The following is a 288,358-nucleotide window of genomic DNA, read 5'->3' as shown; positions in this document are numbered from 1 at the left end:
AGAAAAAGGACTCATTGAAGTATGCATATCATAATTACATGGTGTACGTGTCAAATTAAAATTTATTATAATCGTAAGTCATGGAATAGTTATTGAAACTTTTAATGATGTTCTAAGAAGTAACGGGATGAGTCATCGGTGTTCATGCCCTTAACTTTATCAATGCTGACATTTTCTTTTACGATCTATAGCAACTTTAACATTAACTATTTTATTAACAACCTTACAGATGCATACCATACATTTATAATAAGTATATTTACTTTAGAATTATCTATATTTTTTTTTATATCTACTTGATTTTTTATAAATTGACATTGATTTTTGTAGAGATGTACAAACTGAACTTTAAGTTTTATTATCATAATATAGTAGAAAAAAAAATTGTATCAAATCACTTTTTTTTAGATGTTTCTCATAGCATAGTTTTATGTTATAAATATTCATAAATATACGAAACAGTATTAGTATTTTCTTATTTTATCCATATTTTTATTTTAGTATGAATTTGATGAGTTCTAAAAATACATTAATTTCAATAATGAGTTACATAACAAAAAAAAAAAGTCGAGCGCAAAGCGTGAGATTAGGAGCGTGTATAACTTGAAACGTTTTATCAATTATTAATTATTTCGCTAAAATATATCTTAAGTACAATTTTACCATACATAATATAAAATCTAATCAAATTGCAAATTTAAATTTATTATCTAACAATTATTAAACACATAGATTAACGACAACGGCGATAAGCGGAACGCATTTGATTTTGACAAAAATCTGTTGAATACCTAAGCAAAAAACACTGACAATTTTAGTCGCGAATATAAAAATTTATTTCTAAATAGTTTTTTTATTAAATTTAAATAAAATAACTGTCGGTAAATTACAGTCAACATACGCGAAAGTTTTTCATTTAATTTGATTGTTGTTTCTCGTTGTATTGTATGAGTTTGATTCATTAAAACTTGACTATCAGAAATGCAATGATGTAAGCTTTTTTAAATCTCATGGATGTATATCATGATGATTATTTAAAATGAGTGGTGCTGGTCAATTACTATGTTGGGTTTAAATCTTATATGAATTAAATTTTTTTAATTGCTACTGTATCTGAGAAATCAGATTTAGTGATTATTATATAATCATAATTTTGATAGACCTTCAAAAATTATGTTTTTATATTTCCTAATCTTACAGATTCATATCGTGATACTAATCTAAAATCGTACTAAAAGTAGGTCGTGCATTATCATTTATACAAATAAAAAAATACAATCTTCGAATTTTGTTATTTCGTTATGGTCTTTGAAAGCAAAAGTCGAGTTTTTATCTACATTGACATTTAACAGTGTATATCCTTTTTTATCTTGAATAATGGGTGGAAATAAATGTACAGCAAAGAAATAAAAAATGTAACGCGTAACTAATAAATATGTACAGTTCACCTGTTTACTGATAGACAGTGACAGATTTATTATTTCTATCTATTGATAGATAGGAACAGATTTTTTTGTACAATTCTTTGATTAACTAAGTACAAGTCACTTGATCATTAACTGAAAGGTGTAATTAAGCACATTTAAATACTTATAAATATAATTTAAAACTCAGTTTTAAACAAATTTATAATAGACTGCTTAAACTAAAAATATTGATAAACCATACAATAATCAACATAATTTATCAATAATTTAAGAAACGAAGTTTTGTTGAAAAAATGACATGTGATTTTATAAATCAATCGAGTTTTTTAATTCAAGATTTTAAATCTGATATGACCATTTTATTAGCTAAGCATATTTTTTTCTAATAAAATAGATTTTTAAAACAACCTTTCTGTTTAACACTAAGATTAAATTCTGATTTTTTTGTCCAATATTATTATTTTGGTCAGAATAACGGCAATACATTCAATGTGCCAAATATGCTTAAGTATTAGGTTTAGATGTTTCAAAGGTAATAATGATTATAGTATTACAATATATATTAAGATTGATTGACACGATGTATGAAAGGCACATCGTTTGTTTCTCATAAACGAAATTGAACCGACCTCTTCGCTTTCATTGCCTGAATCCAATTAATTCCAAATGTACAATAATAAGGATGTGTGTGGGGTGCAAAATTGAAAATGACACGTTCGCTAACAATTACCGCTACTGACTGTCGGTACAAAAAAAAAGCGGAAACGCGAAAGTCGGAAACTTGGATAGGTATGTGAGTGCGATGGAATCGGGAAAAGGATTTTCCGGATCGTTTGTCAAAGTGGGGAAAATGCTATCGAAATGTTTTTAATATAAGGTCGGTGTATGCATATATGTGCGGAGGCACAAAACTAGTGACCTCGTTTTGCTCGGTCGATTGTACCAGGACACGAACCCGAGAGCCTGCGCTAGGATATTCATGATGATTTTCAACTCTATTTGTGCTAATAAAAATATTTATTGTAATCCATTTCAATTGTATTAATTTCTTAAGAAAGTCATTATAAGATTGCATCTTCCCAAAAAAAAAAACACTGATTTTTACATAAAAAAATTCCCATGCTGTGTTGAAACAATGTTTTTTTTTAATGCAACGTTAATTAACGCCAATGCAACAAAAAATAGCACAAAAGATCGTTTGTGCAATTGCTGCATAAAATTTTAATGGAACTTTGCCATTCGTGAGAGAAACGGCCGATTACACATTCGAATCGAAACGCAGCATCCTTCAGTGGAGATGTCACGGTAAAGCGTGATGTGCTATGCCTCTCAAACTGTGATCAATTGGGTCAAATCTAAGTAAGCAAAGATGAGCGAATCGCCAATTAAATGCAATACTATTTACTCGTAAAGTAAAATAATGCTTTCCAAGCTTAATATTATCTTGAGATCTAAAATGGATTGACATTGCGTATCCAATTATGCACGACTATTCAAAGTCAGTCGTGGGAGGGAATTTGATGTATTTTTTTTACTGTTTGGTAACGTGCCAATAAGTTTGTTAATTAATCAAAAGAAAGAGATTTTGACACGACCCATTTTTATATTTAGAAAATTTTGAAACGGGTTAATATGTGTATAATACGTACTATTATATTATATTTTGCTTAAAAAAAACTAAAGCTTATGTCATAGTCTCTCAAGTATGCATTTATAAATTAGGTCAGTGCTTAATAAATTTATAGGTATAGGCAATATTTTAAAATACAGTTAAAAATAAACATGAGTTTTAGTTTATTATTTGATTTTTTTATCTGTATTTGTTTTCTGATTCCTCAGAATTTTTGTCATGTAAATTACAACTCATATACGTGCACATAAAATGTATGATTCATAATTTACATGACAGCGAATAAAAAGCACGAAATAAAGCTCCGTTAGCAATTGGAGCTTTCCGTTGATGTGACGTCACACACCAACTTGGTTTTTCTTGCAGGAAATTGAGTTGTCTGTCGGAATTACGCTCGAACAGGAAGTTATCTCTCGCCTATCTACAATATATTCCTGTTTGCCTTTTTTCCTTTTCTGCCCACCAAATCGCGTCCTTCCGTCAAAAATCTAACTGATAAAAAAAGGTTGAAACTACTGTCGGTATTGAATGAAATGTTTTTGATCTCATAATATAGAATATTTAACAAGATTTCTCAAAGACTATTTATAGCACACAATTATATATTTTTTTAAATATTTAACAGAACATATTAAAATATGTTTAATAATGTTTGAAACTGGTCTACTTTTAAGTAAGCCACAGTGTGTAAAAATATAATCAAAAATATTTTTCCTTGAAGTTGTGAGTTTGTTTCAATAATCGAATAATAGAACCACAACTTTATCTAGAACATCAGTGTAGGTTTTTTTTTTATACAATAATATATTTCCTGTAACTTATATTAAACATGTATGTACAAATAAATATTATTACAAATTGGAGAATATTCTATTAAGGAAATAATGTTTGAATTGAACTTTAATTTCATTATATTTGTGCATATACAACTATTAATCGCATTTAAAAACCGGTTCCTGATATAAACACATTATTTTGAAGCTCATCTCAGTTATTTGTTAAAGGTAATTGAAAATAAAACTAATGTAAAAATATATACTAATATAAAATCCAACTCGCATTTTAATTCAATCGTCGTAGACATTCTGCTTTTTCGATGTTTTTTTATTTCTCGAAAAATTTTGGCATATATAATATGTATTATGTAATTATAATACTACTGTATATTATTGTTTTTATAATGATTTTTAACAATATTTAAGCATATAACTTATATTATTCATTAGTGTTGTAATTATAAGAAAAATTGTAAAACATTTATCATTTATTAAAAAATATTAGTAGTAATATTATCATACATTATTCCCAAGATATTTTGGCTGTGGAAAATTTGTAATAAAATCTTATGCAGCGGTAAACAAAAAATCATTAAAAAATATTCCTACAGGTTCAATGAAAATTTTCGAGAAATAAAAAAATTTGCCAATAAATAATTTTACTGGATTTGTCATTTTTTTATCAATACTGAGGCTTTCAATATTTTTAATTAAATATTTTTATTATGGTACTCCTTAATTTATTAATAATATTTCTATAGAAATCATTTACTTTGAATTAAATTTAAAAAATATATCATATAATTATATTGTATTTTATTTATTATTTCTTTAGTTATATATGTAAATCTGGGATGCTTCGAAACAGTAAAAGATTTACCACCGTACATGTACGGCGATACTCTTCAAATAGGTTTTAACCTAACATATTGTTTGTAACAATATCTAAAATATTTTTTAAATATTTGATTAAATTCGTAAATTATTTTACATTAATTAAATTCTTCTATACTGAATTTAACTAGTAGAACAAAACTATGAAATTATTGGCTTTTGCTTAAATAATAGTTAAATATAATATAAACCAAATAGATTTTGTATAGCATATACATATTATAGTTTAATAACCTCTTAATTATTTTTTAACTAAACCTACGATATTTCAATCGATTTTAAATTAAATTATTTATAACTGTAATATATTGCTATTTTAATTACTATAACTCACTATATTTTATTAAAAAATATTTAAAGCAAAGTTCAAGTGATTAATTATAAGTTTAATTTTTTATAATAAAAAATGCAATAAAAACTTGCTTTGTAGCTTTTATTATTATGTTACTTTTTGTCGTCTATGAATTTAATATGTAATACAATTTTAATTATCACATATTTTTATCAATATTACAATTTACTATAGCAATAAAAAATATATGTGCTATTATTTTATTTATAGTTAATAAAAAGTCAGTAGATCGCATAGTAAATAATATAATCTTTCAATTAAATAAAATACCTATAAATAAAAAATATTTTTTTCTCGTATAATTTTTCTTTCGAAAAAATATATAATGTAATTAAATTTCATACTCAGTATAATAGTTTTAAAGCAAATAACTAAAAAAATATTAGGCACTGTACCTAAAACAATATTTTAAATAGTAACTAATATCTTTAATAATATAGCATAATATTAAAAAATCGTATTGCTTAGATTAATAGTTAATTTATGACTAGTATTAATGTCTATATGATATTTTATTCAAGTCAAAGTATTCAAAATTTTATTAAATTAAATATTGCCATAGTTCAATTATATCATTTCATTTTACGAATTAATTTTTGTGGTTTTTATCTTTTATGTCACCTTTTGAGCTTTTTATCAAATTTAAACATCTTTTAATAAAATATATAGTCTAGAACTCAGCTTAAAATAAATTACATTTGTATTAATCAAAAAGTTAAATATAGATATTTTTAAAGCAGTGTTGAAAAACTTTATATTTTATGAACGATACTTTACTAGAAATCAAGTAATCGTTTATTTATAGTAAAAATTCAAAATAATAAGAATAATAGATAATCAATACATTAATTGAATATCATTAAATTACATCAAAGAAAACTATAATGTTAATTAGCTTTTAATTAAAAGCCCTAGTATCCGTCATTAAATATGATCTAATGGGTTTGCCCTTCGTGTGGTCGTGATGCTTTTTATAAAATATCAAGCTAAACAAAAAAGAGCAAACAATGAAACTTGCTAGCGATCATGCTTATTATGGTAAAAAATATAGATAATTCTCATTTGTAATAAATCGGAATTTTCGTACACGTTCTACGTGATTGTTAGCCACGCTTTGCATTGTATTGCGTCAGTTTCTTCGACTATATTGAGTTGTTCCGTATTTCTAGATTCTCATTGAGAAAATTTATCGACTCTCGAGACCTCTGGATGAGAATGACTCACGAGAACAGTTTCATTTCTAATTTTAGATTATTTATTTCAGTGTTTCATGTTACCACATATAAAACAAGTTAATAAAAGGACAAAATATAAATCTTCCGCAGTTAAAAAGCTTCACACATGTTTTGTGTCAGTGATTTAAGTATTTAAAACTGTCGATTGAAAAATTTAAATGAACTGACATTAATTAATTTAATTTTGATCCTTAAGTAGCTAATCAACCCTTTTCCATCTCGTTTAAAAATGGCATTTGAACACTAGCTCCGATTATCTCTGAATACAAAGAGGCTTTGACTCGTCCGGATGGTTACGTCCATCTGGCGACGAGCTAAACTAACCACCGAAACTAATGCAACGTGAAGATTTCATCTCAGTTTCGAATTGCACGTTACCGCAAAATCCCATTGTGCGAAATACCAAATACCAAAAGTGCATTTAGCAGCGCACTTTAAATCGTTTGAGTGCCATGTGTTCAATGGTTAATACGGGGATTATTTAGGTCAATGTTGAGTATAGTCCTATTTATTCCATTTGATTAAAGATGCATTATATTCGATTATAACTAAATCTGGTAACATGTGTTATCAATGTACACAACTTATACTTATTTGCTATATGAAATACTGTATCGGGGCTGAGCTTGATCGTGACGATAATTTATTTGGGCATATTAGGGCTACTTTTAAATGGACCTAAGCACAAAACAGTCGTCACAGTTAACAGCGGCTTTCATCAATGGCAATAGAATAATATTTAAATCCCTAATGAATAGTTTACTATCAACAATTTACATTATAATCTGTTTTTAATACAGATAGTATCTTGATATGTTTTTTGAGTAAATTTATAATTTTATAGAATATGTCAAAAAACTTCGTGCTATGCTACCCAATTAACCCCATAGATTTGTTTAAGTAAAATTTAATAAAAAATAAACAACTTTTCGTGTTAAAGCTTAAGTGACAGTTTTTGTTTAAACTAACTATGCCCTACTAATTTTTTACTTTTAAAATTCATGGTTAATTAATCATTGCGGTCCGAAAACACTAAGAGCAAAAATATAATTTTGAATAATAATTAATTCTCTGCACATTTCAAGGGTTTAAATTATAATACAAGGGATGACACGGTGAAATGTGGGCGGCATTATGTACGACGAACGCGTTTGGAATTCATCTCTAGTGGGATCAGATAAGGGCAGTCATGTGTGGATTTGCCCCTGTGACGGATAACTCTCGGTCTTTGAGGCATTCTGAGGTACTTTTACTAATCACTAAATAATAATATATATATGTGAAGATTAGCCGTTTCTTCTTTATATCTATGCTATACAATTCACACTATACTATGCATCAAAAGCATATCATTTCAATTAATGAAGCAGAGCTTTATATTTTAAGCTTTGACTTTTTACTTTCTGCTTTTATTAGATTTATCTTTTTTTAATTTTTTAATACAAATAAGTATTGTAGACAACTATTATTGTTCATATTAAGAGACAAAGATAAAATTTGTCAAGTCTGTGACTTATGAATCTTGTCGACAAGTTGGTCATACATATGAACATCAATCATCCACCGTCTCGCATGTTAGGTCATACCAGGGGGTTGATCTCACCCCATGAATAATTCATGGACCGTGTCGAGTCACTTCGTTAACATTGAATGTCGTGCGAAGGCTGCTGCATCACTCAAGACTAGGAAAAATAAAACGGTATCATATTAGTGATGATCGTTTGTTCGGTACGTGATGTCAGATTTGGATCGTTTAGGCGGTCGTGTGGGTGTGCCAGCTCAGAGCAAATGAGTCGGCTCTGAAGAAAAATGGAAATGTAATCACAGTGCGTATAGACGATATTAATAACGTTGATTAGATTTGCTCAGAATAGATTCGTTGAAGTGTGACCCTTTTTATTGGATTTCGGTAACTAAGAGAATGATAGCATATGGTTCTATTCTTAATGTATAGAAATTCGATAGGCATATTTTTAGATTGAAGAATATGATATATTGTATAAAATACAATATATAATTATCAACTTCACGGGATATTATAGATTTTATATTTTTTAATAAGTAACTTTATTCACGTACATTTTTATCAGATCCGCTTAAGTGGCTTTGTATATTTTTTTACTGTTGGTTTCCGTAACAATAAAAAAACTTTTCTTGAGGTGCTTCTTTATGATTATTTGCTAAGTTAGAGGTGTGGAATTTTCATTGCGCGTAAATTATAATTGTGAGAAAAAAGTGGCATTATTAACCAAAAAGGGGAGTTTTATCGATGTATAAATTGTAATGGTTTGTTTGATATTTGCTGCACATGCTAATTATATACTTTCAAAATAACACCATACAATAAATTATAAATATTTTTAAAATACCAGTAATTTTTTTTAATTGTCTAAAAAATCATTATATAACAGTGTTTATATTATATAACACAATAAGTTTTTTTTTTAAATAATTTTAAATTTATAAGTTCTAAGCTCAAATATATAGATTGAATTATATAGTTAAAAAAATTTAAAAAAATATTATAAAAATTTATACTAAAAATGCATTTTTTGCTATAAAAAAACATTTTTAATTAAAAATACAAAACTAAAATGATGTGTAGTATAATTTAACTTGAAGCTGAAACTTAAACTTTGAGATACAATAATGATTTTTTTATAAAAAATAAAATTTAAAATATTACAACCGGAAGTCGCTATAAACATTTAAGTTATAAATATGATATTTTTAAAGTTAAAAAAATACATAAATTATTTAATTTAAAAATTATTTTTTTTAAGCTTGTCAACTTTTCATTTTTACCAAAATCGTACTTTTACCAAAGAAATTTCAAAATTATAAGTTATTTTAGATTTAGTTAGATTATGTTTGAAGATAATTCTATTTTAAAAATTAATTTAACAATTTAAACTTAGCATTTTATTTTTCCAGTGAAGTTTCGTTTTTTGCACCGCCGATTTTATTTTAAAAATTTTTCCATAAATTTCATTGCAGTACAAAAATTGTTGCGTAGTATATTTATATATGTACATATATATTTTTAAATTTGAGTTTCTTATTAAATAATATGAAATAAAAATAATCGCTCATATACTTTATATGACCAAAACTTGATATGTGATCAATTTGTCTACTATATAGGTTATTCTAGATTTATCTAGATTGTGTTTGAAGGAAATGTCGCCAATTTTATAATTTAATTTTTTTTACAAATTTTAATTTTGAAATTTTTTAACAAATTTTATTTTTGAAATTTTTTTACAATTTTTATTTTTGAAATTTTTTTACAAATTTTATTTTTGAAATTTTTTTACAAATTTTAATGCAATAAAAATATTTAATTATTACTTTTAATTACATTTTCAATGTATTTAAAAAAAATTTAATAAACAATATGAATTAAAAATAATCGCTTAAAAATACTTTATATGACATTATATATTTTAGATATGATCGACATCATTTTTCAGATTTGATATGATAAGATCAGTCTATCAAATTTATAGATTTATTAATTTTATTTATAATGTATTTTCGGGATTTTTCCTAAAAAGTGGCGTATTTTCAATACTTATATAAATACTATAATTAATTTAATTTAAAATTATTTTCTAAAACATATTACATTATACCATGTTGCGAAGTATATTCTTAACTAAATTAATGTGTTTTATGCCAGAGGTAATTATTTGCTATTATATTGTAGTTTTTTTAAATAAAAAAGTTTTTCGCAATTAAAATTGATTAAACATCTTTATGAATTAAAATTGAGCTTTGAGCTTTAAGTTAGAAATAAGATATTTTTAATCTATAATGTTAGAATAATTTGGTATAAATATAAAAATCACTGAAACAATGCTAGGATTTTTTATTATAATATGTCTTGATTTATCTTGATAATTTTTATAAGATATCTGAATATTTAAAAAATAGAATGTGTCGCCGTTTTATTTTTTGATTTTTTTAGATAAATAATCGTTTTTTGCCATTGTTGTTTAAAAATACTTTTATATTACATACTTATAATTTAAAATAATCTACCTTTTATTAGTGGTACGAAAAAAATAATAGGATATTTTAGATTCATAATCATATTTATGAAAAATATTATTAACACCCCTACAAAAAAATTCTAATTTATTTTCCTTATATTTTGTTGATCTAGTGATACAATAATTATTTTTTTGTTGCTGAAATTTAATTTTTAATATTTTTATGTCTGCAATATGATTAATTTTATTGCTCTTTTTCACAGAAGATGTTATCATAAAAATCTTCTTTGTTTTGGTTATGTTATAAATTAAACAGCACTATAAATTTTATTTATAAATAAAATTATTACTACCATAAAACCTACAGAAAATAGAGCTCAAAACTTAATCTAAATAAATTAATATTGAATCAATAAAATAATTTCAATGTATGTTTAAAATAATTTGTCAATGCAAAATAAATTAATAGAAATACATACAATAATGATGACATATCTAAAATCAACGCATATTTTTACATATATATCAAGTGATTCTATCTTTGTAGAAAATTTATTGCACTGGGTAATTAATGTATATTTTAAACGGTAACATTTATAAAAGCAATAAGTCTATTTATTACGAAATATTGCCAATGAAAATAAATAGAACAACAAAAAGTGAAGGGTTACAACAAAATTACAACATCCAAAATTATTAGTTCGATAGATAAACATCCGATCGTTGCAAAGCTAATTATGTTTTCCATTATAATCCGCCATTTGTTAAGATTGCAATCTATCATAAAAATATGGTTGTAATATATTTTTTGATAAAAATCATAAAGAAACAGTAATAATATAATATGTAAAAAACATTTATATCATTCTAACAAAGAAATACTGTATATTTTCAACGAACGTATAAAGAACAAACGCACAATAGATAGAAAAGGATCGTGACCCATAATCCATTGTTAATATTGTTCAAGTGATTACGTCACAAAGTTTTGAATTAGTCAGCAACACACGTTAACAATATCGGAAAATCATGTTTCCCTTTACTGTTATCGATAATATTTGATCTTTAGTTCTAAGAAATTACGCAGAACTTTACTAAAGTTAGTTTAATGATTGCTTTTATTGGAAATGACTAAGTCGCTATTTAAAATAATGCATAGTATAGGTATGTGATGATCACACATATCGGTATTTGTGTTTACTTTTATCAGGTCATTTGTTCTGCGAATAATCGTATAGTTTAACTGAAGTGGTTAGTTTAAAGTTCGATAGTATAGGAAATGACTAAGTTGTCATGCTATTCAAAAATGCAACCATATATATTTTGATCATAAATTGTCGTACCTATATGATCCGTTGAAGTAGACTGTGTCTTCATTGTAAAACTATCTTCATCACTCACTCAAATATTAAGAAAAACTTAATTAGTATACTTAGCTAAAATCCGGAGTATTTACCTGAAACAATAAAGAAAAATAATTAGAGAAACATATTTAGCATAGCATAATATTATTCATTAAATTCCGTTCTTAAAGTACATCACACAAATATGAAAGGCATTGGATTTTAAACAGCAAAATTACATAGTATCTTATAGTAGATTCCAATATTATATCTTGATTGTATTTTTTTTTAAATAATTGCGTTGCAGTTATCTCATGTTGATCAAATAATGATAATTTAAGGCTGATTAAATAAGATATATAGATTAAATAAAGTACACATACAGAATTATTTTTGATGTAAAGATAAAATAATTTAAAAAATATGTATGTATAATTGCAAAATTATTGCAGATGTGTATTTTTTATTTTTTTTATGCTCTGCTAAAATTCTTCAATTTAATTTCATTATTTTTATTATAGTGAACAATGATAATGAATTAATATATAATTTAGTAGTGTTCTCTAGATAATAGTATGGTTTATTTTATGGTATAAATTAAAATTAAATAATAAATAATATTTACTATATTATAATTTAAAGCTCAAAACTCAACTTTAAACTAATTTATGGCCTACTATAAAATGATTAGTATAATTTCATAGTACAAGTTAAATATAATTTTTAATATTTTGTATACGAAATCTAAAAAGTAATATCTTGTTAAAAGAAATACTATTAATATAGTGAAAATCACTTTGTATTTTCTCAAAAGAATCAGAATTGTCTTATTTATTTTACAAAATTATAAAGCGTAAATAATTATCTGTACAGAAAAAAACTTGGAGTAAATAATTATATTGTTAATTATATAAAATAAATGCTTGTTAATTATTAATCATTGCATTTATATTTAAATACGCTTAAGAGCTTTCTGTGAAACTTTTAAAGCTCAATAAGTTTAATATTGTATTAGATAATACAATAATTATATCAAAGCGTTCTAGAAATATATTTTTTTATACAATACTGTTTCCCAATTGTATGAAACAGTTCTATTGAACTAAACCATAGAGGTAATACATTTTTATTATTTACGTCATTTTAAATGCGTCAATAGATCTTCCTTATAATAATCAATAAAATCGAAGATTACCTTTTTTCCTGCTCAATAGTAATATGGTTTTGTAAGAATATATAAAAGATATTTTATTTAGAAATGTAGTCCAATATAATATTCTATACTCAATACGATAATAATCGTATATTTCACAAGATCTATTTGTAGTTTGGCAATCCTTTGAAATTTATTTTAGACTTCAACTCATACCGAGGTAAATAAGCAAATTTTACTCACAAGAACTTCAGTGAAAATTTATTCAAGTGCAAATAAACACACACTGCGAATCGATATGCAATATTTTTTCGCAAATCTATCAGTTAACGTAAACATCAAAAGCTTATTTATATTCAATGTAAACGTTTAGATTTCGGTATACCTTTCAAAGATTGCGTATTTGTGATCTGTTTCTAAGCCTTGAAATAATATATATATATAAATATATACACAGTACGTGTTTCAGCAATAAAATCGTGTTCAAATTATTGTAAATATTTATTTAGACAAATTAAACAGATGTGTTATAAATCATAGTTTTAAAACTAGCTTCATGTTATAAATTAATATATATTTTTTTACCGTACATTTAGTATTATACCTCTAGTGACACTTTTATGTTTTATTGGCAGTTATATAATTTATTGCTTAACCCTTTTAACGCCAGCGACTTTATAATGAGTCACCTATTATTTCTCTTCACGCGTCAGTGTCTTAAAAAAATATAAAATATTTGTTTTACTGATAAATGAAGCAACAATAATCTTAAATAATTAGAAAAAAATTGTAAATAATTCGTTAACTTCTTTTAAAAAATATTTTGCTTAAAAAAATACCAACAAGTGACTCACCGGTGAGTCGCTTGTTGGTAATAATAGTTTATATATGTATGTTATAATGACGATATATGTGCAGCAAAAAAAAATATTTTTATAATTTGTAAGTCAAATATTAATATTACAAACATCGTTATTGTTAAAAAAGCTTACAGGTTGTAGCTTTCTATATAGTCACGTAAGGCTTAAAAATACTCACTGATAATTTACAACAACATATAATACAGCTATGTATGTTAAAAATAAAACTACATACATATATCATATATAAAGTTTCATGAGGTCATGACTAATTTTTATGTAATCATGAAACATAGTTTGCCACGAAGAAAATATATTTAATGTACATATGCTAAGTAGTAGAACTTGATAATAATGAATGATGGTACTATTTTATGCATGCTGTATTATTCTGGCATTTTTCTCCATGTCGTGCTCAATTAAAACATTACGTCATATCTAGCATATTTACCAGTTTCTCCAAACTGTGTTTATTATTTCTCATAATCAACAATCGTGTCAATGAAAACTTTTGTTTGATTTATTAAAAATCTTTTGTTGAAACATGACAGGCGTCAGCCCAATGTGTGAAAACGGGGTCAACAAAATAAATACACTAAAATAAAATTCTGAAAATTTATTTTCATTATTTTTTAATTTACACCACAAAATTATAGCAACTATCTAGCTCAATTTTATTTTATAAAATAGTGCCGTCGCCGTCCCACTGCATCGGCGCCAACACGATTTTATTGCTTTTGACGTGAATTTTTTATTTCTCAGAGGTGATAATTGTTTTTTGCGCTCTCGTATTGACTCAAATTTGACTTGAATATACTTCGATAAGCCCTCTTATATTATAAGTCTATAGTAATATCGGTAAAGATAGCTATCATATTTTTAAAACAAGTGTAATATTCAAGTGCAGACTAACTATAGAGCAATATGCGAGATGCACTATCTGTCTGAACATCTTCTTCCACTTATTTCTCCCTGAAAGTTGAGTTTGCTTAGCTTTCTATTTTGGACTTAATATGACTTAATATAATTCTGATAGAAGCTAGTGAAATTACATTGTGCTCTTAATATGTCTATGAAACTCAAAAAATTGAACTAATTTCAACTTGTAGGGATAATTTAAATTTTGTGTCATTTATTATCTCGGTTTTGACGTTTCTTTTTTCTTTGGCATATTTTTGAGAGTAAGCAGTTTCAAGTATTATAATGAATCGAGTATTGTAACCTTTATAAAAAATCACTTTCAAGCCAGGCAACATTATAAAAAATGTGCCAAAAAGAATATAAATATTACATAGTAAAAGATATAAAAAAATCCACTACAAGAATTAAAAAACATTTTAAGAGATTTGATAAGGACAAATATAGTTATGAAATATTGGTTTTAAAGTGTAGTAGTCCATCTTAATTAATGAATATTCAATGGAGAAATTCACACTAAGTAAATCGCTTCCGAAAATTGTAAATGTCTATTTAAATCTTAACAGATATTACATTTATAAGAAAATCTATCTCTGGGAAGGCTATAGATTTGAAAATATTCCACCGGACGTAATTTTACAAATTATGTAGATTTATCGTAAAGTGACGTGTAAAGTGACGAGAGTGAGTGAGAGATAAGGGCGTGCGTTACACGCGTTCCGCACGCCCACTTCTTCTCACTCACTCTCGTTACTTAACTCACTTCCGGATGATGTCTTCCGGAAATTCTAAATGGCCACACATATCGCCAGTTATGATGTAAGTGTCACACAACATACAGCAGTGAAGTCAGCTATGCGTGTGGCGCCATGTGTCACAACATACAGCAGCAAAGAATTAGTATAGACAATTATAATATAACGAATATCAATTATTCGTAATGATAAATAAAATTCGCACACATGGCACAATTCTAAACTCAACAAAACGAAATTCTCTCTTTTCTTCAGAGCGATATTCTGATTCAGAGATATATTAGTCAGCGCAACCTGTATACTATGGAGGATAGACCGGTAGTCGAGTTCAACTTATGAATACATTCCGGCCAAATAATGGAAAGCGCTCTGAATTATTTATAAGGTTGACAAAGCAGAGCCGAAATTATTTGCATGCGTGTATAGTATGTGGATATTTAGATAATGCGGCCCAAAGTTAGCAGACGAGGCTCAGATATGGCTCAATGGTGGTTCTGACGCCCGAATGTCACCTATATTATAAATGAGATATGTGCAAGTAGATAGCCATAAGTGTACTTAAATTGCGTACGACAGTGTTGAGAAACCTTTGACCCGTGGGTCATGTAAATAATTCCGATGATGAAATGCTATTGAGGATTAAGAAGCGTATTTAATATTGCAAGCAGCATTGTTTCCAAATGTTGCACATAAAATTTGTATATAATTATTAAAATAGATGTAATTTATTTCACATTATTTGTTTGGTGGTTATTGATTGTGTTTACCTGGTTGTAACGAAAGTTATTTGCATTATCAATTATCAAAATTAAATAGCTTTAATTCCCTTCTTTTAAGCAACTGTTTGCAGCTATATATAATATTTAACTTAATTGTGTTTAATAAAAAATGATTTTCGACCACTGTTGTAAGATGTATAGATATACTATATGTATATATTTTTGATACAGTCGCACCCATAATAACTGTTCCGGCAAGTTTGTGGAGCGTAACTTATTATTTTCGTTCAACGACAGGATGTCCGATTGTGATTGTTTGGAGAACCATTTTAACATGTTTTTGCAATAAAAATAAATATTTGCATACTGAAGAGTGATAATGATGACATTTGTTCAACCCAGTGCTATCTTGTCGTATAGTTGTTTGAACGACTGCGTAGCAATAAAATTATAATACTAGAGAAAACTGTGGCGATGATTTATCATATACACTTATGATCCTAATTTCTAGTTATTATAAAAAGAAAAAAATATTTTATTAACTGTGTTGTACTCATAGCACTATTTTAATGAGCGCAAAAACTATTTATTTAAAAATATTTTATGAATGCTTGATGTTATATAAAAAAAAAAATATATAATATAATACTTTTTTGTGGTATTTATGATTGCTTTAATTATTTTTAATACAATAAGTATCAATGAGAAGGTTTAGGATAGATCTGAAATTTAACAGCTGTCGTTTTATTATTATTACTCATTAATCAAAGCTTAATGAAATCTCATTAATAATGTATAATGAGATTTGTATCAAAAAAATAATTAATAAAATATTAATTATCATGTTATTACTTGACCAACATACGACCGGATAGTATTCAAATTTGCTTATCTTTGATTTTAAGGGTTTTCAAGTGTGGTTCAATTAAATGGTTTAAATTTACGTATGACGTTTGAGTTCGTTATTTATTTATCAATTTGATTTAAATTTAATATTAAGAACCGCAAAACGATAGCATTTGACTACCGCAACTTTAATTATAATGCAGAATATGCATTTAATGCATTTATGAAATATTAAGGAAATTTTTAGATGCCTTTTCAATATTAATAATAATAACCACACAATTCATTATTATTTAATATGTTAATTAAGGTAAAATTATATTAGAAACAATAATAAAAGAATGCGGTCTTATTATCTAGATCATTTGATTTTCTGCAGAAAAAAAAGATAGTTTTCTATTAAATATCCAACTAAAATAAAAAATATCCCTTCAATCGAAGAATTAACCGCAAATTTTTGATAATAAAAACCACATTTTGGCTTATCAATTGTTAAATGTGAACATATAAAATGAAACGTGATTATGATCACGATAAAGATCACAATAGCTTAATATATTTTTTTAATGTGCACAATAAAATTGTATGACATGACAGTAAAAAACTAGTGTTCATATATTAGATTATATTGCATATATGTAATGAAAATGTCATGACATTCTACAACATTTTACTTAAATTATGACTTTTAATAAAGTGAAAGTGTTACATATTTCAGTGATATATATGATAAAATCTTAATTTCATGATTGAGAGATGCTAAAATGTATACATGAGTTCAAAAACCTGTGTAGGAAACAGGAACTGAATTATATATCAGTTTATTAGTAAGGCTATCCTTGAACAAATTGAAATAAATGTTTCAGAAACGCATAAGGAATTGCAAAAAATGTATTAACCGGTTTCTTGGCTTGTGGGTGATCCAATAGAGGTCAATTTATCCAGTCAAGAGCACGTTGTAAAAAATATGTATCTTTAGTTTTAAAACATAAGAACTCAAACACCTGATTCTAAGATATTACATATATTTTATTTTATAAAAATCTTTAAATATTTAATTATAACATTGCTTAAAATAATTTGATCCACCAAAATATTTCTAGGCACAATTGTACAGTAGGAAGATCCCATGAAGTTTATTTCGTAGACTATATATTGTAAATAGCTTGTTTAACTAAAGCATAAATTCAAAATAAGGGCAAAAAAATATATCATTTTCTAAAAAAAAATATATTAATATAGATAGCACTACACATCAGTGGCGTGCGGTCCATACATGCGGTAAATGCGGCGCATGCCGAATTATAAAATGATTCTAAATATTAAATATTTTTATCATTTATTCATTTTTAATTTACGTAATTATGAAACGAAATCGCCCAGAAAATCGGCTACAGACAACCATTCCGATGGAGCGGCTAAAGCCGACTGCAGCGCGGGCGGGTTGACTGGCCAGCTGTCTTGCGCAGTCGATACGCTTGCGCCATGAATTGCTTATCGGGAATTGAATTGCACGCGCATGCGCACTAGAACTTCAGCCGTTAATCGTGCTCGTGTTTAGAGTCGCCCGTCATCAACCGTTCATGCGGTTGACGTTTTGAATCTGTATATTTCTTTCGGCCTTCATGTCTCGTAGTGGGAGCTGCCGGCTTCCCATTCCAATAATCGGACAAGTATGAAATCTCTCATACACTTTACATTTGCTTTTTATAACACTTCAACGCTCATATGAAACTTTTTTAATTTTATAAGGTTGAAAAGTGAACTTATTTATGTATATTTGTCACCTGAATTCTATTTAAAATATAAACATTGCAATATTTAAAGAGTAAATATTTCAGTGATTATTAAAATATGTATATATAACTATTTTTGATACTTAGCTTTATTTTATGTTGGTATACATTTATTAAGAGTTAAAGTAAATATCTATATTACGAGTGGTTTTAAGCTAAGCTTTCAAAATACATTTTTAGTTATTATACGTAACCTATATCTAAAAAGTATAACGTATAAAATTCTATACCTAATTATTATCTTCAGAATAATTATTAAACATAAGTTTGATGACCTATTACTCATGACGATTATAAAATGACAGCTTTCCTTAGAAAGGATTTTCTATCATGATACAGCATATTTTTTTAATATGTGGTCTCATTTCTACATCAAATTTACAATTTTCCTGTATACGATATGATAATAGTTTATTTAAGAAATTGTAATAAATTATTAATTGATGATGTTGAAAAACTGGTTTTGTTTGTTGCAAATAAATTTACATACATATACGTACATCAACTTCTTGATTATTACCACTAATTAAAATTACAAGTCTATGGTTTGAGGATATGATACAATATACTTTTTTTTCTATTATAAAATATATTATAAATATTTGAACATATCGATCCACGGTTTTCAGCAAAACTTGTCGTTGCAAAATTGCTTAAATGAAAAACGCTCCGAGTGATGCCAATATATTATACACTGTATAGTGTATGGAGAGAAATCGAAAATAAACCTTTGGCAGGATGAAGGACTAAACCAATATTCTGGGGTGTCCATCAATCTTCTCTCAGAATGGAAACGCTTCTCGTTCTATTTTTCTTTTCTGTCTAAAAATAAATCTAAACGAAAAATTCTCCGATCATTCTTATCAAAGCATTGAAGATAACTTATACTAAGTATAAATTTGTATAGACATATTGAAAAATTTAGAATATGATACGAAATGTCAAGGATTTGTCGCTTCTGAATAAGAATATTAATAGATACTTTCGCTATTGCAAAAATCATATTTCTAATTTTATCGTAACAAGAAACTAGATTGTGACAAATATATTAATGATATTCTGTTATCAATAATATTTTAAGCATATGATTTAGTGGAATGTTTATATAGACATATCATATGATTTTTAGGCAAATGCATTAGCAAGAGATTATTAAAAGATGTATTAAATATTAAACAGTGATGCAATTAAAATACTTCTTAAATGTTTTAAATTAAGTAGTGTAATCATTAATTAATTTTAATTTATCTCTACTTGTAAAAAATAATATCCTGGTACATTTATAAAATGCACATCATCGTTCAATATTTACAAAAATCTTGAACTTTGAACTATCACTTGTTAGTGTATACAAAATATGCAAACAGCTTTCTTTAATGGCGATTCAACATCGTTTATTAAAAGCGAATAAATAAAATAAACTATAAAAAAAGCATCAATGGCAATGAAAATCTGCAAAATAATACATACAGTATTTAAGCATGCAATGAGATTAAATCGCATAATGTCTGACCCTTTGTATTATTTTTTATATTTTCAAGGATGTTTTTTACAAATAACCCAATTAACTCTCAGTGGTTATATATTTTGCTTCTTAAATGTTTACCATATGATATATAAAAAAGCTCAACGAACTTATACGGCCTTTGAAAGGCGACACAGGTGTTTTTTTAAACACATTGAAAGCTATTCTTAAATTGCTTTCCCAGCACTCAGAAATTCTCAGAATGAAGATGAGTACGTTTTATATACAGTTTATAAAAGTTGTATTCGACAATTACGTGATAGTCGATTCTGGTTAGCATTTGCCAAGGTGATCGAGTGAGCAGATATTTTATGTTTGTAAGCGTTTTAAAAATTGTTATATTTTTACATAAGCTTGTGAAAATATGATGATGATTAATCTACAAAAATGTTTGCCCTTGACCTCTAATCTCTGGACTACACGGTGCGGTTAAAAAATTAAACGAAGGTCGTTTAACTGCGCTAATGAAGGCCCCTAGATCGTTACGTACCACGAGCGTAATGAAATTTTAATTATTTGAATATAACATATTTTATATGATTTTTTCAGATACTAAAAAATATTTTTTTAAGTGCAACTAATTAAAACCGGTTTTTCTTGATTTTAAATATGTCGCAGGTGAATATTGATGATTGTAAAAAATACGAAAATACAATAATGCTATTAAAAAAATATTAAAAAAGAATATTTTATTGAAGCGCTAAATATAATTAAAAAAATCTATAGATTTAGATACTCTAGCTATTTATCCTTATACAATAGATGATTAAACAATTATGGATCATAAGTATTCCTATCTTTGTTATTTATTTATTGATAGATCCTATCATTCAAACTTAGATATTGCCTTGAGGCACTGAAATACTTAATCGTCTTCTTTGTTGAAAAATCTACGGAGAAAAAATAAGAGTAGGTTTATATAACTCGATTTTACCGTACTTGTCCCGGTTTAACTGTGTCCCGAAATAAGAAATAATTTTATACCGGTTTTTAATGAAATATTTTTTTTAATACAGAGAAAGCATAACAAAATCTAGTGGCTTGAGTTATGCCGTGCATTTTTGATATTGTTAAGTCAGTAATCGCAAAACAGTATATAGACGAGGTTGTTAAAAAAAATTGGTTTTTATGTGACCTAATATTTATTTTAAGATGGCTAGTTTGCAATAATTAAGTGATTAAAAATTAAATTTGTAAAAAATCGACCGACTCTGATTCCTTTTTAAACCTTTACAAACCGACCAATATTTTTTTTAATTGTTCGTCGTGCGCTTTGCGTTTTAATTCGGTCACTTAATCAAATACCCAACTAGAATCGACCCGTCACCGGCTGGGTGGTCACACGTAGACGCATAAAATGGCACGGCACTAATCCTCAGAAAATATTATTATAATTATTTTTTGTTCTTTCTACTTTGTTGTTATTTACACGAAAATAAATAAATAAAATAATTAAAAATAAATTAAATTTTAAGATTAGCTTATTGACATTTTTAAATTCGGAGTCGGAGCTGGAGTCGGATCTTGCGAAAAAGTCGTAAAAATAAAAACGTAAACAATGTTGTTTTTAGGTTTTTAGTTTTTTATGGGGAGATTTAGTATATAAAATATAATTTTAAATAAAGTGTAGAGTTCTGGCTTTTAAAAATTGTCATTCAATTGTTGTCAACCAAATTGCTAGTACTATTATTAAATATAATTGAAACAGCTGCAAAGAAAAACTATTTTGAAGCATTAAAGTAAATTGTCATAAACGTCAATATTTGGTCAAAAATTCTGGTTTTTATGTTTCGTGACACTTGTGTAAAAAATAGATACTCTTTAATAATTTTAAGAAAAAAAACATTTCAATATTAAGTTTAGGAAGAATCATATTTTTATATCTTTATAATATATATAGAATAGGAATATATAAGTTCTTAGCAAATGGTTGTATTTATTCCTGACATTTTTTTTGGTCTGGGTATAAAAATAGTATATTTGTAAAATCAATATAGACATTTTAAAAAAAATGTTATTGATAAAATTTATTATTCTTTTTTTAGTCCAGTCATTTCTGAAGTTCGAGTTAAAGAGGGAAGCGGCTGCTTTCTCGCTCTTTTATGTTTCGGTCTAAGCATAGATCCACTATGTTTAAGTAAGGAAGGACTCTCGTCTGTCCCATATCGAAAATATCTGGTGAATGTTTAGAAATACGCAGCCAGCAGGTCATGTCAGGTCATATAAGCATTAGGAAATAATTTAATCTGATCCTGCCAAAGCATTATTATCAATGCCAGCTATCATAAGGAGCCTTACAAAAATTAGATGTTCACAAAAAGATATGTGTTAATTAAATGTTTGGCTAAAAACAATTGAATCTGACGAGGACAAAAAAAAGGTTTCTTGCCTTTGATTTAGGTCCGAGGTGTTTCGTTTGAACCTCCGATCGTCACGTGCGTCAGCATAACAAATATTTTTTCGTGGTCGAATGTTCATTGTTTTTTTTATTTTGTACCGGTTAAAAAATTGTAATTTATTACAAGCGCAAAATTTAATTTTTGTATTACAAAAAATTAAATTTATATGGATATAAAATTCTACTAGTAAAAACTTTTTTTAAAACTGCTAGTATGGAATTATTATATAGATTAACTATTACTATGTTGTTCAATAGAAATAGTTTGGTATTAAATTTTTATTATTTTTTAGAAAGAGCACATAATTTTATTAAAAAATCACTAGTTGAAATATTACACTTATAATGGTATTATTAACAACAAAAATGCATTAGGAATGGTCTTATTTTATTTATTATTTATTTTTTATTATTAAATCTTCCGTTGTAACCTGACTGACAGGCGTAAGCCCAAATCTGTACCAACTGAGTAAATCAGGCATAATGAATACCTACTAAAAGTCTGGGAATCGATGATATCTATATTATTAATTATAAATTACTATGTGCTGTACAATTTATAATCAATAGATGTCATGTTTTTTCATATAAATAAAAATTCGAGTACCACTGCCGGGGCTCGAACCCGCTACATCTGAGATGTTACGGACTACGCTACTCCGTCCTTGATTTTACTTATCCATTAATTAAACTAATTTTTTTATTAGCACCTATAAGTAAGAATTTAAATAAGCCATATTTTAATTAATCCAGTTAGAATAACGCAATTGTTTTAATTTGTAGCAATTGAGACGCATAAAAATATAAAAAAATTGAGAAACGCTGATTTAGAATATGTGAATATAATTGCTAGTACAAAAGCATCAGTAAATTTAGTGGAATGCTTCCGCATCATGAACTGTGTAAATAACTAAAAGCCCAAGGATGCATTGAATCGTTATGGGGCCAAAGTCAAAGGTCACATCTGACCTTTTATATAATAAATAAAATAAATTTAGCTTAGTGAAAAACGTTCAATATATAAACGTTTAAAAATACTGTTACAAAATTTCTATCGTTTTAATTTAGACTAACGGTCTTAGAGCGTAGTTAATATTTTAACACAAATTTAGAAACATGTCATTGTTTTACGATCAAGCATCATAAATCAACTGTGTAAATAATATATTATGCAAATACGCTTAGTATGCCAAATAGTTATTATGATTCAATATTTGCATGCTTCTAATTATAAAAATCTGAAACCAAATCTAAAGTATGTATGCTACTTTGTTATTTTACTCGTGTATTTACGTAATTTTTCGTTCATATTCATAACATATTTAATACAAATATATCGTTAATATTATGTTAAGCTTTCATAGTAATTATTATTATTGAAATGAAAATTTTCACTAATTTGGTCTATTAGCATTTAAAATAAATTATTTATGATATAAAAAATAATGCAAATTAATACACATTTACAAATGATTTCCATGATGAAAAATGTGTAAAAGTAATATGTTTTCAATATAGACAAACTAGTTAAATTTTAACTAAATATTGGCTAAACTCACACTCAACCTCAAGGTCAACGTTTACATAACGGTTGCCACGTTAGTACAATAATTTCACTCGATTCACAAGAGCACTTCGTATGAATGAGTCATTCTTAATTAATCTCACGAGCAAAGTGTAAACAGAGTTTTAACCGTCGGCAAATAATCGCTAGCGATATGAATTCACAATGCAAACATTTGAGAAGCGCCAAGGGTATATATAGCTATAGCCGTTTGTGTGAAAAAATCCCGTCTAGGATAATAATCTTATAATTGGATTTGGACGAATGTGAGAGAGAAGCCGTGTTGTGGTTTGCGGTTGGGGTGCACTTAAAAGTAGCCCAGATTATACTATTCTAAATTTATATGTACCTAAACTATAATATTACGTATTCTTTGTTTGCGTTATATCTCTTCTGATTTATATGATCGTTATATTGGTAGCTCGAATTTTATTTATTATTAGCATACACAAAATAATTTATAATTAATTATATAAATATAAATTTCGTCGTTACAGATTAACCCCATTGTAACGCATTAGGTTCACGCCTGTCATACCGTCACGCAATTGATTAAAAATAAAAATAAAATAAAGTTAAAAATAAACAACTTTATTTTATGTTCAAAGAATTAAAGCATCATATATAGCCACGTTTTTGATATACATTATCAGGTAGAAATACGCATTAACCATGAGAAGGCACTTGTCGCATATACCTAGTCATTTCTTAAAGTCAAACTTTGGATTGTTTTGAATTATCTGAGATTACTGTATATCGATATCTGGTTGTATTAAGAATGTATCACCAACCACGCACTATTGAATTTATTTTTCATTGCACCCACGGGTTCCATGAAAAGCTTGAGAACCATTATTATAGAGAAATATGTAAAAAACGATTTAAAAAAAAACTTGTTTTTCAATCTCGAAGCCAATGATCTCAAAGTAGGTTTAAATTTTTTTGCATCGCAAATTCCTGCAGGACAGCGTCAGAGTATTATGCATATGTATGTTTTATCACACATACTCATTGACACACATATGTAGCATACCGTTATTCATCACTAGCCGATCCACTCACGTATAAAAATCGAATTTCCTGGCAGATTACGGACCAGCATCTGGAAACGGCATCTTTGTGACCCAAAGATTCAGACGCTGAGATAACGCACTTTGCATTTCTCACCCTATTTGAAAGATGGCGAACATTTTTACCTTTCAATCTCGGCTTTCGATTTTTCGAGAAGCCCACTTTGGCTTTGGGTAAGCCGTGATTTTTACAGAGCAATACACACACGAGTGTAGTATGTGATATGTATTATATATAATACAACCACAACCCATATAAAAGCCTAACGTAGTAAATTTGTGTAGTATGAATCTAGATATATGCTATGTGGGTATATATGTTATATACAAATATATTTCATCGTTTGTCAAGCGAAATTATTATGATAATATCTTCTCTTCTCTCTATATAAAACTTATATATAGCGATGTTATTCTAGAAATATCCTCTTTTCTCTAAATACATAAGAGAAAGTTAAAATAAATATGTGTGACGTACAGAATTAATACCAAACATGTTATATTTAATACATATGGCAAATAAGCATTTTTTAATTATTTTTGTATCTGACACTTTTTTCAGGAAATGTTTAATCAAAATTTAATGAAAGCTTAATTTTTATATTTATTATAATATGTACCTACATAAGTTATAATTTTTTTTTTAAATATTTTTCATCAAAGCAATATATATGTATATGTATGTATAATATATGGCATATATTACTATATATATTACAAAAAAATATTTATTGGCAAATAGTTTACTTTTGTATTTAACTCAGAATTGAGTAAAATGTGGCGTATTACTCATAAGCTCGTGTTAAGGCACACAAACTCGCAATTTGTTACGACGCGCTCGTGAGAAGGCAATCATAATAAACATGTTTTAAAAACATTAATAAATATAAGACACGCCACTTGCTCTTTTTCCCTCACTGTGCGACGTTTTTCAATCAATCAAAACATATTGCGTCAGAGCCGACGCGTTCGCTATTTTCTCAAACTGTGTGAAGCACTGAGAATATTATGGGCGAACACAATAAATGCTGTTTCAATGTATACTTTGTATCTGTATAATTATTGGATTAGAAAATTGACTTATTTGCATTTTTAAATTGCAGTATTATTTTTTATATGTCAGAATCAAATCTATGTTACTCATGGTTTAAAAAATATTATTACGCTTACCCTTTTTTTGTACTCTGAGATATTTTTTAATCATTAAAACTATTGCGTCAAAGCCAACGCGTTTGCTATTTTCTCTAACTGTGTGAATGTAATATTATTACATTACTTCAAATTTTATATGAAACGCTAATAATATTAAGGACATACTGTATATTGAGACATACTAAACAACAATCGAATTGTAATATGAAAAATTACTAATTTTGTGTCGTTTGAATTTTTTCCCATAGCAACAAATATTTATTTGGAACATTATTAATTTTGTGTCGAGATTGAAATTTTTCACTTTGCAATAATATTTTTATTGAATATAAGTCATAATAAAAGTTGATATTTTACTAGGACACTCTTTAAAGCTTAAATAATATTATAATATATTAAAAAAACCTTGTTGAGTTCTCCCTTAACCGTTTGAATGCCGTAAGGACATCGGTGTCCACTAACGGACGCGGGTGGTCCGTTCCTAGTTTTATATTTTTTTTTTGTAAAATTATTTAATATTTTTTTTCGACACTTTTTTAGTACTTATACTTAGTTATAAAAACATCAATATATGACAGAAAAAAATGCTTGGCATTTTAGCATACATTCGCTTGGCACTAAAAGGGTTAATATTTTGATTTTTTATATTTCATAACTTTTTATATTAGAACTATATTTTTAGTTGAGTTAATTTTAAGTACTGGTAAATATAGCGTTATTTATCCGATAGGTGGCCTTCACATTACTTTTTAAAGGTTTAATTAATTTTAGGGCAATGAGAATAGTTTTACATAAAAATAGATTTACTAGTTGTAGAAATATGATTGATAGATGATCAAGAAATATTGTAGATGAATGTTTCAGTATTTCTATATAAGCTAGAAAATAATATGCTAGCAGAGAATTTTAATAAGTATTTAATAATAGATATATACGTACATAGATTTAATACTAGAAATACCCACAATTTAATGATTAGGTATAAGAAAACGAGGCCAGGGAAAAATGTACGGAGGTGTGAATTTGTATATTAATATTCCTAAGACAATCCGCAAAAATAAAATTGTAGCGGTACTATAAATTATAATAGCAAGTATTTTTTTATATTATGTTTTATATGTATGTTTTGATTAAATTTGTTTAGTGTATAAAAAATTAACTATATTTGCTAAATAAATTAGTAAAATAAATAATAGCTATATTTGTCTATACGGTAATGAATAAGGTGTGATAAAAAATAATGCTTACTCCTAGATCGATTAAGCTTTATAATGCGCATTTAATTATTGTCGGTCATATTTGACGCGTAGTTTGCGCTTCATAGTAAAGAATTGTCGACGCATTTATTTTAAAAATGACAGAACAAAAATTGCATTATAAATTGCGTTAAATATAGATACAACCGAAATGTTTTTACATGATAATTATTATTAGGTAGATTACTAAAAAAAATTGATTAGGTATGAAACGAGCATCGTAAAAAAAATGTTAAGCAACTGATGAATGAAGTTGCCGACTACACATAATTATTCAAACGTGCTATAACATATGACGAATCATGAGTGTAAGGTATATAACATCGAAATAGAGGTCAGATCTAGCCCATCAAGCTCAATCAAATGTCAAGGTTTTCTTTACTATTTTCTTTGATTATAAGGTCAATAAAAGCCTTACATAATTTGCAAAAATAAATTAAAAGAAAACTATGAGAATTTATAATATATTATGAAATAAAATTTAAATGTTCGCCTTCAACATTCTAAACGCCTCATATTATATTACTTTTCATCAGTTATATTTTTTTATATAATCTGAAAGGCGTAAGCCCAATGTGTTACAACGGGGTAAATCTGTAGTATCGGAATGTGATTTATAATTTATAATCAATAGATGGATAGCCGAGGCTGGTTTTTAATAATAGTGTATTTTTATAAAGATGATAATTTAATTGAACAATATAAAAAATAATTGATTCATAAAACGAATTGTTTGTGCATTACTGTCGGACAGATTAGGTGTGAGCGAGCGGTAGCGAGTGAGCATTGATCAGAACCGTGAATGCAACAAAACTTTTTCCGAAAAAAATCCGAAGATATACCTTACATGAATAAACAAACAATTTTATAGAACAATGTATGTATTTAAATGCACATTATCTTAAAACATTTCCGTAATAAATAGCACTTTTTTACATAAAAGTTCGAGCCTGTGGTTCGAGCCCGCGACTTTTGGATTACTAGTCTAGATTTACGGACTATGCTATTCCGACCTTTTATATATGGTTTAATGACTATTAGGTAAGCTTGTCACTGATTAATATTAATATTACCTATATTTGCCTATATGGTTATGAATGTGGATATTCAGATTTATTTTAATCAATTCAACCATATTGCGCCAAAGCCACGCTTTTGTTTGCTTATAAATCTGTTTTAATGTAGTACTTTATTTATTTTAAAATTAGAGTAAGTTTTATATATATTTAAAAAAAATAATTGTTCTTTTGAAGCAAAATAGTGTTATCCCAATGCGTTACAATGGTGTAAAAACATTCAATAAGTAAATAGTGAGACACTAGACTGAAATTTAAATTTGTAAATCAGTTACATGGATTTAAATAATTGTAAACTAGTATTACGGCTTTCAATCAATACATTACGTACGAATCCGTGAGATTCGAAAAATCTATGAAAACCTAATCTTTAAATTAAAATATAAAAAAGTCAATAATTTTGATCTCCTAGGTACACAATGATATATGTATATGGGGTTTGAACCTAGGTCTTTCAGATATCAGTAACTGGCTATTTTATACTTGCATTTAATTAATTTTATTATTTTAAATTGAGACGATTTTTATAATAAACATAGTATTTTTTTCATTACAGCACGGTGTTTCGCTCACATTTTTTTTTTTTATAAAAGTTTATTTCTTAAATAGACATAGGTAAAATAGCATACAGATATATTAAATGCACAATACTGGTTCATAACCATTTACATTGTTTACAAATTGTTAAGTTATACAATAACATAAAAAGAATAATAAATTATACGAGAATATACTAAATTAAAGGAAAAATACATAAAACCTTTTACAAATTTAAAGAAACTCCAAAAAAAAAAAAAAAAAATTTTGGAAAAGAATGAAGCAGATGAGAAAAACAAATTATACAAAATACATAATATACAAAATAAAACACATACAAAGGTAAATAAACCTAGCCCTGTAGACCTGAAACTGATGACACTGTGATGAGCTTAACTGCATCAAAGCAATATGTGCTTAGGCATTTTATGTTTGTATTTAAATTTAAGTTTTGCTTTGTCGTAATCACCGATTCTTGAAATTAGTGGGTTTGCGTGGTCTCGCGAGATTTTTTTATAGTATTTTTCGGTTTGATAATAACAGTATTCTTTAATGGTAGGAATTAAATGTTTGGTGTGGAGTTTTTTAAGGTTAGTATAAAACGGTGTATTATAAATTATTTTTATGGCTTTATTTTGAATTACTTGAAGTTTATTAAAATTACTATTACTCGCGTTACTCCACACTGAACAAGCGTAAGTTAAAACAGGTCTGATTAATTGTCTATAGACTAGAATTTTATTTTTTATTGTAAGCGCACTTTTTCTATTAAATATTGATTTTAGAGCCGCAATGGCGCCGAGCCCTTTCGACCGGAGTTCAGTTATATGTTTATTGAATTTTAGTCTGGAGTCCAGGTGTATACCCAGATATTTAACGCTCGCTCTCCATTCAATGTTATGCCCTTGTTCACTTTTAATGGGTGCAGGCAAGGGTTGTTTCGCTCACATAAATTATAACATATTGCGGCAGAGCTAGCGCGTTGGCCAGTTGCTCAGACTGTAACATTAAAATTTATTTATTTTATTATTAGTTTAGTCAATTATAAAGTTTTTTTAATTCTTAGCTAGTATGAGTCGTTTTAATACTGGCACATAATCTGTTTGTAATATAATATTTTTTTTATATTTTTAAATTTAAAATTAATTAATACAATTATCTAAATTGTAATTAGTTTGTACGCTAATAAAATGCAGGATTGAAAACACGTTCTAAGTTTATAAAAAAAATTAAAACTATTCCAATGCTTTATTATTACCGGTGTTTCAAGTTCAAAGTCGAGTGTGATGTCACTGTCAACACCCGGAAGGGTATATTTAATATATCTTATATATAATTGTTTTATTATAAGTATATGGCCGATTAGTGGTGTATTACTTTAACATATATTGTTAATAATCGGTTAGGTTAGCTTTTCTTATATTTCCGTTTCTAGTTTTGTGATGGAATAAGAAAACTTGTGTCATTATATATCAAACTCGCTAATGTCACAAATATATCTGAAGCGGATATGTACGATTTCATTTCGACGCATAGATTTCAAGAATGAAATAGAATTTATTATTCAAATAGAATCGATAAATATCGCGGTGACCTTAGTAGAGTTTTACATTTAACGACACATTGCTCTGTAACTGGTAAATTAATCCATACACATTACGTAAAATCCGCAAACTACCAACACGATTGCGAAAGCGAATCGTCGCGAAGCATCTTCGGCTATCATAATATTTAGCACACATGCGTTCTGGTTGATGTTCATAGTATTTCTATCAGATAATACTACTAAGAATTCCAAAAGCAAAGCGTCAATCAGTCCATATGTACCTGTGCGTTTTTTATGCTACCGCTTGTAGACTTGAAGAAGATTAACCGTTGGCTCGGGTGCACTGACTGGTCACAATTATCGATTCTCGTGCGTGGTCTGTTGGCCTAACCGGTCACAGAGCACACAACGGCTCACGGTCGCTGACTGCTGACGACTGGTTCGCTTTGGTTCTTCAGATGCCTCGTGGCATTCTGGGAGCACCAGTACACCTTCAGAAAGATTTGGCAACGCTCTTGACTTGATAGTATGTGTAATTTTGGCAGATGCTCCAAAGCGACAGTATTCTAAATAATACATTTACCATTGGCAAACAAAGTTTAGAGTCACTGTGTTGCGGTAGGTTGTAATTTGTATTGTTTTGATTTGGTCGCATAGTTTTCCTTGTTTATGTTTGTATCATAGAAATCGGAGTCACGTGGTCGTGTTTTAAAAAAAAACGTGACAATTTGACATTTGGATTGAAGAATAAATCGTGAGATGAAGAACCTCGATCTATTGTGTCATTCAAAAATGAAGACTTTTGTGGTATAAAGTGTATTCAAATATCGTTTTGATAACAAAAAAAATTATACAGTACAACAGCCTTGCACTTTTAGTACCGATAACTAAATGTGATATCAAATTTGTTTTCTAAAAATATATATATAGAATCTTTGATGATTTTTTGACATATATTTTGATAGTAAAATGCTCGGTAATTTTTTTATATAAAATGAGTATTATGTATTCAATTTTTAATAGAAATTACTATACTAAAATTTGGAGCTAACTTATACTTTCTTAATACTTTCTTTTAAAGTGATATATTCTTCATTTAAGCATTATTTTACTGTGTTTAAATTATATTCCATAACCTTACCAAATTTTACGCTGCTTAAAAATATGGCATCATTATTAAATGTTAATGATATAAAAACACTTCATTAAAGATGTAGGTAAAAAAATGAAGAGTATATTAGCTTAGCATATTTTTATAAAAAAATAATGGATTAGTTGCAGTTAGCAAGTAATAAATATTATTGATAAAAAATACATTTAATTACGTAATTTTTGTACAGAAAATTATTTACAAGATAGATTTACAATTACTTTTTAGTGATTTTAGTAGGAAAATATTACCTTTTTTGGATAAAACACATTAAATAAAAAAATAAAATCTAATTGTAGATTTATTAAGCATTCATAATGCAAAATAGCTACAAAAATACTTTAATCATCAATGAAAAAATACATTTGCTTTTATTATATTAATTTAAATGAATCGCAAAAATTAGCGATTGATCATACAATTGATTTTCTATAGTGCTATTAAATATTATCTCTACATATTTTGTCTAAAAAATCTCTTATTAACTTTAAAAACCATTTAATGGAATAAATGGTTTTTATGGAAAGAGTTATTTTTGTTTAAAAATTCTTTTTTTCAGTTACAAAAAAAATTCTGTAATGAGAAATACTAATATATTAAATTAATAAAAATATATTTCACCATTAATTACTTTTGAGCTATTATGTGGTTTAGAAAAATCAGTGAAAGAGTTATACTTACAAATTATTGAATTATTACATAGTTTTTAGTTATATTTATAGAAATATCATATCTGTGAATTTATTAAATTTATTTATGTCAATTAAATTAAGACAATCGTGATCTAATAGAATAGACCAGGGTTTCCCAAACTTTTTCAGCGACGGAACACTTGGCAAATCCGAAAATGTTGGCGGAACACTTAACTTATTTTTTAGGCTGGGTAATTCATAATAAAATAAAACATGTTATTAAAGAAATGTTATTAAATCTATTTAATAAACATAAAAATACAAATAAATAAAACTACTAATGACTAAAGATTTTGGGTTCTTAAATAACAATTTTTTTTTATATCACGCACAATTTTGGTTAGTTGTATTTTCATATCTGCCGTGGCGTGGAGTCTATTTCTGTATTTTGTTTTTGTTGCAATATACTTAAAAAATCCCACTTCGCATAAATACGTCGTGGAAAACGGAAGTAAACAAACCAGAGCTTGTTTTGACACCTTGGGGAACTCTTCAGTCAGACTCGCCCAGAAATCATTTAATGGCTGATATTTTTGTTTCAAATCAGAGTCATTAACTAAATTCTCATAATCCCTTAAGCCCACTGCTTTTACTGTCACGGAAAATGGATTCCGAACCCAGGAATCGTCCTTACTAGTTTTCGGAAAATATTTTGAAAGAGTTATTTTCAAGTAATATAGGTGTACTAAAAATACTTGTGAAACTTTTTTATCTACTTGAAAATTCAATTCATTTAAACATTCATCTCCAAGACAGGAAAACAATCAAAATTATTAGAGTCAACCGATAAAATCTGAAATTGTAATTTTTTATCAAAAGATTCAATTTTATCTCTCATATTAAAAATTGTAATACTTTTTTCTTGTAATTATGAGTTAACATCATTTCACTTTGTAAAAATATCCTCCAGATATGCAGATGTATCAACCAGGAAGGATTTGTTAAAAAATTTATAAAATGATGTTGCAAATTATTTTGTGCTTTCAAGAAGACTAATAATTCATTTCGAAGTTCATATAGTCTTAATAGTACTTTTCCTCTAGATAGCCATCTCACTTCAGTATGTAATAAAAGTGCTTCATGTTCACTACCCATTTCATCGCACAAAATTTTAAATAATCTGGATTGAAGTGGTCTAGATTTTACATAGTTTATCATTTTCACGGCTACTTCATAACATTTTTTAAATTTGTGGAATTTTTTTTAGTCAACAGTGCATGCCTATGCAAAATACAGTGACTGCTAGTAGCATATCTAGTCACATAAATAAAATTCGTATAACAAGCACTAATATCGTGTGATTAATTAGCAAAAAAAATATTGTTTAAATAGGATAAAATTTTAAAGTTAAAAAAACAACACCGACTTATGAAACTTTTCCCTCCAGATTTTATACACATCAATGTTGAATATTTAACACATATTTGTAAGCTTTTTTATCAGATTTATGAACAATTTTTATGTATTAGCAAGACTAACAATTTTTTTAATCTACTCTAAATTTTTGTGAAATATCTATTTAGGCTCCGCGGAACACCTATTTTGGATCCGCGGAACACCAGTGTTCCGCGGAACATAGTTTGGGAAACCATGGAATAGACCAATGCGTTACAACGGTATAAAGCAATACATTGTATTATTGCAATTCAGAAAAAAAATATAATTTAAATAATGCACATAAATAAATAATAAGTGAGAATATTAATTTTAGCTCAAATGCGTTTTATATTTAAAAAATAGTAGTTTTACAAATTTAAAAAAAATATACTCTTTTATGTTGATAAAACATTTTCTACAATTATTTTATTTCTTTAATCAATATTTATGAACGACAACAAATTAGCGACTTCTTACATAATTTTAGACTTTATTTTACCTTTACTTCACAGTTCAATCAATGTCAAGAGTTATAAAAAAATAGCGATGACATAACGGCAATAAAAGCACCACTCGACATTGAATAAGTACTATGACTGGTGGCGCACCTATAAGTAGCCCCTCACTCATTATACGCACAAACGCAATCCAATGTGGGTAATTAGGTCAAATTACTTGGTCATTAGTAGCTTTGTTCGATTATCTCACGAACTGAAATACATAATTTATATGCTGCACTACGCTCTCACACATTTTCTGTCACCAGCCGACAACCTTCAATTTCGTCACTCAATTTATTCATACTCCAATGCCACAATAGAGCTATTTCCTCATATCTGTTTTGACACGGTGTACTAGCAAAATACTGAAAAATATCTATATTTATTTTAACATAATTTTTTTGTATTATTAGATTTAGGTTTAATACCTATTGTTTAAATAGCAAAGTTTATATTTAGAGAAAATAATATTTCTTGATGTATGCGTTTGAAAAAAAATATTAATAGTTCAATATAGCACGTATTCATTCTGTTATCCTGTTTCCGCAAACGTAAATGTATAATATGCTATTAAAAATACATATATGTTTAGTTAATGTGCTATTGAAAATATTTATTATTGAAAAAATACGGTAATTCACATACGTATGTTTAACTTCAAACGCAAAAAGTGTATACATTTTTATTTTTTTTAAAATTATATGTATATAAAAAATATAAATTGTATTTATATAATCCCTGTACATCCTGCAACACCTTGTCTATTCAAAAATTGTATAACAAATGTATAAAGCAATGGAAAACTATTGTGCATTATTTAGGCAATAAAATTAATTTGCTCACTTGTAATACACTAATAATACTAATAAAAAAAATGCTGAATAATATTTTAATATAGTAATAAAAAAATACAAGCCCCTGAGATAGATCATATTAATTTTATTTATACAACATAACATTGCATAATTTATGGCTTTCGATTTATTTAATGGTAAGTTCGTGCAAATAAAAATTTGAAGAACGACTACTAAAAATAAATATTTAAAAGTGGCAATTTCAAATGATAAAAAATTAAAGTAAATAATGCAAATAAAAGGCTAAGGGTGTGTATATACACATGTATATATATTTTTGATTCTGATCATGGCAATAAAATCTCTACCGAAACGTCCGGCATAAATGACCGACGACGTTGAAACCTGTTTTTAATGTATGTATAACAATGGAGTGCGGTGACTTTTGGTCAGGGGGGAGGAACAAAACCTGTATTTTTAAATTAATTTTCTTTATTTGATAAACATTATGTATTTATTTTTTGAAAATGAATTTTATTCGACCCCCTACAAAATTCATCATATATTATATTGTCTTTCATTAATTTGAATATATTTATTCTTTTTATTGTAGTAAATGATCTTTCTACAGAAGCACCGGTATGCTAAAATACTTCCGCTAAAATATGATATATGTCAATCGCATGAACGGTTGTAGATGGGCGACTGTAAACACGAGTACGAGTAACGACTGAAGTTATAGTACGCATGCGCGACACATTCAATTCATAATAAGCAATTCACGGCGCACGCGTATTGACTGCGCAATATAGTTGACCAGCCAGCCCGCCCGCGCTGCAGTCGGCTTTAGCCGCTCCCTCATTATGATTGTCTGCAGCCGATTTTCTGAGCGATTACGTTTCATAATTACGTAAATTAAAAATTGAATAAATCATTAAAATATTTCATTTTTAGAATCGTTTTATAATCCCAAGGCATGCGCCGCATCTACCGCATGTATGGACCGCACGCCACTGATATATATGTATATATTATATGTGGTGGAAAAAATAACATAAAAGCAGTATTTAACGGCAAATAATATTTTTTGATTAATAACTACTTTAACTATAACTATATTTATTTAATTGTTTATATCCAAGATAACAATTTAATTACGTATTGGGTTTAATATTTACAATCTGTCTGTGTATAAGTATGCATTTCCAGTTAAATTTTTATTTAAATAAAATCTACTACGCTTTTCGCACACAAAGCAAAAATTGTTAAATATTACTTAACACAATGACATTTACATAGATTGCGACTATATTTTTCGACAGTTTCACTTTCATTTTTTTGTGGATTCTGTATATCGTAATACAATTCCGATTGTTCCGCTCTGAAGAAAAACTCGATTAGCATTCTAGTCTAGAACTGCAAATAGCGTTTGAGAGTTTGGTGAACTCATTTTTATTCACATGCAAATCTTTCCATTTTTGCGAAATTCCCAAAGTAAGTCTTTAAGCTACAATTTATGCATTATTTTTTTAACACACATAGTGTTCATAGTATCATCATGTTCAATCTATACGGATTTTTAGCGTAGTGTTTATTTTTCGATCGACCTCGAATTGGTTGTGAATACTTACGAATCGACGTGATTGAATTTGAATATCATCACACTATATAAAAAGTTATACAAAATGTTAAATTCTTGATTGTGATATAATGCAAATCGAGTACTCTTAGTTTTATTTTAGTTGTGTTCTCAATAGTGAATGAGTGCGATCATCAAATCTTTTGGCACAGTGTTATTTTCTTGTTGAACAACAGATAACCAGAATATCTTAAATTAAATAAGTGTAGCAATCATTCATTTTATTATAAATATTATACTAGTTAATCGTAGATTATTAACGTTTGATTATATTATAATAAAGATACTAAACATACACTGCTAAATTGTGTAAACACTGTGCTTTGATCCATCATTTGTTTATAACATGAGTGTTTTCTGCTTTGAACTCCCCTGAACTCTCTTTATTTATATGATCAAGTAGTTTTTTCCCTGTTTTATTTGAAGTTCAATATAAAGCACTAGATTTATACGATATATGTATTTAATTAGACCGTTTATTTCATTCGTAACTTAATGTCACAATAATATCGTAGGCTTTTAATACAGTAACATATTTTAATTTCTTCATGATAAATAATGGAACTTAAGTTGACTCGTTTTAATACGCAAAAATATTTATATTAAAATTATTAATACAAATTATATGTATATTTTTTATATTTCAGTTTATTATAATAGACATTTTAATTTTTGTAAAACTTTCACTAGAAATTTTAAATATTTGCGGATTTGGTGAAAATGTGACATTGCTTAGTCATTGAATAGATCAATGACACGCACTGCTATCTTACTCTAGTAGTGCTTCTCCACGTACATTTTGACTATGTTCCACATTTTACAGATATTCCTAATCTCATATGAAGTGAAGGGGTTTTCAGCCTCTTTCTCCTTCTCCTCAGACGAGATCCCCTCTGAGCTGTTACTTGCGATGCAGATCTATTAGCCATGTTACATTACCAACTCTTGAATACATCCTTATTCACATTCAGTCCCATGTTTATTTCCCTAAAGGACACAATTTCATCAACAATTGCTGGCTACTATTCATGAGCAAGCCGATCAACGCAATTAGGCCACACATTTTTAAGGTTTGAGAACCCTAGAGGGTGAGACGCTTGTTGATAAATGGCGAGCTGTTTTTCCGAGCGGTGGTCGAGATTCTGGCGCAGGGATGATGTCCATGGGAGGTCCTCGGAGGTCTAGTAGGTGGCGTGGCATCGAGTGTACAGTGGAAGTAGATCCCTCTCTGCTACGGTATGGAGGATTTCCTCTTGGGATGTGAGTGCCCATGATGAGCGCTGCCTGCTTCTCCACCACCGCTGGGAGAATATACTGTTGCTGCCACACCAATCAGAACTCTGAGGATCGTCCACTGACATCATTTATTTGCCAGCTTCTCCACCACCACTCAGAGAAAACATCTCGTCATCTATCGTCTGTCACAACATATGTAAATAATGTAATAAAACTTATTGGATTCCACTAAGCGTCTCACTGACTACAAAGTCACATCCCCTTAGGGATATTATATTAGCTCCAAAACTGAAATAAATAAAATAATTTTTGTTTCGTTAAAAAATCGACACTTTTTTCGGGATTACCTAATATATATTATTATGTATCTAAACACATATTTTATAAAATAAAATGGTATATTTTTGGATGTGATAAAATTGTATGATTATTCATATTTTTATATTTTAATCTAATTCTAATATATGTTTACAAAAATAAGGTAGAATTAATTATATAAAATATTACTTGCACTGTAAAAAACAATTTTTTATAAAAGCAAGTACCACAATTATAAATATGGCAAAAACTATGTATCCATCTTGATTAATTGTATTTTTAATTAAACAATAAATTAAAGGTTACAAATAACTATGATTAAAAAAATGTTCTTTGATAAGAACATAATAATATTTTCTATAAAACTCATTATCTGTTTCGCTTGAAAATAAAGACAAAAACATCCATTAAATATTTGATTATCTACCTAAATTAAATTACTCTCTCTCTCGAGGGTTTCACAACATTTATTTTGATTAAGGCTTTATTATTTATACATGAAACGAAGCACATATATTGTTTAAGAATACATACATATAACATATCTTCAAGTTACTTTTAAAAGTGCCACCTACTGTTTCATACATCTTTTGTGTTTTAAAATAATAAATATATACATTATCTGCGTCCATAGCTTTGCATCTTTTTCAATAATATATACATGCATATATATTTATTATTAAAATATCTGTGGCTTTTAAAATAAAAACAGTCTGATAGATAAACCGATATTTTATAGCGAATTTATGTCGCAGCAACTCACGGTTTGAACTCTGTCATAAAATTTGACCGCACAAAAGGCGGTTAAATGATTGATGATCTGCTGACACATTAATGTTTATATTTTTATAAAAAAATAAATGTCTGCTATTAATGGTGAATGTCATTAAGCGTTTGGAATTTACAAACCGATTGTCTTATACATAGTAGACGCATAATAGAACCGATGGGATGACCAAACGCGTCTGAATAGATTCTATTAATATCTCAATTGCTATATGATTCACTGACTAATCGAACGAGTGGGTGTCTCATAGTGAACTTGACACTACTGCTTAAAGATAAACATGGTCGTTCACCAAGAACAATTCAAAGTGCAATGCGAATGCAAAGGAAATGCAACTGTGACGAAATGGTTTGTTCGAACGACATGACTTTGCTTTCGAGTGGTTTTTGTAACTGCGTTAATTAGCATTGTTTTGTAATCACAATAATTACTCTTGGTTTATTCATGGACATTTGAAGGAATTTCAATTGTACAAAACGATAAAAAAAACGTGTTTATCGCCTGCGTAAATGATTATATCATGTTTAGGAAAATTAGTAATCGACATAATTATAATATGCATTTATAATTGCGGTACTATAATAGTATGTTTTTATTGACGTGATGTAATTGTAAATAAATATTATGTGATTATGTATAATATAAAAGCGATTTCTTTCAACAATTATTCAGCAATTTCTTTACAATACTGTTTTTGTTACAAATTCAATAGCTTTAAAACAAATTTAGTTGCTACTTTATACATATTCGTGTATCAAAAACTTCAGTCAGAATTGCTTTGTATGACCCATATAGAATTCTATTATATACACATTTTTATACCAATTTCTTCAATAGTATTTCAGCTATTACTAAACACAATGTCATATTTTTTTTCATACTTTCTCTCGTATTGTCATATAATTTCGATAAAAACCTTCTTCAATAATTTTACCAATTTACTGCAATTTAATTATATTTAAACGCGCAATTTAAAAAAAAAAGTAAAATACAAACTACGCGTTTAAAATGACTTACAACAGAGACATTAGTACCAACGTGAAATTTTAAAACGGAACAAAAATGTATTTATTCTTATTGTCTACTAAAATAATAATAAACATATAACAAGAGTTAAATTTAATCATCAAAGCGATACAAATATGTTGGACCTTTTTGAAATATATTTTATCAAATATGATTTTTTTGTCATTGTCTTTTCTTTAAAACATAGATATATACTATTTTTAATAAAAAAAACTTTGCCATTTTTTTAAGACACTCTTCTTTAGCCTCATGCATGTCATAAAGTTGAAGATGTTTTAAAACAAGTGTCTTTAGGAATCTACAAAGTGACCTTGTCGTGCAACGCAATTACCTCTTCATTGAATATTAAAATATGTTTTTTATTTCTTACTTACTTACTCTTAACTCCTTGGTGTATTAACCTTTTGGTATTTATATTTATCAGTATAAGCAAAGAGTTAAGCTTTCGTCAGGTCCATAGACAGCGAGAGAAGATTTAGCATCTTCTTATCGCTCAATCTGCATGAGCAGTGTCTGTTATACGGTCTTCTTAATGGTCTGCTAGAGTTTAGTTTCCACTTATATATTATTCTCCTATCTAGCTTCATGTCTCATATGAGTAAATGTTAATGGAGAGTTTGTTTATAAAATATTCTCAAACCTGTCAAGATGCTGCTTATCTTATTTAATGGTTTATATTTAAAATTATCGTCTGCGAGTTCATGAAATTGTTTATGATACTCCGTTCATCAATGCTTTTACAGCCAGAATCTTTCAAAAAATAATCTACTTGAAGTAAAATAATCTTAGCACTCAATTGGATAACTGATATTAATTTGATAAAATGAACGTACTACAACTGGCATTATCTCTTTGATACATAAATTAATTTCGTCGACTTTCAAATTATTAATGTGTGAGAATTTATATTATTTAAAGCTATATGTTTTTAGATAAATATTTAAAAAGTACATAAAAATATTTTTAGCGGGTCTAAGACTTGCTTTTATTTTTCAGCTTACGAATTCAAGTTGATTTTAAAGGTTTTCTTTATTAATTAAAATTATTGGTTCTTGATAACTTCTAAGTTTAATAACCGTTTAAGTAATGAGCTGTAATTTATACACACTTGTTATTTTGTTAGTATACATTTTACGTATTTTTACGAAAAAAACAGTAGTTTTCAACGTTTTATTGCTTTGATTTATATTACTACTTTTTTTTGAATTAGTATGTCTTAATAATTCCTTTTAACAATTTTCTATTATTTAATTTTATTAATTTATTTTACATATTTTTTTATATATTATTCGGCTTTTGTGGTTTTGCCATATACCTAGTAATTTATATAAATTACTTGAACTTTTTACTAATCGAGTAGCAAACACAAGTTTATTAAATTTAATGTTGTAGTATAAGTGTCATAAATAATTAGATGGCTAATTATTTTTTCTGCCTTTTAAAGTCTGTGGAATCTAATAAATTCTCATAAATTAATCGACACTTGTCAATGGTTGTCACAAAAACGGTCGGCCTTCTACGCCTCATAAAATACTTAACGAATGTAGTGTATTTATGAACACACGTATACTTTTATCTTTGAAGTTTTTTAATTGGATAATTTATTGGATTTGTCACCATTTTGTCGTTTCAAAGAGAGCGCCGTTAAATAGCGGCGACGAAAGCAATTTCGTCTCCTGAAAGTCCATTGTTCCAACGTTGACACCTGTGGGTTTATTCAAATATGGGGCTCTGGATAAGGGCGTAGAGTCACTTGGGTGGAAAGCGAAAAAAAATGCTAATTTTACAGCCCGCAGGGACACACTCCCAGAGGTATTATCGAAAACGAAATTAGCGTAATTAATATTCCGGCAGAGACTTTTTACGATACCGTATTAATGGATGTGAATTTTATGGTGATTATGCATTAATTTAAAAACGTATATATAATATTGGCTTTGTATACTCTGCAAGCATATTGGAACTGGTTTAGAATTAAACTAGTTTGTAGGCATTTCACTGGATTATTTACTGGAATTCTTCTTAAGATCTCTTGTTTTATTTTATTTGTACGATAGTTGATCTATAAGGTGTTTTAAAATAAATTGCAAGCTCTTAAAAAATTATCGAAAATAGGTATAAATGATTTAATTTATATACATTTATTACGGATTTTATATGTTACAAACCAAATCAATTTCGGTGTATAATCATATTATAATCAAAAAGTTTCATTTGTGATTTTGTTCATCTCTGTAATAATTTTGTCTATTAACCCATGTATATGGTTTTGTGGTTCGTACATATTGCTCTTGAATGTGTTCATAAGAAATAATCAAGAGGAGTAAGGTCAAGTGACATTTAAGGCCACTAGAGATATTTTCTCCCAGAAAACACTCAAACAATTGCGAAAATACGCCGTAATCCGATGGGGGTCTTTTTAAAATATTATTATATACTCACAATTTACCAAAACAATATATTGAAGGTTGCACAAATGTATCTAATATAAAAAATTAGAGTTTCAACGCCTGTAAATTTAAACAAGTCTTCATATCAAATTTTGATCTAGAGCTATTATGCTTAATACATGTGTACATAGTTAATGAAACTTAAAAACTGATAAACTTAATGATGATTGATAAGATACGATAAGAAAATTTAAATTGTTTTCGACTAATATCACAACAATCAATTCTACACTTACGAAATACTTAAAACAATTAATTTCTCATTAATATTACTAAATTTTATTGTTATCCTTTTGTTTTTCAAAAAAAAAATGGTTTTTAAATCATTTAAAATTATATTTATTTTAATCATTTCTACATTTTTCTAGTAGACTGAAATGTTTTGATTAAACCGGAAATTCAAGTAACCATATCTAATATGACTCCAAATACTTTTAGTGTTTGTAAATTGTAAAATAACTTGTGTTCATGCTTTAAATGCCTTCCGGTGATCGGTAACTAAATGGTATATTAACAATAGTATTACGCGCAAGGTAAAATGTATCGTCTAGCTAGCATCCTTTCCAAAGAAAGAGTAGCTTTTTTAGCGATAATTGTAGTATAAGTAATCCGTGCAATATTTTCGATTATTATTATTGCTCACAAAATCTCTCCACCACTGTTGTGTGATGCTGTATGAGGCCTAACTTTCGAAACTATTTTTTTCTTTTTTCGTTTGTTCGAAATGGTCGTTTAAATGACCTTTAAATTTTAAAAAAATCGTGCAGGTAGTTAAAACCTTTATTAATTTAGCATTGTGCATGTTAAGTGGCAACTAGTCACACAAACTCTGCCTGAAAAAACAAGAAAATATACTATATAATAAAGCCAAGTATATTGTGGCAGTACAAAGATCTGTGAAAAATAAGATATGTAAAGATAATAAAAAAAATGAGAGGCAGCTGATCTCAGAATAACTGAATGAACTAATTAAACATTAAAGTAGGAGAAAAAAATTCCAATGTCAACCACCAAAGAGAATATTTAAGACCGGAAAAAGCTTCACAATAGGGTGGTAAAGTGGTACCAATATAGTTGAAGATGACCTCTGCCATGTTATAGTCTTCATTAAAATAAAAAATCAATCAATAACGTTCTTCAATGCTAAAAAGCAAAAGCACTTAATGTTTTTTGTGAACCATCCGGTAACATTTAATTTATTTCCGGTTCGTAAAAACATTTTTAATTGATGTAAAAAATTGAAATAACTGTTTTAAATGCAAAGATGCTTTCATTTATCGACTTTAAAAGCAATTCTTAGTAAGTTTTTTTTCAATCGCCATAAATCTTTTTTAAGATTACAGGGGGTTAAAAAATCATCTCAAATAAATGTACTAAGCGGCCTAATAAACTTAAATATTTTTGTAGGAAAATATCGGTTTGAAAGCAAAACAACCTAAAAAAAATATTTTTTTTATTTACTTTTCTAAAGCTTGTGTTGATTATAACACATATTCATCTTTTTTTATTTTATACTTACAATTAAACCAATACAAAAAATATGTAGATTTTCTTAAATTGAAATGACGGCACAAAGTTTTCAGTTACTTAAATTAACGATGCAATTAAAACTCTGTACTATGATGAAAATTTAGCAATTGTCCAAATTAGACGTAATTGCGCATTTTATGTGTTTTGAGGTCAAGCGACCCGCATCGTTCGTTTACTTTGCTAATTTTTGTACGTCCAAAGGTCAATAGGAACAAGGATTCTTTTAATTGACAATAAAAAGTAAATGATTGTTTTTTTAACATTAACGATAAAATAAAAATATTTACTTAACGCAAATAAAATGTCGTTTTATTTAAATAACACACAGACATTTTATTTTTATTTTATATTACTAATTCGCAATCAAGCATTTACTGCAATTCTGTTCATTGCTGGCAAAATAAAAAAATAGTAACCCGCAGTATGGATCCATCTGATCTAATTTGAAAGATAATGGCACATGCTTTATTATTTTTATATTAAATATAGAACTATTATTATTTTAGCGGTATGCTTTCGCAACGCTAAGTGCAAAAACTAAATAGGTATTATCTGCTGTGTTTCGGTAACTTGGGAATCTCTCACGTGAATTAAATTACGTTTAATTAGCAATTTCGCGAAATCCGGCTTTGTAGAGCCGTAATGAAAATTTTCCTTTAGCCTATATAACCGAGCATACCACGAGCGCAAGATAAGAGTCTCGGAAAAATAAAAAAGAGCCTTTAATTTTAATGATATTAAGCTCATTTGGAGCGTGTGCGTATTCCTTTGCTCTATTCATGTGTATATTTTAATATCATAAGCCTTGGAAGCTTAATAGGATCTTGTAATATTATGTTGTAAATAAATAATAGAATATGTTTATAAAAACAAATTGCCATCTTTTGAGGCAAAAATTAATTAAAATATGTTATGAAAATGTTTGCTATTAGTATTATGAATAATATTATATAATATTTAAGTTTTATCCAATACGATATTTATACCTAAGTTTTTTTATGAATAAATTAAAATATATATATATACGAGGTTGATGGGTATTGTGTTATTTTTTAAAAATACAAAAAAAAACATTTTTATATTTTTTTTAAATAACACATTTATTAAATTAAATATTACAAACAAAAAGCACTAAAAAAAACTGATATTTGACGCTACTGGGGTCACGGTAGCAGGGGGCGCAGCTCCTTGGCGACGCGCTATTATTAATCATGAGGAATACTGTTGTAAAAAAAAATAGTTCAATCCATTATTAAAATCTCACTTAATATTAATAAATCAATATCTACATGCGTTTATACAGGTATTACAAAATTAAATATCTGCAAAACCGATTTTTTTTACATTTCTTTTTTTTTAAATTTTTTGTACTACGGGAATTGGACAAAACTTTGGGATATAATATGAACTTTGGGATTTACTATGAAAACTGAATATATTATTTTCTAATAAAATAAAAACAAGTTGTGAGTTCCGGCACCATTTTTATTCACAAAATCACTAATATTATGTTTCTTCAAAAAATTATTTGAGCGAATTTTGTGTGTAATTACGATTTTGATTTACAAGTACATATAATATAAAAAATTATGTCACATATTTTTTTTTTGTTTTTAATTGTTAACAATTTTTTTATTTGTAAATAATTTTTTAAATTTGTATATGTGATACATTATTTATTTATAATATTAGGTATCTTACATAAGTTTTTACTTTAATCTACAAAATTATCAGTTTCTTAAAATTAGATAAAATAATTATTTATAGAGGAAAAGTTGACAAAAACCTCTTTGCGGATCTGAACATTAAATATCACATAAAGACTATCTTTATTTAACCCTTTGACTGATTAACAACGATACATCGTTGTTCATGATAACATAAAATAAATGCTAATTAAAATAATGGAATATGAGAACTTTTAAACATTTTTTCAAGTATTTAAATTGATTTTAAAAAAACATTGTGGATAATTAAATTGAAAGCTATATATTAATGACAAAATATATAATGTATATATTTACAGTTTTACTGAAATGTATAGGAATTTAAAAATTAACTGACATTTACATATTTATATATAAAAATATAATTTATTTAATCAATAGAATTAATATTATTAAATGAGCCATGATTTTTCTTAAATAAATAAAAACATGACGGTGGGAAATGATTCATTAAAAACGTTAACCGCAAGTAATAAAAAAAATACTCCCGTGACAATAGAATAATTGATAAAAAATACAAAACCTTAGGGATAACGTTATAGAAAAATGATAAAATTTATTGATAAGCATCGACATTAAAGTATATGTGAAGTGTCATGGAAATACCTTTTTAAATCCTACACATATTATGTTTTAATTTACATTGAAGCTAAAAATATTTAAACACAGGTAAAAAAATATATATGAAAACATATTGTTGAAGTTTTTGTTATGAAAAAGTTGTGGTTATTACTAAATAAATATTTTTATTTCATTTTTAAGTATAATGAAAATTATTATATAATATTAGAATACGCATTATATTAAAAATGAAATAAAACATGCCCATAAATGGTAATGTATCACAATTTCCTTTGACGTCAATAAACTACACATCTGTTATTATTTTCCTTAAATTATAAAATACTATAACTTTAAATATTTTTACATTAGCGGTTTTTTTGAAGTATATTATTGTTTAAATGACATAATGTTTTGTAATCAAAACTATTTTCTTAGAAAATATTAAATTCGTAATAAATCGTGACTTCAACATCAACTAAATTATGTAACGAGATAATATGTATGTTATTCGTCAGAATTACCATGTATTTGGCACTTGGGCTTACGATTTTCTCTACACAATATTCTCACAAAATTCAAAAGAGCATTATACCTTTTCAAAGTGGATATATTATACCAAACCTGACCATTATCGAGGACAAAGGAACAAATTCCAAATTCGCTTCGCGTCTCCTTCGAAAAATAATGTTTTTATCTTAATGGTCTTTGAGAGAGAGGTTCAGCATTCTGCAATTTCGCCATTTTGATTATTCGACAAGAAAACAATGGTAATGTTTATAACATTATCAATGCCGGTCACCTGAGGTCTTTAACCTGACACCGTGTTTCAAGTGCATTTGTTTGATTTTCCTCGTTTCCAAGAAGGATTTGGTAAAACTCAAACACGATTCTTGGAAGGATATAAATACGATAAAATATGTTTTATTTAATTAAATGGATATTATTTTGATATAAATAACGTATTAACTAAAAAAAATATTTTATATTTTTATCTTAATTTAGAGTTTTGAAAAAGTCCTTATTATTAATGTACCAACTTATTTAAAAACCTTGGCACTTATAGCTGTTGTATTATATATTACAAAAATACATTTTAAACAGTTAAATATATGCATTCTTAATAGCAACTTTTGACCGCTAAAGCACTTACGTTGGAATTTGATTCACAAAAAATGCAATCATTTTGTTACAATTAGTTCACTGAGCCGTTACTAAACATATTTTTTATCCGATTAGAATTTACACCAGTTTTTGCCGCACAAATCGAGATGAGATGCAAAAAATGAATAGACCCTCTCAAAAGTCACATCAAACAATGTAACAATGGGTTATGTAATATACTTTTTTGAGATACTTCAATAACCCATTGTTCCCAAATGTGTCTACGGTGAACTATGTACACAATTTATTATTATAGTAGTAACGAATGTACCTAAAATCGTTACGCAATTCAAGGTCAAATGGTAATAAACAATATAATTTGTTAAGTCGTAAGAACACACCTAGGCGTGTGGAGTATTATATATAATTCATATGGACGCATGACTATTGTTAAATTTAGTTACTTTAAAAAAATAATATAAAAAGCTATTCAATAGATAATTCAAAATGTAAATAAATTGATAGCTATTTATAATGATCATATACGTTAGGTTTGTACCTGAAAAAATATGAAATAACAGCGTCGTATCCTATTAAAAAATATATTATATCTTTAGTGAATTATAATTCATAATAATATTTATTATATTATATGGAAATTATATTACCTACGCAAAAAGAGTCAAAAGTAAAGTTTATTACAATAATATTTCATCCATCTTTTCACCATTAAATATGAGCTTGAGCAAAGGTCATTCGCTTAGCAAAGAAATTTTGCGCAGCAACAAACGCTGCATAGGAATTTAAAGAGAAATGCTCTCTCACTAATCTCTCACTAAGCTCTCTCACTAATCATCTAGTTAAATAAAATTAAGCCGTTTCTATAAAGTTTATTAATAAATGTAGAAGCTGAAATTATCAAGATTTTATTTTTAATACCTTACGTTCCTTCCAATCTATGGTCTTCTGAACAATATCAATTACTTAGAAAGAATCAGATCAGAAATAATTCGTAGAGAATATGCTTGGTTACTTGCTCGGTACCCCATTCCTTCATATTTGCCACCGACCATTTTTGGCAAAGATATTTGAGCACATACCCATTTATTTGTTCAGGTGCTTTGCGACTGTTAATGGACACCGTTTAATTGACGTCTGTTCGGATACGCAATATTGTTTGTTGATGCCGATTTTTTTACATTTCAACAATTATATATGATATTTATTATCTGATTTATTTTAAATTGTATTTTTCCTTTTTTAGATTTAATAAGAATAGTGAAATTTTAATTAAAAGTGTTAGATTTAAGTCAGTAGTGTTAATAAATGCTCAGTCACTTAAATACAGACTTAAAATTATATTTGATGGTCAGTATTTATTAAAGGATCTGTTTTTTCATTATAAATAGTTATTTATATTTATTAAGCGTTATTGATTGTTATGTTTTAAATAAACTGAACTAAACATACATAAAATAATATTTTTTAGCCAATGCTGAAAATAAATAATACAAAATATTACATATATGTATAGTTAAATATACAAATTTTTAGATTCAAGATTTGAAAGCTTTATGATTATTAACTTGCAAGCGTATTTAACTTTATATTTTAATTGATATCTATTATTAATTTAAAAATTGTATCTATAAATAAATGTTGCTGTATATTATTATTTATCAATAAATTAAAAGTTAAAAATTTTAATCACACACAATACTAGTATATAAAAAAGAAATCTTATATACAATTTTAGTTAGCATTATAATCATAATTCTGATTATTCATATCAAATAAGGGGTTTCCTACCTTTTTTAATTTCAAAGACACTATATTACTAAAATAAAACAAACATTTTGTGAATTTTTGTTACGAAAATAAAATGCCTATTTTTTAGTGTGAGAAATTTTCTTATTGATCTTGACATGATAGTATAAATATACGTCTAAAATACCAAATTTAAAATAAATCTTACTAAATAAACAATATATTATTTTTTTCAATTCCTAAATTATATTCCCTTTCATGTATATTTATTCTTTTAAAACCACATAATCACTGAGCAGGAAATAGCATAATTTTAAATTTATTCGCTAGTGTATGGAAGATCCATTGACGCATTTGCTATGACTATTTATATTATATTACCAATATGGCTTACTTCATAAGAACTATTTTAATCAATAAGGAAAATCAATTAAACCTATTGAGAATTTTATTAGTTTATCTAAATAATATATTATTGGACTTTATGAGCTTTAAAGCTCTCCAGAAAATTAATAGAATTATTGTTTATTTTTTACTTGTATTATCTATGATATTTATGTATTGTTTTATGTTTCAATAATAAGTAATTTTGCAATAGAAGATTTAAAAAAAAAATATTATACTTAGTGATTGAGAGTACCTGTTAGCTTTGTTTAAATGCGACAACATAAATACACGTCTAGCCAGATATTTGGATTGTATTATATACATTTTTTTTGGTAAATTATAATCAGGAAATAAAAACTATAATTGAAAAATAAACTATGTTTATAAAAAAATGCGCCTTAAAAACACAATCTCTCAATTGGTCAACAATCCCTATTTATTATTTATTTCCAATTATTTTTTTATAATTAATATATGTTGTTACTTGTTGAGAATCACTATGTGAATCTGCAAGAATCATGCTCATCCATCCGTGATGGAAATTAACCGCCGTTTCTCAAACTGTCTTAAATTAAAATAAATACACACAAATTTATTTTAAAATATTGCAGTACCATCTCGCAATTTTATGGTTAATTTATTGTAGCATTAAACATTGTTTTTAATGCTCGGAAAGCATTTATCACTCTTAGTGTCACTTTTTGGCCAAAATTAGCACTCAAAACGTAATCCGGCCATAACCCATTCTGACATAGGAGTGAGGGTATTAATGTGAAAAATAATCTCGCGATTTGCTTTAAAAATGCATTAATTTCCTAAGGATGAATGATTGCAATTCTGGAATATAAAACTTTTTGAATATTTAAATTTAAACTCTACTTAAGGATATCTCTATATGTATCTTATATATATATATAGTTACATATTTTTATTCGATCTTAAAGCAGTTTGTGAATTTTAATTTAAATTTTTATCATAATAATGTATTGACAATAGAAATTTATTAGTTAAAACTATAGCCGACGATAAGTTGTATTGTATAATATTTCCAATTATATTTATATCATTAAGTTTGCAATTTATAAAGATATTCAGTTAAAGAAATAATTGATTCTAATGAATTTATATTTAAAATGTACTGTTTTTTTTTAGATTTGTCACCCTATAACAAGGTGTTTGATTTGATATGTTTTATTATAATGTAACACAACACAAATACATATATCTATAAATGATACGATGAACAAAAATAAATATTTACGTTTCAGAATCAGAAACCTCTCCATGAAAATAAGTGTTATTGTATATTGGATCGTTTGAATGGCTAGATTATGTTTATGCAGTGATAGTAAACTTTTTTTATGTATTAGCATTATAGCTATTGTGTTTTTTTTATTCTTTCAAGAACAAAGAGTAGTAAACACACTTAAAACAAATTAAACATGACACAGTACTAAATGTATACATATTACACTTTTTATTGATATGATATATCAAGGTTGTGTACTAAAAATTATGTAACATGTATATACAAATGATGACTAGTGACTTTTCAGAAATATTATTTACAGTTATTAAACGTCACTGATGTTTTACTACTTATTTTAATTACATAACACCAATTATTATCTAATATGTTATATGCAAGCAAAGTAAATAATAATAGTATATCATTTAAATGTTATAAGTGATAAAAAGTAACATACTCATTTATGTATATATGCACAGATTTAATTTTCCTACAATATGATTCCGCTATAATAATCTTACCTGGCTTAAGAAATGATAGAGTAATAATTCCCACATAATACTACAATTATTAACCAGTTTTGGAGCTTCTTTACTTTCTAGCCATTGTCCTGATCTCTTCTGGTTATCATAGAAAATCGATTTTTCATCACATATATGAATTTCCTTTAATAATGCTTCCCTATTATTTCTGCCATCTAATGAACATACTTTAAAAAGTATTGTTTTTGCATTTCGGTCATTTCGTGCGGTACCCATTTGTATTTGTCTATGACATCTAGATACATTTCGTAACTGTAAAATATATCCGTTCTCTAAGCGATGTTAGATAGTGAAACAGGTTCCATTGTTGCCGGACTTACGCAACCTAAATCAAATGTACATAGACAGTTGAAATATTATAATTAAATATTTATCTGATAAAAACAAAGTTCTTAGATCAATCCAAAATCATTTATCTTGGTAGGGGATCAATGAAGAGTTTGCCCGTTAATCTCATAAAAACCGCTGCCATAAAAAAATCACATTAACTTATACTGAAAATTTCTACTTCGCCTTCGTTTGCTTGAAATTAGTGAAGCTTAAGCTAAATCAATATAGAATTCACGATCCTTATAAGGATCGTGTTTTTATTGCTGTAGTAATGGATGATAATTAATGTCTTTTGAATATTTGTGGCTATAGTGCAATATTGGTTTCTTACACGATTTTTATGTATACACTGTTGATGCTAAATTTTTTTTCGTAAGATAGATATTTATAAGTCGATTACGTAATCACTATATTCATTATGTACTAACATAATTTTAGTGTCTTCGAGATCTTTCTTCCGTTGTTAAAAGTCACTTATTATGGTTTGCGTAAATTCTAAATTCATTATCGACAACAAATCATTGTCATTTTAAAGATCTTTATTTCATTGTCATATTTTAAATCTCTAGATTGATTATTAAACTCCCACTATATTTAATTAGTTAAAATGTTTATAAACAAGAGTTGTTATTACCCCTGAAAGGAAGAAATTTAATTTTTCAATTTTACTACTTTTAATTAAAGTATCAAGCTGTATATCTAGTAAACTAATAAAAGTGTATATTTTAAGCTATTTCCTAAGGATCAAGTTTTATCAAACTACATAAGTATGTACTTTCCCCTGGAAAATTAAATAAAAATTACTATTCATAATAAAATATTCGACAATAACCTTGTAAGAGCAATAACCGTTTAAAAATTTCGAAACTTATTATTATTCTATGTAAATCATAAGCGTTAGTATTAAGCACCTGTTATATTGTAGTATAGTGTTGCATTTTTATCTGATGACATAACTTACGTGACAATTTTATGATTTTTTGTAAAAAAAGATATAATGCAGTTTATTAATAGATCCACATTCTAAAAGCATCTTTATGTGATATTTTATATGTACATATGTGTTATTATGACTGACACAAAAATTACTAATTTAAGTTGTCACTGCCAATTGGTGACATAAGTAGTCATAGGTCAGAAAGTTACTAGTATGTCTATCTATTATAAAACCATTTTAGTTTAGTACATGTCATTGTAGTTTACATCACATGTCATCGCCATTAAACATAAATCGCTCTGTATTATTTCGACTTTGAATATGGTAAATCTATTTTGATACAGCATGTGACAAAAATAAACTAACATATATAGATAACGAATTAATACAAATGTAAATGGTATGTGCTTAATTATTTTAAAATATTAAAAGGTAAAATATATTTTTATCTAATAAGGATTATATTGACGATATTTAATATCCATATCGATATATATTAATATGCAGTAGACCCCCCCAATAACACGATAAATTGGGGACGTGCTATTTGGGTGCCAGTTACTTAATGTATGGATATCTCACATATGTACGTATTGCAAAAAATTGTATGAGTGTTTTAGTCCCCCAATTTACCGTGTTATTGGGGGGTCTATTGTATACACTTAGTATATGTAGTATTATATATAACAAAAAACTTATTCCTTTTTAATAATATTTTATTAATGCATTTGATAAAGCTTTTTTTTATTTATAGATATACATTTTTTTAAATTAAATTCGAAATAGATTAATTAATTTTAAAATCGAATTTAATATTCTTGATATATACGAAACACCCTGTACATATTTTATTGTACTTATAATGTATACACATGAATAATTACTGGGAATTCCGCGAATTTAACCCGAGCGTCGAATTTTATTGAGCACTTAAAAGAGCGCTCGGTAGGAATGAATCGCTTCGTCTCTTCGATTGATTGTGCTAACTGTACTCATACAGGCATCATCCCGTTTTCTACCAAGCGTCTACCAAACGCTTACTACCATGGAATGTAATTACGCAATTAAGCCGATCTTATCGATTTATCATTAGGGAAGACTTGTTAGCGGAGACGGATATGCAGGGGTCGACAGCAATTTTACATTAAAATATATACATTGTGTACATATTATACTATAACTAATTAGATATTACTTAGAGGTGTAGTTCAATTAATAAATTAATATAAAAGTATCCGGTTGTGGTAAACAGTCTTACGTGATAAAATATAATGTAGTATCAATATATTAATATTAATTAATAATCATTTTTGAATAACAAGTAGTGATTTCTGTTTGTATGGGTTTTACCAGCAATTATAATATCAAGTTGTCAACTTCTCAGCAATAAATTATATTGTATTATATTTTATATATTGATAAATAAAATAAAAAATAACGAAAAAGTCTTTCGATTAAGTAATCCATCTTAAATTTAATGTTCCTTACGATTAACAATTCAGAGTAACTTATAAATTGGTTATCCCACTCGAGCAAGGAATTAATTATTAAAATATGCATTAATAAAATGTTTCTAGAAAGTTTTATTACAAAAATTTAAATTGCGAATTTTGGTGTATACTTCGCCATAAATTTATTATATTATAAATATAATATATGTATGCATAACTTTTATATTATTTTTATTATATTTATAAAAAATTCTCCAAAAATATGAGTAACTATTATATTAATATTTAAACACATTTTCATTTTTTATACAGTTTTGATCTAGTGATAGTAGTCTAAATTTCTTCTCAGAGGTGCTTATTTTTATTTTTAATGCAAAGTTTTTTTGTTTATTACGTACAGTTTATAAATGCTAGTTATACGCAAAGTTTGCTCTATGTCTGCATCCACAAGATGTTGGTTCAATTCTGAATTCCGGACGTCGAGCTGGACCAGATGATGCGAAGAGAGAAGCGGCGGTTTTTTCGATCTTCAATGATTCGCAAAGTGAGCAATATTGCCCATCGGTGGACGATGGAGGAGCCATGGAGGGCGACAGAGAAGTGGGCAAAAAGTTTATTGTTCAAAAAATAATGTTGTGCGAAAATATTTTAAGCAATTTATATTTTTAATAAAGTAAATACATTTTGCATAAAATATAATGTTTTAAAGAATATTTTTACAGTGGCCGGTGTAATCGATTTTTTCAGGTACATATGGGTTAAAACCGAACTTAATTTGATTTTTTTGGATTGTGAATTATATTTTTATAAATAGCAAATCTTATTTTTATAAGTAGCAAAATATATAATATTTAATATAAATAGCAAAAATAAATTATTTAAATAAAAAAAAAATCTCTCTCTTTGATATTTGTCAATAATATTAATAAAAATCTAATGTGAATCTTTTCATTTTATTTTATTAAATAATTTTATAATTTTTATTTAAAGTTGTTTTATATCTAAATTTGCTATTTGAAATTCTAAAATATATAGGCACATTACATTACTACAATTACAATTTAATATTAAATGTGATAAAAATAGGGGTTTCTAAAGGCTGGCGATGTAAATTGTGTCGCTGGGTGATGAGTCAATTAAATTTGAAAGTCTATAGTCTAAATCCTACTCTTAGTTAAAGTTCGTACGAACGTGGCTGGTCCAAATTGAAGTTTTAATGCATTGAACTCCGAAGTAAATGTTAAAGTTTGAATGTCAGTAAAACTATATCAATTTACGTCCCTTTTGGTGAAATGGGCAATTACAAAAGAGTAGCGAGTTTTAAGAAAAATGCTGTTAGTTTCTAGAAAAAATTACAAACGGCTGTTTAGATGGCAATCCCGAATGCACGTGTTATCTTTTCTCAAGAAATTTGCAACGGATACTTTTAATCTTTCTTATTTATGGCGTGTACTTTGTCTTAATCTACAAAAAAGGTATTCTCACGGTGGTGTTCCGTCTTAACAAAGAAGCACCGTTTTGTTTTAGACCCTATCTTTTTGTGTATCACATGCCAAAACTGAATATTTTAAAAGCTTTTTGAGTTTAGAAAGTCAATATCAGATTGTATATTTATAAAAAATACTGGAATATTAAACTGTCATCTAAAGGTTGATGCACAATGCCTTCAAGTTATTAAGTACGAAATGTCTAAGTTCTTAAGTGCTTTAGTTTAAGAATCTCAATTTTTGACATTTCACTTTAAAAGTCCATTTTTATTGTGAAGGCACATTTTTATGGATATGTTTCCGATCCTTTTTTGTTAAACGTGAAACTATGGAATAAATTTATTTTATTTGATAACTATTTTGAAGGATATTATAAACTAAATAAATACCTTTTAATAAACATAAAAATTTACGTTACTTTTTATCATAAAATTGAATTTTATATACCATTTTATTTGTAAGTGAATTTTAATTAAGACTAATTAAATTAATCAACGCTCGGGACTTTTTATTTACACTACACCACTGGTTTTAATCCCATCTTTGCAATCCTCGGCCTCTGGTATTAACTAAGATTAAATGTACAGAAATGAAATTATGTTGGATTTTCTGAATAACATTTAATGTATTCTCAAATAAATATTTAATTAACAACCAAACTATACATTAAAAATTGTTAATCATTTTCAGTTTTCAACTTAATAGTGGAAAATAAAGATTCTTTAACTATAACAATTACTAATGTTAAGCATTATAATATTCATAAATAATTTTTAAAAAATCGCTTTAATCTATCAGTATCCAAAAATTTTCTAATATATATATTTTTATTGTTATGAGAAAATAATATTTTATCAAATCCAACTAGCTTACAATAATATTAAAAAACATATATAAACGATTATTAATATCCATCAAATGATCGTCATAAATCTGAAGGGGAAATATAATAAAATTTTCTGTCATTCATTCGAAGACCTGTCATTTTAGGGCTTATCCAATCTATTTTTTTAGAATCTTTTTTGACAAAGGGACAAGAAATATAGGAGGCTTAATCGCATTGGTAACGTTTCGTTGACATTCTCCGATCGATTGTTTGTAAAAGCCTTTAGCTAATTCCGCAAAAAGACTCGATCTCACGTCCCTCGCTAAGTGCGTAACTTTTGGGTCACCTTGTTTCGAAGCAAGGTGCCTATAAATAAAACCTGAGGTTTGCTAATGGATACGTTCACTCATTTTCAAAAGATAAATCTGTTAAGGTGAGACAGAAAAATATGGACGTATGAATATATCACATGCTTTACTTTGTAGCATGATATATGTATCTACATATAAGAGGGGTAATTTTTATGGACTTGTATAATAGTAATTAATAATATAAAAATAATTTTGATCGCTTACATTTACTTACATTTAAAAATTGCAGGTAAATTTTACATATAATCTAGAGAATAAATCAGCAGATTTTAAACTCTCAGACGTGAAAGTCTAAAAATTACGCTATTAAGTCATAAATGTCGGCGGGTACCACACATAAAAAAAAGCTTAGCGTTCTATACAAATCGGCTGCTTTTCATAAATGTTATTAATAAAAAACAACTTAAATATTTCACCACTCGTTAAAAATATTTAATGACCCTAAAACTTCTCATTATAAAGTGAACGAATCATAACAAGCATAAGAACGCCCCGAGCCTTTTTATTAGATGTTGCACCAAAAAGGCGTAAAAAACGTCTTTATGGAGGTACCATGGAAAACATCAGAAATTCAAGAGCACTCCAATTTGGACTAAATTTGTACGGATATCGACTCAAGAGGAGACAGGCCCAACGAATATCGAAAATGCCACCGCTTCCCCCTTCCGGCTCGATGTCCGGAATGTGCTGAATCTGCTTTGAAAACGAATTTTTATGTTTTGATGAAACATCACACGTAATTTTTGTTGTGGGAAAGATGTCCCAATTTTTTTTAATAATATATATCAGGTGTTCTCAACCTTTTTATACATATCGCCCACTTTTATATATTTATTAAAATGTAAAGATTTTCTAGAAGGAGGAAATGTTTGTTTTGAATTGTTGTTTTTTATTTATACATAAAAAGTCAAACATGCAGTATCAAACTTGTTACATAGATACAAAGTACATATATTACAACATAGTTATTATAATAAACAAAAAGATTATATTTTAAACGATACATATTTTTTTTAAACTAGCTACACACTTGTAACAAAATTTTTTTATTACTTTATGTGAACATATTTTGCATATTATGTATATTTTAAGACACTTTTAAAACTTAGTCCAAACATTTAGTCATTCTTTTATCTTGAGCGATTAAACTTTCTAAAACTATGCTGCGAATTTTCCACTTGTATAAACTCTACCATAGTATGGCCCACATAAATATTTCGCTTTACTACGGTTTAAAAATGTAACATATCTCACGTTTTTCACACAAACAAAAAAGCGTTCAGAAAAAGCTCCAGAAGCCCACAAAAGAAAACGTGTTTTTCGTCGGTTAACGGATCTCGGACGGTTGTAAACTTTTAAACCAGTTGTAAAAATAATGTTTTATCTGCTTGCGTTTGGGTTACTAGGTCTGAAGTAACAAGTAGATCGAATTCTTGAAAAAAACCAGACCTTATGACCTCGCGTAAAAAAAGGAACGTGACCCAAACGAGGTCCGTGGGGTCGCTGGAAAAAAATACCCAAATACAATTAGTAGGACTAACGAACCGGATCGCCGGGCGGATTACGTTTCAGTTGAGAAATTAAAATATATAATTTATAACTACCCTTATACAATGTTATTTTTAGGTATTTTTTTTTAAATTCATTAAAAACATGTTTCATCGTATAGATTTCATCGTGAAAATGACACCATTATTTTTTGCGATTTTTTGTTAATCAATAGTTTTTACTACAATATATATTTATTACTATTACACAAAATGTTATGTCAACGATTGTATAAAAATGCACTATTGCAAATCTACATTTTTAAAATTCAGCTTTCTGTGCTGAACATCTACTTTTTCCAATGGAAAGACGAATTTCATGACTCCAAAGTCGCTTTCTTAAAATGAAAATACATAAATTTGAGTAAAATTCTGCAGCAGATGCACGCGAAAAGAAAAGGCACAAAGGTACAGTATTGAAATATCGGATCGGTTCACATCAAATAGAACTTCAATTTCGCATACATGAATAAACTATGTGTTTGTGGTTAACCCTTTTCGCTCGTGAAATGAATACAATAAAACTAGATGTACAACTTTTATTTACACACTGTAATACACGTTTGAAATATTAATCTTAAGCTCAATAAACTAAAATGTATAATTAAAATTAAAATTAAAAATATCGCTTTAAGAACTAGAATTTTAGGTGCGTGTGTATTAACGTTCGATATATTGGTATACGTTGGAGTAAATATGTATTTTTTAGTAATGTTATATTTTCCCTAGTTTAAATATAATATTATTAGCTAGGCAAGTTAAAATGTGTGAAGCGATTTATTTATACTTTCGCTGATAAACATCAATGAAACTGTATTAAGGGCAAAAAATATTTATATTGTTATATAATCCAATGATTTTTGAAGAGTAATAAATAGGCTCAGCAACCAAATGGTTAAATAATATTTATATATTTATTAATTAAGTGACTAATTTAACTTTAAGTTGGTAATAAAAAAATATTAAAAATTGCGTTGTACTTTAGTAATATAATCAATTAATTGTCAGCATTTACTTTAAGGAAAATGTTTATTTATTAGTAAAATATCGCATTTTTTTGTGCGTTCATGAGGTTTTTTTGACTTTTTAGGAAATTTAAAAATAATATAAATATTTTCCAAAATCTCTTAGTACTTAATGTTTTTTAGATATTATAGTTATTTATTAGTCCTAAAATCACACAATAATGAAAATTCACAGTTCTAAACATATTTTTTAGCTATTTGACAATAATTATTGAGGTATTTAAAAATAACATTATATTTCCAGAATACATATAATCGAATATAACTTATAAGAATAATGTTGTGTTATTTAATTTGTATATATTTAAGTTAAGAATTTATTCTTAAATATAAATATTAATTAATCCTTCAATCACTACGATAAGAAATCAAATGTTAATTAAAAGCACAAAAAATTACCATTTTGTTTGTACAAATAAATCTCGAAAACTTTATTATTTCTTCAATTCAATAAGTACGACACGTAGTTTAGTTGTAAAATTAACTATTGCGTAATAAGATTCAACTTAATCGATCCAATGTCTTAAATTAGTTTCTTAAATATTCAATCAGCCTTGAGTATAAAATAGAATTCCTGGAACATGATATTCACCTCACATATTTTAGCCTTCCTTATAAATTAGAACTAATATTTACAGAAGAAGTCCATACTGAATTCATTCATCTCTCGTCGACCATTATTTTCGTTCTCACATCGCAAAGCTCCGACAGCAGCTGTGTCTGGAGCCGGACCTGGTTACAATGTTTTATAGAGTGTAAACGAGTTCCGATAATTTGGCAGATGTTCAAGTTAAATCGAATAGACCATGGTCTGGATTTTTCTGCTTTATTTTCTTTTTCCATATATAGCTTTTCCTCTATCCGGCCAAGAATTAATACGTGCTCTCCATTTTTAACCACGGGAGCTTTGGCGAAAGCTCACGTCGTCCCAACAGACATTGTTCTCAGACGACCCTTGTCCTCCGGCGGTGTCATTATGTGAATGGGTTCTTAATTTTCCCTTTGCTAGTTCGCACAGCAGCCACCCACCGCACGAATGTTGACTTTGATAATTTATCACTAAGTACGTGTCACACGTAAAGGTTGACCGCAAGAATGTATTGAAGAAATGAAGATATTTATTTTACAATTTCCGCTTAAAACTAATTAATATCTTAAATACATTTTACAGCAATATATTTCTCTGCCTAAAATATTTTCATGCTGCTCTCAGTGTATTTGTGTTACCCTTTTATAATTATTGTGATGGCAAAATTATGAAGTAGCAAACTATATAATTTACTGTCCAGATCACCAATGCTTATCAATAATTTCACTGAAAACTGTCATCCCTAAAAAGGATTTTTTCGCTCAAAACGCCCAATTACGTAACGTCACGAACGACAAATCGCTTTCACGTTATTGACGTGAATAATCGCACGAATTATAATTTGTGTAACGCTAACAAAGTTACACGCTTTTCGCGACGTCTCGAATATTCAAATTTTCCATAACCGAATGAATAGGCATTCGTTCCGGCGAATCTAAATTTCAGAAAGCGCTAATAAATTAACCTCTTCAACGTCCAAGTCGCTGGCGAAATTGTCAGTGACGTAATTTAGCTTAATTGCAACGCAAGTCAATTTTTCGTGTTAACTAAAATTGACTTTAAAATTTATTTCAAAATTTTGCTGTATATTTAAAAGCGATTTAGGTCTTATTTTATAAATATATTTTTACAAATCCGATTCATTTAAGTAAATTAATTACATTTTAATATTGATTATTGCAATATTTATTTAAAAAATGCATATTTTAGGCCAAATTGTCTGGGACTGTCGCTTTAAAATAAAACATTGTATGCTCAATATTCTACTCTGTAAATCGTATAGCTTTGTATGAACGGTGTATTAATGAAAATTAATTAATAACAAAAGAATTATATTCAAATATAATAATAAAAATAAATTTGAATTTGCTCCGATTGATTTTCGAGCCGCCGATAATGCGTTCTGTTGTTTCGACCAATGAAAAATAAGCATTTAAATATAATACAAGATGGCCGACAGTACCATGACAACAGTTTTAAATAACTGTTATTTAATAATAAAATTTTGCTACGCGACAATAATTTTCATTAATTCGTCATTTGACTGAATATAAATAATCGGATTGCAAATTAACTAGGTGTGTTATAGCTATGAAAATTAAATATACACATAATGTGTTGAGGATTAGAAGAATACATTGATTAAACTAGATAAACAATCATAAAACAATCTTCGTAACGAAATCTTCAAATTTTGAATTCCCTGCGATGGGCTCTGAGGCCGAAAAGTGAGTTTTTCTTTATATAATAATATACATAAATATTATCATTGCTTCCGATTTAATGCACATATACGTTAGATTTGACTGGATGTTTAAAACATACCTAGGTACGTTTTAAACGTGAACATATAATATATACATACTTAGTACGTATGAAGATTGAGGTTAATGTCTATCAAACCGTATAAATTCTAATAAAACGTATATTTTTATGGTGTAACTAAAAAACTTTCTTATTACTAAAATTAAAATTTATATTAAAATTATGTTAAAACCAAATACCTGAAATACACTAAAACACAATCAATGACTTATAACCCCTTACATTGCATCAACTATAGGTGAGCGATTGTGTTGTAGCGTTAGTAGGGTGTAACAAAATATTTTTTAATATCAGTCATATTTTTGAACGGATGTGTAACCGATGCTATTTATTATTAATATTTATATAAACTGTAAACCTACTTTTAAATGATACAAAATGTTACGTTTTATTGTTATATTTTATGTTGAGAACATTTTGGTATTTTTTGCTTTATTAATATTTAGTTGAGTTGCCCATTTTATAGTTAAATCTCTTTGTAACGAATTCCGAAATAACGAAATTCCCAGCATAACGAATCTTTAATTTGTTCCTGAAAAACTTTCATACAAAATGTTTTCATTCTAACGAAGACTGATCTCAGTATAACGAAATATTTTGATCCGACTTTAAGAATGACGTTACATCTTGCCACAATATTTTACCGAATTCAGTTCATCCTTGACTTGGCGTGTGCCAGATGCATTCAAAACCGACATTACAGTTGTTTTGTTGACTCTCAAACTTTTTTTATAAAACAATTTTTTTACAAATTGTATTGTTTCATACAGTATTCTTAAAAATGGACAAACACGATCTGTCAACCTTATAAGAGGTTATTTTAATGCTGTAGTAATATGATAATTAAAATTTATTCATTGCTTCCGTGAGCTTCGCTTTATTGAGCGAGCGGTACTCGAAAAATAATTTTCGGTCAATTAGGTAAAATAATATGAAAACAGCTAATACCGTTATTGACTGTTTTTTCTTTCGGTAATATCGGTATTTTTTGCAAAACTCAATCCTCACTAATCTATCAAAACTTTTTTTAAATTAATTAGTAGAATTATTACATTATAAAAAATAATTATTTATTTATAACCTCATTGCTATAAATATAAACAAGTTTATATACAGGTCTTAAAATCACTTGGATATTTCTAGGTTTTATTTTATATTTTTTTTTTTCATACATGTTATTCATAACATAAAACTTTACAACATGTCAAAATAGACATATCCATAAAAAAATATTAAACGTATTTTCCTAAATCGAGTCTAAATGACGTTCAATAATTGTAAGAAACGCTGCTCTAAAAAAATATGTACATCCTTATAACCACTCGAAGGTTAGACCAGCGTCTACGTCGTGACTTGTTTGTAGTCTTTGTTTACCCAACTAAAACTTTGAAAAGTACCTCGCAAACACCAGCTCGTGAAATCTTACACCGCACTACACATTAACCGTAATTGTCGCTGGAGTCAAAATTACCCCCAGTGGTACTAAAATACCCCCGGAACAGTAGCATCCCGGAGGAGTTATCGATCTTTGCCCCGCGGCCTGAACAAATAATCTGGCGCCGAATCGATTCAGTGTTTGCTTTGAATATTATTAGACGTTCTACGAAACTAATATCGCGACTGGGGCAAAGCTCAAATATGGGCACGGGAATGCTCAAACACGCCAAGCTTTGGAGTGACGTATGCCAGTTAGCGCTCAAGTGCCGGAACTATCGAAAGCTCGTATGTTAGCTGGGCGTGTGTGGTTGAATGATCGATTTTGGGTGCATTTATCTGAAGTAGTTAATTGTCATATTGACACTTGTGAGAAATGGGATCGTAATGGGAACAAAAGACAAAGAGCATTATAGTGTTTCTAATTTTATATTATTCTCTTTATTAGAAAATTACTATTACGTCGTATTTCTCGAGAATTCCAGAGAAAATGTATTTATTGAAATCCTAAATATACTGAATCGAATAACAATAATTATTATTTATATATTCATCTTGGGCAATCTAATATATATGAATATCTCCTATTTTTTTAACGATTTCTTTTGCTCTTGCACTAAGGGCAAAAATATTCCATTGGTTTTGAGCTTCATAATAAATCAAGCTTTCATCGAAAATCGTCCTTCGTATTAAAATGTTTTCTGAATATTATGAGATTGGAGATTGCGAAAAGATTATTATAGTGTTACGTCAGGAAAATATATGTCATAATTTCATATATAAAACTGCTTGTTTTTTGGACCGTGTATCGATATGAAGCCTGACGTTATCGTGCAGAAAAATGTTTGTGCTAGCCTTTTTTTCAAACGATAGCTTAATTTTTTACAGTACAGAGAATGTTACTACATGATCCATTGCTTAAACCACCGGTAACGGCCCTACGAGTCCAACCCAATGGGGGGCATCCAGCTTTTTATGGCCAGATGAGCGGGATCCACCCCCCGTAGTACTACGTTATTTGTAAGAGTCTCAGTAGTGTTTCTCCCGAGTGTCGTTGGGAAACGCTCTCCTGATCACCTGCAAATCTGTTGCTTAGCTTTTGCATAGCATTAGCGTTGCATGCTCCTGCATTTCTATGCTTCATCCTTGAACATCACTTTCGTGATGCCTCAGTTCCAGTTCCGACTCCCGGTCCCTAAGGGCCGGGCCCTTATTAGCCTGCTGGTTTGAAATGTAGTGCTTTGCTCGTCATTGATAGTCCAAAAGACGCTACCTCGGTTGGGTGCTCACAGAGTTTGCTTCCTCTTAAGAGCCTGGGGTTTTTCAAGCTCAAAAGAGTCCTTCACTCTCCCAGCGTGTGGTCGACTGGCGCCGTTTTGACAGTACAGCTCATTTGTTTTAGAGGTGATTTTTCTAGTAGTAGCTCATAATTTTATAGTAAATCTTCCGTTGTAATATGACAGGCGTTAGCCCAATGCGTTACAATGGGGTAACCATTATATATGTAACGATGCAGCTCGATTTTATTTTAATTTGGAATTGATGCTCGGAATTATATGTATATATTATTAAATAATGTATCAATTCCCACTTTCGAACCTGATCTGGTTATCAGTGCAGCTCCAATTAGCTTAAATTTTAACGCTCATCATTTAGCTACGAGACAGTAAAAATTTTAAGTCATCTTTATAAAATAGCAATAATTTTACATTTTAACTGAATGTTTTTAAGATATGTATAAAACTTTTTACTTCTTTTATTCTCATATTAAATAAAAATAACGGCCATAATTTTAAGCGTATCACCAAAAACTTAATTTAAAAATATTGTCAAGATTTTTATCAAATTTGATTTATAATCTTCTGTCTAAAACTTCGTGTCCTAGAGAAAACAATTAAGTTAAATGTGTAATTAAAATTAAAATTGAATATTAGGTGAAAAAATGTTTTTTGTTATTGAAGGTTATATGGGATATAACGGTTTTTGGTACATTACCCGCCGTACTTTTATCATATCGACATAAAACATTTTCTACAAATCCTTGTTTCTTGTTTTAAAAGGCTACTATAAATAAATATAAATTCGTAACTTCTGTGAAAATAATCTTAGAAAAAATGCGACAAGTTTAAAAATGTTTTTTTTTTATAATTTTTGCCATGTAAATGGGTTTTTAAGACATGATAACTGCAGTTGTATTATTCATATACATATCAAAATAGATCTTGGTAATATCTCGGCTAAATTTTAAAATATCTTTGAGAAAAAAGTAAATGTTCTATAAATGGCAAAACTTTTTAGTTTTACACAGAAATTTAAAATTCTTGCGACTTTTGCCAGCCAGATTCTAGAAAAACTGACTTAGAATTAAAGTTGCATGATTTTACAATAAGTATAAAAATAAATTTTGATAAGATTTCAAAAAAAATTAATTTAATTTATTAATTAAAATCAAATTTAAAATTTGCTATCTATAAATTTTAAGAATGAAAAATGCAAAAAGTTACAAATTAAATCTTATGTCATTTTGACTAAAAATGGCGAATAATAAAAAAATTTCATTACTTCGTTATAAAAATCATAGAGAAAAAAATAAAAAGGTCATGCACTAAAAGCCTATTCATCTCTTTGTATAAAATGATATTTGCTTCATAGCATGAATATTGCAAAATAAATTATATATAATCAATCTATAAATATAACAGACTTTTTAAAAACAAAAATAGTTTGCTGCTTCTGCTATAATCTATACAAATCCTGTTAATAAATTATTTATTTTCAGACAATGATCTCATTCATTGGTATCATTTAATATTCGGCGCAATATCCGTACAACCTTTTAAGAGCGAATGGCATGAAAGACGCTCTAAAACTATGCTTCTCCATATTACAATCAACAAATCGTGACGTTCGCGAGAACGGATCAATGCCATTCATGACGAAACCTCGAGTGAAATTTGAGTGCAAATAATTTAATTAACTTTACAGAAATAAAGTGTATATTGAAAATGTGAACGTATACAATTTGTTTGTTTGTCCAGCTTTGGTAACGTTTCATTCGATACAAACAATAGCCATTGTGAGTTTTTGCTCGTAGATATAAATTCTTTGTCCTCTGCGAGAGTGGTTTAGTGTCGATATAAAGGCGAATTTATTATGATGAACGTTTGGGGACTGGATGAACGCTGTTGTTCTAAATTTTGAATTATTTAGCTATTGTTATCAGCATACAGGTTGGACCAATAAAGGATATAAAAATATATACGCTTGTAATAAAATATAGTTGTATATTACTAGCTTTCGTATCCGGCTTGGCTTTGTGTTTTGTTATCAGTTACATATATCGCATTCTTTAACACTCGAACCTAAGCTATATATTTTTTAAATATTTGTATCTTAGATAAGTATAGTGGGAAAGTAGTTAATATCCACGATAATGCATTGAAATGAAAAAGCAATTCGCTGGGAATTACTCGAATTATTGATCTAAATCACATATGTATTCACAACCAACCTTTGGGGATTCAATTCCCGAGTAGCATAATAGGTCTGAGGATTAGTTCATGCTGTAGTATTTTTGTAAATTAAATATAAGTAAAATTATAAATATAAAACAAGAATATATAGTTAACTCAATTCGTAAAATTTTATATATAAGTCAAGTTATTTTATTTTTTTGTAAATAAAATCGTATTTTTTTTTGGGTTCTTAAGCTGTATGCATGTTATGTGTAGATAAGGGATATAAAAGCAAATGTATAAGACAAGGCAATATTTGCTTTAAGACAATACTTTGTATATAGTAAGCAAATTATGGCAAAATACTTTTAAAAAAAGCGATAGCGCTGGAGATACGATTAAAATTGTGTAGCTTACAATAGCTCTGGAAAAAACATGTTATTATTAGTAGCAAGGGCTTAAGTTTATTTTTATAAAGCTTTTACTTTTTTATCTGCATTAAACCTTCATAATTCTATGTTAATACTATATATAATTGCTGCAACTCAATTAGTGACTTAAAGTCTCACTAAAAGAGTCCCTATAAGATTTTTCTTCTCGTTGGCATAAATAAATATATTGCGTACTCGAATATTCGTTTATTAAAATTCATAAAGAAAATATAAAAACCGTGGACCATACTTGAACAAAATAAATATTCAATGCAAAATAAGCCACAGAATAAATACACTAAATCAGTGTTAGATGCAAAGAAATACGGTAGAAACATGAATCGAAACACATCATCTAAGGATTATGCATTTTATAGAATGACGACGTTGCAAATTTTATTTTATTTTAGTTATGCAGTTATACCGTCTAGTTTGTTATGTATTAGATATTAAAAACAGTCTGGTTTCACCCAAAACCATCGATATTGGTTAGAAGATCGAGAACTTAAAGGAACGAAATACTTCCTTTCAATTCTTAAGGGCATGTAAGTCAGAACGCTGCAGCACTGACTCATTTCTTTAAGCACTTTAGTCAGGAACTTGCTTCCAGACCCATAATCCAGAATATTTTTTTTGACTTGACGACTTAAAATAAACAGTCAATCTCACACAAAACTGAGCTACGCCGAATTAACCGAGACGTTGCTAATAAAAACATCTGGTTTTCTGAAACCTTATTTATTTTAATTAATTTATTTATTTAAATTAAATTAAGACGATCGTGACCCCAATGTTATAAGTTAACCCAATGCATCATGATGGTCGAAAAACAATAATTGTATTATTTCAATACACAAAATATATATATATAATTAAAATAATACACAAAAAATGATACAAATAAAAACATAAAATATCAAAATTAAATGATACGCACCGGACTGTGCAATGCCAGCGTATTAAGGAGTCGGATGGCCACAGCTATAGGCGAGTCTAGCCCAACGTGCATCAAAAGAGGACGTGATCATGATTCTCGAAGACGTTTTGGAACAGAACACTGGAATTCCTCGAGAACAGCTGGATTGACAGCCCCCTTCAGTAATTTGTAGAAGTGCTTAGCGAATTACAACTTTCTGCGAGAACTCAGCGAATTGTTTCCTAACGCTTCTGAAAGAAAGGCGCTGGGATATAAGAACGGATAATAACCATATGTCCTTTGATAAAGGTATCTTAAAAACTTTTTTTGAATTTTTTCTATTAAAAGGGAATATTTGGTCATTCGGGGATTCCAAATTATAGATCCCGATTCAAGAATGCTACGAGCTAATGTGTCATAGAGGACGCGAATAACTGACGGATCGGCAAAGTGAAAGACGTTCCTCATAACAAAGCCGAGCATCTTAGAAGATTTACTACAGACGTCGTGTATGTGTAGAGAGAACCTCCACTTGCTCTCAAAAGTGATTCCGAGATTTTTAGTGGAAGTTTCTCTAGTCAAAAAATAAACTGATGGATCGTGAAAATGACACAGTTTGGCACTTTCCGACACTAAATGGCAGACGGTTAACGAAAGCCCATCTCCATAGAGAGTCTTAATCACTCTGTAGAGAGGAGTCCGCAACAGATCGAATGCATTTATATAATTTTAAATCATCTGATACAGAAGAAAACTTGAATTTGTAACTGCCGCATTTATGTCATTAAAAAATAATATAAAGAGCAGAGGGCCCAGGTTGGACCCTTGAGGGACCCTTGAAGGAATGAAATGTTATTTTGACAATCAGCCGTCATAGGCTACAAACTGTCTACGATCGCTCAAATAACTTGAGAATAACTGAATTAAATCATACGAGCAACCGAGGTTCGACATTTTTTTTTAACAATAACCCATGACAAACCTTGTCGAAGGCCTTCTCAAAATCTGTATATACGACGTCTACTTGAATTCCCGCATCGAGCGATTTTATCACCGTTTTGGTGAAAAACAGAAGGTTAGCAACAGTGAAACGGGCGGGAGTATGAATGAATAGCTATCTAAACCCCTATAATTAAAACGACTTGGAAACTACATGACGCAGTACTACGACGAGATCAAACGTATGCATATATTTAATTTTACACATACTATACAGCCACTAAAATATTTATAAAAACTTTTTAATAATAAAAGTAAACACGTTAGACGGATACGTTGTATTATACATCATAGCATTTTTATGGTAGCGCGTTGTTCTATGAAATCTGTTATCTTTAATATATGATGTAAATATGTAAGCATTTATGGACTGACTTGATATTATACAGAAGTAACTTGAGCTTCCCTACGAACATTGCCAAAATTGGTATGTGTTCATTTAGCTACGTTTTCAAGGTCTTTCACTAGCAAAATTCGACAAAAACCAGACGTATCGATCAGCAGCCAACCTTTGAAGCTCGCACACAAACACACATGGACACAGGCCGTTTTTTTCCTGTGAGGGAGATAAAAAATGAGTCAAAACCGATCTCGTTAATCGAGGTGCGGCACGTGTCGATTTGCATAATGTCTGGCAAATATTTTCCTTGGCTCGTTAGCGACGCGGCCGGAAGTGGGAAAGCCGCCGACCGAGCTTTCCAGCTTTTCCAGGGGGAAAGAAAATGCAAATTGCAACTAGGAGGCAGGCTCCGGGCAGACTCGTTACCATCAATTCTTGGGGCTACTTTGCCTCGGCGACTCTTAATTAAACTTTAATACGGAGTCTTCCCCGTAGCAATGATTGTCAAATGAAACTTGCACCGGCAGCCATTTTGCTACTCGGTAAACAAAAAAAGCGATACTATACACAAGTATGATCCTTTGGTATAGAATACAAGTTGGCTTATAATCTGTGTGATAAAAAATAATGACAATTTGTATGCGTTACCAATAATAGTTAAAAGTACATTAAAAATGCTGCGCCATCAATTACATACATTTTAAAATATATTTTGCCTGCAAGGTGACACAGGCGCTACTTTAATCTCGCATTTTGAGATGAAGTCACGCCAATTGTCTCCTGACTGTAACGCCTATCATTGTCACAATCTTCAGATAATAAATCAACCTTCAACCACCAACTGTTTTTCCATGGCCACACATTAATTATTTTTTTTGATTGTTAAACAATTATTTATAACACTTATCTACCGTGGTGGTTATGTAGCTAAAATGTGGGACAAACATATACTTATAAAACATTTTTTAGTAATTGAACAAAATTAATTACTTAAATTTGTCAACCTAATCATTATCGCGGTCGCATTGCACACATATTAATTAATCATCACAGTAGCAACAGAGCTGAATTAACCTGTTACCTGCCGCTCTTGATTAAAATCATAACTTTATAATTAGTTTTTTTTCACGCTCCAAGCAGCCCCGGCAGAAGGAAACTCTTTAATTGCCCTTCGTAATTTTCTTTTCCTCACCAAGTTTCCAAGTGCTTCCCTTCTGGGCCTAATTCGGCGTGAAAGGGGTAATTTTTAAGGGTAGCTGAAACCATCTGGTCGTGCGGTTAAACGCTTTTCCTCCTTCTTATCTATTTTCGCGCACTATTGAAGAACATTGGGTAATATTTCATTTTTCACTCGCAGCTTATCTCGTACGTCATTTAAGCAATATCTAGCTGTGCTCTCTGGCATCCTTCACTGCCTAATATTTATTTAATAAGAAAACAGCTACAGGTTATATCTACAGAAATAAAAAAAAACCCGCTAAAATTCATCTGATAAAAAACCCCGATAAGGATCCTACGATTCCGATTATTTATCACCCCAACGGTTTATTGCTGCCATTTAGTAATATATTTAAAAAAAATCATCCTTAGGCATTTAAAAAAATCTTTGGGAGATATAATTATTAACGAACAGTTTGGTTTCCATAAAAATCATAGCAATTTAACAGTGTGCGCTAATTTTTATATGAAAAAAATACGGGTATTTAAATGTTAGATATAGAAAATGCTTTTGACATAGTATGGCACGACGGTTTGATTAATATAATAATGATTTTGTTAATATAATGATATTTTTGGACTGTGTTGCGAAGTGCAAAAATATCATAGTATTAACAAAAAAAAATATAGAGATCAACTCATAAGAGAAACAAATTAAATATTAAAATTTGGTGCAATAAAAACGCACCTATTTCAATATCATTATATTTATTTATTTTTATTAAATTTTCCGTTGTGACCTGACAGGCGTAAGCCCAATGCGTTACAACAAGCAAATCTATACCAACTGATTAAGTCAATCAGACATAATGAATAACAAATAAGTATTAACCACCAGACTGAAAGTCTGGGAATTAGTGACATCTATATTATTAATTATAAATTAGTATGTGCTATTTTATGTTTAAACAATAGATGTCAGTTGAGGGTGTTTTTTTTTAACAATAGCACATTTTTATAAATAAAAATTTGAGTGCCACTGTCGGGGCTCGAACCCATAACCTCAGAGTTACTAGTCTGATACATTACGGACTACGCTATTCCGTCCTTAAATATATGTTTTACATTATATATAAAATATAATAATTTCAATATATATTATTTAATTTTTTTCTTACACTTTCACTATTATAGATAAAAAAATAAAATAAAATCCAAACTCAACAAATACTTATATTAATAAATTTTAAAATATTTGAAAATCGTATATTATTACTAATATACACTAATTATGTTATTACTAAACTGTTCTTTCCCTTTAGCATTAAATACTGCTAAAACACATAAAATCATAAAAGTGATAAATGATTAAAAGAATTTGTGGTCGAAAATATCATAGAAATTTATTTCGATCACTTATTTCGAGTTGTACAGTCGATTTTTTTTCTTAGCTTTGCCACAAAGATCTTGTATTATTTATACATTTTTCTTATTTTTTGAAAATTTTAAATAATTATTCATTTTATTACAAATTTTATTTCATCTCTATTGCAATTACATAATAAAAAGATATTGATATAAAAAAATATCACCCATGTGCCATGTGCTTTTCCATTAAAGATTTAAAACAAAACTTCAAGACAATTGTAGAATCGATGTGGTGAATACCTTCCATTCCGGATAATAAGGAGCACCCCTTCTATGTATTTCGCAGTTCTTTTTTTCCAGCCATTTTTCGCTGTATTTTTCACCTTATTAACGACAAACGAATTGCACTCCATCTGACCTTTATAAATCAAATGTACTCTTATCAAAGAGTGTCACTCTTTCTCAATCCAAAACAGCACAGCTTTTGTATCAATTGGCCCATTTCGCCCATGGTAGGAGCATTTATTTGGTCAATAACGGTTTTTTGCTAGGTATACGATTGCATACACCCATTTCTCTAAGCCATGTCCATTTCCTTTCCTATATTATTAAATTATTTTCCAAGAAATCTAATTTATTATATTGGTTATATTATAACATATTGATGTTAGGTTATGTTTGTAATGTAACACACACTCCCCCCTTTTAAGTTATCTAAAAAAAAGTGTGTTCATAACTTATATATTCAAAGCAATCAAAATGGCGGTATGCCATAAAACATCATCTGTTATCGCGTATAAATCGTATATTACACAAACACATTTTAGGGAAGCGCACACGCCATAAATAAAAGCAATTCTTCATCGAAGGGCCGAGCGCGCGTGTGTTTGCGAGCGCACTTTAATTTTCGAATTGGCAACACTGAAAGCGGGCAAACACAAAAAATAACAACCGCACGAATACGAATGATATATATTACACAGCCGCCTAGGTGGTGTAAACGCAAACTTCCAATAAATTACATCTCAGCGAAATGAATATTTGCTAAGAGAATATGATGAAAAAATATATGCGCTGTGTGTGTGTAATATAAACACAGTCGTACTAACGTAGCGGCGAAAGGGGAAGAATAAACTTGCTTCGCATAATTTAAGTATTAAGTATTGCGTCGACAACAAAGAAAAGTTGATGCTACTGGGTGTTTACTAGATGTTTATATTTTAATACTGATACGGGGATAATCGCCTTATGATAATAAATGGTTTTAGTTATTGTTGTATCATTATATATAGTTTACATATATTTTTTGATTTCAACGTTTCGAATATCGAATAACAAATGAATAAATATTTTTATGTATTCGTAAAGATAAAAATAATTTTAAAATACAAGTTTAAACATGTTTACAATATAAACATTATTTATTTTTATTTTTAAATAATTAAACTTTAAATTAGTACAAAGTTTCGTTTTAATATTTCCTGTTGCCGAAAAAACTCATTTAATTGTTGTTATGTGGACATTATTGTCAACAAATATTTCTATACCAAATTAAAATTTATTGTTATTTTTAATAATTTTAAATATATATATATATATATTAACAATATAAGGCATTTAGAAAATTCACAGCTGCATATTGATAACTCAAAAATATGAATGATTTCTAGAATTTCGGCCATTACAAGTACTTTTTCATCATTATTTTATTTGTCGGCTATTAGCAGCTATGGCTATAATTAAATATTATAAAGATAAAAAGAAAGTGCTTTTAGGCGTTTTTATTGTGTTAATGTTTTAATCGATTTCTAAGATAACATACATATGTCAATAGACTATTATATCCGTTATCTATTTAATTTGTACAATTTTCTTCATATTTTTTTTTAAGAAAGCCCAGATCCATGCTGAAGATGTTCTTCAGATGGTTTAAATAAAGTAGCAATTTTTTTCATTACCTTTTTCTTGAGTTAAGTGGTCACTATGTGAACTATGGTACTAGCTCCGACGTATATTTCACTATCCTGTTAACATCCAGTGTTATTTCTGGATTATTATATAGAATCATATATTCTATAAAGTACCACAACGATGTATTTTAACTTTAATATGTATGCGGCAAAGTTTCTGGATTGTTCTCAAATTGTTACACATGGAATTTTCTCGAACCAGAAACGAAAGCTCGATGTCCTTACATTGACAAAAACAGTAACCATTACTGTTATATTGTATATAATCTATATCCTTATATATAACTGTTATGTAACATTACTAATCTTATGAAACTCGCTCACAATTTTTTCTTAATTTATGTGTGTGTTCGCCCAGTGGCGCATTCGGTGGTTCTCAAATGGGCTATACAATTTGTTTACCTGCTCACTCATTCTTCCCATGTAACAACCGAAGGCAAATACAGCATGTCCCGAAAATGGGGTTTATATCCCTTGTAAAATTTTACGCGTGCGATACCTGTATATTGAACATACACATATTTTTTACGATCGGTATAAAGCCGAACAATTCGCCTTATTGGAAAATTCGATCAAAAGTTTAAACAGCAATGAATTTTGAATGCGTAAAATTTATATTTACATAAAATAGCGTATTTTAGACGCCGTTTTTATTTACTCAGACATCTGGCGATGTGATTGATGATGGAGGAGAAAATTCTAAAGCTCTCCCGAAAGCTCCTTTGTCCGCGGTTGAACATTACGCAACAACAAAGAACGAGTGATGCTCATCTCCAAATTACGACATCATTATTAAGATATATACACATTTTGTGTTACATAACCATAATATATTATGCAAATGTTCATTAAAAGAGTTTTTAGCTAATTTGAAAATCAACAGTAAGTTTAGTTGAGTAGCTCGGTGCCATTGTGCGCTTTGTGTAGGTTCTTTATTTAACAGAAATGATTAGGCAAAGTCTTTTTAAACCATCACAATTATTTTTTTTATAGAATAATTATGTATTATAATGTTTTTAAATATAATACTTTTTTTTTTAAATATATACAGAATTTATTGTAGAGATTTTATTTGAAGAATCTTTGATAATTTGTTATTTATTACATGATGATTCTGTGAGTTTACTTAAAGATTATAGTAGAGTTCTGTATAATATATTATTTTTACTTCAGAAAAATTCTATGTAATATATGGCTTTTTATTTAACGAGAATTTACATTTTCACTCTTATAAAGTAAATGTTTCTTAACATTTTCCGATATATTGTAGATTTATAATTATTGAAATAATATTTGATATTATCCGTACTTTATATAGCCTATTCTCCCCTACATACGTTTATTTCTGCCTGACGCCATTTTCAACTAGACTGGCATAAAATTAAATGCAATGTTACGCGCATATACGATAAATTGCGAATTTTCCGCTGCAATTCACCTCTGAGGTGAAAATTCATTTTCCGCACCGCAAAAAGCGATTCCGAACCTCGGATTAAAAAAACACGAAAAGCCTGAAATTCAATCAATGTTCCTAATTGCGTTTATTACTACACTGAAAACACATTTAAATATTCAGTCAGATTAATATTAGTGGTATCATTGCTTTTTAAAACCTGATTTATAAATCGCATAATCTGTGATGATTGTGTAAAGTTGATTTGAGAATGCAACGCCTGAAGAACGTGTGCAAATGATTTGGTTTAGTTTATAAAATCTCAGCCGCAGCAATGTAGTCTTTAATTATATGCTTAAAATGGCTGTGTTAATTCATAATCATACTAAGTTCTTCTGTGATATTGAATAAAATGTTGCTAAAATTCATTTCAATATTTTTGTGCATGGTAAATATATACATATATATATCCGTTGGTATTAAGAACACAAAAAAATGCGTTTATTGGCATTTAAAATGTGTTTAGTTCTTCAGATTATCATAAATCATTAGGCATTAAAATATAGAAGTGTTCTCTAAAGATATTTATTATTAGACAATCGCAAAATAAAATGCTGTAAAAATACTCATTGGGAGTAATATGTATTTAATAATTTATACACATATAATAATTATAAAATATAACACAATGCAAACAATATGAATTGCACATTGGAATTTTAATTAACAAATAACAGGATTTTTTAATCAATTATTTGTGTGAAAGTATATAATGCAATAACTCTGACTTATTTGGAATAGTAAAATAAAAACAATTTAATTATAAAACAGTTTCGTTAAAAACACAAACTAATATTAAAAAATCCGCTGGTTCCGGTGATGTACACTCAGTGTACATGTTAAAACGCGTTAAAAATGATGATATAAAATATTAATATTACATTGAAACAATCATTACAATTATAGACAAAGTCAAAAAGTAATGATTATTTTAATATAACTGCTGATAGAGTAATTGTATGGGATATTGTGATTATTTTGTATGTACGCCCTAAAAAGTAATCCCAAATAATTTACCATGATACGCTCATTGTACCGAGGGCAGCAATCAGGGGTTTTAAATCCTCGAATGTGTATTTTTAAAATTAAATTTAAGTATGCAAATAATTGAAACTTGATACATTCTTGTAATTGTATTATGGAATAATGCCTAAAATATCAACGTTTTATAGAAATATTAAAATATCATAAAAATATGACATATACACTCTGTATAAATGTCATATTTAAAATAAATTAAATAGTAAAAATTAACAGAAAAACCGAGTAAAATCAATTGTTTAAGATAAAAAAGTAGAACATGCCAGTAATTTTGTTACAAATATCTGTGCTGTATAGATGACGTAAAAATTTGTCAATAAAATGTGAAAAGCAATAGGTAAACAAATCATAAAAAACATCTTATTTTAAATTTTATAAAAACCCATACATGTATATTATTATATTCAAAAATTCAGAGATTGCTTATCCAATCTCTTAATCAAATATAATATTGCCACAACCAATCAATCAAAAACAAATCATAAGAAACATACAAATTTTGGAAATTGATATAGTAAATACATATTATATTTCAAGTATTGCAGATATTTTTACTTTATTCTCTTAGAATACAACAGTGATATAATCAATCAAAAACAAATCATAAAAAATAATTAAAATCAAAATACAAATCTTGGAGATTGATATCAATATATTTTATATTTAAAATTTTGCAAATATTATTAATTCGATCTCTTAATTTAGTCACATCATATTTACACAATCACTCGAAACAATAAAAAAACAAATCATAAATAAATCATTGATATAAATCCGTAGTATATGAAGAATATAAAGATAAAAAAAAATTTGCGACATCGAAATTTTATTTTGGGTCTTCAACAAATATATCTAAAAAAATATAATAGTCAATAAATCTGGTTATATTTATATTTTAATAAAATATACTATATATTATGCATGCAGGGCGGCCGAGAGCGAACCCGGACCCTGGGAAAACAATAATTCTGAACCTCATGACAAAAATGGCACTTTATATATTTTTTAACATCGTTATATAATTTCTTCAATAAATAATACTATGTGAGAGTTAACCCATTCTATGTTATAAATAAATATAAAATTAACCACCGTTGCGACATATATTCTTAAGTAATATTTTATGCGAAATATTTTAATTAGGTATAAAAAATCTTTTCCTAATCTTAACTTGATAATTAGTCATGTTTTCTTTGCTGCTCAGTGTTGCCATATAGTGAATTTCCAGTCCAGGTCCAGCAATAAAATCGTGCCTTTGAAGGCAATGTTCCTCTCCTTTTATTTCTTGTATGTATAAAAAGGGCTTTAAAATATAATAACATTTTTTACGACGTGGCGTGGAGTATTTTTTTAATTAAAAATATTCACATTACTTTTGCCACAATTAGTCAATTTAAAAAATATTCTTATTGAGCGTTCTATTGAACCCTTAATTTATTTTGCTTTATTAGAATTTTTTAAGAAAAATATTCAAAAACTACCTACTGTGTTTCAAGTTCTAAATAACACAAAAAATATTCGTAATATTCGCAACTAATTTAACACGTAATTTTCGCCTTCAACTTTCAAGAAAATAATATGATTTATAACAAAAATTCAATTATCAATAATTATGTACAATATTCCTGAGTAACATAGAAATTTTATTACGAAAATTTTACGCTACACGGCTCTTTTAGATCAAAACGATTTTGTTATATGTAAAATATTTTTAATTAACATTAAAACTTTTCATATTTAATATTATGCGTATGCACTTTTGACAAAATACTATTAACATACGTGTATAATTTCCCTCACACATATATAAGTGCCTAATTTTTAAAATCATTTTGCGTCTTAGTATTATTTTATTATTTTTATAAAAGTGGCGCATTTAAAAGTAGCCCAATATTTTTATTATTTTTTTTATTATTATTACGTAATTATTTACAATTATTTGAAACTATAAAAAATATTAAATTATAATATGTATTTATTGTGCTTACAAAAAAAGATACTAGATGGCGTTACTGTTCTTTGATACTCGCAAGAGCAATACTCGTCAGTTAGCTTATAAAGCAACGGAATACATCAACAATTCGTGCCTTAAACTAATGAGTAAGGAAAATATTGGGCCTTGGTGACTCTTGGCTATGCTTATATAAGCGTTTGAATTTTTGCGGAGGTAAAGGTCGTCCCTTTGAGCTATTCGCCTACTTTTGCGAAAGGTTCGGGTGAAGCGATCTGCCTCACTTAACTCGCCAAAATGTTTTCAGAAGAGAAATATTCTCTTTTATCATCTGATACTTTATAAATTATGTGTATGATATATGATTAGGGTGAAATAGTCTACCCTATAATATTTAAATGTGCTGTATCTAAATACATATTTTTCTCATATACATATACAACTCACGTTTGAAACATTATTAAATGTAGCACCACAATAACCACTCGTGTACTTTTGTGTCACCGATCTCATTACCATATTTCATATGAATATTAAAGTCTGAAAGCCTTTTACAGTTACGTCAAAACGAGAAGAACAAAAATACATTGACTAAACCATTTAAAAGCTTTTTTCAGGCCGACCTGTTGAGTCCACTGCAAACAAAGACCAGATTCGTATTTGCAAGTTTGATTATGGCACAGATTTGATTCATGGTCTGGGGTGATTCATTCGAAGCTAATAAGCCATCTACTTATTCAAAAGAAATTATGCTTAAGCTATTTTTGTAATCTTCTTTACATTTATATTTTATTTCAATCCTAAGATATATGTATGTAGACTTTTTTTATTTATTTTTTTTAAAAAGTTCTGGACTGAAAAATAAAAAAAAATGGAACGAAATGCATGTTCGACTTTCGCAGCGATAATGCCCGGGAGCTTCCGACTCGCAAAACAAATAGTACGCCCGGCGCAAATAGTTTACCGAAAGTTTGAAAGCTTTTATCGCAGCTATGTGAATGTGTGTGTTTTGTGTATGTATGCTTTTATGTGTTTTATATATCAGCATACGAGGGTTGCTTAATAAATAGGGACACTTTGGGTTATCTCTTCCAAATATTTTTTAAGGTGCTCAACTTCATTCTTATTCACTTTGTATCTATAAATATTTCAAAAGTATTTTATATTGATATTGATTTATAATACACTGTTTGTTACATATATGCTGTACACCAGTGGTGTCAAACACGCGGCTCACAAGTCCTTAGGATTTTTAAAACTTTATTAATTTTATTCAAATATTTAGGAGTTCATTCTGAAGTAGCCTCAAAGATTCGAGCAGTTGCGAATGTTGATTGATTAAAAAGTCAATGAAATGAGTCAGTAAAAAAACTTTAAAATAAAAACTAAAGGCTAGATTTGCCCTTTATTACATATATTACGGAGTTTTAAATTTAATTTACCATCACATTTATCTGAGACTATACTAAAACATTAAGTTAAGCCTTAGAAAGGTAAAAAAACAACAACAAATTATTTAAACTTTCTTCTTTATGACTTAATCTGTTAAAAGGTTTCCCACGCCGGTATCCCATTTTAACTAAAAAACCTATGTTTTGTCTTGGACGGTTAAAGCTCATCTAATGTATATCCCATCCCATGCATTATTATGATTTAATCTCTCCACTTATAAATGGAATGGTCATTCAATGTCATGTCTGGTGATATCAGAAGTCTGGATAAACTGGACGTTTGGAAATCTCAATCTAAAATTTTCACGACAGCAATTTAATTCTGAAATAAGAGCACATTGAAAATTCAGAATCTGCATTGTCTACGAGTACGTACGCAGACATTTTTTTCTGAAAAACTCAACGTCGCTTTATCATCGCGCAGTGTGTGCACGCGGGTGCCTTTGACAGGATGACACATTACTTTCCGGTCTTTTATACTATGTCTACTATATAGTCATCTACTATGCGCAGTGTCCAGGCGTCGAGATAGCCGGCGTTAGTTTTCTGCTCGGACAATTGGAAAATCGTGTCACAGCCACAAGTGGAAGCTTCCACGTGACGAAGGCTCAACTGCAATGGTCGGCTGCAAGTTTGCTCGGTTTCCTCTTTAGCTGCTAAAATCAATCCCAACTTTGAATTTATATGTGGATGCATATGGATATATTGGATAATTGGAAATATATGTTTATAAAAATGTAAGGTATTATTAAAAGGTAATTTTATAATACACATAAAGTTATTATTATTAGTATAGTAGCTCAATGGCTGGTATTAAATATTTTACCTTTTTTAAATCAATACGAATAATGTTATATTTTTAGTCTAAATTTATTTAATAATGTAATATTTTTGCGCATTATGAATTATCTAGCAGCAAGTACATATAATTAAAATCAAACTTTGTATTGATTTTGAGATTGAAACACTTTATTATTTTCAAAAATAAATTAATTTTTTTATTTATTTAAATCGTATTTTTAGATAATTTAAATTTTTTTTAGATAGTTAACGTTGCAAATATATTTTAATAATTTTTCGTTTACTATTCGATATTAAAGTAGTTAAAAATATTGAATATTTAGGTCTCCAAACGGTCTAGAAATGCATCAATTGTAGATGGTTATAACATAAAAACTTATATTTAACCGTCTAAATAGAGAAAATATAAAAAAGCACGTCAAGTTTAATCTTTTTTTTATTATAACGATACAGTTCACTGCAAGTTTGATCAATAAGCAATATTGTCTTGTAGTTTTATGATATTTGCGTAAAGAAAACGACCATTATTGCGAAGAAATTTTTTTTTAATTTTGCACCACGATAACGCACCACATATTTTTCTAAAAAATATAAAGGATAATACAATAATATTTTGCTTATATTATAGAAATTTAGCTGACCTCACAATATGATTTTTTGTATGTGTATTTTTTTATTAAGGTTTAATTTGCTTTATATAATATATTATATTTCACTATTTTTTTCTTCAGTGTAAAATTGTATTTCATTTTATTTATAGATTCATTAATTGTGGGTTACTTTTTTAATCCAAAAAAAATGTTGCATATTCAGAGTAATTTGCCCCAAGTCATAAAATGTAAGTAAAGAACAACATAAAACGATGAAGTTTCGTGGAAAGCGTCGGAAACTTATTTTTTATTTAGGTGCTCTTCGAGTTTTAAGACCGAATTAGTGTGACGTTGTTAGCCAGTGTCGCCTCGTGGATATGTGTTGTATATAGTATGTTAAATACACGTTTTTTTATATAAAAAAATCAGATTGAATCGAAGTGATATTTTCTGGAAAATTTATATCCCGCATTTCACCGCCAGCAATTATACGCTAGCAATTAACTGCCGCGTCGTTTATGTGAAACAATCCTTTAATATCATTTTATTTATTATATATGTTTTGTCTAATGTTAAAGCAGGTTCACACTCATGTCGACAAGAAAAACTCACACCTGTTCAAATATTCCCCGAAGTGCATATCATACATAATTATCTACTGGTCTTTACGATCCATCCACGCGTATGAATGAGTACAATGGTCTATGTTTCAAGTGTGAAGATTATATTGTGAGAAGTAACAATGGCATAGAAATCTTAACTACGCCCTCAGAAAATGTTTATCGTTTGAAAAAAAAGTTGTGTCGCTTGTCTAGTATTTTAATTATAATATAATATCACAATTTCGCTTGGATTTTAAAACCAATTTTATATATCTATATATATATATACTTTTTCACAATATTTCACTACATGGTCGTAGATTACAAGTTCGCGGTTATCGCCTGTATTAAACTATCTGTGCGGGTTTGATTTGTGTTCGGTTCAATGGCAGCGTCGCGACGCTCCCGGCAAATCCACTAATTGCATTCCGCGAGCATTGTCGGGAAAATTTGCGACGAAGAAAAGCGGGAAATTGTGTAGAGAGTACACACAATAATACCTAGGTACAAGTGCTAACGCTCGTATATATAGCAGCACTAAGATTATGCTTTTCATTTTGGAAAACAACGAAATTTTGATTGCGTCACTCACGCACATAAGTTTTACAGAAATTTAAAAGAAGCGTATCCGTTGATAAATCCACGGAGAGAACATTAACCATAAGTTTTATATATTTATTAACTGGCTAATAAATTTTGTTCCGTCAATATAAATTGGATCTTGAGTTATTTTGTTAATCATCCACCCACCGAAGTATTGGTCTATTGGTCGATTTTCAGTTCTTGGTGGTTGTACGGCATCAATTGAAGTCTTCTATTTCTTTATTAAAGGTGAGGATACTCTTCCTTCGGATGAGTTTATTTTGATATTTTACAGCGCCATATGTAACTTTCTGATTATGTATACATTCGATTATATTTTGTTTAGCAAAGCAAAGTATTTTTTATTTATTAACAGTATCCGTAAGTGTATCTTTTCGCTCGTTACCATGGTCCTGAGTACACATTCGAAAGTATACTAATTTATTTTTATGTTTGTATGATATTGTTCAGCTTGTGTTGAAACCAACGTGAATTTTATGTATTGCTTGTTATTGATCGGTCTCATTATTTTGGTTGCTAAACAGAGTGCATGTTAAATAATCACTTAATCTAAGAGCGCTTAACCCTTTGAGGAGTATCGCCGTACATGTACGGCGGTCGATCTTTCACTGTTTTGAGGTACCACAGATAGTTATATATTTACATATATAAATGAAAAAATAATAAATAAAAAACATTATAATTATATAATATTTTTTGTAAATGATTTCGTAAATGTAAATTTTGTTAATGTTTCTAAAAATTGCATTATAATAATCTGAAGCAAAAAAGGTCTTCTAGTTTTTTAGGCCAATTTCAATCATAATCAAATAAGCATATATAAAAAATCAAAAAATCAAGCGGCTATTTCTTATTTTAAATGATCTAATAACTTTTGGGACACACTCTACTATCAATCATAATAAGCTAAAATTTCTTTAAAATTATCTATTTTAATAGTTTTATGTTATATTAATGGCAAAAAATTTGTATATGAATACTTTAATCAATTTTATTTATTAATCAGTGTATAATAAAATGTAAAATGACTGTCAATTGAATATCAAATATTATAATATATGTAAAAACAACATACATGTATATATTATACATAAGGCTAAAAAATAATACCATTGTTAATAATTGTTTCTTGTGTTGATCTGATATCTAAAGTATGTATTTCATTTTTCTCACAAATTATTTTTCTTATACATAAGATCATATCGGTTTACATTAATTTTCTTATTTAAATTTATACTAAATCTGACGAACAGATGCGCTTATATATTTTTTACTAAATTTATATCAAGGCTATCAAAACATTATTTATAAATTCGTACGCACGTTTTTGAATAAACTGTTTATTGCAATATCCAAAGCATAAACATAAATAACCTTTAAAACTAAACCGTGACTCGTTAGCTTTGTATATCACCTAACACTTTACTATAACAAAACGCAGAATAAATAAATATATGTACTATATATACAATTTGTAGTCACAATGTATACATTTATAGACCAGACGTGGTAGAATTATGTTTCGTAATTGAATTCAAAGCACGTCTTGCACCGGTGGAAAATGCAATCACTCGGATGGATTTTTTCTTTTGCCTTGACCAATAAAAGCTCTGGTGCATCTGTAAATGAAAACTGACTGCATAATATATATAGAACGAACATTGAGGCAGATTGAATGAAACAGCGTAGAACGCAATTTAGGCGTCGAAATTGGTGTAATGAGATTCTGCTCAACATTTCCATTCAGCTTAATATTCCAAACTGCAACTGCACAGTTAGAAACTATGGAGTTGCCAACAGCATTGAATGGAAATATAATAAAAGTCCAATGTCTGTTTGTAACATAGCGTAATTGTTGTAAATGTATTTATTCAAATTGTTTATTAATTTTCATATAAACGATAAAATAATTATATATCTCTTCTTACACATTCTGTACATTAGCATCGAGTCCAATTCTCATTCGACTGAAGAGCACCTAACGAGCGATAAAAACAACATGGTTAAATGGTTACTCATGCATATTTTTGAGACCCTGTTGGGTTTTGCCAGAGTTGATGCGCTAAATTAATCAGGATATGTTGTTGATAGACTGGAATTAATCGAGTGGGATTAAATAGAATGGTTGTCGACGCAAAAAAATCGCATTAGGTAAAGCGATTTGTTAACTCGGTACAACGATAAGAACGATAAATCTACCTTAACTGATCTAGGAAGGGTATGAAAAATAGTTGCTTCCAGTCACCGAATAACTATCGTGCTTTGTTTATAAGATAAAATGTGTTTTATAGATCAAAGGTACTACACGTGTAGATTTTAGATATGGCAATGTTTAAAAATATTGAAAAATATTTCAAGAACTTTTACATTTTTAGGTAACACAAAAATCGTGTTGGTTTCACATAAAATAATTGTACAAAATTATGAAAGTATAATATAAGAGAATTCACTTTATAGTATTATCACAAATGCGGATTCGTTGTATTGACAAAAATACATGGATGAACATACGACTACTTTTCAGCATTGAATAATAAATAATTTTAGCCCTTTGAATAGTGAGTTATTTTATACTCATTTGTTAATTTGTTAGTATACACCTGGGTATGAGTTAATTTTCCATAATTATTACTGTTGTTATTTATTTATTATTTTATACTGAATTTATTGTAAATTATGTAAAAGTGATTCTCAATATTATTGATTTGATTTATTTTACTATTTTTGTATTAGTACATATGTTAAAATAATTTATTTAAACACTTTTCTATTATTAAAATTCGTTAATTTATTTCACATATTTTTATACTGCGAAATAGATACTTCGATGGAATTTAAGATTATTAATTTTTATTTAAGACTACTCTCATTGCCCTATTTTGTAATTTTTGCAACAATTGTTTATCGAATTTATTAAACATATTTAATATTTTTGAACAATAAGTAAATTTTGGCAATATGATACTATTGTTTAGTGTTTATACATATTCTTGATTCTGGATAATTTTCCTATTTTTTACTAATTTTTTTAATATGTAATTACAACGTCTCTTTAAATTTATTTTTGTATCTACAATTACTTCTAATTATTTTTAGTCCAGTCAAATAAGGGTTTAACCTCGGAATGAAAGATAACAAGCTGAAATTTTGCACAGACCTTTGTTTTAACATTCTGAAGATAGGGTGAAAAGTCTTATAAGATATCGTGTCTGTTAATTAAGATATTAAAGGTCAAAGGTCATAAAAATCGTTTTTTTGAAAATATCTCGCCTCCTTTGCGTCGCATGTCATTAGATGTTTCACAAAACTTATAGAAAATAAAATTTTCTACAAGTTTGTTATAGTTTATTTCTTCGTATGGTTAATGGTTTTCGAGATATAGCGCGGGGAGTGGGAAGCGCGCATTCGTTTATAGGATAACGTTATGTAAACTACGGAGCCAGAGTTACCTGCACATTCTTCCACAGTTTCATAGGAAACATTGCAAATTGTTATCTGCTGAATGAACCCATCTAAAGCATTATAACTTTCAATCACCATATCTTCAAAAATCATCATCGATAATGCAAAAAGTAATAGCGTATGGCCTCTGATACTTCTTGCAAAAGCGTGACCATCCAACATTTTGTCGACAGAATTCGAAGCATAAATTGTATTGAGAGCTTCCTTGATTCTGCTTCCATTCATTATATACCCTATGCATCCAATAAAAGACATAAGCATATGAAAGCCTCCTAGTTTCACAACTACTCTGGACAAGTCTGAGCTAGCATCTGAAGCTGCTACGATTTCACGTGCTTTTATGTACAACGGCTGATCAAAAGTTATTAAGCATGTTCTTTGTTCATGTTTCTTGGCAGTGTTTATAGCACACTGTAATGTAGTGTAAATTGTGTCCATATTACTCACAGGATGATGAATAAAAGTAGAAACAGAATCCGAGAAGTTACAAAGTTCTCATTGTTTTTTGAAAGTTGTTCAATAAATCCATTCCACCCTGGCAACGGTGAGATATTTTTCCACTTTTCGTACATCCACAACAAATCAACTACATTATATATTTGTTCGGTTAGTTCTTCTACATCATTAAAATTTTGAGCTTGAATCTCTTGCTCAATCTGGGTACGACATGATTTTCATACACTAGAAGGGGTATATGTGATAGTGCTGCTAACTCCTTTGCACTTGGTTTTGTTGTAAATTTCTTTGTGCGGTCATCGGATATAACTTCAGATTTTGGAGTTATTATTTTTATCATTCCCATTATATGAACAGTATTATAGCCATCAAGAGTATAAATATTTTTCTGCATTATCCGCTGCATACTGTACTAAGGCACTTGACTCTGATGGTTGATTACGAGGCTGTGGGTGATAAACAGCTGAAATTTTACATTTTACAGTATCACTATATGAAGCGAAAAAACTTGACAAAACATTCAAAAGTCTTTTTGGATGATGAAGAAATATAGATAGGCCTATTAATAACTGCGAAGAAAAGGACCGTTTTTGTATGGAAGTCATTATAGCATGACTTATAGCTGTGTATTTCGTTTTAAAATGCCCCGTCTTTCCTTTTCTGTTCTTTATAATAACTTCTTGCAAAAAATGTAATAAAGTTTTCGGAATTTCTTCATTAATATTTTACTCGGGGGCGGATAGGACTTGGTCTCAACAACAGAAGATCGAATATCTTCTCTAATAATCGCCGCAGCAGCTTCCACTACGCGCAAGTGTTCTTCTTCCGAAGTGCCTTTTTTTATTTTCATACCAAACTATGGATAAAATTTAAGCTTGAGCATCGCGAAAAGAAAAAATAGGGAATGATCCAATCTTCGTTGTAATTATAATATCAGTTAAATATTTTTCTCTTAATTTGGAAATGATCTTCTTATCATCTGGTACATACTCCGTAAGGACATCTCTCAACTCTTTCAATTTTTTCGCACAAATTTCTTGTCGAGCAATATTTCATTCTTAATTCCTAATAATACAATGAAGAAAGTAATAAAATTATGGTTCGAACGACTTGCCGAGACCACTTTTTTCACGATTGTTTACTTTTTCAAAGCTTATACCAAGTTAAGCAGGTAGAAATACTCGCTGGATTCTATAAACGGATGTACGCCTCCCACTCTTCGCGCTATATCTCAAAAACGGTTAATGATACAAAACAAATATTTTAACAAAACTTGTACAAAATTTTATGCTTTACAAGTTTTGTAAAGCATCTAATGACGAGCGACGCATAAAACGCGAGATATTTGCAAAAAAACAAATTTTGTGACCTTTGACCTGTGATATCTTGATTAGCAGACACGATATTTTATGAGACTTTTCACCCTGTTCTTAGAACACCAAAACAAAGGTCTGTGCAAAATTTCAGCTTGTTATCTTTCATTCCGAGATTTAGCCTTTATTTCGCCTTATTTGACTGGACTATTTATATTATTAACAATTTCTATATTAGAGTTATCTATAACTATTTTTATATTATTATCTAACATATTTTTATTATTAATAAACATACATTTAGTTTTATTCTATTTTAGTTTAAGTACATATTTTTATTAGGGTTAATTCATTATTTAAATTATCCACATCTTCTTTAATATTATCAGCAATACATTAATTAATGTGTCCTCCGCAAACAGATGTATTTAACACTTTTTTACATTATTAACTATATCAATAATATATAATATAAATAACATTAGTTTTAATTTAAACCTCTGTGTTACACCGTGAGATATTAATTTCTCTTTGGAATACGCATAGTTTATTTTAACTTTTTGCCTTCTTTCTTTTTAAATCTTAAAACGATATACTTTAATTTCTTTAACATTATTATTCAATTGTTTCAAAAGCTCTCTAAAAAAACTTTATAACAGTCATCGCCATAACAACTATTACCCAACAAACAAACAAACAATGAAGAAAAAACGCCAAAGGTCAAAGTTCCATAAATTACTCATATATCTGAGTTATTATTGTGCAGCTGTGGATTTTCTCAGTGACTGGTAATAATTTTATTATCCCTTTTAAATCAATCAAAATAAAAGTATAAAGTATGTGTAATATTTTTTTAAGCATATTGAATGAATCAATGTTTATCTTCTATATTAAAAACACTTTCTTTGTATAGCACATGTAAAATATGCAATAGTTATTTTTTATTATTAAATAATAATATATCGTTAAAAATAAATTAAACCAACATTTATTATATTATAATAATAAATATAAGGAATTATTAAAATAAAAAATATTTCTAACGCTATTAATTTTCTGATTGATTTAGAACATTTGGTTTCTTATAGACCGTATAGTTCGACAAAAATATTTATTTTTTACTATAGTGTAATGATTGTTTTTTTTTTCGATAAAAATACCGAATTAAGAATTTAAACGTATATTTCAAAAGGTTTTACAACCACTGCGTAAAAAAGGATGGTCAATAAGAAACTGCTCCGCGTGGGAATAATCAGATTGCAAAAATATATGGGGACTTTTCAGAGTTACGCCATAAAAATTGCTTATCGGAATACTTAAATCTCGTTTTTCAACAATCCAATAAATTTATTTTATCTTTATCTTCTTGAAAATAATGAAAATGTAAAGTAGCAACAGTTTTTATTGACAATTTTCTACGATTCGGGAACCCGAAATTGTTTTATAACTCGATCAATCAAAGAAGATCGATCCGTTCTGGTCTGATTGATTATAACAAATTATCATCCTATTATAGTTTGTTCCTTTCAAGGACCATTCAGTTCTCTGCTCATTAATAATATAAATATATCTTTAATAATATACTGGAGTTGTTGTTGTTTTTTGGCAGCATGTATATTTATCTGATGTTCTATTTTTTAAATTAAAATAAATGTAAAAATTACTTAATCCGTATATATATTTTTTAAAAATAACGTATATTTGGAAACTCATGATACAATTCATTGCACTATTGACATTTATATAAAAAATAAAAGGACTGCAGATTTATGGTTATAGCTTTTATTGGGATAGAATTGACTTTTAAATAAGATGTTCAACTATAGGCTTTAGTATGCCGTACAGAGTCGCGATTGCGCCCCTTATTCTTATCCGTTGCGGACAGAACGTCAGCGCTCATAAGCGCAAAATAAGCGCAACTAGCACAATAATGTTTTCAGTGATAGCTTTGAGGATTTGGATCAATTTATGTAGGACGGTGTGCTTTATTGATATTGTGCTATTCATATTTTTAAGTACATCTTATCTTGATCATTTTTACACATACGTATATGTTTATATTTTCATAATTAAATTAAAGCAGTATGTTAAAAATATCAACCCTAAAATTTTACTTTAATAACTGCATCTAAATACAATTTAATTTAGTATACTACTATTAAATTAATATTAATATTTATTATTACTCATACATAATTGAAAATATATATAAATAAAACATTTATATAAATAATGTTGGTTCAATTTTTAATCCCAAGAAAATGTTTTTAACTATAATATATTATTTTTTATAAAAATAATTTCTAGCACATTATTTAATATATTTATTATTATTAAAAATAATATTTTTTTTATATTATATCAAAGGTTTTTTTAAATCTAAAAATGTAGCGCTAGTAATATTTTTATTTCGTGCTCAATGACTTCCATATAAAATAAATAGAAAAACTTTCTTATAAAATAAATGTCAATTATGTTGCTGCTATTAATGTTATATTGCTACTTTGTTGGACGAGAAAATAGTCCATAGCAGGAAAATGGGTCAAACTTCCAATTAAATTTCGATGACGTCAGTTCCAGACTAAACTGTGACATACTAGGTGTACCTATACGTTGTTGTAAAGTGTAAATATTTCTAATCCATTTTATTTTGGAAATGACTATCAATATCGCTCGTATGTATATTATTTAATTAAATTTAAATCTCTCGAGAAAAAAGTATGAACTATCTTTAACTCGAAGATGTATGATAGTTGATTGTTAAACTTGGGCTATCTATTTATTACTTAATGATTTTTTTAATGAGTATTACAACTCTTTGTCTTTGTCAAAAACGATTAGATTTTTTAATTTGTATTTAATGTTACGGATTGCTCCAGCTCAATCTGAAACATGGTAACTATTAAATATGAAAATGTTGTTCACTCGTCGGTGATTGATTAGCTTTTTCTACCCTAGTTAATTTGAATTACTAACTAATGCTAATCACGCGCGCATACAAGGGCGTTAACGTTTTTAATATTTCATCATGACAATGCGGCCCCAGTAAATTTTCCCCGGCCATAATTAGTCTGCGACACCGAAATGAATTTTTCATGCTTTTCCTCACCCCGGAAAACTTTTACCTCATTGAAAAGTGTATATTATTCGACCGCTCGGAAAATTGGAGAACGAAAACGAAATTAACTGCTTGGCAAGTTTACTTTGCTCTTGTGGCGAAAAGCTCACAATCGAGCTTTATGTGCATTGCAGTGCACTGTATTTTTATATTTAATTTTCCTTATGGCTTATGATTCTAATAAAAATATCATTTGCATTGCTCTTAAAATATTTCGTGGAATGCCAATACAAACGACTATATTCATTTTCATTAAAAAGTATATATTCTTCCATTCCAAGAAACATTTATAAAGTGCACTTTTGGTGACCACAGACAGTTTGAAAGGATCTTTGTCTCAAAACTAGCTTTAATTTACCGTGACCAAAATGATCATCCATCAATAAGGAAACGAAGGTGTAATAAAAAAGTTTTAAATGTGCTGTTTTATCAGTGTAAATCTATATGTTATATAACATTATATATTAATGCTTAACACATTATGTTCTCTAATAAAATTATCTTTACATTAATTACAATTGATACCCATAACCGCGAATTACGAGTACGTGCAACAGATGGAATTACATCATCTCTGCGTCACGGTTGTACCAAATTCAATTAACAGCACGCGGACGTTAATGTGTTAAAGCGAGGCTCTAATCAAGCTGAAAATTAAACCCGGCAAATTTAAATTATACACATATTATAGCTCTTAGTAGACCGGAAATTGGATAGAGATGAGATGTTTTTATATCATCTTGAGTAAGATGGTGTTTTATTGGAAGCTAGGTAGACATCTACAAGCAATTTTTATTTTTTTTAATTATATTGAATTATTTAATAAAATTAATAGTAAAAATTAAATCATTTTTAATTTAGCCTTTAAAAACGCTTGAGAATAATATTTTCTGGATGAAGGGACTTAATCAAACCATAGCTTAAATATTTTATATCATACCTTCCAAACCTTTTTCCGCAAGGAATCACGCGTTTGTGGAAAAATACGAGGTACCTTTGGGAGTCATCTCCGAGCTGACAACTTCCATTTAAGTTCTGGAGTATTTTCTGGTTGTGGAAGAGCATGGCACTCTCGAGACGTAAAGGGTCCTCGTCATAATACGAGAGATATCCTCCGTTTCCGAGGAGAGCTCCAGACGAGTGCCTCATTATTAATCCTTTGGGCTGAGGCAATATCTTTGCGACGTTAAATTATAAAAGAGGGTATGGAATGAAGACTCTTGGGTGAATTCGTGAACGATTTCTTTCCGTTTTAAAAACTGGAACAATGTAAATGTATCGATTTATTTTTCTTGCTAATCTAAGAAATCTGGGTGAATGAGATGTAAATGACTTGAGTTATACAGTCTATAAGAAGATTTAAAAGAACAGAATCATATGATTGTTAGGTATTATCTTAATAAAATAGACATAATATAAAGTTATTAATAGTTTTAAATCGGGTCTTCTTCAAAAATCAGGTTTATTTCTTGAAATTCGGACTTTGTAGTTTTTAACTGGAAAGCGGCTGCTTCCTCGGTCTTCTACGTCTCGGTCGATACTCAACGAAGCTTCGCTTGATGCGAGTTTTGATTAAATTTCGTGGATATTAAGTGAAAGCCTGGTGGAAGTATATTACAAAAAGCAGTAACGCTATGTTCATGTGTATTTACTATTTTTAATATAGTAGAGGTGCTTCTGTTCCATCCAACTCTCGACCCTTGAGCATATGCAAAGATTTTAAATGGAAACAGACTATGCTGTTGTCTTAATACTCTTCCTATACGAATGGCATTTAGCGTAACAGTCATAATTTAAACAGCTGTAAATGTGGCAACTTTCGACGGTCACTTAATCGCAGTGGGAACGCTCGTTACGACATGATTTTATTGCTTTTGACATGAATTTTTACTCATAATATTTATCTGATATTTACTCGTGTTTTCTTTGCTGCTCAGTGTTGCCATATAGTGAATTACTAGTACAGGTCAAAAGCAATAAATTCGTTTTTTATAACAATATTACGAGTGAAAATCGAATAAAATGCATCTAAACCGAATTTTGCCCAATAGGAGAGCGCAAAAAACAATTATCCCTTCTCAGAAGTCAAAAATCCACGTCAAAAGCAATAAAATCGTGCCGTCGCCATCGCAGTGGGAACGCTCGTTGCCGAGCGTTCCCACTACGATGGCGCCGACACGATTTTATTGCTTTTGACGTGAATTTTTGCCTTCTGAGAAGAGATAATTGTTTTTGCGCTCTCCTATTGACCAAAATTCGGTTTGAATACACTTTGATCAGCTCTTTTATATTAGAAGTCCATAGTAATATTGGTAAGGAGAGCTATCATATTTTTAAAACATAGTGTAACATCGAAATGCAGAACAGCTGTGGGGCAATATGTGAGATGCGATGTCTGTCTGTACTTATTCATCCACTTATTACCTGAGAGATGAGTTGGGTTAGTTTGTATTTTGGACTTGACCTAATGAAAGTTCTAAAACTATAATTACTTTTTTGGGTTAGGTTTGGGTTTGAACAGCAAATGAACGTTTCACAACTGTCAAATTGAATTTCGTAGACATTTTAGAGTAGCATATCAGTTAAATTAAATTTCGTTAGTAGAAATATATATCTATTGTTGAAAATGTATTTGGACTTTATTAGTAAAAATATATTTACTAGGTGCCCTTATGATTTTTTTAATGGACAATGATTTGCGAACATTTAGACGATACAAGCAGATGGATTGAAAGAAGTGCTAGCATAAAGGTACTTCTTTTTATGGGACAGTTATGTTTATCACTTTTGTTATACCATTCTCGATAAATTGAGTGTTAAACTTTGAGTCTGGTAAAATAAAAATGCCATGAAATAGAAACACAAATGGCATTGTATTTTAATAGATATTGTTATATCCTTTTGTCATTTTACGAACTTTCATAAACCTCAATTCAAGAATCGTTTTCAAATACAATATATTATTACGTTTCGCCATTAAAAGGCAGTCCACCATCAAATTTAAGCAATTTCTTTAAACTAGTCTATTCCGCATGGATTTGATTGTTCTTACACACGCGACGTTCCACATTTCGTTTAATAGCAGTGACGGATTCATGGCCCTCGAAAAACCAAAAAGCCCAAGTGAAAAGTGGGTTCGGACCATAAAGCCGCCGTTTATTAGGAGCCGAGTCGATTTTGAAACTCGAGACCCTTTCGCGCTAAGGTCCGAAAACCTTCGGCAGTTACTAGGAACGGCCCAGCCGTAAACTTTCATCGCCGCCATTGATCTTAAGCGATTCAATTAATTGCCTGTGCAGCCAGCTAGCTTTTCTGACCCTCGAATTTAATTTGGAGCGCCGCAAAACGTGACCCCGACGGCCTTCGAGCGATTTCCATAATTGCAACTCGCGAAATTCGAGGGTTTATCTTTGTAAACTTTGTGCAGACTTTCAAACGATTCTTGCCCAACGGATGTTTGCCTTTGACATTTTTTGTCAAAAAGCGGATTACATTTTATTATAAAGAAGAGAATAAACATACGTGAGATTGGTCTAATCAGTGCCGTAACTAAGTCACAAAAAGGCCTTAAACGAAACTCAAAAAAAATACATATTATATTTTTAAATCACAACAGTTTAAAATGTTGTGATTTAAAAATTTATGCGATTTAGGTGACTTCTTTGTGGACCTAGTGCATATAAAAAGCGGCAGCTGAAGTAAAAATCTCGGTCGATTCGGTGCGTAACTCCGCTTGGTGATAGTTCGACTGAACTCTCGTTATTCCAATTCGGAAGCGAAGTGGCAGTTCTGTATCATTAAGTATGTCGTATTTTCTCATAATAAATAGAGGATCATCAAACGTATATTCTAGTCTGTGATCCTTTAACAATGTCGATGATTTGGGTTGGAACCAGACTCTTTGTTTTTTACTAATACATTACATTCTTTGGCGTGTAAAATAAAATAAATTTTGACTAAACTGATTTATACGATGGTTGTTTCTTGAACATGTTCTCGTGGACGTTTATTGTTTACGTGTTCAAAAGTCTGGGGATGATTTCTAATTAATGACGATTTTTCTCGGGGGTTAGTAAATTTTAAACATATTAATAGATGATCAGAATACGTATAATAATTCAAGATGATTTAATGTATAATATTCATATATAATACTAAATGTTTTTTTTATACTAGAGTGATTTTTCTAACTACAAAGTTGGCAAATTCAAGAGATTCCAATTAAAATTATTTTTTCAGTTTAACTTCCAGATTTTATTAATCTGAGTAACACTAATTCAAAGTAAGTGTTATTAAAAAAAGGCTTTTAAACTCGATGACAATCATAAACGACCTTTTCAAGAAATAATCGCAGCTAATATAAATGCCATTCTTGTGCGATTACAATTCTATATTTATAACCCATTAACTCCGCCGTTAAGCAGATCTCTCGTTAACCTTAAATCTTAACTTGTCCAACACGATTTAATGTGTTGATCCATCGTTTTATTTTTGCCTAATCCAATGGGTTTATTAATGTTATTTTTTGTTTGTTTCAGCAAGCACCAATCTTGTGGGAAAATTCACACAGAGCGTGAGACGCATTGTGCAAGATGTCAAAGACGAAGGAACGTCCAGTAAGTATCGTTATGTGAAATATCAAATAAAAATATTTTATTTACTAAGTTTATATATTGGTTTTAATGAACATAAAACATATATTTGTAATTGTCATTATTACTCAATTAAGAAATCACAACTAGTGGTCTTATCTCTTTCGTCAATATATATTAGTATAAGAGGGATTCGAGCGATAAACATATATTTTTAAAGCAACATTTTACATTTTATACAACAGTAATTAGTATATTTTAAAAGTCTCAATCTCTCATTTTTTAAATACATTTTTATTTTCCTAAGATACTACTATTGTTAAAATATTTTTACAGTGCCTTTAAATTAAATTTTATTTAATTATTAACATTTAACAAATTTGCTAATGGTTATTCTTATTACAAATTTTATTACCAACTTAAACATACACGTTATTTTAATTACCTTTAAGAATGACTTATCATAGAAATAACATTAACACTACATTACTAATAATGTACTTTTGACCTATACCCAAGCGCTTTGAAGCAGTACAACATATTTATTTTTTATCTGTATCATGTGTTCTAATGTTCTTAGCAAACAATTGTTAGTTAGTAAATAAACTTTTACATTAAAATATGTAATTACCACTATCATTTGTATCATGTGTGCTCATTACACTTATTTTTCAATCGTTTTATATTTATATCCTCAATTTTAAAATTATGCACCGCCACTGCTACATATTTATTGATTGTATATATTCGATACATTTTCACTTAGTATGTACGTAAAATATATAAAGTTGCATTCGTCGGTCCGTGGCCTAAATAAGCTCGATGGGACTGCGGATACTGCAAAATCAAATTAGCAAACTTTCATCCCTATATCAACCCTAATCAATCTTGTTCCGGCTCGAAAAATTTTCACTCGAGAACTCTCACCGGAAAGGTCCAGTGTACATTTCGAGACGTTCCCTAAATATTTCTGGCAAATATTTTCGACTTTGTGAAAGAAAAGTCTGTCGGTCACGCTCGAAAAGCTCCCTTGAGCGAGAGCTTAATATGAAAATTTAATAACGCAGCAGAGAGCGGTTAATATTTTTGCCTTTTTGAAAAAGAATAATCACTTTCAATGTGATGATATGTATTTATAAATTATGTGAATGTATGTACTTAATGCACATAGAATTAACTGACAGTTTTAGGATACGCCATCGTAGTTGAACAAGGCTTGACGTTAGGTGGAAAGCGCCTGCTTCCTTTTTCTTATTAATGTCGTCTTTCGGCTATACTCATTTTTGTTTCAAATCTGAACTTTCATGTAGAAGTATAAGGTGAAAGTACCAGATGAAAATGTCTAGTAGAAGTCTCTAGTGAAAGTTTCAGATGGAAGTGTATTCCGAAAGGAAGTGTTGTGAGCACTTTTGTACTCTTGACTCTTGGCCAATGTGATGCTTTGTTGATGTCTGTTACTTATTTTATATTTTTTTGCAGCCATAATAGTTGCAACACTGTCAATAGGTTTTTATAATTATGCGTATCCACCGATTTTGTCGGCACTTTTGATAAAATGTATTATTTTGTGTCTATATAGACACCGATTATCGTATATTTAGCTTCATTTGAAAGGTACGAAAGAGTATGACTTCAACAATGAATATAGAAATCGTGGAGAGCACCAAGTATTGCACAATAACCACTCAAACTTTCAAAGAACATTAATAAATATAAAATATTGTAGCATAAAAATTCAAACCTTGTACTTTTTGAGATACGCCTATAAAGTATATTATTTCTTCTGCATAGAGTAACACTGCAATATGTTATCTTTAGCCTGCTTTCACTATAGAGCGTTGTAGTCAGGCGATGATGCAATTGGTTCTTAATTATCAAAGTTTCTTTGAAGGATCTGTATCAAAGATGTGACAATAAGTCAAGCATAGCTCACTAAAATCACTAGGGATCGCTACATCTAAATAAAGTGACGCGATGTCGGCAAAGACTTTACCTTTGACTTTTAAATATATTAAATAAATAACTTTTCCTGCGTCTTTCTGGCTGCATAGTCACACCATTCGGCATGAATCCTGAATCTTGCTTTATGTCCTTTTTGGTCATCAATCCAATAATTCGGAGCTAAACCAAGCTCTTTGTCTAATACAGATCTGGCGTGTATGAGTATACCAGCGTAACAGTATATTTTAAATCGGTACATTTGGCAACGTCGTCATATTCTGAAATGTGTAATTCGGGGACGACGTACAACCTGCTCAGCGGAGATATTTAGCACCGACCCTTGTTGTTTTGTTAAAGTAGGGTATGTTTTTATGTGCATTTTTTTCGGAACTGTTAATGTTCGTTTGGATACGATTTAAAAACTAATTTTAACGCAACGGTTATGGCTGGTAATAAATACCAATATATAATCTTGATATGGATCTATAATAATTATTATTGTTTTTGATTAAGTGACTTATTATTGAAAATATGTATTTTCTGTTTTAAAGTTCCTAAGTTTTCATATAAATTCTGAGTTGATTTTTGCCCTGATGCGAAATGATTCTATTAAAAAAGTCATAAAGCCAAAATTACAAAACATCTGCAGCTGTTACTTTTTTATTGTCTTTCAGTATCGCGATGAAAATTCTAAAAAAAAATATTAAGACAGCTGACTAAAATCTAAAAATAAATTTACTTCTTGTTAATGCCAACAAATTATAAGTTTTCTAAGATTTGCGCTGCAACGAATTAATATAAATTAAATAAAAATAGAAAGCAGTAAATCATTTTCACTTTCTTATCTCTGATATAATTATTGTTTATATTTCTTACCAGTGATAATAATATTTTAAAATATTATTATAATATACATAAATTTGTTTAATTTCAATTACCTTATTGAAATAATAAAATTTAATAACGCACACTTTATTATTTTATTTAACCTTATTGATTTTAAAGGACATATTAGTTGACACAAATAAACTATGCTACATATGCATATGCTACAATGTCTACAGAAATTAAAAAACATATAATATAAATAAAGTTTCATCCTTTTTCAATTTATATGTAAATTATAATAGTTTCCAAAGTGACAGATTGCTCCGAGCGAATCATTTATAATAAAAAAAAATAGATGACGCAGTTTTTCAACTTTTTAAATTATCTTTAATGAATGCCATTCCCATTTAAATCTTGATACGACCTTCAAATTATATGTCAATAAAAAGGTCGAAATGATATTTGTTCTATTTTATGAAATCAAAGGTTCTAAAGATATTGATTTTAATGTATCGTTTATTGTTCTTATTAAATTTTACACCAAGTCACTTTATCTTTTAGAATATCGGTCTTTCAAATAACCGTTTATAATCCATAAAGATATTTTATTTATACATAAAACATATATTCTGTATATTCTATCAATGTTCATCTTCATAAAAGCAAAAAATTTGCTTCTATATCTCAGATTTAGATCAGTATTATCTTTTAAGTTAAAGAACAGATCGAAGCTTATTGATATCCTTATAAAAGTCTTGCGATTGTGGAATGCCTTGGCTAATAAGTAATATAAACTAAAAAAATAATATTTTTTTTTTGAAGAAGTATGCCCATCTTAATTCCTTATTATGTTGCATATTAGAAATATATATTTTATTTAGGAAACTGTGATTAAAAACTAGAAACCGTATGAAGATGCATTATGATCATTTGTGGATATGGCTGATATCAGTTTTGAAGGATCAGTTTTTGATAGCAATTATTATGTAGATAACTGTAAAATATCATCACTCATGATGCCATAACTATTTTTTCTTCCCAGCAAGGTTTAGTTTTCCAGTCGTATTATTTTAAGAAGAGAACATCATCAAATTTAATATAATTGAACTGCTTTAATATAATTCTATATGAGTTGATCCAAAACATCGGCTCATATATCCCTAATTTCATAATTTATAAGGTCATTTAAAACGTAATTTAATAAGCGTAACTTCAGAATTTCCTAGGTGTATTTTTACAAAATTGTATTGCAGTTTATTGGGTCTCATAACACATTCAGAAAGATCTCAACTTTACTACATTTTCTTATATGTCAAAAATACTATATAAGATAGGTTATAGTGACTTTGAAACATATAGAAATATTGATAAAACAAAAAATTAATTCCTAGTATATAATTTGACCCTAAATATTCGCCCTTTTGACATAGCGACTCTCAGATAGTTCAGTTTAGTAATAAATATTTTATAGACTCATAAACTCTTGATTGTTTCTTATATGATATAACTTTATATTATAATAAACCTTTTTATAGTTTTTCATTACGGCTATATAATAATTTGCACAATCATTGAAGCGTTCTTAATTGACATTCGTAATAAACTTGTCATTTAAGTCCTTGAAATTTGTCACTTTGAACATCCTGTCATTGTCTCTTTTATGCAAAAACAGGTGGTCAAACCAAGGAAGAGGTGATCGAAACTAATGAACGGCTTCGAGCTGTTAGGATCCGCCTCGATGACTCTTACGACACGGCAAAGAAGTCCTTGGTCAATCTGATGGCACGATACGGAGACAGCAAAGCTCAGAGGAATATCTTTCAGCGCTACAATCTGCTCAAGATAATGATCAAGGTAATGTATAATAATATTTTATCTATTCATTTTCAAGTTGGCTCTATTGTCTGTGTGGTTATTATCTGTTTGTTATGTGCCAAATAAAAAACTGATGTTGAAATGTTTCACCGACAATCAGGTGCAGATAAAACAGGCATGACATTGAAATGCAGAAACTCGTTCATAGGCTCACTATGTTGAACAATAAATAAAGGGATCATCTAGATGTATTAAATAATTACTAAGTTGAAAGTGACAATCGAGCAAAAATTAATTTGCAAATTAAAATACTTGATCAATAATAATTTTTGAAATACACCGAGCGATCACAATAGCTTCACTATTAATCATTACTAAAAATATTATAAGTCAATTGAAAAAATAATAATAAATTGTAAATTGATACATAAAATCGATCGATGACCGCGCTATCTTATGTGTGACGATTCGGCTCGCAAAACATGAGCTCGAAGTGATGTGGTATCATCGACTATACGCTTCGGTTCCCAAATTATATTACAACAATCTATACATAACATAAATTAATTGCTCGCAAAACAAGCGAGCGAAGCGAAGTCTAAATCCAATAAAAACTTTACTATCACCCGAAGCGTGTACACTTGTGAATTTCATCCCTCAGACTCGCAAATCTCAAATTGTCTTATTTACGATATATTTGCATATTAAAATTGTTTCTCGAGACTTTCGCTAATTTTGAACTTGGATTGTCAATTTCAATTAACTTAAGATGATATAATCTCAATTTAATATCATATATTCCAAGTTGATTATGTATGTATTTTCCGTTAAACGCTTTTTAATCCGTTTACTGTGTACGATATATATAATATTTCGTCTTTAATTAATTATGTTACTAAGTATTATGATTACAGCTTGATTGGGTTTCTTTACTATTATAGTAATTAGTATTAGTAATGAAATAAAGAACCTAAAAAGTCTGACAAAAGTTAACTCAAGAGCTATTAATAAATCGGCATCTAAACGCGGACGGATTGAGTCCTGATTTTTCTGTGAAAATCGATTACTATCGTATTTAATCACAAATTAATTATTTTTAGAATGATCGCGCATCGAGAGTAGAGAGAATTTGTTTTGATATTTTAGTTAAAAAAATTTATAATCATCGTCGTCCAACGACCACGAGCGACGGTATGCACAAGAGTGTCATTCATTGCAGATCCAGCGATAAACGATGTTATTGTGTAAAAACAGTTGCCGTTATACGTTAACAAAATATTTTCATCTCACTCTTTGACAACTTACAGCATTTTTTTTGCAAATATAATAAACTGTAGGAGTATAACAAACAACAAAATGACTTAGTCTTTTAGTATATTAAAATTACAATGCCATTGCTACCATTGAGTTTTGAATGTTCGTTATGGGTTCTAACACCGAAAATTGAGTTTTTATCTACGTTGACTTTTAATAAGAATCCGCCACTGATGGATGCGCAAGATTATGAGTATATCGGTATGCTAAAATGCATTGCGATAAACAGTGAATATTATAATTTAAGGATAGCACCAGCTGAATTATATAAATGTAATGTATTTATATATTGTATCATCGGTAATTTGACAGCTGGATTTATTGCAGAAAAATAAATAAATAATACATTATTCCTAAAAAAAATCTAGAAGAAACAGTCTCGAATCTATCCCGAAAATAGTATTTATTGTGTCATTTCAGTAAAATCATATCATCGGTAGGTATATATTTTTACCAGTGAAAATATAATTTATCTAGCAGATGTTAATAAATAGTAATATATACATTTATACTTATCATTATTTATTTACACGAAATGTATAAATGTTACAGTGAATGTGTATTTTTCAGTCAAGTTATATATTTCACTAGTGAAGTACAAATACATTTTAACCAGTAGATATATATTTCTACTAGCAAAAATATAATTCAACTGTGAAATAACATTGTGCTCTAAAATGTATACGAAACTCAATTTGACAGTTGCGAAACGTTCATTTGCTGTTCACACCCAAACCTAACCTACACTAATTAACCAAACCCAACTTGACCTAATGAAAATTCTAAAACTTATTATAGTTTTAGAACTTTTATTAGGTCAAGTCAGTCAAGAATAATGCATTTCAATAAGCACTAACAATGAAACTGTACTCTTTGCTTATATACTCAATAAAATAAATATTTTTTGCTACAAATGTTATAAGACCGGCGGACGAGGCGCCGCCGGCCGTCGACTTCCGACATGTTCGCCAATTGAATGTTATGCTCCCGCCAGCTAACCAAATAGATTTCCCCCCACAGTTGTAAATAAAATTTATAATAATCATACTCAATATTAATAGAATGTGTGTTTTATTTCAGGACGTGATCCGTCTAGAGACCCAGTACTGGACGCTCGTGGACATTCCCAAACAGGAGAAGCAGGAAACGGTGCCAGCTTTCGTTTTGCGCGCCTGCGCAATCATGGAAAAAACACAAAAATCTGGAGAAGGTGTCAAAACATCCACCAAGCTCGCTGAAGAAGCAGCTGAGAAGAGGGATAGAATAGAGAGGCTTAGTGGTAAAATACAATTCCTTTCACTTGAACTGATTCCCTTCCCAAGAAAAACATTCGCTAATGTTTCTCAAATTTTATGTATATGTTGCAGTGAATATGTATTAATGGTGAAGGTATATTTTCACTGGCGTTTCAGTGAAATCATATTCAAATACATTTTCACTGGTAGATATATGCATCTACTAGCGAAAATATAATTTAGCTGATAGGCGCTAGTGAAATTATATGCTGCTTTAAAATGTATACTAATTAACCAAATTTAACTTGACTTAATAAAAATAGTAAATTCGTTTTAATTTATTTTAATTATTGTAGTATTTTATCAAATGATGGGAAGTCTCAGATCATATGGATACACGTACCGGATCATATGTTTGTGAACAAATACAGTTTTACTGATACTGAGCAGTGAAATTATAAATCAATTGTATGTGTTAGTGGATTTATATTCACTGTAACATGTATTGCGTATATAGAACGTGAATGGATCAGACTTTCAAAGCTCACACAGGAGCAAGTCTATAATCCATTACTCTCTTCAGGTCTCAGGCAAAATTGGTTGCCAATAGGACTTGCTTAGTTCAAGAGCAAGTCTAATACTCACTACTCCATTCAGAGCTATTAATGAGTCTAAAGTTTTATTGGGTCACTTGAACCTATTACTCTTACACTTTAATATATGTATATATAGTTTATTATAAGTTATGTTAGGTTAGGTTAAATAATGTGACTCGAAATATATGTTATATTAACACTTAATCTAACTAAATAACTTGTTTACAATTACAGATATGACAACAGCACAAATAGAAACAGAAAATACTCAAATGACTAATGATTTGTATCGTTTATTGAAAAAGTACTCCGGTCTAAGAAATCTAATTCGTGAACTAAAGGTAAATTATTTTTTATAATTTAATAATATGTATTATATATTAAATAAAATAATTTAATGTTATTAATATCTTGCAGACTGACTACGTAAACTCAAAAGTGTATCCAATGTTTCCGCGTTACACAATGCTGAAGGATATGATCAAGGATATAATACACGATCCGGATTACATGGAAGTCTGTCACGAGGTCGGCTCTTAGTTCCACTGTTTTATGAAATGCGTTTTATCAAATCATTTTGGATACCATGTAATGTGAAAACGTCCTAAATATAATAATCTTTCGTGCTGCCATTTTGTAAGCGAGACCTAAAAGTATGTAACGGACAACAGTTTTATTTGTAGCAAACGTTTTCAACGGATTGTTAAACGACGAGGGACATTGTTTGGAATGTATTTGTAAGATCAAAATATTGAAGATATTTTGTATAGATTTGTTTATTCAAGTCATGTATAAATATACATCGTCGTTGTAAGTATCATGTGTAATGATATAATATATCCTGTGTTCAACTTTTAATGAAAATAGGAATTTAAGATCTGAAAAATATCTGAATCTATTTTAAATGGAGCTATTAATAAAATTAACATAATATTTTTGTTATGTGAATTAATGTGTCGTTAGATATCAAACTCATATCCTGTTTTTAAACTAATTTCCAAAATAATCCTTCGTACAAAAGTAAGTGAATCATTGATATATTATAAAGAAATATACTTATTTCATTAAATATAATTAGAACTTGAGGTGAGAGGTTTTACTGTTCTTAATAAAAATATCTAACGACACATATATTAAAATTTCATAAAAACATCTTGTTTTTTTAAGAATGTAAGTGAATTGAGTATCTAAATCTAAATTCACTGATTTTCTTAAATTTTAATTATATAATATTAAATACATGTTTTTAAAATATGTATAATGGAAAAGAATTTAAAGTGAGAAGACTTAGATTTATTATCATATTTCAAAAATACTTATTACAAAATTAAAATTACAAAAAAATTCAATATGAGTTTTGTTTAATAATGAACCATATCAAAAGTTAAACTAAATATTTTATATGTTTTGTATAAAAATCACTTAATTCAATATCATTCTATATCTGTTACATATCTATTGTTTATAAGGTGAACTTTAAATATACAAATAAATTACTGTTTGATTGTTGAAAAATTATTAATCGCACATCCGACTACTGCTTATTTGCCTTTAATTGTATATGTAATTATAAAACTTTGACCATCAAACAAACTAATACATATCTATTATAACTTTCACATATTAAACAAACCACCAGGGTATATATGAAAGAAGAAAAAAAAACGTTTAAAATGACGTCAAGATCATAATATATTTTTGGTTTATTGTATAAGTTAAGTTTCGGGGACTCAATTTCAATGATAGGTTTACGGTGTCTCTTATAATAATATTAAAAATATGATACATCATTTTTTGATCCCATATAATATATATATTTGATTTGCTCTGATTCTATTAAATGATTTGATTTGCTAAAAAATCATATAGATTACATTATTATTACTTTAATAACAGAAACTAATCAAATTAGTAAGGGTTTGAAGTTGATTTGAAAATGAAGTACTCTTTATTGTTAGAGTAATTGAGTTGGGGACCAGAAAGAAGAGATTTTGAACAATCCAATGGAAAATGATAGTATTCTAATACTTTTAAAGCTGAAAGCAGTTTGTCTATTTTTTAGTTTACGTCTTGTATGATTTTAATCCTTTAAAAAATATATAAAGGGAACATTATTATCACAAACACATTTCTAACTTTATACGATAATGAATATGTATGTTAAATATATTGGTAATGAAAATATATGTGTTATATATATCAAAGGCATGTAGTGTTACCTTCAGTATCAAAGTGTATATCTAAAATATTTTAAAGAATATTGTTGTGTATTAGCCAAATACTATCTATATATTCATGTCATAACTATATATTATTATCTTAACTCACTAAATTGATGTGCTTACATTGAATCAAGAATTTAACTGTATTGAGTTTAAGTAGTTTAGTGCAAAAATCCTGGAACTTGGCTCGTAGCTCGACAAACCTTTGATGAACTAGCAACCTAAGTGAGATAGGGGTGACTTAGTGAATCATCCATTTCAAAAAAGTGTTGATTCTGAGAACCACTTTCCCTCCGTCAGATGCCAGATAACAATCATAGCTCAGATCAACCAGAGGAAGGACTAACCTAAAATACCTAACATCATTAATAACTTGTTTAATGTGAGCACACCATAAATGTTATGTTCTACTTGCGTTCCTTGCTAGTAATTAGAACACATCTGCTTTGACGCCTTTGTAGTTTAGCGACAGCGTGCCAAATATATTATTAAAATATCATTAAAAACGTAATTTTAAGTGATAAATGTTATCATTTATTCATATATTAACTGTTATTAATAAAAATATTATATAAAAATATATATATTTGTGAAAGCTTAATGTATTGATGTTTGATTAATGCATAAATTTTATTTACATGTTATTGTTAGCATACTTGTAACGTATTGCAAATTAGCAATCTCACTGCGTACTAATATTTCATCAAACTATTTTATAATACCATAAAAAGCTTTGTGCATTAAAAACTAAATTTTTAAGCTCTGATTTTAATCGATGAATATCGAACTGATATTGAAAATCAGAACTTATGATATACGATGTAAGTTATGAACTATGAGTTCAAAAGTATGCAACGTTATCGCATCACTGATTATTTCATATAATCATCGCTCTTGTACTACAACAATGACATAACAATTTTGCTTATAGTAGAATCATTACATATTTATTCAATGTATTTGATTATTGACTTATGACATTATTGATTGAAGTAAATTATAAATATCATTAGTTTTTATTTAATTTAAGTTATTAATAGCTCTTTGTGACTTATAAATCTTGACAGATCACAATGTTAACAGTGTGATAAAGCATTACTGACACTAATCCCTACTTTTTCGTTATGTCATTGTTAAAGCAAATGAGCGACATTATTTTTATATCAGGGCCTTTCAATTCCTTTTAAGCGTTGACAAAAAAATATTATTTTTGAAATGTATACCTATGTAGATCATAACTTTTATTAATAATTGTTAATTCATAATAATATTTCGCCTATTAGACATATATAAATCTCTTCATCTAATGAATATGTGTTTGTAGCTAAATGTCAATGTTTTGTGTATTGAATATGAGTTAAGAGTGAATATACTTCGTTCAATGACTATAAAAATAATCACTAATAACATATTTTTGTCCCATATCATGAATCAATTTTATAACATCTAATTAAGAATCAAGAAAACACCAATGCTTTTTATAATGGAAATAATATATAAATGAATATGAAACAAATATTCTTATATATATACATAATTACTACATCAATTATATCAAAAAAAATTATAATAAGTATTCAATGTATGTCGTTCGGTGTGGGAGATGACCGAAAGAATTTTAATTTACTATATCAATGTTAGAAGAAAACGCTTTCATTATCGTCGACTACAAATAAAATGTTACTATATGTGTTTATGTCCTGCTATAGTGAAATTGGTGTTTCATGTATGTTTCGTAACAAGAATATGTTATACAAATGTAAGGCTTAACTGAATTGAAATAAAATACATATTGGAATTGCGCATTTCATTTAATCTTCCTATAGCTAATACAATAATTCGTATTAACATCATAGGGAAAATAATTTAATGCTCAGAAATATGATCCAAGATGAATCTCCTGTTACTAATTATTCTGAAAAGTCTTGACCTAAATCACTTGGAATTGCATGATAATTTATTTACCATATTTGACCATAACATCTGACAAAATGCCTTAATCGTAATAATATAAATATATTTATCATTCCAGTAGTTCCTCGTAACTGTCGCTGAAATCATTTTTGTAAAGAATTGAAAGCAGTCACATTAGTAAAGTTAGAAGGACTTAAGATTCTCAAGTATTTATATAAATACATATATTATATATTTTCACATATATTTGTCACTCATCAGATTTGCTAATAAATATTAATACAATGTTGAAGATTTAAAATGAATTAGCTACTCTATCCTGACCACTTTTGTTTTTTCATCTCTTAGGCCGGTTTCACACGTGCCGGATGGATTCACCCGGCACCGGGCCGGCGCCGTTTACAAACCTTTCACACGTGGCCGGCCTCTAGCCGGTTTCTGGCCGGTTTCTTCCCAACCCGACCCGTCAACTGATGCCAGTCATTTAGGATTAACGGCTTCGCATAAGTCCTTCCACGCATTTCGCGTTAGGATTTTATTTTTGTATGTATTCTACTAAGATAATTAAAAGAGATTATATTAATATAATTAAAATTTCGAGGTCTATTTCTTCCGCTATTGCCTAAACACGAGGAATATATTTAATAATTTTATTACAAGATACCACATTCACTGCCAACGGCCCGGTTCATGTTTGAGTTTTACCCCCACCACACTCAACCCGGTACCCGGCGCCGGACTGTTGTAGTGATCGCGGCCGGCGACAACCCGGCAGCCAGCGTCGGGTCGGTGCCGGATGGATTCGTCCGGCACGTCTGAAATGGTAGGTACTAGCCCATACAACACCATCCCCACTACACAGCGCCGGCCCGGTGCCTGGTGAATACATCCGGCACGTGTGAAACCGGCCTTAGTGGATATTTTCTTTATACATGTTTTAATAAGCTGTTATCAATCTTTCAATATATCAACCTAAAACTATTCCAAGAAGAAAAATCTGTACATCTGTACATAAATCAATAATTCACACATATGCAACTGTGATGTTCCCGGCGAGTTAAATAGAGTTAAAAAATGTATTTATATTTCATCAAATATAAATCAGTATCGCACCTACTTAAAAAGAGGACAATTTAAATAAGCAATACATAAAATAATTGTTCCATAAAACGAATTGTTTGTGCATTACTGCTGGACAGAAGTGCGAGTAAGCATTGCTCAAAACAATGATTACCTTATGAGTAACCCTATGCAATGAATCCTTTTCCGAAGAGCAAATCCGAAGATTTACCTTACATTAATGCACAATAAATTCGTTTTATAGAACAAAGTATTTATTTAAATGCAAATATCTCTCAAAATAATTCCCTGATAAATAGCACCCATTGATAAATAACGAAAAAAATTAATTTATTCAATATATATACACTGTACTTTAAAAAGTATTTACTGATCATTTGTTGAAGGCAATTGGCAAATCACTACTTTATAATCCGTTCCATAGTAAGCTTAATGTGTAACAACTGTTCCATAGTAAATCATCTAGTATGTGAAAAGGTGATGTTAGTGAACTGCACAAATATTTTTGTATTCTATATTTTTAAAAACCATTGCTTATTATGTATGAGAATTTAATATTAAATTATTTTATTATTTACATATATGAGTAAATAAAATAATTTTAGCCAAGTCTTAAACCATTTATTTTACTAGCGGTTAACCTCAAGTGTTACACAAAGGTCTGATCTCTGGACGTTTCTTTTAATAATAAAGACATGTATTTTTTAACGAATCTTTATTTCAGAAGGAAACAAATGGTAATTCTCGACTCTCAGATGAAGGACTGCAAATTGATTGTGGTTAGTTTTAATAATTACATACTGCAATGGATGCAAACCATTTATCTTATCATCAGGACAATTGTTTTGTTTAATCTAAAAAACTGTAAGCAAGTGGTTTAAAAAAGAATGTAAGTCACACAAAGATTATAAGCCGCTATTGAAACTTTTACTACATTTCATGTTAATTGATATACCAATGTTACCAATTTTTAGTATTGGCCAGATAATCAAGAGTTAAAAGAGCGAAGGATTTCCCTAACTCTAAAAGAATATTAAAAAAACACGGCATTCAAAATTTTACTTCAGTTCCGACTTGGAATACGCAAGAGTGACCTAAAAAACAGCTGCATTCCATTTCAATTCAGACTTGCTATAGCTAAGCAGTCCGGAATCCAAAAGTCCAACCCGAACTTCAGAGACGACGTAACGCAGACTGCAGCGAGAATAAATACTTACATATATTATATATACAAAGGTGCCTCGACTTATGAGTTTAATTCGTTCTGTAACGGCTAACGGAGCTCGTAACTCAAATTACTCGTATGTCAAATCAATTTTTCCCATTGAAATTAGTTGAAATGCCATTAATCTATTTCAATGGGGAAAATTGAAATGGATTAATGGCGATTAAAATGGAAAATACATACTACTTATATTAAAAATAACGTTTTTTTGCTCATATGTCTAGTCAAATTAAAAAAAATTTGCTTTTGACATGGATTCTAATCGGAGAAAAGCGACCACTAAGCCCGGTTTCACACATGCCGGATGGATTCACCCAGCACCGGGCTGGCGCCGTGTAGTAGGGATGGTGTTGTATGGGCTAGTACCTACCATTTCAGACGTGCTGGACGAATCCATCCGGCGCTGGCCCAACGCTGGCTGCCGGGTTGTCGCCGGCCGCGCTCACTACAACTGTCCGGCGCCGGGTATCGGGTTGAGTGTGATGGGGGTAAAAGTCGAACATGAACCGGGCCGTTGACAGTGATTGTGGTATCTTGTAAAAAAACTATTACATATATTCCACGTGCTTAGGCAATAGCGGAAGAAATAGACTTAGAAATTTTATTTATATTAATAGAATCTCCTTTAATTATCTTATTAGAGAGGCCGGCCACGTGTGGAAGGTTTGTAAACGGCGCCGGCCGGTGCCGAGTGAAACCATCCGGCACGTGTGAAACCGGCCTAACTGGCTAACTTTCCCACCTTCCCCTCCTGGAAAAAGCTGAAGTGACGTCACTGTTTAAAGTACAATAATACCTTATAAAATACTAGGCTTCACTGTATATCTGTTATTGAAATGTAACATTTTCTCAACTCTTTTAATATTTTATAATAACAGATTATTTACAGAAATGTGAACGTTATAAACATTTAAATAACTTGGGTTCCACAGACTTGTATTTTTAACTCGAAAGAAGTTATGATTTTGTCAAGATAATGTGATAAACTGAGACGAATTATTAAAAAATGTATTGGAAAGTTCTAAAATCATTACTTTTCACAAGCTTTTGATAAGGTTTGCCATGAGGGTTCATTATACAAAATAAAAATGACCCTGCCTCATCATTTATTCATGGTACTGAAATCATACAGCAACAATTGATATTTTTTGGTAAAGCATGGTGAAGAAAGAACATCACTTTTTCCTATAAATTTAGGCGTCGCTCAGGGAAGCGTGCTTCGAGCTGTGTTGTACCTGCTGTACATTGCAGATCTCCCAAAGATGAAAAATATTATAGTTGCCACCTTTGCTGATGACACGGCTGTATTAACATAACATGACGACCCAACTATCGCTTCTAGTATGATGCAAGAAGTCTTAATAATATTCAGTCACGGCTCAGTTTAGACAAATTAATCCAAGTCGGTATATACAACATTCACCATGAGAAGAAAAGCATGTCCTCTAGTGTATCTCAATAAAAACAAATTGCCACAGGCAGAACATTTGAAATATCTTGGCATGCACTTGGACTGAACATTATTCTGGCAGAAACACATATTCAGTAAAAGGAAATACATATAAAGATGCACTGGCTCATAGGTCACAGATCACCGCTGTCAACAAAAAACAAATTATTAATATATAGCGTAATACTGAAACCTAACTGGACTTAAGGTATACAGTTGTGGAGAACTGCCAGCACCTCGAGTATTAATATTATAGAAAAATTTCAGGCCATATAGACGCACCATAGTATGTTCCAAATGATATAATGCGACGGGACCTCAGCATATGTTCGGTAAAGAATGAAATTTGTATATATCAATAAACTGGAGAATTATCCTAACCAGATATCTGCAATGCTTGCCAAATCTAGGAAGCATATTAAAAGTTTGAAGCGTGTACAACAAATGGATCTTACAATAAGATTTAAAAAGCAGCACACTAGTTTTAGTAGCTAGTTGATTACTTGAAATAGCTAGTGAGCTTCTCCCTCCATAAATCAATTCAGTTTAATATTAAGTCTGCTTATTGTCTTCGCTAGAGATAGATTGCAGATAAAGAAAAAACTGCTAAGACAATCAATAAAATGTTTACATAAATCAAAACGATAATAGAAAATGTGTAGTTAGCTGTCAAAAGAAGATATGGACGATACAAGGAAAGTAACTGGTGCGGTGTTTCTAGATTTTAAAAATGCATTTGCAACTGTTAAAAAGGTTTAGATGTGTATTGATGTATTGATACAGTGACCAGATTTTAAAAATAGCAAATAGGACACTAAAAACAAAGGTTATTTTGGAAATTTTTGTTCATTTAGAGATGCTGCGGGAGCAAAAAAAGGTCAACTCGGACATTTTTTTTAAGGAAGACAAATTTTTTGAAGAAAACGTCTAGTCACCTTAGTATTGATTAAAAGGTATTGTATTACAATGGTTTAAAAACTATTAAAAAATTATAAAATAAAAAGTAGAATATAAAGAAAATACTTTTAAGTGAAAATAAGGTATTTGATTTAGCCCTACAGGTATCTAGGCTAGGTCCATCACGGTTTGTGTTGAAAGAACGATATGCGTGTAAAAAATATAGAGATTGTGTTGAAACACATTTCAGAGTAGTTGTGAATTATTTATTATGGCGAGGATTAAAAAAACATATTTCAAAATAATAATTATATTCATTGCATTCATTTGTTTTTATTTATTTATCATTGACATATTTAGTTTAACAAATCGGTAGCTTTCGAAACGTTTTTATAATTAAAAATATCCATATAATTTCGATTTTCAAATCAAAAATACCTAATTGCCACATTAATATTTAACCTGGAGATTTTTCTTGTAAGCCCGGATAAAATTATTTTACAAATAGTGTACGAGTATTTAATAATATTTGTTCGAAAAATTGTTTTTTTTTCACTGTCCTATTAATAATTAAATAACTCCTTAAAAAACATATCTTACTTAATCCGTGTGAGTGATGTTTCTTGTTGTTGTGACTAATATTCGTGTGGTGAACAATATTCTGCGTGAACAATCTTCCTGTGATCAATTGCCATGTAAGCGATGGTCACCGAACCTCTTTTACTAATCTAGCCAGAGAAATATAATTTTAAATTAAGCAAATTATTAAGCCGATCTAAAATGTTCTAGTACAGTGGTTCTCACTTAAAATTTGGCTGTGGTCGCATTACAGACATCAACGGTCCTATTGAAATGCCTTGTGGCCGTACCAAATATGGATTTTGGGATGTGGTAAAAATAGCAGTTGTATTTACATAAAAATGAATTAACTTAAGTATATATTCAATAAAAGACAACATTTAAGCATATTGATTTTTATTTATTTAAAAGTAATTCAAATGGAAATTGTTGAACAGTTCTCTCTTCCAATATTTACTATGATACTTTTTTTGGTGGAATGTTTGTTGGTGGCTTCAGCAAAATCCTTTGGTGGCCGCACATGAGAACCACTGTTCTAGTATCAAACCACAGTAATATGATTTTAAATTAAGCAAATTCTTAAACCAATACACTGCTTCTACTTTACCATGAAACGCTTATTTATAAGATATAATAGTTACATTATACGCCGTTAGATGTCTCTTCTTTTTTGCGCCAATTGTACGCAGCACATGTTCAGTTGCCATGACGACATCTGACGTGAACTGCAACAGTTTACTCACAAAGCGGCCGTTCGCCGGCCGGTTCGGACGTGTGTGGTGTACTTGCTCGTTTCTATAAAAAAACTTTTCGAACAAAACGTAATTTGAATATCCCGCTAAAACATATCATGTGAACCGGTGCTTCAGTGTCTGCATCATGCAGAATTCGCGTGTATTTTCAAATAGAGTAAAATACGCGTCTGAGTTCTGTTTTGTTTGTTCTTGTGCTATCGTCATGATTGTGGTGCGTGTATAGAGAAATTTGTCAAAATGCCGTTCGTGTTGCGCGTCGTGCAGCCGAAGCACCTGTCCAGGACGAGCCTGCACGACGCCGACGGCAGTCCGAAGGTGAAGGACGACGAACTGCTGGCGGTGACCAACTGCACGTTGAGCAACGCACTCAAACAGCTGGCTTCTCTGGTGCTGCTGGCGAACGACATCTTCGACGATCTCACCAAGAGGTTGGATGAAGTGGGGGAGCGCTCCAAGAGTCTGCAGCTCAAGATCAACAGGGTGGAGGAGAGAGTGGAGCAGTACGACCCGAAGAAAGTACCAGTCCGTGAGTACCTTTCAGTTTAAATTCTAAATTAAACACAATTCTTGGCTCTTATCATAAATGAATGTTTCAAAATAGTTAGATACATGCAATATGATACGATATTTACAAGAATATCTATCATGTGATAGATCTTATCACAAACTTATGATAAATATATATAAAAATGTATATTTTTTAAATAAGACATTTATTTTGAGTTACACCTGATTAAAATGCATAATAAATGTTAGCTACACTCAATAAGGTTAGATATTTACAGGCAAATAAAAAAAATACTTTTATTAGCCAATTCAGAACTCCATCTTAACAAAATGTATAAGAATCGCTAACTATGCTCAATAATAAAAATGTTGCATTACAACTTATAATTTTCAACTAATGTGTCGGTTTTATGACCTTATTGCTATGATAGTAATAATAATCTGAGAAACGTGTTATACAAAGATACTACTTTAATTTCTGATAAATGGTTTATATATTTCACTTTAATTAAATGCCTAAAAAATGCTATTTGCAAACAATCTAAAGCAGTGTTTCCCAGCCTTCTTTATGCCATGCCCCACCGTAGTCTTTTCAAAAGTCATATGCCCCACCAGCATCTTTTTTAATAAAACAGTAGGTACATTTTCAAAACGTATATTATAATTGAAATAATTACAAAATACAAATTAAAAATGTAAGTAAAATAAAATAAAATGGTAATGCCTAATCCATTATTAAATTATTAAATTCACTTACGCTTGCTACAAAGAAATTTTATGTCTGAATCTAACTTGGTTAATTTCAGTCTTAAGTCCCCTCTATTTGTAATATTCAATCGATTTCTTTTTTTAATGAGTAAATCGCTTATGGCGCTAAAACCACGTTCCACTAAATAAGATGATGGAAAGGGTAATAATAAATTTCTAGCATGCAAAGTAATATTAGGATATTTTGTGTTAGTTTTTTCGCACATCCATGCCATTATTGCTTTTATATTGACTAAATTTGTAATTGAATCATCATTTTTCATTTCCGAAAGTTCTTCTTCATACAAATTTTCATTTGAAATATCTACCAGCATTGGTTGTGTCAACCAAGCTGAAAAATGTATCTCTTTTAAATCAGCAAATCGTTCTTTAAAATCAGTTCATAAAGTTTGCAGATGGTCCAAAATAACACGTTTAGCATTATCAGTCACATCACATTTTTGGAGCCAGTAAAATTTTTCAAAATTGTTGTTAAAAATATTTTTTTTAGATAATTCGATAAAAGTGGTAAATGCAAATATCTTTGCTTTTGCATCGACAAGTGTTTTCTCCGATCCTTGAAGTTGGCTATTTAAAATATTTAATTTTTCAAATATATCAGTTAAATAGCTTACAAATGCTTTACCGTCGACCGTCATCAAAAACTTCATATCAGATCGGTTGCTTAAAAAATCACAAAGGGTATCAAATAATTCCATTAATCTTTTTAAGGAATTTCCTTTTGAGAGCCATCTTACTTCAGTGTGAAGTAACAGTCTTACGTGTTCCGCATTTTGTTCTTCACAAAATAACTTGAAGAGACGCTCAGATTTAGCACTAGTTTTAATCATATTGATACACTTTATAACGAAATTTAGTACCTCATTTAGAACAGGTGAAATGTATTTAGCCACCAAGTTTTCCCTGTGAATAACATAATGCACCACAGTCATATCTGGATTCTCGTCTTTCATTAATTTTAAGCAGCCATTTTTCTTTCCCATCATATTGGGGGCACCATCAGCAGCACAAGATATTATATTTTTAACATCTAAATATTCTTTTAGCTTATTAAATATATCTTTGGAGGTAGTGGTGCTTTCTAATGATTTGAAGAATAACATTTCTTCTGCAAATTCTCTTTTATCAATATATCTTACGTAAGCTAGCAACACGGCTTCACTGTCTCTCAAAGTTGATTCATCCATTTGTAGTGAAAATTTTCTTGTTTTCAGCTTTTCAACAAGTTGGATTTCAACGTTTTCACTCAATTCGTCTATTCTTCTGCAAACAGTAGTGTTGCTGAGGAGCATAGCCTTCACGAGTTTGTCATCTTGTTGTAGAACTGTTTTAAGAAATGCTGATATTGATGGCTTGATTAGATCCTCTCCTATAGTATGGTTTTTTCCACATTTAGCGATGAGCAATGAAATTTGGTAACTAGCCTCAAGACTACGATCAATACTTGCAGTTTGTGCACAAAATAGATTTGTTAATGTTGTTCGTTTTCCAAATTTTTCTTTAAGATTTTGAAAGAAAATAATATCTGAATTAATATGAGTACTATGTTTCGCCTTCAAATGTGCTTCAAGACGACCTCGTTTCATTGTTTCATTGGTAAAGGATTTCTCACACAGAAGACAAAAAGTTAGGCATTCATCATGCCCAGCAGGTATAAATCCAATTTTTAAGAAATCCTACGCACGTGGATATATTTAGTCGTGAACGAGCAAATTATATTTATATGTGGAATATTTGATAATTTCCGACGTGTCCCATCTCTGAAGCGTGGTGTCCCATCTCTGAAGCGTGGTGCCCCACCTCTGAGGCGTGGTGCCCCACCGGTGGGGCGTACGCCCCACCGTGGGAAACACTGATCTAAAGTGTCAATTTCATGAACAGTTTAAAACTTTATATCACTTTATAAATAATCCATTCTTTAGTTGCAAATGTGTACAAAAACAATTTTAAGATCTTGGTCTTATTAGCATTTCGAAATTGTATAAATAAAATTAACTTACCTTGACTGCGATTTTAACTAAGAATATCAAATTTTGATTTTTGCGTTTTATGATGGTGTACATTCATATAAATGTTTTGCTAGGTTATAGATTAAGACAAAAAAAACTATCACTTCAAATTAAATAAAGTGCCCCAAAATCACCAGTTGTGCTTAATAGGATTAGGTATTTGCAAGATCTAAATATGAAGTCGGTTTTGTTCTAAAACTTAATAACATGTTTTAGAATCATTTGCTATGCTTAATATAATCATATTTTAACTGTACTATGTTTGCGTTAACACAGTCAGTTCAAGATCAGTTTCATTATTATTCATAATTGAGAAAGAGATGAGTTTATTCCCTTAATATTAGCTCTAAAGCACACGATACGGATATATGTTCAATATACTTATCATTGCTTCGATTGATTGATAAATAAAAAAAATATAGTAATGATTTTAATTTCTATAAATTTGTTCAAAATATAAATAGGATTAATGATAAGCATATCGAACGTATATTCATATCGTGTGCTTTAGAGATAATAGTAGTGGCGTAAACTTGCCATATCTTTCTCAATTATGAATAATTTAGAACTGACTGTGTTAATGCAAATATATTATAGTGAATATATAATTTAAACTTGATGAATTCATATTAACACATTACGTAATTTAAAATGTTTTGATCGAGTGTGACTTTTATTAAAATAATTATAAATCTGTATTTATTATGATATCTCAGAAAAAAGTTTAGATATTTTTTACGTTCGCACGATATTTTTACAAGCGTGAACGGATTGATCGTAAAATTGCGCCAAGACGCGAAAACGCGTGAACGGAACGTAATGTGTTAGCATTTCAAAGTTATAATAAAATCAGAAATTAAGAATGGAAATATATTAGAAAAATTGTATTTTGAGCTTATTAAAATAAAATGCTTTAGAATCGTTAATTGTACTCAAAATTATACAATTTTGACTAGAAATTTAAAATTTTACAAAATCTAGTGATTTTATTTTACGTAATTGTATTTGTAAAAGCGTAAAAAATCCATAATTATGCTCAAAAATCTAATCACTTAAATCGCTAGCTGCTAAAAAATCTAGTTTTTTATATTCTTTCTTAGAATTCTATTATTGTGTCTGTAAAATGAGATGGTTAATACAAGGAGGATTAAGATTAGATATTACTAATTTTTAACAGTTTCCACTTTAGTTCTAAATGAATCGTAAAGTTTAAGTAGTATTTTTACAAAATGCTTCGGAGTACTTAGCTTCAAACAACGAGATTAGATGTTCGCTATATCTGAGGTGTTCAAAAATTGTTATTGTTCATATGAAGAGGCAGGTAGTTGAGTTTGCGCTAGAAAGGATTAAGGTTGGGCACAACTGTAGCTACGCGCGACAATGGCGGCATACCCTGCAAAATCGCATTCGTTATCTGCCTTTTTTGTCGCACATTACCGGCCCGGATGTGCGGAGTCACAATGAGAAGACACCTGGTTTCACCGGTGACAGGAAACAATAAACAGTGCCATTCAGACATGTCAAAAAATAGCACATGACATGTGACAAAGAACGTGTGGGAATTATTGTTTTACGGTCTTTTACCATATAATTTCTAGAGTTGTACTCAGGGGTGCTCAATATTTTTTTGAAAGACAAATCGATAGCTATCCTTGAGCACACAAGAGTGCATGTTAGTCATGCAATATGTACAAAACTATATCGAAGCCTTTCGAGTAGCCCTAGGCCAGTGGTCGGCAAACTTATTGGCCGAAGAGCCAAATATGTACATTACAACGACTCAAAATAATTCTGAGAGCCAAATCTGTTTTTTAATTTAGTAAACCGGTAATATAATTTTAGACCTTCATTAAATTACGGGTACACTGAATAAAACTTGATTTCACACTTAATAAAGATTTATTCGTTGATAAAAAAATATATGAAAGTAAGGTATCCATACATTTAAATCATGGCAATGACTGACAAACACTTAATGCGAACAATGTCCTTGCATCTCCTTGGAATGTTTCAGTAAGTCAGGTTTATATGTTGTTGTTTTTAATTTTAGGCATGATTCCAGGTTCTCATCAATAAGACGACTTCTCAGTTTACTCTTTACAGTTTATGCTTGAAAAGGATTATTCGCATGAATATGTAGAACTAAAAAGGGAAAGAACAGCAAACGCAAGTTTTTTTAGCTGATCGTAAGAGTCAGGAATACTATTCCAGACGTTGAAAATGATCATGTCTTCATTCTTCAGGTCTTTCAAAGCAGACTACTTGTGTTGTGAACTAAGATCACATTCGTTCTTCTCCATATTTCCAAATCAATACAGAAACGTTGAAATTTGGAGCTCTATATTTCCTTGTTTTTTAAATCCTGCAATTGTATTTCAAAGTTACCAATGTCAATGCCAAAAGGAGAAAATTTCAACTCAGTTATTGTAGCATTAAGAGGATTTTTGACGAATGAAACCTGCTGAGAAATGCTTCCCTCATATTTAAAATTATTGTTTTGAAATGGTGTTTGTCAATAGAGAAATTATTTTCTTGGCGATGCTTCAGCAGGCTCGGAAAGTGAAACAAGGTTGGTCTTTCAAAATCTTGATCAAAAAGGCATAATTCGTTTTCGAATGAAATGACTTCTTCTAACATCGAAAAAATTGGGTTTCCTTTCCCTTGTAGTTTACGGTTAAACTGATTTAGATGAGACGTAACGTCTACCATGAAATGAAGATTGTCTGTAAGTTCTGGATAGTGATCACCCTTCTCAAGGAGAAATGCTTCAATTTCTGGCAATAGGGACGCGAAATGTTTTAAAACGTTTCCTCTTGATAACCATTGAACCTTGTTATGAAGCAGAAGATCAGCGTACTCACTCTCCATTTCAACTAAAAATTCTTTGAATTAACGATGATTAAGAACTTTAGCTACAATGGAGTTGATGATCGTGATCACTAATTCCATAACTTTACTAATTTCTTCCGGTAATGTCTGCGCACAAAGCGCTTCTTGGTGAATAATGCAATGATAAACCAATATCTCGTGATTCATTTATTCTTTCAAAATGGCAACAAACCCTTTTCTGACGCCGGTCATACTTTTGGTCCCGTCTGTAACCGCCAAATACGCAGATTGATAACTGTCATACTACTACGCTGCGCTGCGCCCCTACCGAACGAAACAGGTACTACGTCAACGCTCACGCACACATTCAACGTTGCATGGAAAGGACACTCAACCAAAATTAGCGCCCGGGCCCGTGGATATTTGTGCCAGAGCCGCACTCAAGGAGCCAAAGAGCCGCATGCGGCTCCGGAGCCGCACTTTGCCGACCCCTGCCCTAGGCGAACGATACGTATCAATTTACCTTATAGTGAGCTCTCAAAGTGTTCTAGAAAGATTGAGCACTGGCTGCTTGTATGTGGGTACACGCAATCTGTTATGTAAAAGTAAATGTTTATGGTTTACCTGTGCTCTTTGGAGCATGCCGGGTGAGATATGCATCGAGGTGAATGCATAGCACGCATCCGCGACAGAAAAGGTTATTGTGGTTCAATTTATGCAACGTTTGCCTGACTTCATTATTATATTATGTGAATCGGGCTTTAATGCATGATATAATGGTTGTCTTTTTTAATTTAGGTATTTTTTTATGGTCGTACGACCACGCGAAATGGACTATTAGCATGCAAGGCGCGTTATAATGAACTAAGTGAAAACCTGTCTACCACGAAGTCAATTGTTGGCATTATTTATAAATAATGGCATCATCCTTTAATATATACAAACTATAACTAAATAATTAGTGTGCTATATTTAAGAATTGTAATATAAAAGCTAATTCTATACTCCTAATTTAGCAATATGTTACATAAAAACGCGGTTTTCGTCCGCGTCGTTTCACTTTTGCCTCTAAAAGGCTCGATTCGAAAATGCAGGTCGACGTAATCGAAAAGCAATTGACAATGTTCGTCATTAAATTTTTCTTAAATTAAGCAAAATCAGTTTCTCGAACGGTCTTGTCTGCTTTTTCTCTTGATTTGGAGTATCGCAAGGATGAAATTTACGTCCTCTGCTCTTTCTTATCTTTATCAATGTCGCATGGGAATTGTTTTATAGCTAAAGTAGAAGCGTTTTAACCAGAAATACTCTTGTGGAGGACTATGTATGCCGCTAAAGTTTGTTATAAGGCATCGCAAATACATGGAACAGTTTTTCAGTGATTCACTTTATATATGATCGTATATTGCTCCATTGTCTGAAATCTCAGTAAAGCGAAGCACTCCTTCTTGTTGATGTATTCGTATTTTTAACCTAGTCCCTTTTTGCTAAAAACGTTGTGATACAAATCATTGTATTTTTAACGTAGCTTGCATTCAATGAAGCAGTGTTTGAAATCACTGAGGGGCGGTGTCGACAATCGATCGATGCTTGGCGATATTGTAGTGTCCTAGAGTTTTTGAGCCAAACTTTAATTATAGTAAGAATTTTGTCCTATTATCAATAAGTTCATCCTTGGTTAAATCGGTATTTTTGATACAGTTTATATTTGTAAAAAAATAATTGCAGCTAAGCTTACATTTAATCAATATTTGTTTTAATTAGTCCATTTGCTGTTCAAACCTTATGAAAGTTCTAAAAATATAATAGTAGGTCAAGTACAAAATACAGACTAAACCAACTCATCTCTCAGGGGAAAATAAGCGGAAGAATAAGTACGCATCGCATCTCACATATTGCTCCATAGTTTGTCTGCATTTTGATATTACATTGTTTTAAAAATATGATAGCTATCCTTACCGATACTACTATGGACTTCTACTATAAGAGGGCTGATCAAAGTATATTCAAACCGAATTTTGGTCAATAGGAGGGCGCAAAAACAATTATCACTTCTCAGAAGGCAAAAATTCACGTCAAAAGCAATAAAATCGTGTCGGCGCCGTCGCAGTGGGAACGCTCGGCAACGAGCGTTCCCACTGCGACGGCTCCGGCACGATTTTATTGCTTTTGACGTGGATTTTTGACTTCTGAGAAGGGATAATTGTTTTTTGTGCTCTCCTATTGGTCAAAATTCGGTTTAGATGCACTATATTCGATTTTCACCCGTAATATTGTTATAAAAAATAATAATATAAATGCTTTTGATAATCGAGCGTTAAAAAATCACTATATGGCAACACTGAGCAGCAAAGAAAACACGAGTAATTATCAGATAAATATTATGAGTAGATATTTTAATGCCTAATTAAAATATTTCGCGTAATATTTTATATTTATTTATTTAGTACGTATTATTATTTATTTACAATGTTAAAAATATATAAAGTGCCATTTTTGTTATGAGGCCCGGAATCAATGTTTTCCATGGGACCGCTCTTGGCAGCCCTGAGTGTCCGTAGAAGTGTCTGATGTAATCTCTGATAATCGTTGGTTGGCCGCGTTCTCGTATTTAATACCTATGTTCATCGGATTATTTTTTAATTTGGATATATTCCTCTTTCCAGTTGTTACATTAACGATCAAAGAAATTACATTCCTTTCATCTCGCATCTTACTTTAGTGATTAGAAGTATAAGTGGAATAGTTTTAAGATCGTTTGATAATTATTTAAAAAAAGCGAAAGCAAAAAGTATGTAATAAAATAAATTAGGATGATTGCTGTTTGTAATATATATTAATGATATAGATAAATGTAAAATACATATGTTTGTAGACGACACTTAAATTTATTGCATAGGTGATAATGTTAAAAAAGTTGTAGTGTACTTAATGTACTTAAATTAAATGTAATTTTATAATTTAGGTAGATATATAATAAAATAAAAATAGTTTTAGATAATTTCTTGATCACAAAAAATAGGTATATCTTCTAGGATGAGAAATATGTTTGGTATACTGCATTACAAGTAGTGATAAATGATTGGCTGTTGGCTAAGGATACAAACAAAATCATTGAAGCAGTTTTCTTGGATTTCAAGAGAGCCTTCGAAACAATAGACAGAAAAATAATGTTAAAGAAATTGGAGAGTATAGGTATAAGTGATATAGTTTTAAGATGGTTTAATAATTACTTATATAAAAGAAAACAAAAAGTTAAAATAAATAATGTATATTCTGAAGAGAAATTAGTGTCTTATGGAGTACCACAAGGGTCTAAATTGGGACCATTGTTATTTGTTTTGTATATTAATGATATAGTTAATAACGTGAAAAAATGTAAAATTCATCTATTTGCGGATGACACATTAATGTATTGCATTGGTGATAACATTAAAGAAATTGTAAATAATTTAAATAATGAATTAAGTATATTAGAAATATGGTTAAAGAATAATGTACTTAAATTAAATGAGAATAAAACTAAATGTATGTTTATTAATTATAAAAATGTGTTAGATAATAGTACCAAAATAGTAATAAATAACTCTAGTATAGAAATAGTGGATAATATAAAATATTTAGGAGTAATTGTTGATACAAAATTAAATTTTAAAGAACATTGTAATTACATATTAAAAAAAATTAGTAGAAAAATAGGTTTATTATCTAGATTAAGAAATATATTAAGTATAAATACAAAAAAAATAATTTACAATAGTATAATATTGCCCCATTTTAATTATTGTGCAACACTATTAAATATGTTAAATAAATTAGACAAACAAATGTTGCAAAAATTACAAAATAGGGCAATGAGAGTAATCTTAAATAAAAATAGATTAACTAATTGTAAAAGTATGATTGATAGATTAGAATGGTTGAATGTTCAAGAAATATTGAGTATGAATGTTTTAGTATTTATATATAAGTTAGAAAATAATATGTTACCAGAATATTTTAATAAGTATTTAATAAGAAATAAAGATGTACATAAATATAATACTAGAAATAGAGAAAATTTAAAGATAATTAAGTATAAGAAAACGAGTACGGCTAGGGGAATTATGTACGGAGGTTTTGATTTATATAATAGTCTTCCAAGAGAAATCCGAAACAGCAAAAATATAACGGGTTTCATAAATGGAATAAAAAAACACCTTTGTACATATAGAAATAAATTATAATATTAAGTCTTTATTATTGTATATTTTTATTTTTTCTTTCTGTTATGTATTTTTTATATATTTTTATATATGTTTACTAAATTTGTTAGATGTAAAGATTAGCTATTAAGCTAAATAAATTAATAAAATAAATAATAATAAATAATAAATAAATAAATGAAAAAAAATCTACAACAGTATTTATATTGCCCTACATAAATTATTCTGCAGCAATATTATATAACCTTAATAAATTCGGTAAGGCGATGTAGCAAAAATTGCAAAATAGGACAATTAGAGTAGTTTTAAAAATAAATAGATTCACTAGTTCTAGAATGTGATTGAAAGATTGGAATGGTTGGATATTTATGAAATATTAAAGATGAATGTTTTAGTATTTATATATATGTTAGAAAATAGTATGTTATCGCAGTATTTAATAAGAAATAAAGATGTACGTATGTACATAGATTTAATATAATTTAAGGATAGTTATGTGTAAGAAAACGAGTACGGCCAGGGGAATATTGTACGGAGATGTGAATTTGTATAATAATATTCCTAGAACAATTAGAAAAAATAAAAATTTAGCGGGTTTTTTCAATGGAACAATGAAGCACCTCCGTGCATAAATAAATTCCAGTATTTTTTTATATTCTGTTTATATTTATAAATATATAATACATAAATAAACTGGAGAATTATCTTCATCTTTATTTTTTCTTTGATAGAAAGCGAACATCCTTCTCTTACATCTATCCTTGATTTCTCTCCATCTTATTGATATAGTAAAGGATCTAACCTTATAGAAAAATTGAGCAAATAAACGATTTAATTATTACATTTTACATTTGCTCAATTCGTATTTTTTTCCAATTCATATTTTAATTTTAATTTTGCATACAATTAGTTTTCATCTATACTTAGTTCTTAAATGGATAACGTAAATAATATAGTTTATAGATCTAACGATAGATTAAATACGCCGAGTAACTTAAGTTCACCTTCGCATAATCGAGGAAAAGCTTGTTTAATACTCGGGATCGGGACAATCGGCACCAAAAGAGTTAAATCAGTCGCTTTAATTTCATAAATTATTATTTGTCGAACTTAAGAAGTGATTACTGCCACACCCCAATAATGAATGAATATTAATGAGTAACCTCTATCCTACAATCATTTTAGTTAGCTAGTAATTTTATAAATACAGATAGCATACTATAAAACGTTAATATAACCAATTTTACATTTAGGTAAATAGTTTAAGTTAAAAGTAAAATGTTTTAGGTATTGTCATTCGTGTTATGGAAACATTCTTTGAGTCCACAGTTTCATTGTTTGGTGCTAGTTATTTTTTAACTCTATTCCATCGTGTCCGAAAAGTAAAAGAAAAAAAGAAATCCGATTCCCATCGCATAGCCGCCAGTCTAAAAACGAGTTCCATTGTAGCGCCGCAGTCGTGACTCGAAGAAAAAAATCTCTCATATAGCGCGTATTCAAATCCAAAGGACTTTACCAAAAAAAGCCCAAATTGCTCTTCGTGTAAGTGCAAGGTACTTTTCATCTGAGACAGGTAGATGTGCGATTTGCTCGGCCTCGTTCGCGTTTATGCTCCAAGGACTCCCCAGGTAACCACAGGTATGAAACAATGCTTGATATATCGATAGTGAAGAGGGAGAGAAAAAAAGTGTTTTGTATACCTCTCTCGGTGCACAAAGAGACCAGTTTTGGTCGAGCTCAGACTCGAACGTCTGTGGGTCACTTGATATGAATTCTAAACTTTTTGCCCCAATCAATTATATACCGCCTTTTTTGCGTTGATTTGGTGAACGCGGATGTTTGCTGAACGTGGAGGTTTTTAGGAATGCGTATCGTTGGGGATTTCTTAAAAATATTTATACTCGAGACTGAGAGAATATCTCATCTACGATAAAAAAATCATTATATAATATAACAAACCGCAATGTGTTAATCGTATCCATTTAAGCTATATTATAACAATATAATTGTGGGAGGTTAGTGTTTTAAAATTGGCTTGAAGCCATTGTGTGGTCAATGAAATACTATGAATGTAAACTAGCAGTAAAAAACACGAATCAATGACTATTGTCTTGATATATTTCTTACACAGACGTTGAATAAATATTTATAATTCATGCCATGATCCTTTTAGTTTAACATTAAATAGTTTATTACGTTTTACATTAAGGACGGAATAGCGTAGTCCATAACGTCTAAGGTTGCGGGTTCGAGCCCCGGCAGTGGCATAAAAATGCGCTATAATTAAAAAAATAATTTATAATTATTAATATATATGTCACTGATTCCCAGACTTTCGGTCTGATGGTTAATACTTACTTGTAGGTATTCATTATGTCTGATTGACTTACTCAGTTGGTACAGATTTACCCGTTGTAATGCATTGGGTTTATGCAGAATAAAATTAAATTACGTTTGCTGTTGAATGTTTTATTCTAATGCATATGTGAAATTATATTAAAATACATTTTCACCGGTAGATATAAATTTCTACTAGTGAAAATATCTCACTGGTACTAATGAAATTATATGCTGCTTTAAACTTCCATTTGGAGCGTAATACGTCTAAAAAAGTAGTGGCCATTGAACTGACAGTGGTGAGCGCTATCCTGTAAGTAAAAAAGCTCAAACATAACCCTAACATAAAGTAATTAATCAAACCCAACTAGACTTTCTCAAACAAATGGCGTTTTATAAAAAATAATTGCAGCATATAATTTCACTAGTTAAATTATATTTTCTCATTTCTATTATTTTTGTTCCATTTATAGTTTAAGTAATATTGGTGCTTTTTTCTTTCGGTGCAAAAAACGCGCGCTCCGGTGATGTAAACTCAGTGTACATGTAAAATATAATTTGAAAAACGTGACAATTATTGTAATATAAGTAATAAAAAGTGCAAAAATTGAACGTACCAAATTGTTTGTAAGAAAATAATATTAAAATATTAAGTTGAAAAATCTAATTTGATTAGCAACACTCGTGCTTTTAAATGTGTTAGAATACACGAATATTTATTGTAAGTGTATTTAGGGATAATACATAAAATATGAATATGTTATTCAAAATATTTATATGAAATGTATACTCGGTATACATCATAGTAAAAAAATATTGTAATGATTTTGCTTGGTGGTTGCTTGATTTTAGATATATCTTTGAAGCATGTTTTAATTGTGATCCTTTTTTTAAGCGATGCATGAAATATTAGCATTTTTAAATGCTTTTGAATTTTTTGGGTCATGCCGTTTAGGTCAAACATTTATAAGCCTAAACTTCATCTAAATAAAATATAAAAAAAATAGTTTTTTGCTTCAAAACAAGCGATGTATCAGTTCGATCGGACCCCCATACGAGTCATTTTGAGACTTGCAGAAGAGTTAACGCTCTTAATTTCTTGCAGATTTAAAATTAAATTTTTAGTATCGTATAGATTATAGAACTACTGAGTACCTCCTATAAATTTTGTATGATTTTTTTTTTTTTTACAAAATGGCGGCCAATGTAAAAATTAAAAGTGTCATAACTTTCCAAAATCAAATCCTACTGAAAAATGTCGTATGCAAAAAGTGTTCAAAAGCTTAATTTGCATTTAAAAAAAAATTAAAATTATTCTTTTATTTCTTAAAAACAAGTCTTACGGTAAATTGACCGGCCCCCCATACGAGCTTTTATGCGACTTGACATATAGTTAACGTTAGTATTTGGTTCCTTTTAAGGATATAGACTTACATTTTTGGTACAAAATAGAGCTTTCGAATATACATATGATACCGTTTAAAAAAATTAAAAATTAAAAAAAAAGTTTTTTTTTCCAAAACACGGTTAGTGTTATGAGTCGATCGACCCACCATACTTACGCTTATTATTAAATTATAATTACTTTTAAAAATACGGTGTTTAAATGTTGATTACTAAATTACTACTCTAAGTCCATCTTTATTTTAAATTATTATAGCATTGAAAGGGTTAATCAAGTCCATCGTTAAAATCTCATTATTCAAACTTCTAGAGATTCTTACATTAGCAAATTATGTATTATAGCTTGCAACAATAATATATGCGTCTCCAAACACCTTAAGCTGCGTGTCGCTTAAAGTGTGGAATTAAGATTATTTATTTCTCATTCCAGCGCTTTTAAAACGTTCTAAATCAAAATACATATATTTATGGCGTCATGCACGTCACGCGCTAACGAACCACCATAAAATATCCAAAGTCGATGGCTTTTTACGATCGGATTTTATTGCCGCGAGCCCGCGGTTTAAGAGGCCTGGCAAGATTGGTTGTTCATTTTCGTTCCCATACCTGAGGGAGCAGCCCTTCTCGTTCAATGGTCAGACCCTTCATTATCGTTGTATGGGAGAAACACGAAAACCGACTCCACTCAAGATTGAACTCGAGACTTGCAACATTCTGGGAATTTTAAAATAATACTAAAATAATGCATTTATACTTTTTTTTTTCTTAATCTGTGTCTAATAATTTGATAATCATAGTAATTTTTGAGTGAAGTTAAAAATACTTTTTATTTACAATTTAAACGTATTTAACCAATCTTAATCACTACATTTTTTAACCCTTAAAACAATGTTTTAATTATCATAAACCTAACACATGACTTAAATCGGTAAATATTCTTGGGGGATTTTTTTTTTATTTAAGGTGGTAGTTTTTTTTAATTTTAAACATTTTTAAGCATACAATTATTTACCTAGACTATGAATAACTAGAAATTTTCAGCATTTAATTAACGTCCAACTAAAATAAACGTTTATTTACAATTTAAGTGCCATAGAAGCATAGTTAGAATCAGTTGTATATGATCTAAACCAATTTAAAGCATATAGCTAACTACCTAGCAACAAATTTCTGCAACAATTTAACTAAACTCTTAAAACCCAGACGGTTCAGTTACAATTTACAATTACAATTAACGATTCTAAAGCATTTTATTTTAATAAGCTCAAAATATTTGTTCTATTTATTTGCTATTTTTTTCCATTCTTAATTGCTGTTTTTATACAATTTTGAAGTGCTAGCACATTAGATTCCGATCACTCCTATTTATATTCTGAACAAATTTATAGAAATTAAAATCATTACTATTTTTATTTTTATATTAATCAATCAATCGGATTAATGATAAGTTTATCGAACGTATATCGGTATCATGGGCTTTAGTTAGAGCAAATAGTAGGGGCGTAAAGCCAAACTTGCCATCTCTTTCTCAATTAGGAATAATGATTAAACGGATAGCTCTTGAACTGACTATGTTAACGCAAATAGAGTATAGGTATATTTTTAAGACAATTGTGATTCTAATTTCAAGTTGAATTTTAACAGGTTCATAAGCCAATTATATATGTATACTTAAATTAAAAAATCATGAAAATTAATAAATACGATTAAAAAATCAATTAAATATCCAAAACTCTAGCCCTAGACTTATGAACCACTACAAAATCGTTATAGGTAAATATTCATTAACTCCAACTCGATTCTTGTAATAAGTTAAATGTAACTCATAGGACTATTAAAAAATATTAAAAATATTTTTGCTTGAGTTAGATCAGATGTTTGTAGGGTTTGAAGTGGTAAACATGTTTTATTAATAAGCAATTAAATCAGCTTTGATAAAAAATATTATGAACATTTTTTCACCACTTTTCAAAACTGAATTTAAAAATAATATTCCACGTCGTACCAAAAACGACGACGGTATGGCATACCGCACGAGTTCTGAGTTTTAAATGACTCCCGAACCGCGCTGTTATAAAAACGCCATATATTGTAGAACAATAACAAAAACAAAATAATATTTAATAATGCGACGTGTAAGATTATCAGCGCATAGCGCAAAATAATTCTTGATAGATCTCATAATAAAATTCAAAATACAAAAAGTGTGTTGAATTAATTCAATAAAACATGATGCATATACATATATTTTGTGATAAGCGTTTTTTTTTGTTAGCCCAATGTGTTACAATGGGGTATTTTGTTTATACAATTAAGTAGTGAAACACAAATTATAAACTATTATTACAACTCACAATCAATAGAATCAAGCATGATCTCATTTTAAAATTATTTGTCACGATATAAATCCGTCAGATTAGGAAAATCTAGAATATGAAAATAATCATTTCTGTTTATTCAGAAACTATAGGGTTACTATGCAATTCAATAATAGTCATCTATAGACTAGTCTTACTTTGAAGTTTTAAAATTCAGGCAGAAATTATTCGTTCCATTCTCAACGTTCACAGCACTTCACCAAACGTAAGAAATTGATTTTTATATTGCGTAGAAATGCCATATAGTTAAGATTTGCATTTATGCTCTTTTTATTTATTTATAAATAAGTATCGTGCTAGTCTTTTTGCGTATGATTTAACTAATCTTTTACTCTCAAGGATATAGAAATACGATTTATATTCCACACTCAATTCAGTAGTAATTACAGCAATTCTAAATAAAGATATGACTAAAGTCGGGTAGAGCAAAGATGCTTAGTGTGTTCCATGCGTTTTTCAGGCTATTGTTGCTGTTTCTAATCTATACATACTTCTAGAAGTAACAGCAGCATAATTGCTAAAAATAATGTTTTAAAAGGCGGAAATATCAAACCATCGAATGTTTATAGAATCGGTGTAGTTACATATATACACACGTTTCGATTCAACGTCGATGTTGGAACAAAAAATGACCTTCTACGAAATCGCGAGTTCATCACACTCTGCATTACACGTATAGGATTAGTAACGTCGATCGAGATCTTTGAACATTACTAGGTATTTATGATAAATGGGCTCGGGTTTGTAAAAAATGAGTTGGCTCATAAAAAAGCGAGCAAACAGTTCATTGTGATGCCAAAACGTCGATTATGCTTTAATGGCGCGACAGGAAAAATATTGTTTTGTGATGTTATGTATACTACATACAGAAGAAAAAGAGGTTGTTACGTAACGCATGTATTTGAAACAGAATTTAGTAGAACGTGTTTGGAATTCGTTACAATGGAGTTGAAAAGATCAAGGATGCGAATTCTTTTAACAATCGAGTCTTATATTATTTGCTGTATTGACTTGAATCTGCATATGTTACAGATCATTCACTTCTTTCCAAGTATTTGTAGGTTGACCATTCATATGTAATGGTCCGTAATCGCATGATTAATGCCTCTTGCTTCGAACTAAAGATATTTATGACCGTAACGCGATCACATTTTTCTTTGTGGGTTGCGAAGGTGTCAAATTTCTGGTAAGATGATCTCGCAAGAAGTGAGGGGACCATCGGTCTTGCGGCCAGACATTAGACATATAAAATTACAAGAACATACACACTAGATATATTTAACCCATTAACGGTTTCGACGCTGTGATTGATAGGCGATTGGTGAATAAAGTCATCGACCGTGAACGAGTTATGCAATTCGTACCGACTGGGAAGTGTAGAATTTCAAAGTAGATTAGTCAAATAAATACGTACTTGTAATTTGGCAAATAAAACAACGTAGGGATATATTTCAATGAAAGTAAAATTATCGAATTTCATCAACTATTATTGTTTATACGTATGCGAATGAGACAGTTAATTATTGAGACAAATTTTTTTAACTTTTCAAATAAATTCGAATTTTTGGAAGGTTTGGAAGACTTTCATCTAGTGTATTTTTTAAATTTTAATGTATTTAATTATATTCCCAGTAATTATTTGTACAACAACTTGAAGTAATGCACTCGCTTTTTATGGGATATATTGATTTAATTGAATCAAGCTTCGGTCTCACGTCGAATCAAATCCCGAGTGCTGAACTCCACTTGACCTGCTCGAATTCAAATCGCTCCTATGGCTATTAACGGAGCATGCAGCGTCCATTTTCCAAATCTAATCCCGAAAGCGTCTCTCCTAGCCATAAATCCTCGTCAGTCGACAATACTACGAATTCAGCTCAATCATCGCTCGGACGGTTTCCAATTACCGCAAACCAAAGAAGATGGATTCTCCTCTCTCCGCATCGGAAAACGTACAAAATTCTTCCCTTTTTAATTTCTTTAATCATTCCGCAGAACAACATTATAAAATGTCTCGTAAACGTGTGTATGTAGGTCTCCGGAGCGGAAACATAACAGGTTTTGCTAATAAAAAAATGAAACAGTATTAACAATCGCAGTATTGCATGAATTCATTAGCGTTGTATGTATTATATTATAAAATCGACACTGCTCGTTTGACATTCGTTTGCCCATAAAAATCAATCTTATCAGAGCTGTAAATAATTATTAATTAATTAAATAATAAAATTATTGAGGATGGTTAATAAATAATCAACGCTTTCCACATTTAAGTGTAAAATTATCAGTATTAACACATTCGAGTTGTTAGAAGCAAAAATAATATCACCAGCGATTTTTTTTATAAATTTTAATCAATGCAGTTAGAAGCAATATATTCCATTTGGCAATGGTATATGAGCCCATAAGTATGAAAGTGAACTAAGTCATGTTTCTTTCCTTTCGATATATTTAAAGATTTGCGTTGGAATTGATTAAAAAATATTTTTATACTATGCAACATAATTTTTTTAATTATAATAATCTGCTAGATTTATAATTTATTTTGCCATATAAATTTAGCATATAGCCAGTGGCGTAGCTAGGGTATGTGTTGCCTAGGGCGATCCTTAAAATTGCCCCCCCCCTCCCCATATATTTTTTGCAGAATCATAAAATCAGCATTTCTTAAAATAATAAATTGGTTATTATTAAGCTCTTGTTATTTGTGGATTTATATATGTTTTACTGCATTCAAGATTAAGAACCACACTGGACGATCCCATCGCGAATATGCCGCCCCAAGCAAGTGCCGCACGGGGCGGCCCACCATAGCTACGCCACTGCATGTAGCTTATAAGGAAACATAAAAATTTAAAGTTGAAATGACTTAGACCGTTATCAAAATTAACCAAACGTATTAAAATTGACTTAACACAATAAAAAAGTTTTTTTTTCATTTAAAATATTTTTTTAATAAGCCTTTTTAATTAACAATTTTAATAATGCTTCAAGTATTTGATTATAACATATCTTTTTTTATTCTCTGGAAGTAGGATTTTATGTTTTAAGATTTTTTAAATATTCATTGTAAATTCGTAGAATACAATATAGCAAATCTGTCATATCTTTAAAAAAAAATTCTATTATTGATCTGCTGGTAGAGTACAATCGAAATAAGTAAATATTTTCGTATATTTTGGTCCTCCTCTTTTGGGTGAAAGGTCTGGGATGTTCATTTTATTCGATTACTTGACTTAGACAACTTTCATAATTATGGGCTCATATAAGTTTATCTTCTATTTTACAACGTTTCTTACAATTTTATTTTTGATTTATTTAAACGGAGCTACGATTTTTTAATAGTCGCCATTTTAAAACAATATTGCGAATCAGTTTGACCAACGAACTTAGTCTAGATTTTTATAGAATCTATTTAAGAACAAGTTTCATGTAGATATGATTCAAACTGCGGTACTAATCGTGTCCTTAAATTACTTTAAATCTATCAAAAATGATTTTTAATTAGAATTTCTATTTTAAAATTGACAAGCTCAGCAATATAACCTCTTCTCTATTTACCATTGGAGGGATTAAGTGATGATGTTAAGGCATAAAAAAACAACTTTGACTAGTGATAAAGCGTCTTAATCGTTGAGGGAAAATAATTTTCATTAAAATGGGACACCACCGTGAAAAACCTTTTTATAGCCCAAGTCTCAAGGTACACGCTATAAAACAGAATAGATTTAATGTCCGTCGCATTGAGAAAAGATAACACATGTGTCGTGATTGTCTTAGAAACGATAGTTTCAGACCTGTCATAGTAGCCAGCGGTTATTCGTCTCAAAAAAAATTGCTACTTTTCTGTAATTCAAACTCGGGCTTATATAAATTTATTAAAAAAATATTAGAAAAGCCATATCAAAAAAAGCTTTTATTAAGAAGCTTTATATTATATAAATATGTATTGAAAAAAAATCAAATAACTGTTTTTAAGATAATATAGTTTTATTGCACATAGGTTCGTGGGGAAAAAGTGAGATCCGTATTCACACATGTGTTATAAATCAATCAATTCATTTCTGTATACTTATAACATAGAACCTAAATCTTCGAAATGTATTATGAATGATAAATAGTATTATTTTTTTATTCGGTATCTAAAATATAAGACATATTTTAAATTAGCTTCTAAATGAAAACTGACTGATATTTTACATTTTATATAAATAATATAATAAAATGGACGCCGCTTCTTTGATATTATTTGGACGTTGAAAGCAATCAAGCGTTGATTAATTTTTAATTATCGTAATTAACCAGCGTGATTCAAAGTAACGAGCGATGGTAGTAATTAAATTTTACGGTGCTGTCACATTAACAAAAAAAAAGTGTTTGGGGATTACCTTGCGTTTAATTTCCTTTATAAATTCGTCAGATATTAGATTTACGATATATTTGTGTATATTATAAAATATATACATTTGGATCATTATTTAATTATAATAATTTTGTTGCTATATGAATAACATTTTATATACATAATATATACTTGAATGTTAGGATAGGAAGACACAGGCTAATTGCTGCAGGTGATTTATTTTTTTGCTTATATAATATTTACATAGTGTAATATGTAGCTTCTTCAGCAGTCTTTTGATAACCCAATGCCTTTCGCGGTACTCCCTCCCTAGCAATGTGTATATATTAAATTGTCATTTTAATTCACAATTTTTTTGTACAGATATTATTCTAGTATTAAGACAGCAATAAAGTTAATAGATAAAATATGTAGTTAACCACAAACTTTAAGGATCAAAATACCAAATAATATATTTTAAGAATATAAATAATATTGTTTTAATCCTTTTAAATATTGTACCAAGGCAAGCTATTGTTTTAATTGATTTGTGACGTGAGGAAATAAATTTTATTTATTAAATCTGTCGCGTTACATATTTTACTTGTGTAGAATAAAATTAAACTAGAAACGTTAAAAAATATATAATTGACCAGTCTTCGACCTCAACTCCTTATTTACTTTTATTTCTATCTACATAATTTTAAAACCTCACAACAATGCCAATTGGGTTTATCGGAGCGTATTTTCTCGGTTATCCAACCGCAACAAACACCCACTGTAAGGCGATACCTGTTCGAACAGCAGATAAGGATTATTGATTACGTAAGGCCATATTTATGGACTCGCGCATGCATATTTTTAAACATTGAAAGATATGTTGACCTTAAAAAGTTATTATGCCGTATGAAAAAATGTCCACATTGCGTGTCACGTGTGGAGAATGAAAATATAAATAAGAATCTGGACGACCCTCCATCTCAACCCTCGTTCTTGGTATTGGAATATATTGGCAAATGTTTCGAATAAATCATGCTCCCCAAGTTGACCTATGAATCCAGTGGCTCTCAATGTTTTATTTAATTTAAGTTACTATATTGCTTTAAACTTTTATCAACTGTTATTGTAAAGCATTTATTTTCATTCTACTTTTGTTTTGATTATCAGCTGATTTTATTTATTGCGTTATTTTTGGAACTTTTTATGACTTATTTATATTGTTTTTAAGTTGTTACCTAAAAAATAAATTGTCAACTTTCATGCTTAATATATTTATGAAAATTAAAATGCCAAATCCTATAAAATTTAGCTTGAGTTATAAATTAAATATGTTATCGACAAGGCACATTTTAATTTATCAAAGTTTTTTTGCACACTACTGTACATGGCAGTCACAGCTAGGTTGTAATTTGTGTGCCTAAAATGGCCGTGTAGATGCATAATCTTTTTGTTTTTCAATGCGAAAGTATAAATATGTGTCTTGTAATGAGGTAATAGTATAACTAATTTAAAGCAAAAAATTGTGACATTCATGACAAATATTCTTAATCAAAAAAATATTTGTTTTAATGTGTGTTTCACGATTAATGAATTAATAATATTTTTATGACGTTGGGATCAAGATCAGCATCACCAAAGGCTTTAAAGTCTATGTTAATAAACAAATAAGTTGCAATATCAAAATTAATTTATCTTCGTGTCAGAGGTTGTTTTTTTGTAAAAATTCTGTGCAACAATTGAAAGTTTTCCGTGGATGCGTCTGTAAACTCCAGGCGTCTAGATTCCGGACGTATGCGAAGGGAGAAGCGGCGGCACGTTCGTAAAAACTTCTGATGCCTTGAACTACGAAGTGGATGTTCAAGTGATTGCTTGTTGTCTACGCTTCTATGATCTTTTTCATATGAGATTTTGTTTTCTGCCACTTTCGGTGGAACGGTCAATTACAAAAAGATGGCGAGTTTTGGAACAGATTGGCGATGCCCATTAGAGCAAATTATTTTAATATATATTTTTTTCTGATTCAATGCGAATATTTTGCCTGAATCTGCAAAAGCTTTTCTCATGGTGGTGTTCTCGTTTTTTTGTCTTAGACATTTAAAATCCGTCTATGTATAACACATGCCGAAACTAGTTTTGTCATTGGTGTTTATGATTATTGAGATTTTCATGTCTCTAAAAATGGTGATCCAATTACTGAACCCGATAAATGTTTCAGTTTTTTCACTTTTACTTTGAGGATTAACCTTTGTAAAAATATATATGCAAAATGTATTTTTAGCTCTTCTTATTATCAATTAAAGAGCTCTTACAGAATCTTAGGTATATATCTGAATAAATTGCTGGTGAAGTTTTTACACAATTATAAGATATTACAAAAATTGCGATTCTGTTCTCAAGCATGTACTTCCACATTTTGCACCATTTCACACTGTTTCTTATTTATTTTTACGTATCATAATTCAGCTAAGTAGTGTGAATTTGTATAGAGCACATAATTTGAGCTTGACATAAAAAGCCCACTTTACAGATTTAAAAAGCTCACGCAGGCGAAACGGAAGCTCAATAAAGTTTACGATTTACGAGTCGCATTCGAAACGCGTCTAAATTAGACGCGAGAATGCCTAATGGGTCATAATGGACGCACCGAGTATAGCAACGGGCGTTAAGGTGTTAAAAGCAAGTCGAACGCCTTCAATCACCCAACCATACCAGCACAAGAGTAGAATTGTGGATACAACTTTGTTCTTTTGTGTCAACAAGCGAAGCAAGTTTCGTTTCGTGGGAAGTGCACACGGAGCTTTCACGTCAATTTGATTTGTACACACTCATGTTTTCAGTATTAAAAAGAGGCTTAGGAAGAAAAAACATTCGAGTTTGAGGCACTCTAGACTCGAGCATAAATCACAATGTTTTGTCGAGTTCCGGGTGTTTTATATTGGAAATATACATACGTATAGTTTGATATTATATTTTTCACAATTGCTTTTGAATCTATTAGATAATTTATAGTAATATTAAAAGTATATTTCACTAAGGTCGAAAAAATAATCATACATTCACATAAACTCCATGCAGCAACTAATGTCATATAACACATAAGAATATAACTAACTGTCTAAAAACTACGAGTTAACATATACTTGTCTTGAAAAATAAAACGAATTTTGGCTTCGTATTATTATTTTCATTCGAATCAAATATTTTACTTCTACCCAAAAAGATGCTTTCGCATTCTTCTTACAACGTGCTAACAGCTCCACTCTCTTCGTTCTCTTTCATTTATAGCAGATTCTTTCTCAGCATCTGTCTATCTAAATTGAACGCAATTTGCCGCGGCCGCAAATTAAAAAGTGTTGGGCGTCGCTGCCACGTTAAAATGGGAATCTTTCGCGTCAGGACGAAAAGGTGCGAAGAATGAGCCTTTTATTGACACTTCCCCCAATCCGGTCCCGGTATTCCGGAAGGAAAAAACGTTTGTGTACAAATATAGCGCACCCCTTGTTTTAACGCTGCTTACTTTGTTAAGTACTGGATTTTTTCGAGATTAGTAGTTTATTTTTGGATGTTTTTTTTTGCTAAAAAACAAATTTAAACCGTATTCTAGCACTTAGTATTCGATTTATGGGGTAATAAATTGTCGAATTTGCAGATGTCTCTTGTTTAAAGCGGCGTGTAGAATTGTACTTAATCGTTTAATACTGATTACTATCTTTAAAAATACATAGTAAATCTTTTTGTGTATCCATTACAGCTTAACTATTTTGCTCATTATGTATAATATATAAGTATGTTAAACCAAGTAGATGACTCATACCTGAAAGACCTGGGCTCTAACCCCCTTTTTTAAAGTTCTATCGTGTCTGGGGAATCGTAATTAGTAATTATATATAATTTTAATTCCGATTAATCATCATAGATTTTCATAATTTCACGGATAAAAATACAGTGAAATATCAATATATAGAACCAAAGAAAAAATTTCGTTATATTGAATGTAAGGAAGATGATATATTTTTATTGTATTTTTAATTATCATATTACTACAGCATCAAAATAACCTCTTAAAAGATTAACAGATCGTTTTTTGAACACAATAATGCTTGAATTACACTCTCCGGAAGTTGTCCGAACCGAAGTTCAAACTGAAGTCGGGCGAGGTTGCTGACTTCCGAGTAGCGGCCACAATGCCACAAATTTCATATGCCGTCCGAACGGCGGGCGTGAATGACGTACGCACGGCGGTTTCTGGCATATTTTCGCGCGATCGAAAAATGTGTCAAATAATCGCAATTTTTAAATTGTCATATTATTAAAATTACGCTACTGATAATTATAAAAGTTTTTGTGGGCACTCACCAATACAATATCAATGAAAACTTTTCGGTCGTAAATATTCAATTTACGCAAAATCTTTGTTGGCTTTTGTAAAATGCCATAAGGCATAAAAATGATATTTCAGAATACGAATACCATATCTGTGGCTATCCTAGAATTTGTCGCCATCGATTCTAAATAAGAATTCGTTATGGTGTGACATTTATATAAGCCGATCTAGGAAAATACATAAGGATATTCGAAACGATTTTTTTTAACAAAATCAAGTACCACTAATTATTTTTTATTAATTTAATTTTATATGAAAAAAAAATTATAACGATATCTGTTAGAAGAATATACTATCAAAAATATAACTAATCCCTTTTGGTGTCCTAAAATATTCAAAGATGTCAGTAAGAGTCTGTTGAAGTCCCCGATAAGCATGTGGTATTATAACTTGACCACGTGACTACGATGCAGCGCTCGACATATGTGTTAACCATAGGATGCCTACGCGCATACTAAAATTGAACCATATCATTATTTCGGTTATGACTTCGGTCCGTTTGCCGACAATGTTCGGAAGCGCTCGAAGCTGGCCAAGTCGACTGAATTACCCCCACTTTACCTCCCGTTCTCGGTTACCTCGGACAACTTCCATGAAATATTAGACTGAACTCGACCGAAGTAACCCACTATATTCTCCGCCCTTGGCCAACCATGGGCAACTTCCAGAGAGTGTAGTGCAGGCATAAAATTTGTTAAAAAAAGTTTGCGAGTCGGCAAAATACCTTTAATGTTGCTTGAACACATCCGGCACATGACAAGTCAAGGACGAAATGAATTCGGAGAAATATTGTGTCTAGTTGAAACGTCATTCTTAAATGCAGATCAAAATATTTCGTTACACTGAGATCAGTCTTCATTACAATGAAAACATTTTGTATGAAAATTTTTCGGGGACAAATTTAAAATTCGTTATAAAGAAATTTCACTATATTAATTAATAACTAATAAAATATATTTTAGTGGTGCACAGTGATATAATATTTATTGTAAATATTTTTTTTGATTAAAAAATTTATTAATTTGCACTATTCATTGATCGATAAATGGTTCATTATGCAAGTGAAGTAATCTAATTTATAAAAAGGGTTAGAGCAGGTACTTGTTAAAACAAAATTCGTTAATTTTTAAAAAGTTATAATTACAGTCAATCAGTGGCTCTAACTACATACTTACTTTGATTGTTTTCGTTGTTCGTTATGTTAATTAAAGTTCGTTAACTCCGAAAGATTACTTCATTCCTTACAAACCTTCCGAGGTACGCATAATTCAAGTCTCAGTTAACGATCATAGGGCCGCGTAATCTTCTCGGAAGATGTTCTTACTTTTTTTTTAAAAGAAATTCCTTTCGGAACCCTTTGAAGATTCGAATTTGTTGAATGCGTGTCTTTTGCAAAGTCACGCGATCGTTCGGCTTGTTTTTCGATTCGTGTTCTATCCATCGGAGAAAAGTTGAGATGTGAGTCAGCGAAAAAGTTACCGAACGCGACGCCTTCGGCACTTGGGGGGTTAAGCGAACATAGCCAAATTAAATTAACGGCAGATCCGATTATGGAGATGGTCTATCCCGAGGGTCACGATTGACCTCGGAGCGTTTTGGGTAATAATTTCTGACATTTATTAATATTGTGGACAAAGCTAGTCGTCAAGATTTGGGTGTTGAGATTTCAATCTTGGGGGAATTGGGGTTAATTCGGCGTTTAACTGAACGATTTGAACGCGAAGATAAATTACAGTTGATACAATTACGCTTTCGGAATTGGGGATAATCTAGGTAAAGCACTTAAATAACATATCTTATACTTTAGCTCATATAAAAAGTTAGAGAATTTCTTACAACACAGTTCTAGTATTCCATTAATTTATTTGGATACAATCCTGTTTCATGCGATACGTTTATATTGCTGTTTAAATATACAGGTTTTTCTATATTAGCTCAGGTGGGCTATTTTAATCCTGCATCAAACCTTTTTAAAGTTAATAATCTCAAATGTAGCTTTGATCTAAGGTCAGCTCACACAGGGTGGGTGTTCAAAGGCCATTGAATAATTCAACACTGCAAACGCATTAAAACCATATAACGAAGGCGGTTGTTGCCTTAAATGTTGTTATCTACCACCATAAAAGTCGATTAAACCCATGACTCTCAATCTATGTAAGTCGTTTTCAATATCATTTTTTCACCAGCTTTTAAATTTTTAAAGTTTTGTGTTACAATTGAAGAGACACTTTTTTTAATAACAACAGATTATTTTAGCAGCTTCTAAAGAGTACTAATTTTTCTATAGACCTTTTTTAAATAACCAACCAAAAATTCTGTACTTTTTCCGCAGCTAACTGTGCCAAATATACTATAATATGTTTAAACAGTCGATAGTTATACTAACATTCTTTGATGTTGCTTATAACATTCCAGTGATTTTGATTAATCTTTCCATAATGCAATCCTTACGGTATCTTGCATTGTACTGGTTAAACGGAACAAATTATCCGGGGACACAGACCCTCGGCGACGCGCCGCTTAAAGACTGAAGCGTTATTTAGTGGCAAATATTCCTGGCTAATTTTTAAAGATGGGCATTCTCAGCAAAATACCATAAATTGGTATGGACCAGGCAGAGTCAAAAGTTCGACATTAAATCATCTACGGCGGAGACTTTGACGGGGGCGTCCGATCAAGGCAAGACCTTGGCGAATTTTTGCTGTGTTTGCCTTCAGCATCAAGCCAAGAAAACGAAAGTGCGCTGTTTTCTCTGCTCTGGTCGACGACCAAAGATCAACAGTCCGGCGTGGCTCCTTGGCGCTTGACGAAATTCCTCGGAAGCAATCGTCATAATTTATTTAATATTTTCATATTTTTTAGAAAAGCTTGACCATGCTTTATTACCTTTCTCGAAAATAAGTTTTTAAGTAATTCTGAGAAACATTGGAAAGCAGTGCAAAATTTAGTTTCAAAAACATCATTGGTACTTTTTTAGTACTTTTTTATGTATTATATTTTTGTAATACACTATTTATGAATATGTATTTTTTTATATATTTTATCTACTTAACCCTTTGAACGCGGAAAGCGACTAAAGTTGGCCAACTGATTTTTTTATCTCTTTACGCAAAAATCAGTAAAAAAATGCTTTTCAAGAAAAAACTTTTTTTGTGAATAAACATAAAATATCACTTTAAATGACTAAAAATTAAAAAATCAGAACATTTAAATACAGTATCAAGGTAAAATTTGCATTTTTCAAAAAAAAAAAAAAAAATTATTTTTGATTAACGCGTTCAAAGGGTTAAACAATCTTTCGAATGCTTGTTTTAGTATGAACTTAATTATGTATACATGCATATTCAATTTTATACAAAATTTACTCCAAAATCACTTATTAATATAATATACTTCAAAGAAATGTTTTCAATTAAAAAAGTACGTTTTAGAATTCACACAAAAATTGTAATTTAGTTAAAAACGAGAGAATAAATGTCATATAATAAATTAAAAGATATAGCAGTTTTTGATTACATTTTTTTTAAATATACCTTGTAAATATCTCGTTACTTTTCTATACTCGTCTCGTTAAGTTCATTAGTTAGCCTGATCCGCCTTCTTGTTTCAAAATGGTTGATAATTACTTCGTTAAAAATAGTTTACAAAAAAAATTAAGAGGGTAAAAATGTTTCATAATAAAACATTTTTGATACAGACCATCTAATTATTTTTTTAGTTATAAAACTATTTGCCACCAAAAACAATATTTGTAGTAAATTTATTGTCGTTTCAAATGGATTTATTTAATTGATCTGTAATTTTTTTAATTAAAAAATATTTTTTATATAATGTAAGTTATATTATAATGTCTTTGATGGAATCAAAAATATTTTGGCTAATTAGTTTATTTATTTTTGTAGTCAGCTTTAAATACATATCTTTCTTTTCTTATTTGTTTATTTTATTTGAAATTTCTAAAATGTATCTCCGATCTTATAATTTAACTTAGTAATCATTTTTTCTAAAGTTTCTCAAACTTTTGATAGTAATTTTAATGCTATTTTTTATTTATTATTCCACATACTACAATCTGCAATTTTTAAATTGAATTTTTTATTCTTAAAAATCGTTTAATCATTTTCCTCATAGTATTTTATCCTTTTTTGCGATGCAATGTTATGTTTTTCAACAACCTTTGAATACCTGTTATTATGCGACAGGGTTATTGCACAAATGAAAATTGCGCAATAGATGATTGTTTAATTGTCAGATATATTTTACTTTTAATTCCAACCGATTTATATTCTTCTCTATTTTTAAGTTAAAATTTGTATGTATTAAGAAACATAAAAATATCATACTAATATTATTGAAACGTTATACTTTTAAATTTAAATCATATCGACATCTATGATATTAATAGACATTATTTTTTTATGTATGTTGTCATATTCTTAAATATCCAACTCTGGAAAAAATCATAACAAGAATATATTTATAAAAAAAGTAAATTTATATAAACTAAGCTATAGTTGTTTGAGATGTACTTATATACTGATGTATTTCATATATAAGTTCCTTGAGCCCTCTTGAAATCCAAGAAAACTGATCCAGTGATTTTGTTCGTATCTTTAACTAGCTTATAATGCAGTCTCTGTGATTTTTTTTCTGAATACTTCCGATTGTTTTGTGCAATTATAAAATCCTTTAATTGTTTGATTTCTAATTTGAAACAATTGGTTATTCAAGTATATTTTAGGAAAAATTCTCAAAAAAATGTAGCAAGGTCAAAAATGTTATATTGTATAATAGTAACTGAACTTTTTGACATTTATATAGAGTATACATATTTTTGTAATATACGATTTTAAATACTTAATATTTTTATATAAATACTAAACAAACGTCAAAGTCGTATTTATCATTTAAATATTAATATTAGGAATATTAACAATATTATTATTATCCAATTAAGTATATTCAATATCTTTTTGAACTGCTAAATGCATCAGTGACTCTAGCAAAATTCCGATGAGCTGAAGACACTCTTTTCAACAGATTATTATCATTTGAAAGGCCAAATATTATTATTACAACCCGTTTGATTGGTATTTTTGAAATGAAAGCTTAGGGTTTTTATGTAAAAATATTTTTTTTAAATATATAAAAAAATACTTTTCTCAAACGAAGCTAATGTTTGATATTATTTTGTGGTTTATAGTCATTATCATTTCCAATTACTTAATTAGTTTAATGTCAATTTTTAATTGGTTTGAGATACCCAGAATCGGAAAACTCACTCTTCCGTCTTTGGACGTCAGAGCGAAACGAGCAAAAAGTAGATTCCAGAAAGTCTTTCACCTTAACCGTTAACGCACCGTCATGAAAAATGCATGCGATTCAAACCACATTAGCTGCCTTCGATCTTCCATCTCGCAAGTCACGCTTCCACATTTTTGTCGACTTTCAATGCAGATCGCTCGTTTGCGTCTGGCTTTATGGCGTCTCTACGATTTATGACAGAGACTCGTCCAAAACGCTCAAAAAGTCATAAAGTCACATATAGGGTGGGTGCTTAGAGTTGCACTTTACGAGTGGATAGCTGGAGCGAATGTAGCGTCTGTGAAAGATAAGCCTCGAATAGATACATAGCTATATATAACTGTGTGTATGCGGTTAGATGCTCTATTCGCCTACCTGCACGCAGCATCCCACGCGAGGACCTTTTCATCCCCTGTGTGGTCTCGAAAGCTCCCCTGGGGGTAGTTTGGAATTTTGGCATGACACTCCTCAACGACGGGCGGGTAAATATAGGAACTGTCATAATCGTTTCGTTCATTACTACGAGTATGCGTATAAACGCGAACAGGACGCGTAGAGAGCAATTATGGTGACGTACAGTGACAGCTCGTGTTACGGACATTTATTTTTGGGCTTAAAATAATTTTGTGGAACGTTACAGTATTAAAAAAGCGTATATAATTTTTTTACAAAAACCGAATTATAGTAAAATTTATACATTTTGATAATGTTTTTTGTCCATCGTTCCTACATTTTTGTTGTCATATAGTATTCGTTTTTCATCCCCAGTTACCATATAATACAAAAAAACGTATTTATAAAAATTCCGATTCGTATGCGCGTCATTTGTTATTATTGCTTACAGCATGTGTTGCTCATATTCTAGATTTCCAAACCTTCCAAATTTTTTTAGCCTATCTTTAGACGCAATTTTTTTCTCATAGGGGCTATTCAATATTCATTGACAACTTTAGATGTTAAACTTTGTATGTGGAATTGCATTACTTTGATTTTTTAATCGACTTAATACTTCTGGTTTATCACAATACTTTTAATTAATTTTTAAGTAGTACAAATAATTCAACACATATTTATACAGTATTTCAATAAAAACAACATCGGCGATCTTAAAAGAATTATAATTGCGCCCTGGAATGCATTTCGAATTTTTTGTCCAACTCTTTCTCTCTCCCCAATTAAAACGACTTTGACCCCTTCGCGACCGACGACAATAAAATTTAATTGAACCGCTGCAATTTCGGCAAATTGGCGCATACAATACCGCCCGCCCGACTTCCGAAACGTTCTCGGTTTTAATTTCGGTTTCGGTTCGGCCGTAAAAGTTCGTATGGTTTTTTTTCCGCGCAGTCGTTATTTTTTTACGGCCTCCCGAAATTGCGGCCCTGGAATAGAGTTTGCAAGGAGCGTTTTGTCTCGGGGGCGACATAATTTATGAATGCGTTTTCTGCACGCGGGATGCTGCACCCACCGTTGCATATTGTATGCAAATTTTGGAGAATGGTAAAGCCTCGAAGGATGAGTTATGAGACGATTTTCTGTAGAGACAGAAGCTGAGACAGAAAAATAGATAGATGCTCGTTTATCAAACGCGATGTGACACATTGTAGCAAGTAAAAGATTTGTATGTATAGTTGTATTAGTACGACTAAAATCAATGTTTGAAATATTGGGATATTTATCCAATGTGAGGCATTGTCTTACAATAAGATTTTTCTCCAGCTTATTGTACCATATATTGAAGCTTGTTTGTTAAACGAGAGACGAGAAAATTCGCTTCGTGACGCTTATTGGTTAAAAACGGGAGACAAGGACGATTTTTTTAACGTTTATTTCTATTGTCGCAAATATTTACTATTTAGAGTAAAAATCTACCATTTCAACACAATCGATTATTTTTTTAAAATAAAGCAAAATCGAATAATACACATTTGGTTATATGCCACATTTTTATTATAAGGTTTTAAATTCATCCCTAATTTATTATTAAATGTATTAAAAAAACATAATTTAGAATTTAAAAGTACATAAGTTTATCAGTTATTAACATCTTAAAAAGTTTAATTAAAATCTAATTATAACCCAATTTTGTCTGGGAGAAAAAAGTAATATTTCTGATTGATGGTCTTATATTATGTGTTTTGAACTTATTATCTAAAAAAAAATACCACCAATTAGTTTATTTACTAACTAGCGTAAATACTAAATTATATCAACAACTCAAAATCTGATAAATAGTTGATCATTGCTGATTTCACTGCAATGTGTTGTGTTACACATACCCTCCAATTGTCGATACGTGATGTTATTTTTGCTAGTTGTGTTATAAAATATAATAAAGTAAAAAATACAGGTTATTTTAAACCTTATGCTATTTATTCAAGTGCCAAAATAATTGCAATACATTTTTCCTACTGGGCAGTTTTTTTATAAATCTTAATGGCACCGCTAAATAAGAAATAGTGGGATTTTATTAAAACACACAGTAAAATACTACAGAATTTATATAATATTCAGATAAGTTGTAAATAGTTTAATATTTACGCTGAAATACGCGATTTTTTATTACTAAAAAGGCGTTAATCTAAGACAGCAGCAATAACTCACAGCAATAAAAAACATCAACTACTGTTCTTTAAACCATTAAGAAAGCTTTTCTATACATCACAACTACCTGAAACATCTCTATGTTAACAGCTTCTTTCTTATTTTAACTGCTAACATATGTGATTACTAGCATTTATATTCATCTACTCACTAGCGTCACAAATAAACATATGTTGAACTTAGCTGGAAAAATGGTTATGCCTGCACTACTCTCTGGAAGTTGGCCAAGGTTCGCCAAGGTCAGAGAATATAGTGGGCTACTTAGGTCGAGTTTGGTTTTACCCGCCTAAAATCTCTCGGAAGTTGTCCGAGGTTACCGAGTACGGGAGGTAAAGTGGGGGTAATTCAGTCGACTTGGCCAGCTTCGAGCGCTTCCAAACATTGTCGGCAAAAGTAATGAAGTCGGAGATGCTCTTTCGAGCGCGAGCGGTGAGATACTTCCCCTTTCGCTCTCTCGCGTGTTAAGTGACGAGAGTGAGAGAGATAATGATATGGTGTTTTGCAAACTGAGATAGAACGAGTAACTTGGTTCAATTTCAGTATGCGCATAGACGTCCAATGATTAACACGCATGTCGAGCGCTGCATCGTGGTCAAGTGGTCAAGTTATAATACCACATGCTTATCGGGGACTTCAACAGACTCTTACTGACATCTTTGAATATTTAAGGGCACCAAAAGGGATTAATTATATTTTTGATAGAATATTCTTCTAACAGATATCGTTATTATATTTTTTTCATATAAAATTAAATAATTAGTAATACTTGATTTTGCTAAAAAAAATCGTTTCGAATATCCTTATGTATTGTTCTAGATCGGTTAATATAAATGTCACACCATAACGAATTCTTATTTAGATTCGATGGCGATAAATTCTAGGATAGTCACAGATGTGGTGTTCGTATTCTGAAGTATCATTTTTATGCCTTATGGCATTTTGCAAAAGCCGACAAAGATTTTGCGTAAATTTAATATCTATGACCGAAAAGTTTTCACTGATATTGTATTGGTGAGTGCCCACACAAACTTTTATAATTATCAGTAGCGTAATTTTAATATTATGACAATTTAAAAATTGCGATTATTTGGCACATATTTCGATCGCGCGCAAATATGCCGCTGTACGTGACAGAAGCCGCCGTCCGGACGGCATATGAAATTTGCAAGTGTGGTCGTTTACTCGAAGTCGTAGGTCTCGGCCGACTTCAGTTGTAACTTCGGTTCGGACAACTCCCAGAGAGTGTAGTGCAGGCATTACACATAGACAGTTAAACCTATTTTTTTTAATGTACAGATGTTTGTTAAAGTTTATTTTGTATTTGCTGCGTATTCAATTAACTTTGTTTTCTGTACATATAACCAAAAATATTGTTCCAGCCACTTAATAATATAAAGTTCTAAAAAAATAGCAAAATTTAAGAAGCACCAAATAGCGCGTTAGCTCTGGCGCAATGTTTCGATTGTTTCTAATTTTCCACGTGTTGCCACTGTTTATATTACATTACTATTTTAAATTTTAAATTCGCTACAACTATTCGCAACAAGAATCAAAAAACATAGTAGCTCTCTTGGTCGTTTTACGATTATGCCGAAACCAAAAATGGATACACACACCATTAAATATTTAATAAGGACGACCGTCGTAAAACTTTGCGGAATTTTTCATCACAGTAAACCAACCTTATAATTAACCCTTTCAGCGTCTATGTAAATAAATAAGTATTACCTTTCAAGTGGTATGTTAAAACCATAAAAGTTTTCAAGAGTTTTTAACTTTTAATTGAGATACCGTCAATCACGAATCATTAACTTTACCGAATTATTTAGAGCTTTTTTAATTATATTTATATATACCATATTTTAGACTTCATATGGATCGATTGATTCTGTACTGGGAATATATAGTGGTCGACCTCGGATTTTTAACGCTTTCATTTTTTAAACGCGTCTATGGCTATGCAACGCCAAAATTAATCAAGTGTTGAGATCGTTAAACGCAAAAGTTAATCGAGTCGATATTACGATCGGTAGTAAAACTCAAAAGGTCACTGTTGTTTCAAACAGTCTCAGATCATTCAATTCGCGAAGGGTGTTAAAACTGCGATAATGTTTAAAACCTTTCACTCTTAAGAGCTAGTTTTAATCTTAAACGCGTGCTCAGTATGCTCAGTATAGTCAATGGTTATAATCATAACCCACACTTTTATATCGACACAATATTTATTACTTACATAAAATTTAATTCCATCATTAAAAGTAAAAACCCTTTGAAGTGATCCTTTTTTCATGGACTCTCAAACTCTGAGCTCTTTCGGATAATTCCACACTTAATCGTGTCTAGAGGATACTTTTAATAATGAGTACAGACGCAGCTTAAAATTATATGACTGCTTGAATGGAATATATCAGTGGTGCTCAAATATTTAATTTAAAAAATTGAGTTCAAGCAAATAAACAATAAAAAATTCTTAATGGTAAATTATGAACTAAAAAAATTAAAAATGAAATTTTTGCTATAAAAATCCATCATTAAATTATAATGTTTATTACGATAGTGATGCTTAGCTGGATCAGATCGGATGGTCAAAGTGAAAACAAATATTTTCGATCGATCGATTCGGTGTAGCTCCGCTTAATACGAGTACGACTGAACTGTCCTTGATCCAAGTCAAAAGCGAAGTGATTCAGTGCGGCAGTGCTCTGGTTAGTTTCAACTATTCGAATATTGAATTAAAAATGGATAAAATATTTTAATGTTTCATATTTTTTCTTGGTTTTTACAGATTAGTTTTTTAACCAATTGGTGCAAAAAACAAATATTATTTAATTAAAAAAATAATTATTAAAAAAAAAATACAGTGAAATCTCAGTAAAGCGACGCTCACGTGACCAAAGAAAAAAATCGTTGTTTTGGCTGTAAGGAAGATGACATATTTTTATTTTATTTTTAATTACCACATCAGCATCAAAATAACCTTGATTGTCGCTTATGAACACATCCACGCCAAGTCAAGTACGAACTAAATTCGGAGAAATATTGTGGCAAGTTGTAACGTCATTTTTAAATTCGGATCAAAATATTTCGTTATACTGAGATCAGTCTTCGTTACAATGAAAACATTTTGTATCAAAGTTTTTCGAGAACAAATTAAAGATTTGTTATTTCGGTATTCGTTACAAAGATATTTCACTGTGTTACGTATTTTTATATTCGTTAAACTTTTTGAATGCTAATAACTGATGAGTGACGGTGTCTGTATTTTTCAATTGTATATACAATAGCTAATAATGTTTGAATCGAATTTAATACACATAATAATCGAATCCGTATTGGCGTTTGATTTGTGCGGATTTGCATATAAATTAAATTATTAGAAATAGATCATGCAATTTGATTTATTTTATCTTTGTGGTACAAATTTTGTTGTATGTATATATAGTAGTATACATATGTACATACATATATAAATTAATGCTTGATATTATTATTAGATTAAATAATTGATAGATGTTTTTTTATTGTCTCGTCCTCACTAACGCATAGAGATGTGTGAACGAATTTAGTGATTATTCTCATCTCATCTCGACGCAGGATCTTAACCGCGTTTTTGTCGTCGGATTTGGACGTTGATTAACTGTCAAGATCCTATCAACTCCATTTCCTGAATTTCTCCACGAGCGCAGAAGGAAGCTTCAAGGACAGACAGGCGCTGAGAGAAGAATCTGAGTGACACGCGCGAAGGAGAGGTCTTAATTATGTCAAGTGTTTACTGAATGGAAATGTTTGTGACGAGGCAAGACACCAACAGACCAAAGGAAAGAGGGAGTTTATCGATTTGCCTAATTAACTCGAGCTGGTGGGAGAAAAAAGTTATTTAGTTTCTTGACGGGGAAGTGCATTAATGCATATTGGTGGTTGGACGAAGGGACGGTTAATGTTAACGGAGGTGCGGTTCTCAAACTAGATTAATAAAATAAATTGCTTATAAGCTAAATTCATATCACGTTAAGCTTAATTAAAATATATGAACACCTCTTAAGTAGTTGTATAAAATTTGTTTTTATTTTTGACTGCTACATATATTTTATGAGCACTGAAAAGACATGTTCAAAACTATGATAAAATAGTGTCGTGAATAATAAAAAAAATTGTCAGTAAAAGGATATCTATTGCCATATTGTTATCGATGAACTCATATAAAAGATTGAAGAAATTACTCAGTTGGAGTTTAACGATAGATAAAATTTATAAGCAATATCAAGGAACACATAGAACTGTTATTTATACGTTGGGTATTACATATTCGGCCGATAGAAATAGTCTCGCTGAAACAATGCAATTAAAAAATTAATGTCTTACTCAGAATTTTTAAATTAAACTAATCTGAACCGAGATTCTCACGTCAAAAAGGAAAACAAATTCTCATTTTTATTTAATCACAAACTAGTTCTAAAATTTTTCGTAACCCGAAATCATGAGAATACAATAAACTAAAGATTGTAAATCTTACATCTGTTTAGGAAATTGCGTTATAATATTTAAGGTTCGAATTTCTTACACAAAATCACTTATTTTAAGGCTCAAGAACTGTGAGCTACACATCTTCACACCGTTGGATTTAAATTTATTCCACGTTAGGTCGCTTAATGAGAGAACAGTGTCTGGAAATAGTCGTTACCGTCTTCAGTCATTCTTCAAGTGATTTCCACTGATCATTGATTGATCTTTTATACTGGTCCTTCGAAGAAGCTTGAACGAATCACAGATGGGGATAATTCCAAATCATTCACATTAGCGTCTATAGTGGACCATTTAAATATAGATCTGTCCCTGTCCAATAATTACAAATGATATAATGCAAATTTCTAGGCGTGCTATTGCTGCTTATAAGTTAATCTATAAATCTAATAATTTATAATAAAAAGTCAAGAATTTATTATTTTTGTAATTAACCTTTTTGTAATTAAGGAAATAGTTTTAACTAGGTACTTAAGTTTGTAATATATATCATTTGTACTCAACATTTATTTTAATAAAGAAATTGTTAAGTTTTTTTTTTTTTAATACAATAATAATAAATTTTATCAGGAAAACCCTAGAAGGGATTTTCTAAGAGGGGATTAGATTAGCCATATTTATACATTAGTTACGTGTGAAATCCCTCGAAAACCTGTATTTGAGAACCACAAATTCGAAGGGTGGTTCGATAGCGCGAAACGTCAATAAATTCACTACACTACTAGTTCGGCGAAACAGTGGAAACAGCTTGACATAAAACTTTAGGAGAAGGTATTTTCAAAACATAGTATAATTCTTAGTTCGGAAACACTGAAATTTTTGTAGGGTTCCAATGGATTTTTTTAAATTAAAAATATGTTTAATGTGGTTATTACTATGCAATATTACAAATACCGTATATAAAAAATCAATATTTACAATATTTTCGCTGCACGGCCTAATTTTATTTGATAAAAGGCCTAATTTTTTACAAAAAAACTATTAAGTTGCAATGTATCATGTTTTTAAAGTTCATTTAAAATTTAAAAAATGAGGTAGTAAATCACATACATAAAAAAAATTGTCACTGCATAATACTTTAATCGGAATAGTGTAGTCCGTAACGTCTCAGACTATTAACTCTGAGGTTGCGGGTTCGAGCCACGGTAGCGGCACTCGAATTTTTATTTATAAAAATGCGCTATTATTAAAAAACAGCTGCAGTAACATCTATTGATAATAAATTGTATAGCACATATTAATTTATAATTAATAATATAGATGTCACTGATTCCCAGACTTTCAGTCTGGTAGCTAATACTTATTTGTTGGTATTCATTATGTCTGATTGGCTTACTCAGTTAGTATAGAGTTGCCCGTTGTAACGCATTGGGCTTACGCCTGTCAGGTTACAACGGAAGATTTAATAAAAATAAATAAATAATTATAATAAAAATTGTTAAAAAAAAAATATTTGCATATGATTAATCTGTCATGTGAGACGATATATTAATAGTATCTAAGAATGTACACTTTCTGAATGCATTAATAAAAAAGCAATATTGAAAAATTTTCTGCTGCGCCGCCAAAAATGCATCATCAATTTGCTCAACTAAAATCGCTTGAGTAATTAAAATAATATTTAAATAAAAAGTTTTATTTACATTGCCTAGTGGTGTAATTGATAAATTGCATCGGATGGCTCAAAAGCCATTTTCTTCGTCATATATACCTCTGTTAACCCTTTGTGTGCAAGTCGCAAGCGAGCAGCTCATTAAAAAAATCATAATTAATAACAAAGTTAAACTTACCTAATAAATTTGTTTATGATCAGTCCCATGTTATCGTGTCATCCATTTTTTAATATAACTTGGATATAAATAGAATACTGTAGAAATAGAATACTGTATGATGTCAATCTAAGAATACCAGCAGCTGTATTGCTCAATGCGCTCACAATCTCATACGTCGCAGTCATAATTTCACGCTATATAAAAATTTGCACCTTTACAAAATTATTATTATAAAAATCCAATTTACACATTCACGATGATGTTTCCATCTTGCTCTAACGCTACTCAGAACTCCCCACCTTCAAGAACGGCCTCGTGAAAGCTGCGATGATTATAAGCTTATTGTGTCGCCGTCAATGGATCGTGTATGACAATAATGGCTCGTTTATCACATACGCCATGTGCGTCCATGGAGAAAATTGAACCACGCGACGTATGACCCCATAAATTGAACAGACACATGTATTCATTCTTCAAAGTCATGCTTTGGACCTATCCAACAAAAAGCCAATCGCGTGTCTACAGTCAAAAATCCATAGCAACCCAGCTGTTGGTCTAACGCTAACCAGAATTTGGTTACGTAAGCATGACACCATAAACACGCAATTTTATTAATCGCATAATCACTCAAATGATACTAAAAGCCCCTGAAAGAAGCGTCCTTGTTAATTATTCAAAACAAAACCACCCTTCTTGTGATGATTTTACGTTTCATTAAACTTACCCCAACACTCGCATATGGTACACATAAATCTTTCCCATGACTAGGAATAAAAAAGTGAACAAATTTAATCCAGGTTGTAGATGTATGTAAGTGTGTTTGAACAGTTTGTTCCTTCCGTTTTGGTATATGTGTGTGTGACGGGGGGCGAGGGGTACTTCCTATCAGCTGCCGTCAGACCGCCACACAATACAGAACATCCCCTTCTTGTTTGGAAAGCTACGTTTCTAAAAGATTCATATATTAGAAGTGCAATACAACAATCTATTGCCTTAATTCCATAATTGACAATTTTATAGGAAGGAAAAAATAGTATATAATTTTAATCATAAAGAATATCAATATAAAATTTATAAAATAAATATTTATATATGATAAGTATTATAAGTTATCATATTTATACTAAGATATATTTAATCGTGTTTAATATAGCTTGTACATATCTTTAGCACTTGATCTCACTTTACAACATTGTTTTAAAAAATACAAAACTGCTAAGCAGACAATTTTATTTGATATTACTTTGGCGGACAGATGGTGACAAGTGACATTTATACATAAATAATTATTACATGTATTGAACATTATAATACTAGTGATAAGCGAATTAGGCGCCACCGGTCGTCGTCTTCTTGCCGAGGTCCAGCAAAAAATTTGTTGCCCTACGCCGCCGGCACATCAGTGTTACTAGCTTTTGGCCATAGTTAATAAATCGGCCCCCACAGTAAAATATATTTGACAAACAAACAATAAGTTTAATATAAATGAATGCAGTAGTTCTTACATATTTTTGATCTGAAAAAATATAATTTTAAATAAATCTGATCTAAACTTTTAAGTTCTTGAAATTAATTACTGATCTAAACAGCCGAAAATTTAAATGTACTTTAATTGCCATAGAATTTAGTAATCATTATATAATGCTATGAATCATGGATAAATATTGTGATAATAAAATAAAATAAAACTAGATCGTGCATTGTGGAGGCCAACGATTATTAAACATTGTTTTTAAATAGCATAACTTAATAATCTTGAAACGAGCGTATTAAATTGACCAGTCGTTTACGCGCGCACCTGCACCACTGTGACCGAGTTAAATAGTCTTGCTGAAACAATGCATTTAAAAATAATCGTCTAGCTTGGTATAATTTAATAAAAATAATATGAACCAAAATTCTTACGTCAAAAAAGATAATGCATTCCAATATTTATTAAGTCACCGGTTATACAATAAAATTTAAGATCTATCGTAAACCAAAATAGTACAATTGTTTCAAAACTTCGAAATGTAAATCTTACATCTGCTTGACAAACAAAATAGTGAGAAAAATACAAAATTGCATTATAATATAAAATAAAAACATTTAAGAGTTTGGATTTCTCGTACAAATCACTCATTTTTGGGGCTCACGTACAGCGAGTGTTATTTATAACAAGTTAGGTCGGTCGACGAGAGAATAATGTCAGAAAATAGTCGTGGTCGTCTTCTGTTAACGATGATAGCCAGTGATTGTTTGTGTGACTTGTATACTGGTCAATAAAAATTGAGCCCAAGTCGCATTAGAGTCTAACAATATATTTAAAAGTCAACCACTTTGGCGAAAGCCAGTAAAAAAATTAACCTATTTATGGGTGACCGTATAATAATTATAAAGGATTTGTACAATAATGCAATGTTTTATGCAAGTTGCTGGATGTGCTATTGCTGCCAGATAATAACATTAATTAGTTGTAATAATACATTTGCATAGGGCTCTGCGCTCTAAGTGAAAATTCAATTAAAACAGACATTAATATTATTTTTAACACAAAATGTGAAATTATGATTTATTTAGCTATATTTTACTTTCCTCAAAAACACGATGAAATCAAAATTGTGTGAATTCTGGGGTCGGTTATGTCGTTTCAGACTTTATTTTTTTTGTAAAATTCGTATACCTAGACAGAGCCAACATAACGCTCCACTAAAACTCTATCGTCAATTTTGCGGATCCCTTGGAACCCTTTTTGTAAAAGAAACAAATGCCAGAACAACTTGAATGTGTCGTTTATATGAATCATTTCTTAACGTTTGTTTTCGTTGCAATACATAAAAAAAACTATAACCTATTTAGAAGTACATGTGTTTTCTTCTGACAGTCCATGTTACAGAAATAATAATCGTTTCAAATTTCAACATATGTTGATTGTTAGCAGTGATTCCAAACTTTTTATGCCGAGCCCTTGACTAAACAATATTTTTACCGAAGAATAAATTTAGGTTAGGTTTGAACCTCAAGTAGACAATTTGCAACTGTCAAATTGTGTTTTAGCAACAGCTTAAAACGGCTTTCTCCAGCGTTAAATTATATTTTCGCTAGTAGAAATATGTGTTCAGATATGGTTTAACTTCACTGGTAATACAAATATGCATCAGAATAGCTACAGAAAAATAATCCATCCTTGTTTACGGTTGCTGCGATCAAACGATCTTACTGAACATCTTCCAGCATAACCAGGTGTTACCGGATGTTTGGGAAGGGCTGCACTCGCCCCTAGATATGATCCACACTCGACGGCGCGCACATGAGCGACAAGGAGGCACTCATAGAGTTTTTGTATTGTCGACAAGGACACGAGGTCGAAGGCTATTGTCAAAAGGCATGACAATAGAGGTCGACCGCTGTGTGTGCTCTATATAGCCAAAATCTACCCTGCAGGATCCTTTCCAAACTTCTTAGCGCTACACCGGAAAAGGGGAGCGCGTCAAGCGAGAACTTCCATTTTCTCCGATTAGATTTATACACTCGGAATTAATAGGACTGTGCTGATTGGGAGACCTAATTAATTTATGGATGCGTGGAGAATGAAGCAGATCTAATCGGGATTAACTGTGCGTGGATTATGTTCACAGATTAAACAGTGGTTCTATCGCTTATTAAATCTTATTTTAGCAACTTCATAAAATACTGTTTACTTTGTAAATTTTATGATAATGGATGAATCTGGCTAATATAAGTTTCACGGATCAAAGACTTTGATCTTTGGCATTTATAAATATTATACAAACTCGGTTAAATCATACAGTTTTTTAGATTAATTTTGACAAAAATGGCGAATCTAAATGTATCCCAAATTTTACGTATCTGTTAATATTTATAATTAATAAATCACACACTCATTGGATTTGATCGATTTGACCCTTTGACAGAATGTTTTGGGAACCGATTCTTAAATGTGTTTAAAGTCACAAACACACCAGATAAGCGTTTAATTCGGCTGTAAAAGTATCACGTTATCTATATGGGGGGTGTCACTTTCGGTATATCGAATTACAAAAAAGTGTCACTCAATCCTTTGGTCTGTCTCCAAACTTGAAATGGATGTAATAAAATTCAGTTAAGACCAATTGAAGTTGAACCGATCCTAATTGATATTAAGGACTCGGTGAATGGATAGTCCAGGATCGTGAATAATTTAAGAGTCGATCGTTTACGGATCGGCGCTTCTAAAATGTTTTTATAATTTAATCGGCTTGGGGGACACACCCAAACTTTGGTTTTATGGCTGTGTTTGTCCGGCGCTGCTTATTGGTGATGCAATGTATGGATAATGGGGTGGAATTGTAGGATTTTATAGGTGAAAATTGTGCTTAATTCCGAAAAATTTAGCAACGCGCCCCTATTTATATTTCGAGGGACTAATAAGAATTTGTATTACCGTATTATTTGTATTTGCTCATGTATAAAATATCTAAGATTTTTTTATATTATTAAAATATTTTTATTAGCAATGTTGATTTTATGCACTACTATATATGAGTATTTATTTATCATATATTGATTTATAAGGTGTGAAAGTTTATATTTGTCTGGATGCAGAGAAGTATATGGGAGCTTTATGTTTTACTGGTTTAAGTCAATCGATCGTTTCTCAAATATTTATGATCCTATCTATCTACCTAACTCATATTTAGCTAGTGCTTTTAAATATCTCACATTTTAATAAATATTTATACTGTGTTTAATGAATAATTGTGATTTTTATGTATTATAAGGATTATCATTATCACAACAAAATCTGAAATGATACATAAACAATCTTCTCTAAGTATAACTATCGAAATCATTGGGGATAAAATGCAACCTTGTCTCACTCCTAGCTGTATATCGATGTTTACTAAAGTAATTTTATTGACCTGGACTATGTTGAATATAACTTCAAAATCAATGAAACACACTTTAACATCGTATCAAGCATCTAAACTTAGATACTGAAAACTTATTGAAAAGAATTTCCATGATATATTTGATATTTTTACACAAGTTATCCTCAACGAGTTATATGTACATAATATAAAATATTTTTTAAGCTTCGGTTTTAACCTGAAAGGCGTAAGCCAAATGCGTTACAACTGGGTATGTCAAATTGCCTTAATAAATAAATATGTATAATTAATTAGTATATAATTAAAAAATTAAATATGTTGCTTTGCATCTGAGGCCATTTTTTAAGTATGACACATTTTTATAAATTAAAATTTGAATATTCTGCCGTACCTCGAACCTGTGGCCTTTGAGCTACCAATCTAGACCTAAGAAACCAAGCTATTCCCACCGTTATAGTAGAACTAGAGTAGCTCTTTCATATATTATAATAGTTGCTATCATTTATTTAGCTTAATAGATAATTTTTACACCAAACCTGTTCTAACTAAACATACATATAATATATGTATAACATAAACAGAACAGTCACATATCTACCGAATAATAAAATTGATTATTTTGTTGTTTAGTCGATCCAACATTTTTTGGAATTACTTTAAAACTACTGTGAAGAATAAGATAGCATAGTTAACTTTTTTTTAAAAAACGCTGAATGGTAAATTATAAGTAGTAAGTGGCACATATTTCTGGCTGATCTAAGGAGGACCTCACGTAAATGCAGCATCAGTCTCAGACGCGAATCGTTAAAATCAAATCGCAACGTCTTCAATGGATGCGTCCGGCCAAGGAACGAAGCTTGGCGAATGGTGGCCTGCTACGAGACTTTCAATAAAGAAGCGACAAATCAAAGATTTAAAGAAAGCATAGGAGTGTCTGTTTCAATAAAAATGAAAAATCTGTTTTGGTTGACGATCTTAAATCTTTTTGTGTTTGTCTTGCGTTGTTGACCATGACTTACCCATTTTTTCCGTCGCTCCATATTCACATAACAGCACCATTTTTCATCACTAATAATGATGCGGTAAATGAACTTTTGCTTGTGGCCATGCGTAGCAAAAATTGTCGAACATTGATTTTTGTCGTTTTCTCTCAAAATATGTGGGATCCAAGCGCTATACTTCGGGATTTTCCCCATTGATTAAAGATGGCGGTATACGACTTCTCTTCATCTGCTCAGCCAATTTTATGGTGATTTAAAGTGGATCTTCATGACTTAAGATTGTTTAAATTGTCCACGTCGAATTCTACTGGTAGTTCAGAACGCTCCTTGTCTTTAAAAAACAAACACAATATTATGTAAAGTAGAAAATTATCTTTCGAATGTCGTATAACTTTTATCAATGTGTTTTGCTTTTGTTTTGTATTTTTAAATTAAAATAAACGAACACAACTTATGTTAACACTTAATATACTTTTAGGAATGCTCTAATTACGCTATATTAAAAACAGTTTGTAAGAGATTACCAGTAACGCTAAAAAACATTTAAAATTAATTTCCGAGAAACGTCGTTTTTAAAAGATTTTTAGCGAACGGTCGCCATTTAAATTTTTTTTTGTTATTTGGTTGGTTTTTTGAGGTCATTATAACTGCAGTAGTTTTAATTATTTTGGCATACTTGTTTTATACATAGTTTTAAGTAATAACCCAGATAAGTTCGACAGCCAATCTGATCCATCATCTTGCGGTTTTTCAAAATATTAAAACAATCTTAACCCAGTTAAAAAAAGTATTAAGATAAAAAAATGCATTTTATAATCGAAGGAATGAGTATATTTAATCTCGTCTGAACTATCGACTGAAATATATCGCGAAAATTGCTCTTTTTTTTAGTGATCTTTTGTGATTGTAATTTTAATTAAAAAAAATATTTTCAGTCACCAACGTCTAAAGTCCAACGCCTCCAGTGATTGTGAATATAGTGATATGTGCGAAAGTGATTCTAATTCAAGTGTACGTGTACTTTCATTCAGTGACTGTGAGTGTGATAGTGATATTATCCCATTTGACTCAACAAGCTATAATCAAGATTTCGAAGGTATTCCAGGGGAACAAGTTTTTCCCAATAATAGCGACTAATTTATTTATTGGCAATGATTTGTTCGAAATAATAGTTTCGGAAACAAATTTATATCATCGCCAAACATCTCACAAATACAAAAATGTAGAAAAAGACGCACAATGGAACGATGTGACAGTGAGTGAATTGAAAAAGTGGTTTAGTTTACTTATTGTAATGGATATAGTTCATAAGTTCAACAAACCCCATAATCGAGACGCCGATATTTCGAAACTATATCAAGAAATAGATTTTTTGCATTTTGTTAAAAATGCAACCATTTCAAATAAGTGAAACCAATTATTAAATACTTTTTAGGCAAATTCAATAATGTTTACAAGTCAAAGCAAAACCTTTCCTTGGATGAGTTAATTAATGATTCCATGGTTAAGTAGACTTATTTTCGGATATTCAGTCCTCAACCAAATATAGAGTTATATTTGTAATTTTAAATTATACACCGGAAATGCAGGAAGATTAGTAAACACGGCGATGAAAGTATTAAATCCATATCTGAACAAGTGACACCGTGTTTGATGACAATTTTTTAAATATAGTTTTACTCGCAAAATATTTATTAACAATCTGGAAGATTAATATAAAAAATATAAAATTAAGGCCCCGCAGATGAAACATGGCAGAAAAGGTAAAACGCTTATCTAAATTTGGAAAACAAATAAGAAAAGAGACTACAGAATGATATCTACTTTTCATAACAGCCAGATGATAAGACACGGGAAAAAAATAGAAAGACTCGATGTATAAATGACCAATAAATATACGAGGTGTTGATCGCACCGATCTATACTTAATTTGAAAAATAATATTTTGAAAAACAAAGGAATAAATAAACAATTTTTGTTTTTTTATTTATTTTAATGCGCATTGTTTTATTCGTTCAGTGTCTATCAAAATTTGAATCCTAACAGCAAAATTATATTCAAAGATTTTCTATTGAGTAAGGGTGGAGAATGGATGCAGAATTCAGTGTAATCTATCGATTCTTAAGACATTTCACTGGTTTCTACCACATATTGCCGTGCCCGTGCTGTCTATCCACCAGAAAGGCTTTCGGATAAGCTAAACAACTATGTGAGAAGAAAATGTCGTGTTTGTTCTGCATAAGTGTAAATAATAAAAATAAATATAATTAGTAATATAGTGAGGTTTTTAAGTGCAATGATGAAAAAAGTGTAATTAAAAAAATAAATATAATTAGTGATATAGTGAGGTTTTTAAGTGTAATGATGAAAAAAGTGTAAATAAAAAAAAAATATAATTAGTGATATAATGTGGCTCATAGGTGTAAGCAGAAAAAGGACGTCAAAAATTTGGTGAGTGCGAATTATATTGTATTATAAACGGATTAGTCCAGTCAAATAAGGGTTTAACCTCGAAAGGAAAGATAACAAGCTGAAATTTGGCACAGACCTTTGTTTTGGCGTTCTAAAGATAGGATGAAAAATCTCATAAGATATCGTGTCTGCTAATCAAGATATTAAAGGTCAAAGGTCATAAAAATCGTTTTTTTGCAAATATCTCGCCTCTTTTGCGTCGCATGTCATTAGATGTTTCAAAAAACTTATAGAAAATAAAATTTTCTACAAGTTTGTCATAATTTATTTCTTCGTATGGTTAATGGTTTTCGAGATATAACACGGGGAGTGGGAAGCGCGCATCCGTTTATAGGATAACGCTATGTAAACTACGGAGCCAGAGTTACCTGTACATTCTTCCACAGTTTCATAGGAAACATTTCAAATTGTTATCTGCTGAATGAACCCATCTAAAGCATTATAACTTTCAATCTCCATATATTCAAAAATCATCATCGATAATGCAAAAAGTAATAGCCTATGGCCTCTGATACTTCTTGCAAAAGCGTGACCATCCAACATTTTGTCGACAGAATTCGAAGCATAAATTGTACTGAGAGCTTCCTTGATTCCGCTTCCATTCATTATATACCCTATGCATCCAATAAAAGACATAAGCATATGAAAGCCTCCTAGTTTCACAACTACTCTGGACAAGTCTGAGCTAGCATCTGAAGCTGCTACGATTTCACGTGCTTTTATGTACAACGGCTGATCAAAAGTTATTAAGCATGTTCTTTGTTCATGTTTCTTGGCAGTGTTTATAGCACACTGTAATGTAGTGTAAATTGTGTCCATATTACTCACAGGATGATGAATAAAAGTAGAAACAGAATCCGAGAAGTTACAAAGTTCTCATTGTTTTTTGAAAGTTGTTCAATAAATCCATTCCACCCTGGCAACGGTGAGATATTTTTCCACTTTTCGTACATCCACAACAAATCAACTACATTATATATTTGTTCGGTTAGTTCTTCTACATCATTAAAATTTTGAGCTTGAATCTCTTGCTCAATCTGGGTACGACATGATTTTCATACACTAGAAGGGGTATATGTGATAGTGCTGCTAACTCCTTTGCACTTGGTTTTGTTGTAAATTTCTTTATGCGGTCATCGGATATAACTTCAGATTTTGGAGTTATTATTTTTATCATTCCCATTATATGAACAGTATTATAGCCATCAAGAGTATAAATATTTTTCTGCATTATCCGCTGCATACTGTACTAAGGCACTTGACTCTGATGGTTGATTATGAGGCTGTGGGTGATAAACAGCTGAAATTTAACATTTTACAGTATCACTATATGAAGCGAAAAATCCTAAACTTGACAAAACATCCAAAAGTATTTTAGGATGTTTGGCCTATCTATATTTCTTCTATGAAGAAATACAGATAGGCCTATTAATAACTGCGAAGAAAAGGACCGTTTTCGTATGGAAGTCATTATAGCATGACTTATAGCCGTGTATTTCGTTTTAAAATGCCCCGTCTTTCCTTTTCTGTTCTTTATAATAACTTCTTGCAGAAAATATAATAATGTTTTCGGAATTTCTTCATTAATATTTTACTCGGGGACGAATAGGACTTGGTCTCAACAACAGAAGATCGAATATCTTCTCTAATAATCGCCGCAGCAGCTTCCACTACGTGTTCTTCTTCCGAAGTGCCTTTTTTATTTTCATACCAAGCTATGGATAAAATTTAAGCTTGAGCATCGCGAGAAGAAAAAATAGGGATTGATCCAATCTTCGTTGTAATTATAATATCAGTTAAATATTTTTCTCCTAATTTGGAAATTATCTTCATATCATCTGGTACATACTCCGTAAGGACATCTGTCAACTCTTTCAATTTTTTTCGCACAAATTTCCTGTCGAGCAATATTTCATTCTTAATTCCTAATAATACAACGAAGAAAGTAATAAAATTATGGTTCAAACGACTTGCCGAGACCACTTTTTTCACGATTGTTTACTTTTTCAAAGCTTATACCAAGTTAAGCAGGTAGAAATACTCGCTGGATTCTATAAACGGATGTACGCCTCCCACTCTTCGCGCTATATCTCAAAAACGGTTAATGATACAAAACAAATAGTATAACCAAACTTGTAGAAAATTTTATGCTTTACAAGTTTTGTTAAGCATCTAATGACGTGCGACGCATAAAACGCGAGATATTGGCAAAAAAACAAATTTTGTGACCTTTGATATCTTGATTAGCAGACACGATATATTATGAGACTTTTCACCCTGTCCTTAGAACATCAAAACGAAGGTCTGTGCAAAATTTCAGCTTGTTATCTTTCATTCCGAGATTTAGCCTTTATTTCGCCTTATTTGACTGGACTAGATATTTATTTAAAAATTTATAGAAGCATATCATTAAATTATAAATAACTGGTTAGTAGCAATTGCAACCATTTTCAATTTACATAAAATATTAGGAATGAAAAATACATATTTATCAGTTCATGATTTTATTCATCAAAGATTCTTTTAAGCGCAATAATATTATTTTTTTCAATTATTTTACTAAATTATGACAAAAAACTAATACGGCGATAATTTATCTGAATTGTAGCTTTTCCCCTGGTTTCTTAATCTGTGAATCATTGCGGTTTTACAAATGTTGAGAAAATTTCAAAATAACAAACTCCCGATAAAAATGTTCACAAGTTAATGGATGATATTTTTTGGAAGCTTTTTGATTACTGTGTTATCTAATTTATCTACATATACCGTAACGATTTTACTTTTTAATTTTGCTTTAACATACAGAGTTTTTTTTATATTGAAAGACTTTGTTAATTGATGTATTATCAACCGAGATGTTTCGATTTATTTTCATTGGATTGGTTTTACGTATACCTGTCCAGACAAATTGACCCTGAAATTTATTTCTGTTCAAGAAATGTAACATAAACTATTATTTTTTATATGAAATAAATAATTATGATTTATACATTACATTAAAAAATTCACGTGCCCCAAAAAAGCGACTTTTATTTGATATTATGTGGAAATAGTATACTACCATCTCTCATTATCATGTAGAGGCAAACTTTATGGTATCCCAAAACATGATAGCTATCTTTACTGATATTACTATGGACTTCTAATATAAAAGAGCTGATCAAAGTATAGTCAAACCGAATTTTGTTCAATAGGAGAGCGCAAAAACAATTATCACTTCTCAGAAGGCAGAAATTCACGTCAAAAGCAATAATATCGTGTCGGCGCCGTCGCAGCGGGAACGCTCGGAGACTAAGCCAACTCATCTCTCAGGGGAAAATAAGCGGAAGAATAAGTACGCATCGCATCTCACATATTGCTCCATAGTTTGTCTGCATTTCTATATTACAAAATGTTTTAAAAATATGATAGCTTTCCTTACCGATACTATTATGGACTTCTAATAAATAAAAGGGCTGATCAAAGTATATTCAAACCGAATTTTGGTCAATAGGAGGGCGCAAAAACAATTATCACTTCTCAGAAGGCAAAAATTCACGTCAAAAGCAATAAAATCGTGTCGGAGCCGTCGCAGTGGGAACGCTCGGCAACGAGCGTTCCCACTGCGACGGCGACGGCACGATTTTATTGCTTTTGACGTGGATTTTTGACTTCTGAGAAGAGATAATTGTTTTTTGCGCTCTCCTATTGAACAAAATTTGGTTTAAATGCACTTAATGATAATCAAGCGCTTTCACCGCGAAGGCACGATTTTAATGCTTTTGATCTGGATCAGAAATTTACTATATGGCAACACTGAGCAGCAAACAAAACACGATTAATTATCAGATAAATATTTTTAATCAGTTTTAATGCCTAATTAAAATATTTCTCATTAAATATGATTTCATAAAATATGTCACAACGGTGGCTAATTTTTATATTTATTTGTAGCATACAAACTCGTTCCAATTATTATCTATTAAAGAAATTAAATAAAATGCCATTTTTCTTATTAGGCCCGGAATCATTGTTTTTCCAGGGCCTAGGTTTGCTCTAGGAAGCCCTGATAATTACAAAGGATAGTTCAAACAATGCTTATTTGAGTCGAAGCCATTATCGCTCTTTTTTGTATATAGAAGCTTATGAAAAACAAGGTTTAAGTAGTTTTTGTGCTAATTAATAGCAGATTTGTTAGACAAACCATTGATGGGTTTTCAACTATAACATCCAAACAATTCCAAAATCATGAAATATAATTTTATTTATATATTGAAATACCTACTCGTACATTAGGTTATAACGGTATTTTAATAATAACATGATATATAAAATTATTTACAAAATAAAAAATGGTTTTACTGCTTTAACAATGCAAGCCTAATGAGGCTTTTCGTGAGTGCAAAAGGTTCATTCTCCACTGTTGTTGTTGCCATTTTTTTCCACTTTAAAATTTCAGACCGAAAACTTCGAACTCTTGTGCTTTTAGCAACGTCAGCACATTAAAACTTTTTGCATCAAATTCCTCTCTTCTCTTTGTGTACAACTTTTACGCATATTTATTTAAAACAATACATACAAATATACCCAGATAAAGATCAAAAGCAATCAAGCACTGAGTAGTCCATCGTCGAATTTCCCATTGCCATTAAACTCGCACAGAGTTCAAAAATTAAACTCGAAGCGGAAACTCGCAGATTATCCAATAATAAACGAAAGTGTATTGCTTTCACTTTCGAATTTGGAATCTCGGACGAATTAACGGGGATTAAGGTCGGATCCCGGAAGATCAATAAGCTTCCGTGTGTATTTTCTAGTAATTTATTACGCCCTGGGCTCGTGCATTTGAAGGGCTTCGGTTTGTGTTTCGCATTCGTGGAAAGCTCGATTTTCTTTCCAATGTGTGTACATATTGTATTTATGTTTATATATCGAGTACCAAGGGTTAATTCTAGACCAGTTGTATGGCTTTGCGTTCTTTGGTCGATCGAGCGTCAAAGTCATTAAGTCAGTGGTGTAAAATATGTATTATATATATACATATCTCATCAATAAATGGTAATCTGAAATATTATTTTGGTTAATTATTTAAAAAAAAACATCTTCCTAAAAGTCAAATTAAAATTGTCATGACAGGAAAAATAAATTACATATTTTTAAAAATTAAGACATACATGGTTTAGCACGGTCCATTCACGATTTAACCCTTTTGCTTCGGTAGACCTTAGGCACCGGATGCCGTTTTTTTAATTTCTTCGTACATTATCTCATTAGACTCGAGCGATAAATCAGACGCGAGCCGGAAAAGCGAGAGCAATAGCCGAATCGGCGAAGAAATCCGCGAGTTTAATTCGCCACTAACGAGGGTAGACTATATAATGCCCAGGGATTGAATTAATTTAACACACAAAAGCCCGAAAAAGCCGCCTAAGGGGTAGTTTCGAAATCTAGACACGGACGAGAGAACACCCTGTGTACGAAAGCGCAGATGCTAAAAATACGATTCGAGATAGATAGAAAAGTTTTTATGACGCGGGGCGAAAAAATATTTTTTATGAACGGAATTAAAGTGACATTAGACCGTAATGGGTTAGCTTTTATCAAATTGAACGTGTAAAAAAAATGCAAGCATAGTATTTTATAAGAGTAACTAATCCATTTTGGAGAAGAAGAATTTTTTTGTTATTTTATGGCAATATATCTTTACAGTTTTTAGGCCTAGTTAGTGTGATCTTACGAGCCAGTAAATCTGTATATATAAATATAGATCAGGTGTCAGTGTCGGACGTCAATGTCAAATGCAAATTTGAAAATCGTGATTGTGTAGTTCGATCTTTTTTATTTGCTTAATGAAAGTTGCTTTGACTAATGGTTAATGGGGTAATTTATTCGTATGAGCAAACCCCGTTTCTCTAATGTACTTCCCTGCCATCCGATGCGTGTGTAATATAATATATCGTGGCTTTAAAGCCCTTTTACGCAAATTATTGATACTTTATTTAAGACGCGTTACAACGGGGTAAACACAATCAACAACCTAGTATTTAGTAGTGGGATACCATACTAAAATCAAAGTCTTAGATCTAAAATAATTATAATCACACATCTCTTAAAACAATTATGTTTCCTATGTGATTTGGACCCAGGTCGTTAATGTCTATAGTATTATAAAATTAAAATAATATTATATATTAGTATATATGGTCATTCTTAAATTACCTTGAACATAGTTTATAAATAATGTAATGATTGTGTTCCACTTTTAAACAAAATATTTTTTATTTGTACTGATTTTAGATATCCATATAGTATTTAAACTAGTCACAGACTAATTATTAACAGTCCTATGTCAATGCTATAGAATTTAAATTTATGGTTTAAATTTTAACTGCTTGGCATAAGAGTGAAAATTCTTTGTTTACTCTATTGAACGCATTTGTCGATTTCTATTTCTGAATGTTTTCATGTTGCGTATTGTTTCAATATTTATTTCATTCTAGAATTGATTTAAAAATCGCTTTTTCCAAATGCAGAAATATTTTTTTAACACAGAATTATATAGATCTAATGCTTAAACAGGAATACGAAAATAACTTCATAATAATAAATCGCAATATAGTACATAAAACAGTATTGAAAGCCATACTGAAATTTGTATTGTCCATGAAATATGTACTAAATCGTATAAATATATTCTTAAATGAGTCGCCATTTTAATATAATTCTTTATAAATATATCCATAAACATGTTGACAGGCTTTAGTGGACCAAAAACACGGTCTTTGTCTGCGTCGATTTTTTCATCGAAATTGTTTAAATTGTATCTATCACAAACAAAACCAAGTGATAAGGTTTAAATAGTTTATATAATGAAATGTTCTAGATAAAATATTTGTTTTAATGATCTATAATTTAAAAAGTCTTCTAAAGATTTTTTTTATATAAATCAGGAAAACACATAAAGTTGTACAGTGATTTACAAGAAAAGAGAGCAAAAAAACAGATATTTGCACATTAAATTGAAAATAAGTATATGGACCTTAAAGGGTTAACAGGTGACGCGATTTAATATTTTAAAAGTATAAAAATATTAGTTTAAATATTAGATTGTGATTTTTTTAAAATACACATTATAATAATTTAAAACTTTTTGGCTTGTATTTTCAGAATTCTTCTTAAAAACTATTTTTCTATCATATAAATAAAAAAAACACATTAACTTACTCAGTGATTTATTAAAAAATAATGCAAAATAATAGATATTTTTACACCTAATTAAAAACAAGTACATTAAATATTTAAAAAATATAGTATTATAAACGATAAATAAAATTATATAATATTTTTTAAGTAAAGTTTTAACATTATATAAGACACGAAATGTTACGTGTAAAAAATAAAAAAAATATTTACCACATAAGTCTGGTGACAAATTTTATTAAATAGAGTAATCAGAAATTTATTCTATGATACCTAAATAGTCATGTATGAGATGTCAATAATAAACAAAGAAAATATAAGTACACATATGATGAAAACAAAAATAAAGGTCATATTAATTTTACATATATGATTATATAATATATATGTTGATTTTTCAACGGGTATGATTCTAGTGTATATATAAATGATAGTGATTAATCAATATGTTTGAATGTTATACCAAATTATCAATCACAAAAAAATCTAATTTACTATGTTCTCAAACTTCCGAATACAAAAACGGTACCGCACGCCCTTTGATGTAATTAAATTGCAGAAGTTGTTGATTAATGATCAAATTTACTAGGCCAATCCGAGACGATAATGGTACCTTAATGTCTTGTTAATCTTAGGATTATTAGTATGTGATGGAATACGGCGGTGAAATATGTTAATATTGTCAAAGACGGTTTAACCTTTATCCTTCGTACAATATATTTTTTAATTACTTCATGCAAAATACATAAGTACGTACATATATTCTCTCCTTGTCGTGGGAACACTACATTTTATATACAGATTGCCAATAAGTACATATTATATAAATTCATTGGCAAGAGAAAATCTTGGAGCTATAAAAATATTTTGTTATAATAAGTTTACCGCTAAACTTTGATAATATATTTTATATAGTTATATTAGTTCCACTAAAATCTACTGCAGGATTTAAAATCTTTCTCCATATAATATTTTTTTTTGAATAGGAAAATTATATATGATAATCTCAAAAATTGTCGATTCCAATCCGGTAATCCAGGCGGCAAATACGCTCTCTACATTTCAAAGGGGGCATTAACGGACACAAACGGGTTATGCTCGAATTTGAATGGTTTTAGGGTCGCAAACAATGGCACACGACAGCGGTAAAACACGACCATGACCGACAGGTGCGAATCGCCAGACCGTTGACGTGTAACGGGCGTTAAAGGGTTAATTCGATATCCCTGAATTTTATCGTTATTACTTTGCATATCTGAAATTCTTGTGGCATCTTTGAGCATAATACAATTTAGATAACTTTCTTCATATGTTGAAAGATCATAGGTACAACTCTTAGTAATAAATATACATATAAATATATCATCACGCGTGTGCGAATATTATAAATCTGATCAATTTAACGCTCCCTTAACTCTTCATGGACACAGATTTACTATTCACGGTAACATAAAACGTAACTTAGATGGCCGTTAAAATCGCAATCCATGTTATGATCGCTCATAATCTTGCGCTGTTTATTTCAATGCGGCGTCAATAAATATTATTTAATACTAGCGTTATAAAGCAAGCCATAACTCTCCATGACTCGTTTGCCAGTGTTTTATTAGCTCTGAAATAATGCACTCCCTTCGATGTAATGTATTCGAAGATATGCAAATTTATGCTACGTTTTTGTCGCGGCATTTATATCCTGAAATTTCAGACCCTTCAATAATTCATGGGCTGAAATGATAAAACGAAGGGCGATAGGGTCCGACAAACATACATATACATAGAACCCTTATCACACTTTTGCCGATTATAAATATTGTGAAGATGGAAAACGATGAAATAAATGCTCGTTGCGAAATTCATGCGAATTCAAAGAGTTATCGCGAAAATAAAATATACGATCGCATCTTTATTTATGAGTCTTGTGTTTTATTAACTTGTTTCAAAAGTATGGATTATGACATTATGTAAAGAACAGCTTTTGGATAATATATTAAGAAACAATTTTTTTCGAAAATTATTGACAATTCATCAAAACAAAAATTGTTCACATAGATGTAATATTTAAAAATATATAAATGTATCAAAATGATTCTTCATCTTAATATGATGATATAGATTTTTTATTGTAAAAATGAGTTTTAATAAATCATTGAGCGTTCAACATAGATAAATGTCATATTTTAACATTTTCTAGAAAACTTAGATATGTTTACATGTATATGTAATCACTTTCTCATTGATTAATATCATATTTTTATACTTACACGTTACTGTAACCAATGTTTTGACATCCAAAAATAAAATCAAATCTCAATATATGATCATATATTTAAATTTTGTAATATTTACAGTATCAGTGTATCGATCATAGATTTCTTATTATTAACCCTTTGAGAAGTATCGCCGTACATGTACGGCGGTCGATCTTTCACTGTTTTGAGGTACCCCAGATAGTTATATATTTACATATATAACTGAAGTAATTTTTAAATATAAAAACATAATGTCTTATACCTTAATAATTTACCATACACTCGCGGACATATCAGACAGATCTACTATTCGCGGGTGCCTGGCGGAAAAATCCGATCGTGTGTGGTGAGAAAAGACACAGATTTGTCTGTCCGTTGTCCGTGCTAAATACAAATGGATCGGACACGGACAGGCAGATCCGAGCACCACGTTTTCACGTGTGTGCGCTTTTTGTTTGTCCATTCTTAAGAAATTACTTCTAAACAGAAAAAACCAGCACATATTATAGCATCTTTCGAAAAATATATCAGACAAACTTTTTTTAATTTTAAGGCTGATGTGCGCGTTCAGACAGTTTATGCGTGTTACGAAGCTCGAACAGATCTGTTCTGGTGTCCGTCGGACGTATCTGTGCGTGTGTGCTTATCTATTTAAAATTATATTAATACAAAATATTTTTTATTAGTTCTTAAAACAAGTTTCCGTCCCGTGGTGAAGTTTACTCGTGTATCCGTGAGGCATGTATAGTGTTAAGTATAATAACTTCTTGTTGTATACAATTAAAGCTCAAACAGGATATATTGTAAATAACACTAATAACGAAATAATATGACGCGTTTGAAATAATCAACCATCGCAATCGTTTTTCCGATCAGATAAAATTCCATTGTTGTCGGATTTATGCGAAACCAGACAAAAAACTAGATATTTTATAAATGAATGAAAATGAACTTCCATTTCTGTCTTAAATTACCGTTGATTTGTTGAGGAGTTTGAGTAAAGGGTCGTTGATCTCCTCCTATTTTCCCGATCATATATAATGCTGCCATACGAAAAATTTTCAATTTTCTGAACTTGCATCTAGCAGAGCTTACGCCAAATAAAAAAAGCGCCTTCGAAGTTTAGATAAAACTAGTTGCTCCTACTTTGATCGTATAGATGCTTCATTTTTATGTTCACGTATATTTAAAAAAAATATAAAATAAATACAACATTTATGTATAAAGCCACCTTTATACAGATAGTCAGATATAAATCTGTCGACAATTTTACACGAGCTTAGGGACCGCAGTGGCTTTCAACTCGCGTGCTCACAGCGCTAATTGTTCTACCGGTTCGATGGTCAGATTTATGCTACTTGCATGTGTAGTTTTTATCATTATTTTTTCGTACCCCTGATATATATCAGGTCTGAATCACGCGACAGTCGGCCGTTTTATTTATCGTCCGATCCGCAGATATATTGCGATTGTGAACCGAACGAAAAGTAATTGCGTTGCGAGTGCACCTACGATGACATGTCCAATGAATAACACTGGCCTTATATGGTGTATTGTGGACGTGTACATAGATTTGTTCATATGTGTGTGAGAAAGGGTAGTATACTATTCAACATTCATGTTACTAAATATATTGCTTCAATTAAAAATAATAATTATAATGCTTACACTGTTTCCAATCAGATGATCATTCAGCACAATATCAGATCGCTTAACATAAAAGTGTTAACCCATCACGTCTGGATTAATCATATCGTTATGCATTTACGATACACTGTTACCCGCAGATCTGCGGCGTCGAAGGGGTTGAACCGGAAGGGGTTAAAAGGCTTCCGGTCGTTTGCGACACTCGCTCCTTTGTTTTTACGGCGTTCTTGTTATGCTTACACGTGCCCGCACATTACGCATTATATAATATGGCATGTGTGGGTGTGTGCGTCACGTAAAACACAGGGTGTTCCAAAAGTGCTTCTGAGGCCAATAATAAAAGCGCTCCGCTGCGAAACAATGAAAGAGTTGGTCGAAAAAAAACAATAACGTCACACTCGTATTGTATGTACAATTGGATCGTTACGAATAAATTGGATAGCATTCCGAGTCCCGAGTGAAAAAAAATGTTTGCATAAAACGCAGTAAACGTACTTTATTGGTTAATATGTAGAGATACACTTTAATGAATTTTAGAGTTGGGATTAGAGACGTTTCGTTATGTACTCGACCTTTTCTGTATTTAAGCTGCTTATAGGATCAAAACACGATTGATCGTTTCATGTTTAATATGACGGATAACAGGACCGGGATGTCGTTAAAAGCAGAACCTTAACCTTTTCGCCGCGATGCTAAATTTGCGTGAGTGTTCGTCCAGCGCGGCTGATACTTCATCAGACTAGCTATTTTTTTTTAAATTTTAATGTAAGTAACATATATTAGAACGTTACAGTTTTTTCTTAAAAAAATTTCGGCCATGGAAAAATTCCTCTCGTTTTGTGCTGATGTTGGTTTAATCGACAACAAGGCACTGTAAATTATTTGTTCTCTTGCCTAATTATTTTGAATTCTTTCTCTATTAATCCATAAGATGTTGGTTTTCTCACACTACTCTTTGCAAGTTTGAAATAAATTTCTTACTCTAATTGTTGTGCTAATGATAAATTTTCAATTTCTTCGATGGATTCTAATGCTTTAATGGAGTCGCCAAGGGTCCTTAAAATACGTCAAGCCATTAAATAATCTGCGAATAATTTCTTTTTCCAGTTATTATTTTTTTGCTTAATGAAAGATTATGGATTTTGCAAATATTCAATTAATGATATCAATGTCTAGTTTCTTTGATCATATAATTTCAGCTAATTTTAACTGAGCTTAGCTCAGAATTAATATTTTCCCATTATTTTAACAAAAAAATTTCGGCTGTCAATAATAATCGTGCGACAATTATCAATAACAGCTGTTGCTAATTCACAAAAACAATATAAAAAAATCTTTTTAAAAATATATCCATAAATTATTTTCATTATGCTGCTTCCCATGCATAATATCTTCATATCGGAGCAGGTTCTTAGACCACTAAAGCAAAGATAAATCCGCCGGCCGGTTAGAGTAATAGAAAATCGCGAAAAATTACTTCGTCATTCAATTACTTTCGATCTTCCGAATAAGTATGCATATTTTTAAACATCTGCTTTCTTATCTGAGTGTCTTCTTTTATTACTTAAGCAAAAATAATGCAAGTTTGCGTGTTAAAATTTGTAGCGGCGTTATAAAATGGTCAGTGGTTATAAACCTTTTAAAAATATTCGTACAAATATTTTTACACTACACACTTGTGAATTTTCATTAGCGCATATACAGAACTGTATGCGTTATATTTGTCTGCATTAAATAATTTAAGTAATATTGATAAAACTGTTCAATAATAAGTTCAGATTTTTATATCAAATATAAACACGTTAAAAAAATATGTGATATGAGAAGCCCGTCCTAGAAGGCTTCGCGTTGAAAAGGTTAAAAATCCTATCATAGATTGCTAGAATCTATTTTTGATACATTATAAACTCGTCTTGTATTTGTTTATACTTTCTAATCGCGTAGAAGTATTCTGGTGTAATAGTTCTTCACAAACCGAATACAAACCCTACGCTTCCTGTCAGTTTCGAATAGATCATACAAACAAATTAAATGCCTTAGTAACTACATAAAACTATTATAAATTTATTTATTTGAATTTATAAAAAATATTATTTGAATTAAATCATAGAATCATAAAAAAAATATTGTTTTAAACTACACTTTTTTTCATAAAAAATACATTTTTACTTCACAAAACAAATAAAATCAGCAAAGGATAAATTTAAATCAGAAATTTATAATAAAAAATAATTTTGAGTATTTAGTTTAAGCAAAAGTTAAATTTTGCAAAAAATATAATTGTTTATAAATAAAAACATGTTCTTATCATCCGCGTATAGAAAAATTGTTTTCTGTTCGAACAGGGGTACGGCTGGACCCCAGACCTGTTGTTAATTCCTATATGAATACTCGTTTTCCGCTATTTTCTATTAAAATAATGTTATTTAATGTAGCCATTTGTTATTATTAATAAATATCCTAAATTTCCTTCTTATTGTGGTAACCTCACATAAGGATATAATTGGGTCGTGTCAAAAATGATTTTTGTTTGGTTGTAATGCGAATATATTTTGATGCCTTTCTCTTACAATAAAATAATTATTTGAAACCAATACATTTTTAAAATCCTTAATAACAGAATTACATTTTAGGACCCTTGTAACTTACAATGTTTATGAGCGATTTCTTAATTAAACCGTACAAAAATATTATAGCTGCTTTATTACAAGACAAAAGCGTCACAATATTTTTTTCTCATAAAATTTCTTTTTTCGATGTCGATATTTGATCCACAATTAAAATCTGTACTTAATTTTTATAATGTCGAAATATCTCATATAGATAAACCAATTCAAATAAGTAAATCTAATAAAACTGTATAATTTTTTTTGCGGCTCAAACTTATGACATATTAAAAATAAATTACTAATTTGTGAAACTGCAAACTCAGCAAAATGTTCGATTAAGAATCTCTTCAAATTTTCCAACAACTCGATGTTACACTGTGCCTTAAAAAATATATCCTTATAAATAAAATAAAAATATGTCATATGCATACATATATAGTTATACAAATTAAGAAATTCGATTCTAAGAAATATTGTTACTGTTTAAATAATTGTACATCGTAAAGCAAACGTTTTGCCATAATATTAAATACTAGTTTTTTAACAACGATCTTTGTATGTTTTTATGTAAGTATAATAAAATGAGCATCGCTGGTTGTTTTTATGGCAGTTTTCATTCATGCGCTTTGCTTGTATCTAATATTTAACGACTAATAAAAAGTCTCATCATATTTACACTGAACTGCCATTTTTGCTCACACCGCAAACTTTCGCAGTATCCATTAAATTTTAAACACCCAATAATCATTCTCGCTCTTGTCATCTTAAAATGCAAGTCTTAATTATTACCTCGCAAAGTCGTGGACCGCAATTTATGCATAAGCTCGAGACAATGGTGCATTCAGCGAGGGAATATTTTACATCAGCACCTCTCAAACCTTAGATATTAAATTTACATTTTTAAAGACTAATTTAAATATTTTTAATTAACCATTAATTGTAAATAAAATTAGAAATCATTAATAATTAAATAAAATATTTTTTTCTTACTGATGGATTAAAATTGTTTAATGAGCTTTGACACCAAAATTTGAGTTTTTATCTTCATTGACTCACATGAGTGTTTATTTTATTTTTATTATTGATAAGTATTTAAATTTAAAAAATACAAGTTTATTCATTTGCATTGATGAATATTATAAATCACATATAAAAACACTTGTATTTTTATTTGGATAGCAGTTCCGATGTTCCGATCATGCGATTTCAACATTAAGTCAAACTGCACTGAGTTTTTTTGTACACACTGTAATTAACCTTCGTGTATGTATGTATGTATATCTTTATCTCCAATTACTTTTCGTGGTCAGTTTTTGGTCGTCATTATGTCATTACAATAACTGTAAAGCTTCTCAAAGTGTATGTATATTAATGTAAAAATAATTAAAACTTTCAGGGGTGGTTAAACAAACATGCTTAAGGGAACGCTTGAACTGAAATAGATTATATCTACATAACATAGAAGCGTCTCGTGTGTAATAAATTTCGACATGGGATTTAGTAAGATGACATTAAGATAGCTGATGCGGAGGGTAAAAGCTGTTTTTCTGTTTTGTGTGTACTAGATGTAAGGTTTTAAAGTTCTATAAATATATGGTACAAAGTTCACAAATCTGTTGTTTTGAATTCAGATGAATCGTTTATTATGACTAATTCCGAGATTGTTATTGAGGTATAGAGTTTGGCTTTGATTGTTTATCTCCGATATCGTGGAAATGTAAGAGCTTAAGTATTAATCAAAGGTTAAAAGTTTAAATGTTTTTTTATGAATGAAATAGTAAATAATAAATAAATTACTTATATATTTATTTAAGAGACGATGTAACAGACCAGAAAATTGCATCTTGAAAACAAATTTGCATTTGTAAAGTTTTGCTTTGCCTTCGTGTCAAAATAGAAACTTTAAGCCAAACCGAGAAAACTTAACCGTTCCTTTGTAAACCGTATAATTTAACTGCTCCTCGAAAAGCAGTTAGCTGTACATCGATTTATTTATCCATTAACTAATGTATGTTCTTTCTATTTTTTTCAGGTGAGTGTCCAAAACTAATTTACTACGTTACACATCTAACATTTACTAGATCTGCGCCTTCAGTGAGTAATATATACAATCGGTTTATTTTTAACCGCCTGATTGTTGTCCGTCAATATGTAGACGAACCAAAACACATCAAACTATAAAACAGAGCTGTTAAACTATTATTATTCAACCCGAAAAGTTTGACTTATATGGGTCCCGCATGATTGACCCAAAACAAGTCTGTCCTATCATTACTTGGGGCGTGAATACATTCCTGATTCCCAATAATACCACAATTATGGTTATCGTAAAAGCGGTACTTGCATTCCATTTTTTTTTGTAAAGTTTGAGAATCTCTCTCTGACCAAAGTTTACATACATACACTCCTCAAAATGAACTTCCGCGCCATGGAAGATACCGAGGCCATCTGGTGTTTGTAAAGTTGACTCCAAATACCCGTCTGGTTTTCTTTTCTTATCGTTCAGGTATTTCGTGCACATTTTATGATTGTGCTTCTCAAATTACGGGTATGTGTGTGTAAACATGTTGCCTACACTTGAACGAGGAAGTGAATGTGATACGTTTAGATAATTTTGTAATACGACGCCCTTAGAATGTTTACTGTATTATTTTTTTAATTAATTAACAACTGTTATCTAATTTAATTTAATAAGCAATATAGTCCATTAGTTTTGATGGACGAATTAATTAGGGCGCAAAAAAATAAACAATAACAAGATGAACTAGTTACAATTGGATAATTGTATTGTTTTGTACCGGTTCGGCCTAGTTTTGTTAGGAGTCTTAGAAAAATATTTTTTTTTTATGATGCGAACCACTGACATATAACATTGCTCGTATTTATATGATTTATATAGCTGATAATTATTTATCTATCTAGCTCTAAAATAACCAGATGTAATGTGTTAAATCTTTTTCCATTACCCACGTGTTTATTTATTCATGTCATTCTTTCAAATATCCGTCTATTTAATACGTAACAAGCCTCGTATTGATCAAATTAAAAATTGTTGTTTAATTTGAAATTATCTTAAAATACCTTAAATATAATCTAAACTATAAATGTGATGGTATTAATATGTAACTGGATCCTGTATTTGATGCATTCTTTTAATTCATAAAAAAGAGCTATTTGACATACGGTTCTATTGCACAAATATTAATTATACAAATTGGCAACATGAATGTTCTAAGAAATCTAAATCCGGGGATACTTAGTAATTGTTCATACCACATTTTTTGCATTTGGCACCGACCTTTTAGTACTAATAGAGGTGTATCTCTCAGTAAAGCTCATTGTTCGCAAGACGTGAAATTAATTATTTTGTTCTAGAATTCCTAACCCATCGATATTATTACGCAATCTTATACTTTTTCTTATAATTTCATCTCTCCTGCAAGATCTAAGTAATTTTATTTCACTTAATAAAAATGAGATTTCATTTCCTTTGGATGAGTTTTATTTAATTATACACAGGAAAACATTAATTTTAAATTGCACTGTTTCTGCGAAACTATCCCTCTTGGTCCCGCAATACAGAAGGTTGGTTGTATATGAGATGATTATCAATGTGATATGTGTAAACAGTGTTTGTCAATCAATCAATCACAGATATATTTAAGGACGGAACAGCGAAGTCCGTAACATCTCAGACTAGTTATTCTGAAGTTGCGCGTTCGAGCTCCGGCAGCGGTTATTATTTAAAAAAATCTGACATCTATTGATTATAAATTATATATTACATAATAATTTATAATTAATAATATATATGTATATAATATATATTTGTCTTGTGAGTAATATTTACTTTTATTCAGTTGGTACAGCTTTGCCCATTGTAACGCATTGGGCTTACGCCTGTCAGGTTACAATGGAAGATTTAATACAAATAAATATACAGATAAAATGAAGTTGCCAGTATCGGGATATAGTTTTAAATCATAAAGAGTCCAAGTTAATCCAAAATAGATAGCAGAAATTAGCAAAGTTGTAAAAGCGTCTCTTTGTTTTTTACTTATTTTTGGTATTGATCGGGGTCAGATGTGAGAAGGTGTCAAATATTTTATACGTTTTCTTGGACAATGCTTGGATGAATGAGAGAGAATGTATATTTATATCCATGACAGCGCCTATGTATAATAATATTATTACTTACGGGTGGTTATTTAAAGGCGACCATGTCTGATGGATGCAATGAAAATTATAAATAAATTAAGGTACTTGCTTTAGTAGTTTTTATTAAGCTAATTATCAAGATTTTGAAAGTATACGTGATTATTATATTGCAAAATGAATTTCGCTGGAGTTTTTGTTTTCAAAGCTTTGTTCGATAGTTACTTTCTACTAAGTGATCATCTAGAAACTCTCACACAACTATAAAATTATTATTTTGTATTTTACTATTTTTTCCAAACACTGAAATATTTTTTCCGGGCATTTAGATGATTGTTTCTCTTTGTAGTCCATTTCCAAATTATATTGTGTATCTCCTTCTTTTTGACGGTAATTTTAATACTAATCTTTTAATGAAGGTTAAAAAATATAGAAATATTCATTCATCTCTTCTAGATACTTGTTTGTCGAAGCATATTTGTTCAATTGTCACTTTCTATTTGCCAATTTTATTCTATTGTGCCAATTTTATTCTACAAATTCTAAAATATATTTTGGAAATTTTCGCTCCAATGAAAATTGCTATTATGTTGGTTAAAGTAAAAATTATTTATAATGAAAAATTTAAATAATATAAATTCTCAATCATAAGTAAAATAGTTTAGAGTACAATGTGCTCCAAGAAAAATATTAATTTAAACAAAATGCTAAGGTTGAGCTTTTTCTTATCAAACATAAAAAACTTTCAGATGATGATTAATTAATAATTAATATGAAACTCGCAACAACAAAAAATAGATTTACAGATAAATAACTTTATTAAAAGCATTAAGTTTTCATTTAAATATTTACAAATAAATATAAATTGAGCATTTACACAATATCTTTTAAACTTAGGTTAGGTTAGGTTGTATAATATAATAAAAATATCAAATCTTTATTTTACCTACATATACCAGACGCGTATGGGGGGTTACATTCCTTTTCGCTCGCTCGCGTTTCAAGTGACGAGAGGGCGTGCGTTACATGCGTTCCGTACACACGCTTCTTCTCACTCACTCTCGTCACTTAACACGCTAGCGAGCGAAAGGGAATGTATCGCACCATACGCGCCTGACATATACTGGAAGTTACTGAAAATTCGTGCTATGGCTATGAAAATATCACTACCCAAATATATTATCGTAAGTTCTCTTCGCATATAATTCTAAAATTTAAATAATATAAATTCTAGCAAAATATATATGTACATATGTAGGTACATATTTCTTAAATAGCATTTTGCTTTATCCACAAGATCGATGTACCAAACACTATAGTCTATTTATTTTCAAGAGTCAGTGCGCAAGAACATTGTTTAACGCGTAATCATAACATGCTTTTCAATTTCTGCCCTGTGATTGGTCGTTCGCCGTAAGATCAATCGTTTCATTGAGAACGACCAAGCACAAGGCAGAAATTTAAGAGAACATTTTGCTTCCGCGTTAAACAATGTTCTTGCGCACTGACTCTTGAAAATAAATAGACTATAGTCGCCTTTTATTCGTCGAATAAAAGAGCATAATGATGTCGTGAATGCTTTCAAATATTCCATTGGTCTGCCGCAATCGCGAACAATTAAGCGGCGTACTGTACCTTCGTCCATTAACCCTTTACACTCGGTAGGGACAAAAGCACGCTCACCGGCGTGATTGATGGCGATGCGCGCAAATAGAGCGGAAACGCGCGCAATTTCGGAACAATGATAAATTTCACTTCATCGGAAGTTAATTTTAATTGCGAACCACACAAATTTACTGCTTTTGACGCGATAAACGGTATTGTCTAGATAAAATTTGAGGATGAAAATTGATGTGCTCCATCAACGGTTAGCCGTTGCTCTTTTTAATCCATGGAAAGATTAACTTCCTGTATCCATAAAAAAAGGTATTATATTAAACGATCTTTCTTTATGATAAAATTGAAATAGATACTTCTCTCTTACTGCAAGTGTCACTAAAAAATATATAATGTTGCTCTTCTGTTTTATTATTTTTAATTTACTATGAAACATATACTGTATTCATTAAAACGTACAAAATATATTTTTTTATGAATATGTGTATTGTAAATTAGCTCTAGAGTATGACGATTAAGTGACAAAATAACTACATACTACATGTGGTGACCAAATTCCTATGAGACAATTCGAGGATATTAATCTTAAAAAAATATTTAGCCAAAAGTTCAATATTTTATGAAATAAGAACTCGAAGCTTTTTTTAATAAATTAGAGTATTTTTTTTATCGCAGTTATGAAGTTATAGTATTAGGCGTTGATAATTTTACGGTCGTTCTCAACAAATGTTTGCTTCAAGATAAGTGTTTTAGAATATTAATGGTTAACTATACTCATAGGTTTAATTAAGGTCGGGCTAGTGAGTGGTTAGAGCATGGGAAATACCGCATTATGTTGTGGGTATTGATTACATTTTAAATTTCGGACAATTTTCGGCATATTGTAACAGTGTAAATTATATTTTATTCTATAAACTTACGGGCTTGTTGCCAAGTAGTGTGACTTTTGCAGTATGTTAAAAGTTTAATTTACGGTTGGATTTTTATACTGTGTTTTTTGAAGCTTATTTATGTTTTCATTATATATTTTTTCTTAAAGTTTGAAAGGCTATTGTGCAATACTGGGTGTTCTGCTGATTTATAATATTAATTATTGCACCAAACCATTGTCTTTTGCATGATTTCTAAATGTATATTTAAAGATAAATTCTCAAATTAAAATTTTACAATGTTAGTATTAAATATGTGTAGAATAATATTATGGAATAATTAAAATGTCATTAAAATTAGCTCTGATTCTAGACGCCTCTTGACTTGATTTTAAAATATGCAAGACTTAAGGAAACTCTAATCAAAATTAAAATTTGCAAATTAAAAATTGGCAATATTATATTTAATATAAATTATATAAAAAAAACCTGACGAAATCAAAGGGTTCATATTTTTTTAAATCGGTAACAAAAAATCTAATTAATCATTTTTTTGGTCCAATGGCTCGTAAAACTTCACACTCGCTCTAATTATTTAATTTAACGCCTCGCGCACGTTTTTGTGCCATCATTTTTTAACTACAGCAACAGTTGGCAATGTTTTGCCTGTTGGATCGTTAACCCGACCGCACTCTAACCCTTCCGCTCGAATAAAACCCAATTCACATTACAATTCATAGCCCATAGCGTATGATATATTATTATTGTAACTTATAATTTGATATTACGATTCAAGCACTTTTTGCATTAACCAGCCACGCCATATCAAATTTCGATTATGGCATTATCGAGTGTCCTCACTTCAATTTCAACCGAGGGCATAGAGAGTTCACATCCTCTTTGGTATTGGATGAAAGCGACCAGAATTGGATGACACTCCATCACGCACGTGGAAGAGACAAAAGTTCTGAAACATCTGTCGCGGATTTGCTTACTCTTCCGCTGACTGATTTAGACCTTTGAGAAATCTGCGCTTCCTTATTAACTGTTTGATGTGTTTTTAGTGTACGTTGTAGTTTCCGTGATTTTCTAATGCTTGAGCTCTTGAATTTTTTTGTACCAATTAACATTTTGAGAATCTCCGCTATCTAAATAGTGAAAAAATGAGTGTGCTAGAGCCGAGCATCCATCAGTAAATATTTAATCTGTAGATATTTATTTAAACTCTATTTTTTCTCCGCCCCACCTAAAGTTTGTTTGTTGCTGGAGAAATGCACCGGGAATGTTCAACACGAAATAGTGTCTAATCTTATCTCGCATACGATCGAATGTTTGGGATTTTAATGCACGTGCGCGTGCGTTGCACCTTTGACCATCGGTGGTCATTGATGCAACCGACGCACACAATATGTAAATCCAGTGGTTCTTAAACTTTACCTTTCATATCTAAATTACTCAATTGTTACATATTTAAACAGCGATATGAAGATTAAAGTTTATTTATGTCACGATTTTTGTAAAATAAATATTCCGTCAACTGCCCGAACCGCCACCATATAAAAAATTTCATCCTAGCTTTCTCTATTCTGACTTGAAATATTATTGTAATGATTATCGCTTATAAATTAATCCGTCATATCTCACCCCTAATACCGTCAAGGGGTGACTTAACTCCAATTTTTTTTATATATATTATACATAACAAATTTCGAATGAAGGGCAGATGATTTTTTAATGCAACAATGAATTAAAAATTGCAGATGCACCACAAAAGCTTTTCTAGGGATGTTTTTGTGTCTATTTTTCGGAGCCCCAACTGCTAGGGCGTTTATTTTTATTGTGCAAATTCAGGGGTCGTTTTCGCTGTACATATGGTGGAACACAAATGTATGAAAAAATGTGCAACATTTGGTCCATTGTCAGGCCAATTGTCGACCTATAAACGTATTATCATTGTATAATATATGTTACAGTATCGATTGAATAAATAATATTTATTCAATAAATTAATTGAATATGTAATTTTATATTACAAATCGATTTTAGTTGTTTTATGAATATTTTAATTAAAATAAATATGTTTTATATATAAATACGTATATATTAACAACATTCTGCATTTATGGTAAATAATTTATGAACATATTAAGATACATTATTAATTATAAATACATTATTTTACTAAGAATTAATTTACAGGTTCACTTAAAAATTGTTATAAAATATAGTAGCAAAGCGTCTTAACAAACTATAATCGTATGGAATATTAATTCTGACTTTGAGTTTCGGGAACTAATTTTAGAACTGTTGTGGTAGTTTGAAACGATATTTTAATTTAACATTGGGATATTACTTGGCCAAACTTGTTCCTTCATAAGTCTTCAACTTACTTGATTAATTAGATCTGGAAGTTTTCGTGATAGTCAAAATTATTAATGATTATTTGCTTATATCAAACTTTTTTGTTTAAATAACTATTCTAAAACATTTTTGTATTCCTTACATTTTTCTTTTATTTATTTTTTTATATATCATTGTTTAAGAAATATATACTTTATTTTTAATTTTATTTTTAACAATTTTCATCTCTACTAATTTATACCTTTTTTTGAATAGCCAACATTGAGAAACAATATGGCTGATTAGACTGGATATTTAAAAAAAAAAATTTTGAGCAAGTTTCACATCGACATGATTAAAACTAATTTAGTTATCATGTCCTCGACATTTTCTTAATTTTATTTCTAATTAAAAAAATACTTTTTTACTTTTTTCATTAATTTTTTTAATCGACGTTATTATTTTTTTTATGTTGTGAATAGCTGTCATTTTTAAAAATGGCGGCAAGTCTTAGGCTTAGTTCATGATGATGTCATTAAAACTAAGGCAGTTATCGTGCCCTCAAAAACGTGAAAAATTATTTTTCCTGAATTTTATTTTCTTATATTAAACGTTTTTACCTTTATTTCTTTTTCTCTACGATGAATTTACTGTACCTAAATTTTTTATATACCATTTTAAAAAATATTTAAATTTTTATTTTAAAACATATTTTTCTCTAATATTTTTTTCAAAAATGTTTTGATTTTAAAAAAAAATTGCTAGCTGTCATTTTGAAACAAAATAGCTTATTATATTGCATAACGAACTTTTTAAGCCGGGGTATTTAGCATATCTATTTTTAGAACACGTTTCATGTTGATAATATTAAAATTACGGCAATTATCGTGTCCTCTCATCTGAAAATAAATGCAATAGAAATATTTTTGTTGCATTTATTGTCAGAAGAATTGTATACAACATTCAGCTTTGTAGATATTTGTTCTAAAGACCAAATTTAACCCATTATTGCCAGATTAGGTAAAAGGTTTTTTTAAAGGCCAAAACACAAACTGGGAAATACGTGTTTACTCAACAGAGCAAAGTTATACCTTATTTCAAAATCTGTATGTTAAAAAAACGACATTAATTATGGGTACTACAAATACTATTATAATTAAATATGCGCAAAGGTGTATCTTTATTTTATTAAAGAAAATAGCTATATGTTTATTTTATGGGATTATCCTAGAAATATTATTATATAAATTCATACCTTCATACAATATTTCCTAAGCCGTGTATTACTATTTCTAGTACATACTATAATACATTTATCATTAACCCTTTGAGTAGTGAGATAATTAACTCACATTTGGAGAGTAAGCTTATTAGTCTCAGATATTTAAATTTCACTTCAGGTTTAAATAATATTTGTAAAGGCTTTATAAATTTCATACTCAAGTTTACGTTAACGATTTACTGTTCATTCCATTCATAGCACTAACTGTTGAATAATGGAAATTGTAAGAAGGAACTTAAAGGAAGGAACATATTTTTATATTTTCATTATAGTAACATTATCAACTAACAGTTTGATTACATTTCCGTATAACAAGTTTGTTTTGGAAAAATTTATTCGCTGTGATAAATTCTAAGTATTTTGCTTTTGCAATATTCAGCAGCATTTAAAAACGACACAATAAATTGTCTAGCAAAAAAATCTATACATTTTAAAGCTTTCTCAGTCCATATAGGCTCACGATTATCTATACTGTGAGGAAATATAATCAAATCCAAGATCTATAAGATAATCGAGATATACAAACACAATCGACTATGATATTATTAGCATAAGATAGTCGTGTCTCATGTCTCAAGATGTAAAATAAACATACATATGTATATGTATATATAACAAAATAAATAATCGAGATCTTCAAGAGCAGTAGATCTTCACTTTAAAAAAACTGAATAAAATATACGCGAACGTGAGAATGTAAATTCAGTTTCATAAAAAATCATCACGTCTTCACACTATTTTATGGTATGAATGGATCGTCTTTTAGACTTTTTCTCAAACTGGTGGTTCACAAGAGCCGGTTTCTTGTTCAAGATCACGTTGCTTCTTTGACTCTGTCCATTGATCGGGACAATGCAGAGAAATGAACGAGAATAAGGTGTGACAGGTGGGAGGATCAGGAGGAGCCGCCGATGGGAATTTTGATGGGTTTTTAATCCTCCGAGACCGAAAAGAAAGACCTTTGACGGCGAGAAAATGACCAATACAAAACATTGAAGGGTATAGTTTTACTGTCTGTAAATAATTAAATTTAATCGTGATTTAAGGCTTTGTAACATTTTTAACTGAGCTTTTAATGTATATTGAGAAATTGAGAAACCGAAACAAATCACAGATTAACCATTATACTATTTTTCACATCTTTCATTTAAGACATCACATCTTTTATAGTGTAATGTATGTATAGCATTTTATACTAACCCAAAAAAATGAAAATATAACTTCTTTGGTCAAATGATTTTTAAACCATTTTTTTCTGTATTATACCAAAGTAACAACATTTAACTTTAAAAAACGTGGAATTACAATTTTTTTACAATTTGATTCTAAATGAACGAATTGTAAAATTTCTTTCAATATTGTAGAATTTTCTGACATAAAATGTAAATGTAAAATATATAATCCTTTCTGTAAATCAGTATGCATGAACTAGCTTGATTTTTATTTTCAATATGCATCACGATGTTTATCCGTTATATATAATATAAGAAAAATAATCTGTGATGATTATTTTTCCTGAATTATAATTATTTAATAAGCATTAATTCCTATCTCAAAAATACTTAAGTTCATATGGGAATCAAACCCGTGTCTTTCAGGTATTAGTCGCCGACTTATACCATCGGTCTATGGTGCTGGTACAGAAAAACTCAACTCTACTCATATGCTGGGTTTCGGAATTATATGAAACTCACTTTTTTAAGATTATTAAATAAAGTGCCATATATGTATGTATGTAATACCAAAGCTAAAAAATCCTCACATAATTAGCGAAACAATAGATGGTCGAAGATGTTTCACAAAAATAATTGATCCACAAGTTTTAAAAGAAACTCAAGAATGTGACTCAATTAGATGTACTGATAAAACTAAATGCAACTGTTCGTTGTGCATTAAAGCAGAATTTATTTTCTGTCAAGCACTACTTACTACTACAAAAGCTACTGATTTTAAAATCATGGACTTGATTGAAAAACAAAATTGAATTACTTTAACTGAAAATCTTATATACAAAGCCATCAATAAAATTTCCTCCAAAATGCTAACTTCATATACTAGTCTTCTAAATATTATATTAAAAAGAAGTCACATTTCATTTAATCCAGAGACTAAAAAAAATCGGAATCATGAGAGGCATGGTTCGTAAAAACTCTTCAAAAGGAGTTGTGACAGCAAAAATTTCAAGAACTACTGTCACAAATTGTTAATTTGGTAATATTACAAATGTAGCGTATAATATTTTCTATGTAAATTTCAATTTTTAAATACATATATACTAACCCACAGTTTGACAGTTATTATCTCCGCCAAACTAGCATTCGAATGCTAATGTTTTTTTTCTGAATGAAGAATTCACGCACGCTCGTCAATGCGCCCAGCGGTCCCCAATCTTTTTTTTATTACATACATGCGATATTTTTACACCTGTCACTAATATATTAATCAAGTGCGTATTTGTTTTTTTAAATCACAAAAGTGTGTGATGTTTCGTGCCGCCTTATAGGAATGTGGCGTGTCTTTCTTTTGATAGACGCCGGCAATTTGTCACTCCGGAGTCACAGACATAAGATCCTTTGTGATTTTTGTGACTGTTAATTGTCGATTCGTGTACTAAAAGTGAAAACTCTTGTTCTGGAACGAGCAGATGCGCGTTTCGCTCGCGGGGATACAACTATTGTGTGCCAGTTTTACGGTTCGGATGAGTTCGCTTTCAATGATACTGATTATCTTGATGGTGTTACTTTTTTCGATGCTTTTAGAGTATCATAGTGATTCACAGTTGCACGTCAGTTAAAAAATAGTTTAAAATACTTAAATTTCGATTACCCTAGTACACTTTGATGGAGCGCTTATTCTGCAAATATTTTATCATACCTTTTAAATCTAGAGTATAATAATAACATTAGCACGATTAATCAGATCGCTAATCTAAATATTCTATAAAATGGTTTACAGTTGTGCCATAGCTGGTAGTGAGCACCCTGAATCATATTATACTTTTCGAATCGTCGTCAACATGTTCAATATAGGAAACACAATTGCTACAAATTTATTTTGATTATTACTTATTCGTAATTCTAATTTCTTACTTTTTGCTAGCGAAACGCGATCAATTGTGAAGGTCTAATGCACTGTGTGCTTTGTATAATCTCCTAGTATGTAGTACCCTAAAGCATGCTTCTCTGGTCTGGTGGCCAAGTAATTCAACCGACTTACATTTAATATAAAAGGGCCAAAAAAGTAAATATTATACATATTTATTTTCCTCGAAATTACAAGGTATGTTGAGATATGATTCCCTCTAGTCGCGTCAACGAGTGCTGGTAGGAAATATTTACAATCTGGAGATAGTCCAGAAGGATATCTCAAGCTATCGAAAATGAATTTGCGTGAAGTGAAGATTATGACTGTTATATTAGTAATTTAGATTAAAAATTATAAATTCATAAATATGGGAATCATTTATGTTCTGAATATGGAAGCTTTTTGGTTACGATCTTTTCATTCCAGAATGCATTTTATGGTAATTTTTTTTTTAATTTATTGATATTTTAGGTATATTATTTAGAATATTTATTAAAGCAGGTTACAATCAAAATTTGAGGAATAGCATCGCAGAAATTGATAAAAAAAATTATTGCAAAATTTGTGAAAACATACACAAAAATATATTTCAAGGGATTGTTTTAAAAAGTATCACACTTAATTTAAAAAAAATATTTTGTCACAAAAATATTTAATATACACAACAAAGATTTATAATAATTTTAAACCCCTTTTAGATATACATTTAAACATAATCCTCCCTCCCCTGTATTACTCAAAATATAAATCACTGAAAATGGCTTGATAAGTAACATTTAAAAATATCTTTGGAGTGCAAAGGGTTAATATTATATTTATGTATGCTTTTTTCTCAATGGAGGATGCATAAGCATAAACCTGCACATGTATTAAAATAAATAAAATTATGGTTTTGCTTGTAGAAAAAGATTTTAAATCGTATTATTAGCTGAACTAACCTGAATGATAAATAGCAATAAAAGTATACAAAAAAATATGTAAAATAGATACAATATATTGTTGTTGTTATATCCAATGTTGCCAATTAAATACTAAAAAAATATTTAAAAAAAACGGAATAACATATAAAGTTGAGCGTCCGGTATTTACACACACTTGCTAGCTGCGGTACCTCGCAGTAGTGAAAGACTGACAGCTAGTTCATTTATGTATTGCTTTTTTTGATACAGGGTGAATTGCCGTAAAGCTGCTATGCCCTATACGTATTTTTAAATTAATAAGGATTGGAATATTAATTTAAAATATTTAACTTCACTATTTTATTCGCTGATCTATCAGAAAGTGAAGAATAATGGAGGACAATTAACTGTAGTTAGAAGCCAGTTGAAATATTTTTTCATTTTGTGCTGTAAAGAATATTAATAAATTAATCCAGATGAAATTTAGTTGTATTAGAATCTATTGTTTTGCATGTATTACATCGCAGCTTTAGTCATTCAATACGCTTTTGAATTTTCCATTCACTATTTTATAAATAATAGTTCTAATGTTAAGGACCGGGAGGAGCAATTGATTGGACGAATGATTTGTAAATGAGTAAATCAGCCTCTTTATTACCATCCCTTATATATATTTAACATGTGAATCGTTTTCTTTGTGATGATCTTTAATGGATTTCACGAGGCAACAGTACCTTATTATTCTCAGTATCAAGTATCAAGATTACATTATCGATTCATCGCATCGTTCACACGGATGATTAAAAAATCAATCACTTCTTTTCACTGATTACTTCACTATAAAACATACGTTCATAAATTTACAACAAAATAATTGCGTTTTAATCATATTAGATTTATGTATATAATATTACATATGTATATTATAAATCAGAGTACGTAACACTAAATTAATTTTATTAATCCGCTAAATCAATGGTGTTTATTTCTACCTTAAAGTCTAATGTTCTATTAATTTTACGGATGTCATTGTTCACTTTTTTTCCTATTCTATGTATGTAGATTTACAAATATGTATGTAGTATGTATACTATTTATTTATTTCAAATAACTTCGAGAAAAGTCTTCTGATCCTTGTTTTAGGATGTTTTAAACAGTATCAATTGATTGAATATCCTTTACCATTATTTTTGCTGCAACATTGAGTTATTTGAAAAAATAATAGTCGCAATGTTTTGTTAATAAATAGCCTCATTATTATTTTTTATCGTTTTATATATGACTCACATATTATTCTTGAATCAAAATGTTTGCGACATCGAATATCTTTTTCAAATAAATCAACCATGATATCATTCTCAGAACACAAAGATCAAACGATCAGCCTTGACCCGACGATATCAAGCCACAGGGTCAGTATGTTCGATTTTTCAATGCAACTTCTAATTTATATTAATACAATCGATATTCATGACAGAGCAAATGTGTCTGGTTGGCAACTTCCTGAGCAGACGGTTTTATCGAATCGGTTTTTGGCTGGCGCTCGGATTCGGCTGTTGACCCCTGACCTCGACTTGGCGACCCCTGGCCATCTCTCACTGTGAACTGGCACTGAACCAGTATATCATAATATAAATATTCGTATCTAATAGTTGTATAAAGTTTAATTTTTTATATTTTTTTTTAAATAAGACAATCCTTATTGAGTTGTATTATTTTAAAATAATTACAGTGCCTCTCAACTTTTCATTTTAATATCCTCATTCGACCCACAAACTGGGCGTCTATTAAGGGCGTTGGAATTTCAATTAAAAATATTACGAGAGCATTATACGCTTTCGTATTTTGTGACCCTGTTGGCCAGAGGTTCAAAGAGGCCGACGATTTTTTTAGGAGCCCATATCGCTCCTCGGAGGGTCACGAAATTATGCATAATTATGAGCTCCGAATTCGGCTCTGGCCTTTTAGCGCCTGTCAACCTAAACACTTTGCCTCGTTTCGGATAATGGTGTAATTTCGCGAGCGTATCGTTACGCATAAGTGCGAAAAACCGAAACTTCACAGCTGAAGAGTTAATAAAACGAAACATAATCTACATATTTATAAACTTACATTTGAAGGGACATGGCTGATTTTTTTCAAATTGAAAATCGAAGTTTGTTTTTATTGAAGCGACACATTCACATTATTTTTTTTAATCAATACCAACGAGCAAACTATCTTGCTTAGTGGTCAGGAGTGGGGCTCGTAGGAATGATCTTGCCGCAACGTTACACAAATAAATATTTTCTTGAACTTTAGGATTTACAAACATGTTGATAAGTTTTACTACGAATCCGACAAATAATATATTTTGTGCGTATAGTCTTACGTTATCATATTTATATTGATATTAAACTCATCTTTGTTCAAATTACTATTCGTTGAATTTTTACATTGTTTATAAACTAATCTTAATTACAATGATGTAGAAAAATAATAATCAAATTATATATACATTGTCCTTTTTTTGTGGAAAGGAGCCAATTATTAATAGATTAAAACTATTTGTATATACATATGTTACAGTGAATGTGTATTTTTCAGTGAATATATATTTTCAATAGTATAAATATATTTTCACAAACTATAGTAAAGTAATATCCAAATACATTTTTACCGGTAGATATATACATATATTATACTAGCAAAAATATAATTAAACTAATAGGTGCTAGTGAAATTATATACTACTCTAAAATATATATGAAACTTAAGTTACGAAGCGTATATTTTCAGTTTAAACTCAAACCTAACTTAAAATAATTATTTTAATGAAAATTGAAAAACTATAGTTAGTCTTAGAGTTTTTATTAAATCAAGTTAGGTTTGAGTTTGAACAGCAAATGAAATTTTCGAAACCGTTAAATAAATGAGTATTTTCCAATGAAATTATATTTTCACTATACCCTATTTGCGTTAACACAGTCAGTTCGAGGGCTATCCATTTCATCATTATTCATAATTGCGAAAGAGATGGCAAGTTTGTGTTTGTAATCCTGTTTATATTTCAAACAAATTTATAGATAATAAAATTATTACTATATTTTTTATATTTATTAATCAATCGGAGTAATGATAAGTATATAGAACATAAATCCGTATCGTGTGCTTTAGAGCTAAGGGGCGTAAACTTGAATAATGATAAAATGAATAGCTTCAAACTGACTGTATAGTATAAATATAATTTAATTAAAAAATGAAATAATTGATTTATATGAACATTTCATTAACAGGTGTTGTGTCGCCTTACAACTATTATCTAATTCGGCGTTTCGCGCCTGTCAAGTGACAGTTTATAGCAGCATCTAATCTTAATAGCCTCTTTCAGATTAATTATATTTTCATTAGTACAAATATAAATGTACTGGTTAAAATGTATTTCTATGAATCTGTCCCTCGTTTACTTACTCTATATAGCTCTCGCTCTGGGTCGGCCGGCAAGGAATTAATTACTCGCTGACCGACCAGTTATAAAGCTTTCACGAGACGTGAAACAAGCGATCGAATGTAGAATGCAGAATAACAAATCTGAAGGTAATTTGGAGCATTTTTGACAAGTTTTATATACGACTCTTGCTTTTGTTCTTTGTCTCGTTGACACAATCTATATTTAAACCAATGACCTTTTAAATACAAAATTAATTAATTCTTTGTTCTTAGGCTGACCGATGATGCAGTGTTACGTATTTAAACTTGATTTTCATATGAATAGTGCATTCATTTACGGTTCTGTCAGAAAATAAATATATAATTTGCTTTAAAAGTATATTTTCTAATTTAAAAATTTATTAATATATCAGTGGCGTACAGTCAAGTACATGAAAGACCGGTATTTGAGATTAGAAAAATGATGCTAAAATTTCCACTATTTTTAACGGATATTTATTATTGGTTTGATACGTATTGAAATATAAAACAAACAAAGAAATGTGTCCTTTTGAGATCTGAATTTTTATTTGAGTAGGTAGTGAAACCTGCAAAATATACTGCTATAGCTAAAATCAATTATGTAGGATAAAATAGCTATTTCAATAACTCCTAAATTACTATGATGTAAGCAAGGAAAATGTAAGAAGAGAGACATGTTAATCTTTTCCTCTAACTTTCTATAAGCCGTAGAAAAATCAAAATTCACTTTCTTCCGAATAAGACATCAGATCCTGAACTTGCCACCAGTAAAGTTTGCACTGAATCAACACAGATATCATTTTTCCACTTTACTCATCGGATTTGCTCTAGACACTCGATGACTTAAAATGATTTGGAGATTTTACGATGCAGTGTCATAGTACAAATGATCCAACGCGCATCTTTCCACAATGTGTCGATTTTTATTTATTTATCCAGTTGTTTAAGATTCGAGTGATGTAGGATTGTAATATATTATATATAATATATATTTCCAAATATACATGGAAATATATATTATATCTAATAATTCTCAGAAATATACATGGAAATTTTCCATGTATATTTGTGTGTACTAAATTAATTTGACGTCATAATCTCATTTCTCCACATACCTCTTATATTTACCTCTCATCCGATTAGCGAAAATGTCAGCTCAAGTTTGGCAAAGTTACGCATACCGGTTGTGACATTCTATTTAATCGCAACATACACACACGAAATACTTTCGAGTGCATCCTGAAATTGTACTAGTATATGTACGAGTATTTATTGTACATATGGCTTCGGTGATTTGAATAGTAATACTATTTGTTCACCAGTCTGTTTCAGTGTCTGTTATTATGTGACGCGCTATGCGTATTATTATAATTTGATGCGTGTTACGAGATAAAAATCTGAATGCTTAATAAAATATACATGTATTTAATATTAATCGTGGCACTTTACAATACGTGACCGGACGATTTACAATAATATTTTTTCTACAAAGAATAACATCGTGTAAAATTTGACACTGATTTTGATGGTTTGTTCAGCCTTTTATATACATTAATATTATTGGTATTAATATAATACAAATGAACACTGCACTAGTCTGTATGCACAATAGCTTTTTTGCCACATATGTATGATTTATATTAAGAATTGCACAACAATTTGTATCAATCAAGCAGTAAATTTTACCATAAAAAATATCAAAATTGTTGTAGTTTAACATTTATATTTTATTGAAACATATGCATTCATAATCTCGCACTAGTCGCTCATAAAAAGCCATGTATAATAATCATATAGTATATATATTTTTAACATTTACAAATCTGAAACACGTCCGCTCGCTCAAAATTGGCATTCTGAACTGAAACATAGATAAACAGTTATAACGCTACTAAATAAATATTTTACATTAATAAATTCCTTATTAAATTCATCATGGCTGTGATGATTAATGAGTCGATGGAAACATACATACAAAAAAAGGTTCATAATATAAAGTAAATAAATGACGTTGCGTATATAATAAACGCGCAGATGCTCTGCGCTAATGAACCTCGCATTTACTCAGTTATGATTTATATTCGTTGAATTCTAAAGAAAGTCAATTCGCTTCGTTCAATCCTGATTGATAATCTGCCAACTTCTCAGAATTTAATCCCGCTCGGATGTTAATCAAAATCAATCTTGTCGAGTTCGATACTTCATTGTTCGCTGTTTTTAAAAGTCCAGCGCTTCCCAAAAATAGTCACAACGCGATTCTTCCCAGAATATCCCCACAATATTCGCGGGGATTCCCCGCATCCAGACGGTTTATTTTCGGAACCGGTTGAGAAGATTATGGGAAAGGAGCGACATTCTCGTCAGTCGGGGTTCGTTAACATTTTATTGATGCAGATAATCTGTTTTATAATCGCATGTATGTTTTATTATAATATAAAGGGGTAATCTACACCATAAACGCAGCGTCACAGAAATATAGCTTTTATTGTATGTTTAAGTTTGCAGTGCGAAATCTCCAGATAAATATAGTTACTGACATTAACCCATAATCGCAAAAAGATTAGCATGTCTATTACTTTTGACCAACATTTTTAATGTGGCCGTAAAATTTGTGCAATAATGAATATATGTACAGTCCGTCCAAGATATGAACGCTCATCATATTATTGGTGAGAGAATATAATAGGGTGACCATGTGAAATTAATTTTTACTTTTTTAATTTAATTTGTTGAGGAAAGTGTAAAATATCACTTTCTTACTTTTTTGTTTATTTATATACATATTTAACTCAAAAACATGAGAGCAGTTTTGTTATCACTCTCCAGATTGAATATCTGTTCAATATAATATTTTTTAAAATACCAATAGAATATTAAAGGAATTGTTTTATTGATTATAAAATACCACAACATTACAATAATTTATAATAAAAATATAACACATTATATTTTTTAATTCAATTTCCAACGTATGGTCACCCTGCTCTTAAAACAGCCCTGATTTAGTATTTGTAACGTTCTCCTATCCCTGAATACGGGTAACTGCATTAGCTGGATCTGTTCGGACGGTTGAAGTGGGAAGCGGCTGCTTTCTCGTACTTCTAAGGTTCGTCCCGTTCGATCCAGCAAAGATCTGCTTGGTGCAACTTCGGTTGAACTTTTATATTCCAAATCGAAATCGTATGAAGTAGTGGACTCTTAAGTTATTGCCTAATACAGATATTCATAGGGTGAATAATTGCGTGAATTTAAATTCAAAATCGGTTATATCAGCAACGCCATTATTTTATGGAGTACGAAATGTTTGAGTATCTGTTCATTTACTCGCTTTTGGCACTGAGCTTGAACCAAATATCTTCACTTGTGCAGTGAAGATATTTGGGCATCGAAGTGATGTTTTACCACAGTTTTAAATGCTATATAAATGCCGTTTAATCAATACGCAATATCGTTTGTTTACGCCCACGAAAAAAATATGTTTCTTATAAAATATATAGGATACAAATAATTACTTTTTGAGACATTTTTATCGTTTATTTTGCGGTTAATTGTGTCGCTATGATTTTAAGTGGTTCAGACAAAATTAAAAATGTAAGATTAAAATTTATTGATTGCTTTGCCCGAAGATAAAACAAAGTTAACCATTGTTGATTGAAAATGAGTAATAATATAAAACTCAAATCGTGTACTCTTTGCAATTTTAATTTGTTTACATCGCTTAACAACAGTTAGAATAAAATAGAGCCAGCAAGTGAAGAACGTGTTAAATACTCTTGATTATGATAGTAATATTTAATATATAATTTACAGTAAGTGTGAGTTAAACTATCTGTCTTCTGTAAATTCGCGCTGATTTTTTTTCATGTAGAAAATATTATATTTTACTGCTTATTACCTAAAATGGTCATTTTACTTAAGGTGTACTTTATTCGTATTTGGCAATTTTTTTTCTATGAATTCAAGATTTTTTTTAAATTGCTGTTAAATTGTTTGCAGTGCTCTAAAAATTTTATTTATTTCGCCATTATATTTCGGGGCTCAAAGTCTGAAATTGAATTTAATAGATAGCAGACCATTGATCTAGTCATTCTAGATTTTGACAGAAGCTCCGATTGAAAAATCTTATCCCATAACAAAACACATAAAGCGCTTCACTTCAAAGAGTTATTAGATGATGCCGATAACCGTTTGAGAGATGCTGAATATTAACGATCAAAGAGCGTTAAATTTACGAGTTTTGTTGATAGTAAAAATCTGAAGATTGCCACTTATTTATTAATATTTCTTTTGGCTGTTTGAGCGTCAATAATTCAATTTTAAGTTATTCAGAATTTTAATAAAGTAATTTTGATTAAAACTTACAGTTACTCAACATCCGCATATTAATTTCAAAACTAATAATATTATGTTAAATTTTAATCACGATGATGGCATAAATATTACAGATGGAAGCAATTTATTATATGAAATAATTATAGGAGATTAAAAAAATGTGCATTTCATCACGTTGGACATACCGGTTTTTGAAACGATTACAATCAATTTCACACATCCGCTGTGTTTACATTGAAAAGCTCTTTATGGCAACTAATTTTGATAAATTATTGTGCCTCAAAGTTAATTAAATTGAATTTATGTATAGAGAGCAATATGTTTTATTTTAAATGACATATAAATTACGTATGTTTTTTAAGAGACCAACTTAATTAATTGCTTGCATGTACCTCTAATATTTCTCTTTTGTAGACATGTAATTAATTATAAATTATGTTCCATTACCAAAGCAAGGCATAAGATTGCGTAGTATCACGATTACAACTCATATTTTGCGTTTTATGATATTCTTGCAATAAGCATTAAATAGCTTGTATATTGAATAGTTCTTACTTGAAATTTAATCATAATTTATTATTGATTTATATTAATTGTATTGCAACAAATATATAATATAATCCAGAATAACTATCGCAAAACTTCTTTTTGATTTGATGATTCTGTAGTAATATATTTACATCATCATAATTATACACTTACAAATTTTCTTAGCTTTCATATGACGATGTTATATAATTCACTTATTGATAGTAACAAGTAGGCAGAGAAAGAATAAGTTTCTTCAATGTCGATGAGACGAAATTGGGCAACATCAAGAATGAAATTGCTTTTTTCCATGTTACATTACATGGTAATGAGAAAACGGGCGTAATGATACTTGGAATTGAATGAATTACATCAAAACATACCTATAAAAGCGGATATTATTATATCTGCGGTGGATTAAATTGCTTTATGTAATAATAGTATAACAACACTTCTTGTGAGGTACGACAGATCAAAAAATATAATGGTTGTTTAATAAATATTAAAATCTATGTAAAGTCAAAATAATGATATTAGAGATGTAAAGAAAACTAAGTTCATTCATTTTTGAAAGAAAATAAAAGTAGTTTTAGTTAGCTTGTATATTTCTCAAAAGGTCATATATTTTTTTGCGATTTATATAAAATAATTTATTTTATTGATTAAAATGTTACATTATCATTTCGAACGCTAATTAAATGGTCATTTAGGTAATATATTAGTATTATTAATTATATATTCTATACTTTTCACTAACGACATTAACATTCTTAACGTAATTAGCAATTTTAATGTATTAGCAAAATTTGTAATTAACTTTTTAGTTGATACTCTTTAGTTGATAGCATTACTGTGCATTATCCAATATTGCTAATAACAGAAATTAAAGTGGAAAAATGTTTATTAGGATGGCATACCGCTTGAGGAGTGATCTCAGATTGACGATTTTATATATTCTGGCTATTAAACTTTTCTCGATCTTTATTAAAAAATTAACGCAAACATTATGCATATTTGTTTTAAGAAAAGCGAATTTTATGCAGAATCACCTTTTTACTTATAATGTTGTATAGCTCCGTTTTATACCCAACAAGACATTCTGGGTTCTTGATGTTTTTAATGAATAAAAAATATATGTACCGCTGTGGCCAATTGAAAGTTGACATGGCGGTTCTTATACGTATTTTGACTGTTTTTTCAACTTTGATACATTTTTTACACGTTTTTGAATTTATAATAGATAATTATAATTGTTTACTTACTTTTTCTGTTAATACTGTTAATAAAATACGGGTAATATAAATTTGGAATGTATAATTGCGTCATTTCTGAGAAAGTTGCATTTCTTCGTCATCCCAGCAAGTGCATAATGGCGTGCCTCCAACTCAACACGTGCGCGCGACTCTTTTTTTAGTTATATCAATTAAAAGCAATTTCGAGGACATTTACAAATGAGATGCTTGTAAATAAAACATTTTTATAACATCTTAACAAAATTATTTTGACATAATTTAATCTTTATTTTTAATAAATTCTTGTATTCTGCCTGGCATCGATAAATACAAATTTTCAATTATTTTTAGATCCTCTCTAGAATTCTAGTTTTGCGATATTTTTTAGTACATTTTCGAATAGCAGAACCACTAAACCCCCCTCTTCACGCTTTCTCTACAATTGAAACATATATGCTATTATTTTAGATTTTACCGTGATCGATATTTGTTTAGATTTCTCCATGATTTTGGGTTTGTCAACTGCAACTGAGGAGGCTTTACAAGCTTAAATAACATGTAAATTATTACCACAGATGCACTTGATCATAAAAAAAATACTATAGAAAAAGTTTTAAGGAAAGAATAAATTTTATTAATAGAATTTGTGAAATATTGCCTATGAAAATTTAAATTAGCTACAGCTGTAATTTATAGTATATGATTAAAATACATAATACAGTTTAAGACAAAAAATAATACAAGATAAAGATAAAAAAAAAACATTTTTAGATTATTGCAAAAACATGTTTAAGTTCTTCGACAGGCAAATTTCATTGACTAACTTTATGGAAAGCCCCCCATATTTTTTTTAATCTGTCGATTCTTCTTATCTTATTATATTAGATTCCAAAAGCATAGATAATGCCGATTTGAGAAAATCTTTTTTTGTCACTAAAATATTTTTGACCTCTATTAAAAGCTTCCAAGAAAGCATTTATATTTTCAAATATCTGGTACGGATCTAGCCTTCCTTATGCAGTGAGTTTAAAATATTAAAATATATTCGTACAAATATAATTTTTACCAAAAAAGCGATAAGAAATCTCGAAAAATGAGAATTCTAATAAATAACTTCTCCAGAAATTTTATGTATAAAATTTGTTTTTCTAAATAGTATTTAATCAAATTTTCTGGGAAAAATCTTAAACATTTACCCTACAAAAATGTACAAATAATTTTTTTTATGGATTAAAGTATTTATTCAAATGCACATATCTCCATATATATTTATTAAATCGCACCCTTAGTTTTTTATCCAGAAAAATACCGCTATTCGAACGGCGTCCCGTTTCCAAATATTTTACTAAAACAGAAGTCTTAAATAAATATAAAATAATCAGAATCAAATAAACTAGTAAATTTACATTTTTTAATTTGTGCTAAAAATTTTTTTAAAATGACCTAACACTATAAAAAAATTATGGTATTTTTTAGTAAAAAGTAAATTTAAATACATTATTTATTTATTTATATATGTATTTTCTAATTATATAAATATTTAGTATTTTCTTAAACAATCTAAATTGAACATTCTATAATTTATACAATTTAGATAATAAAATAGATTATACTCAACTAATAAATTTGATGTATTAATATTTTTTTCATTTTTTATCACACATCTAATAAGGTTTATTTTTACAATCGTTTTCATCAATAGTTAATGATAAATATTTAAATTAAGTATATTATGGCATTTTATAGAATAAACAATAATATTTATCCAATAACATAATACCATAAAATTCAGTAATACTTTAAATAGTGAAAAAAATATTATCAGTATATGCGACTTGCCTAACAAGTGTATTAATCACGTCCGTGACGATCGGAGACTTAGGTGCAGTAGGTAAATGCATTTTTCAAATTTATTTATTAAACCGAATAGTGCCAACAAAGCCGCTGGAACGCACCACCTTGAATAACAAGTGATTCATAACAGCGTTGCCGAGTCTCCAGCTGTTTAATTTATGTACAATATAAATCTGCTTGCATCCCACAATCGTCGCATTCGACCTAATTTTGGGAGTAGGAAGTAAAAAGGCACTTCTCTTATTTTAAAAAGCGTATATAACTGCGTGCATCTGTATGTTCAGCAATATCAAAATTGCTACCTTGAAATTGTACTGAAATTGTACCTGTATCTTATTATATTTAGTTTTTAAATAAAAATATGTTTCTAAAAATAAGCTGGGAATTTTTAGACATAATACATATCGACACATAACGCACTCGTATCACGTTCTCCCGCGTAATGAAACATTATCCAAATTCCTAAAAGGGAGAGCATCCCTTTGGTAAACAAAACACGTAGGTTTTCCTCGTCGGTGTGGGGAGGAAACCGCCCCGAACACGGTTGTCACGATTTTCAGATTAATCGTATCCAATTTACCTAATTTCGTTGTTGGGTCTGAAGAGGAAAAAAACAGCTTCAAACAGCAGAGCGATAGCAATTAGAATTGAATCGTTCCGATTGCGAAATTTTATGACGGTGTGCGAGTTTGCTATTTATGCGAATGAAGGTTCATTTAATTCGCAGGGTTTGTGGGAATGTTGCTTAAGCGTTTTTTTATTTAAATGTTGCCACAAAGCGTGGACTAATAGAGAATAAAAAAAAATATTAAAATATGAAATATCTAATAGAAAATATTTTAAAGCTGTATAAAACATGATATATAGTCTAAAATGCTAGAGCCAGACTAGTGACATTTATATGTTGTAAACTTATTGAGAAACGCTAATTATACCTATTTAAAAAAACATTTTTAAAACGACAATATTTCAACGCAAAATTTCTGTACGAATGCTTTTTAGAAACCCATTCCCATGATTTACCAATCTCATTACGACCGAAATTTCCAGTAGCACAATCTTGTCGTACTTAATTAGCCTCCCGAAAATGATGCGACTTTAGTACAATAACGACTTTTGCGAATCGCTTTGCCCCCTGTGTCGTTACTTTTGACCGTCAAATTCATTTAGCGCACCTGAGCACAGGTACCTGTACCATTAACGCATAATACGTACCATTTGTTACAAGTTATACTCGCTTACATATTATACACACACTAAGGCCTAAAGCATTAGTCATAATTTATCCCATTACTCGCCAGCTACTTATTTAGCATTCAGGGAAACGATACAACAGTCGTCAGCTCCGAGTCCTTGTACGATTCCGAAAAGTGATAATTTTTTCACTTCCAAACGCCATTACTGATTCCACATATTAATCTGTAAGGTTATGTTTATAGTTGAGAGACTTTTATTGGTCGGTATGTGTAAACATTGAGGAGATGCGATAACATACGAGACTAACTAATGAACACGACGTCTCTCTCTATATATGCCAAGAGACATTAGAAGACAAATGTAATGGCTGAGAGAAGTTAATTATTTTTTTCTGTAGTGTCCCAGTGGTAATTTATAGATTGTCACCCCAGGCGCATGTTACCAAAGTGTCTTGTGATGTATATAACACTAATGGTGTGCTTGTATTCAGGGAATTTTTGCATTAGTTAGGTTCTAAAGAATGTATAGGAAATATATCCGATTCAATCGCGTACAAACAGTACATTTCTGTATGAAATCGAGATGCTGAGTAATTATGCAAAAAGTGAAATATTATTTCAGCAATTCGAATTTATGATCCGAAATAAATTTTAGCCATTACTAGGCGATAAACGCTGCGAAGTCGTGACTCAGCTAGTCTGAAATATTTTAATGTGCTAAGTAACTTAACCTGTGTTTTTACCAAATAAAACTAGTTTATGTGGTAATTTTTCTAAGCAGGAAATTATTAAAAATATTTTTCTTATGAGAGTTTGCGGTTTTGTCAAGTATGTCAACATTCTTTAAAATATTTTTTTATTATATACTTATATGATTTAATATTTTTTTAATTCCACAAGTTATTAGATTTCTCAGATGCTTTGCGAAATTTGGATTAAAATTTAATCTTTACACGCTACTCGTCAAAATGGTGTGTCACATATTTTATAATGCTATAGCGAATCGCTTCTTGGACCCCCGAAATAGATTCACGCTTAAAGAGATATGGTTTGGATGGCTACTGAGGCGATCAATAAACAAAGGGTGCACATGCGCGCATCCTTTCCAAATAAAGATTATTTTTTTCGGCCACACTTATGGGTGATTAACGTCTCGGGATGGATGTGGTCCATGCAATATTCATAATTATTAAAGCAATTATTTGGTCACGAGTTCTCTCTTCCATTGTTTGAGTGTTTATGATGTCTTCATTGTTGTCGAAACACATTATTTCCTCTTCTCGTTTATTCAAAATAATAGCTAGAATGACTCCTAAATTATAACAAATTGTACAGGTGATCACAGACACTAACTTAGGGTAAGTCAACGACTTAAAGTAAGTGATCTGTGAACGCCTCATTATTCGTGACGGACACATGAGAAATTCACAGCTATTTCAATTATTCAAGTAAACTGATACGCACGTAAACGAAGCGTTACGAATTTAAAAAATGCATAATATGTACGTAAAATTATCATTATTTACAAAATAACGATTCGCACGTCACGTCCACTACATGAGACACAAATTTGTTATTTTCGTCATTATTTGCGTCCGGCGCTTGTTAAAATAATTATTTTGGACACGCGCGCCACGCTATAAACACCACTGTCTATCTGTGATATTTTAATATGCTTTTGCTGAAACTTTTAATTCGCTACCTCGCCCATCCTTATTGTTGTAGCCCAAATTCATTAGGACACGCGAGCAAAACTTGTTCACTGTGATATTCTTTTAATAATTGAATTAAGCGAGATTTATAGCATCTGAATCAATTACTTATGGCCTCCCATTTTCATTCTAAAAAAATGGCGATTTTTTTACTTTTTACACTATCAAACCTGACTTACTTAAACCAACACAATAAACCTAAAAACCTAATTTCGTCAACGTGCGATCACGCCCATGTCATTAGCCACAATGACACCAGTGACAAGCCCATGTCCGTTGTTCATATCATAACAGAGCTATTTTCGCTTTGACGAAGACGTAAAACAACACAAAAGTTTTTCTTGCACCCAGGAGACAGAGAGTAGATCCCTTGGGTATTTTTCAATTATTTTAAAACGGAACCCCATCTCCCATTTCTAACTGTCAGCCAAAGACACGTTTGTTGTGTCTTCATTCTTATTTATCTAGCGACGTGGGATTTCGCGCCATTTAATCATACGTCTCTTCACAGAATGGCTTCCTGGGGAGACAATAAAAAAATAGGTCGAGAATGTATCGCGAAACGGAATTAGGTAAGAGCCGAGAAGGTGGGGTGAGAAAGTTAATTAATTTAAGATATTTCGGGTGCAATAAATCTGTTAATTAATTCGTTTATCAAGATTAAATAATATATTATATACATGTAAGAGAGATGTTTAACATTAAGAAATTAATATTTTAGTAGAAGTAAATCTATACGTATGCCAAATATATTATTATAAAACAATGCCTCACAATTGATTTGATCGGAATTTGATAGGAAGTTTCTCATGATATTAATTGTTAATTATTTTTCTATTGACTATGACAATTGAGCTCACATTAATTATCAGCTTTGGTATGGTTTCATTCTTACAAAAAAATATATATGAATAATATTCAAAATGTATAGATATGCGTATCAGGAGCCTGATGTCGTCAAGTATATGAAAATATAACGTCTCAGGTAGACATCTGTTCCTCATAGACGACTCAATACCTGCAAAGCCTGATGGTAAGAGTATAGGATTTCCATAGAAATAGTAATGGATGTCCAATTCTCCATCGTCAGTGATTGGCCCAGGATAAATTATTTGCTAGATTTTCCACTAGATGAATGTTCCAAAATCGCTTTTATTTTGTTTCGAAAAATGACACAATGAGACGCTTCTTCACAACAAAAAAAAGCTTTTACGCGTTCGAAAAAAAATTGTGAATCATGTTTGTCGGTCGTATCTACTGTGACCGAAATTCTCAGAATTTGTTTATGCCTAATATGCATATTTCTTGAATGGTTTTAATGGGGGGTCTGGGAATGAAAAAAAATTGTTTACAAATTTTTACACTCGGTCTCGCCTTATTTTTGCTTTAGTAATAAAATAAGACATTCAGATAAGAAATCTTTCCGAATTTGTTCGTGCCAGATGTTTGAAAATTTGCATACTTTCTCGGAAGATCGAAAGTATTTGAATAATATAACATTTTTTTGCGATTTTTTACTAATATAACCGGCCGGTGGGTTTATTTTCGTTTTGGTGCTCTAAGAACCTATTCCGAAAATAAAAAATACGCTTGGATAATATAGAGCTACTTTTCTTTTATATAGTCCAAAAGGGTTTTTTATATTGTTGTTGTAGTGTTATTGACAATTATCTCACGATTATTGTTGACAACCAAAGAAAAAATATCAATTATTTGAAAGAAGGTGACATTTTCTTCCGCTACCAAAATAATTATAAATTGCCATCACTAGATAATTTTTTTCAATTTTGAAAACATTCACATCATATTTTTACAAGCTTGACATTAACGCAACCGTAAAATGTCACTATTACGCGAAAACGCGGGAACGGACCGTAAAGTGTTGAATATAAATTTCTAACTAACTAAACTTTTGTCATTTAACATTTAGAATTTAGATGGTTAATATGCGTTATTTAAATTAATATTCCTTGAAATTAGTCCATAAATATAAATTAGTTGTTTTTATTTTTATGGCAAAAATTAGCTTATCGTCACAGCAACCTAAAAAACTTTTCATGTTTTTGTTATCATTATTTTTATTCATAAGAAAAAACTAATTTTATTTACTTTCATAACATTTATAATTTGTATATATTATATAACTTTACCTAATAATGCTATCAATATTATGTATGTATATAATTATTAATTATACTCTAAAATATTAATAGTATTTTAGTCTACTAAAATTATTTGAATTTAAAACAATAGTATAATTTTGAAAAATTAAAATAAATCTAAATATAAAAGTATTTATAATATAAATGTAAGAGTTGCGATTGCGTCCCCTATTCTTAATCGTTGTGGCATGGACGTCAGCGTTCAAAAATGCTTCTTTTGCACAAGCCATTCAGATATTTTTGACGAAAGCTATGAGAAGCTATAAACATATGCTATCATTAAAAAGCTTAGTTTTAGGCAATATTTAAGTAGAAAATGTATATTTTTTGCTAATAAAATCAGTATTTTTTTATCAAATGCTAATGCTTGTTCTTATAGTGTTACATTATGCAATAAATTCAACTTTTTATGTGAAATAATTTTTGCCACAATGAAAAAAAATTGCCCTTATTTTTTTCTAGCTTTTCTATATTAATTGATTTATTATTAATAGAAATACCTATTTAATATAAACTAGAATTTTTACTGATTACAAAATGTATCTACTTAAATAATTCATAATTATTATCTAAAACACAAAACTCCGCTCATAAAATAACATCAAGGTGACTAACTTAACCCTCACAACAATGAAAAATAAAAATTAATTGCAGAATGCAAATTAAAAGTATACATTTTATGTTCAGCGGTTAAAATTGCTTCTCTTTTAAATGTTTGCATTTGTGTTTTTTAATCTCCGCCAGAAGTATGATAATGTATTATTAAAAACGTGACCCCATCATCGCACGAATGAAAACACAATGTCGTCAATTTAATGCAAAACTCGTACGAAGAGATGACCCATTTTTCGACGCTCTAATAAAGGAGGGTGGATAAATAATTTGTTTTGCCCAGCATTAATGCGGCCCTGTAGGGAACGGAGGGTGGAGCTCGTTATGTGTATGTGGTGCGCTCTACGCGGATAAGAAAACACAAGATTATAGGATTTTTCCTGGAGGGATATCTGCTTTCAAATGAAGAAAACCCACAAAGGAGACGACACTTCCTGGGGGATAATCGCGAGACGAGAGATGAAAAATTGAAATTAAATACATTTAATAACGCGGAGGAGAGTTTAACCTGCCGTATACGGATAACGTTACATAATGGTTTCGGATTGCGATTTAGCTGAAAAACCGTTATTGTCACTACGCGGAACGAAGGTAACACAATAGGCGAAAGGTGGGCTTTTCTCCAAACTGTAATTAAGATTCATGAAGGCATTTTTTATACCTGAAAATAAACAATGGAACAAATTCTTCTACCAACTGAAAATACCTAGATTATTAATATCCAAAAGCTAGTTCAAAAAAATGGATTACTAGTCTATTGCCTGAAAATTAATCATGTCTCCAAACCACATAGATAGAGGTACACATATTTACCAAAGGGCACGTATATCCAAGCAACAAGGGCAAATATTGACGAAGGATTTGGCCGGTAGTCGGTTTTGACTCTGAGCTTGATTGATGCGCCCTATTGAGCTTGTTATGTGAGCTTTTACATTGCCGAAAGCTCAAACGGGATAATAGGTTCGTGAGATGTGCGCTAGCGTCGAACTCGTCCTTAATCCTTGTCTATCCAGACATGTTCTGAAAAAAATATCATAATCCACACATCCAATTCCATCGTTCTATCCGAATATAGAAAAATATTTTATTTTTGAATGGAAATGTATGCCAAATATATTTTTGCAGCTACGCATCTTTCTATATACAGGATGAAAGGAGATCGTGATCAAAATGTGGTTTCCTATTGGCACACATTACCATAGATAGTAAGCGGAAATGTCGAAATTTAAAATGTATGGATCGACACTAATAATCTAAAATAAATAATTCTTTGAAGAAGCTCAACAAAGTTACTATAGAATGCAATTTGCTCTATCCTACTGGAACTACGATATATATTTGGAAAGTAAAGTTTCGGAGTTTAACTCAAGTTTTAGTTTGATTTATAGTCAGTATGTTAATCCTTGGCCAGAGTACAAGAGTTTCCAAATCAGATTGTATGTTTGATTGAAGATAATAGTGTCGTCTGCATATAACTATATTTGTCCGTTGAGCTTATTATTTACTACGTCATTAATATAGATAAGAAATAAAAGAGGTCCTAAAATAAAACCCTGTGACAGTCGAGGACAACTTCTGATTTGACAAATCTCGACAACCTGTTGACTGTCGGAGAAAATAAATTCTTTTCAGATTAAGTTGCGTTCCAGCTACACTAATTTATTGTAGTTATATACAAAACAATCAGGAAATATTTTCATAATAAAATTGAATGTAATCCATTGTTTTATAGTAAATATATTATTAACAGTTATTATGTGGTTGTGTTTTGAACTTTTTATTGTTGTAATTTTGACAGGATTATGAATAAAACTTTCATATAAAAATCAGATATATTTATATTATGTATGTGATTTTTAAAATCAGTTTAAAATATACATTTGACTTATAATCTCTTTAGAATTTGAGCCTGTCAAGTGATTGATTCCAATGTCTTTTTTTTTATTGTTATTACAAATCTAACAGGTTTTCCCAGTGCGTCATGATGGGCATTATACAAATAATAATTACACAGAGTTTTGTTCTTACTGTAAATATTCTCCGTCATTGATAGAATATTTATTTGTTACGAAACGGTCACGGATATAATTAAATCACAGGATCCACAATATTCCCGTTACAGTATACGACCTCGGACAATGCCCATCAAGCGGATGTCACTTTCTAAAGGCGTATACCTACTTCGCTGTTCCAAGAAACGAGTACATCTATTGGTTGAATGATCAGCAAGCAAGCTTTGCAGCCCTGGATACTTAAGCCTGGACTTCGATGAGGAGAAGTATTCGTAAGCAGCCACTTGCAGACTCCGGCGGACACTCGAAAAAACTCTGCCCGCAGACAACATACTGTCATGATCGCTAGCATCTATCGCTGCTACGCCACCTACAATACTTTTGAGGACCTCTCGCGGACATCATCCCTGCGCCAGCTTCTCCACCACCACTCCCAGAACTCTTGCGTGCTTTCTGTTTTTTCTTTGAAGTTTTCAATAGTTTTAAAACATTAGATAACCGCATAAAAACAGTTCTAGACACTTATTGATTGTTAACATAGTTTAACGTCTAGAAAAACGATTTTTTTTCAATATTTTTAAAAAGTTTATCACTGACAATATTTTTTCTTACAGATATTAAATATTTTTATACTGTCAATTCGTGACACTATTTTAACTGTTCATAACGTCATTGCCATAAACAGCAGTTTATACTTTTGCACTAAACAGCCATTTTAAGTACAATACTATTAAACGTGACACGTCACGCGTACCCTAGTTGAAATAAAAAACGCTTTTTTTACTAGTCGTGTATGATTATTTTTGAATGTCCATATAAATACATTTTAAATGCTCATATTATAAAAACTGCTAATGATATAAAAAAATAAACTTTGATTCAACACATTTTCAAGTCATAGTATAATTATATTGGGTAAAATAATTAAAATAAAATTTAAGTTTTTGAGATATCTCGTGTTTTACTTTAACGTCGTGAGTTTCTCTTGGTAAAAAATGTACTATACTTTAATGATAGTACACCTTCTACTCTTATTTAATCCTTATCATGATTCGTTTTTCCATCGACACACATACTAAATGGGTTTTGACCAAATTTTTACACATTCTGGCATCAACCTTGAGCCTATCTCCATAATAAATCGTTAACGAGACATAACTGTTGTTGCACAGACGGGAAAGAGCGTATTTGGAGCGTAATTATTTATTGAACGTGTATGAGCGTCTTTATATGTGTATATGCGCTCTTTGAAGATGCTTCAAATTGATTATTTTTAATTGAAAGGCGTTCTTGATGCCAATTATCTTCGAGTAAAATTAAAGTGATGCACTCTTAATGAGCACTCTTCCGTGGTATCACGTTGGCTTTTTTATTCATCAGTTTAAGCCATAGATTTAACCGAGGCTTCTTTATGGGTTATAAAAGTATATTTTTATCATAATTCAATCCTGCTGTGGGAACTAATTCCGGTTACACGAAGTAAACTCACGACAAAGTAAGAATATTGCTGTTTGATATTTACATTTTGTTCCATAGAATTCCACGTTTTCTAATACCATGGTACTGAATAAACATTGTGCATGGTGTTCCAGCTATTTGAAACCATAACAATGGACCCCATATACGTTTAATATGCATAATGTTTAGATAAGGATACGTAGTACTTAGTATAATAATTTAATTATTCATGAATATATTTAATGCAAATTAAACTAATTATTGTTTTTTTATTTGTTTCAGGTGAGTACCCAGATATATTCTCTCTTATAGGTAAAAATATATGTCATATTATTACATGCTGTGTATCTTCACAGAAAAAAATAGTTTGATAAATTATTGAAATAAATCATATAATATGGTTTTATCTCTATTAACAACATATACAAATCTTGATGATACAAAATACTTAAATAATATAAATATACAACTTTATCGCAACGTAATGTAATTTATTACACCCAAAAGAGACAAACAAAGATATACATTATTTATATCCTAATAACAAGTTTCGCTCTTTATCGCTCGTCGATATCTTTTCAAGTTTTTTTATTATAATATTTTACGTTTTAATATTTTAATAAAATTTTTGATGATATTTAATTTAAGCTGTTATTTGGTTATTTTCATTTTTTGGAGGAAAAAAAACAGTTACGCAATCCTTTGAATACATTATTAACACATTAAACAAAGCGGCGCCGCTGTTTAAATTCGTTTTTAGGGTGTCCTTTATCTTCTAGGGTAATTACTGAAACCAAAAGCGCCCTATGGACTCACAAGTAGATAGTCTCTTTGAAATTTTATATTCCCTGAGATTGCCTGAAGCATGATTGTGAATTGTATTAAATCTTACATTTAATTTCCAATTTTTTTTTTTAAGGATAATACCCAATTATTATTATATAAACTAAAGGTCTTGCTCTATAAATTCGTGTGATTTGCCAGCTCAAATTACATTATTTTTTTATTGCAATATATCCAAAAAATTGCTCAAGTATTTTATTATTAAATACTTAAAAAATATTTAATGCTGAATTTAAGAAATATACATATCTTTTATCATTTTATTTAGTAGTATATATTAATTAAATCTATACAGCAGAACACTGATAACTAGTATAAAATAAACAGCATGTTTGATTCACAGAAATTAAAAGAAAACAATCGCTTTCTCTCTACAGTCAAAGTATTTCAAATACAGCACTCCTGTCTTATTCATCTTTATATGAAATGTCATTATAGTTCCCCTTTTGAATTTCGAATTCCAAGCATAAATATGCGTATAAATACTTAACGACAAAATGATTACACGTCCCAATTTGCAACTCAATCCATCCAAGATAATACCTCGACAGTTGTATCGTATTACAGAGACGTGTTAATAAGTTTTCAGCGTTCCTCTCGCAAATCGCCTCCATCATAATACACATCATCCAATTAGTTGTTCTCGCCGCGTTGTCATTTTGCTCAGAGTAATCTAATGCGGTCCAGAGTAGAAGCTCCTTGGAAGGCTGCACATTTTATCCCCCGCGATATTATCTTGATTACCCTCATTATGCCAAAGTCTGCCTCCGTGCATCTCATCCTCGTACCAAACTTATCCTCACGCACACATTAGCCCTATGCGCCTCTGACGCATTAGACGTATAACGACGTCTTTACGTTGAGTTTCAAACTAAAGACATGGTCGTCAGATGGGAGGAGAGGCAGCTGTCTCGGAAACCATTAGTGTCGATTTTGTGAAGATACAAATATCTAAGGTGTTCAAAAATGCGTAAAAATTGCTCAGTTGCCAAACAAATGATTACATAGTACATCATATAAATCAGTTTATTTAATCTTTTTGGCAAAAAAATATCACTATCGCTTTATAGAAATAAAAACTACATCTAAATCTTTATATTTAATGGTAGGCTAAGACAGGTTTTAATATTTTTCTTTAATTTATCTTATGTTTTTACTACAATAAGTCTTATTATATATTTTTTATTTCCTCTTTTAAACTAGAAAATTATTATAAACCAGTAATTTGTACTTAATTTTAATGTATGTATTTTGCTGTTTTTTAATCTTGTAATTGACAGTTATATAAAAAAGGCATTCAAAGATTTTTTTAACTGATAAGAGAATATCATTAGGAATAGCTAAAAATATTTTCAGAAAAAAACATGTTATTTTACAATAAAATAAAATTTAATGTAAGTAAGTGCATGCATTATCTAATTATTCTACATATTAATGTAAAAGAACATTTTTTTTCTTCTTTAAGAAATTTTTAATAAAAAATTTGACTAATTATTTCTTAAAATTTATATATAGTTTACACTTTATCAAAGTTATATTATTTTCGGTCCTTTAAAAAAATATTTGTAGATCCAAATTTTTTCCTAAGGTTAATAATTTTTTGTTAAGATTAATTTAATTTTTAATTTAATGATTTATAAATTTAATATTTTTTGTCAATGTTAATTTTTTTTTGGGGTTAATTTAACTTTACTTTAACAAAGAAGAATTCATTAAATTTCAGTACAAAGCAAAACTATCATTATTTTATTGTAGAATTGTAAAAATTAAAAACTGCGAAAGCTTTCAAAATTACACATGATTATACAGTATCCAAATCAATAATTAAAATCGCGTGCATTTACACATATTTTTAATATATTCGTTTAGCACACTTATAATTTTGTCTTTCAATATTCTATTATTGCAGTATTTTTTATTTAAATATTTTATTTATAAAGTCTTTAAAAGTTCTGTTTGAATGAAATAGTCATTCAAAGCTAAGATACTAGATATTTTTAATAAAAAAAATAGCAGCTTATTTGAAAAATATCCATATTTTTTCGCTGGGCTACAAATTATTTTATTTTATTTCTAGAGTTGACATAGAAACTAAAAAATTGTCTTATAAATAAATGGCTATTTAAGAGTAAGACATTAACTATTTTCCATAAGAAAAATAGCAGTTTATTAAAAATAATAACATTCATATTTTTTGCACTGCGCTGCTAATTATTTTATTTTATTTTATAATGTGATTTTAAATCTGAAAAAGTTTTCTTTAAATAAGATACTCAATATGTACATTAAAATATTAAATATTTTATTTAAAGAAGAATAACAGTTGATCAGAAAATTATCCATAAGTTTAATAAGCTTAATCGGTTCTTTAAATACAATGATCTTTCATTAGTAAGACTAATTTTTTAAAAAATGCAGATTATAAAAATCAAATCAACCATATTTTTTGCACAATGTTGCAATTTATTGTATTTTTTATTATTTTTGAAGTTGATTTAACCGCAAAAAAATTCATTACAAAAATACCCAAATCTTTTCACTGCGCTGCCAATTGTTTTATTTTATTTTAAAATTTGATGTAGTACTTAAAAGTTTTCTTTTAATAAACTGTTTTTTCATTAATAAGACTAAATAATATTACTAAAACATACATTATTTACTGCTGCATTGTTAACTATTTTACTTTTAAAGTTGATTTTTTTAATTTTCATTAAAAGTTTTCTTTATATAAAATTGCTATTTATATGCAAGATTTTCGTTATTTAAGCTTATGAAAAATAGCAGTTTATTATGAAAACATCCATATTTTTGTACTACGATGCCAATTATTTTATTTTTAAAGTAAGTTTTCTTTATTAAATAAAATGCCTATTCATTGGTAAGATACTCGATATTTACCTTAAGAAAAACAGCAGTTTCTTAAAAATAAAAGCATCCCTAATTTTCGTGCTGCACTGCCAATTATTTTATTTTTAAATCAAATTTAAATAAAATTTTAGCGACATAGCAAGATATAAGTAAAATATAGTTTTACTCTACAAGTTTCATATTAGCAAAAAAATACCATATTTGCAGAATTAAAAGTGTATAGAATAGATTATGATTATTATTTCTTATAGACACTTTACGCGATTATTTCGATAAACTTAAAGTAAATTACCATGACAGAAATATAAATCATTCTAACCCATTAGTTAAAAACCTTAATAAGGTAACATGAATATTTGTAAAAAAAAGTGCTAGCTAACGTAATAAGAAACAGTTTTTTTTTTTTTTTTTTTTGTGCCCTAAAAATAAATCAATAAAAGTGAGAACCAATTAATAGATACCCAGGTAAATGGCTTTGGCCAGGAACTGGAAAAAAATAAATATTAGACACTGTAAGATGATTATTATAAATTAATTTTATTACTATAAATTTTTAAAAATCAGGATTTTTTATGAATATAGAATGTTTTTTTCTGATGACATAAAATATTAAGCCACTTGCCAAAAGGATACACAAATATATTTTAGGGTAATAACAAAAAAAAATCGCCTGTTAAAAAAATAAAGTATCCTTAGAAAAGTCACTTACATTTTCATTTGAAAAAATATTCTAATGTACATTATAGTTCACTTTCGACAATAATGTCTAACATTGTGTTATTCATATATTAACTGTAGTATTATATATCATTTTCTAATGACTATAATAAATTTTATGCGAATAAATCTTAACAGTTAGTTGACACAATTGAGCCGTCAGCAGATCTGTATTAGCCAAATAAAAATCGGGAAACACAAAGAGTAGTTAAAAGTATGGATTTCGAGATAAAAATACGAAATTTACGATGAAAATAAAGATTGTTGTTTTATATTTAGAAAACATAGATATGTCATTTTACTATTTTCTAAAATAATATGACACAGCTTTAAATATTTTTCTAGTAGAAAAATTATCTATAACAATTTAATTATCGCATGTTATAATACGATCGAGAAATAAATCGTTTTTCTTCGTAAAAGAAGCGCAGAACAAATTTTCCTAGCTGTTTAAAGTGGTCCAGTTGGATTAATAACACTAACTTTTTTATAAGCTCTCGAATTAGCCAACGCCTTCAGGTGCTCTTTTTCAATTGAAAAAGGACGCCCATTACTTTTTTCATCTCCATGACTCTCGGTCTCTTTTTAAATTTTTTAGAAGCACCATTGCACCGTGCGTTCTTTAACAGTACCCTCAACAAAAACATTCTTCAATTTATGAACAGTTTATGCTGCTTTATAATTTGATTTAAACTAACACAAAAATTGCTTGTATTGGCTTTTTAATCTAAATAATAATAAAAACAAAATATATCTTAATCCATACTACCGCAAAAATAAATCTGAACAGCACGCCACGCGATGAAGCCGTTTGCTGTTCCGAATTGCAATCTCAACGCTTCAAATTAAGCTGAATAAAAAAAACAGGACCCACAAAGAGATCAATTAAAATTCCGCACATGCGCGAAAGTGAGTTCACTATGAGGATAACCCGAGGTCTCATATCTTGGATCTGGTCGGAAGCCGTCTCGTGCACTTATATTGCCGAGCAGGTGCGCTCTCACTTGTTAAGAGCCGCTTTTAATGAGCTCCTTGTCCGAGATGCCAAATATTGTCATTGTGGGGGTAATTGCATAGTGGTCATACACTCGACAGTCGATAAATTTAACGAAGGACTGATGCCAGTTTGTGATTAAAATTAAATTTTGAGCGACGTTAATTTTGCATGAAACACAAGGGCTTATATTCTGATGTTAAAGAAATATTATATCTGTTTGGTTTCTAAAATAGTAAACACATTATATTGGGCTTTTTTATGAATATGATATAGTATTTTAATTCCTTTTTAAATATGTATAAGCTAGCTAATAAAAAATAATACAGGAAGAAGAGAATTATTTTCACATGTTCCTGAAAAGTATCATATATGTGGAGATATAGTCTTATACGCTAAAACATACCTATATTTCATACTCACAAACATAAAAGTCGGTCTCACACATTCCGTTTGTAATGAACGTAAAATTTTCATAATTTCTCTGGCAGAACCATCAAAATGCTTTCCTGAAATTCTGACGCGCAAAATTTCAACCGCAATTAGTATATGAATAAACTCAGTGCGACGTTTTAAAATAATATTATTCAATCTCGCAGCTTTACTATATATTATTTGTTGTCGTCAGAGCCTACATAAAAGTTTATAGACTTATTTTATTTTTCAATTTTTTTCTTACTTTGTAAAGTAACCCGTTTTACGAGCTGTCATAAATCACAAAGCATGTGCGCCGTGATTGCCCGTGGGAACTTTTCCCACAGGGGGTCTTCCTTTTTTTAGCCCTGTTGATTCCCACAACCCTTTAGAGAACGTGGCGGAATGTGTGCGTTGTTTTTTGTATTTTATAAAAATATATAGGGTACAAATTAATGGAACGAGGGGTGGGGGTGGCGTAACGAACGACCTAATAAATTGGAAACTCTGTTTCGGTTAAAGCGGCGGACCTTTCGTGGATAATTTTTAGCGATGCAATTAAGGGTGTCGACGAAAATGTAAAATATGGGTAGATTTAATTATTGGCGAGCGCGTTGAAATTTGCTAATGGGATTCATTAATTTTTGGAAATTTGGATGGAGCAAAAAATAACAAAATATATATCTTTTCACCAATTATTGTTGTCGGTAACCGACAGTTTTTTTAATTATTTTTAATGTATAATTTGCAACACATTATCTGAATTAATGCGTAATCAATTATGCGTAAGATAAGCTGGTGAATTGGCAAGACTCGATTGTGTCTGAGAGTAGGTACAGTAGTCGTCGTTGGTTGTCTGTAATTGATGACGTGACACATATTTTATAATGGTCATTCAGGAAAGCTCGCATGAATAATGAGAGCCAATCACAATACGACCTAACCACACTTTAATTAAATCTAATTAAAGATGGCCCTTTGTTTTGGCTTTTATCTGATATTCAAAAATGCTTATTCAATTAGTCTTTCTTAAGCGCATTTGAAATCTAATTTAGATTGATGGTAATTGCTGGCTTTTAATAGTCTGTGTGGTTATTGTGCAATCAAGGGTATTCAGCTTTTTTTTAGGGAAGGGCAAAAGTTGACCAATCTTTTTTAATATTTCTTCTTATAATAATGACATGCATTTTTCTGGCCAAATTCAAGGGGTAAGGGGCAAATGCACCTACTCCCACTTAGAATCCACGTAAAAAGCAATAAAACCATGCCGGCACCATAGTAGTTGAAACCCTCAGTTATCTAGCGTTCATATTTAGATTTTTTATAATAATTTTAATATTTATCTAAACCGAATTTTGATCAATAGAAGAGCGCAAAAAACAATTATCCTTTCTCAGAAGTCAAAAATCCACGTCAAAAGCAATAAAATCGTGTCGGTGCCGTCGCAGTGGGAACGCTCGGTAACGAGCGTTCCCACTGCGACGGCACCGACACGATTTTATTACTTTTGACGTGGATTTTTGACTTCTGAGAAAGGATAATTGTTTTTTGCGCTCTCCTATTGACCAAAATTCGGTTTAAATACACTTTAACCAATTTTTGAGGAATAACGCAAATTTTTTGCTTTAGTATCTGTAGCTTTTTTAGTTAGTCAGTAATATTTGTTTTAAAAATTGATTTCATTAAAATTCATAGTACAGTGAAATCTCAGTATAGAATAAAATAAGTGGCGATAACTTTAACTATTTATTTTATTAAACATTGCATGAGTTTTTTTTTTGTGAATTAAGTAAATTAAAAAATCTTTGATCCATGTAAGATTTGAAGTAATGACTTTCACCATTGTGCTAAAAAACAAAGTGTGATAGTAGCTTAGAAATTTTGTTTGATTTCTCAAAAACATGTGATCGCATCTAAGAATAAAACATAATCATTCCAACCACAATTCATATGCAAAATATGAAAATCCAAGATATTTTCCAGACACTTAGCTCCAACTGTGGCACCATCTGTAACGCCTTGAAACTCGTTCTTGTTCTTAAAAATAGTCGCATTTGCATGAACGCGTACTCTCAGATTCGGCAATTAGAATTTGCATACATTGGCACACATATTTCGGTGCCGTTAGACCAGGTGTCTTGCAACATTGTCCCTCGAGACAAATTACGCATGCAAAGATAGTGGTACCGGGCGAGGGCTCGCCTTATCGATGAATGGAAAGAGGAGGAGGAAGAATAAGAAGAAAAAAGAAATCAGCGGCAGCGGCAGCACACAATGGTACATTGGCGAGACCGGTTATGGTGATGTCCTATGGGACACATAGAGGTGTATCAACCTCTAGATGCTGAGGACTGCACACGAAGACACGACCAGATTAATCGCGCAGTCACGACCCAATAACGGACGATGTCGAAAAATTGAAATTATTTATGAAGTCGTGGCAAAAAAAGAAATGCTAAGATCTGGGATGACTGAAAATGAAACATTTTGTCGGTTTCATTAGCATTTTAATATGTTGAATAGCTGAGGCTAAATCTTGTTAGGTCCTAAAACATGTCCAGACTAATCACCTTCTCGCTTCAGGCTATAATAATTTAAGCTCGAAACGAAATTCGTTTTAGTTCATAATACAAATTGGAGGATATGGAAGACCTTTTATTTTTACTGGCATTATTTCAGTATTAACATATTTGTTCTTGAAGGAAATATAATCGACATTGGAATATAATTTACTAAGAAAATTTTCTGTTTATTTAGTCAAACTATTTTTTTTCATACTACGAAAACAGTTAAGGGATTATTTCATTACAATACTAATAGGTTTGTTTTTAAATTACCCAATCTTTATACAAATCTATTTTATATGTTGTCGTTCTATATGAACTGTAAGACAATAATTGTGATCAAATATTTGTTTCATTTTAAGAAAGATTTTAAGCCGATTCTTGGCTTTGGTTATAGAGTAATATATTAGTTCATATTGCATCTTATACTTTTAAAATGAAAAATTTAATTATATTGCTTGTTATTATACCAAACCACAGATGTATCATGTAAATTAAAAGTAAACCTTTCTGACCTACTGTGATGTATGTAATCCAAGATGGTCATATCGGTTACTGACCACCTTGGTGATTCACGCCAGACACCGGAAATCACATAATGATGAGACTTGAATAAATCAAGGTATGACTATAGATTAAAAATACATTTAAAAGCGTAAAAAACAGTCAACCATTTATATAATACGCCATATAATCTACAAGGTTACTTCTAAATGCGCCATATTTATAAAAATTGAATAAGATATGTTACACTATTGCCTCTCACAAATCATCTAAATCAATTAAGAAAAACCTCTATACTTAATTAGTATCTTCAAAAACATTGACTATCTAGTAATGACTTAATTATATTTCATTTTAAGCTGCTTTTCCGCGTAAAATAAAACGCAATATGTCACTGTCATATTCAATGAAATACTTTTGTTTTTATTCATTGACATAAAATTACCAGGTAATGGACTCATTTATATATTACCACCTTGTAGAAATAGAGAAACGATCATTAAGGATCGAGGATTAAAAATAGGTAAAATAAACCTGTGCACTATTTGTCAAAGCTGCTCGCAGAAAACATATAAAAGGGATTGCAAGAGCTTGGACTTTTTAATTCGGTCTTGTAAAAGTGTTTTAAAGCTAATTTAGTAATATTTTTAACCAAATAATTTTTGCCTTTCATAATAAAATTTAAATTTAAACAATGATTAATTAGTGTGAGAGTAAGACTATATTATTTGACTTGAAATATTTTAGTTTCCTGAATATTTAATTATTTCTGGCAAACGTCATTTAACAAATACAATAATTTAAATCAAATAGATTCTTGCTTGTGTATATAATTAATAGCTAAAAAATCTGTCTATTTTTATAAAATACAACATATTCGTTTAACAATAATTTTATTTATATTAAATATTACGAATATCTAAATATCTTTTATGTTATTATTATATGATAAACTTTTTCTCTGTACACAAACACCGTTTGCCTCAGCTATCACAGATAGGAGGAGTGCCAAAGTTTATCAAGATCTAAAGACCAGCTTAGATGTCACGGAGCGGTAAACACAGAGTCAGACAAGAACTAACAAACCGCCGGCCAATGGTGGCAATTATGACATACTTCCGGCAGACTTGGATAAAATTACTAGGTAGTTAGCGGAGAAACAAGGGGCGCTGGATGCTGCATAAGATCTATGGCTAGATACGAAACAGCTAAACGCTCTCTGTTCCAAAGCCAAAGGCGTGGTGCACAACCATAAAGTAGCGCTGAAAGTAGCAATTCAGTTTAAATGTAAAGGGTTTTAGGTCTTTGGTGTGTAACTATGTTTAGGCACAATTATACATCCCTTTGACAGTGTTAATCCGCAAGTTTTAACGCCGATGAAATTGTTTTAGCTGAAGCAGGTGCGAATCGGTCCATAAGCCTACTTTTATCTCCTTGTAGAGATTGGAATTGGAAATTCGATAGCAGACATTACTTACCAGGGCTGATTTAATAAAAGGGTCGGAAAATTTACGAGGGGGTGTCGATAAGTGCCTTTCGATCCATGTTCGATCACAAGTGATGCATTTTTTTCAAATGAAAAGTAAATGTATCATAATTTCTAAAAAAATGGATGTGAGTTAATTTTGCTATATGTAACAATACAACTCAAGGCTAAAAGTTCAACCTTATTGCTGCCATTTATAAATGTTATGTATTATTTATGACCTCTCGAGGAAACTTTCTATTTTATGCTTCTTAAGTTAATATACATAATACTTTGAAACAAGAACCAAAGTTCAAAGCTATAAAGTGTTTCAATGACAAGTTGACACAAATGTATGTATATTTTGTGTAGGAGTTAAATCTTTAGTTTACAACTTCTTTGTTGAATTGAAAATACTCTCGTTTATGTAAATTAAAATAAATTAATTGTCAGGAAAAAAATTATTGAACAAAATAGCAAAAATGACTAAAAAAGTTGATTCTTAAATCTTTGATCGTAATCATAATAAATTGTCTATTTTTTAATAATTTAACTGCTCTGAAGTTTGTCAACCTTTTAAAAAAATATTTTAGTAGATTTAAATATTATATCAAAGTATCCATAAAAAATATAAGTTGATTGAATCATAGAAAACGTAATCAATTTTGGTCAAATCCAGACGCATCCCTCACTATATAAACATTTTTCTTATTACAAGAGTTTTTCGCCCTAACTTGTCAAATTTCAAGTCGTTATAATCTTGACACTCTTATCACAGTGGCTTTCATTTTTAATCGCTCCTCATTTACCATTAATGGCATATCAAAACTTTTTTATGGGTCGTTTCGCTCTTCCCAAAAGGAACTTCTCGCCGTCTAGCTGCTTTATCTTTCGAGGTTGAAAAGAAGTTTTCAACCTCAGAAATTGAATATTCTTTGTTTACATAACAATCTGCATTCTCGTGAATATTTACATAGCATCTCGAAAGATTTCATCCGAAACCGGATGGAATTTCGTTAAATTCCGGAAGTGTTTTCACAAGAGTTTATCATGTATAATCTGGGTGGTGAATTCCGTGGAGGTTCTATTTCATTCGGGATGAAATAATATTTTGTGGGGATTTTCATCAGCACATATAGTACGCCTGGAAGGCTGCGTTCATTCAGAAGATTACTTTTGAGAGGGTGATTGACGACAAGGTACACATACCGTGACAGTTTGAGAACAAAAGAAATATATTCTATATAATTCGCGTCGATTTTTCTCCTTTGCTCACGCAATATATTTGAGGAGGCTTCAAAGATAATAATAACTTTATTACCATCGCATATTTTTTTATACTTTATTAGTATAAAAGAGGAATTAAAATATGAGCTTAAGATAATCTATTAACAAATATGATTCATTATATATTCTCATTTTCTTAATTGAAAAAAATATGTATTTTATATGTATTAAATATACTATAAATAATACTAACTATATGAAATTACTTTCGCTTCGCCTCTTTTATTTAGGGCTATTTTTTTTTAATATCGATGTCAATTATTGCTTCTCTATAATTTATACATTTTTGTCTCAAAGTTTGCCAAAGTTGATTTGTTTTTTATTGTTCTATTTTTTGTTGCGAAAACGGTTTGTCTGATTAATGTAAATTTTTCAGAATTTCCACAAAAAACTTGGTATTCTCCTGATTCACTATAAATTTTGACTTTTTCATCTGGTAGATTGTGAGATTTAAAAATAGTTCTAATACCCTCTTTGGAAAGGACTCGCTCTATCTTTTCTGATATTCCTCGAATATATGCATATAAATATGATTTTATTTTTAATATGAATGTTAGTGAAGGCATTTAATTTTAGTGCTTCTTTGACATTTTTAAATTCATTAAATTTATGTTCATTAGGCGCAAGTTTATCTGTTCCATGAAATATCACTATATATATTTTATTTTTTATTTTTATTTAGCATGCTTCGTATTTTTCTTATTTGTTCTTTTAAAATTTAATAATACATATTTTAAGTATATTTATTATATTTTTCTAAATTCTATTTTAAAATGAGTTTTTTCTTAAAAGTAAAATAAAATAAAAGAAATACAAAAGCTGCTATAGATTTTACTTGTGAAGGATGATTGGAAAAATAAGGATTTAAATAGCGATTTGTATGTGTTTTTTCCTATATACTCTGTGTGCAAAGATTCCATCAGTAAGTCGAAAAATGGTAGAGATTGGTTGTGTTTTGTATAATTTTATTTTGTTATAGTCGACTTTATATTATAGTATACGGCTACGGTTCTCTGGATCCTTTTTATAAATTTAAAATCTGGTTTTAGATAATATATTATTGTATTATTAATATGTAAAAAATATGGATACTTATTTATAATTAGAAATTTTACAACATCCGCCATTTTTACCTGACAAAACACCACTAATTATAATACATTAATATTATTTAAAATTATTTTATTTATATTATATGTACTGTGCTTTCATGTATTGTATATTATTAATACTTATTTAGTGGTAGATAAAATATGAAATAAGTAGAACTTTCCATCTTGATATAATACATATTAATTCCATTTAGAATTTGACTGCCACATTTGAATAACCACTTCGTCTCAGATTTTTCAAAAGCAACTTTTTCTAGTTCGACCATTCAAGCAGTCACTTTTAATCACCAAGAGTTGAACCCAATCTTCTTAACGATTAGAGAACGTTTATATCCAATAAACTCTGTTGAAAAATTTCATATATAAAGCAAAGTTATTTATTTTTAAAATAAATGTACATTAATTTTGAATCACTTAAAATTTGTGTAATTACTATAAAAACGTAATATGCTTATAGCATTGTCTGCGATTCATAAACATCAGTTGTCTTTAAATTCTGAATTTTCGTTTTAAACTTAAAATAAAATTTATTCAATAAATATAAACCTCTTATGCTATTCAGATTCCTTTTTCGGCTTTTGGCACCCAACGCGCGCATTCCAGACTTAGTCTATCGGTAACAGTTTTTTAAATAATAGTTCTGCTTACTTCTCGTCATTTTTCATACAGTGTATCGATCGGTAAACGCTTATGAAAATAATATGTCGATTCTTACTTTTTTAAATTAATTCATTAGTATCAAAATAATCGTTATTTTCAACTATTCGATTATTGAATAGTTAACGACAAAATATTCGAATATATTCGTAAAAAAATAAATTATCGAGACTTTTTATTTTAATTTAAAAAATAATATAGCATTAAGTGTTGCAACCTTTAAATGATTACAAAGTTTGATTTTAATTATTTCTGTTGCCGAAAAGATTACTATTTCTCCAAAAAAAATCTCAAAAATATGATCATAGACAGACATTCAAAAAATATAATCCAATCAATACCAATCATTGAGAAAGTCCACAACAGCACAATAATAATTTGATAATATGAGCAATTTCTGGAATTTCGGCAATTACATTTTTTTTTGTTAATGCGGTAGTGGCTGCTATAAATAATGTAAAGATTAGGATATAAAATTCACAAAACAAAAAATATACAAATATGCTGTTGATAATACAGCAGTATATTGTATAAAAAATAACCATGCACTGTTGTAATATATTTTCAAGACTTAATAAATAATACACAACTGTGATTTTGTCGGTTTTTATAAATTAATAAATACAAAATATTTCACTACAAATGTGAACAAATATTTTCACAATGCATAAAAGTATATATTCGGTATTTTAGTGAGTCTATAGTAACAACTTATGTCTTCCACTCCTTTCTTTATGACGAAGGTCATTATTTCTACATCAATCCACGACACAAGTTTGTTTATTAATAACTTAAGCGTTATAATTCTGGGTGACTTTCAGATGTTAACTTTAGAGTGCTCTAGAGTTCGTGATCGCGTCCCTTATTCTTTTTGTCGCGGCCATGACTTCAGCATTTAAGAACGCTTTTTTTGCACGAGCCATCTAGCTTCTCAACGAGCTTGCCAAGCATATGAATGATTTTGGCGATGGCTATGTAGATCTGGGATGATGCTTTTAATTTGTTTTAATATTGTTTTTTGGCTATCATGACATTGAGGAAGCATCTCGAGTCATATTTGTTATAGCCAGATTTGTTTTAATTTTATATATTTATATATGTATATATAATCATAATTAATTTATTAATAGTTTTATCAATAAAATTTAATACGATCTTTATAATGAGTTTACCTTAAAAGGATCTGGTTCAGCTTTTAACCACGCTTTACATCCGATCGGGTAACTTTTTAAAGAGTCGTTAAAACTGCGATCGGTTCGCAGAGCATACACACAACTTTGACAATTCATCACGTCAACGAACTGCAGGGAAGTAACTACTGGTTTCAGTTAAATGACCTGTCCAGGTGGCCATAAAAGGAATTCCTTTTCTTGTTCCTCTCTCGGGCGCGTTGACTTCGCGGGACTCTGAGCCGAGAGCGGTTACACAACTCTTCGATGCCATAAATTGCGACAAGTACCTAGAATAAAAAATGAAAAAAAAAAATCTTAAGACGCACGGCTACGAAACGATATGCATTCAATGGATCGAGTGGCGAAGGCTTTAAAAGACCACAAGTGAGTTGTGAATGGAAGGCGACCTTTTGGCCTTTCGGTGCATTTTCATTCAAAGGGTAAACGATTGCATCGCATTTCGCTGAACACTCGACTTGAGCACCTTCGCCATTCAACCGACTGAAAAAGAGCATGAAATGGGGTAGAAATCGCGGCAAGATAAGAACAAAATTGAACGTTTAATTTCAGTTTTTATATATAAAAAAATATATATAACGACATCCGTCTTTTGATTTAGAGTTAAAGATTTCCGCAGTACAGAAGGAAACACTGAATCGCATAATGGCTTGTAATAAATATATTTTCGAAAAAATACAGGATGTATACATGAAAATATATTTTAAATCAGTTTCAATATATTAAATCTGCACTGTAAAATTCTAGATAAATAGATAAAAATCACAATACCAAATCTTAGATTGTCATTCTTGATCATTTACTACCTTAGATTCCTATTTAGCCAGATCACATAAGGTATAGCTCGATCCTTTGCCATATTGACAATTTGCTATTCTATTAGTATTAAAATAATATCGATATTTGGAACTGATTGGTGTGACTTTTCCACTCAATGAGTTTTCCAGTTAATTTTATTACTAACTTCATACATTTATACCGATTTATACGGGCGGTAGTGTCCAGATTAATTAAAGTAAAGAGTTTTTGTTGAGTAGATGTTTCACCACCGTAAGAGAGAATGAGTTCTGCAAGACTTTTTATATGTCCCTTGCGAGCACATTTTAAAGTACCGTATTATCATCATCGCCTACATTATAAACGCATGTAATGTTTCGTGTGTATTCCTCCATGGTGGCCATTCATAAATGAGTCTATTATATAGTGACTGCATGGTCATTTCACGCAAATAATTAAGAACAATATCTTCCTAATTTCATAATGATTAATTTAAACAGAGCTAGCCAACCAAGTAACTATAAAAATGCATTTTGTAGAATATTTATATAGTTTGTATGTTCCTATAAAGAAACATGCTTTTACTCCGTTCATTTAATAAGTGAACTTCACTTTGTTATTGTTAATGTTGTAGTATGTCACCTACAACCTGAAAAATTGACGACCTAAGAAATATGCCATGAGTTTCTCAACCGCGCGTTTAATGAATTTAAATATTTATGCTTACGTTTCTGAAAGTGTCTCGTAAACGTCCATTGCTTATGTTCTCGAAAGTCTAGTGAAGATTTATAATCCTCTTGGGAGTTGATTTATAACGCGTCTTTCATTTCATGACGCTTAACGCAGAAGTATGTAATGTACCCGTATAGAATAAAGTATGTAGTAATATATATATTTACATATTTATCATTATTTATTTACATCCGATGTATTTTCGGTAAAGTTATATTTTCACTAGTCTAGTCCAAATATATTTTCACCAGTAGATATATATTTCTACTAGCGAAAATATAATTCAACTGATATGCTACTCTAAAATGTCTATGAATCTCAATTTGACAGTTGCGAAACGTTCATTCGCTGTTCAAACCCAAACCTAACCTAATGTAAGTTCAAAAACTAATTATAATTAATAATATTTTATAATTTTATAAATATGATAGTTATCCTTACCGATATTACTATACTCTTCTGATATAAGAGGGCTGATCAAAGTATATTCACGGTAACGAGCGTTCCCACTGCGACGGCGACGGCACGATTTTATTGCTTTTGACGTGGATTTTTGACTTCTGAGAAGGGATAATTGTTTTTTGCGCTCTCCTATTGGGCGAAATTCGGTTTATATGCACTCTATTTAATTTAAATATTTGATAATCGAGCGTTTTCACCGCGATGGCACAATTTTATTGCTTTTGGCTTGGATTCACTATATGGCAACACTGAGCAGCAAAGAAAACACGTCTAATTATCAAGTAAATATTTTTGATAATTTTTAATTCCTATTTAAAATATTCCGCATTAAATATGACTCCAGAAAATATGTCGCAACGGTGCCTAATTTTAATATTTATTTGTAGCAAGAAATTATATTAGGATGTTAAAAATATATATAATTCCATTTTTGTCATGAGGCCCGGAATCATTGTTTTCATAATATATTAAAACTATCTACCTGTAATAGATGTAAGCATTACTTCATTATCAAAATCTTTGAATGTAACGTTTCCAAGACATTCAAAGCTTAGACTATTGATAAAGTGCAATGATGTTGGCTCCACGACAGTAGCCGCAGTCATATCTATCTCGCTTCTTGAAAGACTGTGATTCAAAGCAACAAGAATCATATGCAATAAATTCTATTCAATCAATCCAAGCTGACGTTTTCAATTAGCATTCGCTTATAAAGCTTACATGCTTCAAATCCCGTAATTTCTAAACACTACTAGTCTCAAGAAAACGCAGCACCCTCGAGCCATTTCAATTCGTATGCAAGAGAATCCGTTTCGGACACATGTCCGATCGTAATCTAGCAGCTTACCCAGTTGAAAGATGGACCATTACAAACTGGAAGCCGAGTTTGAATTCATTTAAACTGCCGCTCCTGCGGTTAAACCTAGTTATCTCGCTGTCAGTTACGGCTAACTGTTAGGAATTTGTTGCCTTCGGGAATCGGCGATAGAATTCCCTTCATAATCCAGAAAATTAAATAAAAACAGCATACGAGAGTATCGAGGCGAGCGGACGAGATGAAGTTGAATTCCCATGTGTGGTTAACGTAGGTCCAGAGATGTACATGTAAGATAGAGATGGATGATGGTCACACAATAAAACCGGATGGTAACGATACTGAGAGAGTATATGCAACGGTTTTGTAAGATATTATATTGTATACATTATCGAATCGGCGCTATTATTTATAGTTTATTATATAATGCTTATGAACTATAAATAATATATATCTTTAAATTGATTTACTTTATATTTATTATTTAATAAATTAATAACCCTATAATATTATGGCAGTTTATTAAGCTTTTTTACGATCAACCGTTTCGAAACTTCCAACTCAAAAATAACCGAATATAACAAACATAAAGGATGGAATAGCGTAGTTCGTAACGTCTCTGACTAGTAACTCTGTGGTTGCGGGTTCGAGCCTAGCATCGGCACTCAAATTTTTATTTATAAAAAATGCGCTATTATAAAAAAATGACCCTAGTTACAGTGACATTTATTAGTTATAAATTATATTGCACATAATCATTTTTAATTATTAATATAGATGTCACTGATTCCCAGACTTACAGTCTGGTGGTTGATACTTAATTGTAGGTATTGATTATATCTGATTGACTCACTCAGTTGGTACAGATTTACCCCATTGTAACGCATTGGGCTTACGCCTGTCAGGTTACAGCGCAAAATTAAATAAAAAGATAAAAAATAAATAACCTAATTTAAGTTTTAAGACTAATTATTGTTTTTTGAATATCCATTAGAAAAATTCGTTTTGGTTAGGTTTGGGTTTGAACAGAAAATGAGTGTTTCGCAAACTGTAAAATTGAGTTGTATAGATATTTTAGAACAGCATATAATTTGAACCTCTTATGATTTGAAAAAATATTTTTTTTGCGAGTTTGTAAACGAGTTAATATTCATCTCATTGCTTCTTGACAGTAAAATATTCTAGCGATCATTTGTAGGCTATAGATTGTTAATGCTATTAATTTAAGAAGCGGTAAACTGCTAGCGCTTAATTGCTGGCGGTAAATTACGAGCAATTAATTTTCCGACTCACTATTTCTACCGTACCATTTTTTATATAAAATATTTGACGTTTTGCAAAATACAGTTGTTATAATTTAATTTGCTTTAAAAAAACCTTGATTTATCAAGAGCATTAAGAATCAATAAAATTTGGGAGCTACTGCGTGAAGCTTTATTTTTTTCGAAATCATTTACTTTGCTATTAAATTGGCTATTGATGTTACTCGCAATGTGCTTAACACTTCTAGCAAATGTTTTCACCGATAGCCTGATAGAGAGAAATAAAACTACAGTCTTATTTCTCATAAATCCGTTTTAAGTTTTTCAACTTTTCTGATCGTTACTTTTCTATAATTTGTAAATTTCGTGTCGAATGCTTAATCTATTAATGATGACGTATATTGTATTCTTTCAATACAGATATAAAATGCTTTGAAAGAACGACGTACACAATCAACTTATTTTCTGGCTTTGACAGTGACATGATGAATATCCACGGATAATAAAATGAGAACAAAAAATCGCAAAAATCGTTCCACATGGCACTGAATACGCAGTTGTAACACATTGAAGTCAAGTTATAACTGCGTAACGTCACAACGGAATGCAAAGCAATAGGTACACCACATAAGGTTATGTGGTGTACCTATTGCTTTGCATTCCGTTGTGACGTTATATTTCTCAACTCCTTAATCTGATGGTTGGCCGTTCCGTTATTAGCACTTTAAGTGTATGCTAAGAATGTCAAGCAATTTTTAAATAAATTTAAAATAAATATTTCTGATTTTTTTTGTGAGTTACTATTAATTATAGGAACAATAATTAATCCAGTTCATATAAGTAAATACACAAAAAGTACAGAATTTTTTTTTAAAAAAAATACAAAACTAGAAAACATACACCCGCGTCCTAACGACATTCATGTCGTCGTTCGTAAGCAGACACGGCGTCCTTACGGCATTCAAACGGTTAAGAATATGGAAATGTAAAATCTATTCCTAACTTGCGAATCGTAGTTTGCCGATAACTAATTAGTTTACAGTTACATTATTATTTATTTAAAATACACGTGTCATAATAGTATCGAGGTACCATTATCAAAAGTAAACTGATTGGTCTGAAACTGAGAGTTAATTCCGTTCGCTACTCTAAACCGTTTAACAAAACATCCATCCCGAATATTAACTTCGTTAATTTTTTCACTGAGAATTCCACACGTCTTCAAACTCGGCGTCTCGTCTTTGTTTTGCACATCAAAGAACAAATACCGAACCTAGTAAACGCTGGAGCAAATATTTGCATAGTCGCCTTTGACACGACCGCGTTACCATATTCTTGAACCATCGTACATGGCTTCAATTGAAACTGATGAAGCCATTTTTACGTGCATTATGAACACTTCCAGGAAACGCTAGTGCATAGACGTCTTTATGCGGTTAACTTTAACGTCTTTCCGACTTAATTATCGCTTCGTTAGAACGTTGATGAATTAACATCGAGGATAAGTAACTCTGTATGTAGTATGTATTATATTATACGTACGCAGCTGATGAATGCAAGCATTGAACTTGCCTCTTGCATCAGAGTGCAGACCTTTCAATTGACCTGTCATGGTGCATGTTCCCATAAGAAATTCTCACTAAAGTGAGTAAACTAAAAAGAGGTTAATTAGTTTATTTTAATGATTAAATGAATTTTTATCTTAAATAATTCTCTTCATACCAAATTAAATTAATCTTGATTGAAATATATTATGATTAGCAGAATCCGAATATAAGGAATAGATAAGATTTTTCTTATAATCATAATAATTAAGTGAGGTTGAGAAGCCCTGCCATCACACATAGCACACGAGTCGAACCTAGCACGTGGGCGTGAACGTGCCTATCTCGTTAAAGCGCCAGTCATCCACTTACCTGTTCAATAAAAATAAAAACTGACCGATGGCTTGTCTTCCCACGTGGCCCAGGGGTGGGCCAAGGGCCATACATGGCCGTGTTCCTTGCTAAGGCACACCAGTGTGTCGGAAATGTAATGTCCCCGTTTAGGCACTTTCGGCGCCTTTACGACCACCTCGGAAGTGCAATTTAAATGCAAGCTGTCTCCTGCTAGAACACGTATATTGTTTTGCTCCTTCGCTGGGGTCGACAACCTTTTAATCAACCAAATGTAGATTGAGTGAATTAATTCGAAAGCTTCTCGAGCGTGTTCTTTGCTTCCATGCATGGTGCACTCGAAGGTGTACGAGTATTCGATTGTCGTAGCCAGATTTTCGAGTTATGGTAACGATATAACAGTCGCTTAAAGCAGTGACTCTCAAACTAACCAAAAAAGGTTGATATATCTGTAAACATCATAGCATGTACGAGTGAATTAATAAAATATGCGAAGTGTAACTGAATTATTATTTTGTATATTTGTATACATACTTATATCAGCATTTCTTCACTTCCAATCTGCAATACGTTTTATAGTCTTAACTCATCAAGCTTTTATATCCTCTATAGTCATAAAACGTTGGTTTTTCAATATCATATTTATCTGCAGGAATAGAAAAAAAGTAGCCGGGGGTCAGATACTGTAAATTCGATGACTGCGACTGCCAAAAGTTCACGAATTAGTAACGAAGTTTGAGCCTGTGCTTTATTTTCCTATAATTCTATGTTTCACGCAAACAGAATAAAACTGCAAGGTAATAAATACTCTTTAACAACCATACTATCCTATGGTAAAAATTTGTATGAAATTATAGCGTCTTATAATATGAAAACAATAAGATAAACCTTGACATTCGATTGAACTTAGCGTGATTTTTTGGTATTAATATTTCAAGGCGCTTCCGTTGAAACAATTGTACTTGTACAATTGTTTTATTGTCATAATTCGTCACCCGTTATGACACTTAAACGCAATTGAAGATGATTACGAATCAGTAGTTATCATAGTTTGAAATTCAGGAGTTGTTTTCCCACGATTCTAGTCGTTTTTTTCAGATGTCTCAATCAAACAGGGTGAAAGTGCGAGGCGATACTTCTTATTTCTCATGAAATATGATGGTAAAAATTCATATTAGACAATACCGTCATAATATAAAAAAACGATAAGAAGAACCTTGACATTCGATTGAACTTGACGTGCAGCTTTTGGTTTTAGCCCTTAAGAGCTCTTCTATTGAGACTATTAAATCTTTATTTTGATGCTATTACACGCGATTCATTACTTGCTATGATGTGAATTATCGTGGTGCAAAATCCAAGAGCTGTTTATTCGCAATTCTAGTTTTTTTTAGAAGTCGCACGCAAAAAGGTTATAATCTTTTTTAGGTTTGGTAACCCTAAGTGGGGACTTCGCAGCCAGTAAGACGCATGTGGATTAGTAATGACTTATTAGTTTATATTATAATACATATATTACGAGTTACTATGATGGGCGAGTATCGTTTTCTCCGAGCAGTGGTGGAGAAGCTGGCGCAGGGATGAGCCGTGAAAGATCCTCAGAGATCTTGTAGGTGGCAGTGACAAGTGTTTCTAGGCTAGTCCCTCTTGCTGCGGTGATCGTGTTCTGAAGTCTCAGGTCGTATCTTCGCGTCTGTCGGGGTGGGGGGGGGGGCGAATTTTCGAGTGTCTGCCTGGTCCTCATTGGAGAAAATGTATTCAGAGTTGCAAAGCTTGCTTACTAATCACAATCAGAAATTTACATTTGCTTGATGGACATCTCTGAGGTCGAATTGTGCAACGGTAATGTTGTGGGCTTAAGGTGCTTTATGATATATTGTTTCATATTATTCATTCAATGCTATTTATGGGATACCCTTTTTTTCTAATATTAACGAAGGATATGTGTGGTCCCATTTTTGTCTAGTTTATCAAGTTTGATGAATGATCATTTTTGGTAACAATATGGAATGGAATAGAATTCCCCACGTCTTTGTTTCACCATACCGGTTTAAGGGAAAAAATCAGTTAATAGAACCATGACATTCCATCGAACTTGTCCCGCTTTTTAGTACTATCCCTGAAGGATGCTTCCGTTGAGATGATTAGACATTTGTCTTATACTCATTATACTTGTTACGATCCGTTGAAGGAATTCAACGATTTAATAGAACAACTTCTTCACAATGAGTATTATATTTTTATAAAAAAAATATAATACTCAATCAAACTAACCTTTACATTTTATTACGATAAAAATCTTGTTACTTAGAAAAAAAATAACAATTTTATTCTAAAATTAAAAACAAATAGTCTGTGAAGCGAAAATGGTTACTCACACATGTTTTTAGCTTAAGCATAAACGCTATTTTCAAAGTTAATGTTTATTTTTTATATTTAGTTCAAAATTATATGATCAACTTAATGTACGATGTTATAAAGCCTACTCTGGAATGGTACTGTTTTTCATGGCTATTTTTTAATCTTAAGAATCATGATACATTCAATAGCTGGTGAGCTTGAAAAGCTCAACTCTTCTTTATGTTACGTGTACGCTAAAGTAGACGATGCCTTATAGTTATGATGATGTTATTGAAGCTACATTGAAATAAATTCGATTTCTCTACGCATCGGAATGGTCGAAATATACAATTGTGATAACAATGGATCATCCGGTAAACCGAGGCGTGGTATAACAATGCTACAAATTCAATCAATTCGATTGTGGTCCAAAAAATCATCAATTTAAGGTACTGGGAATTTGAGGTTTTATGGTTTAACGGTTATACAAATTACTGATACCCAACAATGTGCATCTACACATAAAAAAAAACTTACAGTACCAATCAAGGTATTTGTTCAACCTTCACTTAAATGTGGGATCACCATTATTATTGAATACATTTCAATCTAGTTCCTGTATGAATGATGTAATTTTTTCAATTCTTCTCTTCTAGAATTTATCAATCATTAATCAGTATAAGAGATTCCGATTCTTAGTCATTTGTAATTATGTGAATTATCAGGATTCATGATATACATTTTTAATTACAGAAAAGTACTAATATGATCTAAAGGACTCGAATTATTTTCTAGGATTCGAGAATCTAATCAGTGTAAACTGAACCAGTGTTTTCCCATTTTATATACGAACCTGAAAAGCTAAGGTTATATTGAATGCCTAATAAAATTTCATCGAAGACCATTTAGGAAGAGCACAACTTCGAAAATGGCTTCTTGTAAACCGACATAATGTATGCGCGGTCACGAACAAGGATATCGCTCTGGTGCCCGAAGCCCATTCTGGAGATTTATAGCCAAATTCACAGTATGCACCTGCAGCAGATTGAAAATGACCCTTAATGCGACTTTTTCATTGATCGATGAGCCAATCTGGACCTTTGGCATGTGAAAAAATTAGCGTTTTCAAAGATCCCATGCCAATTATTTATTTAAATGCAAGGCATACCAGATTCACGTCAATGTAAACCCTGCATAAATTAAAAAAATATTTACAGAACATTTAAATTCAGATTATTTATAATAAAAACTAGACCACAATGCGTTCATCTGCGAGTACCTGGATAAAAATAATTAATATTATCCAACAGATGGTTAAAAAGTAGAATAGCTGTGGTTATTTGGTAGGTGTCAAAAAAGCTTTCTCGAGTACATATGTCGACACGACTCGAGGGAATCATATCCCAGCGTACCTTGTAGTCAAGGCCGCCGAGAGCGGACCCGGGCCCTGGGAAAACAATGATTCCAGATCTCATGACAAAAATTCCATTTCATACATCGTCATATATTTTTTAAATAAATAAATATAGGTATGATTTAACCCTTTCTATGCTCAAAATAAATATAAAAATTAGCCATTGTTTCGACATATTTTCTGGAGTGATATTTTATGCGAAATATTTTAATTAGGCATTAAAAAATATTAAAAATATCGTGTTTTCTTTGCTGCCAGTGTTGGACTTTTTTCTTTGCTTCATATAGTGAACTTTTTATAATAAAATACGAGTGAGAATTGAATAAAGCACATATAAACCGAATTTTGCCCAATAGGAGAGCGCAAAAAACAATTATCCCTTCTCAGAAGTCAAAAATCCACGTCAAAAGCAATAAAATCGTGCCGTCGCCGTCGCAGTGGGAACGCTCGTTACCGAGCGTTCCCACTGCGACGGCGCCGACACGATTTTATTGCTTTTGACGTGAATTTTTGCCTTCTGAGACGGTATAATTGATTTTGCGCTCTTCTATTGACCAAAATTCGGTTTGAATATACTTTGATCAGTCCTCTTGAATATTATAAGTGCATAGTAGTATCGGTAAGGATAGCTATCATATTTTTAAGACATGCATGTTAAAGAGAACAAACCTTAATAATCGAAGGATTGATCACAGAGCATAGCTCCCATGTTTATTCTTGAATCTTATAAAAAATTGTCAATAATAGCAGTTGCTACTTTACAAAGCCGACTGGCTCAGTGGACAGGGTTTTTTTTACCGCGAACGCCGCTTCTATATATTCTTTATTCTGTGACGTAAACGTAATTTTTTAATATTTTTTGATTCGACGGTTTAATATCCAATACTTATAGTTTAAATGCTGTAGTTAGGCAATATTTTTAATAATTAATATGACAGATGATAATGTTAGTGATTCTGAAGATGATTATAACTATTAAGATGTGAATAACGCATACGAATCTGATTCTAAAACATCAAAGATCATGTAAATATATATTGTAGATATTTTTCAATATTTGAAAGAAGATTGTGAAGGTATATTAATAATCCCTTAATGAGTATTAAAAAATAGGTACAAGAACAAAATAAATGCGTTGCCTACAATTAGACATATTTTATAACATAAAAATGTAGTTTTTTTTATGTATATTTTAAAGTCTAAATATATTTTATTTTAGTATTATATAATGATGGTGCATATTGCTGCTATATAAATCTAGTTATTTATATAGTATATGTAAATACCAATACACCAATTAGTAGGTATAAAAGATAGCTGTCCAGTGTTTCTTCATTTTAAAACACTTCCGTTACAAGTAGATCGAGACATGTATGTATGTACGTCTTATATTATATAAGACCTCATTTACGATTCACAGTATTGTTCCTCATTAATTTAATACATGATAGGCAAACAAAGATGGAGATCTTTCTGTCGAATGAGCAATAAAAGGATTTATAGACTTACATTCACTTGTGAAGATCTTAGATTAAACCCCTAAATGCTATTAAACTTCAGTACTCTGCTATCCCAAATTGCTTTAAACACTACCATAAAATGACTGCTAATTAATATATGCAAAATTAAACATAGCAAATTTCTTTTATTTGCATTAAACATATACATTTGATTAGTTAAAAAAAATGCAAGATCACGCGCTCTGTTTATCTACAGTAATAATTTTTATTTATATTTTCAAGTGTAATAACTTATCCTATATCTATACATAAATTAATTTAGTATTTCTATAAACTCAATTATAATTTAAAAAAAAATAATAAATAATAATCATGCGTCACCATTGCCATTGTTGTGATCTGATTACCTCATTCAACGTCGTTTCCTGTCTTATCTGTGTTTACAGTATCTGCGCTTCACGCTTTCGCAGAGTGAGAGTAGATCGTCATCAATTCGTGTCTAATTACAAGATCGTAAATCGGCCAGTGGCGCCCGTGACATGTCAGGTGACAAATGTACCGTGACTCAGATCGTGTGAAAGTCGTGGGAGTTAAACGCGATTCCTGTCATCCTGGCCGCCGAGTTATTAGACGGTGCTGGGTGCATTATTACTGCAAGCATTGCACAAACCAGCGGTGAACAACCAATGGAATATGAATGATTCATTGTTTAATTAGCATGTTGTGATACTCATAAAACCGTATCAATAAAGTAGATTGCCATTATTTATCACTTAAGATTAATAGAGATGGAATGACGGCAAGCAATTATGCAGTAACCGATCGTTCACATTATTGCGGAAATGGGACAATTTTATTGCTTTTGTCGTGAATTTTTAACTGGCAGTGCTTTATATTTTTGTTGTATATATCGTAGTACTGCGTCTAATTCGTATCGAAAATCGGATTGGATTCAGATGAGTAAGTGTTGTCTCGGTGGCTTTGGCGTTTCAAGTCGAAAGCAGTCATAGTTCCTTAACCGTTCTAATGCCATGCGCCTCATGCGGGGCTCAGTCACTACACGCTTGTAATGCCAATAAGCCACATAGTGCACATACTGATATTTTTATTTGATGACTTTTGATGTGTTTCTACATTATGATTTCACTTATGTTTTGCTTCGCCAACTCCTTTGTTGTTCTAGCTTTTTAAAAGCACATTTTTTGAATTATGTTTAAATTGTGTCACATTTATTTTTAAAAAAGAGTGTGTGAAAAAGTTTTTTATTTTAATTTTAAAATCTTATTTTTTCATTTTTTAATAATTTAAATTTTTTTGAATAGCTGCTTTTTTAAAACAAAAATGCGGATCAGGCTGACTAATAAACTTTGCCGATATATTTACAACGCCTATTTCTAAAACAATTTTCATGGTGAGAAATAATAAACATTCAATATTTTTCGGGACGTTTCTATTTTGACTACTAATAATAGAAACTTAATAAAAAAATTTAATGCAATTTTGTAAGTGCAAATTGCTTTCATATTTTACAAAAATAAAATAAACGACTATGCTATAAAATCTCGTTTATTACAAACAACTCAACAAAACTACATCATTATTTCAATAAGCTGTAAAATCATAATCCTAATAAGTTTATAGTACTATAACGGTTTCGCACAGCTGTTTACTATTTGATTGTTTGGTATGCTGGTTTACGACATACAATGAATGTACTAATTTAAGTATTCGTTAAAAATATATGAATTTATATTATATATTACAATGAATGTTTATTACCAGTGTAGTTATATTTTACTAGCATTTTCATCGGTATATAGCGAAAATATATTATAACTGATAAGAAAATATAATATAAGTAGTGTAATTATATATTGTTCCACACTGTCATTTATTGTTCAAACCTAACTTGAACGACTTAACCATTATTTAATTCGCTTAGGCTAGGTTCGGGTTTGAACATCAAATGGATGTTTCGCAGCTGTCAAATTAAGTTTCAACCACAGTAGGTTTACATCACCTGCTAATGCCAAAATATTCCGAATTAACGTGTAACAATACTGATATTAACCGGTAAAATAATAAAGTTTCTGGTTTCTAACCCTTTGGGGTGTAATTGTGCAGCCAGTAAGGCGCAGGTGGAAACTAGTGAGAATTTTATTAGATTATGTTGCATATTGCGACAGACTATAATAGGCAGATCGTTATTCACCGAGCGGTGATGGAGAAGCTGGCGGAGGGATGATGTTGGTGGAAGATTCTCAGAGTTCTTATTTGTTGTGGCTGCGACAGTATAGCGGAGGTTGATCCCTCTCTGCTGCGGTGCTCGATGTGAGAGTCCATGATCGTATGTTGTCTGTGGGCGGGTGTATGTTAGCCTCTTTGAGTGTCTGCTGGTGTCTGCCTAGTCCTCATTATGTATTCAAGACTGCAAAGCTTGCTGACCAATTACAATCATGCAGTGATTATACAGCCACGCTTCTTAGAACAACATATTTATACGACATTTGCTTGAAAGACATCTCTGAGGTCGAATTGTGCAACGGGAATGTTGTGAGCTTACGGTGCTATGTTATTTTAAAGCACCGGAGAATCCTTGCGTATTATTTATGGGAAATCCTTTTTTTCTAGTCGTAACGAGGGCTTTGTAAGGTCCCATCCTAATGTCTAGTTTATCCTTATTGATGAATGATCATTTTTGTCACAGTCAAAAACAATTGCTTAATATATTTTCATTGTGATAGTTAGTGAAATTATATTTTCACTAATGAAAACATAATTTCACTGAAAAACACACTAAATTTAACTGTTTTAAAACTACTATTTTATATTTAAAACCAAAAATCAATTATTGAAATTTTAAATAGTTTTAAAGCTTTTATTATGACAATTTGGGTTTGGTTAAATCGTGAAAATTGAGTTCTAATGACAGTTTAAAGCAGTATATAATTTCACTAACGCCTATCAGGTAATTTATATTTTCAGAACATAATTGTAGGGTAAACCTGTTAAGACAAAAATGTTTCAAATACAGGTGAATTTTTAAATCAATTGCTTGATATAATTTAACTGGCCTAGTTAGTGAAATTATATTTATACAAGTTCTACTGTATCAATACTTGTATTTTGATACAAAATTATAAATATATCTCATAAAGACACGCGATCGCATCACGCGCACACTTTCATGTTGCTTTTATTGTTTTGTGCTAATTTATAAGGATTTATTCAATCTATAGATATCAGTTTGAAACATAAAATTTGTAAAGATATTACATTTGATATTTATTTTCGATGATATCACTCATTATTTAATCAATTGGTGGTCCAATCCTATTCCTATAAATGTTTTTTGCAGCTGTTTACGTTTTGCATGTTTGGTATGACTGCTAACGATATTAAACAAATGTAGTAAAAAAAGTTTTTTGTGTTAGTATTGATCGTCTAATGATCCTGAATGGTGGTTCTATATAAATGTTAGTATGTCATAATAATGATGTCTAGCATATTATTGATAGAACATATTATTTATTAGTTAATCAATTTTATGGTCCAACCGGTGCTTTTATGGTGATTGTATGCCCGTCAACGTTCCGTGACAAGATGCGGTACATATTTGATGAATGACCGGAACGTTTAGCGATTTCAAGAACTTTACCGCTTAGCTACGTCCATCCATACATACTGTATTTTATAATGAAAAAAATTTGAGAAAACCGATTCGTCTTCAGACTCGCCGAGTGCTTGAAATTTTGCAATTCGTTTTTGAATTGCGAGCATTCGCGCTCTACATATATATGTATATGTAGAGCAGTGCTTCTGAAACTCCCATTTTATTTGTTGAACTAATAAATATTTAATTGGCATAGGTAGCACATTTGCGAGTTGTATTAACGCTAGCAGTGGTCAGTACGATGAAGAGAGATGATAGATGAAGACGTTGATTAATTACATTCATAATTATCTTATGTAGTATAAAAAATATATTAAATTGCTAAAGCCATTAACTCAAATAACAGTTTCATATATTATAAAACTAGCATATTGTTTATATGAATATGAACTGTCCAATTAGATCCAAGCTAAGTACTTTAACATCCTTGTTAATTTGTTAAATTATGTTCGAGGGCTATCAAACTGATTAGATAATTATAGGACTTATAATGGTTATTGTTTGAATGAATAATACACAATAAAATTATGTTGAAAGTAGCAGCCCTGTGAATGCTTACACTTTAACATTTATTAAGCATAAATTGCTTTAACCTGAAGGTTATCGCTATTTAGTTAATTTGCCTGAATAAATTTAACATGAACGCCACAAGACCATAATTATAATTATCCATAAATGATACCCATCAAATGACCGTTATAAACATGTTCAACAGTTAGTTTATCATTATTTTTTTAAATAATAATGCGAGATTCTAGAGGATTGTGATTTTCAAAAGGTTAGAAAACCTCACACGTGATTGTGTCAAAGTTAAAATTAACCGGACGTCAGTTAAACGCTTTCGGCTTTCTTTTGGAGAGCGAAATAAAACGGACACGCAACTATTTCAGGAGATCTGACAGAAAGACAGACGGACAGACTGAAGGGAATGGAATTAAAGAACATATATGTATTTGTGTTTAAATGTATTATTATATATATTATATATACATATGTATATGAATGTGAACTTGATGCGAAAAACGAAACGAAAGAAAAGAAGCACGCGCCTAAAGGAGTGAAGCAAGATGAAGAAATTTGCAAAGTGTCATAAAAAGAAGAGGAAAGGACATTAAACATGCCAGAAGTTTTGGATTATTGCTTGGGCAAAAAGTTAATTTAAGTGTGCAGTATATAAGGATATAAATAATGTAAGTTTGTTTATGTGTTTCGTATTTTATATAGTTAAGAAGCTTTTCTTAAATAATTTTATAATTTATATTAAGGATCTGTTCGACAAATACACAATTACCGAAATATAATACTACCAAAGGTTCAAGTAGTTTATAATGGGCGTATCTGTTATTTTATTAAATATAAATTGAGTGATTATTTCTTTTCCATTTCCTGACATAATAGTTCCACACCGAAGCCCATAATTACACTTCTATGCATGATTCACCAGAGTTCCCTTCATTCAAAGCCGATTGAATACCAAACGCCCATGCAGTCGACGGCACGAAAGGGTAAATAGGCACAAATAATAGCATTGCTCCTCTCTCTCTCTTTCTCAATGCTAAGAAAAGATCCTCTGCAGACGAGGACATCCTCTGAATTCAAATTACGAGCTGACTCGGGCTCTGCTTTATACCGTTAATAAAAGTTACATAGACAGCTCTCCTAGGATTGGACTTCTTGTGCAACTTTTCGCGTATGGGTTGTAAAACGTGCTGTGTTGCATTTGAACCGAGATTCGAAATATGTAGTAGTGTAGCAAATAGTCTGCAATGGTGTTGATTAAATATGGGTTTATTGAGCATTGTATATATATTGTATATATCAGGAGTATCCGATTCTACCATGTTAAACTAAGATAAATAATGTGATTAATTTAGAGTTACTAGAAAAATACTGTAATATCTACTTTCAAGAAACAGATATGTATGTACTAGTAAAAAAACTACAGCTGTGGCCAATTGAAAGTTGATATGGCGGTTCTTTTATTTTATCAACTTTGAGGCATTTTTTACACGTTTTTAAATTTATAATAGATAATTATAATTGTTAACTTTCGTTTTCCGTTATTACTGTTAAAAAATACGGGTATTGTAAAATTAGGAAGATATAATTGGGTCAATTCTGGGAAAGGTGCATTTTTTCGTCGTCCCGGTAAGTGCATAATGGCGAGCCTTCAACTCAACACGTGCGCGCGACACTTTTTTTTGTCTATTCATAGAAATCAGTATCGAAAACATTTAAGAATCTACTTTATTTTGAATAAATTTTTGTATTCTGCCTGGCATCGATAAATACAGATTTTCAATTATTTTAAAATTGATCTCTTTTTCCCACACTATCTCTCGGCTACGTTTTTTGCTCGTTTGTTTTTCATTATTATTGTTTTATGATTGCCTAATTTTTTTTTAAATAATAAGGTTGCCAATATTTGACCTAACCTAACTTTAAATCAATTTAACATGTAGTTTTCTTATGATATTTTATAATCAATCATTAACATGCAAATGCAATATATTTTTCAATTTTTTTTTTTAAATAATTTGAAAAATGATATTTAAGACAAAATTTATTATATCTAAAAAATATTACAGAAAAAGTATTTTGTAAATTTTAATTTACTCATGATAATAAAAAGTATTCTAAAACACTTTGCAGCATTTTTCTAAAAAGAAAATCAATAATATTTCATTTATAATCTATTGTTGAAGCAATTACTTAGCGTTAATTTAAATTATTCTTAGTATTAAATTATGTTATAATAAATCATAAGCATGCAATTAAAAAAGTATTTAAAAGACTAAGATCTAGAAATAAACTAATAGACATTTTGAGACTCATATCTAGGGCATCCAAATACCCGGTTATACGGGTATTTTTCGGGAAAGAACCGGGTACCCGGTTCGGTTCCGGGTAATTTTTGTAAGCCTTAAGAGTCCAATTTTTATTTTATTTAAATCTTTGATTAAATATGACGTGATATATTGAATTTTACTTTAATAATTAATATCATTTAAAAAAAAAAAATCAATATATTATGTAATTATTAATACTTTACTCAATCGAAATATTTTTACATTCCATCGGTAGGTACATATATATATATACTTACATACTACATACATGTGTAACAGTACAAAACCGAAATATTTACAGAAGAAATAAATTTTATTATAATTATAAAAGAAATTATATGATTGTATTCATTATATGTATTATATGTAGGTAGAGAAACAAACCTTATTTTAGTGATGTTCTTTTTGTAAAAAGCTATATTTTAAAAACACTAACGGATCTAATGTGTTATATTTTCACCCTACAACGCATTAAAATTTATTTTTATTTACAACTGCATCCTTTCAAAATAATCCTTATCTATGCATTCGCTTATCTCAAAATCTATAGGCCGCTAGATGCTGTCCCTTTTTTTGCCGTTCAAAGACGTTAGTCGTTTAAGAACGCCAATTCGGCCTTCCATTTAATTTGAAATAATGGAAAAAATATTTAAATTAAATTAATTGGATACCCGTCGAAAATTACCCGGTTTTCGGTTCCACGAAAACACTGCGGGTACCCGGGTACCCGGTTCCGGTTCTGACCGGTTCGAATGCCCTATTCATATCCTAGAGTAATATATATTAGGCGTATACTATGTATCAATCATAAATATGCAGTACAAATATTTTAAAAAGTGATTAATTAGGCTGAAATTTTTCAAAATAAAATTAATAACACCTGATTTGGTTCAAATATCTCTTTGGCATACAAAAAATGGAAACAGGCATATCCTAAATAGCTTAAAACAATCACTACAAAAGCAAAAACGATTATTTAAAAAACATCAATAATGTCTTGATACTGTAAGCTAACATCCTAAAAATATTATTAATAATAGAAAATAGGCCATTATAAACAAATATATGTATGTTCCAAAATTATAACAATACAGCAATACATTTTGATTACATACCGATTAGGAGCTTAAATGATAGAAGTTTGGTTCGGAGCCAAATGCAAATTTTCTAATCTTAGATAAGTTTCCTTCGTCTTGGTTTGCTCGTGCAAATAAATTCCTCATTGTCCCTATTCGGAACATTCCTAAATTGCTTTATCTAAGTCCCTCTCCTATTCGGCGTTTCATCGGAGCCTTTTTCCTCAGATTAATATAGCCCCGAGTGCCATAATTTCCCGCACATAGTCCGGCGGCGAATTTAAGCACATATATAGGAAATGGCCATTTTGCAGAGAAGGATACGAATGGGGTCGTAGCATAGAGGGACTTGGAAAACTAAGCTTCCCAAAAGGGATAGTGGAAGAAAATGTGTAACTGAATAGTGGTTGCCAATCAATGACCCCAGTTAACTACTTACATTAAAATTCTCAAATTGTCTATCCTAGTAATAATATATATAAATGACGATTTTTACAAATAAGTCCCTAAACGGCTATTTTAATCACCTTAGAAACACGACGTTAAATCGTAACGATCTCTAATCATTATATTGATATGTTGCAATGTGCAGTTTTATTTTCTAAAATGTTGAGCGATTTTATATATATAATACATACACCATCGTGTATCGAATAGTAATTTATATGATACATTTAATAATAAATATCTTTGCTATAAATAGTCGAATCTGATTTTATCGTCATATGCCATTTTCCGGCATCGATTCCATTGTAATCTTGGAGGAAAAGTGTTCGTCCCACTTTTTCCGGTAAACACGACTTCCAAAAGGAATATCGCATTACTTTGTTCGTCGTAAAATTAAATGGCACCCTAAAAAAATACGAGCGAACTTCCCTAACAACTATTCGACCCTGTCTTCCTGGCCCATTGATGCACGGGGTGACATTTATTAAAATTGGCCCTAGCTCTAGAGCTAGGGTCGCAGTTGTCACTTAAAATTTTCCATTGGCAATTTGCGGCCCCCTTTCTCTTTTCTCGTTTTCTACGAAGAAATTCTTGGTTTGCCTCGTGGAGTTGAGCACCACTTAAAATTTACAACAAAATTGAAACCATAATTTTATTGCCGGAAGAACCAATTGACAATGTGACGTATAATCTAATTTTCAAGATATGAAATTTTGATGGAGTAATTATTTTATATAATAATATTTATTATGAACGCACTATAACGTGAGCAGACTATACAATACAAACAGTATATTCGTTATTTAAAATTATTTTTAAATAAAAAAATATAGGTACAATAGTAACTATGCTTTTAAAATATCATTAGTGTTAATCTATTTCTTTCTTTATAATATATACAAAATGGACTACAAATTTTATTTACCAATAATCATCATTCAGCAGAATTTTTGTTAAACATATTTTGCTTCTATATAAATATGCTTTATGAATTATGTTAAATACTGATCCTGTTTCATCGTACCGTTAAAAAAATATAAACGGAAGCTTTGTACTAAGAGTTTGTTCAGTCGGCTCATGAGTGACCTCCTACTCGTGCTGTCGTCAACAATAACAAAAATATTGGTTATAAGACCAAGAACTGGAAAGTACATTGCAATTTCTCCAATTCTGAATGGTATATAAGCCAAAACATACTGAATCATTTCCTTCAAGCATAGAACTGTCACTTTGCTTCTGACATCCAATAACAAAGAGAGCTTAGTCAAAATTGCACTAAGCGGAGCTACTCCGAATGGAATGAAACAACCCATAAGATACCGAGAAAGCAGCAGCTTTCGTATCGATCTTCCGATTATACCCAACTAAACTGCGAGATGCAGAACAATGTCAATTACATTAATGTATATTATATGTGTATTTATATTGACAAAATTATGCACATCAATTCTAGTATTTTTTATGTGCACTAAGAAACAATATTTTTAAATCTTGATACGATTATTCAATGCTAACAATATTCATAAACATAACATAATTTTTTTGTGAGTTTTTGTCTGGGTATACCTGAGATAGTCGATAATTAAATCATCATGGCGGAGAAATCTTTAAAAATTAAAAAATATTATTACTTTTTTTTCACTTTTAATGTAAATAATTTGTTGCTAACCTACCTTTAAAATTTAATATCCATGATGAAAAGTTTTAAAGAGGTTAAAAATTGATTTAATAATAATTTATATATAAAACTTTGTACGCGTGAACTGTCAGGTTCCGTGCAGAAAATTACCAATTTATTTTAGAAGGAACCGAAATTTGAAGTCAATTTTCATGGAAATAAATCACTTTTTCCCCCTTAAACTCATTTTTTACAGGTGCTATAAAATATCTCGTATGTTATGTATTTATCTGAGAGCAATAATTTTTTTAAAGATTATTCATAGTATTCAATAATTTAACATAAATTTAGTTTATTGAAAATTATATACGAGGGACTTATCAATGATTTTAGTCACATTTATAAGTGCAATAATGGAACATAATAGTACTTAACAACAAAAATAAATATTGTAACACAACATTGTGTTTAATGATCTGAACACATTGTATCACCAATATAAAATTTGTAATCAATCGATAGTATCAAACTAGTCTTCATAAAAAATTGTGCTTCAACTTTCAATTTCACTTGAATCTTATTTTTAAAAATCACTGAAAATAAAATAAATATACAGAACCTTAAAATATTTTCATGATTAAATCTGTTTAATTTTTTTTAAAGTCTTTTTTTTTTTTTTTTTTTTTTTTTTTTTTTTTTTTTTTTTTTTTGTAAGTAGAGGGAAATCTTCGAAAGACGTCGTTAGCTTCCAAGTCGCTAACGACAGTGCCGGATTCCGTTGCTAGTCAACGACCTACCGGCTAAAACCCATCTACTGCCCTCCCCTGAACGACCGGTACTGTCTGTCCGATATATCCCTTCGGTTCGTTCAGTTCTGGGACTGTGTCCCGTTGGGGCCGCTATTGCGCTGTCTTTCAGCGTCTTCTTTGTGTCGCATTACGGAGGTCACAAAGTTCTTCCATGCCTCGAAGAAGCTCCTGTTCAGCAGCATTGATTGTACCATAGTGTTTACTGCGGCAGGCCTTCCTGTTGTCCTCTCCAACGCTGATCTGTCCGATGCCCACGCCGAGCATTCGAAGAGCGTGTGCTCAGCGTCGTCATCTCTTTCGGTGTCGCAGTGGTGACACACGGCGCTCGCTGCTTTGCCAATCTTCTTCAGATACGTGCCGAAGCAACCGTGTCCGGTCATGCCCTGTGTGAGATGGTAAGATAGCTCACCGTGTTTCCTGGCGATCCAAGTCCTCAGGTCGCCGATGAGCCTGTGCGTCCACCGACCCTTGGTGGACTCGTCCCATCTTCGTTGCCACTCGGACATGGTCGCAGCTCTGGCGGTCTCCTTCTCCTGGCCGTTGTAGGTCGCCTGCCTCTCCAAAGCGAGTAGATCCAGCGGTGGCAAGCCGCATAGGGCAAGAACAGCATCTCCAGACACTGTCCTGTACGCGGAGGCTACTCGAAGCGCACTTCTTCGCTGCACTCTTGTGAGACTGAGCCTGGCCTTCTGAATTGTCATGGCCTGTGCCCAGACCGGGGCGCCGTAGAGGAGGACCGAATGGACGACCTCGTTGTACAGTCGTCGCCGGTTCTGTTTCGGTCCTCCGACATTGGGCATCAGCCTGGCGAGGTCCTCCGCCACACGCGCCGCTTTTGTCGCTGCTGCCTCGGCGTGGCGTACGAAGCGCAACTTGTCATCTATGTGCACACCCAGGTAGCGGATCTCCCTCTTGAATGGTATTTCGAGGCCGTCGATCGCTATCCTGGGTGGCGGTAGTTTGCGCCTCCGCGTGAAAAACACTGCTTCGGTTTTTTTTTTTTTTAAAGTCTAGAATTACTTGAAGATTTTATAGTTTTTTAGTTTATAAACGATTGATATACTATATCATATAACAATGATCATTATTATAGTATTATATGTTGAAAATACCTGATATATAAAAACTGTTTCATCACAATAACTGATCTAATCCTTAGTATGTTTTGATTATTTAATTAGCATTGGAATGAAAATATAAGTCATATTTCTTTTTATCAAAAATGAGTGTGTGTGTGTGTGTTTTTTTAAATATTTTTAGTCATTATTGAAAATTATTAATTTACATATTAGTCATATATTTAAAATTCTATAATATTCGTCCTTATACATAAATGTCTTGATATATTATGTAGTATAATTATGAAGGATTTTAAAAGCTTTGCTGTAAGCTCACCAAGAAAAGAGCCTGGTACAAGCCTTTACAATATTTTTTTGTTCGTAGAAAATTTTTATCCATAAAAATGAATAATGAGTCCCGACGGCTAAGAGTTAAATCCGCAAATCCCCCCGTTGAATTATTAAAATTTAACTGCAGCCATACACTTTTTGCAACTTGGAAGTAACGAACGTGCACGAAATTGCGATGTCACTGGCCGCCGGCTGTAAAGCTTTTTAACCCCATCGCCGTTGCTAATTAGAAACTTGTGTTTCTCTTTAAAATTTATAATTTATTTATTAATATTATTTATTGTCAAACCATATGTGATTTTATAAGCTTTTTGGAAGGCTTGGAACGCTCTGAAATATTGCAAATTATTTATTGAATTAAATTATTTTTACTTACACCTTATTACTTCTCTTTTCTCTGAATCATAGAAGATATATTGCGTATAACAATATATCATATACTCTCTTGTTCCCAAAATCCAGCGCCTATTATTTCTCGGCAATATAAACACACTCTTGTTTACAAGAAGCCCTAGTTATATCCCGCTCCGTATTTTTGTCAAATTTGTTTCAGTTACGTTTGCTAGATACGTTTTCAGGGTATTACTGTCAAACTTTATACGTACGCATCTCGGTAGTCTCACTTTCTACGGATAAATGCGAGCCTAGTTTCTCAAAAGAGCCCTTTCGACATCTCGGTGCCCAATTTTCGCTACAAAAGATACCGCCGTATATGTATAGTATATACATAATATTATACATTTACCCTTTGTTCGGTACTCGTGCACGTACGCTCTTATTCGAAAACTTTCCTCTAATCCGGCCCTGTGTAAACACTCGCAATTAATCACGCCCTAACGTGTCACATCAGCGGAGAGTCGCTTACAAAATTTGAGCGTCGATTGTTTCCCTTAGTGGCATAGAGCTTTGATGGTACAAAAAATAAATGGAGTATCATAAAAACACATTTACATCACTAAATTAAAATAATATATATTAAAATACATCCTTCAAGGTTCAGACGAATGGGAGCGAATGTTTATTTAGAGCCAATTGCGTTACTGTTTAGATCCGTCTTCAATCCATCCATATTTGTATAAACATAATTTTAAGATGCTAATTTAAAATCAAAACACGATCATTTTAAAATATAGTTTTCATAAGCATATTTTTTAGACGTGTCTCAAAAAGGGTTTAAATAGTTTCATGTTGTAGTAACTGAATAAATATAGACTCAAAAGTTTGCGTAAACTAATTTGTTGTTAAGCTAAGCTTTCAACCTATATTAAATCCATTACGATGTGTTTTTATAAAATAGTAGTTTTACATATTAGTGGCAGTGCATGAATTATGCTTCAAGTTTACTGTTATTAATTACAGCAACATTTAGTCTTAAACCTTTTTTCTACAGTCCAAAAAAATGTTAAATCACTCTTGAAAATAATAATAGGTGTAATGAACACGCACAAAAATACAAATAAAAATATGTTATTGTTTCAAAGATATACAAATAGCTAAAACAAACTTTCAAATAGTAGATATTAATCCTTTGAGTAGCGAGCTAATTTATATATTATAAATTTGTTAATTTACATATTTTTACGTAATTTATTTATGTATTGCATTTTCCACAAATTATAAAAAATCACGGACTTTAAACGTTTTATTGCTTTAATTTATTTTACTATTTTTTTTGTATTAGTATATTTTATTAATTTAACACTTTTCTTATATACAATTATTTTATTTATGAAAGAGAGACTAAGATTTTCTAAATTCAAACTACTCAACTCGGATTCTGCTCCTTACCGCCTGAGCAAGGTCAATCGCTTGCGCTATTTTCTAGCATTTAAGAATTGATTTTCTAATAATGATTTATCAAACCATACTTGCGATTTAATACATCTGTATTTTATCTTCTATAGCTTGCTTTGTCCATGTGCAGATCAACAATAAAATATAGATAAAATGACGCAATCGAAACCATTAAAGTGGGTGTCACAATTTTGCCATTGACACTGAGCGCAAATGCACCAGCAACGTGTGATTATTGGAACATATCATTTTATAGCACTCATTAAAGAGGTATCCCACTGCGTTGTATTATAGCTTCTTGTATACATAGGTATATAATGAAAATGATAATATATAGTTCATCTCATGTGCATTCCTCTGCCGCGTCTGAATTAATTCAATTATCTCACAGTTGGAAGTCGGACGGTAATATTTAATTAATTCAACCCAAATTTGGGTTAGTGGAAGTACTTTCATTGTAGACATTGTTTTTGAGCATGAGCTTAAATTAACTGTCTAAGAAAATTAAGACTATTAAGTATATACATATATCTTAACAATTGTGTTATAATTATCACAACATTGTTGAATTGTGTACCGAATAAAAAACTCATTCGAAAGAATAATGAAAAATAATATAACATTAAAAACAAACAGCAAACCTTCATCAGCGCTACCAAATATTTAACTTTCCAGTTATTCTATGAGCTCTGAGATAAAACCTACCCAGTGGGTGCAAACAAACGTTTATTGTTTGACTCGGTCGTTATCTTCACTCCCAAAGGAAGAGCGAGTCGAAATCCTTTTTATTGTTTTTTTTTCTTCACACATATTTATCGTTTACTTTTTCTTTTGTTCCAGGTGAGTATCTGCTCGTATTTTTCCGATTGAACTGCGCGATAAAGGGCCGTAAGTAAAGTACAAATCCATGGCGAAAGACCGGCACAAATCTTAAGCTATCATCAGAGACCTTGCGGGGATTTTTTCACAGCAAATAAAGTTGGCTTTGCGTGAGTTATTGATTAAATAATATTATCTCTGGATTGCCGTCTGAGTGATGTGATTTTTGAAGACACCTAGACGTTAGGAATTTTATTGTATATATGATTTACTAAAATGTTTACATAAAAATGCAAATGACAATATCGCGTGGAGGCTCGCATTCGTGAAAATTTAGATTCAAATTGACTGATGATTCATGTTCGTTTGATTATGAGTGATTGGTAATAATACGTAGATATATGAAATGCATTTTTATCATGAGGCCCGGAATCATTGTTTTCCCAGGGCTCGGGTTCACTCTCAATGGCCATTAGTGCATTTTTCCAAACAAGTTTTAAAGCTTATGAAGAAAAAGTTTTATGGCTTTCTAAGGATTATTAAAAAAAATATTCATTCGATGTGAGGTTGTTAGTATTAATTATAACGTCTCCCGAAACTTGTTGATTGGCTAGATATTAAACTTCTTTTTTTTGTTAAGTCAAACCGTTGTCGTTTTGTAGATTGCTAATCTTCCCAAAAATGACATGTGATTAACAGATCGTGCTTAAATAATATCTAAGACAAAATACTTTGATTTAGATATTGTTATATATATTATATTATTTGTTCCATGTGTTATTTTAAATCAAAAATTACTTCTGTAAGTATGTCTAATAACAAGTTTTCAATCAGAATGCTTATAATAAAATACGGTTTTGTACTAAAATGGTAGACTGCTGACTCTCGAGTTATATCCCTATCACTATAAATATTACATCCACAATAAAAGCTTTACACTGTAAGCAGCATTCCAAAGATCCACATCTTTGGATTAGAAGCGTATCGTTAATCATCAGACCGCCCACCAGTTAGCTCTTCACCAAAGAATCCATTCCCTGCCTCAGGGTCACAACTATCTGGTTATCACCCGTTCAATTATCAATCCCCATAGTTTTGTCCTTTTTGTGACCTTTACGACACTTTTTTTCCAAACCCCAAAGACAAAGATGCCGAAAGAAACGAACCAGACGCTTTCTTGTCGGACACTTGAAAAGGCTCCGTGGAAAGAGTTACGACTTGAGACTTTCGGTGACGCTTTGTGACTTAATTGAGGTTGATTTATCTGTTTTGTTTTTTAGTAAATAAATAATCTGTTCAATTAGAATACGATGTTGAAAGTTCGAGTCGTAAACGTGGTCTTTTTAGTGTTTGGTTGGACTTTCTTGACGCGTAATTAAAACTGTTTAACGCATTTAAACGTAGAGTATAAAATCTAAGATATCCGATTAAAATTTTCAGGTTCGAGATATTTATTGAATGCGTATGTATGTGAAGGTATTTTAATGAAAGATACTATCTTTTAATATCCTTTTCTAATGATACAGTTAAATAGAAATGCATATAGTTAGTTAATAATAGATTATTTTGTATTTTTGTTCCTCAAAACGAATATATATGAAGGTTAAATTACATGCAAATAAATGTATTTTAGCTATGACAAAATATTAAATTATTATTTTTACTATTAACTGTGATAAACGTAAAGTTAAATTTTTGTATTAAAATTACTTTTTTTTAAACTAAATATCTTGATTTCAATTGGTTATCTATATATTAGTGTTAAAGCTTGGTCTATCGATACATTTTGTTGTGGTGTTTTATATGTTATAAAATTTTATAAATCAGCAAATTTTTTGATGTATTAAATTGCTTTAGATCAATAGGCAAACTTTTTGTGTAAAGTGCTGGATTGAAAATATTTAAAGTTCAACGGACCAAAAAGCAAAATTTAAGTGAGCCTCAAAAAAACGTAATTTTGCAGTTTTCAGGCCGATTATGTGTGACTTTGTAGTTTAAGTAGACGCCGGAAAAAACTGGTAATAATTTATCGTTTTGTTGTACAATTTACCAAAATAGTGTAAATATTTTGTAGACTGAGCACTGATGGAGAAGTTAGTGGAGAAGGGATGTCCTCTAGGTGATCTGTTCGGGTCTCTCGTTTTTTTTTTGTTCTCGTTCTGGGTCTGGTTGTCTATCGACTCAAATCGCGTGATAGTCTGCTCTCGATTCGTGTGTTTCTGATCCTTTTATTTTGAATTGCTTGATCGTTCTCAGATGTGACATAGTGTCACATCTTGATTCAAATCGTCTTTCGAATCATTGATTTGATGTTACTTGGCCAATTGAATCGGTTGCATATTTAAGCAATAAAATAAGTTTATGCCTTGAATTAGTAAACCTGAAATATGAACACACTCTAAAGATCATTATTGCAAGGAGTAAATTAAAATAACGGTTTTTACGCAAATTAGACGCATTGCTTGTTGCATTCTTTATGTACAAAATGTTTGTTTTATTAACTAAATAAATTTAATATTTATATATAATATAATTTATGTATTTTAATCTAAATTAAAACAAAAAAATTCAAAGATTTTTGTGCAATATTTTTTTTTATTATTAATCTTGCTTAAAAGTTATATACTGATCTAAAAGTAGAAAAAAACAATTTTATTTTTATGTTATTAATTTTATTTTATGTGAAAAAAAATTTATTCGAACTTTAATAAATTTATTTGAACACCCATAATTGCACAATAACCACACAGACGTTCGAAAAACATAATTTACATTAAAAATATTTTAAACCCTATTCTTGATAAGCTTTGAAATACTCCTTTGAACAATCTTTAGTATGTATCGGATGGTCACCTAACGTGATCAAACTTGAAAATTTAAACTCTAAATAAAAATCATGAATTGGTGGTAGAGCTAAAAAATAATGCGATTGGCTCTTAATTTCTCATATTCGTCTAAGCTTTTATTTTGGTAAATAAAATATATCAAATTATCATCTGGCAGCTGACTGCAAAATTTACTACATTCTACCACTAATCATAAAAAGTAAACACTTTATTATAAAGATATATGATTATATATATACGCATTTATTTATATTATAAGCAAGCGTTCTTACGCTGCTTGTATATCTTATATTTAATCATAATAATTCTTTTCAATTTACTTCTCGAAGCGCTTCGACTCCGTTTCGGAGCTTCTAAAACACTTCATATGAAAATTTCGAAGCAAAATATCCTCGTTGACTGTATTGTGTGTCATATTTTATGCTCCTCGATTAGCATTTAGGATCTAGGCTGTAAATTCCGAGCTTTTGTTGTGTCTCAAAGTTGCCCAGCACAAAAGCTCTCGGCCGCTCGTTATATTTAATTTAACTTCAAATAAAAAATAATAGTAAGTGCATTTTATTAACTGTCACATATCGACCACTTTGGAACTAAAAAAATAGTATATTTTTTGCTTTTCTTGGAAAGAAAATTTTATCATTTCCCGCTGCCGTTTTTCTTTTGCTTCACTCGTGTCAGCAGGAATGCGGAATTTTATTCCGTCAAAGGAAAAAATATGTAGCAGCTTCGCTCCAGCACGCTTTGTACATAAAAAATATATTGTGAAAAAAAATACGAATTCAGAGCGACGAATAAAAATGTTCCTGAAAATTTGACGAATTTTTGTGCGAAAAATTCATTCCATTTGCACTTATATGCTTAAGGTTCTATAAAAATATTTTTATCGTATTAAAATGTGTACTTATCAATTTATATACATATATATATATATACATTAAACCGTTTATAAATATTTTTAATATCTAAAGAATTATATAAAATAGCTGTCAAGTGTATAATAATACATTATTAAATAAATTTATAAATAGCTTTTACGTAATCTTATTTTAATACTTATACTTGTTTGTCGTTATTTTTTTTAAATATATCAACCAAAAAAAGTTTAAGTCAATATAAATCTTTGTATATGTACTTATTATAAAGTATAAATATTAAAATAAATATATTTCTAGCCTTAAAATAACTTTTGCGAAACCTTTTACTAGTAAAATAAAACAGATAATTTCACAAGATATTAATTTTTTAATACCCGCACTAAATTATTATGTATTGAATTTGTCGCATTTTTATTTATTGTTATTTTCCTTCAATCCATAATTTTTATTTTCTTTCAATGCCAAACCAAAAGTTTTATTAGTTTTTCTTCACGCGCCACAAAATTGTATTTTTTTGGGGCGTAAAAATATTTATGCATAAAAAGTAATATCTTGAGTTGTTTATTATACCTTTCCCGTTATACTTATGTGGGTATTTGAATATAAAAAATACTTTCCAGCAACATGCTTATTGGATCTTAATTCCTTTGGGTGCTCTCTCTACACTGCAAACATCCGACGCGTTTATTGCTCTTCTCGCCAACTTTTCCGATTTTCAAACGTGAAAACTAATTCTGAAATGGAACCTAAGTATATAAAACAAGCCTCAGGATCTTTCACTCAATACTTTAATACCAATCTCACCTTCATTATTTTTATTTTAATCTAAAATAATTGTTTATGCGGGGTATATTTTATTTCTTTAAACAATAAGTTGGTCGTATCTTAGAGGCAATTTCAACTTATATGAGGTACATTATATATGTATTAATAAAGTATTTGTTTCAGCGTGTATTATATTAAAATAAATATTTATGTTTTTTATTTTAAAAGTATTAAACAGCATCCTATGCATATACATTACAACTTCTAAGCGAGCATTAATAGACCAGAATTGGGTTAAAAAAAGTTACTGTTAACAACAAAAATACAGTTATAAATCACAGTTTTAAAAAGTTCGGACGCTTGTCTCCTTTCTCGGTTTTATTCTATTCCTTTTCTGCCTTAGAATTGAATGGGGTGATAAATAGGATTGGAAAGTTTTAGGGATGTTTTTCGAATTAAGATGACGTGGTATTGCATTGGAAAAGTTTTGAGACAAAGTTAAATAATAAATATAAAATATTCGTATATAAGTATATATAATTAAAATTATCATAATCTATCTCAACTAAGCATATTATTTTATGTAATAGTATATTCAGAGGAATAAACGTTAATTTTATAATTTAATTAGAGAGATTTATGTTGCGTAATTTTCTATGCAACTGCGGGTCAACTCTGACCCGTAAACCGAGAGCAATAAATCAGGGACATATGTATGTATCCGAAATAGGAAAAAATCCCATATGCAAGGGCCACTGGCTCGGCTTGTTTGTATATAAATCATAATCCAACTTCCATTGCAATTTATGTACAACAACTGTAAGTATTTATAGTCAGTTATATTATATGGAATATTACTGTGAAATTAATATAGGAAAAGGCATAAAATAAAGCAATGATTCTCTTTATATAATACAAGTTTATGACTTACAGAAGTTGATTGTTATATAAGTGTGCAAATTGTTTTGAGTGTGATTTTGGAAGCATAAGTCGTTATATGGCAATATAATAATTAGACACGTATGATTTAGTACTTATTTATATACTGATATTAACTTTGTATAAAACCGTATTTTCCTATCACAGCTCGTATATTGTTTCGGTTCAAATCATTGCTATTTAGCACGCTACTAGCTTAACTAAACACATAGTCGTTTCGGATCACCCAAGGATTGCACAATAGCCACACAAAAGTCATCAATTAACGCAAAATATTTCTTATAATTTTGAAAAAATACAATCAGCTATTTATAGGAGGCGGACCTAAGCTATAGCTATATTTGCTATGATTATTTTACTATTTTCATATTTTACTCAATATATTTTTCAATGTAAATACCATCACATTTGCCATATAAGTCCACAATGCGCCACTATTTTAGCAGCATCACCTCAGCTTGCAAGTTTTAATTTAAAAATAACATTACATGTGTCACACAACTCATAGCAGTGAAATAAAAAATATATCATTACTTATACTATCCAATGTGAATGATCTACTCTTTTTTTTAAATTATGTTTATGTATTTTGAATTTATGTAGTATTAATATCTTAGTTTTTAGCACATTTAAAAATAGCCCAAAATGTTAAAAATAGCCTCAATCGTTCAAAACACGACCCTTTAAATATATCAATTTGTAACCACTCTTACTTCTAGCAAATTTTAATTTTTCGCTTCATTTAAGTATCTACTCGGTTTGTCTAGGTAAGCATTCCACTTAAATTTTCCACTTTCCACTTGCGACAACGCCAAAGAACCCTTCGAGTTTTGCCCTTTTTGGCCATTTTCCGTCCGACATTTTAATAAGAGCTCGGTGATGCGGCATAAAAATAACACGAGTGTAATTTTGGACGGAGACTTACGGCCTTTCCCTTTATAAATATTAAATGTGCATATGACATTAAAAAGAGAATTTCTTAATTAAGACTTGACTCTGAATATGAAATATGTAGAATAACATTTTTATTTAATAATAATAATACAAAATAAAGTGCTTCTAGATGATCGATCTGAATTGTCAGATTTTACATTATAAAAATTCCATCGGAATGAAATAAGTCGTGAGCGTTTTCTCGTGGGAAAACTCATGGAAAATTTGTTTACACAAAAAAAACGTTTGCTTTCGATTTGACGACGAATAACCTGGGAGAGCTTTGATGTGTGAAAGTTTACAAGTTTTCTCGGATCTTGGCGACGTCAAAAAGCTCCTGCGAGGAAATAAAAAAAGGAAAAGCTCCTTTGCTTACGAGCCGGCAAGAATTGCCTTTCTATATTTAAATATACATTCAAAAGAGAGAGTGGTCTTTGAGAATATTATATACACGCATAGTGCATATTTTAGTACATAAATGGACAAAGGTTCTATAGATAGTTTCATATGAAGCGTGATTTTTTAATTAATGCTCATTAAACATCTATTTGAGATTACGACTTTATGTATCTGCTAACACAGGGATCGGCAAAAAAGTCACGAAACTGATGACGGTACAGTTCACCCTTGACATAACTGGTTCAATAACATATAAATGATTGAGATATTTTCCACAAAGTACATGTTGCTGAATTATACAATGAATAATCAGAGACTTTGAACACCTTGTATTTCTATATTTTTTTTCAACATGTTCAAAATATATTTTTGTACATTGGTACATAACATAAAAAATAGTTTCGTCTGTATTTTTCCATGTAGTGTAGATTGTATAGTCTACATATTTCATTACTGACCGATTCTGTATAACTTATTTTTATTAAAGAGCGTGTAAAATATCTTCCGACAAGCGTTTAAATCCAAAATTTTCCGGAAAATTCGCAAACTTTGCTAATTAATACAAAGCGTGCACGTGTCGGAAACAACATTGGCCCAATTTGGATTTATTTTTTAGCGCAAAGCAAAAATTATAAAAGAAAGTCTCACGACACATGATTGATGGGAGACAGGGCCGGATTCGCGGGGATGATGCAAAACGACCTCATTAGCGAATGTTCGCCGCTTTGGACCCCTTTAATGAAATTAGAGAGATTTATACCTTCCATTAAGAATTCGGAACAAATGGCCGACGATGGCGAAAATTGAGGAATGGCTTGTACTAATTAATTTATATTTTAATTATGGAACACTGCGGTTTAATTATAATTGGGGTAAACGGGGGCGTTTAGACTTTACAATAAAATTGGGCTACATTAAACAATACAAGATGAGTTGCATGGTTCAAGTCTCTCCTCATTTTACAGAATTCATCTAACATAATAAAATTTGTTAATAATTATTATAAATGACAATAAAAATTAGTTTTGCAATTGATGCAGTGAAAATCTGAATAATTGTTTATTGTTTATAAGAAGCACGACCTTAATTCGTAGAAAATGAAAGTTTCTCGTTATGCGACCGTTGAAAATAATATAACTACTGTTCATCACGCGAACACCAGTTGCGCAAAACTCCATCAGCACAATACCATATTTTATGATGAAACTCATGTATTTTCGTTATTAAATATATGCAATAAAAAAAATTAACTTTCTGGGAATAGAACACTAACATAAGTATTAAATTATGCTGACATGTACCTTGATAGAAAGACCACCCCGAAAGGACAAGTTTTTTGTCATAATAAAATTCCATATACCATTCAAGGGTCAAGTGTCCGTCGTTATTAAATTCTAAAAAAATATGTTTATGTTTATCTAATGTATATTGGGTTGTAAGAATCTAATAATTTATTTTTGAAACTCCTATATATTCAATTATATTACTCTCATGTAATGCTCAAATAAAAGTAATGAAAAAATCATATTTTATTGATCAAAAAGTCACTCAAAACTATATGATGCACTGCGTTTTATACACGTCCTTGTTTAATTACTTTCTTGTTAATGCTGTACTGTTATTATGTATTAATAACTGAGAATTTCAGTAAATATGTAAGTACTTAGGTATTTAAATAAGTAAGTGCTTAGGAATCCGTAACATTTGATTGGACTACTTGCAAATTATTATTATCACTTATTCAGAGGTATATTTTTATTATTTTTGAGTGTTTTTTTTAACCAATCGACCGCTAGCTATAGTGTTAAAAATATTTACCAAATCGTCCACAGTTTAGTTAAATTAAAAATTCGATATTATTTTGTATTGTCTTGTCAATTAAGCTATCAACAATAAAAGTCTTTACAGTCTGTCTGTCATAAAACTGAATATTACCTGTGAGTATATGTGAAACATTTGATTAGCATATAAATGTAGCTTAGAAGTAGGGGTATATACAAAAGTATATTTTCCAAAAAAAAAATGCGTATAACACGCATGAAATAGGCTAATCTATACAAATGCTAAAATATTTTTGAGTGATGAAGAGTGATGCTCTCTGATTAGAGTAAAATATTTTTTTATTGCCTAGATGGGATGCTTTATATTTGTCGTCAAGTTGGTGAAACTGGCAGCAAAAAATGTCTCATTACAAATGTGCGAAACTGAGGGGTGCTTCTTATATTTCGGAATGGAAGGTATTGACTTTATCAACGGAAAAATAAAGGCGGTGGATTTTACTGTTTCGTTTATTTTTCTCAATTCTTCACTGAAATTTTCTGATGTTTCTGAATTTTGAAAGTTTTTTTTAATTTGATGCTATTAAAATAAATTAATATTTTAATATTTTTTTCAGAATATATATAAATAAAAATTGTGAAAATTTTTGGGACTGCCCCTAAAATAGTCCTTAATTAAGCCGATATAATATCTTTGGACCACAATTAAGAAAAAAAACGATTACACAACTCAACAAGCAATCAATAACTTAATTTTGCTACAACGAATTATACCATGAACTCGTTGAATCGTTCATGGTATAATTCGAAACAATCAATGCCTATAAAAAATATATAGAAAATAAATATATCTAGCTATGAACCTAAATATAATAGTAAATTAAATTTAAAAGTACTATGAAAATATATTTTTATATATATAAAAGTTAAAAATTAGTTGTTCTAGTATCAAGTCACATTTATATGAAACGCAAGTTTTCTTTTTGCCACTTGGGTCTCCTTGGTGTTCTTAGTCATTAGTTTATATACATAATAACATGCATGGCATATGGCTATGGGGGTAATTGAAGTTTTCTTCGCGTAGTTTAATTAAAACTTACGCAGTATTACGATAGTGGTTATAGTATAAATATCGCGGTTAACATCGCCAGTTAACAACTAACCGTTGTCATAAATAATTCCGGGTTTAATTAGAGAGATATTAAAACGCCGTTACGTTGTTCGTGATCAACTCTCCATTTAGAAGAGTCGTGACGGTGATCCTGGACCGAGATGCTGGCGAGAGGAAAACCCTCGTGCAGAAGCAACCCTCTAATCTGATCAGATTTAGAAACGCTCCGAGGGTGAAAATATTTAAACGCATGGCTTATGCCAAATATCGAGTTTTTATTGCGTTTGCCATATGAGATATTCGGGTGGGTGGTTATCTCTATGAATATTATACGAATCATATGGTATTCCATGAATATTATGATGATTTTCGAAACTCGTATCTTACAGAATATGAGACCGAATTCTTTGTTGATACATACATTTAGATGTTTGATACTGTAATTTGAATTAAATTAAAAATATATATCAACTTACAACAACTAATGAGAAAGACGTTATGTGTATGTAATTAGTATAACTAAGAACAAAAAGAGATTTGTTTTAAATTGATATTCACAAACGTTTGGATCAATAGCTATGACTCACTATAAGATTTTCTGCACTTTTTAAAATACCGTGAATTCCCTAAATTTTAAATACATATTGATGTTTTTGATGTAAATACAACGTTAAACTGATTTTGAGTTATTTTTATTCATATGTACAAGACGGCTCAAAAATATTATATTTCAATTAAAACTTCTTAATTTTGCATCTTGATATACAGAAAATAATAAATGTTTGTCTCTAATGTTGATGCAACGTTGACTCATTTTTACCGCATTATCCATATTTTTTCTGAAGTCTTTGCTAAGCTATCTATTTTTTTTCGAATGTCAAATAGCGCTTGGGATATTTTTTTCTGAAGAAAAACCCTTGAACAATAATACCTGGCGATCTTATTGTTGAAACCACATGTCCTCCGATTTTAATTCGTCTACTTTGGGTCTGAAAAATACATGTAACGTAACGTTGCCGGCAGCATCTTCTGAGAAGTGAGGTCCAATAACATTTTCAGAATAAACATAGCTTTAAAAGGATGGAAAGGCTTCTCGTGAATAATGTGACAATTTTCCGTTTCTTAAAAACGAAAATTTTTCGATTCAAAAACACTCTTATTTGCGTATTTTGCGTCATTCTGCTACACACTGTCAATGACTGTTCTGATGACATAAGTTACGAATCCTTAAAAATCTGGTGTTTTTTATAGGATCATACTTTTTACGCCACCTTGTATAAATAAATGTAATTAAATTTAATTTATTTAAGAAATACTTCAAGTGTGAAATAAAATAAATCTGTAATTAATTTTAGAGAGCTATTATTGATATATTTTATTTACATGCATAGATTAATATACGATTCTTCAGAAAGAGTAGGCAAATACAAATGTTAATTGTTTAATCTTTCAACTTTTTTTTATAAACTTAACGACAGTGATATTTAAAACGGTACATATTAAATATCTTAAATTTTTTGCTATTATTTACGATTTATTAATATTTTTTTATGTTGCGGGGGGATATAATAAGTTTTTTTTAATGGTACATCTGAGCATTTTTTTTAATGGATCACATTCAATATTTATGCAAAAAGAGATATTTATATTACATGCGCTTATGGTGAGATATATTCGTGTGTTAAGTGACGAGAGTGAGTGAGAATAAATAGGCGTGCGGAACGCATGTAACGCACGCCCTTATTTTTCACTCACTCTCGCCACTTAACACGCGAGCGAGCGAAATGGAATGTAACTCACCGTACGCGCCTGTTATATGTCCCTAATGAATAGCTATGCAAAATTTGCTTACATTAAAATTAACAGTGCGTTTGCTTACACTAATAATATGGAATTCACGTGTATTTTTATGATGTTACCACTTACTAATTACTCGAAGCTGAATCCATTATTTTTCATGTGAAATCTAAATTGAGAAATTCCGGGACAGAAACGGTAAATGTAAGCAGAGTAAGATATTTACAAAGTAGAGAAACAGATGTTATAAAATATAATATTTATCAATCATGTCATTTTGTGATTGAACTAGTTAAAACACCCTTTATTTATTTTTCTTGATTCCAATATCTTAGAAGTCTCATGCCTGCTTTTATTTATTGATATTTAACGTACGTAGATTTTTCGATAGGCTAATCTAAGAAGCCGTTTCATAAATAAAATTTCTAAACACTTATTCCTGAAATATGATTATTATATTTATAGTTCATGTTCATTAATGACAACGGATAGCCTTTTCCATACTTCTTTTTATATTATAAATAAAAAAAAACTTGTCAAGTTATTCACGCCCATATGTGTAAACTTAATATATTAATCAATGAATTATTTATAAAAATTGACAATTTTTATGTTTTTAAAAATCTAATTAAGTTAATCAATGCCAACAGATTTATTTATCATGAAATTCGGTTTTTCATACTTTCAATTAACATCATTTAGGAGTTGGGAACCATGTGTTGATTTCGTAGCCAGTGAGACTCAGGGTGGAATCTAGTTAGATGTTTATTATAATATATTTACATATATTGCGATAGACGCTAAATGGCGAGATGTTTTCTCCGAGCGGTGGTGGAGAAGCTGGCGAAGGGATGATTTCAGTGTACGATCCTCAAAGTTCTGATTGGTATGGCAGCGATAGTATATTGTCCGAGCGATGGTAGAGAAGCTGGCGGCGAGATGTGTGCGTCCATGATCGTATGTTGTCCGCGGGCGGCAGTTGTCTGCTGGTGAGTGCCTTCTCCTCATCGGAGTCCAGGCTTAAGTATCCAGAGCTGAAAAGCTTGCTGACCAATCGAAATTATGCACTGATCATCCAGCCAATCGTTTCAGTCGCTTAGCGAAATAGGTATATGTCTTTAAAAAGCGACGTTCGCTTGATGGGCATTATCCAAGGTCGTATTGCATTGTAACGGGAATCTAGTGGATGCGCTGATTTATTATATCCGTGTTCTAATATTCAAAACTCGTGTTATTTATGTGGTCGTAACGACGTCTGTGTGGTCCAAATCCTTTACGCTATTACCTTGTTTGCTTGTTGATGGATGATCATTTTGATAACAGTAAATTAACGCTTTGAGACAATTACGCTTTTGTGTGTGGTCGGCACAATCATGTTACCACATTTTGCCTGTTAATAACGCTATTGGTTTATAATAAACATACTATTAAACAAACCTTGCACTTTACGATGAGTAACTAACACGGCCTTTTTAAACACATATTATTGCGGCAAATAATGCTTATGGTACACTGCTTTTTCACATGTAACCTAACAAAAATGGCAGTGATTCAAGCCAATTAAAATATCTTTCATAGATTATTTTTCAATTCTATAAATGTATTTTATAATTTTCTAGCAATTTTAATCCAAATAATTTGTAGTTATACTGATATTGTGTTATTTTATCATTTTGATTAGAAATTTTAATAAGAAAACTCTGATTAACGAAGGGAATATTGACGCTAAATAGTCAATTTATATGGAATGCTCTGGGACACGTTTTTTCCGGAACTCATATCCCAAGTTCCGGGCCACTATTTCTATCTGGAAACACTTCCTGAAATACATATTTGCCCCCAGGATAGTTTCATCCGTTCTTTGACCCCTATATTGCGTTCAGGGGTGACAAATTCGACTATCATATACGTTTTTACGTGGACTTTTATCATACACTTACCCCGAGTTAAGTCCGGATTTTATCAAAGGGTTTTCTTCTAAAATATGAAGGTACATAAAAATATGAGACATTGGATTAAACATCAATAAATCAAATTTATAATCTTTATTTAAGTTTCTCTACCTGACCGAATTTGCCGCGTGAGAATATTAATACGTGAAAATACCAGTTTCTTGTATTTTAAGTGAAACTAGATATTGAGTTAATAGTTAATACAAAATTATTTTAATATCTATTTTCTCTAATCACAGTTTCTAAAAATGTAATCATATTATAAAAAATTTTCGATTTGATTTCAAGACTTGTATGATTTACCATAATTTCCAAGCCATTTGACGAAATGTTCGTGTCGACTTCAATTTACTGCACGTAGCCCCAAGAACCCTTCAACATCCTTAATTGAATGTATATTTTTTCTCGTACTTTTACAACCTAATTTTGCGAAAACGGAATTTTCCCCTCGTGCTGTATTTATTTTCATTTTATTTTTTGCAACTCTCCCATTCGTGACCGTCGTTTATTTTATTTATTTTTTATATTCCATCTCAAGTGAGATAAAATTAAACGTTCTGTTGAATCGACTGTTGATTAATTAACTGCAATAATTTTAATATAAAACACATAATATTAATATAATTCTTTTTAGAGCGTCACGTCTGCTCGTTATCTGAATCTTTCAAGACTCCGGTACAAAATCGTGATGTTTTAATAGGCTAACACGCTTCTTCTTCTACTTTTCTATATAGAATAATGCTAAATAGCCATCACTTTATGCTCGCAAACTTCGATGTTTACTCGGAGTAGCTCACTTTACGTAGAAAATACAGTAAACGCATCGTAAACCGTCGGTTTATGAGGCATAATAAAAAATACGTTGCTTTTTCGTATGGAAATTTCAGCTCAAATGGGCTCATAATAAATCACTAAATTAGGTTTTACCGTTTCCAATAAATATGCAATATTCTAATTGAATGTCTTTCATCAGAAAAATAAATATTTAACTGCTTTCTGTATTGAATCTAAAATATTTATTTATATTTTCGACATTACTGTTTTACAGATATATATTATAATAATTGATATAATAAATAAAAAAATACTTTAATATTTTCAAATTCAGATCCAATAATACAACATGTAAGCCAATATAAAATTTTATTCGCGTGAATAAGTTGACAACTGGAGATGCACAATATTTAAAATTATTCATTTTTTGCGTAAAAAATATATTATCAATTACAAAAACATCATAAAAGAAATAAATATAGTTTGCACATATTATCGAATCTTAAACTGAAAAAAATGTTTTTTGACTTATCAAGTTATTCACACTCACGATTACGGTTATATTGTTTTACTTCTTGCACACTTATATATTATTTAAATATATATGTTTGAGTCAGATTTGACATTAGTTTTTCGTTTTTTTATTTACATACTGTAATTTAAAAATTTTAATTGAAAAACAATGGTTTACCACCTCACTCATACTCCCCACTTCAAAGAAGCCCGATCAAGTCTGGTTTCGTGGTGGGCTGCGGTCGTGAGACCATCATCCCGAAGACCTGAAGGCTATCTTCGAAAGGCAACACAATACACCTCACACAGAGTCTATACACTTAAAAAAGTAAAATATGTAAATCGATTATTCTCACTCCATAGAGGCAACCCGAAATTTAGTAATTACAGTCCTTTGGTGGGAACATCTCACACCAAAATATCTAAAACACCTACTCAAATCCTCAGTGCATTTCTCTAATGTTATATAAGTACATATTGTCCTATGCATTTATTTATAACCGCATCTTACCCCATACACAATTGTTTTATCAAAGCAAAGTTCATCTTAATTAGACCCAATTATGTATCGATAGTGTTGAAAAAGCAATTAACCCAATGGGCGGGTCTCGAAACTGAATCTACTTCTAGATGACTTGCTCTAAAAGGGTCACAAGTCTCCCTTTCTTCATGCGGTTAATCGATAAGGTGGAACGAAACGACGTTTCCGAAGGAATTAGACTTAAGGAATGCTCTTAACCTGTCCTTGGATGGAGGACGGTTCATAATTCAGTAGGCATTATTCCTCTGAGATCTACACACCTAGGAGAATACCGGTTTTCGACCGTCTCGCACAAGAAGGATAGCACTGGATTCTCAATATATGCGTTGAGAAAATAATCAGTAGTATTGTGTTGGAAGTTTTAAATTTTGATCGTGGTTTATTTTATACTGATATAACAACATCGTAAGTTATCTATTCATTAGAGGTTTTGCTATAATAATAATAATAAAAAATATTTTTGTATCCACAAAGTACATAATGAATGCCATCAATATCTTTATTGATATACATATATGCTTCTATATTCTTCACTGATTTTTAACAGAGCCTTACATTGCCCTTGAAAAATCTTTCACGCGTTCCCTATAAATATATCCTGAGGCTTTAGTATATTCAATGCATATTTTGTTCTGCTTTTTCAGTCCACGCCTTAAATTTGCAAAATACAATGCTCCACAACCTTGCATTGTTATACAAAGCTTACTACAATGAAGTGTATACATAATTCATAAATCTTGTTTTAATACAATTCATTGGACAAAAGATGCTTGCAATTCTGAAAAATATTTTTAGCAATTTCGCCTAAATTTTAAATATACTTAAAGACTGAAATTAATTTATTTTATATGCTAATATACCTCGACCTTTCAATGCTTAATCATCATCTTTTATGTAGGAGTTTTTTTCTTTGTTAAATCGCCACTCGTTAATAAAGTACCTTTGAGATGCAAATACCTTTCAGGAACATTTTTCACACTTGCAGACGTTATTCAACATCGGAAAAAATATAGTATTGTAAATCAAAAAAAGTCGACGCGTTAAAGTATTAAAGTTCAGATAAAGTGTCTATGAGAGATTACTCTGCTCATATTTTTTTTCGCGCACCTTTCGCAAACCGTAATTTATCGTCCTTTTTCCCTCTTTTTCCGTCTTGAGGAATAAAGGAATTCTTAATAAGGACCCAGAGAGCAAACACACCTCGGAACGATGAAAAATCCCAGACGTTGCGTACGAACCACTTTAAATATGTAAACAATCTCGAATCAAACATTAAACATGCTTAGCGTCGGTGGAACGAACCCTGAAATCTGAGGTGAAATCTGACTATCGTATATTAGCACAAAACTGACATATTTCTTATGTAGAATCAATCATAAAAAATACAAGATGTTAAAGATATCGTTAGTTTTTTTATTGCTGGACAAAATACTCAAAACCGTTTTTATGCTGTGTTATAAGTAGTTATTGTTAAAATTTCACCTGGGTGGTCTCTAATCGCTCAAATTTATCCAGATGTGACGTCATATCTAATCGAGCATCACAAGTATGATTTGCGGATATGGAGAATCATGTTCTTGCTTCACTCCCTGTGATGAGGCAATGTCATTTTTGCTGCTAATAATATTTTTAAACATTTTAAGCATTGATTCAATCAAGTTGAATTGTTAAAGAATTTGAATATCTTATGAGAATGCTACATCTGTTTTTATAGTCCTCATTTCTATGATATACGTATGTTCTCTCAACCTTAAGAGAGACCCTTAATAAATCATGAATGATCCAGAACTTGAAGAGGGTTGCCACTTGCCATGTTACCCATGTCTTGAATCATAATTAAATTTTAAGTAACGCCTCACGTATGACCAATAGAAACAAAGGCAATGGACCACCTAACGTAGCGTTTCCTAAAATGACATCATTTTTATAAAAATTCAATGCGACCTTGTCTGCGAATTCGTCCAGGATTCACGCTCCGTTGCCCTCTTCTACCTTGGTAGAATGGTACAATAAGCACTTTCGCCCTGGACACCTGACTTTATTCACCGATGATTATCTCTAATGGTAACAAAATTATCAAGTTCCATCGGCTTTGACGTCGCTTTGTCTACTCGCTTCGGAAACTTCTCAGAGACACGGTCCAGCTGCTACAGAAAGATGCTGTCTTTATGAGTAGTAAATGAAGGCGTCAAGATTTTCATTGAATTACTAAACTAATTACTACTACTATCTGGTGAAGAGATCGATCAGATACAGTTACACAATGCCTGGTAATAATTTGTAAATTAGGTGTAGTGTTAAATCGTGTAATTGTATAATAGAGATGTAAAGATAAGTCTGTGAAGCTATTGTTTTATTTTATAGTAAAGCAGAAGTGTTTCTTGAAAAAATTTAGTAGTATTAAAATCAATGGTATGCCTTATTTTGTTTTAAAATAATGAAGATCTTACAGAAATAGTATAAAAATTATCGCTACATGGCCTAGTTTTTTATAATATTTTTTTAAACCACTGAATTTTAAAAATATCACTCATACTTTCACACATTGTTTTTCGTTTCTGTGGGATAAAGAGAGTGATGATGGATTCATTAAAAAAATCAATGTAAATAAAAACTCAATTTTCAATTCTCAAGAGTCAATAACTCATAAATTTGCAAAATGTTGCAACGGCAATAACATTGACAATTTATCCAATTTTTGATATATAATGAGAAACAACATATAATTAAGAAACTGCCATTTTATTTTATGATATGTATATTATATGTTTTAATTTCTCAAAAACAATTAAAACTTATTTTGGTATAGACGCCCGTCGTCGTTTTTCGGACAATAAGAAATATTATTATTTAATTATTATCAACGGTTTTAAATATAAAAATAATTTTCGATTTGGCGCATTAAAATAAAATAAATCTTCAAAAGAAAGTTTTCGATAAAAATGTTTTGGTTATTGTATCAATAATTGCGAACTGTGAACGCATCATCGCACGTGTTTAGTTAAAACAAACAGCAGCAGATATACTCCAAAGTCTAAAGTAACAAAACATTTGAATATTTCAATTAGCTCTTTCCCCTTTCCGCCTTTATATTTTTGAGCTTTTGGATTACGCCTTTGTTCCTTTTTTCCCCTCCATTTATTTACATAGACTTTTTTATAAAATAGCAAAGGATCTCGAAAAGCTTCATTAATGAGCGTTTAATTAAATATTATCCTTTGTAACACTCGTCTATTGGCTTTATCCGAAACCGGTCCTAATTATAAGTCATTATTATTTATTTACTATGTTACATCGTGTTTGGCTATTGCATATGTTTAAGTAAAATCATATCTATATTGATAAGACCTTATCAGCGATAGTATAATTAGTTCAAGTAGCCGAGGAGCGACAGTTTGCGGTAAAAAAGCATTGAGATAGTGTCGTGCATCCAAATGAGACCTAAAAGTGATATTAAACCCAAGAGATATCACTCGATTGGTGATTATCATCCTAATTTGCTAATGTTTTTATGTCACTTTTAATTATTATTATTTTTTACAGCTGAGGGAGACTTGTCGGCTTTTGCGCTGAGGAAAGATCATTACGTTTGCAACACTGATTTAATCAAGAATTTATTTGAGAGCAACACAAAGTGAGTTATTGTTATATACATTATATAATATGTATAGTTATTATTAAAAGTATATCTTAAGTAGATAGAGATTAACTATAAAATCTTATCTGTATAATGTTAATCTACTTGATGCGTTACAACGGGGTAGCAAGCAGCATCTACTAGTAAGTATTGTAACAACACCCTTATCATTTTATATGCGGGTTAATCCGGGTCCAATTGTTAAATTATTTATCAACTGTGTTAAAGTAGTACTAAACAAAATCCCAACATCGCAGTACAAAAAAAAGCTTCGTCCTTTTCTCCCGCTTTTAACCCATAAGCGTAGTAAAACGAAAATTCTCGTCTCCCGCATACAAAGTGTTTTAATATTTAATTATTTTTATTTCAGGCCAAAATGTCTGATAGACATGTACGAAGCAGCTGGAAGGGTAACTCCAGACCCGTCCGGCGCAAGTTTGCCCGCGGGCCGACGTTCGCCACCTCTGCTCTGTACTCCAGTCTTGGGATCTCGTCAGAGAAAACTTCGACAAAAAGTAGATGTCGACATAGAGACGAGACGGGTAACTGATTTATTACAAATTGTTGTCGAGTAGAATCGAGTCGTTGAGCTTCAAAACCAGCTATGACACTCTTTACAATTTTAGAAAAACTTTTTGCGAATTTTGAAATGCCAATTTAGTTAACATAAATTCATAGTATTTTTTTTAATAAAATAAAATTTATTATAAATTATCTTAAATTCGCGTCTTGCGCTCATAATCTTGCTCTACATATCTCGTGATATCGCGTTTTGCTCTCTCTGGCAAGTCGATTTTTTTTCTATAAATTTTGACAAACAATACGATACCAGCTTGTCAGCTGTTGTCAACGTTTCTTATACTATGTTTTTTATGATTCAAATTTAGAATTTGAAAATAAATTAATTTAAATTTACAAGAACTTATTTATGTATATATTTTCCATTCAATCTAAATATAATTATGTAATAGAGATCTTTGGTCAGTCGGCAGACGCGCGCTTTTGCGCTTTGCGCTCAAAACCTCGTGCTTCGTACTCCATAATAACATATATTTATGAGTGTTTTTTTCTATCGATTTTAACAAACAATATCAGGCTCATCAGTTATTGTCAAATGTTTCTTGTTTATGTTTTTTATTTATTTTTTAAATTTGGATCAAATACATTATAATTTGATATTCAAAATATAATTCATCATCATGACGCATTGGGGAAACCTGTCAAGTACTAAAAGTCAGATTTGTAATAATAAATAAATTAATAATAATTATGTACTAGAGGATTTAGGTTTTGTCGGCAAATGTTTCGCGCAATGCACTCACAATCTTGCGCATTATGCGCGAAACTTAAATTTGTTTTGTTAGTGTGACTCGCAACTTGTTTATTGTTACATTATTAGTAAGCTTTAGGCGCTTTATAGAATTAGAAATATTTATCATTTTTCAAAAATACTATAAAAATATTTTATTTTAAAATATGTTGTTATAACATATTGAGCCGTATAGCGAAAAGTTGTAATTATTTTTACATGAAAAAAATATGTGAATTTTTTCGAGTTTTTTAAGAAAAAAATCACAACACAAACAATGCCCATTTGTACGAAAAAAATGTTATTTGTACGAACTAATAAAAGTTATGGTAAGCTTACGTTTGAATTAAAGTTTTGAAATGAAATAAAAACCTTTTTCGACTTAGGGCGCTAACTTTAATAAAAATACATACATTCTAATAGAAATCTAAAGTTTAAGTAAAGTTTACAGTGATATAGGTAAACTGAAACTTACTTTTTGAAAAAAAAATAATAACAAATTTGGAAATCGCTTTAATAACGCAGTGCAAACTTTTTTATAGTACTACCCCCGATTTTCTTTTAATTTTTAGCGAACAACTACATTTACATTATACATTATAAACCAATATCTGAAAAGCACAAATTTACATTATAAAGCAATATCTGAAATATAATTCGCAGGGTTTGTTCCAAAGTCTCCGTTTTCAAGCCATGTTATCGCAAAAATAACTATTTTTTTCTAAAGAAAGAGATTCAATCAATTTATTTGGTTTTAAAAATCCACTAAATATGGAATAAATTAACACTTATCATTTTTTATCACTACAATTGAAAAAACATTTTTTGCTCATTTACGAATATTTTTTAAATCTTAATTAAAAAAGCACTATAACTTTATGCACCAAAACTATTTATTTCTTTGCATAAATTGTTAAATTCTCTTAGATTTACAGTACGACTTTATTTAGAAACACTTCAATGGCTTACATAACAATCCGAAAAACATTTGTAAAATAAAATTTAGTATAATCTTCAGCTCACTTGTATTCAAATTCTGTCTTTGTATGCGCTAACAAAGGTTCGCTAAAGTCGTAGGTGTGAGTTTTGGCCAAAAATCGCGAATTAGCAGTAAAATATGAGCTGATGTCTTATCGTGGTACAGAATATAATAATGATTTTCTCACAATTCGCGTTGTATTATTTGAATTGTCTTTCACAAATAGCATTAAGGTGAACTATCGATTGACCGTACGATCTGACATACTATATCATCGAAGAAAACAGTAAAAATAACCTTGACATTTGATCGAACTTGACGTACTTTTTTAGCCTTGACTCTTTAGTTCGTTTTTATTGAGACGATTGAATCATTGTCATAACTAAATACTCGTGACTCTTCACCTGTACAAGGCCGATATGTTTTATTTTTACCGCCCTTGTTCTTCTCTACTTAAAGATTGTTCTCCAAAAATGTACCACTGTACTTAATCATAACTTCGTGGCGAAAATCCTTAGTTACTGTCGGTAGAGTAAATTATCACAAGACCGAATCGGCTTTTTCTCGGTTGAATGGAGAGTCCCAGTCGCGGGCATTCGTCCAGAACCACAAAAGGACAAGAGTAAATAACTTTACCCACTAAATTCCGCTCGAAACCGGTTCCCTTCCTCAAAGCACGCCGAGAGATCCGACTGTAATTTTGTAACTGCCCGCTTACACTTCCTACATTCTCGTTTCTATTTTTTGCCCTCACCTCCAACTCGCCATATATGGCCATGGAACCCAAATATCCAAGAGCATAATCAAACAAATTTAGCAATCCCTGCAAAAAAATATTATCAACACCCCATTTTAAATAAATAATATATAAAAATATATATCTAAAAAATGATTTTAAGTAAAGTACTAATTCGAATGCTTATTCGCAGGGCTTGCTCCGTAGTCTGTTCAAAGACATCATCAATAATAATGATAAAAATACTATTTCGCATAGATATGTTACCACTAATGGAATTATGAATACGATTGCCAAAATTCCAATCCAAAATCCTGAAAGTTTTTTTATATTCCACTTCAAATTAATTATCTGATCAATTTGAGAATTATATTTCACTAAAAAAATACATTTTATTCACGAATAAATACATTTATATTCCATCACAGGCAAAAATCATTAAAAAATTCTAATAATATAATATAAATGAAAATATCATATAGTATTTAGCTGATTGTTGACATTAAAAAATCACTAGTTTTCAAATTATAATATTTTATAATTTGAAAACTAGTGATTTTTTATATAATCATCCACCAACTAATTAGACATCATACTTTTGACTATTTCTAAATCGTCTAATGCTTGAATAAGATCAATATCATTATTGGTGATAATTATAACGTCATATTTATTTCTGAAAATGTTTGTTCAAACAGTAATGCATATAATTTCATCATATTTCAGCCGGCTGCTATAGAAGAACTGAGAAAGTGGACGTCCAGCGAAGCTCTAGGCGACGCCACAGTAGCTCCAAGTGTAGTGTCCAAGATCACTGCAAATGTAACTTTAGCGCATGAAGATATGTCAGACGGTGGAGGATTCAGTTCCGGAGACGACGAGCCAATAGATCACAAACTTCCCAGTCCGGAGGAACAATTCATCGCTATAGCATCCAAGTATACATTTTTTAAATTTTATTCATGAATGCAGAAATACATGTATAATATTTAGAAATAGAGAACAGGCTTATGAAAGGCAAAAAATTAAATGGTCAGAATTTAAATCAACTTTGGGTCAGAATAAAAATCAAATCTCGGTAAAAAAATTATTAATAGCCTGATCATAATTATATTACTTAGGGTCAGAATAAATATCAAATGGTTAGAATAAAAATAACATATGGTCAGAATAAAAATATAGAACGATCAGAATTAAAATATTGAATGAACATAATTGTATTATTCAGGGTCATAATAAATATCAAATGGTTAGAATAAAAATATAAAAAAATATAGGACGATCATGGAATAAAAAAATATTATAACATTTATAAATATAAATTGGCAATAAATTATTTATTTTGTAAGATATTTGGTAGCGAGCAAACGTTGGTTAGAATATTGAACACCCCACGAATAACTCTCAAATCTGCAACAAATATATTTAATTGTATGTAGAACGCGAAAGTATTCAGAGCGACAAACGAAGCGGGAATAACGACAGGGCAGTGGCGACGGAAAACACGCCTGGTTTATTGGTTGCCATCTGACAATATTGCGAGCCCAACCAAAGAAGTTGGCCCTAAAACAACCTCAAACTGACCTTATAATATAAATATTAGCTATTCTTTATAAATACTAACCAATGAACTGTAATAAATACTGACATAAAAATGATTCTGTCAATCTGTCAAAATAATTCTTACCATTTAATATAAATTCTGACCACCTACGATTTATTCTAGCCACTTATATTCTGACCTTTTAATATAAATTCTGACCACAACCCGAAAAATACGAGCCTTTATGAAATTCATGAATTGTACGAAGGAGAGTCAAATGATAACTGTAAATGTAGCAGTACGAAGTAAGCACAGCATTAGCATAAAATAGCCGTTTGCATTCATTTTTGAGTAGTGAAAAGATAAAACTTAATAAAATTCTTTACGAATAAAAGTTCTGTACGGTCTGTATGGTGTAAAATATTTTCACCAGTAAAATTTAATTAAGGTGAGGTGAACTAGTAATACACGGCCTTTTTTCAACATGTCTGCCGTATTCTCCCCTGAGAAGTGTTGATCACATCTTTGGACCTTTCAAAAAGGTGATGTGAAGAAATAGGTTAGTAAGATCTGACAAAGAGGTACAACAATTGATTGGGTACTCAATCGAAAGATTTTTCTACAAGTAGCAAATTACTTTTTAAGTATTTAGAAAGCCTAAGAGACAATTTAGAAAAGTTATTTAATAAAAGATGAAAAATATTTACGGTATTCCTTTGACTCACCCTCGTGCTTTAGGTGTATTTACCCGAAACTACATAGAGCCATCTAAAGTAAATATACTTAAATACAATCATAATAATAAGTAATCTATATTTTTTTCTATTTTAGATTTTGCCCCGAACTCGTACCTATAGATATATCTGGAAGAGGCTTCGATAGAATGTGCGTCTCCCGTCGATCACTCTTGTACGTAGACACAAGCTGCGACCGGAATCAAACCAACGATTCGCAAACAGTGCGGAGAAGAACGCGCTCCAGGAAACCACGCGGTAAAAGACGAAATACAATAGCGGGCACAGATCAGAAAGAAATTAGAGATGCAATCGCGGGGTAAGCTTCTTAGACGCTTGTTAGTTGTCACATAATACAGGGCTTAAAACTTTCGATTAGTAATCACTTTTATGTTAATCTCTCTACTCGACAAAAGAGACTATGTACATAACGACTTGTCGTAGGTTTTAAGCCTGTCATTTTTTATCAATTATTAATATCCACATTTTGCATAATGCGAACAACACCACAAATTAAAGCTTTGCACTAAATGTGTGGTATGTTTGCTTTTAAGAACCTAAAACGAATTTAACAGTAACTTTTTTACTCAATCGAGCACGATCGACGATTTTTATACTAAATATTTTTATGATAGAATGATCACCATTTTTGTTAAGCTTTTATGTACATTTTACTTCAACCAAGATGTACATATTTGTGTGAATTAAAAATAAAGTTATAATCTATTAAAACTTCAAAGCAAAATTCAACAGCAAAGTTATATTTATACACATACAAAGAGCATTTCGTAATTTTATGATAAATTGAGATTGAGAAGAGAACAATACTTTAAAGTTTTTATATCGCGGGTTTATTAATAAAATTATAGACTGCTCTTAGTATATGTATAATATGTATAGCTTTGCTTCAGTGAATTGATTTATGTATAACAAAATGCTTTAGTTTCATAGTTGTGAGATTTCCGTACTAATTTCCTTGATGTATTATTTACCCCAGAGACGCCTCTAGCCCTGCAGGCGGACCTGAGAGCCCCGACTCGGGGGCTGTGATGCGATCACACTCCAGCGACCTACTCAAGAAGAGTCCCTTCGAAGTCCAAAATAAAAAGTCGCACTTCAACTCGTTGCGACAATGGGGTCGCAGTCGGTTGCGCCTCATCAACCGCTCTCCAAGCGAGAGCAATCCCGAAAAGCAAAAGGCCAGCAAGTCTCCAACAGTTCAAGATATTGACGACATTAATATCTATGAAACTGTCACGATGAGACGGAAGAAGAACGCCACCATAAGCAAGACGCAGGATAGAAAGATTTCTCACGAGAGAAATAATTCATATTCTTCGTCTGAAAAGAGTATCGGTATTCCCGTATCAGGCGCCATGACCTTAGCTGTGAAATTAAGAGAAGTAGGCTCAACTAGTCGGCGCAGAAGAACTAATGAGCCTATGAAAGACGAACCTCATTCTTCGAGCGGAAACTGGTCTGCTAGTTCCGAATCTGGCCGTACGAGCATTGGATCTGAAATCACATCGACTACAGCGGCTCCAAGGAGCTCTACCTCAGCGGCTACTTCGAGTAATTCGATCAATGCGCTTCACGGACCGCCTAGTTCAATTGTGAGTCGTAGAAGATTCATTAACACATCAGGATCTGGTAGTGTTACGAGTGAAGGAACTTTGACTCCTGATATTGTGCAAGACTTCCACGACGATATGGAAACTAGTTCAGAGTTTTCGTGCGACACTGAAGGATATTACACATCTTTCCATATGGATTCAGGTTTGAAAACACTCAAAGAAGAAGAGATTAGTCTCCCAATTACTCCGTTACATACAACAAGCACGTTTTCGAACTCATCCGGCAATCAAACGATCTTAACAGCTGAAAGTGAATATGAATTATTCGGAAAAGGTTCAACCAGCACAACTACGAGCTCAGCAGGAACTGTTTGCACGACCCTCTTAGCAGCTGGTAGCGATAGATCATTAGTTCTTGGTCCCACTGTTCCGGAAAGAAAGAGTTCTCTCTCTACCTTAAATAAAAGTAGAAGCAGTTCAGGTAGCTCTGGAATTAATCTGGAAAGGAGCTGCTCGAATAGCTCAGATAAAATGGCTACAATCAGACGTAATACTAACATTAAGAATAGAAATAGCTATCAATTAGATCTGAATCAATCAAAGAAGAATGCTCAAGAGACTGTTATTGCAGATGTACATGAAATACATACACAATGTACTGTTAATACAGGAGCAGAATCGCCAGATTCTGGTCATAATACATCAAGCTCACCGATTGATGATTCTGTATCTAGTGCTCATGGAGGTAAATTGAGCTGTTCCGAAATGGATTATTCAGAATCTTCCGATATAGAAGGTGTAGATCGGATCGAAAGAATCAGAGTCAAGACTACTATCAATAGTTCTAGAATACCATCAATGTGTGTGATTACACCAAACAATTCTGACGATGAAAGCATTAAGAGTTGCAAGCAAGACGCAAAGACTAATCAAAAGATATCTGATAGACCTAAACTAGAGCTTCCACCGCAAGAAACCGACTTAGATACAATTGTGTTCAATGATGAAGTTACAAACTATGATAATGTGTATGTCGATAAAGATAGTTGTCCGAAACCCAAGTCTGTAAATAAATCTAACGAAGTTACACCCGTCGAGACTATTGCTGCTAAAACTAAGAAGAACACTCGCTCTTATAGAATGCCTCTCAATAATTTAATGTGCAAACTTAAAGAAGTGTTCCCTCAGAAACTCTCAATGAGAAAAGCTGCTGTTCCTAAAGAACCTGAAACGATCGAACATATTTATGGTGATAATGGCGAATACGTAACAATCGCTGATGTGAGAAACAATAATGAGAAAGTAAATATTTATAATACAGGTGGCGTATATTATTCTAATGATGTAGTTAAACGTAATCTACAGACAGTTCTATCAGGAAAGTTGCATGAAACCGAATATGTGTCGTTGAATGAACTTCCTTCTAATATAACACCAGAAAGAATCGACTGTAACGATCATTTATCAGATGCTACAAATGAATCGTTGAAGCGGTATGGAGCTAAAGTCACTCTAGACTCTTCCGGTAAAGTCGTATATTCTTCAGATAGTCTTAAACGGAGAAAAGGAGCTCATACTACGTTCGAACCCGGACCTTTCGTTAAAGAGTTATCAGAATCAATAGACGAGTGTGACTCAAAAGATGTTACAGTCGTAGCTGTTAATGTAAATAAACCTGAGAAGCACTTCATGAACGGAACCCGTCCGTTATCGCCGCAGCTTGGAAAAGTCATCATCAGAGCGCCCAATGCTAATTGTACCAGTCCTGTACCGACGTCCGAAGTCGTGAGAATGCCGCCGATGAATATCGTAACCCCTACCAATATTTTGAGACCCATGTCGCCACGGAGTAAAACCAAGGGAGCCTACGTTAATATCCAAGAAGCCGAGGGTATCAGCCTTTCGCCTACGAAAGATAATAACCAAGGTAAGATTCAAAACGGGGCGAGATTCTCGCAATGTGTGTGTAAAAGTATCGATATCGAATCATGTCTACACTGTGTCCTCAAAAATACTCCATATCCCAATCCTAACGAGTTTGAACCGAATAAGAAAAGCGCCGAAATTCTAAAAATGTTCCATTCTAAAAATAATACTCTATCTCCAGAATATGAAAATTGCAATAAAACAAAACTGTCGGCGTTTTCAAAAGTGGTAGTGAATCTCTTAAACGAGACTAAGCTCGAAAATATTAGGAGAGTCAAACGTAGCGATAGCTACAAAATGGCTAATTCGCCAATGATGCCGATTAGACGACTCCTTAGTCCTGAAAATTTTGGTTTAGTTCCAAAAATCACTAAATCGATCGAAGAGATACAATCTGAGATTGCGGCCGATCTGTTGAAAGATAAAATCAACTATCCTTCAACGGTATCGCCTAAATTAACCAATAAAGTCCTATTCGATAGTGAATTAAACAATATAAAGTTCAAGTTTAGTGATGATTTAGATAATCCTACGCCTCTGAAGTTTTTCAAAGACTTTGAGAGTGAACTGTCTAAATTTTCATTCAATTCCATTAACACTTCTTTATATAGCCATCCGAGAACTTATGTAAACGCCCAATTTGAAGAAGAGCTCAAAAAGGTAGATGAAACATCTGATTCAGAATCTGAAGAGATTCAAATGCCTAAAGGTCATACTTATCCTTTCGTATTGACTCCTAACAGAGTCATAATACCGAATGACAGCCTTCAACACAGAGCAAAAGTTTTGTCTATCTCCAGTGATTTTGACACTGAAATTTGGTGATAAAGCAACTTTCTTCTGCTTATAACTCACAGTGTACAAGGCACTCTGTTCCAACCCAATGTGGAAAACAGTTAATAAAAATTATTTGATTATATAAATGGGTCATTGACTAATTTTTGTTATATTGGTATATTTATATGGTGAATCGCCTGTAGGCTGGAACGGAGTGTTGTCATAATGCAAAGTTACTACAAAGTGGCTAATGCTTCAATGATGTCAGTTAATGGTTTGAACAAAGTCGCTTATTTCTCTATCCTGACCCCAAACAGAGTCACAATACCTAATGACAGCCTGCAACACAGAGCAAAAGTTTTGTCTATCTCCAATGATTTCGACACTGAAATTTGGTGATGGACGCAATCACTAACTATGTACATAATATTATATTCACCTTTGGTTGTGGTTTTATCATTTGGCTGTGGTTCTTTGGGTTATTGTGCGTCTCCCATGCCAAACACATCCATCATCGCTGATTAAAGACACTGATTACTTAGGTTAATACTGCAGTACAAATAATATTATGTTTTATTTTACATGCAACGCATGATTAAGCATAATTAAGTTTGTATTATGCATTAGTCGCCTTTTTTTAAAACGCATTAATATTATTTTATATTTATTAAATTTTAATCGATGCTATGGGTCTATTCGCTTAATGTTTTTATATGTACATAAATAATAATGCATAATAAATCAAAACTAAACAATGTAAAATGGACTGCATATGTGCAATATCGATGTAAATATGTAAATTTTATAATATAATATATTAATATTTTTAACTCAAAAGACTAATAAATGCAAGTTGAATATATACAGCGAAAAATACTATTAAAATAGTTTATATAGGTTTAAGTGAATCTTTTGATATTTAACATTTCATAATATTTACATACAAATATATTGCGTCATTCTTTATTGTTAACTTTAACCATATTACTGATTAAGTTATAGTCACTTTATTCACACAATTTCTTGATTTAGTATTAAATATAAATTACAATAATACTGTTATTATTCTATAATCAGAACAGCTTTTTTACTATTTAATTCCTGTTTAAAATTATTTGCTGAATTCCAGTAAATAAGATCATAATATTGAAATTTATATAATTAACATTTATTTCATAAGTTAAGTCATTCATTTTATATAAAAAATAAGGCTGTAATTCTAGTGAAGGTAATTTATAGCAAAAAAATTAAGAAACACTGTTTTAGTTCTGATCAAATTTGAAATATATTATTTGCATCCCTTAATATAGATACATAACAATAATATTTCATTCTTTTAATTTAAAATTTGGTAGTGAATCACTAGATATATTAATACCAAAACTATTAAATCGCCATCTTAGATTGTTAAGATTTTCCCTAAATTGTGTTGGTGTCAAAATTTCTCTTAATCTATATTTCAAATTTGATAATATCAAAACCTTTAAGTTGTGGTCTGTTCATGATATCTGAAGGTTTTCATTAAAATCTATCCATCTTCATTTTGAGGATTCCGACTATATCTTCACACTTTACAATAAAAAAAGTATATCATCACTGAATCAAAATATTGTGTGGTAATAAAAGTGCCTGCAGTTTAATTGTAGATATTTATAATATAAAAATCAATGTTTTATATATTAAAAAGCATTTAATAGATTCCGTAAGATCTATACATAGTTCCTAAAGACGCATAGAACACGTGAATAGAAATATTATTTTAATAGTTTTTTACTGTATAGATGAATTAAAATATGCACAGTGTGAATATGTATATACGAGTTATAATTTTATGCAATGAATAATTTTGCATGATCACTTTTTTGTACAGTATCGACAGCATATCAACACTTCATTGCTTTGATATGTGAGTGCATGGTATTCTTAAGTTTTTTTTTGTGTGTGTGTGTTTTATTATTTTGTATATTTAGAGTGTGTTATCTAACTTTTGTGTGTGTGCAACATATTATACAAAACAACATATGCATCAACGTTTTTGTGTATTTTTATTTTATTGCCTAATGCACCATGTTTGTTAACGCATGTCAATCCGCTTACAACATAACCTCTTCTCTTCCTCTTGTTCCTTTTTTGACGAAGTTCAGGCTTTGGCACGAAACCAAAACGAATCACCCTAGAGCCGTATTGCATTGCTCTTAATATGCACCATGCACAATATCCTCTTAAATGGACGCTTTGTCGGGTAGCACGGATTTTTAGTACGACAAAAAGGTAGTGTATGATTTGTTCAATTATTTATTTGGAATGTAAATAAATGTTAATTGCTCGTTATTTATTGTCTAATGTTAAATACTCATATTCATGTTAGGGATTAGGACTGTATTTTAAATATTTTTCACAGTTCTAATCTCTAATCGGTATATTTGTGGCATGAACTTATGATTAGGTTCAGATTTTTGTTGAAAATATTATTTAATATATTATACAAATTTCACTTCTTAAGTAATATGAGAGTAAATAAAACGAAGGCAGTATGTTCTATGACGTTGAAGTGAAGTTCAAGTTTTTATATTTCATCGATTTCATTGTGAATTCCTAATGTGATTTTTTTACAATCCCTTCAACTGCTGCATTAGAGTTTACTTTACCTAGCCGAGAAGAGTCGCGCATTTTTGTAACTCTATAGTCTACTCATGCAGACATGTGTCACTATACTAAAATTTCCTTAATGGATAAATTTTCATGTTGGCTATTCTTCAAATATTTTTTTATAGCTAAATACATGTACAGGGCATAACAGCTGCACCTGCACAGAAAAAGTTATACATATAAACATATTTACAATAATTACATTAATGGCTATACCACAATACGTCCACCAACTGCGAGTACCTGTATAAAAACAAATCAATCTGACAGATATTATGCTTATTGGGGAGTTATCCAATATTGTTCTTACATGTGGTATTTTAAACAATACTTGAGAACGCAAGCGCTAGTAATTATATGGCACACTAAAATGAAGTTGTTCCAGAATCTTCGGATTGTTAATATTCTCAAACAGCAGCATGAATCAGTGCTTTCCCAAGTACATTCCCAAGAATCATATTCCGATATACCTTGTAGGAATAAAAATGGATCATATTTATATTATTTTAATTTATGTACATGTATCTGAGAAACCTTGGCAACCAGACCAGAAAAGCATAAGTGAATATACAAGGCACACAATGCCTTCAAACTCTTTAATTGATGTGAATCACAAATCCCAACGTATTAGAGGCTTTATTACATATGCTTTCTATATCCAGTTGAAATAGCACACCCAAATCTGAAATGTATAGGACAATAGAGCGGTGTTTTGAATTTTTATTACACTTAAAGTTTTTATTACAATCACTCTAGTAAACATAGTACTTGACTAAGATACCTAATACATTTCAACAAACTAGGAGGGGAGAAGAAAATTATTGATTACCAAAATTCTGTCTTTGCTTTATTTACTTCTCAGTAGTCTTTTCAATATATTTATTTATATATAATAATTACTAATTTCATATGATCGTTTTGCAGACTATCGACCTTTAGCTGATCAGCCACTCAAATCGAATCCCGATTACATCAGACAGCCGTTAAAAACGCCGATTCAGACACAAAGTGTGCCACAACCAGCTCTATCGCCGTCGAGTATATATCCGCCGACTTCTACTTTCAATCCGAACTTATACAAAAATACGTCCACATTATCGCCAAACCACTTCGCTCCTGACTCCACTTATTGGACCCTGCAACAAAGAAAAATTCAAAACCAACCACTCAACAATTACAACACTTTATCATCGTCTAAATCTTTGAATCAAAATCAACAACAGCAAAGTTTGATGAATCAAGTATCGACATTCACTCAAAAACAGATACCGTTAAATCTAAGCAATCAAGAAAACGAATCATTAAGGATGTCACCGATCAATCCGAGGAGTAACGGTAGTTTCAAAGCCTCAACTCCGACTCACGATAAGGTCGATAAAATTGCCAATAAAATCACTTCACCGACTAAATCGACCATGTCCAATGAAGAATTATATGCCGTGATACATAAGATTAAGAAAAAGACTAATATCAAGAGTCCTCCGTTAGATAGAGCTGGTTCTCCAGCTCTATCGACCAATAGTTTATCTCCGGGTAGCTCTGAAAATTCTATTTCGGGACGATTGACTCCGAGTAAATTATTACCCGAAACTGGATATTTGACTGATGTTAGATCAAGGAACAGTTGGGCTCAAAATCTTAACGCTGATCGGCCGGCGTGTTCTGATCGTTTAGGACCACCGCCGCAGACTTCCAGATTGGATTTTAAAAAGTTGCTTCTTCAACACGGAGTCAAGCTCAATTTGAATCCGACGAAACCATCGGCGAAGCCGTCGGCCGTTGAGAGGCTAAGACTTTCCAGAGAAACGGGAAATATTGGGACGAACACGCATCCAAACTCTTCCAATATCAATATTTTAGATTTAAGCGGCTCGCCAAAGACGTACACGCACCGGAGAGTCATCAGAACTAATAATATAAATCCATCGTCACCGTCCAGAACTAATATATTGATCAAAGAGAGCAAGACTACACCAAAGATACTATTGTCGCCCAAGACGCAATGGCGGTTCTCGAGTCCGAGATCAGATGTCCTATCTTCGCCTATTCCGGAAGCTTTCAACGAAGACGAGAGTCCGAATAGCTCTAACGATAAAGATCAGGAGCAAATCATCAATGATTTTTCGACGTTTCAAGTCAAGCAAGTACAGAATAAGGGTGTGAACGTCAAGAGAAATCTTATACCGATCATTACTGAAAATGTTCCAACAAATACGCCAACTCTATCGTACATGATGGAGAACGGAATCGTTCCTATCTCTATAGAAAATAACAATAGAGAATCATCTCCCGGTAAATTGTCAAGAGCAGAAATGATCCAAGCTCAAAAGCTTCAATTCTTGAATCAAACTCCACCCAGTTTGACTCCAGTCAAAGAAGATCCGATCAGAAAGATCAACGGAAACGTCGTTCCGAAATGCCCGTCGCCGACTACTTTAGAAACCGCTTTATGATACGGATTACAAATAAGCATCAATTACTTGAACATTGACTGTACAAAATTTTGAAATGCTTCGGCGACCGACGGCGATTTGTCGATTGGCCGAAGCGTGATTATTTCAATGCCTTAACTTTTTAATATTCGAACGTAGAAAGCTTTAAATATATAGAAACGACGGCGATCCGTGCAGCATACTAGTCTTACGTATGTTTTTTTTATTATTAATATTAATAAATATTTATTATTATTTATTAGAATCATTGTTAACGAAATTAAAAATGAAAAGACAACGGTATTATTTTTCCGGGACCAAATTATTTATTCATTATTACTTTACTATTGTGTTTATTTCGTAAAAAGTCGCTTGTAAAATACGAAAATAAATTAATATATTCCAACAATGTGGTTATTTGTTTATTATTTTATTATAATAGCAATATGCTTATACAAAAGGCATTTAAATATATATAAGAATAAAAGGTGGACATGGCTATAAAAGGTACAAATTGTGTAAACGAAACAATAAATTTGTACCTCTTATAGCTAAAGGTAGACCACAATACATCCATTAACTGAAACACTACTATACAATACTTGGGGCACGAGCACTGTTAATTGGGTAGAGTTCTTCTTGTCTCTGGATTATGTAAAATCCTGATCAGCAGCTTGAAGTAGTGCTTTTCTAGATATAGACATCAACGCAACTCTAGAAATTCACATTCGAACATACCTAGACATTTTTCTATTGTGAATATCTACCAGTATAAAAAAAAAATTTATTCTGTAAATTATATAATAGTATTTGAAACATGGTTAACTTTGAGAATAAATATAAATAGAGGCTATGAAATACATAAAAAAGTTTACAAATTTTTACACCCTATTTTTCTCAAGAGTCAATACACAAAAACAAATACACGCAGAATTCACGTGATCGCTGAGAACATGGCTGATTTAGGACAAATAAAATATTTTTTTAATAAGTAAAACATAAAATAGTCAAATTAAATTAGCTAAAAAGATTATATGCATCAAAGGTAAGTTAAAAATATGAAGAGAAAGCTCTTTTCTCGACCATTAATAATTGAAGGTAAAAACGCAATTTTGTTTATGGTAACATACAAAAAAATATCATAGTAAATCTTCAAAGAAATATCATTAAATGTAAGTTGGTATGATATATTATTAATTTAGAGAAATTTGTAGAAGTGAGACATTTCAGTCTTTGCGTGATTTGAAATAAATTTTCTGGTGTTTATGCCGAATAGTGTAACTTTATCATTGAGATTTTGGAAGATCTGTTGTATTGTATAAGTTATTATTTTTACTAATATACAGAATTCAAGTGTTACTATCGGCTGGCGGTTTCTAATGCGGTAATGTCAACTTTGATCAAAAATATTGTAACAAGCAGTGGAGTCCAAAATAGTAATCACACTTAGTGAGCAAATATCAAGCATTTTACACGTTCTTTTATGGAAGCTTGGACGAATAATAAAAGGGCTTATATAGATCAATTAGGCTGTATATTCAAACTCCACAAATCTCTAATGAATCATGAGCAAGTTTTATGAGAGGGTGGGGAAGCCGGAGTAAAATTCCAGGCCACCGTGTCGGGACGTCCGACTGGCCAATTCCGGAGAAAATCATTACAATAATATATTTTTTAAAAAATGGTAGTGTTGTTACCTGTGTCTCCAGGGCAGGCAGTACATGGGATCACCTGGGGCGTCGTGATACCAAATAAATAAAGACGTAGTATTCACTTAAAAGTATGAAACAATATTGTTAAATAATATAATTTGATATTATTTGTCGCGCTGATGCGCTGACCTAAGCGATTCGCTGTAAAGCAATAAAAACATGCATATATTATTTTTATTTTATGCGAATTCAAGAGGGTGGAAGCCACGAAGTTGGGATGTTGAAAGATTGACAGTATGGAGAGGGGAACGCCGACGGCAATTAAACGACTAAACTTCATATATAACGGTCATTGATGGGCTAGGTACACCGTTCCATATTTTTTAACTTTATATAAATCGAGCATCATCAACCGTTTGCCGGTTAAGTTAGGTTTGCTATCCCATTTTTTAAACTGGATATAATCCGAACATACACCAGCTACAATCATATTTTTTTCCAACTTCCTTCCTGGTGTCTTCCGATTCTGATATAGGTGGAGACACTCTCTTCTTGAAAGAGGTTGTAGAGCTCCCGATTGTTTCGTATACACCACTCGTTGCTCTCGTATATAGCGCCATATATCCTGCGAAGCACTTTTTTCTCGAATATGTCAAGCAGTCTTTCGTCGGCCCTGGTAAGCGTCCAGCTCTCTGAATCGTATGTCAGAATTGGTCTGATCAACGTTTCGTAGAGCAATATTTTTGTACGATGAGATAGTGTCCGCGATCTGATTTGTTTTATAAGGCTGAAATGGTATTTATTTGCTGACACTACTTGTCTCTTGATCTCCTTGCTAACATAATATGAATTATACATATAGTGACATATCATAAGTTTTTAATAAAGACAGATACTGAAAAATCAGAGTAAAGACAAAACTAAGAGAATAAATGACGTGTAAATCCATAAATAAATATAAAATACAGTTAAAGTAAAAATAATAATAATAATAAAATTTTATGAGATTTTTCTGAGAAACGCTACCATTTATTATTTAAAGACATTTTATTATTTTTAAACTCACTACTTTTTTTATGAAATAATATAAATTAAATATAATAGACATAAAATATATTTTAAACCACTAAAACACTGCTCGTGATAGATCCAAATCATGTATTCATTATAATTGCTCTTATTCATCCTGTTATTACAAATTTATTTTATTACAATATTTTTAGTCTCTTGTCTTCACCTATTGCAGTAGCACGTTACTGTTTAACTTAACTTTCAACTTAAAATATTACTTTTAGATTAAATTGATTTTATGATAAATTAAAAATTTTATTGTGTAGACTTATTTATTCATTATGCCAAAAATTAGGTGGCATTCTGGTAACACTGACATGACGGGAGCGAATCTCTCATTAGTCGGTAGGTGAAGCAGACAATTAATTTATTGTTTTAATTATTGCAAAAAAAGTTTTTTCTTAATTCCTGCAATCACAAAAGTAGCGTCGAAGCATATGCTAAAAAATTATCGCCTCAAACTACGATTTTATGACACACGAAACGGTTTTGTACGAGTTTTTTGTCTAAATCTACCAGGAGTGCATATGAGTGAGAAGGTAGCTGACAATTAATTTATTATTTTAATTATTAGGAAAACTATTTTTTTTCAATTTCTGCAAATTATTCTTGGATTTCAAATTATGCACCTCAAGTCAGGTCAAAGCATATTCAGAAAGAAAAAACGCTTAAAACCACCGTTTTTGTACGGGTTTTTTGTCATAATCTACCAGGAGTATAGAATAGGTGAGGAGGTAGTGGAGCTAATAATTTATTTATTATTATATATTATATCTTTTGTTTTAAAAGCTCGTTATAAGCTCTACCTGCTATGAAATAATAGTATCTATTTACATATACATAAAGCCTATTATTGCATAACCATAGTTCAAATCGGTTTCGACCAATCAGAAAAAAGAATTTAATTATTTTAAATTTCCATGGAGACGCATGATCTTAGAAAATGACTACTATGTACATAAATAAACAAAATACACAAGGCTCACTGTCGAATGCATGTATAATGTTATTTTTTTAAGTTTAAGAGCTTACAATGAGTAATCATAAAATATAATTGAAATAATTCATATAAAATAAAAAAAAATGGTCGATAACGCAATGACTTCTGTTGATAAAAGTATTTTCCATTAATTTACCGATTTAATATAATTATTCGAATTGCAAATAAATCAGGTACGTGTTAACCGTTAACATGTTATACATATTTAGTATTATATACGAGGATTGAAAGTTAATGTTGATCAAACTACCTAAACGCTACTAAAACGTATTTTTTATCTTGTAATATTTTGGGATTTGTCATGGTGATCGCGTAACAATGATTATGTTACAGGCGGTTATTTAACTAAATAAGTTTGGTTCCATTTCGGCGTAGTCATCTTATTAATCACTCATGGCTTCTGAAAAATAATTATGAACCATAAAACTATGCATATATACACAATAACTAGAATCTAAGCACAATATTCCCACAGAGAACTGATAATGATTTGACATAATTCTTAAATTAATTTTATAATCGTCCTAAAATATCAGTCGTGGGCGCTTGTCTTCTTTATTCTTACGTTTATTGTGCCATATAGTGATAATCAGTGACGGCTGGTGAAATAGAAACAGGTGAAGCCAGGGGCCAAAATATTATATTTATTTTTTATCGAACTAAATATAATGTGTTATACATATAGGGACAAATCATAATAAGTTTTTAATAAAGATGGATACTGAAAAAACAACGACTCAAAAGTGTACTCGTTCATTTCGAGATTTTCAGGATACTGGCTCCTCAAACTAGGCACAACCGACATGTATTTTGTTTCATTGATCTTCAACCTCATTTTCCTGGCTGATGATTCAATGGCGTCAAATGCTTCTAATAGTGCCTGTTTTGATTTCGCCACTTTGTCTGTCATTTAAAATTTTAAAGAAGATTTATATCAATTTATTATACACCCTGCTGGTTATATCCAGTTTGGCATCTCGGATTACTTTTTCTAGGGCAATGATGAACAGATTTCACGCTAGAGCATTGCTCTGTAGACTGTTGTGTGTAGTAGACACTTGGCATTTGCCATTTCTCATTGTGAGTTTCACCGAGGAGATTAGTTTTTTGGTACACACTACTCTTTAGATTATTTCACGCGTAAAAAATCGCGACAAAAAAACTACAAATTCTTAAATACCAACAATCGCAAAAAAGAGTATTGTGTCAAATATAATATTAGATTACTTTAATTCGAATTATATTTTTGAGCTCACGTAATGATTTA

General features: G+C 30.3%; 3 protein-coding genes and 1 non-coding gene across 9 annotated transcripts in view; 3 read left to right on the top strand and 1 right to left on the bottom strand.

Moving 5' to 3' along the window:
- LOC148237369 (uncharacterized) overlaps nucleotides 1-31,261 on the bottom strand; it is a 60,010-nt gene extending 28,749 nt beyond the window's left edge. For all 4 annotated transcript variants that reach the window (XR_015812622.1, XM_088205358.1, XM_088205359.1 and 1 more), the window contains exon 1: nucleotides 31,105-31,261. The gene's annotated coding sequence lies outside the window, so the exon portion shown is untranslated. The remainder of the gene's footprint in view (nucleotides 1-31,104) is intronic.
- The window catches only part of LOC148237367 (uncharacterized), a 202,847-nt gene extending 98,565 nt beyond the window's left edge, over nucleotides 1-104,282 (top strand). The window contains exons 3-7 of one of the 2 annotated variants that reach the window (XM_088205366.1): nucleotides 95,497-95,574; nucleotides 99,992-100,173; nucleotides 102,529-102,727; nucleotides 103,514-103,620; nucleotides 103,697-104,282. In XM_088205366.1, coding sequence (XP_088061492.1) covers nucleotides 95,497-95,574; nucleotides 99,992-100,173; nucleotides 102,529-102,727; nucleotides 103,514-103,620; nucleotides 103,697-103,819 — 689 coding nt within the window. In that variant the 3' untranslated portion in view covers nucleotides 103,820-104,282. The remainder of the gene's footprint in view (nucleotides 1-95,496; nucleotides 95,575-99,991; nucleotides 100,174-102,528; nucleotides 102,728-103,513; nucleotides 103,621-103,696) is intronic. The other variant, XM_088205367.1, reaches the window with a different exon arrangement.
- Nucleotides 78,695-78,844, top strand: LOC148237368 (U12 minor spliceosomal RNA). The gene has a single exon (XR_015808941.1). It is a non-coding gene; the product is annotated as a U12 minor spliceosomal RNA (small nuclear RNA).
- A 9,071-nt stretch (nucleotides 104,283-113,353) lies between the features above and the next one.
- On the top strand, nucleotides 113,354-283,774 carry gukh (NHS actin remodeling regulator GUK-holder). 2 transcript variants are annotated; one of them, XM_088205351.1, is made up of 7 exons: nucleotides 113,354-113,927; nucleotides 268,616-268,706; nucleotides 269,080-269,251; nucleotides 272,460-272,671; nucleotides 274,108-274,329; nucleotides 275,008-277,511; nucleotides 281,861-283,774. In XM_088205351.1, exons 1-7 carry the CDS (start codon nucleotides 113,639-113,641, stop codon nucleotides 283,387-283,389), a joined length of 5,019 nt encoding a protein of 1,672 aa, XP_088061477.1. In that variant the 5' UTR covers nucleotides 113,354-113,638; the 3' UTR covers nucleotides 283,390-283,774. The 2 variants fall into 2 exon arrangements, with proteins under 2 accessions (XP_088061477.1, XP_088061478.1); XM_088205352.1 differs by lacking the exon at nucleotides 113,354-113,927 and adding an exon at nucleotides 268,466-268,552.
- Nucleotides 283,775-288,358: the final 4,584 nt, after the last annotated feature.

The sequence above is a fragment of the Plectrocnemia conspersa genome, unplaced genomic scaffold (genome assembly GCF_051122295.1).
Source record: "Plectrocnemia conspersa isolate PC_06_02 unplaced genomic scaffold, ASM5112229v1 ptg000002l, whole genome shotgun sequence".
In the NCBI taxonomy this organism is placed as follows: Eukaryota; Metazoa; Arthropoda; class Insecta; order Trichoptera; family Polycentropodidae; genus Plectrocnemia; species Plectrocnemia conspersa.
Note: the sequence above shows the minus strand (reverse complement) of the source record. Positions and strands in the feature narration are given on the sequence as shown.

Coding starts and splice junctions, on each gene's coding strand:
- gukh (XM_088205351.1), top strand. CDS start 113,639: ATGCCGTTCGTGTTGCGCGTCGTGCAGCCGAAGCACCTGTCCAGGACG. Junction 268,707..269,079: donor TTATTTGAGAGCAACACAAA/GTGAGTTATTGT, acceptor TTTTTATTTCAG/GCCAAAATGTCTGATAGACA. Junction 274,330..275,007: donor ATTAGAGATGCAATCGCGGG/GTAAGCTTCTTA, acceptor TATTTACCCCAG/AGACGCCTCTAGCCCTGCAG.